General features: G+C 48.2%; 4 protein-coding genes and 1 pseudogene across 29 annotated transcripts; 3 read left to right on the top strand and 2 right to left on the bottom strand.

Annotated features, from left to right (window-relative positions):
* The first annotated feature begins 10,474 nt into the window (after nucleotides 1–10,474).
* BCORL1 (BCL6 corepressor like 1) lies at nucleotides 10,475–87,082 on the top strand. 20 transcript variants are annotated; one of them, XM_078362282.1, is made up of 16 exons: nucleotides 10,475–10,591; nucleotides 11,867–11,977; nucleotides 36,142–36,271; nucleotides 40,308–40,463; nucleotides 42,308–42,398; nucleotides 42,685–45,945; nucleotides 51,263–51,428; nucleotides 53,473–53,553; nucleotides 55,555–55,941; nucleotides 59,389–59,615; nucleotides 63,262–63,483; nucleotides 66,287–66,453; nucleotides 68,276–68,421; nucleotides 80,541–80,618; nucleotides 81,736–81,892; nucleotides 86,283–87,082. In XM_078362282.1, exons 6-16 carry the CDS (start codon nucleotides 42,802–42,804, stop codon nucleotides 86,563–86,565), a joined length of 5,058 nt encoding a protein of 1,685 aa, XP_078218408.1. In that variant the 5' UTR covers nucleotides 10,475–10,591; nucleotides 11,867–11,977; nucleotides 36,142–36,271; nucleotides 40,308–40,463; nucleotides 42,308–42,398; nucleotides 42,685–42,801; the 3' UTR covers nucleotides 86,566–87,082. The 20 variants fall into 20 exon arrangements, with proteins under 20 accessions (XP_078218408.1, XP_078218406.1, XP_078218415.1 ...); XM_078362280.1 differs by having other exon boundaries at nucleotides 11,867–11,946; XM_078362279.1 differs by lacking the exon at nucleotides 10,475–10,591 and adding an exon at nucleotides 11,175–11,320 and having other exon boundaries at nucleotides 11,867–11,946.
* Nucleotides 87,083–94,856: 7,774 nt separating this feature from the next.
* On the bottom strand, nucleotides 94,857–145,048 carry ELF4 (E74 like ETS transcription factor 4). 2 transcript variants are annotated; one of them, XM_078362291.1, is made up of 9 exons: nucleotides 144,767–145,048; nucleotides 109,763–109,936; nucleotides 104,244–104,415; nucleotides 103,715–103,807; nucleotides 101,889–102,080; nucleotides 101,032–101,115; nucleotides 100,736–100,928; nucleotides 99,493–99,870; nucleotides 94,857–97,440 (listed from the first exon to the last, which is right to left on the bottom strand). In XM_078362291.1, the coding sequence occupies exons 2-9, from the start codon at nucleotides 109,835–109,837 to the stop codon at nucleotides 96,636–96,638; spliced, it is 1,992 nt and encodes a 663-aa protein (XP_078218417.1). In that variant the 5' UTR covers nucleotides 109,838–109,936; nucleotides 144,767–145,048; the 3' UTR covers nucleotides 94,857–96,635. The 2 variants fall into 2 exon arrangements, with proteins under 2 accessions (XP_078218417.1, XP_078218416.1); XM_078362290.1 differs by lacking the exon at nucleotides 144,767–145,048 and adding an exon at nucleotides 144,467–144,710.
* Nucleotides 130,898–131,451, top strand: LOC100386643 (ubiquitin-fold modifier conjugating enzyme 1 pseudogene; annotated as a pseudogene).
* A 19,813-nt stretch (nucleotides 145,049–164,861) lies between the features above and the next one.
* AIFM1 (apoptosis inducing factor mitochondria associated 1) lies at nucleotides 164,862–201,998 on the bottom strand. 6 transcript variants are annotated; one of them, XM_078362292.1, is made up of 17 exons: nucleotides 201,709–201,998; nucleotides 192,059–192,189; nucleotides 186,867–186,966; nucleotides 185,161–185,282; nucleotides 184,902–185,032; nucleotides 182,726–182,816; nucleotides 177,531–177,615; nucleotides 176,803–176,879; nucleotides 175,586–175,694; nucleotides 174,375–174,482; nucleotides 173,942–174,030; nucleotides 173,353–173,493; nucleotides 170,597–170,739; nucleotides 167,875–167,999; nucleotides 166,170–166,366; nucleotides 165,730–165,845; nucleotides 164,862–165,354 (listed from the first exon to the last, which is right to left on the bottom strand). In XM_078362292.1, exons 1-16 carry the CDS (start codon nucleotides 201,812–201,814, stop codon nucleotides 165,774–165,776), a joined length of 1,827 nt encoding a protein of 608 aa, XP_078218418.1. In that variant the 5' UTR covers nucleotides 201,815–201,998; the 3' UTR covers nucleotides 164,862–165,354; nucleotides 165,730–165,773. The 6 variants fall into 6 exon arrangements, with proteins under 6 accessions (XP_078218418.1, XP_035143858.1, XP_078218419.1 ...); XM_035287967.3 differs by lacking the exon at nucleotides 192,059–192,189 and adding an exon at nucleotides 193,351–193,493; XM_078362293.1 differs by lacking the exon at nucleotides 192,059–192,189.
* Nucleotides 201,999–207,562: 5,564 nt separating this feature from the next.
* On the top strand, nucleotides 207,563–219,374 carry RAB33A (RAB33A, member RAS oncogene family). The gene is made up of 2 exons (XM_035288622.3): nucleotides 207,563–207,921; nucleotides 218,789–219,374. The coding sequence occupies exons 1-2, from the start codon at nucleotides 207,664–207,666 to the stop codon at nucleotides 219,242–219,244; spliced, it is 714 nt and encodes a 237-aa protein (XP_035144513.3). The 5' UTR covers nucleotides 207,563–207,663; the 3' UTR covers nucleotides 219,245–219,374.
* Nucleotides 219,375–232,344: the final 12,970 nt, after the last annotated feature.

Here is a 232,344-nt window from a genome sequence, read left to right on the forward strand (position 1 = left end):
TCTTTAGTGGTGATTTCTGAGATTTTGGTACACCCATCACCAGAGCAGTGTACACTGTACCCAATGTGTAGTCTTTTATTTCTCACCTCCATCCCACTTTTTTCCCTGAGACAGTGTATCCAATGTGTAGTATTTTATTTTGAGATGAAGTCTTGCTCTGTCACCCAGGCTGGAGTTCAGTGGTGTGATCGCAACTCACTGCAACCTCCACCTCTTGAGTTCAAGTGATTCTCCTGCCTTAGCCTCCCTAGTAGCTAGGACTACAAGCATGTACCATCATGCTTGGCTAATTTTTGTATTTTTAGTAGAGACAGCATGTCGCCATGTTGCCCAGGCTGGTCTCGAACTCTTCACCTCAAGTAATCTGCCCACCTCGGCCTCTTAAAGTACTGGGATTACAGGCACGAGCCACTGTACCTGGACAGTGTGTAGTCTTTTATCTCTCATCTCCCTCCCACCCTTTCCCCTGAGTCCCTCAAGTCCATTGTATCATTCTTATGCCTTTGCATCCTCATAGCTTAGTTCCCACTTATAAATGAGAACATATGATGTTTGGTTTTCGATTCCTGAGTTACTTCACTTAGAATAATAGTCTCCAGTTCCACCCAGGTTGCTGTGAATGCCATTATTTTGTTCCTTTTTATGGCTGAGTAGTATTCTATGGTAATATGTATGTGTGTATATATATATATATATATGTAATATGTATGTGTGTGTTTATATATATATATATATATATATATTTTTTTTTTTTTTGAGACAGAGTCGTGCTCTGTCACCCAGGCTGGAGTACAGTGGTGTGATCTAGGCTCACTGCAACCTCTGCCTCCCGGGACCAAGTGATTCTCGTGCCCTGGCCTCTTGAGTAGCTGGGATTACAGGCATGTGCCCCCACATCCAACTAATGTTTGTACTTTTAGTAGAGATGGGGTTTTGCCATATTGGCCAGGCTGGTCTCAAACTCCTGGCCTCAAGTGATCTATCTGCCTTGGCCTCCCAAAATGCTGGGATTATAGGCGTGAGCCACTGCACCCAGCTCGTATGACTTCTTTTCCTCTGGGTAGATAGTCAGTAGTGGGATTGCTGGATCAGATGGTAGTTCTGCTTTTAGTTCTTCAAAGAAACAGGTGGAGTCTTGCTATATTGCCTAGGCTGGTCTTGGACTCTTGGCCTGAAGTGATCCTCCTGTCTTGGGTTCCCAAAGTGCTGGCATTACAGGCTTGAGCCACTATGCCTGGCCTATGATTCAATTTAAATGAAATATTCAGAATAGGCAAATCTACAGAAACAGAAAGCAGATCGGTGATTGCGAGAGATTGAGAGGAGGGGAAACAAGGAGCAACTGCTTGACAGGTAGGGAGTTTCATTTTGGGGTGATGAAAACAATTTGGAACTAGAGAGGTAGTGGTTGTACAGCACTGGGAATGTACTAAATACTAGTGAATTGTACACCTTAAAGTGTTTTTTGTTTTTTGAGATGGAGTTTTGTTCTTGTTGCCCAGGCTGGAGTCCAATGGCACAATCTCAGCTCACTGGAAACTCTGCCTCCCGGTTTCCAGCGATTCTCCTGCCTCAGCCTCTGGAGTACCTGGGACTATAGGCATGCACCACCATGCCCGGCTAATTTTGCATTTTTAGTAGAGACAGGGCTTTCTCCATGTTGGTCAGGCAGGTCTTGAACTCCCCACCTCAGGTGATCCACCTGCCTTAGCCTCCCAAAGTGCTGGGATTACAAGCGTGAGCCACTGTGTCTGCCCACTCCCTCCCCCCATTTTTTTTTTTTTTTAAACAGTCTCACTCCATCGCCCAGGCTGGAGTGCAGTGGTACAATCTGAGCTCACTCCAACCTCCACCTCCTGAGTGGTACAATCTGAGCTCACTCCAACCTCCGCCTCCGAGTTCAAGCGATTCTCCTGCCTCAGGGTCCCGAGTAGCCTGAGGCACTCAGGACATGCCACCATGCCTGGCTAATTTTTGTATTTTTAGTAGAGATGGGGTTTCACCATATTGGGAACTCCTGACTTCATGATCTGCCCACCTCAGCCTCCCAAAGTGCTGTGATTACAGGTGTGAGCCACTGCGCCTGACGGTTAATTCTGTATAAATTTGACTTCAATTGATTAAAAATGTACTAACTGGACAAGCTTGGGCAAGTCACTGAATCTCTTTGTACCTGAATTTCTTCATCTATAAAAGGGGAAAGAAATAGTATCTATGTGATGGAGTTGTTATGAGTATTACATAAGTTAATACTTGTTAAATCCCTTGATCAGTGTCTGACATATACTAAGTGACATGGGGTCCATGAAGGGAAAGAAATAATAAAACCCTCGGTAGTGAAACATTTGAGGATCTATGGCAAAGATGGAAAGGGAAAAAAGCGCTCAATGTCCTTCAAGATGTAGTCCCGGAACCCACTGATTCTAGAATTTACTGTAGAGATTGTTTGAAATCCAAAGTACGAGGCACCAGCCAACCTATTCAATAAAACCCTAAGTGGGGCAGTGCCTTGGAATCTGAATTTTAAAGGAGCTGTCCTGGGTGATTCTGATGTATATTAAAGTTTGAGAAAATTTGGTAAGTATATATAGACCGAATGTGTACTAACGGCAGAATATTCACTTCCTAGATTGTTAAAAAAAAATTCAAATCCCAGGTTTTAATTTTAATTTTTTGTTTGTTTGTTGGTTGGTTTTGGTTTGGTTTTTTTTTTTTTTTTTTTTTTGAGTTGGAGTCTTAGAGTCTTGCTCTGTCGCCCAGGCTGGAGTGCAGTGGTGTGATCTCCACTCACTGCAACCTCGGTTTCCCGGCTTCAATCAATTCTCCTGCCTCAGCCTCCTTACTAGCTGGGACTACAAGGACACACCATCACGCCCGGCTAACTTTTTGTATTTTAGTAGAGACCGGGTTTCACCATGTTGGCCAGGATGGTCTTGATCTCCTGACCCGGTGATCCGCCCGCCTCAACCGCCCAAAGTGCTGGGATTACTGCTGTGAGCCACCACGCCCAGCCTTAATTTGTTTTTTTAAATTATCTTCTAACTTTCTTCACAAAACGAACAATTCCTGTGGAGCTCTTGCAGTTTAATGAGCAAGAACAGACACACAAAAATACAGATAAACACACACCCTGCATGCACGCATACCCCCCACACAGAGAGAGACACAGACACACACACACACACACACACACACGGAGAAAACTGAAATAAGAATGATATATTTACTGAGTTATCTATAGCTCGTGACACTATGTGCTTACTCTCTGCTATTAATGCTGGAAGCTCTATGCTGGGCCATGTGGAAGACATGGGAAAATGTGGCCCTTGCTATCTAGATATTTACAAATTCTAAGATACAAGACACTGGGGTGTCTGTGGGTGGTTGGTTTGAAAAGTGTGGTGTAGGGGGACAGAGGATTAATAGAAGGCATGCTGGGCAGGACTTGAGGGGACCCATGCCCCCACTGCTCCTGATGAATCTCTACTTGTCAGTCAATCCAAAAGTATTCATGGAGGGCAGTCTGTGCAAATGCTCCAGGCATTATGGGGAATGCTGAGTTCTATAACAAGGTGCCTGCTGTCAGATGGGGCAGTCTAACTGAGGCACAGGCACAGAAGAGCACTAGGTGCTAAATTGTGCAGTATTTACCTACGGGGACCAAGAGTTCAGGGACAAGAGGATGTGTCAGAGGCAAAGGCATTAGCCGAAAGCTTCACAGAGGTGGGGCTCGAAGGATTTGGCCAGGTGGAGGGTATATGAAATGGATCAAGCATGATATAAGCAGGTTCTGCAAGGCACCTCAGTCCCTGCTAACCTCCCTATGCCTGTACAGAATCACTACCACAGCAAGAGAAAAGCAGCACTCCAAATTCAGTGGAATTTGGTGAGCACCCACTAATACAGGCCACTGAAATGGTTGATATTCTCAATATCCTTTAGCCTCTTTGGGGCAAGAGGTAATAATTTTGCTGAAAGTTTTTGCTAAATTTTATTCTACTCTTCTTGCCAAAAATACATCTCTTTTTCTTTATGTTCAGGTTGTGGCTTTTATTCCTGGGCTTAAGTGAAACAAGTCCTCTGAAGTTCTGAACTCTAAAAATTCCTTATTTTTTTTAACTACTATGAGCATCTACTAGGTGCCAGGCACTGTTCTAAGTGTTTACCATACAAGAACTCATCTGATCCTTAAAACGTTTTCTTCTTCTTCCTCTTATTCTCCTTCTTCTTCTTCCTCTTCTTCTTCTTTTTAATATACAGACACCGGGTTTCACCATATTGCCCAGGCTGGTTTCAAACTCCTGACCTCAACTGACCCGTCCACCTTGGCCACCCAAATTGTTAGGATTACACTGCGCCTGGCCCTTATAAGGTTTTCAGGAGGTACTTTTTAGCCCCCATTTCACAAATGAGGGAACTGAGGCTCAGAGAAAAGAATGCAAGGCAATAGCGCTAGGAAGTGGTGGGGGCAGTATTCAAACGAAGTCTATCTAACTTCAGAGATTGTGTGCTTAACCACTTAATGGGAAGAGAAAGACTAAAAGAGACCAAGACTTTAAAATGAGTCTTTGGCAAGAAGGGAAGTCAAGTCTGGGCCTCAGTTTCTCCACTGTAAAACAAGTGCCTACTCTTTGCCCAGGTGGGAGGTCTTGTGTGGAGACGAAGGAGGCTGTGATACACAGATGAGAAATACTGAGTCCTTCCATCTGAGGAACTTACAATCTAGTCGGAGAGGTAGAGTGTAGAAGTGCTAACTAAAGGGACAAGCTAAAAACTGTAGGCATACCCTGGAGGAGCAGTCAACTTCCTTAGGGAGGGTGTGGGTGTCAGGGAAAGGGGCATGAGAGAGTGGTCTTTGTTTGTTTGTTGTTTGAGACAGAGTCTTGCTCTGTCATCCAGGCTGGAGTGCAGTGGTGTGATCTCAGGTCATTGCAACCTCTGCCTCCCAGGTTCAAGCGATTCTCCTGCCTCAGCCTCCCACGTAGCTGGAATTACAGGCATGCACCACCACACCTGGCTAATTTTTGTATCTTAAGTAGAGACGGGGTTTTGCCATGTTGCCTAGGCTGGTCTGGAACTCCTGACTTCAAGCGATCCACCCACCTTGGCCTCCCAAAGTGCTGGGATTACAGGTACGAGCCGCCATGCCTGGCCTCAAAAGCTGTGTAACGGTTGAGTTAGATTTCAATAAGCTGAGAAGGACATATAAAAAGCTATGGGAGGAGCCAGGTGCAATGGCTCACACCTGTAATCCCAGCACTTTGGGAGTCCAAGGCCGGTGGATCACCTGAAGTTAGGAGTTTGAGATCAGCCTGGCCAACATGGTGAAACCCTGTTTCTACTAAAAGTATAAAAATTAGCTGGGCGTGGTGGTGTGTGCCTTTAATCCCAGCTACTTGGGAGGCTGAGGCAGAAGAATTGCTTGCACCCAGGAGAAGGAGGTTGCAGTTAGCCAAGATTGTGCCATTGCACTCCAGCCTGGATGACAAGAACAACACTCCATCTTAAAAAAAAAAAAAGTCTGTGGGAGGCCAGTATGGTGGCTCACACCTGTAATCCCAGCACGTTGGGAGGCCAAGAGGGAAGGATTCCTTGAGGCTAGGAGTTCAAGACCAGCCTGGGCAACACAGCAAGAACTCAAGAACTCATCTCTACAATTTTTTAGTTTTCTTTTTCTTCTTTTTTTTTTTTTGAAGCTGAGAAGGCAGAGCTGACAAAGTGCATGTCTTATCCAAGGAATGCCGAGGGGGCTAGCTGGATCAGAAAAGAGGGTTTTATGAGTGACGTGGAAGGAAAGGAGGCTAGAACTAGAACAGGCAGGGCCCTGAAGGCTAGGTGAAGGTTCATAGACTTGATTTTGTTGGCAGTGGCCAACCATAGCCAGTTTTGCAGAAGGGTATATTTCTTAGAGTCCCTTCCACCTTTAGCACTGCATGTTTGATTAAGAACTTTGTTGGCTGAGCGCAGTGGCTCGCATGCCTATAATCCCAACACCTTGGGAGGCCAAGGCTGGAGTATCGCTTGAGCCCAGGAGTTCCAGACCAGCCTGGGCAACATAGCAAGACCACTCCCCAACCCTGCCTCTAATGTTAAAAAAAAATTAAAAGAACTTTGTTTAGAGCCTAGGAGTCTCAAGGAAGAGGGGAGTGGTCAGCAAGCTGAAGGGCTTAACCTGGTGAGGCCTCTGGGGCGATTTGAGCCCCTTCCCTCATTTTCACTCATTTGGCTATAAAATCCAAAAAGGTTGTTGGTTGTTTACAGAGTTCAGTTTAATGGACATGCTGTCGCCCTATCCACACCTGGGGCTCTAAGAGGGCAGAGACGGGGCCATTTGTTCTCCAGGAGCCAGTAAGTAGTCTCCAGTACTCTGTAGGCTGCTGGAATGTGTAGGGACCCTGCTTACAACAAAGGCTTGTAATTTACCAATAGCAAATAGGGGCATGAACTCCTCCCCAACCCTGCTTGCCCTTTAATATAAAGTGATACAGTGTAGACCTCAGGTGTAACACATGGTTACTCTTTTCTGTAGCTTGCAGAGCTCTTTCTTTCTCTCCCCCACCACCACCCCCCACCTACCCCATTCCCTTTCAAGGCAGGTAACTTAGAATGAGCCCTTTGACAATCCTGAGATCGTTCCAAAATTAAGTTCACCTTCAATTGATTGAGGTGCAGGGAACAAAGGGACAACTAGAAGCTTCAAATTTGCTTCATTCTGATAACTCTAAAGATCTAAACCACTGGGATTTTTGTTTTGTTTTGTCATAGGGCTGGGCTGTTTTACCAGTGAGACAAGGCCTCTGATTACAGAACAAAGCAGAGAATTAACTAATTACCTACAGATTAATTTCCTAGAGGTTGGTTTGGGGCCTAAATAACCCTAGGACCCCCCCACCCGCCCATTGCCATGTCCTGCATTGTCTAGTAAGTTTCAGGAGGGCAGGGCCCAGACCTGTGCCACCCTTAGGTCTCTGTGCTACACCTGGGGAGGCTGGTGATGCTGACACTGATAGCAACTCCTGCATGGTTGGGTGCAGTGGCTCACACCTGTAATCCCAGCACTTTGGGAGCCCGAGGCTGGAAGATCACTTCAGTCCAGCAGTTCAAGACCAGCCTGGGAAACATAGCAAGACCTCGTCTCTGCTAAAAGTAAAAAAATTAGCTGGGTGTGGTGGTGCGTGCTGTAGTCATAACTACTTGGGAGGCTGAAGCAGGAGGATCACTTGAGCCCAGGCGTTTAAAGTTGCAGTGAGCCATGATTGCACCACTGTACTCCAGCCTGGGCAACAGAGTCACACCCTGCCTCAAAAACAAAACAAAACAAAACAAAAAACCAAAAGCTCCAGCATGAATCCAGTAGTTTACGGTATACAAACCACTTTCCCGGCCAGGCGCGGTGGTTCACGCCTGTAATCCTAGCATTTGGGGAGGCTGAGGTGGGTGGATCACCTGAGGACAGGAGTTCAAGACCAGCCTGGCCATCATGGTGAAACCCTATCTTTAAAAAAAACAAAACAAAAAAAAAAAACACTTTCCCATCAATACCTCATTGCTCACGGGAGGTTTTTTATGAGGGAGGTAGGTCAGATACATTGATATCCATATTTAAGAGGTAAAGAGAAGACCCAAAATATAGTACCTGACATCAGGCTGGCACTACTCAGTCAAATGTCAGGGATTGCTTGAGGTTCCATTGCTAGCTATGGATAAGGCAGGACTAGGACCTGTTCTTAGATTTCTTTCCCAAACAACCCTCTTTCCATTACACCAAGCTGCCTCTCTGAGAGTCCAGGCCTGGGTCAGTAGACGTTACTGATGAGAGAAATCATCAAGAAAAACAGGCCAGACGTGGTGGTTCACGCCTGTAATCACAGCACTTTGGGAGGCCGAAGCAGGCAGATCACAGGGTCAAGAGATCGAGACTACCATGGCCAACATGGTGAAACTCCGTCTCTACTAAAAATACAAAAATTACCTGGGCGTGGTGCCGCCTGTAGTCCCAGCTACTCAGGAGGCTGAGGCAGGAGAATTGCTTGAACCCAGGAGTCGGAGGTTGCCTGAAAAAAACTATTTTGGCATGACATGGAGGCGCTATACCATACCGAAAAAAACCCTGGATGTAGAGTTAGGACTACTGGGGTTGAGTCCGAGCTCAGGAACTCACTAGCCATGTGACCTTGAGCAAGCCACTCATAGATGCTCATAGACTCAGTTTCCTCAATTACAATATGGAGACTTATAGTGAGAAACACATGAAATAACACAAGTGAAAGAACTTTGTAAACACTCTGATGCTATACAAAGGTAGGTATTATTATTATGGTTATGTTGTGGTTCTAACCTCAAATAAAATAATCATTAATATCTACATTCTTCCCAGGGTTTCCCACAGCTCTCCCCACCCTGCTCCTTGGTTTCCCATCATCTCCTGTAGGGCAGGAAGCCTGGCCCCCAACAGGAAAGGGCTCAGAGGAGGGAGAGTTTCAGCCAGGAAATAATCATCTTGCCCCAACCTTAGTTTCACCAGACAAATGAGGCAGCCAAATGGTGAGACACAGACTAGTGCGAATGGAGGTGTTCAGGATCTGTTTTGGCCTCAAACCAAGGAGGAAAGTAGCCCTAACACCCTAAGGGCTTTCAAGAAGTGGAGAGTTAGTAATTTCTGGATTAATTAAAATAAGCGATGACAGTAAACTCTTCCTAAATCAAAGCAGAATTGGTGGGGTCTGTATCATCAGGCCCCATGGAGACGATTTTGGGTTCTCATATTGATTGGCTTACACAGATCATTTCCAGATCTTCACTTTCCCCTTGATGCAACTTAGGCCAAATATTTTTTAAGGTAGGGGTGTGTGTGTGTGTGTGTCTGTGTGTGTATGCGGTGTGCAGGGAGTGGGGATGAGGTGAATGAGAGGTTAGGAGGGTCCAAGTAGAACATCTTGAGGAGAGGCTCCCGAAGCAAAATAAAATGGCCAGCATCATGTCCACGTTGCTGGCAATAGGTTTTGAGGGTGGTGAGGACAAGCAAGAGGGGTCCTAGAACACCAGGCCTCAGGCCACAGCAAAGCCACTTGGGCCTTAGATAACTTGCTCTAATGCTCACCCACATCCCTCACACCAGGTGATGGAGACATACCAGGCAAGTCTCATCTGCCATCTCCAAAGTACTTCTAAAGGAGAGAAGACACATCGCAGCTGAGAGATGGAACCTCTGGGCCTAGGAGAAGGGAGGTGGGGTGGGGAAGAGGAGGAGGAAGACATTAATCCAGCAGGGCTTCCTTCTAGTCCAGATGACCCCTCTGACTTCCTCAGCATGGACAAATATATAATAAATAATATCAATATATCTGCACATAAAGACTTTTTTCAAATTCCTGCTATTCATTTCAGATTCCGTTTACAAAGCACTGAATCCTCGAGGAACTGCTGGGCACCTCCCCTAATACCCTCTAGGCTGAGGCAATGCCTTTGAAGTCCCTATCAAGGGCTCAGGGCTAGAGCTGCTAAGAAACACCCTAAGACTGAAAGCAAATCAGCCGGCAGCTTCAGCTCCTTCGCAAGCTGCTAGCTGCTCTCTTCGGAGTCAATGTAAAGTCATCAGAGTTCGACTGTGGACCGCAAGCTTCTCAGCCCTTCAGTCCCAGGGATGGCCTGGGATGTAAACACACACGAAGGTTTATTCCTTTGGCCAGGAGGAATTAGGGTAGGGAGTCGTTAGGGTAAAGGGTAAAGGTCAAGGGGGCTCGGATGGGTGACTGAGGAGCCCACGGAAAGCTGGCAGAAGCCGAGTCTTCTAGAGCTGGGCTTTTGGCTCCGAATCCTGCAGGCTTCCCACTTTACACAGACCTTTCATCCCCTTCCTCCTTCTTCCTCCCTTGGGTCTCTCGCTCCCTCCATCCCCACTTGCTTCCACGCCCAGGTGGGGGCTGCCTACTGAGGGTGGCCCAGGGGGTTTGCAGCTGGGGAGGTTGTCACCAAGGGTGGGCCGCCCGGGAGACGTGAGGCGAGGCAGCGAGCCCCGGCATTTTCCTTTCCCCAGCACCTGTCCCACTTCGGCGCCGGGGCTGGGGCCGCTCCCGCGGGCGGCCTCGGAGCCTGAGCGCCAGAACCACGCACTGAGGTTGCCCAGGGTGGGGAAGTAGGGGGCCGGGAGAGGGGCGGGGCGTCCAGCCACCGCACGCAAGACCCTTCGCGTCCCCCCAACATACACTGAGGCTAAACAGGGGGAAGAGAGTCACACAGAACACGGGCGAAAACGCTCGCTATCCGACTCCAACGGCGCGTTGTTCGACCCCTCTTCCTGGAGCGGGGGGCTGGCCAAGGAAGGTGGCTTCGTTCTTCCCCCGTGGCCAGTGCGGGGTCTGCGGCTGACTGGCGAGGTTCCGGCTTCCCCGGGGCTGGCAGGGGGAGCCCCGAGAACTGCAGGCCCGCCCCCCCTTCCTCCTCCTTCTTCCCCTCCTCCCCCACGTGTCCTCCCGGAGCCCAGCGGCCTGATCCCAGCACCCCCCCGCCACCTCCCTCCTCCTGCTTCGCCCGCTTCCCCGGCGGCGTGGAGAAGAGCAAAGTTGCAGCAGTGGCAGGGGGCTCTGCTCAGGTAAAGGGGGCGCCGTGAGGCGGGGGTGGTGGGGGAATGGTGCGGCCCTGCGGCAGGGGTGGGGGGAGGATAAAGAAACTTGCTTCCCGCGGCCCCCTCCCTGTGTGGGTTCCGATCTTGCGTGGAACGAGCCCTCGTGGCGAGTCGCGGCAATATTGCCGCGACCGAGGCCGGCACCTGGACCTGGACCCGGACCGCGCGCTTGGGCCGGCTCGGCGGGCGCAGGCAGCGGGCCAGGCCGGCACCCAGACAAGGGCGGGGTAGGTAGCCGTACACCGGACCGAATCGGGGACTCCGGTGGCGTGGGCGCGGGCCGAACCGGGACCGGGCCGAGTTGGGTGGCAAAGTAGGACGTGGATTCGGGGGCGGGGCGCGGCGGGAGGGGGAAACCAGGCCTGGCCGGACTGGCCTGGGCGTGGGGGCGGGGGGCGAGTTCGGGGCACTTGCTGGGCTCTGGACCGAGCGGTAGGGCGGGGCGGCGCTAGGGGCTGGGCCGGACCCGCAGGGAGAGGGCGAGGGGAGGGAGAGCGGGGGGTGGAGTAGGGGCGTGGAGTTGTGAGCGGGGTCTGGCTCGACCAGGGGCGAAGGTAGATCGGCGGGGCCGCGAGCGGAGGGAGGGAGGCCCGCGGCAGCGCGGCGGCAGCGAAGGCCAGCTTCCGCGGAGTTTGTGCCCGGGCTTCCCGGGCTCCGGCCGCCTCACGCGCACAAATGGGGCTAGGGGACAGAGTGGTAAGCAACTCCGAGTGTTAGACGGTGATCGGGCGGGGATTCCGGGAAAAGCGAGGAAAGACACCGTCTACGGTTTGCCGCACCCCCCACCCACCTCTTAGCATCTGGATTCTGTTCTCATGGGGGGGCCGCGGACCCTCCCCGCCACAATCTTTTTACTCTCCAGCACTCCTATCGTCTTCCCCCTTCTTCAGCCCTCTGACTTTCCTAGGGGTATGTGTTTATGGGGGTGGACGGCGACGAGGGGTATACTTTCCTTCTCGCGTCGGCAACCTGGTTCGTATCTTATTCCTACAAGGTAGCGTCGCTTCAAGTCGCGTGGACATTGGGGCTTAATTTACCCCCCCATCCAAGCGATTTAGTGGCTTTTAAGCAAAAGGACGAATACCTGGATTTCCACAGCAGGGATGAGGTTTGAAGATTGGGATTCACCCTCAGCTCACTTCCACTATCAACCCCTCTTTCTTGTGAGCCACTTCCACGCGTATCCAAACCTGGGGGGGAGGGGATACTGGAGTATTAATGTGCTTCTCTATTTCTACACAGGGTCGGCTTGGCGAAGGACGGCTAGCCTCGGAGGGAAAGTAGACACCAGTTCAACTCAGGTCGCCCCCACCATTACTTCGGTGAGGGGGCAACGCTAAGAAGGGGATACTGGTGGGTAGGGGCCCAGTATAAGGGATGGGGCTGGGTAGTCGTCCCCAGAGGGACTCCGTGTCTTGGCGGGGAGAAAGAGAGGCGAGCCCCGGCTTCAGGGGAGGGGTTCCGGGGAGGGAGATGGGGGGTGGCGACGACGGTAGGGGGGGCGGGAAGAAGGGGGAGTCACGCCCTGCCTGCAAGGGGAGCCTCCCTCAGGCCCCTGGGAGAAGGGGATTGAATGCGTCTGTTCTGTGCTGCGGGGCAGAGGAGATCTGGGGTCTCCAGATTGGCACACTGGATCGGCACCGGTGGCCTGAGAAAGTCAGGTCGGGGCAAAAGGTGGAGAGCCTTGGAAGAAAGGGAGAGAACCCCTTGGCCCTGACTCATTGACCGTCTCCCTTCCTCAACCTCCCCTTTTGAGGAACGTCGAGGTGAGGGGGGGGCGTGGGGCTCCTGCAGCCCGCAGATTGAGCGCCTCCGCCTCTCCCGGGAGTCTAGCTTTTTGCCCGGCTTGCTGCAGCCACTGCTGCCTCCCTCTCCGGAATCCGCTCGGTCTTCTGAGCGATCCCCTCCTCCTCTCCTCCCCTCCCAGTGTCACCGGGGCTGCTTGGCTCTGCCCCCTTCGCCGCCGCTTGCTCCCTGCTTTCGTCCCTCCCTCTCTTGCTGGCTCCCTCCCTTCGCCTCCTCCTCCCCGTTCCCCCCAACCCGCGTATGCGGCATTCTGGGAGTTGTAGTCCGATGGCGCGGGGGTTGGCGCCGCCTGCGGACCCAGCCGGACTCCACTTCCCGTCGAGCCCTGCGACCGGCACCCACTCCACCAGGCTTCGCTCGCACACAGACACACACACACACACCGCTCTCCCCCTCACTCTTTCGCTCGCCGCGGCTGCTGCCAGTGTGTGGCTCTGTCTCTCCTCCGCTTTGCTGAGCCCTCCCTTCTTCCTCTCAGTTCCTAGAGTCCGACCGCTGCCGCCGCGGAGAGAGAGGAGAAGGAGGTCGGTGGTGATAAGGGGCGGAGGGGGGCATCAGATCTGGGCAGTATTAGGCGGGTGGCGGTTAAGAGGGAGTAAGAGGGAGCCCGGGTGGCGGCCTGAGCCTCCCCGCGGAGCCGACCCGGGAACAGGTGCGTCTTTTTTCTCTCTCCCCCAACCCCTCCACCCCTTTTGACTCCCCGGCTTTTTCGTATCCCCCCACCCGCTTCTTTCTATCTTAAGCCTTTCTCCAACCCTGTCCCTTCTTCTCCCTGTGGCCGCTCGGCTTGCCCCCCGGGGGCGCCGTCCTCTTCGTGTCCCCGGACGTAGCGCTCCCTGGAGCTTGCTCTGTCTTCGCCCCTCCCTTCGGGACAGCTCCCCTCCACTTCCCACCTTAGTACCCCATCCCCTGCCTTGCCCTGCCCCCTCCTCGACCCCCTTCTCTCTTAGCCAGGTGAGTCTTGTTCGCCACGATCCGAGAGAGTCTTCTTCCCGGCTGGGCGGGGGTCTCCATGGAAACGGGGGTCGGTTGATCCTGGGGGGGGAACCATAGGAATTACCCCACTTCTCGGAAAGGGAGGTGGAGGCTATGGTCTTGTTAACTACCTGACCCCAACCCCGGATCCAAGGATCGGACGATCTTCGTGAAGGGAGGCTGGCTAGCAGGGCAGGGCGAGAAAAGGCTTGTTTTTTTTGGGGGGGGGTGTCCGTGATCAAGTCTTGAAGAGACCAAGAGAAAATACCCTCCAACCTCAGAGGGGAGGTGAGACGGGTGCTCTTCAGGGCTGCTTTCTTCCCGGCGCTGGGGTGCGGGAACCGTAGGGTAAGGGGTACCCCTAGGTGGCGGCGGGGCCTGGGTTCGGGAGTGGGAGTGCTGTGATGGGGGCAGGGGCAATTATCCGAGTCCCTGGAAAAAAGGCGGGGGATGACTTCGGAGCGCCCTGGCTCCGCTGCCCTGGCTCTAGGGGCGGGGGCCGCCGGGCCGGGCGCGGCGGGGAGGGGGCTTAAATTGAAGGAAGATGAGATGGGGGCAATTCACACTAGCCCCAGCAAGCCAGGGGGGAGATCCGGCGTGCAAGCCCTCCACCCGCTTCGCGCCAGGCCTGGAGGCAAGGGGTCGGCGAGCGAAGCCGAGGGCTGGAAGGAGGGAGGCTCCGGTTACGGGGCCGGGTTTCGGGATCAGGGGCAATCCCCCGGCCCTTGGAGAAGGAGGGAGAGGGATGGCCGCGAACCCCAGGGCTCCCCCACCCCGGGTCCTAAGGGGCGTGAGGAACGGACAGCAGGCCCAGCGGAGCTGGATTCGAGCGGATCGCGGCCGGGGAGTGGGAGGGCTTAGTGGTGGGCTTCGGGGGGAGCAGTCCGGCGGCGGGGCGGGCGGGCGGGGCGTGGGGCTCCGGCGGGCGGCGGGGCGGGGCCGGGGCGGCGCTGCTGCCGCCGCCGCTGCCGCCGCCGCCGCTGCTGCTCCTGCTGGGGCCGCCGCAGCCGTTGCCGCCGCTGCCGCCGCCGCCGCTTCTGGGCGGGGAACGGAGGCCAAAGAGAGTCCCGTGCCGGGGCAGAGGGCGCAGGCGGCGCGCGGTGGGGAGGGGGCCGTCCTGGGGGCGGGGGCAGGCGGGGGGTGGAGCCCCCGACGGGGGGCGGTACGAGCCGGGACGACGACGACGAGGAGCCCCGGGGGCCGGGTGCATGGAGGACGAGGTGCTGGGAGAAGGAAGGGGGGTGTGGGTCCCGCGACGGGCCTCGTGGGCTTGGCTCCTCGAGGTTCGGCTTCGGGACATAGCCCTGCAGGGGAGCTAAGAGGCCGGGGAAGGGATAGGGAGGTGAACTGGACTGTGGAGGGGGCCCTCTTCGCCGGGGTCCCGCCGAGAGGAAGGCTGGGCCAGAGGGACGTCCGGGGCAAGGCTGGGAGGAGCCGGCCGCACCTCGGCTGGGGATTTCGCGTTATGGAGGTGCGGGAGCCCGTTGTAGGGAAAGACGTGGTCGAGGGGAAAGGTGGGAGGGAAACACTGCAAACCCGGGAGGCCAACAGCACAGGCCCGTGGGGGTGCCCTTCTATTCCGCTTGCATCTCCTCTCCCTGAGTGGAAGCACTAGCACTATGTTTTTGTTTTATTGTTTTGAAATTTTCAGTGTTGGCTGATGGAAACTGTCGTAGGGGTGATCCTCATTCTTGGTGTCTGCTGAGTAGACGGTAAGGACAAGCATCCTTTGGCAAGCAAGCACCTAGCCTAGGGTTTAGAGGCTCTTTACACGAGTGTGGGAAGGGGGCCCGGTAACTTTGTGTCATAGCTTGGCTACTCTTAAGGCAGTTTGGAGGTCGTCCCTGTGGTACAGAGGTGGAATACAATTGCAAAAATCTTCCGTGAGACTTCTAGAGATGAGTTGTAGGTTAGTGTTACAGTGTTTAGCCCTGTGCTTCTTTGAACTTAGAATGCTCTTTAATAAAAGCACGCCGTTGAGTTACATGGAAAATTAAATGTGGATACATTTGGGGTTGGGTGTGGATTAGGTTGATAGTAAAATTTCAAGGTTGGAAGGGACTTTAAAGGTCATCTACTTAACTGTTAATATGTCTTGTCCTTGACCATTGGAATTGAGGAAGCTTTATTATGGGGGAGATGGTAGTTGGCACAGCGGAGGATGTTTGTTGCAGAGTTTAGGGCACTTTAATTGGATGGTGATCTCACCAGTGATACTAAAGATGACAGTATGTAGGAAAGAAATTTGGGGGATTCCATTGGGGATTAAATGGGATAACCTAATTTTAAGAATCATCCCAGGGCTCCAAATAGAAGCAAAAGGCTGGGGAGGAGCCTGTACAATTTCAAGGGAGGTAAAAAGTTAGTAGTAAAGACTGAGGGAGCTGGGAGGAGCAAGGGGCTTGGTGAGTCAAGAGAATCTAAAGATTGATAGTGGAGTTTAGGGACGTGGCCATCTTGACTAAGTCATGAGGATGTTGTTAGGCGGACATCTTTTGACAGGGAAACTTAGGCAATTGCCCTTGGGGCAGATGTGAGGGATGAAAGGCACAGGCCTTGGGGCACAGACCCTGACTAAATTGACCTTAAGAGGGCTGATCCTGATACCAGCTTTGCAGCAAGGGCAGGTTTCGTTTCTTTTTCTTTTTTTTTTTTTTTTTTGAGATGGAGTCTCACTCTGTTGCCTGGGCTGGATGGAGTACAGTAGCACAATCTCAGCTCATTGAAACCTCCGCCTCCTGGGTTCAAGCAATTCTCCTGCTTTACCCTCCAGAGTAGCTGGGACTACAAGCCCCGCTACCACACCTGGCTAATTTTTTGTATTTTTGGTAGAGACGGAGTTTCCCAATTTTGGCCAGGTGGTCTTGAACTCCTGACCTCAGGTGATCCACCCGGCCCAGTTTCTTTTTGTCTTGGCTGTAAGTCATTGATGGAGGAAGGAGAGGGGGCACTGATATCTGAGTTCAGAGAACTAGTTTTTTGTTGTTGTTGTTGTTGTTTTTAGGATAGGCCAATAAGGAAGGGACAGCAAATCAAATTGTTGGCGTAGGGCAAAGAAAAGCTAAGGCCCTGGCAAGCTCTGCTGCTGGAGTCTGCATCTGGCAGAGTGCAGGGAGTTCCATAAGACATGATGGCTGCACCAGGAACACTTATGTGGGTCTGGCTATTTTGATTTGCCAGGAAAGGGTAGAGAAAGAGGGAGGATCTCTTTCTCAATGACGTAGACATTCTTGGGAAGAAAAGGGGGTTCCTCCAGAGGGCTCTGCTTTATTTATGATGCAGTTCATGAAATAGAAAAAAATGGGCCAGGTGCGGTGGCTTATGCCTGTAATTCCAGCAGTTTGGGAGGCTGAGGCAGGCGGATCACTTGAGGTCAGGAGTTCAAGACCAACCTGGCCAACATGTCGAAACCCCATTTCTATTAAAAACACAAACATTAGTCAGGTGTGGTGGGGGTCTGCCTGTAATCCCAGGTACTTGGAAGGTGGAGGCACAAGAATGGCTTGAACCCGGCAGGTGGAGATTGCAGTGAGCCAAGATCGTGCCACTGTACTCCAGCCTGGGCAATAGAGCGAGACTCCATCTAAAAAAAAAGAAAGACAATTTTAGTCTGGATTATGGGTTGTAGGAAAGGACTTCTTTGACAGAAACAGAATTATGAGAACAAAAGGACTTGGACACTAGAAGGCAGGAAGGCAAGAAAGAGAAGTCAGGAAGAAGGTTGGTTGAGCAATGAAAGGAAAAGAGGTGATCATTCCTGGTCCCAAGGGCCAACTAAGGAAAAAGTCAGATCTTGGAATCTCCAGGACAATGTTTTACACAGCAAAGTTTGAAGAACTCTTAAAGCTCTTTACAGTTTCATGCTGGAATCACTAATGTTGGGGTAGAGAGAAGGAAGATCTGGGGTAAAAGTAGGGTTGGGGAGAAACTGGCATTTAGAGAGAAATACAAGCATATTTATCCATAAGGAAATAGGAAACTTAGAGATTATATACAGGTTAAAAAGGCAGAATATGAGACAAAAAGAGAGGAATTAAGAGCCAAAGGAGGAAGACGTTTACTCAGATGTCTTTTAGAGCTGGTGTTAGGGAATGGAAAAACTTGCCTTTGATAGCCACTGCCCTGGGAGGGCCTGGGAAGCAGAGGTTAGCTGGGATCCAGGCCTTACACATCTAAACATTAGTTAGAAAATCTAGACTAAAGTAAGGATACTGAATGGGGGGAGGGATTCACTGTCCTAAATAGAGTGGCCTTGAACGAAGGAAAAAGTGGGAATACACCAGTGTTTCCAGTCTGCAGGTGGGAAGAATCCTAGGTATCAGACATGAGTAATGAAAATTTCAGGGTGAAACTGGATAAAGAACAGTGAGTGGCATGAGAGCCTGTGGGCCAGAATTGGAGGGTGGGGTTAGGGGCATGGAAGAGAGGCTCTAATCAGGGCTTGGACTGCAGGCCAAATGGAGTAATTCATTGATTCTGGGCTGATCTAAGCTTGGGATGAAATAGAACAGTCAAAGAGAGTAGAGAGCTGTTCTTCAGGGCCAATCAACATCAGAATCAGAGCGAAGAAACTCGAGGTCAAGTTTGGGAAAGTGAACACTGGAGTGGAACGGAGAGGGCGCTGGGGAAAGTGGCACACTGTTGGGGAGAACAGGAAAAGGGAGAAGCCACTGATGATTACATATCCCGGAGGGAAGACCCTCAGCCTTCGAGTTTTCAAAGAGAAGGGAAGTTTCTTCAAGCCGGAGTTTGGATTAGGTATGAGTCCATGCTTGCCAGAACGTTTAGTGTCAGGATGGCCAAAGAGGGAGGTAATACCTACTTTTCAGCCACTGGGAAACTAGTACAGTATTTGATATAATTTCACATATGACTAGGCTTTAATAATGCCCATTTTTGAATGGTTATCCTTAAAATAATATAGAAACGATTCCCTTTCTAAATTAAATCATTCCCTTTCCCACTGTTCATAACTTAAAAGCAATCTTTTATGATGAGAACTTTCTTTGGTGAACTGAAGTTTCATTCTGGTCAAGAGTACAATTTAACTCTGTGTTTCTATCCCCACAATTCAAATACGCTGTTCTAGTTTCCTTCTTTTTTATTCTAAGCAGAAGCCACCCTTTTGCCATAAAGCATAAAAAAGGATTTTTTTTTTTAAAAGTAACTTCAGGCTGCATGTCAAGGTCTTATTTTCCCTGGTCAATGGATTTTGATGAATTAGAATAGAACTGATGTATTATTTGTAAAATGTGGTAGTTTTCAGATTTACTCATCACAGTATGTGAGGCAGGATACCTCTTCATTTGGATTTTAAGAAAACCTCAAGCTAAAGGTCCGTGAGGAATCCAGAGTACCAAGGAGCGGGGAAAGCTTTGTGTTTTGGGCTTCTTTACTGTCGGTCTGCTAAGAAATAAAATTTGGTTACCTCATTATTAAGGTATGCCTAGAAATCATAGTGTTAGTGCCATTTAAGGGTACAGTTGAGTTTTGTTACAATGCTGATGTCCAGGGGCAAGGAGAACAAGCAGATTTTTGTTTTCTTCCAAGTTTTGTGGAGAAGTGCACTGTATGTGACTATGATCACAGAGGTGAGTTGATGCACTCGATACTTGAATCCTTGAGATAATTATCTTCTGATGATGAGGCTTTACTCAGTTGAACTTGGTGGTACCACACCCCAGTTAGTATAGTACAGTGCTTCTCAAACTTGAGCTCGTCAGAATTACCTGGGGGGCCTTTGGAGACAGACAACTTCAGGTTAGAGTGCTTGCTCTTCTACTTCCTAGCTGTGTGGTAGGAGGCAAGTCACTTAACTTCCCCCCCGCCCCGCGAGATGGAGTCTAACTCTGTCACCCAGGCTAGAGTGCAGTGGCGAAATCTCAGCTCACTGCAACCTCTGCCTCCTGGATTCAAGCTATTCTCCCATCTCAGGCTCCTGAGTAACTGGGATTACAGGTGCCCACCACCATGCCTGGCTAATTTTTGTATTTTTAGTACAGATGCGGCTTCACCATGTTGGCCAGGCCACTCTCGAACTTCTGACCTTAAGTGATTGTGATCTCCCCATCTCAACCTCCCAAAATGTTGTTGGGATTACAGGCATGAGCCACTGCACCAGGCCTTCAATTAACTTTCTTTTTCTTTCTTTCTTTCTTTCTTTCTTTCTTTCTTTCTTTCTTTCTTTCTTTTTTTTTTTGCATTGGAGTCTTGCTCTGTCACCCAGGCTGGAGTGCAGTGGTGCTATCTTGGCTCATTGCAACCTCTTCTTCCCAGGTTCAAACTATTCTCCCTCCTCAGCCTCCTGAGTAGCTGGGATTACAGGCACCCACCACCATACCCTGATAATTTTTGTATCTTTAGTAGGGATGGGCTTCACCATGTTGGCTAGGCTGGTCTCGAACTCCTAACCTGAAGTGATCCACCCACCTCAGCCTCCCAAAGTGTTGGGATTACAGGCGCAAGCCACCATGCCAGGCCTTCACTTAACTTTCTTTTTTTTTGAGACAGAATCTCACTCTGTTGGCCAGGCTGGAGTATAGTGGCACAATCTCAGCTCACTGCAACCTTCGCCTCCTGGAATCAAGCAGTTCTCACAGCTTGGCCTCCCAAGTAGCTGGGATTACAAGCACCTGTCCCCATGCCTGGCTAATTTTTGTATTTTTAATAGAGATGGGGTTTTGTCATGTTGGCCAGGCTGGTCTCCAACTCCTGACCTCAGGTGATCCTCCCGCCTCAGTCTCCCAAAGTGCAGGGATTACAGGCGTGGGCCACCACGCCCAACTCACTTAGCTTTCTTGAGCCTCAGTTTTCTCATCTATACAGTGGAGATGATAACACCAATTTCATAGGGCTGTGAGGATTACACAAAATGATGCCAGGCCCATAGTAGGTGCCAATAAATGGGACCTATTATTATATTATTATCTGATTTTTCTTTTTCAATTGTATTCTATTATGTTATAGTAAACATGGAGGCAGCATGAAAACTATCAACAACTCCTGACTGGTTCCCTTATTTCTTGATTCTCTGTCCTCTTTCTCCATATTCCTGTTGTATTAGTACACATTTAGCATTTACAATGTGCTAGGAAGAAAGAGCTTGACTCATCACTGCATCTACCTTTGAGGTGGAAGTGGCGACCTCTTTAACTGCTATGCTGTAACATCACTAAGTATTTCAGGACAGGAACTGAGGCGTGTACATCCAGTTGAAACTTTAGGGGACATTTTGTGCCATGGGTGACATTTTTAAAAACCATTGCTTTTTGAAAAGGACTGCTGTGTTTATTTTATTTTAATTTAATTAATTTATTTATTTATTTTGAAACCAAGTCTCACTCTGTTGCCCAGGCTAGAGTGCAGTGGCGTGATCTCGGCTCACTACAACCTCTGCCTCCTGGGTTCAAGCGATTCTTCTGCCTCAGCCTCCCGAGTAACTGGAACTACAGCTGTGAGCTACCACACCCAGCTATTTTTTGTATTTTATTTATTTATTTATTGAGACAATTTTGCTCTTGTTGCCCAGGCTGGAGTACAATGGTGCAATCTCAACTCACATCAACGTCCGCCTCCTGGGTTCAAGTGATTCTTCTGCCTCAGCCTTCCGAGTAGCTGGGATTACAGGCACCCGCCACCACACCTAGCTGATTTTTGTATTTTTTTTCTAGTAGAGATGGGGTTTTGCCATGTTGGTCAGGCTGATCTCGAACTCCTGACCTCAAGTGATCCATCCACCTTGGCCTCCCAAAGTGCTAGGATTACAAGTGTGAGCCACTGTGCCTGGCCTATTTATTTATTTTTGAGACAGGGTCTGACTCTGTTGCTTCAGCCTCCCGAGTAGCTGGGACAGGCCACCACGCCCGGACAATTTTTTTTTTTAATTTTTATTTTTAGTAGAGACGAGATTTCCCTATGTTGCCCAGGCTACTCTCAAATGCCTGAGCTCAAGCATTCCTCCTGTCTTGGCTTCCCAAAGTGCTAGGATTATAGGCATGAGCCACTGTGCCTGGCAGAAAATATTCTTTTTATTTTATTTTTGTTTTTGAGATGGAGTCTTGCTGTACTGCCCAGGCTGGAGTACAGTTGTGTGAACACGGCTCACTGCAACTTCGACCTCCCAGACTCAAGTGATCTTTCCACTTCAGCCTCCCGAGTAGCTAGGGCCACAGGCCGGTACCACCAGGCCCAGCCAATTTTTAAAAAATATTTTGAGCCAGGCACAGTGGCTCACACCTATAATCCCACCACTTTGAGGGGCCGAGGCTGGTAGATCGCCTGGGCCCAAGAGTTTGAGACTAGCCTGGACAACATGGCAAAACTCCACCTCTACAAAAAATACAAAAATTAGCTGGGTGTGATAGCCACATCTGTGGTCCTAGCTTCTCTGGAGACTGCAGTGGGAGGATCGATTGAGCCCGGGAGATCAAGGCTGTGGTGACCTATAATCACAACATTGCACTCCAGCCTGGGCAACAGAATAACACTTTATTTCAAAAAATTGGTTTTTTACTTTTTATAGAGACAGCATCTTCTCTATGTTGCCTGGGCTGGTCTGAAGCTCCTAGACTCAAGGGATCTTTCTGCCTCAGCCTTTCAAAGTACTGGGATTGCAGGTGTGAGCCACCATGATGGCCAAGAATATATATATATATATATCTTTTTTTTAAAGATGGGTTTTCACCATGTTGGTCAGGCTAGTCTTGAACTCCCGACCTCACATGATCCGTCCACCTTGGCCTCCAAAGTGCTTGGATTACAGGCTTGAGTCACCACGCCTGGCCAAGAATATTCTTTCTATTAGGTTGGTGCAAAAATTATTGCAGTTTTTGTCATTAGTTTCAATGGCAGAAACTGCAATTACTTTTGCACGAACCTAATATAATAGTCTTGGGGAACCTATGGACTGGTAGCAGGATGATTCAATAGTGCAAGTCTGAAACTCTGAGGCAGAGGCAGTGGCTCAGGCCTTTTTTTTTTCCCAGCAAACATTCACAAAGCTTATACCATCTGCTAGGAACAAAACATTTTACAGTGTCACAGTGACCCACAAAGAATAATAATTCTATATCAGAGTTGAATTAAGCGGCAGCATCATTTTTGTTGGGGCAGTGAGCTTCCAGTCCTTATTATAGATATTCCACTGCTGGCTTGAGCTGGGTCCTGAGTACTGCCGTTTCCTGGTCTTGCTGGCGAAGGCATCCTGTGCCAGCAGGCAGCTACATTGCCTTCCTCTCCTCTCCGGGCCCCTTCGTGGCCATCCTGCTTATCAGGTACCCGAAGTTCTGGTCAGGTAGCCTCAGGGAGCCCATCTGATTGGTTCTGTGGGTCCCACACCTCCAAGGACCCCCCATGCCCTTCATGTGATGCTTAACCCTTTGTTTATGCTCATTCTCACCTGGGCAGCAGGTAGCTATCAGACCCTCTCTCACCTTTCCTTCACCCTTTTTCCACCTCTATTTGAGCTCCTGTAGCAGCCTTGCCCATGAAGTCTTTCCTGTGGCTCCACTGATAATAAAGTACTTTGGGAGGCCGACGTGGGCGGATCGCTTGAATCCAGGAGTTCAAGACCAGCCTGGGCAATGTGGCAAGACCCTGTCTCTATAAAATAATACAAAAATTACCTGGGTTTTGTGGTGCCAGGCATGGTGGCATGTGCCTGTAGTCCCAGCTACTTGGGAAGCTGAGGTGGGAGGGCTGTTTGAGCCCAGGACTACAGCTACAGCAAGCTGTGATTATGCCACTGCCCTTAACCCCGGGCGACAGAGTTGAGACCCAGTCTCAAAATAACAACAACCACTCTTTGAGCTAATACTTTTTAATGAAAGCTATATAGATATACCTTTGAATGAGTAACATATATAAAGTTAGTTGAACCCAATAGCTAAGTCTAGTCTATTGTGAGAGAATAGAAAGAATAACCTGATAATGGTCTTTCCAAATATCTGTATATGTAGTCCAGGAGACCTTTATAAAAGCAAAAGTTGGATGAGGAAGAAATGTCTTTTTTAAAACAATTTTTATTTATATATTTATTTATTTGGGGACCAGGGGCTGGCTAATTTTTGTATTTTTTTAGAGATGGGGTTTCACCATGTTGCCAAGGCTGGTCTGGAACTCCTGGGCTCAAGCGATCTGCCTGCCCCGGCCTTTCAAAGTGTTGGGATTACAGGCATGAACCAGTATTCCTGGCCAGGAATCATCTTTAGATGAAAAATTGCATATCATGAATATGGCATATTGAAATGGAGACACCAGAGGGCCACTGTCACAGTCTATGGCAGGCAGGACCCAGAAGATCTCAAAAGGGATTCAGAATGTCTCATATTATAATGATTCAACTTTGGAGTGTGAAAAATGCACTAAATATTTTCATGGTTGTAGTGAAGAACAAGATTAAGGAAAGCCAATTCATGTTTTTGGTCTATCGGAAATTAGAAGTACTCAAAAAATAACCCTAGCTATTTAGGGTGACATTTTGAGGTTGCTTTGCATTTTGAAGGAACTGATTAATTTCACAATGATCACTTAAGTTTTCTAGATGTCTATGACATCTAGAAGTTGTATAAAATCTTGTAGCTAGAGCCTAGGTCTAGTATAAAGCTATGAGGAGGTATTTTTGTTAAATGGATAAAATGATTTTATTACAGCAGGAAATGGAAGTGAGTCCTGTTTGAATAATAGGAAAAAAGTATCATAACAATAGGTAGAAAGCAAAAAGAATCTGGTGGTATGAAAATGTAAGTGAGGCCAGGCACGCTAGCTCATGCCTGTAATCTTAGCACTTTGGGAGGCAAAGGCAGGAGGATCGTTTGAGACCAGGAATTTGAGACCAACCTAGGCAACACAGGGAGAACCTAACTGTACTGAAGAATTTTTCTATTAGCCAGGTGTGGTGGCATACACCTATACTCACAACTGCTTGAGAGGCTGAGGTGGGAGGATTGCTTGAGCCTGGAAGGTCAAGGCTGTAGTCAGCCATGATCATTCCATTGTACTCTAGGCTGGGTTACAGAGCAAGACCCATCTCAAAAAAAAGAAAGAAAAGAAAAGAAAAAGAAAAAGAAATGTAAGCGAAAGATTAAAACTTTTGCATTGGATGACTTCATTCTTGTAATAGATTACCTGTGGTCCTTTTTGTTTTGTTTTGAGACTGAGTCACACTTTTGTGGCTTAGGCTGGAGTGTAATGGCACAATCTCAGTTCTGACCCCCAGGTTCAAGAGATTCTGCTGCCTCAGCCTCCCAAGTAGCTGGGATTACAGGTACCAGTCACTATACTGCTTAGCTAAATTTTTGTATTTTTAGTGGAGACAGGGTTTCACCATGTTTGCCAGGCTGGTCTCGAACTCCTGACCTCCAGGGATCCTCCCGCCTCGACCTCCCAAAGTGCTGGGATTACAGGTGTGAGCCACCATGCTCTTTTATAAGTGTGTTCATATTATTCCATTTTCGGTAGGGACTAGTAGTTTATTCCCATTTGTAGGTGACATGGTAAATGGACATAGAGAGATAGTCTGAGATGGCTGAGAAGTGGGAACTGGGAGTGTTCTCCAAGTTTTCCCACCCCAGTGTAGGCTATGGGTGCTAGAGTATATCACTTTTCAAGGCATCACTTGATAAGATGGTTCTGTCTAGTATTGCTGCTATTGGAGTAGATGGTTCTGAATGGATTTTGGATATTCCTAAACATCAGATTGACCCTGAAAGGATGGGATCCAGCACTAGTGAGGAGAGTGAAAAGGGTGTAGCATGTATCTGGATGCTAATGCTCACAGAGGAGCTCCAGGGAGATTGCGAGCCCTGGCTGCTCAGCTGAGATGACTGTCCAGCGTCCTGAGGCGACTACTTTGGGGTAACTCCATTCATTTGAATGAGTAAACACTCATGTGTTTAACAGGCAGTTAACATTCCTTTGTATCCAGTCTCATAAATGTTTATAGGTGAGGTTTTAGACATGGAAGTACCCAAAGAGTCTATGAAGGTGTCCATGCTACACCCGTGTGGCGGCAACTACTTAGGCTTCCCACTAAGTACCAGAATTCATGTATCTGGGAAAAGGATACAATATGCCTTATAAGACTGATCCCTTGGGGTAGATACCAGTGGAAATATTTGGATAGGAAAAAAAATCCAGGGGAAGTAGAAAGTGCTAGAATAGACTTTTAGTCAGGCAGAACTTTGGGATGAACGGCACAAAGGGCCCTTCTTCCTCCTTTAAATTGCCTGGCAGATTATTTCTAGTTGATTTTTTGTGTGTGGTGGTAGAGGAACCCTCTTGGCATGAAGGGAAGCAAAGTAAAGTGTTTGGGGCATGTCTATGGGACTCTTTTTTTTTTGAGATGGAGTCTCGCTCTGTTACTCAGGCTAGAGTGCAGTGGCATGATCTTGGCTCACTGCAATCTCTGCCTCCCAGGTTCAAGCGATTCTCCTGCCTCAGCCTCCTGAGTAGCTGGGATTATAGATGCACACCACCATGCCTGGCTAATTTTGGTATTTTTTAGTAGAGATGGGGTTACACTGTGTTGATCAAGGCTGGTCTCAAACTCCTGGCCTGGTGATCTGCCCACCCCGGCCTCCCAAAGTGCCAGGATTACAGGCATTAGCCACTGCACCTGGTGTGTCTCTGGGACTCTTGAGTTTCAGGGAATGATACTTGGTTAATGGTAGGGAAAGATGAGGGGATATAGATATTGGGGGGAAAGCCTGAGGAGAATTTTAGAATACGCTTATATGTATTAAATCATTAAAGAACAGTTTATTTATTTATTTTGACACGGAGTCTAGCTCTGTCACCCGGGCTGGAGTGTAGTGGCCTGATCTTGGCTCACTGCAACCTCTGCCTCCCAGGTTCAAGCGATTCTCCTGCTTCAGCCTCCCAAGTAGCTGGGATCACAGGCGCGTACCACCATGCACAGCTAATTTTGTATTTTTAGTAGAGACAGAGTTTTGTTGTGTTGGTCAGGCTGGTCTTGAACTCCTGACCTCTAGTGATTCACCCACCTCTGCCTCTCAAAATGTGGGGATTACAGACATGAGCCACTGCACCCGGCCAGAACGGTTTAAATTGGGGGAACTTCCTCACTGGGGGCAGGGGTTGCGGTATGCAGTGAAGTAGGGAAAACAAGAATGTTAGTTTCCTAACACCATCTGTTGAATACACGTGGAAGAAGGCAGAGTAATCAGGAGGGCAAGCTCTGTAGTAGGAGTTCCACATCTAAAGCCAGGTAAAGTTGTCCTTGCTGGGTATGTGTACACTTTCCCATGGAAAACAATGAGCAGTTTTGCCTTCTCTCTAAAAGACTTCTGAGCAGAAGTCATGCCCTTTTCCCTTTAGCCCTGAAATCTCAGTGTCAGTGGTCGCTTGGTTCTCCTCAGGGGTGTCTTAGATGCTGTGTTCCTTAAGTGGAATGATGGGGTGGCCTCTCCTTTTGCTGCTGTAAAGTTTGCCTCTGTCTTATGGGAGCTTTACCAAGAGTTCTGGGTCTCTATTGGAGGAGTAGGTCCCAAAGTTGGTTTTTTTTACTCATTAGTCATCACTGACCCAGCCCTCCTCCTTAAACTGTCTACTGGCCACGCCTATCCTCTTGAGGACAGATTCGGGGCCAGGATTCAAGAAGAATATTTTCCAGCTCTTTCATTTTTTAAAGTCATAATTGCTTCCAGGTCACCAGGCAGTATGAACCAGAAGGAACCTGGGGGAGCACGACCACATTTTGTTTAAATGAGAGCTTCTTAAGCTTGGGTTTCTAGTTTGCTGTCTCTGTAGTAGAGTCCAAGCATAAATAAATGGGTAGGTTTCATGCTATATGTAAAAGACCTAGTTGTGTTCTATACATTGCCAGCTCTGAGTGTTCTGAGAGCTTAAGGGGTCTTTGGCCACAAAGGGAGCTACATAATCCTGAAGTACTTTTCAGCTGCATGAACACCCTGTCTGATCATTTCTTTTATTTATTTATTTTTGAGACAGGGTCTTACTTTGTCACCCAGGCTGCAGTGTGGTGGCGCAACCTCAGCTCACTGCAGCCTCGACATCCTGGGCTCAAGGGATGCCTCCCACCGTTGTCTCCTGAGTAGCTCGGACCACAGGTGTGCACCATCACACCAGGCTATTATTATTATTATTGTTATTGTTATTTTTTGTAGAGAGAGGTCTCACTATGTTGCCCAGGCTGGTCTCAAACTCCTGGACTCAAGCAGTCCTACTGCCTCGGGCTCCCAAAGTGCTGGGATTATAGACGTGAGCCCCCACACAGGGCCTGGTCCTTTTTAAGGTTAAAAACTTTCTAAACAGGGCCTACCTCAGTCAAAAACATTTGTCAGATAGATGCTCTCTCTGTTACCTCCTTGAATGTCCTTCTCTTCCTCATATGCATGGTGACAATGATGCTTTTGCTTGTAATTGTTGTGAAATCTGCCTGTTTTGGCATCTTCATTTCAAAACAAAACAAAACAAAAATCCTACCCCATCTGTAAAATCTCTTTCGAGATTTTAGTGCTGCCTGTCCCCTATTACTAAATCCCCCAGCCCTGACATGGGCTATAATTTAATATTATTCCTCCCCTTTTGAGAACACATTCTCTCTAAACTTTTCTAAAATGTCTGTCTTCAGTGCTTCCCCACAGTATTTCAGTTTGGCTCATGATGGTGAAATATGTCAGTTTCCCCTATTTCATTTTTTTCCTTTTTGGTTGTTACATGTCATAGGCTTTTCTTTTATGCCTATTACACCTGCCCTTGTCTTCCAGTGTGTTCTATTTGGATTTGTTTTAAGGATCTCTGCTTTATCATGGTTTCTCTTCCACTCCCCACTCGCCCTCAGCTTAGCTGCCATTTTTCACCATTTTAAAGTTATTGCAGTCAGGCCCAGTGGCTCATGCCTATAATCCCAGCACTTTGGGAGGCTGAGGTGGGCTGATCACGAAGTCAGGAGTTCGAGACCAGCCTGGTCAACATGGTGAAACCCCGTCTCTACTAAAAATACAAAAATTAACCTGGTGTGCTGGCACACACCTGTAATCCCAGCTACTGAGGAGGAAGAGGCAGGAGAATCGCTTGAACCCAGGAGGCGGAGGTTGCAGTGAGCCAAGATTGCACCATTGCACTCCAGCCTGGGTGACAAAGTGAGACTCTGTCTCAAAAAAAAAAAAAAAGTGATTCCCCTCCCAGAAAGAGCATTTTCTTTTTGGTTTCCCCTGTTCTGCAGTGTGGTGATTGTCTCTGGCTACCTGCTCTCAACTGCCCATTTGTTGGATTCATTTTTTGGGCAGGCCTTTTACTTCTCTGTGCATGTGGCTTCTAAATTGAAGGTTTACATATATATATTTCAGCTACACTTATGGCTTTGGGTTGGCAGAGGATGTGCTCTCCTTTTTTTTCCCCATGAGTTGGATATGTCCTTTGAGTTTTTCCCCTCAAACTAGGGATAGCTCACAGTGGTTCCTCTGCCTTCCAGGCAGTGACCAGCATTGGTTCTTGGGCCATGCAGCTGTTCATTTCTTTAAGAATTACATGGTTGTGACATCTGGGAAAATCCTTTGAGGTATTTCATATCCTTGTGCCTGCGCTTCCTGGGTCATTTGGGATTACCAGGTTTCTTCCAAGTTCCTTTTTGGAACTTTGCTTTTGATGTGATGATTCCCATCAGAGAGAAGGAGAGTGGGCGGAGTGACGGGGGGAGGTGGGAAGGGAGAACACATGAGTACCGGTGCTTCAAGCAAAAGCAAGCCTGCATACAAGTGTGTAAACCAGCGGCGCCTACCAAGTGTGGTATGCCTGAAAGGCTTTTCCTTTTTGCTCACCTCCCCTGGGATATTAATTTGATTAGATATAATATAATAAAACAAACCCCTAGGGAATCAGAATCTTCAGGACTGAGACCTAGGAATCTATCTTGAACAAGCTCCTGGGTGATTCTGGCTGGGGAAACGTTGTTTGACATTGATGGTCCTGGCTCCTCCCTTCTGTGAGCATTTACACAGTCAGGACCCTGTTCTCTAGTGCCGCTTTAGAGGTTCCCTTTGCTTTCCATCTGGCTCGGGAAGACCAAGCTTTGGCTTCTTGTATAGACAACATAACTCAGTGTCAGTCTTCTACTCATGTTTCTAAAACTCCCCTCATTTGCAAAGGCTACTGTTAATTAGCAGTACTCGGCTTCAGATAGGAAGTAGTGCTCTTAGGACAAAATCGGGATAGAAAATTGGGAGGCAAAGATTTAAGTGGATGCTCCATCTTGAGGATCTTGTGAAAATGGGGGCATCTAGAATCAGCGTTGCTCTTTATGTGGTCATAACATATATTATGTAGTAATCATTTTGATGTTTTAACTTGGTTTTATTATTTATTTATGTATTTTTGGCCTAAGAGCTCATTATCTAGGTGATGTTATATGATGTTCTGTTTCCAAATGCCAGAGTTCCCCTTCTGATTTCTGTCCCAGACCCTACGTACTACTAATCCTCTCTAAATAGAACAAACGAAACCTGAGAGTGAAAAATCCATTGTCACTAATGTCTGCTGCCTATAGATACTTAGGTAGCAATTAAAACTTGTACTTTGTTTTGAAACACATCTTTTTTTTTGAGATAGGGTCTCTCTCTGTTGCCCAGGCTGGAGTGCAGTGGCACAATCTCAGCTCACTACAACCTCTGCCACCTGGGCTCAAGTGGTCCTCCGACCTCAGTTTCCCAAGTAGCAGGAACCACAGATGTGCATACCTGGCTATTTTTTGTATTTTTAGTAGAGATGGGGCTTTGCATGTTGCCCAGGCTCATCTTGAACTCCTGAGTTCAAGTGACTCACCTGCCTCCGCCTTCCAAGGTGCTGGGATTACAGGTGGGATTACAGGCCACTGCACTGGGCTGAAATGCTTTTATGTCAAGAACAGCCCCTTCCATTGCTTGAGTCCTCTAATTTTTTTTTTAACAGAGTCTGTTGCATAGGGTGGAGTACAGTGGCACCATCTCAGCTCACTGCAACCTCCGCCTCCTGGGTTCAAGCCATTTTCCTGCCTCAGACTTCCAAGTAGCTGGGACTACAGGTGCCCACCACCATGCCCAGTTAATTTTTGTATTTTTAGTAGAGATGGGGTTTCATCATATCTGTCAGGCTGGTCTGGAACTCCTGACCTCAGGTCATCCACCCACCTTGGCCTCCCATGTGCTGGGATTATAGGTGTGAGCCACCACGCCTGGCTGAGTCCTCTAATGCTTGGTAGAGAGAAAAGATGAAAAGAGTACCTGGAGTATCAGCCAATTGGCTGAGCTGGTTTTGTTTTTGTTTTTGAGTTTTTAGACAGGGTTTCACAGTCACCCAGGCTGGAGTGCAGTGACACAATCTCAGCTCACTGCAGCCTTGACCTCCTGGGCTCAGGTTATCCTCCCACCTCAGCTTCCCAAGTAGCTGGGACTATGGCACCTGCCATCATGTCCTGTTATTTTTTTTTTTTTTTGTATTTTTTGTAGAGATGGGGTTTCGCCATGTTACCCAGGCTGGTCTTGAACACCTGGCCTCAAGTGATCCTCCCATCTCAACCTCCCAAAGTTCTGGGATTACAGGTGTGAGCCAGTGTTGTTTGTTAAAGTGGGGATATTCCAAGATATTCTGAGAAACAGTCAAAACTTGATTAACCAAGATGTTCAGGGAACGGGGTCCTTGTTAAAAATATTTCTAAAATTATGCTAACCCACATAACTGTCTTGCAATGTTAAAAGATAATTGTCAGAAAAAAAGGTAAAAAATCATGACTCGTACAGATATAAAAATGAACACGTGTTAAAGATTTTATTTTACTCATTAATCAACAAGAGAACCAGACAGATGTTATAGCTGGTTCAAACAAAAAGTCAAAAAGCACAAATTTATATGGAGTAAAGGAACTGAATTGCAAATGGAGGCAAAAGTAGTTTTTCCACAGTGGGAAGGAAAGTGAATCCAAACTCTGTGGGACAAGACAGACTTTGCATATCCATCAGTTACTTGCCATTTACAGAGATGCAAAATAGCTTGAAGACAATAACCTGAGCTAAAATCAGGTAGCCCAGAAGGTTATACAAAGGCAGTGTATAGTTTTTTCATTGGAGAACAAAGGTTTTTCTTTTTTCTTTCTTTTCTTTTCTTTCTTTCTTTCTTTTTGCTTTTTGAGGCAGAGTTTTACTCGTTGCCTAGGCTGGAGTGCAATAGCACAATCTCAGCTCACTGTAACCTCTGCCTCCTTGATTCAAGCGATTCTCCTGCCTCAGCCTCCCAAGTAGCTGGGATTACAGTCATGCACCACCATGCCTGGCTAATTTTTGTATTTTTAGTAGAGACGGGGTTTCTCCATGTTGGTCAGGCTAGTCTTGAATTCCCGACCTCAGGTGATTCTCCCACCTTGGCCTCCCAAAGTGCTGGTATTACAGGCGTGAGCCACCACGCCTGGCCTGGAATACAAAGATATTTCTATAGTAAGCAAACATAGTGGATGCTTTTGTGCGTGTGGCAGTTGGAGGGGGGTGACTTTGCTTTTTGTGATTTCTCAGGGCCATCACTTCAGTTCTTATCCAGAATTCAGTTCCACATAACATGCATTTACTGAGTGGTTACTATAGGTAAGGTGTTGTAGAGGAATCAAAGACAAAAAATGATTTTTTTTTTTTGAGATGGAGTCTCGCTGTGTTGCCTAAGCTGGGGTGCAGTGCTGCGATCTCAGCTCACTGCAACCTCCACCTCCTGAAGTCAATCGATTCTCCTTCCTCAGTTTTCTGAGTAGCTGGGATTACAGGCATGTGCCACCACACCCAGCTAATTTTTGTATTTTTAGTAGAGACAGGCTTCACCATGTTGGTCAGGCTGGTCTCGAACTCCTGACCTTGTGGTCTTCCTGCCTCCACCTCCGAAAGTGCTGGGAATACAGGCGTGAGCCACTATGCCCAGCTGAAGGATGCTATTTCTTACCTTAGGTAGCTGATTGTCTGGTGGGGGAGACGACCATGCCATGCCCTCAACTAACCAAGCTAGAGAGGAGAATAAGAACCAGTGCTGTGGAAGAGATAGGGTTAAATTTTGAGGAGAACCAGAGAGGGAGGGGTTAACTGAACTCCAGGGCTGGGGCTGGGGGGGATGACAAGATGACATTTAAGCTGAGTCTTGAGGGAAGACAGGGAGAGGAAGAGGGGGAACCAGGAGAGGCCGTTTCAGGGTGAGGAGGCAGAAGAGTCCTGAAACTGGATGGTATGTTTGGGAAGGGCTGGGAGCTGCGGATGGTGAGAGTGGTAGGGAAATGGCAGGATGTGGTGGAAGAGGAGGCTGGAGAGGAGGTTTGAGGCCAGGTTATGAGGGCCCTGGAGGCTGTGCTGAGAATGGCTGGCTTGATGCTAGAGGCTGGGGAAAGCTATTGAAAGTGTTTGAGGAGGGAGGGAGTGACATGATCGAACTGGTGCTTTAGAAGATGAATTGATTGTAGAATCAAGAAATTGAAGGCAGAGGGAGCAGTTAAGAGGTGAATGTAATATTCTGGGTGAGAGCTGATGAGGGCCTGCACCAGGGTAGTGGCAAGAAGGGTAGAAGACAACACTGGAGATGGCATTATTAAGGTGTGACTTCTGATTGAATATGGGTGGCAGGGGAGATAAGGAGTTCAAGATGACAAGGCGGAAATTTCCAAGCTAGGGGACAGTAGTGCTATTAAGTAAGCTAGGAAACATGCTGCGTACTGGGCATGGGGGGTGGGGAGCAGGTTTATGGAAACAGATAATGAGTATGGTTTGAGACACTTTGTGTTTGAGGGGCTTGGTGGTCATCCAATTAACAGTGAGTTGCTGGCAGCTGGAAATTCTGGTCTGGGCCTAAGGAGAGAGGTCAAGGCTAGCTATACAGATTTGGGAGTCATCAGCGCACCAAGGGGCAAGCTGAAACTGTGGAAGCTCATGAGCTGAGAGAGAAGGCGGGGCAGGGCTGACAAGGGGCACAGAGGGAGCGAGAGGGGTGCGGGAGCCAGAGAGAGCTGCAGAAGCCAGATTAGGAAGAAAAGAGACAGAGGGAGACTAGGAAGGGACCGGAAGAGGGAAACTGAAGGCCAGACTCTAGGGGAGCGGGGCAGGGACACGGGAGGAAGAAAGGGAAGGAGTGGAAGAGGGAGGAGAGACTGAATGGGAGACTGAGGGAAATGAGGAAGGTGAGGTAAGCAAGAAAAAGATGGAAGGTGAGAGGTGGGAAGGGGGAGAAAGTTGAAGGAGAGGGATTTTGTGTGTGTGTGTGTGTGAGAGAGAGAGGAGAAACAGCTAGGAGAATAATAGGAGGAGAGAAAGGTGAGGAGGAAGAGACACTAGGAGGAAGAAGAAAGACAGAGAGATGGGTAGAGGGGAGGAAGAGAAAGAGGGAAGGAGCCTTAGAAGACAGGAAAGGGAAGAAATGGAAGAGGGTAGCAGAGGTGAAGAGAGACAGAGATCGAGGGAAAGGCCAGACTCCAGTGAATGTCCAGGTCTCTGGGTGGGCAGTGGAACAGAAGGGCCTCAGAGAAGCCATCAAGCAGTGGGACAGGAAAGACAAGAAAAGGGAGAGAATAAAGAGAAGAGGCGAGGGCAATGTATCCCATTCTCCAGAGATGAGGAGGAGGATGAAGCCCAGGCAGGTACTGGGTGGATCCCTCTCTCCTCTCTTCTGCTGCCACCTCCACACTGGCCTCCTGGCTCTCCCTTGATCTTTGTGGGCAACCTCCTGCCTTCAGACTTTCCAGTGCACTCTTCCCTCAGCCTGGAATGCTTTTCCCTCAAAATCTGTGTGGCTGCTCCTTGAGCTACCATTAATACCAATAGTGTAGATGTCTCCTTTTCAGCAAGTCCCACCCTGCTTAACCTATTTCAGATGGTAGCCCCCCCGCAGCCCTAGACTGCGCCGTTGCCCTTTAGCCTATATTGTGCTATCTTCTAATGTGCCGTGACATAGACTTATTTATTTATTTATTTTCTGAGACAGCGTCTCGCTCTGTCGCTGAAGCTGGAGTGCAGTGGCATGATCTCAGCTCACTACAACCTCCACCTCCCGGGTTCAAGCGATTCTCCTGCCTCAGCCTCCCAAGTAGCTGGAATTACAGGTGCATGCCACCACATCCAGCTAATTTTTGTATTTTCACTAAAGACGGGATTTCACCATGTTGGTCAGGCTGGTTTCCAACTCCTGACCTTGTGATCCATCCACTTTGGCCTTTCAAAGTGCTGGGATTACATGAGCCACCGTGCCCGGTGACATAGAATTATTTAATGTGCTGTGACATAGAAGTATTCAACATGTTTATTGTCCATGTCATCCCTCTGGGGTGTAAGCTCCACATGGGCTTTTGGTCTGTTTTCATTAATCGTTGAATCCTCAATACCTAGGATGGTGCTGACTCATAGAAGTAATGCAATAAATTGTGATACTGTGTTGAATGTGGACAATCTCTGAAAATTGAAAAACAGATACATGAAACAAATCCCTTATACAACTATATCTTACTGTGATTTACTTCTTTGGAAAGTGGAGAACAGCATAAAATTCTGATCACTGTAGGGTTCCGTTCAGTTGAACTTCACTGAATAAGGATTTTAGCTAATAAGCTATCTCAAGAGCTTAAGAGTCTCAAGACAGGCTCATTGGATAAAGCTCTTTTTCTTGGTGCCTCATTTTTTCTAGTAGGTAAATTGATTGTGTCCTGCATGTCAAAGTGAGAGCTGGACACTGGCTGGTGAAGGGAGTGGTAGGGCATGGAGATAACAGACTCATATGAAGAGACAAGGATGGAAATGTGTGGTTCTTGTTTTTATTTTTATTTATTTATTTAGTTTTTGAGACGGAGTCTTGCTCTGTGGCCCAGGCTGGAGTGCACTGGTGCAATCTCGGCTCACTGCAACCTCTGCCTCTCAGGTTCAAGCGATTCTCGTGCCTCAGCCTCCCGAGTAGCTGGGATTACAGGTGCATGCCATCACACCCGGCTAATTTTTGGTAGAAACGGGGTTTCACCATGTTGTCCAGGTTGGTTTCAAACTCCTGACCTCAGGTGATCCACCTGCCTTGGCTTCCCGAAATGTTGGGATTACAGGCGTAAGCCACTGTGCCTGCCAAGACCTGTGGTTCTTGATGGAACGTTGTTTTCTGTTTGTTTGCTTGTTGGTGGTCAGCATGCACGGAATACCACACCTGATTTGGAGTGAGCTTGAAACCAGGTTAGATACATGTGTTATGTCCAACTCAAAATCAACAGAGTATTTTTGAAGGGCTTATAAAAAGGCATATGCTTCCTCTGAAGAGGGTAAATTGGCTACGTCATTCAAATACTTCCGTACCCATGGATTAGAGAGTAGATGAGAAAAGAATCACCAGTGGTGTTTCAGTGCACCATTCATATATGGGTATGACTCTTTAATTGTAGTGGTTAGGCTAAATGTGTGTAGAAAAATATACTGTCATCTCATTTGTCTGAAATAGATTGAATTTCCTCAAACACTCAAGCATATCTGTCTTTTAAGATGATAATTTAAAACTCACTCCAGGTGATTAACAATGTCCTCATGTCCATCCTGAAACCTATGGATTCCTAGAAAGCTCTGGTGCTCTCTCTTCCCGGTTTAGACCTTCATTTTCCATAGCAGGCTGCCTCATGAGAATGGCTGCTTTAACATTCTGATGCTAAAATTACCTTTATTGAAACATTGCTGTGTGAAAGGTGACTGAAGCAGCTGTCCCTGTGACGAGTTTTGATTTCCTGAAATTCTTTTCCCCAGGGGGAGTGGCCACAGCAGGTCCTATCTGGTGGTGAGTGGCTGTCATGATCTCTACAGCACCACTCTACAGCGGCGTGCATAACTGGACCAGTTCTGACCGGATTCGCATGTGTGGCATCAACGAGGAGAGGTGAGGAGGCTGGGAAGGTGGCCGCTGCTGGCCTCCAGTGAGCGTTACCTTGTCATCAGAGGAATAGCTGCACAAATCAGGACCTGGGGAGGGACCCTGGGGAGGAGACTTTTGGTTGTTTCTAATTTTCCTGTGGCAGGATGGGGATGGGGCTGTGTGAGTGGCCTGATCTGCCATGCTATCTCTTTTCAGATGAAGGTGAGGAGGCCAAAAAATGACCTTTTGCCAGCTAGCACTTGTCTACTCATTAAGAACTGTCAAACTGTGGAGTAACGGGAAGCTCAGGCGATGGCAATTTTTTTTCTCTTTTTTTGAGGCAGGGCCTGTCACCCAGGCTGGAGGGCAGTCACACAATCTCGGCTCACAGCAACCTCTGCCTCTTGGGCTCAAGTGATTCTCCCATGTCAGCCCCACAAGTAGCTGGGAGTACAGGCGAGTGCCACCATGCCTGGCTAATTTTTTTGTAGCTTTTGTAGAGATGGGGGTTTCTGCATGTGGCCCAGGCTGATCTCGAACCCCTGAGCTCAAGTAATCTTCCTGCCTCAGCCTCCCCAAGTGCTGGGATTAGAGACATGAGCCACTGCCCACGCCTGGCCAGTGATTGCAGTTTTGATTTGCTGCATCAAAGTTTGGTGCTCAAGGATATGTGTAAGATATTTTCAGTCCTTGATCTAGGCCTGGAAGAAAGGTGGTTTTCTTGGTCAGATTTCTACTGGGAACTGGCGGTGGGCATTCTGCTGGTCAGCACTTTCCCATCTTGTGAGGCTAATGCCGATTTGAAGTGACACCATTATGAAGTATCAAAGGAAGTTGAGACCACATAGCGTGGTCTTAATGCAACATCGAGAGTTGGTGATACCTGCCTGACGTGTGTGTGTTTTCAGTTATCTGCTCCCCAGAATATTTGCTTGACCAAGACATGCCATTTCCTCATTATGCCCCATAACCAAAGTACTCAAAATGGCCTTCGGAATTTGTATTTGACTTTCATAACCCTTGGTCAAAGAGCTGTGTGTGATGGCTGCAGTGCCTCTCCCGTTTTTAGAGAAGACACTGCTCTCTCATGCTTGTTGGTGTTTTTCTGTTGTTTCAATCCATTGACTGTTTAAATTCAAATATACATCAGATAAATCACCAAGACACAGAACAATATGGCTTTCCCTGGGATTTAAGATCTGATATTTCTTGGGTAAATTTTAGAAATGTGTACGTGCATATGAGGGAGTATTGGTGATTTTGAGGGAAAAGGAATTGAAGTCTGCATGTTTATCTATTTTTTTCTTCTGTTCCTAACTAGAGAAGTGTATACTTGTCTGAGGTCAAGGTTGGCAGAATAGACCTTTTCATTTTCTTAAGCCATTAGCTCCTGATAGATAGAGATGGACTTAAAAGGAATTTAATTTTAGGGTATACAAGTCAGGCCTACAGAAAACGAGACAGAATTCTTCTTGCGTGCTCAGGAAGAAAAGCGTTTTCCTTTTCGTATGAAGTATGTCCTCAGACAATCACTAAGAGATGATCTAGGGAAAGGCAGTGTGATGATAATGATTTGGGCGTATTCATTGGCAGGTTGTGTTGACCTTGTTATAAGTAATTGAGAGTTTGATACAGAAATATGGACCAGAGCCTTTAAAAGACCAATGGAGCTGGGTGTGGTGGCTCATGCCTATAATCCCAGCACTTTGGGAGGCCAAGGCGGGTGGATCACCTGAGGTCCGGAGTTTGAAACCAGCCTGGCCAACATGGAGAAACCCTGTTTCTACTAAAAATACAAAAAAATTAGCCATGGTATATGCCTGGTAATCCCAGCTACTGGTGGTGTATGCCTGGTAATCCCAGCTACTGGGGAGGCTGAGGCAAGAGAATCACTTGAACTGGGAAGGCAGAGATTGCAGTGAGCCGAGATTGTACCACTGCACTCCAACCTGGGTGACAGAGCAGTGCTCTATCTCAAAAACAATAAAATAAAATAAAAAATTTTAAAAAGACCAAACAGGGCAAGTTACCTTGGTTCACCGTCTACTGTAAATCCCTGCCAAGAAAGGAGCAGGAAGTAGGCTCAAAATCTGATTTTCCCTCCTTGTTTTTTGTTTTTGAGATGGAGTCTCGCTCTGTCACCCAGGCTGAAATGCAGTGGCACCATCTCGGCTTGCTGCAACCTCTGCTGCCTGGGTTCAAGTGATTACCCTGCCTCAGCCTCCTGAGAAGCTGGGATTACAGGTGCATACCGCCATGCCTGGCTAATTTTTGTATTTTTGGTAGAGACAGGGTTTCACCATGTTACACAGGCTGGTCTCAAACTTCTGATTTCAGGTGATCTGTCCACCTTGGACTCCCAAGAGGGCTGGAATTACAGGCATGGGCCATCGGGTCCAGCCAGATTTTCCCTCCTTCTAAACCCGTGCCTAGTGCTTAAGTGACCTTTTAAGTGTTGTCACTTTCAATCTCATCTACCTTTTATTTGTCACCTTCTTGCTACAGTCTAGACCATGCTATCACTGGTTTCTAAAATGTAATCTCATCTTATTTAAAAATCCTTTTCTTTGGCCCTTTGCAACTTGTAGAATTTAGGAATTGGGGTATAAAGCTGCACCTGGGGTTCAACTCTTAAAGTGATGTTTTAGAGGCCTGCCAGCTTTGGCAGCTACACTGAAGGACTGAAGAACAGGAGGCATGGGCTTGCAGCTGGCCCCGGGTGGCTGTCTCTAGGCAAACCTATAGTTAAATGGGTCTGCTTGCTTGCTTGCGTTCCTTCTAGGATTAATTCATGCCTTCATTCAACAAGCATTGATTCAATGTAATGAGAGCAAACCAATATAGTCCTAGTACATTGGTGGTGAGTGCCCTAGAGTAGCATGTCTGGGTCCAGTGGGAGTCCAGATGCAAGACTGACAAACTTCCTGGTGGGAGAATAAGGGAAGGCTTCCCAGAGGCAGTGGCAGTTGAGCCTGGGCTTGAGGAATGAGTAGGAGTTTGAGGTGAGAGCTGGTATTTCACTGGGACAATAAGAACACAGTGTATTTGGTGAGGTTTGAGTTGGAATGAAGACAATCTTGGGGTACCATGGGACTCAAGCCAAGGAAAGTCTCCCGGGACTGGAAGGTAAGGAGCCCGGTGTGTACTGGGTGGTATATTTCTCTTATGGGTAGTCTGGGCCCAACAGGAACTGAAGAAGGTCCAGTTTGACAGTGGTGCTAGTGCTTAATAATTAGGGAAACAGCCCTAATGGGTCATGGCTGTTTCTGGTTTAAGTTCCACAAAGTCTTGAACATAATAACAGTTCTGCCTCCTCTCTGGTGGGAAGAAACAGCAAGATTGATTTTCAGTCCAGACTGAAGCCTGCTATGACCTCTGTTCCCTCCCGCTGCCCGCCCCTGCCAGCTGCACCCTCATAACCTCGCCTGGTTGACCCAGCTTTTCCCGGGCCCCCTTCCCTGCAAGTTACTCCTGTCCCAGGCTCTTGTCTCAATGGAGCAAGTTAATGTTTGCGTAGCTCTGCCCACCCCTCTTCTCAGAGGATTTGAAACACGGCTGCATGACATTTTGCAGCGCCTTCGGGGCTGGCACTCAGGCATGGGTATGGCTGGAGTAGCCAGAACTGCTATTGCTTGGCCTGGCTTTGTGGTTCTCTGGCGGCCTCCTTGGACGGCAGGGCTTCTGCTTTCAAGGTGTGATGATTTCAGGCAGGGTGGGAGCTTGCAAGTGGGGAGTGAGGATGCAGCTCACCCCTTTCATATGGCCAGGAGAGGAAAGAATGTAAATAAATAGCACCCTCCCAGGTGGGGTTGCTTGGGGGAAGTGCTGCTTGTTCCCCGTTAAGTACTCCCCCAAAACCATCCCTGGCATCTAGTTGGAACATGCTTCCCCCCACCCAAGGCTGGGCATAGGTCTCGCTTTTCTGGTCTCTTAGGAGTTGATGTGAAAGTATGTTTTTCCTTTCCCTTGGGCCCTCCCTTCCTCCTCTTCCCCGAGACCACCCTGACTGCATCCAAAGCCCTTGCCTCTCCTTACAGTCATTTCTGTTTGTCACCAACAGTCACTTCCAGCAGTGGAGCCCTCCCACTTCTGCCAGCCCAACTGCCTTTTAAAGGGAACACGCCTTTCCCCCTCGGTTAGCCCCTTCTGGAGCCCTGAAAAGATGGGGAGAGGCCCGTGGTGATCCCCCTTGCCTTTTTTGCTTCTCTTGCCCCAGGTACAATTTTGGAGTCCCTGTTTCAGCGGGAGGGAGGGAATTAGCAGGGCCCTCCCCCTTCTTATTGGGGTTGGCTCCAGCACCCGATAACCCTTTGGCTAGGGTGACTGGGGAGGTGGGAGCTGGCTTCTTCAGGGCTGTCTTCAGGAGCTTGGGGTGAGCCTCTAAAGAAGGGAGGCAAAAATTAGCCATGCATTGTGGCACATATCTGTAATCCCGGCTATGCAGGAGGCTGAGGCAGGAGAATTGCCTGAACCCAGGAGGCGGAGGCAGTGAGCCAAGATTGAGATCGCACCACCGCACTCCAGCCTGGGTGACAGAGCGAGACTCAATCTCAAAAAAGGAAGAAAAAAAAAAAAAGAAGGGAGGCAACCTCAAGCACAGAGTATTTCCCCAGGGGCACCCAGCGCAGTCCTGTGCCCACCAGGAAACACACTGCAGCATCTGTGTTAGGCTTTTACTCTCTAACCTCAGCCTCCTCCTTGGCCATTCCCACCCACGGCTCCCTAGAGCAGGGGGCAATAGTTTTTTTTCTTTTTTGAGGTAGGGTCTCACTCTGTCACCCAGGCTAAATTGCAGTGGTTGGATCTCAGCTCACTGCAACCTCCACCTCCCAGCCTCAAGCTATTCTCCTGCCTCAGCCTCCCCAGTAGCTGGGATTATAGGCTTGCGCCACCACACCTGGCTAATTTTTGTATTTTTAGTAGAGACGGGGTTTCACCATGTTGGCCAGGCTGATCTCGAACTCCTGACCTCAGGCGATCCGCCCACCTTGGCCTCCCAGAGTGCTGGAATTACAGGCATGAGCCACCATACCTGGCCTAATATTTCTTGCTGTACTTAAAATACCAGGTTTTCAGTGGGTGACTTCACCCTTCCAGTCTGAACCCCCCCCCTTTTTTTGGTCAGGATTTAACATTTTCTATGATGCTTACCTGAAATTTGAAGAAGACTTTTTGAGCAGGGGGAGATGTAGTTGAGTTTTCCTCCTTTGACACCCAGCTCTCTGGCCTTGAGCCCTTTTCTCTGGGGCATATGGGGTCTGTGGCCTTTGGGACAGGAGAGAAGGGAGTGGTGCTGGGAGACTGAAGCGGGGGTCGGGGAGGCTGGCAGGGGACAGAATGTAGGCAAGTATAGAAGGAGCGTAGAAGGGAAGGTGTTGCCTAGAAAAAGGGGCGGTGTCTCCTGGAGGGAAAAGAGTAGTATTTTTTAAATGCCTCTCAGCACCCAGTGACCTGGTGGCCTCCAACTGTATCATTACTAGTGCTAATAAGCGTGTCTCTGCTCTAGGCAAGCCAGGAGGTGAATAGGTGAAGATTCAGACTTAGACCTGAAAATACAGCAGGGGTTTATTTGTTTTAGAAGAGGATTACCCATAAGATACTTTCAGCCAGTTGCCCTTACAGACTTCCAATAAGATTGTATTTAAAAGAAAAGTGGGTTTTGCATGCCTTTTGAGGCATTCGGTGGTTCTCATGTCTGTCCCCTTTGAGCAATGCCCTGTACGTTCTGGATGGTCACTTTGGTGGGTAAGCTCCAGCGAAAAGGTGAAAGTGCCAGGGTAGCTACACTCCTGGCAAGAGCCCTAGAAAATGGGATAAACAGTCCAAAGAGGGGAGTCTAGTCAGACTGGGCTCTGGCAGGAACTTGCAAAGCTAGAGCCTCCGCTTTGTAACCAAGAACCCCCAGTTCCTTGTAATCCCCCTCGAAAGTTACCATGGGAAGAGAGACAGGAAGGTTTTATGGGGACCCAGGTGGGCAGGAGGCATTCTGGGGAAGGCATTCTGGTGGTGGCTCAAAGCTTGGGCCTCATGTCCCTTCTCTGGTTTTACCTTCCATGCTAGAAGAGCACCTCTTTCTGATGAGGAGTCAACGACAGGTGACTGCCAGCACTTTGGATCTCAGGAGTTTTGTGTCAGCAGCAGTTTTTCCAAGGTAAGAAGCTTTATGGAGCCACACACTGTCCACCAAATTACAGAGCTGAGCTGCCCAGGAGGTGTGCCCAGTCTGCCATCCCAAGAAGCAGGCAGGAAGGGACAGGGTCTCTCCCAGGAGTTGGTGTTGGTGGGACACAAATTGGCTGGCGGCCCTCTTCTGCTTCTTCCGAGACCTAGTCAGTCGAGTTGCAGAGAAGACCAGCAGTCGCCTCTCAGAGGCCTCAGGACACTTGCACCATCCGCAGGAAGCTGGCTGACACGCGCATGCTGTCCTCTCATTGCAGGTGGAGCTCACGGCAGTTGGAAGTGGCAGCAATGCCCGGGGGGCAGACCCAGATGGCAGTGCTACAGAAAAACTTGGGCACAAGTCAGAAGATAAGCCTGATGATCCCCAGCCAAAAATGGACTATGCTGGGAATGTGGCAGAGGCCGAGGGCCTCTTGGTGCACCTGAGCAGCCCAGGAGACGGGCTCAAGCTTCCCGCACCTGACAGCACTGAGGCCAGCAACAGCAGGGCCGACTGCTCCTGGACTCCACTTAACACCCAAATGAGCAAACAGGTTGACTGCTCACCAGCCGGAGTAAAGGCTTTGGAGTCTCGGCAAGGTGCTGGGGAGAAGAATACTTTCATTTTGGCAACTCTGGGAACTGGAGTCCCTGTGGAGGGGACCCTGCCTCTGGTTACCACTAACTTCAGTCCTCTGCCAGCCCCTATCTGTCCCCCTGCTCCTGGTTCAGCCTCCGTGCCCCCATCTGTTCCAGATGCATTCCAGGTTCCCCTCTCCGTGCCTGCCCCAGTGCCCCATTCAGGGCTGGTTCCAGTCCAAGTTGCCACTTCAGTTCCAGCTCCTTCTCCTCCCTTAGCACCTGTCCCGGCTCTGGCTCCAGCGCCACCATCAGTGCCCACGCTCATCTCTGATTCAAATCCCCTTTCCGTTTCAGCCTCGGTCTTGGTGCCTGTGCCAGCTTCTGCTCCCCCATCAGGCCCGGTTCCCTTGTCGGCTCCGGCTCCTGCTCCGCTTTCAGTCCCAGTTTCCGCTCCTCCCTTGGCTCTCATCCAGGCTCCTGTGCCCCCTTCAGCTCCGACCTTAGTCCTTGCTCCTGTCCCTACTCCAGTTCTGGCTCCCATGCCAGCATCCACGCCTCCAGCGGCCCCTGCCCCTCCGTCTGTGCCCATGCCCACCCCAACCCCGTCCTCTGGCCCGCCTTCTACCCCCACCCTCATCCCTGCCTTTGCTCCTACGCCGGTGCCTGCACCCACCCCCGCCCCCATCTTTACTCCAGCCCCCACACCCATGCCTGCTGCCACGCCAGCTGCCATTCCCACCTCTGCACCCATCCCAGCCTCCTTCAGTTTGAGTCGAGTGTGCTTTCCTGCAGCTCAGGCACCAGCTATGCAAAAAGTCCCCCTGTCCTTTCAGCCAGGGACAGTGCTGACCCCAAGCCAGCCGCTGGTCTATATCCCGCCTCCAAGCTGTGGGCAGCCACTCAGTGTGGCCACACTGCCAACCACTCTAGGGGTTTCCTCCACTCTTACGCTCCCTGTCCTGCCATCCTACCTGCAGGACAGGTGTCTCCCAGGAGTGCTGGCCTCCCCAGAGCTCCGGTCTTACCCATATGCATTTTCTGTGGCCCGGCCTCTGACTTCAGATTCCAAGCTGGTGTCTCTGGAGGTGAACAGCCTCCCCTGCACTTCCCCATCCGGTAGCACCACCCAGCCTGCGCCCGATGGGGTTTCCGGGCCTTTGGCAGACACCTCTCTTGTCACTGCTTCTGCCAAGGTGCTTCCAACGCCACAGCCTCTGCTGCCAGCCCCCAGCGGGAGCTCAGCCCCACCGCACCCCACCAAGATGCCAGGTGGCACTGAGCAGCAAACAGAAGGGACCTCTGTTACCTTCTCTCCTCTCAAGTCTCCGCCACAGCTGGAACGAGAGATGGCCTCTCCACCTGAGTGCAGCGAGATGCCCCTCGATCTCTCCTCCAAGTCTAACCGCCAGAAGCTTCCATTGCCGAACCAGCGTAAGACACCCCCCATGCCCGTGTTGACCCCCGTGCACACCAGCAGCAAGGCCCTCCTCTCCACAGTCCTGTCTCGGTCTCAGCGCACCACCCAGGCTGCCGGCAGCAATGTCACCTCCTGCCTGGGCTCCACTTCCTCACCCTTTGTCATCTTTCCCGAGATCGTGAGGAACGGGGACCCGAGCACCTGGGTGAAGAACTCAACCGCGCTCATCAGCACCATTCCTGGCACCTACGTGGGAGTGGCCAACCCAGTGCCTGCATCTGTGCTGCTGAACAAAGACCCCAACCTGGGCCTCAACCGTGACCCCCGCCACCTCCCCAAGCAGGAACCCATCTCCATCATTGATCAAGGAGAGCCAAAGGGCACTGGTGCCACATGTGGCAAAAAGGGCAGCCAGGCTGGTGCTGAGGGACAGCCAAGCACAGTGAAACGATACACCCCAGCCCGCATCGCCCCTGGGCTGCCAGGGTGCCAGACCAAGGAGCTCTCTTTGTGGAAACCCACGGGGTCGGCAAATATTTATCCCCGGTGTTCAGTCAACGGGAAACCCACCAGCACCCAGGTCCTGCCTGTTGGCTGGTCCCCGTACCACCAGGCGTCTCTGCTTTCCATTGGCATTTCCAGTGCCGGGCAGCTGGCCCCCAGTCAGGGGGCACCCATCAGGCCCACCAGCGTTGTGTCGGAGTTTTCTGGTGTGCCATCTCTCAGCTCCAGTGAGGCCATGCATGGACTTCCCGAGGGGCAGCCACGGCCTGGGGGCTCCTTTGCTCCAGAGCAGGACACTGTTACAAAGAACAAAACTTGCCGGATTGCTGCCAAGCCTTATGAAGAACAAGTCAATCCTGTCCTCTTGACCCTTAGCCCTCAAACTGGGACCCTGGCGCTATCTGTCCAGCCTAGTGGTGGGGACATTCGAATGAATCAGGGGCCAGAGGAATCTGAGAGCCACCTCTGCTCTGACAGCACTCCTAAGATGGAAGGCCCCCAGGGGGCTTGTGGCCTGAAGCTGGCAGGAGACTCAAAGCCTAAGAACCAAGTGCTGGCCACCTACATGTCCCATGAGCTGGTCCTGGCCACCCCCCAGAACCTGCCTAAGATGCCTGAGCTGCCTTTGCTACCTCACGACAGCCACCCCAAGGAACTTATCTTGGATGTGGTTCCGAGCAGCAGGAGGGGCTCCAGCACAGAGCTTGCGCAGCTTGGAAGCCAGGTGGATCTGGGGCGAGTGAAAATGGAGAAGGTGGATGGTGATGTGGTCTTCAATTTAGCCACCTGCTTCCGAGCGGATGGTCTCCCAGCGGCTCCCCAGAGGGGCCAAGCAGAAGTTCGGGGTAAGGCCGGGCAGGCTCGAGTGAAACAGGAAACCATAGGGGTCTTTGCTTGCAAGAACAAATGGCAGCCAGATGATGTGATGGAATCTCTGCCGCCCAAGAAGATGAAGTGCAGCAAAGAGAAGGATGGCGAAGAGCAGCAGCTGCAGCCACAAGCCAAGGCCATGGTCCGGAGTTCCCACAGACCCAAGGTGGGTGCTAAGGTCCAGGCGGGGCCCAGACGCTGCTGGTCTATACCATGCTGCAGGTGGCAACCTCCTGTGACCCCTACCCTGTGGCACAGTGCTGTTGGGCAGCTATGTGAACTGAACTGATCGGAAGGCTTTTATAAAAGGAATAGTGACCTGCTGTCCCCTCCCTAGGTCACGTTTTCCATATATGGTGCCTCAGCATGGGGAGAGGCTAGCTTGTATTTTGTAGGCTGTGGGAAATGCTTCTGTCCCTGGGGTAGGGAAACCATTGTCCCAGATGAGGTCGGAAAGTGGAAAAAGGTATTGGTGAGGGAAATCAATGAACAACAGGCTCTTCCTTGAATAACTGTTCTTCCTTTTCCTTTACTGAGAGAACACTGGCCTTGAGAACTTAGGAGGGGGGAGAGCAGGGGCCTTTGATGGAGTTTTTCCTTGTACCGCTGGTGGGAGGGCCCTCCTTAGAATTTGCTGGGAGTCTTGTCGGGTCAGAGCCAATTTGGCTTCTGCGCTAATCCATCAGTTTCCTAACCACTCAAATGCTTGAGCAGCAGCTTTGGGTTTTGGCCCATTGGAGATTAGATGGGCAAGGCAGGTAGGGTGTCTGGGTCTTGGTCTTAACAGGCTATGGATGGTGGCAGAGTTGTTTTTTATTTTTTCTTTTTGGGACAAAGTCTTGCTCTGTTGCCTAGGCTAGAGTTCAGTGGTGTGATCTCGGCTCACTGCAATATCCACCTCCCGGGTTCAAGCAATATCTTCCGCCTCAGCCTCCTGAGCAGCTGAAACTACAGGTGCACACCACCATGCCCAGCTATTTTTTTTTGTATTTTTAGTAGAAACGGGGTTTCACCATATTGGCCACGCTTGTCTCAAACTCTTGACCTTGCGATCTGCCCGCCTTGGCCTCCCAAAGCTTTGTGATTACAGATGTGAGCCACCACGCCCAGCCAGATGGTGGCAGAGTTCTAGGCAAAAAAGGTAGGCCAGGAACACTCTATTAGGATCCCATGGTCCCCCAGAGGGGACCAGAGGCCACTGGTGATCCAAGGAGAATCTTGAAACATTTGAGGATAGGGTTTATTAAAAATCTAGAACAACTTGAAGTTCTGTTCGCAAGCTTTCAGGTCGGATGTTGATATACACTAAGGGACACATTTCTGGCTAGAGTGCTGTCAATTTGTCTGTGGCACAAGTTTATGGTCTTTTTTGGACTGTAGATAATTTTGAAAAGCCGTTGAGAGCTATGGACCCTGTCTCTAGAAACGTGACCTCAGAATTTTGCCAATAATTTCACGGGGTTCATGGACCTGACCCTCTTCCCTGTCCCCTAAAGCCCACCCAGGGACTTCAGGTTAAGAACCCCTGGGATAGGCATTTGAGTGGCTTTTAACTCACCAACCTCACAGCCACCCTGGTATGTCAGAGTCACGTGAGGTAGGAACATGGGTCATGACGTAGTAGAGCATGTAATATTTGGTCAGGTAACTGCCATCTGCACTTGGTGGTAGTTAATAATTCATGTCATTAGAGTTGTGCTTTCTACATGTGTTATCTAATTTAATCCCTACAGTAACCCTATTAGGCGAATGCTATACCAATCCACAGGTGAGAAAATAAATGAAACAGAGGCTCAGAGAGGATATATTACCCAGTTACACAGCTACTACTCAGACTCTGGTCTCTGGTTCCAAAGTCCATGTTCTTCAGCTGTACCATACTATCTTCCACTCTCTCTCTCTTTTTTTTTTTTTTTTTTGAGACAGGTTCTTGTTCTGTCGCCCAGGCTGGAGTGCAGTGGCTCAATCACAGTTCACTGCAGCCTTCATTTTCTGGGCTCAAGCAGTCTCCCACTTCAGCCTCCCGAGTAGCTGGGACCTTAGGTGTGTACCACTACACCTGGCTAATTATTTTTTGTAGAGACAAGGTCTTGCTATGTTGGCCAAGCTGGTCTTGAACTCCTGGGCTGAAGCAATCCTCCTGCCTCAGCCTCCCAAAGTACTGGGATTATAGGCGTGAGCCACCGCACCTGGCTAACTTCTACTCTCTGCCTATGATTCAGTGAATGTTTTGCAAGTATTTGTGGCACGGCTACTATATGCTAGTCCTTCCCAGGCAGTGGGAATACATCTTCAGGAGGGTGGTATGATAGATTGACGAGGAGTGTGCTCTCTGGAGCCAGACAACAGAGCCTTGGTTTGAATTTTGCCCCACCTCTTCCTAGCTGTGTGCCAATCTACTTAATCTCTGTGGCCTTCAGTTTCTTCATCTATACACAAGACAATAATAGTACCTACTCATAGAGTTGATGGGAAGATTACATGAGATGGTGTTATAGAATGTCCACAGTAGGCAAATCCGTAGAGACAGAAAGTAGACTAGTGATTGCCTAGGGCTAGGGAGGATGGAAGAATTGGGGAGGGACTGTTTAATGGTTTGGGTTTCCATTCAGCGTGATGAAAAAGTTCTGGAGCTAGATAAGTGGGAATGGTTACACAACTTTATACTAAAAACAATTGAATTTTACACTTAAGTGAATTGCATGGTATGTCTCAATAAATTATATCTCAGTAAAGCTGTCATTTAAAAAACTATTAAATAATGTGATATAGAAAAGTGTGTAGCGTAGTACCTGGAACATAGTAGGTGTTCAGTTAGCATTAGTGGTTGCCATTATTGTTAGTATTACAAACAAAACAGATGTGGTCCCGCCTCTCTTGAAGCTTCTGAAGATGACTCAATGACAGGTGCGCACTGCCCCATCCTATATTAGATGAACAGTTTGGTGGGCCCACTGTCAGATGCAGAGAGCAGAGAATAAAGTGATAGGATCCAGGGGCCTGGAAGCAGCTCTTCACAGCTGCCTGTGAAGATTTAGTAAATGTCTATTTCTTGGGAGTGCAAATCACTTTGTTCTTTCTTTTGTTATGTACCACCTTCCTGAGAAAGAAACTGTTGATCACCAAACTAAGATCAGGGGTTCATTTGAAACAGCCCGTTTTAGGGCATGGCCAAGAATGAAAATAGTCTCCTGTTGTCAGCACCACCTGTCCGAGGCCTCTCAGGGTCCTGAAGGGCCTTCCGCACCACCAGCAGAGAGAGCCTTCTGCTTCATTTGCTGCTGGATGTATTTTACTGTCTTCTCATTCCTTGGAAAGTTCTTTGGAAAATATTTCAAAACTCTGTTAACCAGAACATTCATCTCACATGGTCTCCACATCCTCCCAACTTCATGCATAAGTTGGAGTGTGTGAAATATTTTTATTCCTGACCTCAGGTGATCCACCCGCCTCGGCCTCCCAAAGTGCTGGGATTATAGGCTTGAGCCACCGTGCCCTGCTAGATGTTCTGTTTGACTTGTTGTTGTCTATCTTAGGAAGTAAAAGTTAATGATCTGTATCTGAAAGAGCCAGCTAAGAATGATATTCAGAAATAAATAGGACATGTTCAAATGTAAATGCATTGACTTGATTCCCCCTGACTTCAAATAGTGTTTCTCCAGCCATATATACCCGAAGGTCAGTTTCTTGTTGTTGTTGTTGTTTGAGACGGCGTCTCGCTCTGTCACCCAGGCTGGAGTGCAATGGCATGATCTCGACTCACTTCAACCTCCACCTCCCGGGTTCAAGGGATTCTCCTGCCTCAGCCTCCCAAGTAGCTGGGAATACAAGTACACGCCACCCCACCTGTCTAATTTCTGTATTTTTAGTAGAGACGGGGTTTCACCATGTTGGCCAGGCTGGTCTCGAATTCCTGACCTCGTGATCTGCCCGCCTTGGCCTCCCAAAGTGCTGGGATTACAGGTATGAGTCACCACGCCCAGCCCCTAAAGGTCAGTTTTTAAGCAACAGTTCCCCATCTTCCTCTTTCCTCCTGATGCTTTCCTCCACCTAACACTTTGGTTTGTAGGAACTGGCAGCAAGCTAAGGGGAAAACTGAACTTGAATTTTCAGCTCAGGTCTCTGCTGAAAATAAGAAGCAGAAGGAGTTCATGGGAGAGGAGGAGTCTTGGAATTTGAGGGGTAGTAGTGACTCCCTGTCCCTGGAGAATGAGGACGTTCCAGCCCCCGAAAATATTCCATCAGTAAGATATGTGCCATCCCCTTAGCTGGAGATACACCATGGTAACCTTCTAGCAGGCAAGGTATGGGTCAGCTTAGGGGAAAACAGATCAAGCAGTTTTAACCCTTCCTTTCCTCCTAGGACCTGCTTTTATTGTTCCAGTGTTTTGCTTATTCTGCACTCCCTGGATACTAGAATACTGGAAGTCCTGACATTGCTCTGTTTCTTGTTTAGTGGCACAGAGAGACCTCAAAGCTCATGAGAATATGTGACTTTTAGGTGCCAGGCAGTAGGTGTGGGAGAAGCTGAGCTGAAGCAGCCAAGGAAGTGATTCAGGGAGAAGAAGTAGCGAGAGCTGATGCCCAGAGGCCCGGGCTGGGGCCAGGAGCCACAGGTCTTAGTCCAAGTCCTGGGTCTTTCTCACTGTAAGCAGAAATGTGCTAACTTGCAGGTTGGCCTGGTAGGTGGCAGTCCCTGAGCCAGTGGACACATGGAGCTGTGTGTTACCCTGGACAAGTCATTTACCCTCTTGTCTTAGAGCCTTTGTTTTCTGATCTGTTCAATGGGGATCACATTAGCTTCTCCTCACAGGGTCGTGGGGAGCATAAAATCTAATAATAGAGATGAGAGCATTTGGAAGAGTTGAAAGTGCTGTAGAGTATAAAGTGGCATTATTAATAATGCCTGGACCTTTTCACTGGATTTTATAAATATTAGGATATTTGAATTGCTCCTGTGTTGTGTTTTTCTTCTTGCCTTAGTTGAATCTGTTTTCTGGTATTAATTTACACATGAGAAGAGACAAGTTTCCTTGAGTTGGCCTATACTGAGAACAGTTTTCAGTGTCAGTAGCATTCACAGTGAAGTTATTTGAACAATGCAGTCTCCTAACTTGCAGAAGAGGCATTTTGTTTAATGCTGGTCTCTCCATTGGTGTTTGGGTATAGAGAGTATGGGGCCTGACTTTGCACCTTTTAAAATGACTTTGGGTGTTTATTCACTGGCTTGTGAACGCAGACTCTGTAGACCTCTTTAAAGTGATGGGGTGTGGACACCTGTGGGGATTAGCTGGGTCCCTGAACTCAGTCCAAAAGAGCTTCTGTCGCCCACTGTGGAAGGCAGTGCATAGCCCTTTCCACCCAGTCTGCCACTCTGGGTAGCTCATGCCTTTGGGTCAGAAACAGGACACATGGTTCAACCCCAGGAGAGCTTTCTTAAGAAGCGAAACTGACCTCAGACCTGACCTTCTACCTTTCCACAGTGCCGGAAGCCGCCCAGTGACCCCCAGGAATCCACCAAGAAAAGCCCCAGGGGGGCTTCAGATTCAGGAAAAGAGCACAATGGAGTTAGGGGAAAGCACAAGCACCGGAAGCCGACAAAGCCGGAGTCCCAGTCTCCAGGAAAACGAGCCAACGGCCATGAGGAAGGTAGGCCCCTTGAGGCCCTGGCCCTCTGGGCTGAGCTGCAGAGGGACCCCCGGCACGGTGAGGGCAGAGGGGCTCAGGCACTGACTTCTTCACTCTGGATAAGTGAGACTTCTCCACTGTGGAAAGAAGATATGATTGAGCCCTCTCAAGTCTTAAGGTGAGCGAGCAGGGATCAGGGGCTCCTTCTGCTCCCGCTGGGCTCTAGAATAAGGCTGAAGGAAGTGGTTTTCAGACAGACAGATGCCAGGCCCACAGCACAGTAGCCAACCCATTTCCCCGCAATGGATCTAGGTGCAAAGAAGAAACAGGTTTAAGGAGAATTTAGACAAAAACCACAGAATGGTAGTTCATTACACTGTCTTCTCTACCTTTAGTTATACTGGAAAACTCCCATTATGAAAAGATAGAAATCAATATTAGCTAGGAGGGTTTAGAGAAATCCTAAACATTTATTATCATTTAGGGACACACAGGATGTTTGGGATTGGGGTGCTGGTATGTGTCCCTAACCTGTCCATTTTGCCACGAATAGTTTCTGGGCACCCTTATCAGGGAGAGAATCTCCAACATTCCTGAGCATAGGGATCCAGGTTCATGGTCTTGCCCATCTGACATGACCATCACCTGCCTCTTCTGGTCTGTTCTTTTTTTTTTTTAGACAGAGTTTCGTTTTGCTTCCCAGGCTGGAGGGAGTACAGTGCCACAATCTTGGCTCACTGCAGCCTCAACCTCCTGGGCTCAAGCGATCCTCCCACCTCAGCCTCCCGAATAGCTGGGACCACAGGCATATACCACTATACCTGGCTAATGTTTGTATTTTTTGAAGAGACGGGGTTTCACCATGTTGCCCAGGCTGGTCTTGAACTCCTAGGCTCAAGTGATCTGCCCGCCTCAGCCTCCCAAAGCATTGGGATTACAGGCGTGGGCCACCACGCCTAGCCTGATCTGTTCTTAAATAGCAGTTTTTCTCTGTTCACTGCTCCTTGTATGCAACTTCCTGCCTCACTCAGTCCTCCAACACTCACTGAGGTTGCCCTTTTCTGGGACCTGCTCTAGCTCAGTTAGAATTTTGTGCTTTTTGTTTTTTGTTTTTGTCTTTGAAATGGAGTCTCACTCTGTCACCCAGGCTGGATTGCAGTGGCACAATCTCAGCTCACTGCAAGCTCTGCATCCTGGATTCAAGTGATTGTCCTGCCTCAGCCTCCCGAGTAGCTGGGACTACAGGTGTGTGTGCTGCCATGCCCAGCTAATTTTTGTATTTTTAGTAGAGATGGGGTTTTACCACGTTGTCCAGACTGGTCTTGAACTCCTGACCTCAGGTGATCTGCCCACTTCAGCCTCCCAAAATGCTGGGAGGCATGAGCCACCACACCCAGCAGAATTTTGTTGAGATGCAGCAGCCTCAGAGTCCTATGGGCAGTGGGGCCTCCTACTTACCTACTTTCTGGCACACCGTCAGATTGATACTATGCACTGCCTTTTCTGGTATCAGCAAAAGTGACCAAACTCCCTGTTTTTAAAAACCGCCTGGAAAAGCTCATTCTTGATTTTTTTTTTTTTTTTTTTTGAGACGGAGTCTCGCTCTGTTGCCCAGGCTGGAGTGCAGTGGTGTGATCTCAGCTCACTGCAACCTCCGCCTCCTGGGTTTGAGCTATTCTCCTGCCTCAGCCTGCTGAGTAGCTGGGACTACAGGCGTGCTACCACACCTGGCTAATTTTTGTATTATTAGTAGAGATGAGGTTTCACCGTATTGGCTAGGCTGGTCTTGAACTCCTGACCTCGTGATCCACCCACCTTGGCCTCCCAAAGTGCTAGGATTACAGGCATGAGCCACCGCACTGGGCTGGAAACACTCATTCCCTACAAGAGACACATATGTGATGGCCACATAAGGGAAGCAAATAAATGAAACCCAGAGTAACTGCAGGATAAACACAAACTCTTTTCTTGATCTTTCCCCCGAGCCTCACAGGTGGGCTTTCTGGTCTTTAGGCTCTGATTGTAACATTTTTGCCTTCTGTCCCCAAACCACACATCACTCCAGGTTCCTTGGAAAAGAAAGCAAAGAGCAGTTTCCGTGACTTTATCCCTGTGGTTCTGAGCACCCGCACGCGAAGTCAGTCTGGTGAGTGAGACTAAGGTGATGGCCCCTCAGCATCTTCTATGAAAAGAGAGGCTGAAATCTGGTTGAGCAGTTTTGCCATGGGCCCAGGTGTCGAGTTGGGAATTTGATTTACTGTGCCACAATGCCCAGCTCCTTGCAGAGATAAGAGTGTCCTGGGTTGGGGCAGGGGACAGATAGTCCTCAAATATTGCCCACTAGTTGGGGACTCTTTGTTCAACTTTTCAGAGCAGGGATTTGGCATCTCTTGTTGGGAGCTGCTGGTGGAAAGAGGTAAGGCCTGTGCCACTCAGGAAAGCTGGTTCAGCTCCAAGCTTTGGCACCTCGTCGTTACTGGGGCCAATCTCAGGCACAGACATTTAACCTTCGACCTTGGTCTTATTGCCCTATGTGACAGGCAGCCTCAAAATTGGAAAAGTCACTGAATCATCAAGGCTGGCAGAATCACATTTGTCCCCCTGAATTTGTATTGATCAACCTCCAGGGACCAAAAAAAGCTAGCCCTTGCTAGCCACCACTGCCTTCTGCTAGCCTCCACGCTGGTATCTGGGGCTGGAGATGGTTGCCCAAGTTCGCCCAATTTCCATACAAATTGGATAGAATGGGGAAGCAAGGTACAGTGTAAACTCAGTTATCTGACGTTCTATTAACTGGCACCTTAGCACATGAAGAGGGAGGTGGTAATTGGGGCTCATAATGATGGCCTGGGGGCCTTGCAAAATCCTGAAGTGTCCTCTGAATCATCAAAAAGCGATTACATTACAACCAGTCCTGTTTTAGTGTTAAATACGTTGTACTGTATTTGATTCTTTGGAAACTGGTTATCACTTTGTGATCTCTATGATGATTCTGTATTAACCAGAATATTAGATTAACCAGAACGCTTCGTTCTGCCAGGTCTATATAACAGAAAGTGTGCTGGCTGTTTGCTGTCTTTTAGCAGACTGACTAACTTGGAGCTTTGGTCAAGGGCTGCTCTATTTGCCTCGAACCATTTCTTTCTTCTGCTGACCTCGATTGGATCTGGGGACTGTTGAGTTAATAGCTGGGCCTTGGGAGAAAGATGGGAGTGTCTCACAGCTGCTTCCGAGGAAGGTGTCAACCCTCCTGTGCTGTGAAACCAGACCAATTTAGGATGTACTTTTGTTGTTAGCAGAGTTGAAGGAAAGAGTGGGAAGGGAAAATGGCCTGTTGGCGAGGTGGCTGAGGAAGGCAGGAAAGGTACCATCCATCCTGGGGTGGTGGGGGAGGAGGAGAAAGTGCTTGCCCAGTGGTGAGGAACAGCTATGACCCGGTGGAGGGAGGTGCCTGGGAGGAAGCTCCACCCCTGAGCTCTTGGCAAGTCAAGAGGAGGTGGGGTCATTTTAAGGGAAGTGGGTGTGCCTGGGTGCATTTGGGTGTGACCCAACCAGGCTCTGTCACAGATCACAGGAAAGGGACTCCTTCTTGCTTCGCTTTTCTTGAGACTTCTCTTGTGATGATTCTGCTTGGCCGGGGTGGCTCTGTCCCCAGGATTGGTGGTGCCACAAAAGGAGTATGTCCTCCCTTGCCCTGTCTGAGACCCCAATTGCCCTCTCCTAGCCCCTGATTTCCCAGGGACTCGTGGCCCTCTCCTGCCCTTCACAAAATACTTGCCACCTTGTAAAAACTAACCAAAAGTTTTTGGTATGAATTCAGGTGACACTATAGCGTGGATGAGTAAGGGTGTGTGTTTTTAATACTTGATGTCATCTGGTGTATTGGAGTCTGTAAAGCACTTACGCATGAAAGATCTTATTTGAGCCTTAAAACAGTCCTGTGAGGTCAATAAGGGGAGAACAGTATCCCCATTTTATAGATGAGGAGACCGCACTGAAGGAACTTTCCTGAAGGGTACAGCTAATAACTGGCAGAGCCTGAACCTGAACCCAGACCTTCAAACTCCTAGTCCAGGGCATTCACTTCGACACCATGCTTTGTCCTTTGAAGAAGTACCTGACCATCCTCTGTGCATCCCGTCCACAGGAAGCATCTGTAGCTCCTTTGCTGGCATGGCAGACAGTGACATGGGAAGCCAGGAAGTTTTTCCCACAGAAGAAGAAGAAGAGGTAACCCACAGCCCGGCTAAGCGTCGAAAGGTGAGAAAGACTCAACGGGACACCCAGTATCGCAGCCACCATGCCCAGGACAAGTCTCTGCTGAGCCAGGGCCGAAGGCACCTGTGGCGAGCCCGAGAAATGCCCTGGAGGACAGAGGCTGCCCGGCAAATGTGGGACACCAATGAGGAGGAGGAGGAAGAGGAGGAAGGCCTACTGAAGAGGAAGAAACGAAGACGGCAGAAGAGCCGAAAATATCACACTGGGGAGTACCTGACGGAGCAAGAAGATGAGCAGCGGCGGAAAGGGAGAGCAGGTAAGCCTGGCCAGGGGCACTGCTGTTGCCACAGCCTGTTTGGCTTCTGGGAACCCTCGGGCATCTCTACGCCAGCCAAAGGCTTCGGGACCCAGAAAAACCCGGTGCTATGATCTCCAGCTGCCAGAGGGGGTCACTCAACTCCAGCCATGGGCCTTTGGCTTTGGGTTGACATTGAATGAGTTCGGACTGGCCTGCAGGTGAGCGGAGACATGAAGGCCCAAGCCCTCCAATTTCTTATAGAAGTCTGAACCTGTGGGCAAGGCCTCGGTGACATCCTTGGCATGGGACAACTGGATACCAGGGAGTTCTCTGGTTGGCTTAAGGGAGTCGAGTCTTTTGGGAGGATGGGTTCTCTCTCCTAGAATCTTGGGTTCAAGAAGACAGAGGGCATCGGGGATGCTTGCAGCTTCTAAGCTAAAAAGAAGTACACTCGGTTCTTCAAACCAACAGAAGAACTTCAAGTAGAAACGGGCACAGCATTGCTTTTCCATTAAAGCCGTAATGATTATTCAGAAGCGGAGTGAAGCTTTGAGGTGACCCAAAGTGGCATCATTTTTGTTGGACCTGAGTTGAGAAGGCAGGCAGCCCAAAGAGAAAACCAGGCTTTCTCTGACCACATCAAATGCTGTGATATACCATCCCGGAGGCACAGACTGTCACAAGACACTAATATCACTATGTTCTGCTGAGTACTGTTCAGGCTCATTCCTATAGTGGATTCTAAATGAGAAAAAGCACATCTCTGGGTTTTATAAGAACACCTCTGTCTCTCACTCTCATTCTCTGACCTCTATCCTGGAAGCAGGAATTGATGGCCTCCTATAATGTATTCATCCTGAGCTGCCGGTAAACATCCACTGTCTCCGTATTAGCTAAAACTGAATAACCCCATATTGAGTGCGCAGTAGATTCCAGGTTTGCTATAATGCAAAGATGGCTTAACCTTATTTTCAGCTCTGTTTAAGTGGAGATACATGTATGATACCCATCTCTACCTTCAAGAGAATAATTGAGCTAATTTTCATCAACTGTGTGACAGAGTGGGGACAATTTTCTCTGTCTTCTGCTAGAGCAATAATGGATTGGTCAGGAATGAGTTATCAAGCTGTTGGCCTCAGCCACTTGTGTTAGGGTGAAGAGGAGCTTTTTGTGTATCACCTAATCTTCTCTAATGGCAGCTGGTTTTCTAGCATGGAAGCTTCCTGTGGAACCTATTGGCGCCTGGAACCAGAAGGACCTTTAAGGTTACCTGGTCCAGTTTGCCACCCAATGCAGAGATAGAGATCTCCACAGCATTCTTGACAGGTAGCCATCTAGCCTTTTCATGAACACACCTCCCGTAATGCAGAGACCACTCCCAATCAAGGCATCTTACTTGATTTGGGGGCAGCTCTAGTTATTGGAAAGTAGGTCATTCTTCCTCCGTGGATGTGTCTAAGGGTTTTGCTTTGAGGCAGCTGGATTTGGCATGTGGTCTGGTCACTTTCCTCCAGTTCTGATAATGGCATCTTCGTGCAGGAATTTGGCAAAAGCCAATCTCAGCTCCCTGCAGCCTCCGCCTCCTGGGTTCAAGCATTTCTCTGCCTCAGCCTCCTGAGTAGTTGGGGTTACAGGGACCCACCACCACACCCAGCTAATGTTTTTTTGGATTTTTAGTAGAGACGGGGTTTCACCATCTTGGCAGGCTGGTCTTGAACTCCTGACCTTGTGATCCATGTGCCTCAGCCTCCCAAAGTACTGGGATTACAGGCATGAGCCACGGCACCTGGTGCCCTCTGACTTTTCTTTTCATCCTGGTCTTGGTTATCTCCCTTCTTGACCTGCAGAGCAGGTAGGAAGAACCACTTCCACTCACACACCTGCCACCTCCGTTCTTTAGTCCTTTGTGGGCTACTATAAAGTCTTCACTTCTCTGCAACTGAACAAACACCAGAGCCTGCCCTGCCCTGGGTAAACAAGGTGGGGGGCCATTTCTTTGCCTGTGGCACTGAACACTGTAGTAGGACTTCCTCATGTTTCCTGGGGTCCTCACAAGGCATGGTTCTGTTCCTTCCTCTTTTGCCTCAGCCCAAATGTGTTGCACCAAAAGCCCGAGTTTAGAACATTCTGGCTGGAAATGCTATTAGAGACCATGTAGTACAGCAATTCCCAGACAGGTTATGGGGCCCCACTAGTGGCCTGGAGCTAGCTGGGAGAAAAGGTGGCATGACAGCTGGCCTTCCAGCAACTGTGCATAAACTGGAGCCAACTCCTCATGCTGGAATCATGATTCCCACATCTGGATCTGCCTTTGGCAATGTCACATGTGAGAGCCCATGTCAGGGTTGGGGGAGGCAAATTGAGGACTCTTCGATTTCAGTCCCTTCATTTCACCAGTTTTTAGGCATGGTGCTCATTCCTTTGCGGATGATAACATGTGGGCATGGCTCTACCTCAAGAGCTTGTGCTTAAATAACACAGTAGTGATGCCTTACTTGTTATAACATTTTTTTAAAGGGGTTTTGCATGTGTTACCTTATTTAATTTTCATACCACTCCTGTGATGTAGATTATATTCTCCCCATTTTACAGATATGGAAACTGAGGCTCAGAGCAATTAGGACTTGTACCCAGCCAGTCACACTATTGATGGCCAAGCCAAGCAGTACTGATCTTGAGAGACAAGGCTAAACACACAATCAGTCGCCCCTACACATGGGGTTAGGACAGACCCTGTGGGATGAAGCTCTTGAAAATGGAGTTCCCGGCAGGCCTCTTTGAAATTAGAATGTGCTTTGTTCAGCAAGCTGTGGCTAAACTAGAGATGTTGCTAGTGTGTTCCACTGACACCAGTGACTTGATTTTCACCCAGAAAGGGCAGCAGGTTTCTGCCCTTGACTGCCAGCTAAGTAGGCTCATGGTGCTTTCTAGTTTTAGGGAGTTCCTGTAGCTTTGATCTTTGTGTCCTCGGAAAGTGAAAAATGGGGCAGTTAGGTGGGTAAGCTGAGGCCATGAAGGCAGCCTTCTACCCTCTCCTCCCTGTTCCCCGTTTACTTGATATTTAACGTAAGCAGTGCCGTCAGATTTGCTTTCATACAGGACTGGAGAAAGAGACAAAGGGAATGGGGGAAAAGGTGAAAAGGAATTCTGATTTGCTCTGGGCTATGGGAAAAATCCTGTTAAAATTACCCTCATTTTGGGGCTGGCCAGATGGGCCGCCCCCTGCTGGCAGGGCTGGGAGCTGTCTCCTGCTTGTAGAGGAGGGACTTTGATGTTGAAGTAGTGTTCATTCAAGAAGCATTTAGTGGTATAGTCAGCACTGCACTAGATATCGATGGCTGATAGTTATACAGCTTTGCACTGCAGTTCTAATCCCCAAAGTCCTCTGATTCATCTTAGAGGAAGGCATTGCTTTTCTGTGTTCCATTTCTCTGATATCCATTCTTTCCTGTTTCTTGCCTTCAGATTTAAAGGCCCGTAAGCAGAAGACTTCCTCCTCCCAAAGTTTGGAGCACCGCCTCAGGAACAGGAACCTCCTCTTGCCCAACAAAGCCCAGGGGATCTCGGATTCACCAAATGGTTTCCTCCCAAATAACCTGGAGGAGCCAGCCTGCCTTGAAAATTCAGAAAAGCCATCAGGAAAACGAAAGTGCAAGACCAAGCACATGGCAAACGTCTCAGAAGAGGCAAAGGTGCGTTGCTATCAAGGGGAATTGTACAAGGTGTGGGGCAGAGGAGGCAGGAGGGAGGGAAGGGATGGGAGGATCAAATTAACCCATATTTAGTAAGGCATTCTCAAACTAGTTCTCAGAGGGGTGGGGTGGATTTGAAGAATGGAAACTAAAGTTATGGTTAACTAAGGTCTGGCCCATGATGGCTTTTCCTCTACAATCTTTTTTATTTTTTGAGACGGTATCTCACTCTTGTCGCCCAAGCTGGAGTACAGTGGCGTGATCTCAGCTCACTGCAACCTGTCTCCCGGGTTCAAGTGATTCTCCTGCCTCAGCCTCCTGAGTGGTGGGATTACAGGTGCCCGCCACCATGCCTGGCTAAGTTTTGTACTTATATAGAGAGAGGGTTTTGCCATGTTGGCCAGGCTGGTGTCAAACTCCTGACTTCAGGTGATCCACCTGCCTTGGCCTCCCAAAGTGCTGGGATTACAGGTGTGAGCCATCTTGCCCGGCCTCCTCTACAATGTTTAGATCTTCTTTGAGTTAAGTAACAGTTAAAGCATATGGCAGGATGTTGGCCTGAGTAGCTTGCTAACATCCAATCAAGAAGCTTTTGTCTGGGTTTAACTTACTGGAAACAAATCATGGAACTTTCTGAGTCAATCAAGGTGGAAACAACTTGTAGGAGAAAGGTTTGTAAGGTCCCAGACAAAGGTTGATTAAGGGCAGGGCTGAAGGAATTCCACTGGGGCCCAGGTTCTAGCTACTCTTCCCCTCCCCTGCTCCTCGGTTCTTTAGCTTTTCGTGGAAGCATAGGAGCGAGTGAGCAGACATTCACCAATGCCAGGCAAGCATTCCTAAAACTCCCATCCCAAATCAACATCTCTTTTATGTCTGATATTCATGCTGTTGGTGTTAGGTTCCATGTTGTATCCTTGGAAAAATCAGTCCTTAACTTGGGTGAACTTTACATTTGAGAGAAGTGAGAGTCCAGGTTCAAATGTATACTCATAATATGTGTTTGTCATGGACAGCCAAAACCAAAAAGCCGTCTTCAACTTGTTTTGGTGGTCGTGATTCTTTTTTTTTTTTTTTTTGAGAGAGAGTCACACGCTGTTGCCCAGGCTGGAGTACAGTGGCACAATCTCAGCTCACTGCAACCTCCAACTCCTGGGTTCAAGCGATTCTCCTGCCTCAGCCTTGTGAGTAGCTGGGACTACAGGCACCCGCCACCATGAGTGGCTAATTTTTATATTTTTAGTAGAGACAGGATTTCACCATGTTGGCCAGGCTGTTTTCAAACTCCTGAGCTTGAGTGATCTCCCCGCCTTGGCCTCCCAAAGTGCTGGGATTACAGGTGTGAGTCACCGTGCCTGGCGCTTTGGTGGTTGTGATTCTTACTGGGATCCCTGAATGGCATTAGCAAGAGGTGGGAGCCCCAGGTGCTCATCTCCTCTCCCTTCCCCTTCCCCCTCCCAGAACCTCTTTCCAGCTCAGACAAGACTCGATCGAGCTTATTTCCTCATCTTAAAGAATGGAGCTGCTGCCTCATGCCCTTTCTGTCTCACAAGGGTGCTTGGGGGAACAAAGGAAGCAATGTCTGTGACAGGCTTTGATAACCATAAATTGTTCTCCGAGGGTTGCTGTGCATCATTGTGCTTCGGGCGGAAGCAAGAATGAGGGAACAGAGGCATGGTGTGGCAGGGTAGCAGCGTTCCTTCTCTTGACCCCCTAGTGTAGGAGGACAGGGGCCCAGGGAAAGAGCAGGGAACTCTGGTCTGTGCTAAGCAGTTCATTCATGTTATCACTCTTCATTCCCACAGTAGCACTTGGAGGTGGGCACCTTTATTATCCTCATTTTGTAGTAGGGAAACTGAGGCTCAAGGAGGTTAAGGGACTCGTGTGAGGTTGCTGGGTGGTCCTGAGGACAGAGTTGGGATGTGAAGCAGGCCTGTCTGCCTCTGGAGACCTGGCTCATTCCATATATCTCTCAGGCTCTGAATGTGTGGCTTCTGTTTGTTTGTATCCGGGAGACACTGGGCGGTGGGGGACAGTTGGACAGAAAATGCTGCCACCCCAAGCAGCGCTGGCAAAAGGTGGGCATCCCAGGCTCCTGCTCCCACTCCCCTTCCCCAGTGCCTCCCCAGACACTCAGATGGATGGCCCTCGCCCACACAAAGGTAACCAGTGCCGAGATTTAGCAGCACATGCACATGCTTCTGTCTGGTTATTCTGCCTGGCAATGCGTCTGCTGCAGTCTTTTCCTGGAGAGGTTTTTGTCCCTCCCCATGGCCTTCCTTTCTCTCCCAGTTACCACCACCTGCTCTGGTTGCCCCCATGGCACGGGGCTTTGTAGCAGGAAGCAAGGGTGGGGGAGGGCAGGGAACGCTCCTGCAACACTAAAAGCAGGGCATTGGCCAAGGGCTTCTTCCCACGGGGGCTCAGAGCCAGGGGAAAGGAGGAGGGGGAGGGATCCCCCCACTTATTCTTGCTCCTCCTCCTCCCAGGCAGTTTGCCTCGCTGCTGCTCTCTGGCAGCTTTGGCCCCCAGAAGGGAGAGTCACCCTTTTGTTCCTGGCTTGGCTTAGCGAAACCCTAGGTACTTTACCCAGCATCCTCCAGTCCTGCCATTGTACACTCTATCCTCCTGGTGATAAAGCAGCTTTGTACCCTCATAGCTAGTGCCTTCCTGCTAGGGCTTATACCTCTCTGCCCTTTCAGGATGGGGACTGATTGTGACTTCTCGCTGTCTTGGGATTGACCAGAGGAAACAAATGCCCCCAGCCCTCATCTCTTCTTCTCTACTGCTCCTTTCCTGACTTCATGTCTTTCTAGGCAACTTTTCTGGCCATCCAGGGCTCTCTGCACATGGCTGGCTTGAAGCAGGTCAACAAATATTTGTTGTAATAATGTGGCCAGGTGTGGTGGCTCACGCTCATAATTCCAACACTTTGGGAGGCCAAGGCCGGTGGATCACCTGAGGTCAGGAGTTCGAGACCAGCCTGGCCAACATGGTGAAACCCCGTCTCTGCCAAAAGTACAAACATTAGCTAGGCGTGGTGGAGTATGCCTGTAATCTTAGCTAGTTGGGAGACTGAGGCAGGAGAATCACTTGAACCTAGGAGGTGAAGGTTATGGTGAGGAGAGATCGCACCACTGCACTCCAGCCTGGGCGAGAAAGTGAGACTTGGTCTCAAAAAAAAAAAAAAATAGCTATCTCATTTCTCTTTACTCTCAGAGTTTGCTTCTGCCTATTTACAGATAGGACTTGTAAAAACCTCAATAAATGGGGATTGAGGCAGGTAAAGAAGGCATGCAGAGTCTTGAGAGAAGCTGGGATATCCCCTCAATCTCTGATTTACAATCCCTGTGGCATTCCTTGGTTTATGGGGTTGAGCATTTGATTCTCCTCATATCTCCCCACTGGCTGGAAAGTCAAGGGAACCTGTGTTGATACTGGAGGTTGATACTGGAGGGACTTGACATGGTTGGTGTCTGGCTCAGCCTGTGGCCTCAAACCTGACAGTAGTCTCGGCCATTTGGGGTAATGTAAGCAAAGTACGGCACGGACACAGATGAGGTAAGATGGCCTTGGCACTGGGCAGCGATGACCCTGGGGAATAGATAAGCTGCCTGACCTGACCTAGGACTGCATCTCTGCTTTCCAGGGCAAAGGTCGTTGGAGCCAGCAGAAGACACGATCTCCCAAATCTCCCACCCCAGTGAAACCCACAGAACCATGTACACCCTCTAAGTCCCGAAGTGCCAGCTCAGAGGAGGCCTCGGAGTCACCTACAGCCCGGCAGATTCCCCCAGAGGCGCGTCGGCTCATAGTGAACAAAAATGCTGGTGAGACCCTCCTGCAGAGGGCGGCACGCCTTGGCTATAAGGTAAGGGACTTCTCCGCTGACCACAGGGTGCCATTGGCCTGAGCATCCATGAAGAAGCTTTTCTTCATGGGCTCTTCTGGTGCTTGAACCAAGGCTGGCCTCCCTCCACTGCCCAGATTGCCCTGGGACTGCCTTGCCCCTCATCCCTCAGATCTCAGTGTGTGAGAATGCAAGCTTATTTGAATGTCAGTTTGGGATTAATGCAATTAAAACAGTATCATGCAGTATATTCCTAGACCAGGAAAAGACTTTTTGGATTTCCATGTTATCTTGAATTTCTCTGTATGGTGGTTTCCCAACTCAGAAAGGGACGAGGGGTGATTTATTGCTCCCTCTTCATCTCCTCCTCCAGTTTCTCCTCATTTCAGTCTCTGGCAGAGGGGTTAGGAGTATGTTTGAGGGGCAAGGTTGAGCTAACCCCACCTTATACTACTTCTCTATAAATTAGAAAGTAGGCAAGAAAGGAAGCTGGCATTTATTGAGCACTTCTTTTGTCATGTTAAGAGCCTTGATTACTTTATATCATTTAATCTCCACAGTAAGCCAATGGAGTAGATTTATTATACCCATTTTATAGGTGAGAAAATCAAGGCTTTGCAGTGTTCAATGATATGTCCAAGATCACTCAACTACTATGTACATCAGAGTCTGAATTCAAACCAAGGTCTTTTGATTCCCAAGTGCCAGGGTAGGTCAAGACTGACTCATTCACCATAATTAAGTTAGGCCCTGGACATCTCCATAGTTCTCCACTTTTTTTTTTTTTTTTTTTTTTTGAGGCAGATTTTTGCTCTTGTCGCCCAGGCTGGAGTACAATGGTGTGATCTTGGCTCACCGCAACCTCTGCCTCCCAGGTTCAAGCGATTCTCTTGCCTCAGCCTCCTGAATAGCTGGGATTACAAGCATGTACCACCATGCCTGGCTAATTTTACATTTTTAGTAGAGATGGGGCTTCACTGTGTTGGTCAGGCTGGTCTCAAACTCCTGACCTCAGGTAATCTGCCTGCCTTGGCCTCCCAAACTGCTATGATTACAGGCGTGAGCCACTGCGCCCAGCCAAGCAGCCCATCTTTCATGAGCACCTAGTGTGGGTGCCTGGATACCTGCCGAGGGAGACCTAAAACAAAAATTAAGACCAATCTCTGCCATCAAGATTAATTTAATTGTCTTGTACCCTGGGCAAAACCAGCAAACAGGAAACATCAGAGGGGTCAATGGGACAGGGCTGGAGCATTAGGGCAGCCTGTTGGGGAGGGTGGAAGGAGCCCTCTTGGGCCTTAGGGAAGAGGCAAACATCTGTACTGCTGAGGAGGGTGGCAAGTCTCGTGCTTTCTCCCTGGTAAAGGAGCTTGACAATTTCTATATACTGGTGGCAGCACCCCTGACAAAGGCTACACAGTCACTCTAGCCAGCCAGCCTGTGAGCGGCCAGGCAGAAGGGTAGAGTGGCCCATCTCCCCAGTGCCCCAGAGAGGACTGGCAATGGTCCAGTGGTGGGGTCCGTTGTTTGGAAAGCCAGGCAGCCATTAACACTGCCACCCTCTCTCCTCCCACCTCAGCTCATTCACCCAGCTTCATCCCACGCGAGCTAGGGTGCTTCAGGTCCCTGGGATCCCACCTGTAGTCATATCATCATCTCAACCCAAGGAAGGCAAGTTATTAAAGCGTGGATGAATGGCACTATTGGATTATCCTTTTTTTTTTTTTTTTGAGATCGAGTTTTGCTCTGTTTCTAGGCTGGAGTGCAGTGACACAATCTCGGCTCACTGCAACTTCTGCCACCTGAGTTCATGCGATTCTCCTGCCTCAGTCTCCTGAGTAGCTGGGATTATAGGCATGCACCACCACACCTGGCTAATTTTTGTAATTTTAGTAGAGAGGGAGTTTTGCCATGTTGGCTAGTGATCTCAAACTCCTGACCTCAGGTGATCTGCCTGCCTCAGCCTCCCAAAGTGCTGGGATTACAGGTGTGAGCCCCCGTGCCCAGCCTATTGGATTATTCTGATTTGAGCGGAGGGCTACAACTGACTGTCCTGGCTTGAACATTGGTCCTGCTAAGACTGGCATCCAGGAATAATCCTTAAAACAATTGTCTTCCTTATTCTTGAATTGCCACCAGAGGCTGTGCTCTCCACGTCTCATTTCCCTGGTCTGGGGCTGGCTGGCCAAGCTCAGGGATTCGAGGTCTGAGTTCTTGAGCTCTGGGCAGGCAGGTCAGCCTCTCTGAGGACCTCACCTCAACAGCCACTACCCAGATGAGTATAGTGGCCATAAAAATGTCCTTGGCCATAAAAAATGTCTTTGCAGGCTGGCGTGGTGCCTCATGCCTATAATCCCAGCACTTTGGGAGGCTGAGGTGGGAGGATCATCTGAGGTCAGGAGTTTGAGAGCAGCCAGGGCATCAAAGTGAAACCCCATCTACTAAAAATACAAAAATTAGCCAGGCATGGTGGCGTGTGCATGTAGCCCCAGCTACTAGGGAGGCTGAGGCAGGAGAATCACTTGAACCTGGGAGGCAGAGGCTGCAGTGAGCCGAGATTGCACCACTGCACTCCAGCCTGGCGACAGAGTGAGACTGCGTATATATATATAAATCTCTCCACTGCCAAGGAAACAGCCCAGAGCTGGGGTCCTGGCAATGGTGGCTCAAAACTGATGCTGTTAATGAAAGATTTTGAAGTGTGACCCTGCTATACAGGGCAGGCTCAGAGACTCCTCAGATATTTGGGGAGCTTTGAGTCTCAGGGGGATAAGTTCAAGAATTAGCCTTCTCTTTGCTCATGGAGTTGTCCTTGTCCCCACAGGATGTTGTTCTCTACTGCCTCCAGAAAGACAGCGAGGACGTGAATCACCGTGACAATGCTGGCTACACAGCCCTGCATGAGGCTTGTTCTCGGGGCTGGACCGACATCCTGAACATCCTGCTGGAGCATGGGGCCAATGTGAACTGCAGTGCGCAGGACGGCACGAGGCAAGAGGGCTGCATCTCCCCCAGTTCGCATCCTCACTCCCATCTCAGCCCCTCACGCAAAAGACCTTGCTCACTGGCTGGGTATGGTGGCCCACGCCTGTAATCCCAGCACTTTGGGAGGCTGAGGTGGGCAGCGGGTCATGAGGTCAGGAGTTTGAGACCAGCCTCACCAACATAGTGAAACCCTGTCTTTACTAAAAATACAAAAATTATCTGGGTGTGGTGGCATGCGCCTGTAATCCCAGCTACTCAGGAGGCTGAGATGGGAGAATCGCTTGAACCTGGGAGGCGAAGATTGCAGTGAGCAGAGTCCACATCACTGCACTCTAGCCTGGGTGACAGAGTGAGACTCCATCTCAAAAAAGACCTTGCTACAACCTGAACCTTCACAGCACACCAGACTGCGGGTTGCAGAGAGGCCTTGACAGGAGGAGTTTTGGAAAGACTTCTTTGTTTTTTTGAGATGGAGTTTCGCTCTTGTTGCTCGGATTGGAGTGCGATGGAGTGATCTCGGCTCACTGCAACCTCCACCTCCCAGGTTCTAGCAATTCTCCTGCTTAACCCTTCTAGTTGCTGTGATTATAGGCACCCACCACCACACCCAGCTAATTTTTTGGGGTTTCACTATGTTGGCCAGGCTGGTCTCGAACCCCTGACCTCAGGCGATCTACCCGCCTTAGCCTCCCAAAGTGCTGGGATTACAGGCGTGAGTCACTGCGCCTGGCTTGGAAAGACTTCTACAGGCTCAAGAGGGAACCAGTTTAGGGCAGGGGCCAATGAGCTAGTTCCCAGATGGCCAGGCCACATTGGTTACTAAGGGGAGGCTGTGGTTGTCTAGGGATCATTCCATCACGTGCAGCTGTCACCAGGAAGACCACTCGGGCTGCCCTCAACTCATCCTGGTGGGAGACCTATCTCAGACAGAATAGGAACTGGGAGGCTGACCTGAGGGTAATATTCCAGGTTTGATTTTTGAAATTTGATCTATAGACACTGTAAGACCTGCTATGTCTTAGAGAAATTGTATCCATTCTCCTCTGTTCTACCAGAGGGCCTACTTGCCTACTTCTTGGGCAAATTAGAGATAGGAGCTGCAGATCCAGGAGGCTGCTCCGCTTGGGTTCTGCCTGGCGTATGGAGCCCTTCCTCACATCTTTGCTCTCAGGGAGTCACCCAGGGCCTTCATTTCATATCACTCTGCAGCTACTCTTTTTTATTTTTATTTTTTAGATGGAGCCTTGCTCTGTCACACAGGCTGGTGTGCAGTGGCAGTGGCACAATCTTGGCTCACTGCAGCCTCTTGCCTCCTAGGTTCAAGCAGTTCTGCCTCAGCCTCCTGAGTAGCTGAGACTACAGGTGCCTGCCGTGACGCCCTGCAAATTGTTGTTTTTTTAGTAGAGACGGGGTTTCACCATGTTAGCCAGGCTGGTCTCAAACTCCTGACCTCGAGTGATCCACCCGCCTCGGCCTCCCAAAGTGCTAGGATTACAGGCATGAGCTACTGTGCCCAGCTTCCGTGCAGCTGCCTTACCTTTATCCTAGGTCAGGGACCCATTCTCTAGTGAACTCCACAACCACCAGTAGAGCTACATTGTGCCATGGGGACAGAGGAAGAAGGGGCATAGATAGAGGAGGAGTTGGAGAGATGGTAGTGGAGAGTTGCAAGGCTGCAGGTGGTTCCCCTGTCCTAAGTCTTAACCCATATTACCCCAATGTTACCTCAGGGTCAGCTCAGGTTTTTTCCCTAATGTGGGAGCCTGGAGTCTACACAGCCCAGTTCCCACTTGGGCCTTGTTATCCTCACCCTGTATCACCTCCGCAGGCCAGTTCATGACGCGGTGGTCAACGACAACCTGGAGACCATCTGGCTCCTGCTGTCCTATGGGGCTGATCCCACACTGGCTACCTACTCAGGTCAGACAGCCATGAAGCTGGCCAGCAGCGACAGCATGAAGCGCTTTCTCAGTGGTAAGCATGGTCCTATTGACGCTGTTGTCCTTGGGGCTAGCCTCTGATTTCTGAACTTGTGAGGGCGGCCTCTTCATCTCCTTCCACCCCAAACAGCTCCCAGGAGGGACATCTGCCCTCTTCACATGCTTTCCTTCAAAGATCTCAAGAATTGGCTGGTTGCGGTGGCTCACGCCTGTAATCCCAGCACTTTGGGAGGCCCAGGTGGGTGGATCACGAGGTCGAGAGCTCGAAACCATCCTGGCCAACAATGCGAAACCTATCTCTACTAAAAATACAAAAATTAGCCAGGCATGGTGGCACGCACCTGTAATCTCAGCTACTCGGGAGGCTGAGGCAGGGAGAATCACTTGAACCTGGAAGGCAGAGGTTGCAGTGAGCCGAGATTGTGCCATTGCACTGCAGCCTGGGTGATACAGCAAGACTCTGTCTCAAAACATAAATAAATAAATAAAATAAACAAAGATCTCAAGAATCTCAGTTTGCTTGAAAAAGCCCAAAGGCCTTTTCTTCTTATCCCCTTACTGCAAGTGTGTGCATCTCTTCAGGGCCTGGGGAGCCCATAGGGACCCATATAGTAGCTAAGGATCTAAGGTGGGCTTCTGTGTGGGGCAGCAACCCCACTAATAGACCTAGCTGGGGCAGAATGTGTTGACCTGTGCTTTGAGTGGGATGTCAGTTGCAACGAAGTGACACTTAGCATTTTGCTTTTGTGTTTGCAATTTCTTCTTGTTTGTGATCGAAGTGGAACCCCTGGGACGCTTCCCAAGGCTTCATTCTTTACAGCCCTCGCCTGTGGGAACTGCGATGTCCCTGCCGCATCCCAGGGTCCCCCTTCCTTCCATTCCTTTCTTTTCCTCCTTCACCTGCCCCTTCTGGAAAGTGTCTGGTGTTGAGGCCCATGGCAAGGGCCACAAGCCAACATGCATTTATTTTCTCATTAGTGGATAGCAGCTGTTTGTCTGCAGTTAGATAGCTCTACAGAGTTGGGCAGGGGGAGGAGGGAAGGAGGGGAGTCTAGCTTGGGCATGCTCAGTAGGAATCTCCTCAGACTTGACCTCTGAATAAAGGAACCCCGCCTCTTAGTGACATCACAGCTTGGCCCTTGCTCTAGCAGTGACTTCTTCAGACCGCCTGAGCCACGGAGCAGCTGGCAGTTGTAGCTCTGAACCTCCTTGGAGGCTGCTGTGTTTGTATTATGGTTAGAACCCCACTCTGGCCAGGAGCCAACAGGAGTAAGGCTTGGCCCAAGGCTGCTTCCTCCTCTCACCCAAGCTTTGACCCTGGTTAGTTTCGAACCTCTGCACTCCCAGAGATATAGTTCCAGGCTCCCAACCAGGGGCTCATTTGTTTATCCAACAAAGGTTAACTGAGTAGTTGATGATGGAGGAAGAAACAAAAGGCACCTAAGTAAAGGTCCCTGTGGAAGGGGAGGACTAGGTAAGGGGTGAGGAGGGTAATGGGAGGCTGTCACGGGAGATCTTGACTCCTGCCCAGATATCCTCCACCCAGGTCCAAACCTTGGAGCATGGGCCGCAGGCCTGCACAGCCTGACTAGCCTCTCCCAGGCTGGGGCAGGATGGCTGCCTTTTCTGTTTTCCCTCCCTCCAGCTCTGCATTTCCAAGCTGCTGTCCTTGAGGGGCAGAGCAGCTTTGGGATGTCCATTCAGGTATTTGTCCTGGGCCAGTGGTGACTGTTGTTTCCCTTAGCCGAACCATCCCTGGAGGGCTTGGTCCCCTCCCACGTGCTGTGCACACATGCACTCTCTCTTAAACACATCCACGTTTATCTGCATACCATTGGATTCCCAGGAAAATCTGAGACAAGCAAGCATCCAGAGCATCTCTATGTGACAAAGGCACCACTAGAGACTGAGAGTCTCGGGGCTCCTACATCTAAATAACACTCTGACCACCTTAGTAAGGGGATGAACTCTTTGCTTCCCCAATCCCTTCTCCAAAACCTCAAAGGAGTCAGAATATGGAAACCATTTTAAGTAGTTAAAAAATGAGAAATAGGCCAGGCGCAGTGGCTGACACCTGTCATCCCAGCACTTTGGGAGGCTGAGGTGGGCGAATTGCTTGAGGCCAGGAGTTTGAGACCACCCTGGGCAACATAGAGAGATCTTGTCTCTACAAAACAATTTAAAGAATAGCCAGGTGTAGTGACTGCACTCCAGCCTGAGCAACAGAGTGAGACAGTGTCTCAAAAAAAAAAAAAAGGAGAGAAATAAACATGTTTCTCTCATCTTTCTGTCTCCTCATCCCAACTACTAGCCAGCTTTTGGTTTTGTTTTGTTTTTGGAGACAGAGTCTCACTCTGTCACCCAGGCTGGAGTGCAGTGGTGTGATCTTGGCTCACTACAGCCTCCCAGGTTCAAGAGATTCTCCTGCCTCAGCCTCCCGAGTAGCTGGGATTACAGGCATTTGCTACCATGCCTGGCTAATGTTTGAATTTTTAGTAGAGACAGGGTTTTGCCATGTTGGCTAGGCTGGTCTCGAACTTCTGCTAGCCCCCTTTCTGACACCTCTTGAAACTAACTTGAATGCCAGTGTATGTTGCAGAATTCAGAGAAGACATTTCTTAACTCTAACACTTCAGGGTGTGTGTGTGTGTGTGTGTGTGTGTGTGTGTGTTTAAGACAGGGTCTTGCTGTATTGCCCAGGCTAGAGACTCCAGCACTTCCTAGCTTTCCTGACTGAGCACCTTTATTTAGATTTGTTAAAGATTTACTAGAGACAGGGTCTCACTCTGTCACCCCGGCTGGAGTGCAGTGGTACGATCTTGGCTCAGGGCAGTTTCAAACTCCTAGCTTAAGCAATCCTCCTGCCTCAGCCTCCCACGTGGCTAGGACCACAGGTATGTGCCACCGGTCCCAGCTAATTTTGTAGTTTATCTTTTTTTTAGAGATACAGGGTACTGCTATGCTGCCCAGGCTGTTCTGGAACTTCTGTTCTCAAGCTATCCTCCTGCCTTGGTCTCCCAAAGTGCTAGGATTACAGGTGTGAGCCACCATGCTTGGTCTTCATTTAGGCCTGTTGCTCAATGTATGGGCATGGAGCTGGCTTAATAGTGGGAGTCAGGAGCCAGTGGGGTGCTATGAAGTATGCCAGCTCTTTTCCATGCAAAGGCAGCCTGGGACCTTGGCCTACCACCCCAGGGAGGCAGGCACTAGCAGGAGTCAGCAGGCTACCACACAACAGGGGGCACTTAGGCTCAAAGGCTGTTTGTGGGCTATGTGAGAGGACAATCCTCAGAGAACTTTTAAATAATTGTGGTAAAATTTACCTAACATAATCATTTTAAAGGGAACAATTCAGGCCAGGCGAGGTGGTGCATGCCTGTAATCCCAGCACTTTGGGAGGCCAAGACGGGTGGATCACCTGAGGTCAGGAGTTCAAGACCAACCTGACCAACATGATGAAACCCTGTCTTTACTGAAAATACAAAAGTTAGCTGGACATGGTGGTGTGTGCCTGTCATCCAGCTACTCGGAGGCTGAGGCAAGAGAATTGCTTGAACCCAGGAGGCACAGTTTGCAGTGAGCCGAGATCACACCACTGCACTCCAGCCTGTGTGACAGAGTGATACTCTGTCTCAAAAAAATTAATTAAAATAAACAAAAAATAAAGTGAACAATTCAGTGCTATTTAGTACATTCCTTTTTTTTTTTTTTTTTTCCCTGAGACAAGTCTCACTCTGTCACCCAGGCCCCAGGCTGGAGTATAGTGGCGCAATCTCAGCTCACTACAACCTCTGTCTCCCAGGTTTAAGTGATTCTCCTGCTTCAGCCTCCTGAGTAGCTGGGACTATAAGTGTGCGCCCCCATGCTCGCTTCATTTTTGTATTTTTAGTAGAGATGGGGTTTCACTCTACTTGCCAGGCTGGTCTCCAACTCCTGACCTCAAGCAGTCTGCCCACCTCAGCCTCCCAAAGCGCTGGGATTACAGGCATGAGCCACTGCGACTGGCCCGTTTAGTATATTCCTAATGTTGTGCAGCCAAACTCAGGGGCTGTTTGGATGCCTTCAGCTGAGTGTTTGTCTCTCATTTTTCATGCCTCCCTGGCAAATCTCCAGAAACCACTGGGTAGGCTGGTAGGGTGGCTGCAGGGAGCACCTGAGCATGGAAATGGGAGGCTGGAGCAGTGTTTCCCTCCACTGCTCCACCTCCTCAGCCCCTATACCTGGATGTCTTGACATGGACTTCAGATTTTCATTTTTTTATCTTGCTGTCTGGCTGAGGTCTTTCAAATGCTTTTGGCTTTTTGTCCCCAGGCATTTGCCTGATTAGAACCTCTGTCGATTAATCATCTTCATCCTCCCCTAGTGGAGTCCCACTGGGCAGAATATGAAGGAGAATCCTGGTAGGGTGCACAGGGCTCCATTTTCAGCGGGAGGAAAAGGTGAGCATGAGCATCAGGGTTATGCCTCCTGTAGCCCTCCCCTGGCTTTGTACAAAGGCCCCTGTTCTGGAAAAGTTGTCGGGGAATCAAATCCTTTTCTCTTTTCTCGCTTTCGTTGTCCAGACTGGAGTACGATGGTGCAGTCTTGGCTCACTCCCAACTTCTGCCTCCTGGGTTCAAGCGATTCTCCCTCAGCCTCCCAAGTAGCTAGGATTATAGGCGCCCTCAACCACGCCCAGCTAATTTTGTATTTTTAGTAGAGATGGAGTTTTACCATGTTGGTCAGGCTGGTCTTGAACTCCTGACCTCAGGTGATCTGCCTGCCCCTGCCTTCCAAGGTGCTGGGACTACAGGCATGAGCCACCGCACCCAGCAGTAAATCCTTTTCTAAGTACAAAGAAATGTCACTATTTTCAGGTATCCTGCAGTGAGTCCTTTTATAAAGCAGAAGATGGATAATCCATCTGGGTTGTAAATGTAGATTTTTTTATATTGGGTTGGCTTAAGGTGAGGCCCATTTCTCCTGAGATTATGAAGGATGGACTGGCACTCCTTTATTCGTTTATTCATCCATCCATTTAGTGAGCACCTTTTAGATTTCACGTGCTGTCCTGGGTATAGGAGGCCAGACATTGAACCCTTTCTACCTCATGCTTGGGCTTGGAGTGCCAAGCCATCCAAACTCCCTGAGAGGCCTTTGGAAGGCCTCCCCCTGCAGCCAAATTACGGGCAGGTATGTGACTGATATACATTTGTCCCTTTGAAGAAGAGACCAATATCCAAGCTGGCTGAAGGAAAACAGACTTGTTTTTCCTCGTCTGTCGGAAAGAATGTCGTGCTTGCCCGGAGTTGATGCAGTTTGGTTTGGGACATTAGAGGAAGTATCAAGATGCTCTGCCTTCCACTGACGAAAGGGTTAGCAGTTTACCACTTGAGGTCATTTAATCACAGCTTTTTGTTTTTCCTGCTAGAGACCTCTGCCATATGACCCCACGTTGAAGACCACTTGTTTTTTTTCTTTATAATGCAGATATTTTATTAATCAGCCAGGAGTATACAACACTCATTTTTAAATCAATCATATTCTGAGCCATACAGAATGCATTAGCATATCTCAAAGAATTGAAAACACATAGTGGAATTAAGCTAGAAGTCAAACAGAAAAAAATTAGCTAGCAAATGTATAATTGTTTGTAATTCAGCAGTATGCTTTAAGTAACCCATGGAACCAAGAAAAATAACAATGAAAATTAAAAACAATAAACAATGATAACAAAATATGACATACAATTTGTTAAATGCTAAGGCAGACTTTAGACTAAAATATTATATATATACACACACCATATACATTTTAATGCAGATGTTGAAAAAGAAGAATAAAAATGAATAACCAAATCACTTGTTTTAGGAAGCCATAGAAAACAACAAATTGAAGTTTGTTTTTATACATATAAATGCAAATATCAATGAAGTAAAAAGCACTGTCCAAGAAAGAATGTTAAAAAATAAGGGACAGTGAAGAGCATTATGAAGAAGGCAAATTGGGATGAGTTACACTACTGTTATTAACATTTGCTGTAGTATTACCATAATTAGTCCCTGTGATATTGGCAAATAGACCAATGGAACTGAATAGAAAATTGAGAAGCAGACTCACGCATATACATTTATCTCTTTTACAATGAAAAAACCCTTACAACATAGTGGAAAAAGGATTGTCTTTTCAGTAAATGGTGCTGAATGTATATATTCATGTAGAAAAAGTCATCTTTGACTTCTACTTTACATTATATATATAAAATGAATCCTACTCAGATTGTACACCTAAATGTGAAAGGTAACACAAAGCTTCTATAAGTTTATAGAGGAAAATATCTTCATGGCATTAAGATAAGTAAGAATTTCTTAAGTTGGGCTTAATAAGCACTATTTATACAGGAAAGATTAATTGGCTACTTTACAATTTAAATTTCTGATAAAGATGGATTTTTTTAATTGCATTTTAGGTTTTGGGGTACATGTGCAGAACATGCAAGATAGTTGCATAGGTACACACGTGGCAGTGTGATTTGCTGTCTTCCTTCCCTTCACCCATGTCTGGCATTTCTCCCCATGCTATCACTCCCCAGCTCCCCCCACCCCGCTGGACCTGGAACCAACCCAAGTGCCCATCGATGATAGACTTGACTGGAAAAATGTGGCACATATACACCATGGATTATTATGCAGCCATCAAAAATGATGAGTTCATGTCCTTTGTAGGGACATGGATGAATCTGGAGAACATCATTCTCAGCAAACTGACGAAAGAACAGAAAATGAAATACCGCATATTCTCACTCATAGGCGGGTGACAAACAATGAGAACACATGGACACAGGGAGGGGAGCACTACATACTGGGGTCTATTGGGGAAGACCACTTGTTTTTAGTTTTTCTTGCCTTTTTGTGTCCCGTAGCTGGTGAGTTAGAGGAGATGGGGAGGTGTATGATTCAGACCCTGAGAAATAGACAAACTGCTGGGGCAGCCTCTCAAATTGAGGTGAGAGGCTATATTCTTACCACAAGGTCCAAGAGTGCTATTTATTTATTTATTTATTTATTTAGTGACAGGGTCTCACTTTGTTACCCAGGCTGGAGTGCAGTGGTTCTATCTGGGCTCACTGAAGCCTTGACCTCCCAGATTCAAGCAATCCTCCTGCCTCAGCCTCTCAAGTAGCTGGGATTACAAGCACACATTATCACACTAAATTAATCTTTATATTTTTTGTAGAGACAGGTTTTCACTATGTTGCCCAGGCTGGTCTTGAACTCCTGAGCTCAAGCGATATGCCTGCCTTGGCCCCCCAAAGTGCTAGGCTTATAAGTGTGAGTCACTGCACCCAGCCTCTGCGGGTGCTTTTTAAATAAATAATTTATCAAGATGAAATTCATGAAACATGAAATTAACCATTGAAAAACAAATAATTAGGTTGGTCACATTGGCTCATGCCTGTAATCCCAGCACGTTGGGAGGCCAAGGCAGGTGGATCACTTGAGCCCAGGAGTTCAAGACTATCTTGGGCAATAAAGTGATTCCTCATCTTTACAACAACAACAACCAAAATTAGCCAGGCATGTTGGCACACACCTGTGGTCCCCACTGCTTGGGAGGTTGAAGCAAAAGGATCTCTTGAGTCTAGGAGGTCGAGGTTCAGCGAGTTGTGTTCATGCCACTGCACTCCAGCCTAGGTGACAGAGGAAGACTTTCTCAAAACAAGAAAAACAAAGCAAATAATTCAGTGACATTTACTATATTCACTACTTTGTGCAGCTACCCCTATCGAGTTTCAAAACATTTTCTTTCTTTTTTTTCAATTAAATAATTTTATTGGGGGAAAAAACCACTTTGAGCACCAAAGCAAGAAAACTACTATTCAGTCAGTTTCCCGGATCACATGCAAAGAACACACATGCTCAGGGTGGGCCTGGCAGATGGTCCACAACCAGTGGCTGCGTTCAGCTGGAATGGACTGGGGTCCCACAGTGTTTGTGCCACAAGTCAATGGCCTTGCTCACTTCGTTGTCCAGGCTGGAGTGGTATAGTGGTATAATGGCACGATTTTGGCTCACTGATGCCTCTGCCTCCCAGGTTTAAGCGATTCTCGTGCCTCAGCCTCCCGAGTAGCTGGGATTACAGATGTGCACCACCACACCTAGTTAATTTTTGTATTTTTAGTAGAGATAGGGTTTCACCATGTTGGCCAGGCTGGTCTCAAACTTCTGACCTTAGGTGATCTGCCCACCTCAGCCTCCCAAAGTGCCGGGATTACAGGCATGAACCCCCGCGCCCAGCCTCCCAAACATTTTCATCACCCCGAAATAAAAGCCCATAACCATTAAGCAGCTGTTCCCCAATCCCTCTTCCTCCCTGTACTCCACAACTACTAATCTCTCTGTCTCTATGGATATCTGTATTCTAGACATTTCATATCAGTGGAATCATACAGTATGGAGACTTTTGTGTCTGACTTCTTTCATGTAGAATACTGTTTTGAAGGTCTAGCCGTGTGTTAGCAGGTTTCAATTCCTCATTCCTTTTTATGGCTAATATTCTCTTATGCGGATATAGACACCATTTTGTTTATCCATTCATTGATTGACATTTGGGCTGTGTTCCCCTTTTGGCTGTTTTGAATGGAGCTGCTGTGAGCACACATATACAAATACTTGTTTGAGTATATCCATTTTCAGTTCTTTTGGGCATATACCTAGGACTGGAATTGCTGGATTTAGGGTACTTTTTCAAGGAAGGGATAAGAGAAAAGGGCTGAAAGCGTGGCTGGGGTGGTGGGAATCAAGGGAAAGGAAGGTCCCTCTTCATCCGGACTGTATGTGAACGTCCATGAGGAAATGTGAATGGAAACGCACCGTCGACCAAATCTTGGAGCTCCTCCTGCATGCCACTCATGGCCTGTTTCAGCTTTAGCATCTTTGCTCGTGCCAATTAACTTTTGCCTATCTCAAAAAGGCAAATTTACCTGCAAATGACAACGATTGGTAGTCAGTGAAGAGAATTAGAGGAATGTGCCCCAGGCTTTGAAGGCAGTTCCCAGAGAGGAGCCCCAGGAATGTGGTGAGCTAGGGCTGCTCTGATGGAATCCTTGTGTGACCTCTCATGGGGGAGGGGGACAGCAGTCATTTGAATGCATATGTTTCAGCATGTTGGTTAAGCACGCACTCTCTAGTCTCACCTTGTGGGAATTCCTCCCTCCCTTCCTGTCCATATATTTATTAAGCTCTTACTATGTGCCAGGCACTGGGCTTAGGTATGGCAGAGGCAATGGTGAACAGGATGGGCATGGTCCCTGTCTTTTTAGAACTTACGCTCTCACTCCATAATCTCCCATGCACCTAACACAGGGCTAGGCGCACCCACCTAACTGACAAATGTTTCTGGAAGAAACTACTTCCAACCCTCAAGTAACATGGGGTACAGAGGAGCACCTGAGCTGGCAGCGGGACTGCAGTCATTTTTCAGGGAGTACACAGATCTAATGTACGTGACTAGAGGTTTCCCAGTCTGGTTACTCAGCCATGACTCTGAAAGCTTCTCTCTGGCTGCCTTTTCCTTCTGGGGAAACCCTTCATCCCCTAGAAGGTTGCTAAAGAAATGAGTTATTTCAGTAGCTCACAATGCTATAGGTGTTGTTATTGACAGGATGATCCCAAAGGGATATTGGGTCATGGTGGTGCTTCCCATTGGGGGAGACTAGCTCTGCTCCTTTCAGTTGACCAACTTCCTCCTGGGATTTGCTTTTCGGGGGGCACCCTCACCTCACCTGTGCCCTTTGGACTCTCCCCTGTCCGGTTGCCCAGGTGTCACCTGAAGGCTGGTGGCAGTCATACACAACTAAGTCAGCTCACCAGTTGTACTGGGTGGCATATTGGCTGAGCCACAGATGATACAGTGGGATTTGTTGTGAAAGCCACTGGACCTGCTTTGTGTCCAGGTAGGACTAAGAGGTGAAATGATTCTACTAGATAGTACCTAGCTAGGAAATAAGGAGGCTAAAGGGTGGCCTAATGTCTGTCTGTAGAGCAAGTAAACAAAAGATTGTTAAAACTGTTTTATTGTGGTCAGATACACAGAACCCAAAGTTTGCTATTTGAACCATTTTAAAGTATACAATTAAGTGACTGTAAGTGCATTCACAATGTTGTGCAACCACCACCACTATCTAGTTGCAGAACTTTGTCATCATTTTAAAGGAAAATTCCGTCCCCATTAAGCACTCACTCCTCCTTCCCCCTCCCCCCAGGCCATGACAACCACCAATCTGCTTTCTGTCTCTATGGGTTTGCCTCTTCTGGACATTTCATCTTGATTGAATCATACAATATGAGACCTTTAGTGTCTGGCTTGTATCATGTAGCATCCATACGGGTAGTGTGTGTCAGAATCTCTTTTAAAGGCTGAATAATATTCCACTGTATGGATATACCACATTTTGTCTGTTCATCCGTTCACCCGTTGATGGATGTTTGAGCTGTGTCCACCTTTTGGCTGCCATGAATAGAACTTCTGTGAACGTGCACACAGACAGGTACTTGTCTGACAACCTGTTTTTAGTTCCTTTGAGTATATACCCAGGAGTGAGATTGCTAGGTCATATGGTAATGCTGTGCTTTACCTTTTGAGGACTGACCAAACTTTTCCACAGCAGCTGAACAATTGTGTATTTCCATCACAAATTTTATCCATTGATGGGCATTTGGATTGTCTCCAACTTTTGGCTTTTGTGAGTAGAGTTGCTGTGAATATTCATGTATAAGTTTTTTTTTTCTTCCTGTTGATATGCATTTTATTTTCTTTTTTTTTTGAGACAGAGTCTCACTCTGTTGCCCAGGCTGGAGTACAGTGGCATGATCTTGGCTCACTGCACCGTCCACCTCCCAGGTTCAAGCGATTCTCCTGACCCAGCCTCCTGAGTACCTGGGACTACAGGTGTGCGCCACCATACCTGACTAATTTTTATATTTTTAGTAGAGACGGGGTTTTGCCATGTTGGCCATGGCTGGTCTCAAACTCCTGACCTCAAGTGATCCGGCACCTCGGCATCCCAAAGTGCTGGGATTACAGGTGTGAGCCAATGTCCCCAGCCTCATGTGTAAATTTTTATCTGAACACTTGTTTTCAGTTCTTCAGGGGTATATACCTAGGAGTGGAAGCAAAAGGATTTTATGAGGATAAACCTCGCCACTTTTCTCTTGTTTTCAAAGATGAAACAGAAGGACTTATGCTTATTCATATTACTACAAATTGGAGAGATTGTGATTCAGTAAATGAACATTGTGAGCAATAGGGAATTAAAATCCTGGGATCGGTCTAAGAGTCTGCTTGTAGAGTAAAGCTCTACTCCATGTAAAATGGAAGTCCCAAACCTAAATTAATGCCTTCAGGCTTAAAAGGGAGAAGCAGGCTGGGTGGGTGGGGAGTGGCGAATTGGAGCCCGCATGTGTCGCTGTTCCCTCTAGCCAGCTGTTGACGTGCAGGAATTTGGTTACAGTGTTGCCAGATCAGATTTTTTTTTTTCACAAAAATATTGGGAAGTCTGGATTTTTAAGTGAAATTGCCCAATTTAAAAATGTTGGGAGTCGGGCTGGGCGGGGTGGCTTATGTCTGTAATCCCAGCACTTTGGGAGGCCAAGGTGGGAGGATCGCTTGAGCTCAGGGGTTTGTGATCAGCCTGGGCAACATGGCGAAATCTCATCCTCTACAAAAATGGAAAAAAAAAAAAAAGGATTAGCCAGGTGTGGTGGTGTGCCTCTGTAATCTCAGTTACTCAGGAGGCTGAGGTGGGAAGATCACTTGAGCCCAGGAGTTCAAGGTGCTGTGAGCTATGATCATGCCACTGTACTCCAGTCTGTGTGGCAGACCAAGACCCTGACTCAAAAATAAAATAAAATGGAAGCAAATTGAGTTTTTTTTTTTCTTTTGAAGCACTGGGCCAAACACCAGGCAGTCAATGGGTTAGATTGGTCTCCTGTCCCTTTGTTTGCAGTCTCTGACTAAGAACAGGAAGTGTGTGTCTCTCTGGTCACTCCTGGCCTCTCTCGTAGTCCTTCCTTCCCTTCTCCCGTTCCCTTCGCCCTGTATGCAATGACTTCATTTGGAGATTCCTTCTTCAGCCTCTCCTCCTGGTCTCATCGCCTGCTCTTCTTTCATCAGATCACCTCTCGGATCTTCAGGGCCGAGCAGAGGGTGATCCCAGTGTATCCTGGGATTTTTACAGCAGTTCTGTGTTGGGTAAGTTTGAAGTGGGATCCTTCCCACCCTCACCTGTGGCACCAAGATGTGGGATTTGGCTCGGGTTTCACCAGGTCTTCTCAAGGACAGGAGTAACCCTGTGGCGTTATCCCTTCTTCCGCTTTTAATGGCTTACAGACCCTTTCAGACCCAACTCGACCCCGACCCTGACCCCATCCTTCCCTGCAGACTCAGAAGTCATTTGCCTAAACCAGGAAATATGCCACTGATTTGGACACAGCCATTCCTCATTAGCCCTCTACCGCACCCCACCCTGGACATTTAAACAATTCTCTTCCAAGGTCCCTTTCTTCTCCCTGGCTTTGTCTTAACCCTGCCAGAAGCCCTACGAGCATTGTCACATCTTCCAATATTGCTCACCCTCAAGAGGGACCCCACCCCTCACCTGACAGCTCCCATTCCCTCCCTACCCTGCCCCCAGGATGCACACACAGTTTTCCAAATAGCTACTGTCTTCGGAGTCCTTAGCCTTCTGGCCATGGCTTTCCTCTCTTGGAAGATCAGCACGTCTTTGTCCATGGTGGTCATCTAGCATTTGCCCTTTGGGCTAGGGGCCTGAAGATGAAAGGAAGCACCCACTCCTACCCTTGGGGGAAGCTGCAGGGGAGAAAGTCGGGATGGAGTGTAACTGGCCACACCCAGAATGTGGGCTGGGGAAGGGAACCTGCAGAGCCCCCTCTGGGCTTCCTGGGAGCCCCCCAGGCAGTGAGGCAGCTTGGGAAATCTGAAGCTAGAGAATGACGTCTTTTTACCTTGCCCTTGTCTGCTGATAGTATCTTCAGGCTTCCATCTCCAACAGCTGAGCAGGTCATCCTTGACGTCACCTTGCTTTTGCCAGTTGGAGCGGGGAGAAATATAATAAATCTCTGGCCACAGAATGGCCACAGAAGATTTCTTTCAGGACTAGAACTTTCATGTGCCTTCCCAAGGATGTGAGCCATGGGACTGGCAAAACTTGTTCCTGACTAGGGGCCTGTGGCCTTGTCATTTATCTCCCAACCACCCCCTCCATGCCCCTTTATCTGCTTGGTACATTTCTTTTCTTCAGTTTTGTGCATGTATCTGAGTCCTAATTCTCTATATGCTCCCCTTACAGAGGAAAGAGACGGGTTTGCCTGTGACCTGCTACATAATCCTCCTGGGAGCTCTGATCAAGAAGGAGACGATCCGATGGAAGAGGACGAATTCATGTTCGAACTCTCAGACAAGCCTCTTCTCCCTTGCTACAACCTCCAAGTGTCAGTGTCCCGCGGGTAAGTGTCCGAGAGACCCACAGTGACTGAGTGCCAGGATCCTAGCAACAGTGAACCACCTCACTGGGAAGGTGGCGTTCTCCTGAAGGAAGTGAAGACCTGGCGAACAAGTGCCATCACACATGACAAAGGCTAGCCTGCCCTTTTAACCTAGAGTAGTTCTGTTCAAACTCTAGAGGCTGCAGGCTCCGTGGACATTGACTAGCTGCATTTCCTGCACCCCAAATCTAGATTCCCTCTCTGAAGGCTTTTTTCTACTGTTACTGGGTATAAGAGATGATCTGAGAGACACTTGGGCAGATGAACTGCTAGAATCTCTGGAACATTTTTGTGGTTTCTGGGGGTAAACAGAGTATTTGCAATTGAGATTGCTGGAAAAGCCAGGACATATGGTTGCCATAGCCATGGGGCCACTAGGGTCCTTCAGTAATCCGCAGCCTAGTTTCTCAGTACCGTAGTTTATTGAGGATTTTTTTTTTTTTTTTGAAGCAGAGTCTTACTCTTTTGTCCAGGCTGGAGTGCAGTGGCGTGATCTCAGTTCATTGCAGCCTCTGCCTCCTGGGTTTAAGCAGTTCTCTGCCTCAGCCTCCTGAGTAGCTGGGATTACAGGCACCCACCACCACGCCTGGCTAATTTTTGTATTTATAGTAGAGATGAGGTTTCACCATCTTGGCCAGGCTGGTCTTGAACTCCTGACATTGTGATCCACTTGTCTCACCCTCTCAAAGTGGTAGGATTTACAGGCGCAAGCCACCACGCCCGGCCCTCAATGCCATAATGTTAGTAATGTGGTGGTGGTGGTGCCAACATTGTCAGCCTAGATGACAGCATATTATATCGGTGATCACCCGTTTAAGGAGACTAGGATGCAGAGTATACCTGACACTAACATTAGATTGAACTCAGTTTAATAGTTTATTCGATAGTCCTGGAGGGAGTTCGGCAGCCAGCAGGGCCGTGGTTTTTGCTGGATTTTTCCACATGTCAACGTGTGGAAGTACTGGCTGAGAGAAGAAGAAGTCAGGCTGAATCGCCCTTTTGTTCTTAGTCTCCATGATTTTTTCCCTCTGATTGGTGTTTTCATGTATTTCAAATACTTTTGCAAACAATTGTAAGGATAATTTTTCTTTTATATCTATCTTTTAAATGTCAACTCCGTGTTAAAAACCAGTAAGCCAGCGGCCAGGTGCGATGGCTCTTGCCTGTAATTTCAGCACTTTGGGAGGCTGAGGTGGGTGGATCGCTTGAGCCCAGGAGCTCGAGATCAGCCTGGCCAACATGGCAAAACAGTGTGGTGGTGGGCGCCTGTGATCCCAGCTACTTGCGAAGCTGAGGCAGGAGAATCAGCTGACCCTGCGAGGTGGAGGTTGCAGTGAGCTGATATTGCCTACTGCACTCTAGCCTGGGTGACGGAATGAGACTCCATCTCAAAAATAAAATAAAATAAAATAATCCAGTGAACCAGCATGATATTCACAGGATAGGGAGCTGAATGGACAATGGATTAGGAGGTCTTTAAGTAAGAGCCTCTGTTTAGGGCTCTAACCATTACACCACAGTTTCTTTGCATTCCCCCCACCCCACCAACCCCCTACACACACACACACACACACACACACACACACACACACACACACGGCCTGATCAGAATAAAAATAGCGTATATGATGGTACTAGTAGAGATCAAGTTTCAGGGGCTTTTGGTCCTTATTCTTCTGGGCATAAGCTGATCCCTGAGGGCAAGGAGGGGCCTCTGGGATATAGTGTTGCATGGTTAATTAATTCCTCCGATGTATTCAGCACCTCTCTCTCTGAAATAGGATCTTGGGCTTCAGGCAGTAAAAGGACCAGGGTAGTCTGCATTAGGTGCAGACAGAACACGGGCCACCGAGGGCTGCGTGCCCCTCAGTGAGCCAGTGGCAGGCACGTGGTTAGCCCAGAGCCCAGTACCAGCAAAGCTGGTTTTCCTGACATGACATCCTCCAGCGCTCCTTCTAGAGCTGCCCTTCCCCACAGCTGCAGCACACTGTGAAAATGTCTGTTCTTGAAGAAGTTGGGGGTGGGGGTGCTAGTGTAGAATGATGCCTCAGAGGCCCTATGGCATGCAGAAGGACCTTCTGAATCACCAAAGCAAGACTGAATTCTCATTACTAGTGTGCATGTTTTCAGGGCTTTTTCCCATTCTTTGGAAGTGATGGTCCAAGTGTGTGCTATCTGTCTAGTCCCCTTTTCTTAACCCAAAGCGCTCCATTTCCTATTCCTGTGAGATAAGAACTTGCTGTCATTTGGGAGTAATGTTGCATTTTAGGGATAAGGATCGTGGGTCTGGTTAGATGTTTAAGGCACTGGAATGGAACATTTGATTCTATAAACATGTCTTCAACAGCTGCGCCAGGTCAAACCCTGGGGACCAGAACTCAGCTCTGGCCTTCGAAGAATTCACTGTCTAGTGTAGTAGACGAACAAGTATATAATTAACCCTAATCAAAGACAAAATGTCCTAATCAGATTCATTGTAAAAAAACTCCAACACTTTCAGAAGGGTGTCAAATGCAAAAAGTTCCCGTCCACGCTGAGCCCCCATTGCTATGCCGCAGAGTGAACCACAGTTTAAGGTTCTTTTGCAATCCTGTCAGAAGTGGGCTTTGTTGATAGTATTACAATAGGGTTGTGAATCAAATGCCACGAGACCACGGGAGATGGAGGAACAATGAGTTACAAGTGGGGAAGGTTTCACAGGTGATATGGTATCTCCCTGAGCTGGGCGGGGAAGGAGGGAAAGATGGAGAGAGCAAGGCACTGAAACATACAAATTCAGAAAGTAGGGGGAGTCTTTTATCATGTGACCGGTGCTTGCTGGGATGGGAGGTAAAATGTGGGGTATGTGTGTGTGTGATTAAGTGGACATTGGGCTGAAGAAGTTGGAAGATCTTTTTTTTTTTTAGATGAGGTTTCTCCATGTTGGCCAGGCTGATGTCAAACCTCCTGACCTTTGGTGATCCGCCCACCTCGGCCTCCCAAAGTGCTGGGATTACAGGTGTGAGCAGAAGGTCTTATATAATAATATCATGGTAGTGGCCAGACATGGTGGCTCACTCCTGTAATACCAGCACTTTGGGAGGCCGAGGCGGGTGGATTACTTGAGGTCAGGAGTTTGAGACCAGCCTGGCCAACATGGTAAAACGCCATCTCTACTAAAAATACAAAATTAGCCAGGTGTGGTGGTGCATGCCTGTAATTCCAGCTACTCGGGAGGCTGAGGCAGGAGACTTGCTTGAACCCAGGAGGCAGAGATTACAGTGAGCTGAGATCTTGCCACTGCACTCCAGCCTGGGTGGCAGAGTGAGACTCCATGTCAAGAAAAAAAAAATCATGCAAAAGAATTTAGAATTTTTCTGGAGGCACTGGGGATCCACTGCAAGCTGTTTAGTGAGGGAATGGAAGGTCAGACTTTCTTTGTAGAAAACTGTAATGGTAACAGATGATCCAATGAGGGTGAGTAGGGGTGCAGAAGAGTGACCCCTGGCAAAGGGAAACCAGTTAGGAGGCTGATAAGCTGGAGCCCAGGCCAGAAGTGGCAAAGGCTGGAGCTGGGGTCGTGGAATAATGAGGAGGGCAAATTCTGTGAACTGGGACCACTAACGTGGGGAGGCAGCATTTCTTCCTGCATTAGTCAATGTAAGCATTTGGCCCGGGACTGGCCTCTCCAGCACCCCTCCCAGCTGTCCCCAGGCTGCCACCCAGTCGAGTGTGCTCAGCAAAGTCAGACTCAACTCACTGTAATGTGAGCTCTGGCCCTGCAGAAATGATGGTGCTGCTGCCGGAGAAAAGAATTGTCTAATGCATTCCAGAGCCAAAGAGAAATGCCTTTTGGATTACCCGCAGTTTAGGCCTTTCTCCACGGCTCCCCCTCTGCTGGGGAAGATCATGGAGAGCAAGGAGGCCAGGGAAGTGAGAGAGAACTGGAGAGAGAATCCAGCCGGGCTGGCAGGGGCGGGAATGCCGGGAGGGGGAAGACCAGTCCCAGCAAATGGTGAATCCCAGGTCACAGGGTGCAGGCTAAGTCCCCAGGAAGCCCACTAGAGTTTGAGGTTCTGGAAGGCCCCTTTCCCTCCTGCTTGTGTTATTTCGGAAAAGATCGGTCACGGATTGAGTGCTCACCGTTTAGCTGAAAGCCGGACCAGGTATTGCAGGGGACAGAAGACATTTGCCTCAGCCGTACCCAAGGAGCCTGTGGTTTACCAGGCGACAGGGGAGCCAGACTGGCAGTGAGTTATAATGGGAGATGAGGGTGGCCGCACAGCCTTCGTGGGCTTTGCAGGGTGTTCTGGGTCGGTGCCCCCACTGCTGCCCCAGCCTCCTTCCATAACTCCCATCCTTGTCTTTGCAGGCCCTGCAACTGGTTTCTCTTTTCTGATGTCTTGAAGAGGCTGAAGCTTTCCTCGAGGATCTTTCAAGCCCGGTTCCCGCACTTTGAAATCGCCACCTTGCCCAAGGCTGAGTTCTACCGGCAGGTGGCCTCCAGTCAGCTGCTGACCCCTGCCGAGAGGCCTGTAGGCTTGGACGACAGATCCCCCCCAGGCTCCTCTGAGACTGTGGAGCTGGTGCGGTACGAGCCAGACCTACTTCGGCTCCTAGGGTCCGAGGTGGAATTCCAGTCTTGCAAAAGTTGACCAGGAAAACAGCCCCTCCTTTTCTTCTTTCTCCTTCCGAGTTCACCCTTCCCCCACCTCCCTTGTCTTTCCCCCACCGAGCACCAGACTGCAGAATGAGGCAATAATACGGACCAACAAGAAGCCGCCTTATCAATGCCAGCATTAGCGACTGGACTGTTTTTGTTTTTTTGGTTACAATTAGTTCTCATCTCCCTGTCGTCATCATTGTTGTCGTGGTTGGTGATGGGGGTGGAAAGCTGAACTCCACGTCTGAGGACAAGAGGTCCCAGGGGTGGTGGGAGGTGTCGCCGGGGTCCCTTGGACTGGCCTCCTTGTATATGACCAAGACCAAACCTGGGCCCTGGGTGGCCTTGGCCTGTCCCAAGGAGAAATGAGAAAATCCCCGATCGCTGAGCGCCCCCCCAACTCCATTCCCCTGTGTTCTTCTGTCTTCTGTAGTATTTATTTGATTAGTATTTAATTTGTACTGTTTCATTGGTTTCTGAGAAGTCTGTATCACTGTGACGATTTGAGACAACTTGTTGTTCTGAGGGACTTTCTTTACCTCCTTCCTTTTTCTTTGTTGATGAGCTCTGACAAAGCTATTCCCAGGTGGTTCCCCCCCCCCCACTGGGGTGGGGTGGGGTGGGGGGGACATGAACTTGTGACTAACGAAGCTAGCTGCTGCTGGCCTAGGGCTGGGGGCTTGGGGGTAAATCCTGAGGCTTTGGTGCTCCCCCCCGCCCCCTTCCGCCCTTTGCAGCAGCCCCACTATCTTGAGATTAGTGTTGACAGGGAGAGGAGGATTGTGGGGCCAGCGCTTAATAAGTGACTCTAATAAAGGGGTGTGGAGAAGGGATCTGAGGGGTGAGGGTGCCCCTCTTCACACCTTCTTCACTGCCCCCCTCTGAGTGCACAATATGAGTTTGTTCCTGCATCCTTTCCCCAGTGCCCCCACTCCCCCAACCTCATTCTGGCCTCCCTGTCTCGAGATACTGAGCCTCTCACCTCCCAGCCCTCGGCCCCCCCATCCCTGCCCCTTCCTAGACTCGCAGCACCCCTTCCTTCCTCTCCTCCCCACTCCTCCTCCCTCAGACCCCCATTCTCCTTGGGAATCTGCAGAGGGCTCTGAGACTGACTGCCAGATGTGAAATCCAGGGGTCAGCTATTCTAGGCAAGGGCAGGAAAGGGATCTCTAGACCTTGCTCCTCTCCTGCCTGGGGACCTGAGGTTGAGTGGTGGCCCCACCTGGCCTCCCCCTGGCCTCCAGGCTCCAGCACTGGGTTTGTCCAGTGAGAGAGAGAGAGGAGCTTGGGTTGCATCCCTGTCCCTGACCCCTCTGTGGCATTGTCCCTTCCACTCTTCTTATTTTTCTACCAATTGCTATTTTTCCGAACAATCCTTGTAGAGTATGTACCATCCAAAGGCAGGAGGGCCTCGCCGTGGCCGGCTCTGGTTGGAGATGGTACAGTTTTATTGTACAGGTGCTAAAACAACAACAAAAAAGAAAATGGAAAAAAAAGATTAAAAAAAAAAAAGGAAAAAAAAAAAAGCCAGTTTGAGGATGGGACAATCTGTTCTCTGGAGGCTCCTGAGCCCTGCGGAGCATTGGTGGTTATTTTCTTTGTATTGTGTTTGTTCTTTGTTCCCGGGGAGCAGGGGAGTTCTCACCCCCCACTTCGGTAGGACTGCTCCCCCCACCACCATACTGCCCAGTTGGTTTTAAACAGTTGTTTTCCCTTTTTAAGAAAAAATACATATATATATATATATATATACACATATATATATAAAGTTGAGGGGTTTTGGATTTTGATTGTTGGTTTTGTTGGGGTTCCTGGTATCGTGTAGTTTATTTCATGTTCTGTTTGCCTTTCCTTTCTTCGCATTTGGGTGTATATTCTGGCTGCCCTCCTGTTTCATTTTAAGCAACTGGCTGTGGAGTCAAAAACACTTGCATACTGAAAACTGTGTGTCAGGGCTTCTGTCTCCTGTCTCTTTTTCTATCCTCTCCTTTGGGACTTGGTGGTGGTTTCAGAAGGTGGGCATTGTGATGGGGAACCCCGCCCCCCACCATCCTGCTTTGCAGCTGCGGGTCCGGAGGGGTACAATGAATGAAGGCAAGGTGGAGTGGCTAGTGAACGTTGGGTCACGATCTGGAAAGAAAAAGAAAGGCAGGGGCAAATCCTAGGGGCGGGGCCGGTGCGGCAAATGGAGCATCCGGCTCCTGTTGCTTTGGTTTGGGATCAAGGGCAATTTGGGGTGCCTGGGCAGTCCTCGTTTCCATAGGAGTAGCAGGATTGGAGGAAGCCGCCCTCTCTTTGGTGGCTGTGGGAATAAGCCTCCTTAAGGAAGTCCCCTGCCTGCCCTGGGCCACCCTGCCAAGGTGGCATCTGGCTGCATGGCCTCATCACTGCCCTCACTGTTGTGCCAGTGCTCCCCGCCCACAGTGCAGGCCTTCCACAGTTCTGTTTTCCTTCCACTGAGCGACCATGAAGGCAAGATGCCCATCCTGGATTTTGCAGTTTTTCCTCCCGCTTTTGAAAAAGGGTGGTAGAAGCTATGATTCTTGTGAATGCTAGTTCCAGAATGCACCAGCGACTGAGGGGAAGAGGATGTTTGAGAGCCCTGGGATGAGGCCCTTTGAAGCTTTATTCTCTTAGGGCCTCTTGCTGTGGCTTTCGAGTCTGGAGAGCCCTGTCAGAGAGTGTACAGGCGAAGGGATCTGTGCGTCTGGCCGGCTGGACTCCAGCCATCCCCAGGAGTGAACTCTAAGCTGCTGTCTTTGCTCAAGCCTTAGAAGCTTGGCTTGACCCAGGTCCAAGCATCGTTCTCTTTGAGCCATAGCATTAATCTTCCTCAGCCCTCCTCTCCCCACTTTCTGATCCCAAGGCCCTCTGCAATAGCCATCTTTGTCAGATTCCCAAAGAAGCCCACAGTGGTTCTGAATTCAGGTCAATCCTCTTCTCGAGTTGCAGTTAGGTCCAGAAACCTGACATGTCAATAGGTTGTGAAAGCCATGTAGCAAGGATAACGATTGCGCTAGGCCCAGGATGCTACGGGAGCTCAGAGGGATGCGCAACGGCGCTGGGAACACATCCTGGAAGAGGTGATGCCTGGTTGATACATTAAAAAGTACAAATGTAGGCATTAGAGGTATTTGAACTGAGGGGACAATCTGAGCAAAGCCTTGGAGACAAAGAAGGGGAGTTAAAAGCAAAACCAAACAGCAGATTTTTTTTTGTATTGCTTTTGGGTTATTTGCCCACAGCTTACCTGCAGTCCCACTGCCCTTTGCCAGGTTGGAAAGATCAAGGCAGGAAGTATGGACCGTAGCATTAAATCTGTATCACTGGTCAGGATTGGGGGTGAGAATGGCTTAGTAGCTTCTTATTAAATGATCTCCCAATCCTTTTAGTATGGTGTAGCCTAACTACCGAGGCTGACTTTGGGTGGGAACCTAATCTTTCCCAGCCTTCATTGCTCCATCAGCCAAATGGAGGCCATTGTACCCACCTACTGACAGAGCATCACACTGAGGGCCAAAAAGATCTGTTTAGCCAAAATTAGTTCCCTTTTCATACCGAGTTCAAGAGCCTGTGGTTAATGAGGGTCTTATCAGAATGTTCTTAGAGCTTGAAAGAGAGGCTCTGTTCAAGTCTTGGTGGGAGGAGGGACCCTCTCCGCATCCCTATTTGGCGTGTGGGGGCGGTGGTAAATGGGGTAGTAAACTACGACCCGTTTCATACTCTAACTCAAAAACCGGGAGGCCTGGTGGGTGTTTCACTGTGTCCCGCCCCTGCAAAGGCCAGCGTGTGTGTGTGTTTGGGGAAGGGTGGGGTCTGCCCCAGGGAGTGTCTGCTCAGGTGCTGGGCAGGGGGACACGAAGTACTCGGGCCTTCTGGACCCCGCAGCAGGGACGGGCCGGGCTCCACGTGTTCCCCCAGCGCTCCGGCTGCGACCGCGCAGGGGGCCTTCCGATCCGCCGGATCAGGCAGCTGGAAGCTACGCCTTTCTGCCCGCGCCGGTCCTTGGGAGCCGGGCTCGCGCGGCGGGCGGTCAGGGCCCTCCGCTGGTAAATGACAGTCTCGGGTGCCTGCAATGCTCTCCGGCTTCACGGTAGAAGGAGGCAGCCAGCGAGCGGAGCGAACAGCAGGCGGGGTGGCGGCGCGTGCTCACCTGCTGGTCCGCGAGACTGGGGGAGGGGGTGCTGGGGGCGGGGCCAGAGCGCTGCTGGCCAATGGGAGAGTGATTTCGGCGGCTGGCTAAACTCCCCCTGGAAAGTGGAGGAGGAGGGGTCCGAGGGGAATGTTCCAAGTTCCGGAGCAGCAGAGGGCTTTGGTGGGGGTCCGGAGCCTTCCAGAGACACTTGCGGGAGCAGGGGCATGATCGAGGACTGGAAGACGCCGGTCACGGCCACCTCCGTCACGGACGGTAGGCCCCGCCCTGGCCGTCCCTCTCTTCCCGGGCCCCGCCGGCCACTAGCCCGCCATCGCTGGCTCGACAGCGCCACCTGCTGGACGTCGATCTCCACGTCCGGAGCGCCGGGGCCGAGGTTCTCCGAGGCTCCGACCTCCGTGCAGGAGGAGAACTAGCTCACTCAGCCCAGATCCAGCAGCTTCGGAGCTGGAGGCAACTGCCTCTTTTGGAGTACGGGAAGGGATCAGAAAGGCCTGTGACCATCAGAATAACTTCTTTTCCCGCTCCACCCACCGGAGCTACATTTCCACCGCACAGTCCCACCCAGGGGTGAGGAAACAGTGGGGAGGCGGTCCCTGGAAGCGGGCAGCAGCAAAGGGCGGGGAGTTCAGGAGTTGCATGTGGCACCTGGTGACAGCGACACCTGGGCACCTCGTGGACCGGGGATATCTGTAACACTCCAGGGGCAAAGGAAGTAGCCGCCTGCAGTATTATAAAAGCGATCAGAAAGCCGCCTTAGTGCCCAAGTGTGGATTGTCCTCCTCCCTCTCCTCTTGCCTGACATAGCATAGGGCAGAAGTCCCAGAATTAAAATCAGGACTCGTTCATTCTTTCAATAAGCATTTATCAAGAACCTACTGTGTGCCAGGCACTGTGCTAGGCTGACACTCTGTGTCAGCCACTAACACACAGTCCCTGTCCTTGAGGAGCTCACAGTATATTGGCGGGGAACCCTACATAAGCACATAATTAAGGAACTGCTGTGTGTTGAGTGCTGCCATAGAGGTATTTACAAAGTGCTGTGAGGCCTGGCTCATGCCTGTAATCCCAGCACCTGGGGAGGCTGAGGTGGGTGGATCACTTGAGGTCAGTAGTTCAAGACCAGCCTAGCCAACATCGTGAAACCCTGTCTCTACTACAAAATACAAAAATTAGCTGGACCTGGTGGCATGTACCTGTAGTCCCAGCTACTCCAGAGACTGAGGCAGGAGAACTGCTTGCCCCAGGAGGTGAAGGCCTCAGTGACCCGATATCGTGAAACTGCACTCCAGCCTGGGTGATGGAGGGAGATTCTGTCTCAAAAAAATAAGGAAAACAAAGTGCTCCTCCCAGAGAGGGAGTAACATACCAGCTGCTGGGAGATGAAGGTCATCTCTTGACACCTGACTCCATTAAACCATGAAAAGGCAGAGACTTACTGCCACTTGACTCTGGTTACAATGAACCCGTCTCCCGAGGTTCTCCTCTAACCCTCTCCCATAACTGTATCAGCACAGGTTAATCAGTTTAGCTACTTGCACACTTGGAGTAAGAAAGAAACTGGACAGGGAAGTTGCTTTAGGGGCAAAGGATGTTCAGAACAGTAACAAATTTTGAGTGCTAAGGTGGGAGGTGGGGGTGGGGATACCATGAGGGCACTGAGCCAGGGAGGGCAGGCCCTGAGCAGTGGAGCACCTGGGGCGAGTGCCTGTGCAGAGGGGAGGTCAGAGGCCGCCTACCTAAAAGTTGGTCCCCATCTCCCACTGGCTCCATCAGTAATCATTCCTTGATGTTTTGTACTGTGCCATGTTATGTGGTTGATAGTCCCTCCCACTCCTCAAGGAGGTAATGTGCTAATTGGGGACACTAACTGGGTACAGGTCATTGAAGATTTAAGTAATAGTTGTGATTATAATAGAAGAGATGTCACAGGGTGTTCATGATCAGTTGCCGAAAGAGTGGCAATTGCAGTGAGTTTAAAATAGCTCACTTAAGATAGGCTGGTCTGGGGAGGCAGATTCCATGAATCGAGTCTTGAAGGAGGGGCACAATTTAATTGGTGCAGGATAGGAAGGACATTCTGATTGAGCAGAACCAATCAGATCCTGAGGGTGGATTGTGCTTTTTTATTTTTATTTGAGATGAAGTCTAGCTGTGATCGCCCAGGTGTGATCTCTGCTCACTGCAACCTCTGCCTCCTGAGTTCAAGCGATTCTCTGCCTCAGCCTCCCCAGTACCTGGGATTATAGGCACACACCACCACGCCTGGCCAATTTTTGTATTTGTAGTAGAGATGGGGTTTCACCATATTGGCCAGGCTGGTTTAGAACTCCCAACCTCAGGTGATCCACCTGCCTTGACCTCCCAAAGTGCTGGGATTACAGGTGTGAGCCACCATGGGTGGCCGGTATGGATTGCATTTCTAAAGGAAAAGATGTATAGAAGGGAAGAATATTAGTTAAGAAAACACAAGATTGTGTAAATATTGAGGTTGTCTGTATTGCCTAGAGCAGGTAAAAGTTAAATGGAGGATCTTGGTTTCCAGGTTTAAAATGATTAGAATATATGTAGAAGATAATAAGAGCAAAAGCACAGAGTTTGGAAATTGTAAACAGAGCCATGTTCACAGGCCAGCAAATCCATCAGTTTGACTGGAGCAGTGCCTTGGGGTGTGAGTGGTGGCGGAGGGAGCAGGGTGAGTTGACTGGGGAAGTCAGTTAGGACCCGATGGTCAAGGGTCTTGATGGCAGGCCAAGGACATCAGGCTTTGTCCTGAAGACAAGGCTGAGACTAAGCTTAAAATACTTCCAGAACTACTGCCTTGAAACCAAGTACTCCCCATCCCTACTCCAGGACCCCTGGACTAGATTCAGCAGCTAAAGAGTTAAGTTGAGAAAGGATTAGAGATTAAGTATTTTGAAGATCACTGAGGGCTTTTTAGCGAAGAGCACATGGGAGGGGTTGAGACAGATCACACTGGGAGCCCTTGTGTGTCTTGGGTAGTTTGAGCCAGGGTGGAGGTTTCTGGGAATGTGGAAGAAAGGCCAGATTTTCGTACATTGCAAACCACATGCTGGACTTCGGGAGATGGGAGAAGGGGACGCAGAGGAAGTGAAGGCAACCATCAGATGGCTCTGAAATTTCCACCTTAAGAGGTCAGGAAAACGGTGGCACCATGAACAGAAATAGGCAAGTCATGACGGCCTTTCTGTTTGATTGTTTTTATTACAGCTCTGGGATACATGTGCAGAACATGCCGGTTCGTTGACGTAGGACAGGTATGCATGTGCCATAGTAGTTTGCTGCACCCATCAGCCTGTCATCTTGGAAAGGATTTTTGTGAGTGTGCCAATAATTTTAAAATCCACTGTTGGCCAGGCACAGTGGCTCACACCTGTTATCCCAGCACTTTGGGAGGCCAAGGTAGGTGGATCATTTAAGGCCAGGAGCTCGAGACTAGCCTGGCCAACATGGTGAAACCGTCTCTACTAAAAATACAAAACTTAGCCGGGTGTGGTGCTATGCATCTGTACTCCCAGTTACTCAGGAGACTGAGGCAGGAGAATTGCTTGAGCCCATGAGGCAGAGGTTGCAGTAAACAAAGATTGTGCCACTGCACTCCAGCCAACAGAGCAAGACTGACTCAAAAAAAAATCCAGTGTTGGTAGGGGGGCTATCTTTAAGGGGCTGACAAGCATCCATGTGGAAATGTCCAGCAGATCACTGGAAATGTGAGCCAGGAGCTTAGGAGAAACTTGGGGCTGGAGCTCTAGATTTAGGACCCATATCCCAGGAGCCAAAATGAGCCCAAAATGGTTGAGAGTCTTGATGAACAGCCACATTGGAAGTGGTAGGTGAAGAACCAGCCCCAGAAAGGGTTGATGAAGCAGGAGAGCCCAGCTAGTGTGGGTTCACGGGGGCTGAGAACTGTGAAGAGGACATTTGATTTCACCATGAGGTCACTGATGACCTTCTAGCAGTCAGTTTCCATGGAGTTGGAGTAGAGGTGGCAGAAACCAGATTTCAGGTGGGGGTGGGGCTCCCCTTAACCCATGCAGCACCTTTGTGCAAATTTTTTTTTTTTTTTCATGGTGACCCTTTATCAAGATGCTTACTTTTAACCATCAGGAAACTGTCAAATTGATTTTATTAGAAAAAGGCACTTTAATGCCAACTGCTGGAAACACTTGTAGTAAATACATTTGCACAACCAAACACAGTGCCCTCCAGGGGGCAGGGAGAGGGAGAGGGAGAGGGTGAGAGTTGGCTTGGCGAAGAAGAGAAGAGTGAGAGAGAGGCCAGGGGAGGTAGTTAGGTCAAGTGGATGGTTTTGTACCAAGGACACAGGTCCTCAGGCACTGATTCACATTACCCGAAGTCACCAGATAATAGAGTTGTTTCCATGGCTGACATTTCTTAGCCTTGCCCCCAAACTTGGCAGGAGGGAGGCAAGCTGATTTAAAGAAGGGAGAGGGGAGGAGATCCAGGTCATCAGCCCAGAGGGTAGCTTTGAGAGAGAATAGGTTGGCCCTTCCTTGGAAAAAGGGAAGGGGGAAGCAGGGAGCCACAAAGAGAGAGAGGTGTCACAGGGACTCCTGGCTGCTGACTCCCATCTTCTTGGGGAAGGAGTCAAGGTTAGGTGTGAAAGTGGGAGGTAAGAGGCATTGGTCCACCCGAGGAGGTCTGCTGCAGCCATCACAGAAGCAGGCTGGTCTACCTTCGAGGTGAGTCGCAGGCAAGCTGAGCAGCAGAGACCATGTGGTAGGCACCCATGCTTGAGCAGGAATGGGGGTGGGCCCCATCCAGGTTGCAGCCGGACTAGCCTCAGTGACACCTGACAGCTGAAAAAATGTCAAAAAGTAATCAAGAGGGAGCCCAGGATGGGGGAAGTAGGCTGGAGTGTCAGCAAAGGCTATTGTCTGGCTGGAGGCTGGTATCACACAAACAGCCCAAGCTCAGGCACAAACATTCAATGAATTCAGCTCTGACTGGGGCTTTGTGGCTAGCTGTGAGGCTGGAGGGCACTTCACCCCTGTCTAATACTTCAGCAAAGCACTCTGGGCTGGCCCAAGGTTCCAGCCTGACCACATGATGACTGTGGTCGTGAACACAGCAAACTCCAGGAAGAGTACCTCGGTCCAGCCAGTGAGGGCTGCTCCCAGAGCTAACTCCTCTTCCCTTCCCTCGTGGTTTGACCCTACTCGGGCTTCTTGTCCCTGAGGAGGGCATATTCCCCAACGTGCGTGAGCATCAAAGCATTCCTACTCTGCACTCGTTCCAGTTCTGCACCATTGACAGATTGGGGGGTCAAGCTTGTACCCCATAGTCTCAGAGCAACTAAATCTTGGCAGGTACAAAGGGAATTAGAGAATGTTTTCCCTTAAAAACAAAAAACCTATCCCTGTGGCTGATCCATGGAGACATACATACACCCTTGGAGACAACACCTCACAGCTACAGCCCTGTCCTCCCCAAAGAAACTAAGATACAGACCCACAAGTACACACAAGTACATACAAGGATATTCACATATAGGGTAGTAAATTTCCTGTGTAGGGAATGCAGCAAGTGAGCTAGAGCCAGCTAGAAGGGCTCTTCTCACGGAGCTGCTGCACAAACCTCGGCCACAAACTTCAGCCTGGCTCCAGGATTTTTCCTCCATCATCAAGTCAGCCTGTTATGCTGCCAAAAGCATATCCCCGAGTGCTCTTGAAGGCCAGAGTCTGTTGACAGGGATGTTTAAGCTGGGCACTGTTTGATGACAGTGACACCAGGTAGGGCCGGGGAACTGGGGGTCAAGTGTATTGACATCCCACTGAAATGCAGGGGCAGGTGTGCTATTGAAGTCGGTCCCTATGAAAATCCTGCTCAGTTTTGCCTGGTGGGTCACACTTGCCCGACCCCTTGGCTTATATGTCATGGGGCTCCATCTTGATGAGGGAAGTAGGGTTGAATGGGGAGAAGGGGGCTGGGGTGGGGGATCTTGTCAGAAGGCTCCCAGCGGTGGTCACACTAGGCTCAGCCATCAACAGGGACCCTGAGCCTGAGGAGAGCTCAAGTTCAGCCACTGGGGTCAGCCCAACAGTGGGGCGGCTGGGAGGAGGCAGAGTCTGGTTGCCTAGAAGACTCGGATTGTGGGAACCCCTGGAAACAACCTGGGTTGGAAGTGGCTGAAGATGAGCCTGATCTCTCAGGAGCTCCCTCAGGGTCTCTTCAGGAACCAGCAGCCCCTCCATGGGGGCCCCCGTCACCATGCCCTGAACATAGGAGGAGGACCTCAGTGGTCCCTCCTTGACCCCAGGGGCTGCTGTGGTGCCAGAAGTCCTGATGAAGGCAGCAATGACAGTCCCAGGGGGCTGAGAGCTGGGCCCTGCTGGTCCAGCCCCTGTGACCGTGGGTGGCGCTGGGTTGGTCGGACGGTTGGCCCCAGCCAGAAGATGGGGGAGGCCACTGAGAATCAGTGGAGCTCCCGGGGCTGCCACTTGGCTGTCTTGGAAACTGGTGTTCAGGGGGAAAGAGGCCTGCAAAGTGAAGGTGTCCTTGAAGGTAGAGGCCGGTGGAACACTCTGGAGAACCAGCTGAGTGGGAGCAGTAGTACTGGCAGAAGGCCCATTGGTCAGCACCGTGGTCAGCGGGATCGTCTGCAGGGTCAGGGCAGAGCCCGACCCCACAGGAGCCACTCCTAAGTGGATGTTGCCGGGCCCTGAAGACACACTGAGAAGAAACAGAGAACAGAGTTGGTGAAGGCAGGTAGTGTCCCCCATTTGGCAAGGAAGGAGGGCATGAGAGGAATGGAGCTGAAGGTATTTGTAAATTTCTTTGCTGTGTTTCTTTTTCCTAGAGACAGGGTCTCACTCTGCTGCCTGGGCTGCAGTGCAGTGACACCATTACTGCTCACCGTAGCTTTGAAGCCCTAGGCTCAAGCAATCCTCCTGACTCAGCCTCCCAAGTAGCTGAGTCTACAGGTGTGTGCCACCACACCCAGCTAGTTTTTAATTTTTTCTTTTGAGATGGAGTTTCGCTCTGTCACTTAGGCTGGAGTGCAGTGGTGCGATCTTGGCTCACTGCAACTTCCACCTCCCGGGCTCAAGCGATTCTCCTGCCTCAGCCTCCCAAGTAGCTGGGAGTATAGGCATGCACCACCACACCCGGCTAATTTTGTATTTTTAGTAGAAATGGAGTTTCACCATGTTGGCCAGGCTGATCTTGAACTCCTGACCTCAGGTGATTCACCCACCTAGGCCTCCCAAAGTGCTGGGATTACAGGCGTGAGCCACTGTGCCTGGCCATAGCTCACATTTATTAAGTACTTAATATATAGGTCAGGGATCATTCTGAGCGATTGACATGTGGCATTTCACTGAATCCTGAAAACAGCCTGCAAGTGGAATAAGAACAACCTGACTTTACAGCTTGAGGAAAGTGAGGCACAGAGAGGTTATGTGTTAATAACTTGCTCTAAGACTAGCCATGCCTTTGGGTTTTTTCTTTCTTTTCTTTTTTTTTGGACGGACTCTCCCTCTGTCCCCAGGCTGGAGTGCAGTGGTACAATCTCGGCTCACAGCAACCTCCGCCTCCCGGGTTCCAGCGATTCTCGTACTTCAGCCTCCTGAGTAGCGGGGACTACAGGTACCCGCCACCAAGCCCCACTAAGTTTATTTTAGTAGAGACGGGGTTTCACCATCTTAACCAGGATGGTCTCAATCTCCTGACCTCGTGATCTGTCTGCCTCGGCCTCCTGAAGTGCTGGGATTACAGGCGTGAGCCACTGCTCCTGGCAACGTTTGTTATCCTTTGATGTCTTCTGAGTGGGGATGCTGGGGTCTCACAAGGCCTAGATATGAGTCCCTGGTCTCATGTGTACACAGCAAGTAAGCATTAGAGCAGGGGCTCACATCTAGACCTTGTGGGACCCCAGAGCTCATCTTCCTCACTATTCCACTCTACTGCCTGCCCTTCTCGAAAGGGTATCTCAGTGACCTGCGCCAGTGTAGTGGGAGGTCCATACACATAACCCAACCAAGTCCAACCTTCTCAGGGAAAATCGGAGGTCCCTTAGTGGAGATGAGATGTAGTGAGACCTTGCCAGGTAGGCCTGGAGGTCCCAAGGAAGGCACAGCAGGCGGCTCTAAAACATTCTTGTTGCTTCTTTTCTAGAATGGAGGAGGTGTAGGAGGATGGGACAGGACATGGACGCACTGGTGGCTCCCTGGGGAGCCCCACTCCCTTAAGCCCCCAGATGAAGTGCTGGCTTTGCTATGACTTTGATGTGTGACCTCAGGCAACCGACTTTCCCTCTCTTGACCAACAAGTGCCCTACTGGCTTCTCCATGGCTCTGGGAGGATCCCATGAGCCTGGAGACAGAGAAGAGCTTGGCAAGAAGTTGAAAACTGAGCCCTGCCAGGGCATGGTAGCTCACACCTGTAATTCCAGCACTTTGGGAGGCTGAGGTGGGCAGATCACTTGTCAGGAGTTTGAGACCAGCCTGGCCAACATGGTGAAACCCCGTCTCTACTAAAAATACCCACCAAAAATTAGGTGGGTGTGTTGGTGGGCGCCTGTAATCCCAGCTACTTGGGAGGCTGAGGCAGGAGAATCACCTGAATTCGGGAGGCTGAGGCTGCAGTGAGCAGAGATCATGCCACCGCACTCCAGCCTGGGCGACAGAGCAAGACTCCATCTTAAAAACAAACAAACAAACAAAAAAAAAACAACCCCAATGTGAGGTACTGTGCAAAGACTGGTGCTGACCTGGGTGCTCTTACCTCACAGCTTTGGTGAGCTTGGCCTGGCTCTCTGCTGGAGAGACAAGCATGGTGGAGGTAGTGGGGATCTCCTCGTCTAGCGACGGTCCCAATTCCAGACTTGCAGATGGCTGGAGACCGACATGCTGGACCTTTGGCTTCTCCCAGGAAGAGCTGCCCTTGCCCTGGGGGGCAGATCTGGATGAAACCCTGGAGCTGGTTCGCCGAGTGGTACTGGTGGAGGCTGCAGAGGCCGTGGAGGCCTGAGGCGGAGCTGCCGTGGCTTCGCTGCTCTCCTCCTCATCTTCAATCACCACCAGGTCCTTGGGCATCTCCTTAAACTGGTACACCAGCCTCTGCCCTTCCACTTTTGCCAGGATGCCTCTTTGGTAGTAGTATCTAGAGGAAGAGGGGTAGGGACTTGGGAGTTAGCTGGGAGCTGGGTGGGAGACCTTCCATCTCCATCTCCCCAGCACACTCCTCCCCCAGCGCTAGGCAAGCGTAAGGGTGAGTGAGGCTGGCTGGGGAGCCTGCTGAGGGCCCGAGGGCAAGGGAAAGGATATGCTCAGCCCTGTAATCCCAACACTTTGGAAGGACGAGGTGGGCAGATCACTAGAGGCCAGAAGTTCAAGACCAGCCTGACCAACATGGTGAAACCCCGTCTCTACTAAAAATACAAAAAATTAGCTGAGTGTGGTGGTGCATGCTTGTAATCCCAGCTACTCGGGAGGCTGAAGCACTAGAATCGCTTGAACCTGGGAGATGGAGGTTGCAGTGAGCCGAGATTGTGCCACTGTATTCAAGTGTGGGTGACAGAGCAAGACTCTGTCGAAGAAGGAGGAGGAGGAGGAGGAGGAGGAAAAAAGAAGGAGAAGGAGGGGAGGAGGAGGAGGAAGGAGGGGAGGAGGAGAAGAAGAAAGGAGGAGGAGGTGGTGGAGGAGGAAAAAAAGAAGGAGAAGGAGGGGAAGGGAGAAGGGAAGGGAAGGGGGAGAAGGAGAGGAGAAGAAAAATAAGGAGGAGGAGGGGGGAGTTGGGGGGGGAGGAGGAGGAGGAGAAAAAGGCCAGGTCAGAGATACAAGGGGAAGGGGGCTCTTCCTCCCAGAGGGGGCCTGGGGAATGGTCATAGGAGCAAGCTAAGAGGAAAGTTGTGAGACCCGTTTCCTTAGGATCAGTCAGGTCTCCATTAAAACTGGGAGGAGCCCTTGGAATTAAGGAAAGGCTGGTGATCCCCAGGGCAGGTGTTCTCTGTCCCAACAGCTCCTACCTTAGCGCCCGCCCCATTGTCTCATAGTTCATGTCAGGCTTGTTTTTCTGCTTCCCCCACAGCTTAGAAACAGCTTTGGAGTCCACCAGTTTGAAGATGCCCTTCTCCCGCTGGGTCCACTTGATGTACTTGGGACATGTGTTTCTGTCTTGCAGAAGTGCCAGGAGGAACTCCCACAGATAGATGGTGCTGCCTGCAAAGGGGCGGGCTGTGAGGGGCAGCCTGGACGGCTGGGGCACCCTGGCAGCAGGGAAGGGGCTCCCTCCCCACATCACCTGAGTCCCAGCTGACCATACCTTTGCCATCCTTTGATTTCTTCCTAATGGGGATGCTGGGGTCAGTGACAGGTGAGGTACTTCGGTTGCCCTTGCTCTTCCGGACTGTGAGGGAAAGGTGGGGACGATGAGCTGGCCAAGTTGGCTGTGACAAGGCCAACAAGGAGGAGGCAGGTCACCGGGGCTGGAGGCCGCAGATGGCTCTCTAGAGCCACAGCCCTCAGGCCTCTGCACCTCATTTTCAGGCCCCCAGGGTAGCAATGCAACATGGCAATGCTGCAGAGAAACCAAGTGCTTGCAAACAAGTCACCTTTGTGAGAGCAGAGTGCCTAGCCTGACTTCTGATACGGAAAGTCAGCCTCAAGGCGCCACTGTTGTGCAGGTAAGTGTGGAGCTGAGGTTTGGTTGCCATGCTGACAAGGCAGTACGGACCAGCCATCGCCTGAGTAAATCAATAACACGGGGCTTGGGAAAGCCCAAAGTCCTCTCTCATATATGGCCTCAGCTTTATAAACTCTGCAGAAGGGAGATAAGCACCCGGCATGACTAGCCTTTTATAGGCTGAGGCCCCAGAGGTCTGGGGACTGACCAGGGGGCCAAGCCTGGGGTCCAAACTCCCAGCCCAGGATTCAACCCGCCAAGATCATCAATGTTTCTGTAAGAGCTTATGCAGATCCTGGGCAGACAGGGGCAGCATGGGAAATGTCAGGCTGCAGGCAGGCTAACGGATGAGGCCAGCTTTCACAGAAGGGAGGCCTTTTGGTCCATCCGTGTCACACCAGAGAGCTGGCCTCTTAACACATCCATGAACCCTGACCACCCCCCACACCCCGCCCATCCCCTCAGAGACACACAGACACTCACTCTCCCCCACTTACTTCTCTTCTTTGATTTTCCAGTCTTCTTGGCACTTTCCTCTTTAAGGACTTTCTCCTCCAGAGAACGCCCCTCCTGGTCACTAGTGTCACCCGCCCTGTTTAGGGCATGGGGCTCAGAGGCAGGAAACAGGTAGTTGGGCAGAGTGACAGCTGGTGCAGGGTCTGAGTCTGGAAGCATTTCGGAGGTACTGACTGCAAGAAGAAAGGCTTGGGGTGGGCAGGGTGCAGGGCAGGGGCTGGAGTGGGGGTCACCCAGTGCTGGAGAGACTGGTAGGTTCCAAGGGAGCGGGGGGGCTCTTACCCCCGGCCCCAAACACAGGATGCACCTGAAAATGCCTCATGTGGCTTATACCACAAGGAGAGGAAGCATCTGCAGAGCTGTGGGCACGAGCTGGCCCCAATCACAGCTGCCACATTTATAGCCCACTGCTGGTGGTGGGAAAGTTCTAAGCAGCACCCCAGGTAAAGGGCCATCTTGATTTAGTCATAGGCTCATTTTATGACTCAAAGGGGCCTTAGAGATCATGTAGTCCCATTCCTGTGCTTTCCTGATGAGGAAACTGAGACCCAGAGAGGGGAAGTCAAGTGCCCAAGGTCACACAGCAAGACAGCAAGTTGGTAACCGGTACAAATAGGCACCCACTGTTGGATTCTGGATGAACATTGGTGAGAGCCAGGACTAGACACCTGTCACATTTCAGCTTTATGGCTTGCTTTCCCTCACTGTACCATAGCACGCCTTGGGAGAGGGCAATCTAGGGGGACCTTCCTGTGCCATTAAGGCATCTGCCTTAGAGGGCACTGGGAAGAGCCTGCCTTGGGGGCCCTCTGGGAAGCTAGCAGCCTGTAGGATGGGCAGGGATTCCTTCCTTCCTTCCTTCCTTCCTTCCTTCCTTCCTTCCTTCCTTCCTTCCTTCCTTCCATCCATCTTTCGAGACAGAATCTGGCTCTGTCACCCAGGCTGGAGTACAGTGGCACGATCTTGGCTCACTACAACCTCCGCCTCCTGAGTTCAAGTGATTCTCCTGCCTCAGCCTCCCCAGTAGCTGGGACTACAGGCGCTTGCCACCACGCCCGGCTAATTTTTATATTTTTAGTAGAGATGGGGTTTCGCCATGTTGGCCAGGCTGGTCTAGAACTCCTGACCTTGTGGGATCACTTATTTCTAAATGAGCCCCACGCTGCATCCCTGTCTTCCTGGGAATTAAGCAAAAGAGCAGAGCCTGAGAAAGGTAGCCTGGCCAATATTATTCAGCCTGGAAATGGAAATACATCCTTTCTTCCTTTTTTTTTCTTTTTCTTTTTTTGAGATGGAGTTTCGCTCTTGTTGCCCAGGCTGGAGTGCAATGGTGCGATCTTGGCTCACTGCAACCTAAACCTGCTGGGTTCAAGTGATTATCTTGCCTCAGCCTCCTGAGTAGCTGGGATTACAGATGTGTGCCACCACACCCAGGTAATTTTTATATTTGTAGTAAAGATGGGGTTTCACCATGTGACCCAGGATGGTCTCAAACTCCTGAGCTCAGGTGATCCACCCGCCTTAGCCTCCCAAAGTGCTGGGATTACAGCCATGAGCCATCACACCTGGCCTGAAAATGAAAAGAAATTCTGACACATGCTACAACATGAATGGACTTTGAGGACATTGTGCTAACTGAAATAAGCCAGCCACCAAAATACACAAAAGATAAAAGTTATATGAATATCAGTGGGTATGGCGCATATACCAGAGTGCACACATGCCTGAGAAACCAATACACAGATTTCATATTGTTAAATGGAATTATTTTGTTGCCTTGAGTTCAGGCACTGGGGTTCACACTTACAGATCTGCTTCTCATCCAGGATATCACTGGGAGACTCCATATTCAGCAAGACTTCCGCGGTTGACATGGTGTGCGAGGTGGCCTCATTGTCATCTGGTCCGGGTTCCATGGTGGGAGGAGAGAAGAAAAGTTCCCTCAGGGCACAAGGCAGGGGGTACAGCTACAATCAGGGCCAGCCCGAAGAGAGGATGATGGTAAGCATCCTTCGGGCTGGCCCTGAAGTGAGTGCTAAGTGAGTGAGAAGCAGGGGACCCTGTCCAGAGGTACTGAGGGACAGCCAGGAAGAGCCCGGCACCCTTCCCTCCCTAACTCTCCACCCCCTCAGCTGGTCTTCACTCCCAATTGTCCCGCCCCATCTCCACAGACCATGAATCTACTAAGATGGTTCCCTCCTCTGTGAAGCAGCACGTTTTTGCTGGTGGCCTTGCCTGTTCTGCACAGGGTTACTAGAAGCCATTGTGGGCTGCTGTTCCCTAAAGACACAGCCCTTCTTTCTACCACACATTCCCTGCCCAGGAAGGGAACAGACCTGTCAGCAAAAAACTGCCTTCCAGGATCTGATCCTGTGCCACGCACAAGGTCCCGTCTGTTATGATGCCATTGTGAACGTCGTCCAGCTCCAGTCCCGAGTACAGATGCAGTAAATCGGGGTATGGTACCTGCTCCACAATCACAGCTGGGAACACAGAGGGGTCTTCCAGCTATGGAGAAGATAGGGATGTGGTTCACGACACACCCAGGTCTTCCAGCAAACCCTCCCTAGCAGAATCTGAAAATGGAATCTGAAAATGGACCAAGTTCACAGCCAGAGTTAGGGAAGAGCAGGTTGTAGACCAAGATAAGGGCTACAATGTCTGGATGTGGTGAGCTTGAGGTGCCTTTGGGACATCTGAAATAGAGATGCCTATTGGGGAATCAAAAATAAGTGTCTAAGAGTTCAAAAGGGAGCTGGTGGTCGCTGAATCCCTTGGAGTAGATAAGAAAATTGAGATGAGAATTCAACCCCTAAGAGTATAACTGTTCTGAAACTAAGCAAATCTAAATTTAAAAGCAGTATGACTGCAAATGGTTTTTTTTTTTGTTGTTGTTGTTGTTTTTTAAACTCCACATAGAGGAGGCTGCATGTGGTGACTCATGCCTGTAATTTGGGAGGCCAAAGTGGGTACATCGCTTGAGCCTAGGAGTTCCAGCCTGGGCAACATAGTAAGACTCCATCTCTATTAAAAAATAAAAATAAAAAACCTTTATATAGAAAGAAATATACCAGCTTGTTAATCATAGTTTCCTTTTTTTCTTTTCTTTTTTCTTTTTTTTTTTTTTTTGAGACAGAGTCTGGCTCTGTCACCCAGGCTGGAATGCAGTAGTGCAATCTCTACTCACTGCAACCTCCACCTCCCAGGTTCAAGCAATTCTCCTATCTCAGCCTCCTGAATAGCTGGGATTACAGGCACCTGCTGCCACATCTGGCTTGGCTAATTTTTGTGCTTTTTAGTAGAGATGGGGTGTCACCATGTTTGCCAGGCTGGTCTTGAACTCCTGACTTCAGGTGATCCACCCACCTTGGCCTCGCAAAGTGCTGGAATTATAGACATAAGCCGACGCCACGCCCTGCTATAGTTTTATTTTCGTTCTGGAGTTTTGAATAATTTTCCCCCTTTCTGTCTTTCGTATTTTCCAGATTTTCTTTCATGGGAGTGTTGATCATTCTTTGTGTTGTTGGTTAGTCTCAAGATCTGTTTGTGGATGATAATTCTTTTTTCATGCAAAAAGGATGAGAGTGATCCTCTCTATGTAGTGTTCCTGAGGGATCCAGAAAAGCAAAAATGGATAAAAGACCTTTGGGTTTGGCCCTGGGCAGTCACCCTGGCTAGATCAGTTTCAGGGCTGTACTAGGGTACCAGGCCAAGTCGCAATGGATCTCAATGAGGACAGACTGAGGTAGGCGGTTGGGAATAGTGATTAAGGGCCCAGCATCTAGAGCTATACTGTCCATGATGACACCAGCCATGGGTGGCTGTTTAAATTTAGAGGTAAATAAAAACTTTGGAAAGCTTAAAAAATCATTTCTTCAATTGCACTAGCCACATTTCAAGTGCTCTATAGCCCCGTGTGACTTGTGTCCCCATACTGGACAGCAGAAACACAGGATATTTCCAGCATTCCAGGGAATTCTATTGGATTGTGCTGATCTGGAACCAGACTGCCTGGGCTTGAGACCAAACTGCTGCTCACTAGCAGTGTGGCCTTGGGCAAGCTACCTAACCTTTCTGTGTATGTTTCCCCATTTATAAAATGGGAGTGATCACATAATTGATCCCTTAGGATTGTTTAAACAGATCATACACATAAAGCACTCAGAGCAGGGCCTGGCGTAGACTAAGCTCTCGTTAAGTGTTAGGTATCAAGGGCTTCTAGGAGACTGGTAATGTTTTATTTCTTAACCTAAGTGGTGAGTACCTGGGTGTTCGTTTCATAGATGTCTGTATCTAAATATGATTTATGCACCCTTTTGTATTTATTATACATTTCAAAATAAAAGTAGTTTCCTAAAAGGAGTGAAATGGGCCAGGCGCAGTGGCTCACGCTTGTTTTCCTTTTCCTTTTCTTCTTTTTTTTTTTGAGATGGAATTTCACTCCAGGCTGGAGTGCAGTGGCACAATCTCAGCTCACCACAACCTCCACCTCCCGGGTTCAAGCGCTTCTCCTGCCTCAGCCTCCCGAGTAGGTGGGATTATAGGCATGCGCCACCACGCCTGGATAATTTTGTATTTTTACTAGAGATTGGGTTTCTCCATGTCGGTCAGGCTGGTCTCTAACTTCCAACCTCAAGTGCTCGCCTCAGCCTCCCAAATGCTGGGATTACAGGTGAGCCGGCTCACACCTGTTGTAATCCCAGCACTTTGGGAAGCCTGAAGCAGAAGGATTGCTTGAGCTCAGGAGTTAGAGATCAACCTGGGCTATATGCCGAGACCCCATCTCTACAAAAAATACAAAAATTAGGCCAGGCGCTGTGGCTCATGCCTGTAATCCCAGCAGTTTGGGAGGCCAAGGAGGATGGATCCCTTGAGGTTGGGAGTTTGGGAGTTTGAGACAAGCCTGACCAACATGGTGAAACCCCGTCTCTACTAAAAAATACAAAATTAGCCAGGCATGGTGGTGCATGCCTCTAATCCCAGCTACTCGGGAGGCTGAGGCAGGAGAATAGCTTGAACCTGGGAGATGGAGGTTGCAGCGAGCTGAGATCGCACCATTGCACTCCAGCCTGGGCAACAAGAGCAAAACTGTCTCAATACACACACACACACACACACACACACACACACACACACACACACATTAGCCAGGTGCAGTGATGTGCGCCTGTCATCCCAGCTACTTGGGAGGCTGAGGTGGGAGGATCACCTGAGCCTGGGGAGGTTGAGGCTACAGTGATACAGTGAGCCATGATTGTGCCACTGCACTCCATCCTGGGCGACACAGTGAGACCCTCTCTCAAAAAAGAAAAAAGAGTGAAAGGGAAGTAAGAAAGTGAAAACAGAGGGTGGAGACTACCCTGGGGGAAGAAAGGAACTAAAAAGGTAGCATCTTGAAAATGGGGGCAGAAGGGAGGGAAGGTTTTCTTTTAGGGTTGGGGAGACCTGAAGATGTTCAAAGTTGAGGAGAGATCTGAGACAGCTAAAAGATCTGAGAGGCCAGGCACGGTGGCTCACGCCTGTAATCCCAGTACTTTGGGAGGCCGAGGAGGGCGGATCACCTGAGGTCAGGAGTTTGAGACCAGCCTAGCCAACATAATGAAACCCCATCTCTACTGAAAATACAAAAATTAGCTGGGCGTGATGATGCATGCCTATAATCCCAGCTACTCCAGAGGCTGAGGCATGAGACTCACTTGAACCCAGGAGGCAGAGGTTGTAGTGAGTCAATATTGTGCCACCGCACTCCAACCTGGACGACAAGAGCGAAACTCCATCTCAATTAAAATAGGGCCAGGCATGGTGGCTCACACCTGTAATCCCAGCACTTTCAGAGGCTGAGGTGGGTGGATCAGGAGTTCAAGACCAGCCTGGCCAACATGGTGAAACCCCATCTCTACTAAAAATATAAAAACTATCTGGGCATGGTGGCAGGTGCCTGTAATCCCAGCTACTTGGGAGGCTGAGGCATAGAATTGCTTGAACCCAGGAGGCAGAAGTTGCAGTGAGCCGAGACTGCGCTACTGCACTCTAGCCTGGGAGACAGAGTGAGACTCTGTCTCAATAAACACATAAGTAAATAAACAAACAAACAAACAAAAAAGATATGAGAGAGAGGAAGCGGTGGATGGTTTGAGGTGTTGGAGGATGCCAGAGAGGACAGATTCAGGACATACAGAGGTCGGGAATTACCCTTGCAAGGAAAAGGAGCATTTCTTTCTCCTGGGCCAGTGGGAAGGAAACAAGAACAGGAAATGTTATAGACAAAAAGAGAGAAGGAAGGGAAATTAAGGGCTTGGAACTTCTCTGTGGATTGGAGGAGAGTCTGTTGAGCGTGGAGGGTAAGAACTGCTTCTGTGAAAAACAGCCTCTATGAAGAAAAGAAACAGTTTCTGAGTGGACTAGAAACAAATGAAAAACGACAAGTAGCATTGACAACTCATGTACGGTAGATTTTTCTTCCTTTCTCCTTGTCTGATGCCTTCCACCAGGCTAGGCACACCCTGTGTGTTCAATAAAATTGAGCAAGCTTTAGGTAGAGAGGTAGACAGAAAGTTCAATATGTTCAAAGGCCACTAGGGGGCAGCCCTTGGTAGGCCGCTAGAGATCTGACAGTTTTCCATCCTCACAGGATTTAGAATAGAGAGCATCCCAGTTAGATTGGAATGCCCTTTGGAGGTAATCCATTTGGATCTCCTCTTGGTGAAGATGGGGAAACAGAAGTCAGATAGGGTAGGGGGCCAGGTGCAGTGGCTCACGCCTGTAATCCTAGCACCTTGAGAGGCCAAGGTGAGTGGATCACTTGAGGCCAGGAGTTCGAGACCAGCCTGGCCAACATGGTGAAACCCCCGTCTCTACTAAAAATACACAAAAATTAGCCGGGCATGGTGGCAGGCGCCTGTAATCCCAGCTACTCGGGAGGCTGAGGCAGGAGAATCACTTGAACCTGGGAGGTGGAGGTTGCAGTGATCTGAGATCACACCACTGCACTCCAGCTTGGATGACAGAGTGGGACTCCATCTCAAAAATAATAATAATGGTAATAATAAAACAAAACAAAGACATAGAGTAAGGGACGGCACTTGCTGAGGTGACACTGTAGCCAAACTGGGATTAGAACCCAGGGCTCCTGACTCCCAATCTTCCATTCCTTCTACTGTACCTGGGTGCCTCTTCCCTCTCCATTTTGTGGAAGGAGGAGAATGAAGGGTAGTGATGAGTGTACCAGGACACCATTCAATGGGTACATTTAAGCGCACAGAAAATATGTCAGTGCAGGGAAGGACTGGAGCAGTGGGGACCTGAGTGGGCGCCCCAGAATCCTGTCCTATTTTCCAAATTCCTCCCACCAAAGACCTCATTTCTAGTTTGTCCTGAATCCTCAGGCTGGGGCCAAAGAGATGACTGAAAATATCAGGGCCTGGACTCCAGTCTACAGTTCAGCTGGCCGCACTCATTCTTGCTATGTGGCTCTCCCCTCAGCCTTCTCACTGTGACACTTTGGGAGAAGGGAAATGGCTGAAAAATGCATTTGATGGTCAGTGTACCCATTATGCTTTAGTCCATGTTGCTAACCAGCAGCTCAGTTGTTGTACTTAGCAACTGTCTGGCTGGCTCGTTGATTGCACATGAGCAACCAGCTCCTTAAATGACGGCCCAGTGACTCCGTACCAGCCTCATGAGTGACTGGCTGGTATGCAGGCTGGCTGGCAAGCAGGTCCAGTGCCCTGAGCATAGTAGGTGCTTGACGGATATTTGCTGATTGGCTAGCTGTGCAGCCAGCTGGCTCCCTGGCTGTCTGTGTTTATCTGATTGTCCACACGGGCTGACCATGCTCTATTCTCAGGGGCCATACCTGGTGGATATCATCGTCCATCCCGTTGCTTGCAAACTCAAAGATCAGGTCACTAGGCTGTAGGGTAATAGCCATGCTGTCTTCTCAGCAAGCTGACAGCGGGATTTACAGAGCCCTCCAGAGCTGTGGGACTTTCTTAATGAAGAGACGCCACTCAGGTACTTGGGAGCCAATCTAGAGAGAAGGGAGAGATGGGGACAGTAAGTCATCCTTGAGCTCCGTTGCCAGAACTGCCAATGAACCAGAGCAACACTGCCTTGCTAAGGCAGACTGCCAATAGAGGAGCAGCCGAAAGGGGAGGACGAGGAGAGAAGAAGGGGGTCAGGGAAAGAAAGAGGGAGAAAGAGGAAGTCAACTGAATGGCCTCCCGTGGGAAGTGGCTGAGTGCTGGTGCCAGTCTGGTTCACCAGCATCAGCATCTCACACTAGTCCCAAAGACATGCAGCCTCCCTCCCTGCCTTCTCCCCTTCCCCTGGAGAAACTGACAGATGGAGAAACTCTGGGCTCTCTCCACCCTGAAGACGAATCCCCAGGGCATGGGGGAGTCAGGGCGCCTGGCCTGGCCTCATGGACATGGCAGCAGCATGGAGAATCCCTGTAACTCCTTTGGCTTGGGGAAGAATCGTATGAGGGGCTGAGCGGGTCCTGTGGATATACAGAGTGCTCTTCTGACTCTGCCTGGCTCCAGTTGAAGTCAGCCTTATTTTACCTTGGGAATAGGGACCAGTTAGCTTTGAGGGACCACATCTACAGAGGAAGAAGTGGGGATGGTCACACCCCTGCCTGCCTAGCTGTGCAGAGGTTGTGTTGCGTGAGGGCCAGCAGTGGCCTGACCTTGCTCTCAGGAATGAGACTCTCAGATGGAGCAACGCCTCCACAGAGCCTGGACACAGAAGGACAGGTGGGTCACGCACACTGATTTCATCAGCACCCCCCAGCCTCAGAGAGCGTGGCCTCCGTGCTGTGTGTGGGTTTGTGTTCTTGGTTCAGCTTTGCTTTCAGTTTCAAAACTGAACTGTCACCCTGGGAACTGGCGAGGAGAGCCCCAGCTGGAGGAGGGGCAGGAGGAAACTTCCCCATCCTCTGGGGCTGGCTCGGGCCCCCTTTCCAGGAAATCTTCTGTGTTGGCCGCAGCCCAAACACATCTCCTCTCCCCTGCGTGCCCTCAGCACTCACAGTGTCACTCGGCGGCGGTGGGGCCTGCATGCGTTTCCCTTGTTGCCACTCCTCAGAGCTGTCAGTGCAAGGGCGCCTCATCTGCGTGCTGTGGGTGGTCACACCCATGCCTGTCTCCCACAGCCCCAGCCCTCCCACCTCCCTCCTTGCCAACCAGCTCTGCTCCTCCACCCCAATCGCTGGAGCTTCTCCACTTCCAGGCGCCACGTCTTTAGTCCCCTGGGCTCGGTTCTGAGTGTGTGGATGTGCGTGTGGGTGGGTCCACGAACAGCCTGGCCTCAGCATGAGCGCCTGAAGAATGAGAGCCATGTGCCACAGCAGAAGCCACACACTGCACCCCACCTCCTTGACACTCCCTTGCCAGTGCCGGGGTGGCCAAACCTTCTCCTGGCCCGGAATGAAATGAGGAACTTGAGAGGGGCAAAGGGGAGGAAAGGGAGGGGGACCACGGTGACCTCCCTGATGACCGCTCTCCCCCACAGGAGACACCCAGGCCTCTCGTACTTCCTTTCCGTTAGCCCACAGGGCTGGCCGTGCCCCTGTCCCACCCCCACCCTCACCCCCACACCTTTCCACCCACTCCAGCAAAAAGTCGGGAGAAGTCACTCAACTCAACCAGTCAGGCCTGAATTTCCCTTTGGACAACTGAGAGGCTGAGTACTGAGGAGGCGCCTGGGAAACTGCCGCCCTGGCCCTGGGTTCACTCCTCCCCCCGCCGCCCTACCCTCACCAGACCCTGCCTGCGACCCTTTCTCCACTGGTCTGTGAAGCCGCCCAAGGCCATTTATGCTTGGAAGGTCCCTCCCCCACTGCTAGCCTAAGCAGCCCCAAGGCTTGCATTCCATAGCAGCTCCTGCCCTCCCACAGGCCTTCTGTCTGCCTCCAGGAAACATTCTCATACTAATCAAATTAAAGGTGATCACTTTCACCTAATCCCACTTTGTCTAAACATGAAACTCCTGTGTGTGTCCCTTCCCCCAAGGTCACTCGCTATAGCTCTTCCCTTCGGACTTGCTCATCTCTTCTTCCCAGATCAGGATTTCATGTTTGCAAGTTCATTGCTGGAGTTATCTGGCTGGCCTACTTCTATGCACCTTCCTTACCTCCCCCATGAGACAGTGGCTTCCTTGAGGGCAGCTACAACTGTGTTAGACATTGATGAAACCTGAGCACCTTGCATCATGCGTAGCCTGTGGCAGACACTCAATTTGTGTTTGTGGAATGAATGCATGAATGAATGAAGGAATGAATGGGTGGACGGATGGATGGGTGGAGAGGTGGACAGATGGATGGATGGAAGGGTGGATGGATGGATGGATGGATGGGTGGATAGACAGGCGGGTGGATGGGTGGTATGGGTCAGTCAGCATCTCTGAGGTATGTTTTCTGGGCAACGTTTATCTGTACACAGTGGATGCCGGTAGGTGTCACGTATTCTGCCTTACTAGACAATGAGAAAAATGCACATACCTTCTGGGGTGACCTCTGTATGTTTTTGCATTGCCATTTACCCAGATGCGCTATCTGTGTTCGCTGTGGGTGTGCAAGCGCACTGCGGGTATACGCGCGTGCTGGGTGTGTGCATGTGTCCCCAGCATGGAGACGTGTGCATGAGAGCCTCTGTGTGTCAAAGGGCCGCCCTGGTCTGGCTGGCAAAGCCACAAGCTCAGTTGTCGGTTCCTCCTCCGGGCCAGCCTCGGCTGCCTTCGTGAGAATGACAAACCAGAGCTAATGCTGGCTGGAAGTGGGTGTGCTGAAGATGGGGGTGGGGTTCTCAGGAAGAGAATGCCATCCCCAGCTAGATATGTGGCCCATGGGTCTCAGGGGTGAGACCCCCCACCAAGGTCCATCTGCTAGGGAGCTGGCAGGGGAAGGAGGGAACCAGGGTCCTGCACTGCATTGAATGGAATCCTTGGCCATCAATGCAGAGAGGTTTGAAATAAAAGAGACACGATTCCCAGGGCATTCTTTTCTGTGTCCACGTGTTGAAGCAGCAAAATCCAGGACTTGGTGGGTGCAGGTTTTGCTGGCTCAGGATTATGAGGGATTGTGCGGCAGTTCCCAGCACCGGAGGCACATCCTGGTGATCATCTGCCCAGCTCCTGAAGCTAAGGTCTTGATGGGGTGGAGAGGGAGGAAGTGGCTGTCCTGCTCTTTTGGCCAAGGCTGAGAACCCATACTGCCCTAACCTCCCAGTCCAGAAAGTTTCCCCCTCCCCCTTGAGATGTTTGAGGATTTGAAAGTGAGAGGTGGAGAGAGGCTCATTTGCATGTTCACTCACTCTCCCCAGCAGAGGAGTGAACCCCCACTTCAGTCCTTCAAAATAACCTCCTTCTCCCAGGAACCTGAAACCAAAGATGCCACTACCATAGGAGGCGCGCCCTGCGGGCCAGGCGGGGCCCCACCAGAGGCTTCCCTCTCCAGTGGGTCCTTTGGCTGGGACGCAGCTTCATTAGTCTAGAGGCCTGGATCTGCCTCCCCAGCGAGTGGAGGATGCAGGGGGCACGCACGGACACTGGCTACAGGAACTGGTGTGCCTGGGAACCTCAGTAACTGGTGGTGAACCCCCCACCCTGCCGCATCCTTGCACAGCTCACAGCTTGCTCCGGTCACAGTCCACTGGCAGGGTGATAAGAGCTCCAGCTCCCTTCACTCCCTTTGAGGCCCTACAGGGTCTCTGGCTCCCGCTCCTGCTGCCTGTCCTACTTGGGCCAAAAACAAAGCCTTTGAGTGAGTAGTGCCCCCGGGTGTTCTCTGAGTGTGTGGACCACAGGAGGAGTCAGCAAGTGAAGGTGCCTGCTTCCAGGCCTGCAAATACACACCTCTGTGGCTCTGAGTGCATTTCAAAACCAAAGCAAAACTGAAGTGGTTTGGGCTGCTCCCGTATCACAACTGGGCCCCTTCAGACATACGGACCCTTCCTGGGGCTGTCACTGAAATATACCAAGCAGTGTCCAGCACCCACTCATCTGGGCCTCCCTGACAGGAAACCCCCCCAGTGTGAAAGCCACGTCCACAGTCTCCGTGGAGTGAGTTTGAATCTACACCCACTCAGCTGAGCCAATGGCTCTCACAGAATTGCTGGTAACACCCGTGGCATTTTCACAAATGCCAGGAAACATGGAGGCCAGATGGTCAGCTGAGCCACAAAGCACAGTTCTCCTTCTCCCGTTCCGTGTCCCCTCGGAGCCAGCTCCCACTCCTGAAATACCTCATCTTCCATGAAACCTTTCTGGAATTCTCTGGAAAGGAAGTGACCGTTTCCTTCATGCCATTTCCCATTCCCCCAACACCCCTCCCCTACAACCACAAGCAAAATGGAAACTACCCCAGAAACAGCTGTACCCTCGACTGAAAAACAGCCCGTCCACCGGCGAATAGTCATCAAGCAGGGAACTGCCTGCTGCAAACATGTGACCAGTGGCGTGGATTTAAGAGACAGAAGGCCAGAGTCAGGACGACATCCAATGAATAGTCCTGGACAGAGCAGAATTCACCCATCCTCAGGACTCGAACCCACAACCTCACCAGTGAGGGCTTGACTTCAATGAGTGAGCTAACCCTCCTCCTTAAGCAAGTGTCCAGTGAAGGAGCCTCAGCCATGCTATTTTGCCAGCTCTTTCTCTTCTATTCCTTTCTTTCTACCACCCACTCCATTTGAGACGAAACCAGGAAGACAGAGGGAAAAAAGGTTTTGCAAGCTCTGTTGGTTAGGGTTTCTCTGTGCTTATTTACAAGAAACCCAGTTTCCTTCCTTGTCCCTCTGTCCCCACCTGATTCCAGCATAGGGCTTGTCCCAACTCTGACAGTGAGGTGGCCCCAGGACTCTTCCCCAGTTCAGTCCCCCCCACACATACACATCCTTCTCAGCTCTCTTCTTCCCCTACCTTCTTCCCAGGCCTTGAACTGTCCCAGAGGAGGAGTGATTAGATGGCAGGTCCCAGGCAAAGAGAAGCCTTATTCTATTTTCTCCAGGGGACCCACAGCCCACCCACAGTGTAGACTGCCTCGGGTCAGGGAGGAGGAGGGAAACGTTCTCCTGGCAATACCCTAGCAAGATGTATGGCCATGGAAAAGGCGGCCATCTTTCCGGGCTGTGGTTTCTGTCATCCTTCGAGCAGGTGAGGGTTGTGTGTAATCCAGGCTTAGCAGGTGCTCACCAGGGAGTCTCGGGTCAATAAAGATGGCAGTGGGAAAAAGCACTTCGAAAATTAAAAAGCACTCATCCAGATGATGAGTTTTAGGTGACCTCCCAGAGAGCAATGGGGGCTGGGGGGCCCCATGAAGCTCCAGATGCTGGACCCCACTGGCTCCAGAATACACAGGGTGGGGCTGGAGTGGTTCAGTTGTTGGGTGGGAAGGGGCTGGCTCCTCGCCTGGGTTGGGGGCCTGGCACGGAGGGAGGAGCAGGCTGCTGTGGCTGGTGCAGCGCTCCGGGTCCCCTGTCCTCACCCTGCCCCAGGTCTTTGGGTTGTGGTTATGTGGCAAGAAAGAGCACTACACTACGGAAGCCCCACAGGGGAGGAAGAGGAGGGGAGGGTTAGCGACAAAGAGAAGCTATTTCCCCAGCTGCCCTGAGAAGACGAAAAGAGTACCCCCTGGAAGTGCCTGTGGCCACCACATCCCCATCACTAGTGCTTCAGGGAGGGGGCGCAGGACAGTGGCATTAAGCCAGTGATGGGAGAACTCACTGCAGGGAAAGGGAGAAAGCCAAGTGTGGGGCAGCCACGAAACCCTAGTATAATGGTCTTCCAGCTCCAGCCGAGCACAGCCCCCAGAAGCCCCTGCGGACCCTAAGATCATGGGCTTTCCAGCTAGAAGCCCCAGCTCTGCCTTGGGGTTGAGGCAGGTCACTTTCCTCTTTTGTAAAACAGGGGTCTCCTACTTAGGTCAAGGGATTGTTACAAAAGGCCAATGAGCTAATGTAGGCAAAAGCTCTCTGTTAGGCCCCAAATGTGTTTTTCTTTTTTTATTTGAGTTGGAGTCTTACTTAGTCTGTCACCTGGGCTGGAGTGTAGTGGCACGATCTCGGCTCACTGCAACCTCCACCTCCTGGGTGTGCCTCAGCCTCCTGAGTAGCTGGGACTACAAGTGCGCATCACCACACCAGGCTAATGTTTTTTTTTTTTTTTTGAGATAGAGTTTTGCTCTTTTTGCCCAGACTGGAGTGCAATAGCATGATCTCAGCTCACCACAACCTCCGCCTCCCAGGTTCAAGCAATTCTCCTGCCTCAGCCTCCCGAGTAGCTGGGGTTACAGGTATGTGCCACTATGTCTGGCTAATTTTGTATTTTTTAGTAGTGATAGGGTTTCACCATGTTGGCCAGGCTGGTCTTGAACTCCTGACCTCAAGTGATCCACCCGCCTCAGCCTCCCAACATGCTGGGATTAAAGGCGTGAGCCACCGTGCCCAGCCAATGTGTTTTCCAATTCCCTGGTCTGATTTGTTATTTTGGGGCTCTGGTGGCTCATTAAGTATTCAGCATGTCTTTACGTAGATAGAGAGGAAGAAAGAGAAATGGAGGTGGCGAGATGCAATGAAGGTTGAGGGGCCAAAAACAACAACTATAACATGTACGGTTGAGAGAGGAAAGCAGTTTGACTAGAGGGAGAGAGGAAGACTGCTTGGGAAGCTGGATAAGTGGCTCCACGGAACTGTGGAATGTGAACTTAATATGGAAAGTGACTGTGAGTTACTGTAGATTCTTGAGCAAGGGAGGGGCATAAAACTTGGCCTTTCAGGAAGGGCAGTTCAGTCTGCGTATAAGAGTGGGTCTGAAGCAGGAGAATCGCTTGAACTCAGGAGGCAGAGATTGCAGTGAGCTGAGATCACACCACTGTACTCTAGCCTGGTTGACAAGAGTGAATACTCTGTCTCAAATAAATAAATAAGAGTGAGTCTGTGAGTGGAGGAGATGGAGGGAGACCAGGTAGGGTAGCTGAAAGCCAAGAGGTGAATCCCAGAGCCACCCCAAAGGAAAAAATTGACAAGACTCTGGGGAGATATGGTAGCTGTAGAGACCCCAAGATGTGCAGCGTGTTCTCACTGTAAGAATGTTAAAAGATATTGCCGGTCGTGGTGGCTCATTTCTATAATTGCAGCACTTTGGGAGGCCAAGGCGGGTGGATCACCTGAGGTCAGGAGTTGGAGACCAGCCTGGGTAACACGGTGAAACCCTATTTCTACTAAAAATACAAAAAATTAGCCAGATATGGTGGCTACCTATAATCCCAGCTATGCGGGAGACTGGGGCAAGAGAATCGCTTGAACCTGGGAGGGGGAGGTTGTGGTAAACTAAGATTGTGCCACTGCACTCCAGCTTGGGCGACAGAGTGAGACTCCATCTCAAAAAAAAAAAAAAAAAAAACACCGACTGGAAACTAATTAAATCCATTAGTGGGCCTTTAGAAGCTGGAATAATCTATGAGTTAGTACCAACAGGATATTAAGTCAGATAACTTTTATTGAAGGGACACTGTTCTTTGTCAAGGCCCCTGCCAGCCCAGTATGTGTCCTAGAAACTAATGCGAAGCCTCCTTGCTCAGATCTGGAACTTTCCTGGGCAGCAGGGGCCATGGTGGGGTTGCTGCCTGCTTGGGGTTGCTGCCCCTCCCAAATGCCCGCTGCTGCCAGTGGCCAGTCCCCAGGTTAGCAAAAGCAGTACTCCAGCATCCCTTACACAGAAGGGAGGGTGCCAGAAAGGATGAGGTAGGAAGACAGCCTACCAGGGCCTGCCCAGACAGGGAGGGCAGCCACAGCTCTGGAAGTCATTGAGAGCTCCTGGGGTTCCTCCTTCTCTCTCACCCTCACTATTGAAACCTCTCCTCTAGTTAGAAGGCCGGGGGCAGTGGCGCACAACTGTAATCCCAGCACTTTGAGGGGCCAAGACGGGTGAATCACTTGAGGTCAGTAGTTCGAGACCAGCCTGGCCAACATGGTGAAACTCCATCTCTACTAAAAATACAAAAAATTGACCGGGTTCGATGACTCACACCTGTAATTCCAGCACTTTAGGAGGCCGAGGCAGGCAGATCACCTGAGGTCAAGACTTCAAGACCACCCTGGCCAACATGGTGAAACCCTGTCTCTACTGAAAATACAAAAATTAGGGCTGGATGTGGTGGCTCACGCCTGTAATCCCAGCACTTTGGTAAACCGATGTGAGTGGATTACCAGATCAGTTCGAGACCAGCCTGGCCAATATGGTGAAACCCAGCCTCTACCAAAAATTACAAAAATTAGCCGGGCATGGTGGCAGGCACCTGTAGTCCCAGACACTCAGGAGGCTGAGGCAGAAGAATCACTTGATCCTGGGAGGCGGAGGTTGCAGTGAGCCGAGATCGCACTACTGCACTCCAGCCTGGGCAACAGAGAAAGACTCTGTCTCAAAAAACAAACAAAAAAACAGAATCCACACACACAGGGCATACTTCCCACCTCCGTGCCTGTGTTCGCACTGTCCCCCAGGCCTGACAGGCCCTTCCTCAATTACTGCAAGTTCAATGCCCACAAGTTCCGAAGCAAATGTCACCTTCTTTTCAAAGCCTTCCCTGCTTCCTCCCCACCTGGCATATTCTCTCCTCCTCCTCCTGACACCTTAGCTTGACTTCATAGACGATGCAGGGGTTCACAGACTATGGCTCATGTGCCAAATCCAGCTCTGCAGTCTGTTTTTAGACAGCCCATGAGATAAGAATGGCTTTAACATTCTTAAATGATTGGGGGGAAAAAAATCAAAAGAAGAATATTTCATGACATACAGTTTGGTTTCTTTTAATATATATATTTTGAGATTGGGTTTTGCTCGGTCATCCAGGCTGGAGAGCAGTGGCACAATCAGGACTCACTGCAACCTCTGCCTCCCAGGCTCATGCAATCCTCCCACCTCAGCCTCCTGAGTAGCTGGGACTACATGTGCACGCCACCTCGCCCAGCTAAGTTTTTGTATTTTTTTGTTGAGACAGGGTTTTGTCATGTTGCCCAGGCTGGTCTTGAACTCCTGGGCTCAAGCAATCCTTTGTAGGAAAGGTTTGCTGGCTGCTGGACTAAAGGCTTCAGTGTGAATAAATTCACCAAGTTCTCATGCCTGTCATCCCAGCACTTTGGGAAGCTGAGGCCGGCGGATTGGCTGAGGTCAGGAGTTCGAGAGCAGCCTGGCCAACATGGTCAAGCCCCATCTCTACCAAAAATATAAAAATTATCCAGGTGTGGTGGTGGGCACCTGTAATCCCAGCTACTTGGGAGACTGAGGCAGGAGAATTGCTTGAACCAAGGAGGTGGAAGTTACAGTAAGTGGAAATCGCACCATTGCACTGCAACCTGGGTGACAAGCACAATCTTTGTCTCAAAAACAAAAAATTCATCAAGTTCATTTCTTTTTTAAAATTTATTTTAGGCCAGGCACAGTGGCTCAGTCCTGTAATCCCTGCACTTTTTGGGAGGCTGAGGCGGGGTGATCACCTGAGGACAGGAGTTTGAGACCAGCCTGGCCAACATCATGAAACCCTGTCTCTACTAAAAAAACAAAAAATTAGCTGGATGTGGTGGCGGGTGCCTTGTAATCCCAGCTACTGGGGAGGCTGAGATAGGAGAATCGCTTGAACCTGAGAGGCAGAGGTTGCAGTGAGCCGAGATTGCGCCACTGCACTCCAGCTTGGGCAACAAGAGTGAAACTCTGTCTCAAAAAAAAAAATTATTTTCAAATTTGTATTTATTTTTCAGAGATGGGGTTTCGCTATATTGCCTAGGCTGGTCTTGAACTCTTGACCTCAAGTGATCCACCCACCTTGGCATCCCAAAGTGCTGGGATTACAGGCATGAGCCACCGCACCTGGCCCATCACGTTCATTTTGAGAATGTCACAGAGCACTCAGGGATGGAGGTGCCTGCAGGGAGGTGTGGGCTGCCAAATACAACTCAGCAGATTCTCATCAGAAAGGTCCTGGGCTGGGGTTAGGAGACGTGAGTTCTGCCCATGATGTGACCTCAAGCAGGTCACTTCTGCTTTGTGGGCCTCGGTTACCTCATCTGCACAATGAGAGGGTTGGGCTGGGTGGTCTAACGCCCTGTCTAGCCCTATGACTTCGACAGGCAGTGATCGACTGCATTTCTAGCTCCCACAGTTCTTAGCAGACACAGTCCTGATCATTTACTCTCAGAACAAAAGCTTACAGAAGGGTCCTCTGCCCAGCTGTGGTTTTCCGCTGCCCCTGTGAGCCTCCCTCGCTCCACCCTCACCTGCCCCACCCACCCTTCCCGTCTGCTGACCTTTCTGCCCTCCTCTCAAAATTCCTCTCCTTGCAAAATGAAGATGGCCTCCTCTGAAAGAGCCCTCTCCTCCCTCCAGTCAGGTGGGCTAAAAGCCTCCATTTCTTTGAGAGGGAGGCAGAGAAAGGACTCTCACCTCTCCCCAACCTCCCAGGACCCACAGCAGATAGGCAGTGGAACAGGAGATAGGGCCAGCTCTCACCGCACCTCTGCTTTGCCAGCGGAAACAGGCCTTCTCTGCCACTTCCTGTCCCAGGGGTTTCAGCAGTTTCCCCTTCGGGGGCCTGTTAGCCCTCCCAGCCCCGCCCCTGCCTCACACAGGTCAGAGAGTGCAAAGAGGGGAGGGCTCTGAGTGGTGAGTGGGGAGGATCCCTCACAGGAAGGCCGAGGAGACAGCTGTCTACACAAGGGGATGCCCCAGCTGAGCTCTACCAGCCTGCTTTGGGCTAGGAGCAGATACAGACAGATGCAGTACCTGACGGGGAGACTGGGCTCTCCTACCACAGACCCTCTCCACAAACCCTCTCCTGTTACCAGATGACTAGAAATGACTTTATCAGTTTACCTAGCTATCACCTTGAGGGGTGGAGTGAGCCTGGCCTTAGAGGATTGGTTAAAAAACTGAAATATAAATGCTGAGGTCAATGTCCAGGAAGGACTAGCCCAGGGTGGCTTCGAATGGAGGGACAGGTTGAATGAAGCAAGAGGATGAGAGGGTAGTTCGTTGGGGCAGATAACACTGAAATCAATGTCACTTCATAATTTTGCAGGGGCCTTGTCCCTAGCACCAATGAACACAGGCGACAATGGAGGGCAAAGTACAGTTGTCCTTTGGTATACTTGGGGATTGGTTCCAGGACCACCTGTGAATACCGAAATCCAAGCACACTCAAGGCCCGCAGTTGGCCTGTGGAGCCCACAAATCCAAAATGGTGGCCCTTGCGATACTCAGGTTTCGAACCTTGGGAATACTGTAAACAAATACCCACATATGCCAGGTGACGTGGATCAAGCCTGTAATCCCAGCACTTTGGGAGGCCGGGGTGGATGGATCACCTGAGGTCACGAGTTGAAGACCAGCCTGACCAACATGGTGAAACCTCCGTCTCTACTAAAATTGCAAAAATTACCCAGGCATAGTGGGCACACCTGTAATCCCAGCTACTGGGGAGGCTGAGGCAGGAGAATCGCCTGAATGCAGGAGGCGGAGGTTGCAGGGAGCTGAGATCACACCATTGCACTCCAGGTTGGGCAATAAGAGTGAAACTCCATCTTAGGTGGGGGAGGGGGGAAGAGTTCTTTTAGCTGAGTGTGATGGCTCACAGCTATAATCCCAGCACTTTGGGAGGCTGAGGCGGGTGGATCACCTGAGGTCGGGAGTTCAAAACCAGCCTGACCAACATGGAGAAACCCCGTCTCTACTAAAAAGAAAAAAAAAAAGAAAGAAAAATAGGCAGGCACGGTGGCACATACTTGTAATCCCAGCTATTCGGGAGGCTGAGGCAGGAAAATCACTTAAACCCAGAGGAGGAGGTTGTGGTGAGCCAAGATTTCGCCATTGCACTCCAGCCTGGGCAACAAGAGTGAAACTCCATCTCCAAAAAAAAAAAAAAAAAAAAAATCCTATAGGTGAAGGTGAGGAAGGCAGCAAATCACACTGCCACGTGTATACCTATGCAACTATCTTGCATGTTCTTCACATGTACCCCAAAACCTAAAATGCAATTAAAAAAAAGAAAAAAGAAATAAAGGAAAAGGAGATGTTTTCCAGTAAGTTTAAAAAAATAAAATAAAATAAAATAAAAAATCCACATATAGGCCTGGTTTGGTGGCTCAGAGTTGTAATCCCAGCACTTCGGGAGGCTGAGGCGGGTGGATCACCTGAGGTCAGGAGTTCAAGACCAGTCTGGCCAACATAGTGAAACCCCAACTCTACTACAAATATAAAAATTAGCCAGACACGGTGGCACGTGGCTATAATCCTATCTACTTGGGAGGTTGAGGCAGGAGAATTACTTAAACCTGGGAGATGGAGGGTGCAGCGAACCAAGATCATGCCATTTCACTCCAGCCTGGGTGACAGAGCAAAACTATCCAGGCCGGGCGCAGTGGCTCAGGCCTATAATCCCAGCACTTTGGGAGGCCGAGGCAGGTGGATCATGAAGTCAAGAGATCGAGACCATCCTGGTCAACATGGTGAAACCCCGTCTCTACTAAAAATACAAAAATTAGCTGGGCATGATGGCGTGCGCGCCTGTAGTCCCAGCTACTCAGGAGGCTGAGGCAGGAGAATTGCTTGACCCCAGGAGGTGAAGGTTGCCGTGAGCCAAGATCACGCCGTTGCACTCCAGCTTGGGTAACAAGAACGAAACTCTGTCTCAAAAAAAAAAAAAAATCCACATATAAAGTGGATCTATGGCTGGGTGTGGTGGCTCATGCTTGTAATCCCAGCACTTTGGGAGGCTAAGGCAGGCAGATCACAAGGTCAGGAGTTTGAGACCAGCCTGGCCAACATGATGAAACCCTGTCTCTACTAAAGATACAAAAAATCAGCTGGGTGTGGTGGTGCTGGGGAGGCTGAGGCAGGAGAATTGCTTGAACCCAGGAGGCAGAGGTTGCAGTGAGCTGAGATTGCACCACTGCACTCCAGCCTGGGTGACAGGGCAAGACTCCATCTGAAAAAAAAGAGTGGATCTGTGCACTGTAAACCCATGTTGCTCAAATGTTAACTGTGTTATATCACATGTGGGTCAAGGGCAGTGGCATTTTTCTGGGTGATGGAGCAGGAAACTCACATTCCATGGTGACTGATGACTCTTAAGTACCTCTGAGGTGCTGTTGCAAGGTGGGGCTCCTAGCCATAGGGCTGTGTGCTTGTGAGGTTATTGTATAGGCAGGACGCCCACTCAGTGAGACCCTCTCAAGGCCGTGGGTCGGAACAGCTGTAAGCAGCCCAAGGTTTTGGACCTCTCTGCTCAGTTGCCAGTCCTCCTGGGGACAGGCCAGAACGACATGATGCTGGTTCTAGAAGCCTTGCTGCCTGGTCCAGGGGCCTCATGGTGGATGGACATGATCACCTGTGCCTCCCCATGGTGATACTGTTCCCTGAGGTTCAAGAAGCTAAGGGAATTCCTACAAATGATGTTCTGGTTGGGCCTGCCAAAAAATGGCTGAGAAGGTGATCTTGATACTTCTCTCAGCTCTGAAGCCATATTCTTGTATCTTTGGCCAAGAACCCTGCCGTCAGGCCTCCTATCGGGGTCGGGTGTGGTGGTTCACACCTGTAATCCCAACATTTTGGGAAGACGAGGTGGGTGAATCACTTGAGGTCAGGAGTCCAAGACCAGCCTGGCCAACATGGAGACATTCTGTCTCTACTAAAAATACAAAAATTAGCTGGGTGTGGTGGTGGGCATGTGTAATCCCAGCTACTCAGCGGCTGAGGCAGGAGGATCCCTTGAATCCGGGAGGCAGAGGTTGCTGTGAGACAAGATGACGCCTCTGCACTCCAGCACAGGCGACAGAGCAAGGCTCTATCTCAAAAAAAAAACAGAGATCAGGGTCCCACTTTTCCCTGTTCCCTTTCCCTCTATGTCTCCCCATGACAAAGAGGAACCAGTTCCCCCAAGATAGGGCCCTCCACCCGAGGGGAATGCCTGCTTGCCCACTCCTGCAAGCTGGAGTGAATACGGCTTCACAGCTGGTAGGGAGAACGCCAAGGAAGCCTTAGAGAAACATCTGGATGTGCACCTGGGCTTCTGCCAGCCCCTCCCTACATCTGCAGCACAAACCCAGGGCCAGCCTTTCGTTACAAGCCTGGCTCAGTTAGTGGCACGTGTTTGGGTGGAGGGGGTGGAAGCGCTTGAGGTTGATGCCAGCTTAGGGTGAGCACTTGTGGGGTTGGCAGTGATCTGAGCCCCTGGTGGGCCTAGCATGGCGGGTGTGGCCACTGTGGCCTCGGCCATGGCCTGTTGGGGGAGGGGCAGAGGGGTGTGGGTGCCTGTGTAAGTGTGGGCAAGATTTTCTTTTGTGCCCTCTGATATCACTTTAAGTTGCTTCCCCTGCATCAGGAAAGGGAGGGCCAAACAATAACAATGACAAGGTGCCAGGACAGAGTGCAGGGAAGGCGGCAGGGATGTGTAGTTCTGGGGTTCGGGCTGTGGGATTGCTGGAGCATCAGGCACTGGATGTGAGTTACCTCCTTTCAGTCTTACACTACACCGTCCCTGCAAAGGAGCCAGTGAGTGGCAGAGCCGGGGTTTGAATCCAGCTTTATTTCCAACTACTACGCACAATGGACTTTGTTTTCAGTGAAATCTGTTTTGGTAATAACTCTTGTTTTAACAGTTCCATTTGAAAAACAGTCAAAGTGAGGCTCACAGAAGATTAGGTAACATGATCAAGGCCACCACTGCCAAATGGAGGCAGAACTCAAACCAGGGCTGGTGTGACCTTGATCTTGAAGTCCCTGCTTTTCCCTCTGTCCATGCTAGCAACCATCTGCTAGGATCTCAAGGCTGGCTCACAGCTCTCAGCTTCGAAGCCTCAGAGCCCCTGTGAGGCCCCTCCAACAAAGGCTTCCCAGGCTTGTAACCCATGCCCAACCCAAGCTCCATCAAGTAAGTCAATTTTAACTTCCTGGGTCCAGCTGCAGAGAAGGGGTACTGTGGAGGGGATGCCTTCCGGCTCTGATGATATGGAAGCTGACTCTTCCTATAGCTCAGAGCTCTGCTGTTTCCAGAGAGTTCCTGGCCCCAGACCTGAAGTAGCCACGGCATGGTCCCTGCCCCATAAATGTACACTTGCTCTTGACTTATGCATCATGTAGGTCTGGGCTCTTATCTTAGGGTGTTGGTTCACATGTTTATTCAAATATTTATGGAAAGTCAGCCTTGAACACCTCATAGGTGCCAGGCCCAGGGTCAGGGGCCCGCCCTATTCTCTGTGGTAGAGTCTCTTTGTAGCAAAGCTCCCAGGAAGCTCAGTAGCCCATCTGCCTAAACAGCATTGCTGGGTTCCCCATCCCTTCAAAACATGCCTGCAGCAAGTATCTCTTCAAAATTGAGGCCCAAGGCCTGGGAGAAACTGGAGAGTGAATGCTAATGGGTATGGAATTTCTTCGGGGATGAAAATGTTTTGCTGTTTTCTTTCTTTCTTTCTCTTTTTACTTTTTTTGAGACAGAGTCTCACTCTGTCACCCAGGCTGGAGTGCAGCGGAGTGATCTTAGCTCACAGTAACCTCTGCCACAACCCCCCAGGTTCAGGTGATTCTTGTGTCTCAGCCTCCCAAGTATCTGGGACTACAGGTGCATGCCACCACACCAGGCTCATTTTTGTGTGTTTAGTAGAGACGGGGTTTCACCATGTTGGCCAGGCTGGTCTCAAACTCCTAGCCTCAAGTGATCTGCCTGCCTTGGCCTCCCAAAGTGCTGGGATTACAGGCATGAGCCACCCACCGCGCCCTGCCTGGGAGTGATGAAAATGTTCTAAAATGGATTCTGGTGATGGATGTACAACTCTGTGAATAGACTAAAAACTACTGAAGTGTACGCTTCAAGGGGGTTATGTTTATGGTATTTGAACTATGTCTAATAAATCAGTAGTCTTGTTTTTTAACTGAGGTCCAGAGAGGGGCAGCGGCCCACTGAAGGCCATGCACAAGGTAAGGTCTTCTGGTGGATGGCTTCAAGGCTGTTTCCTCCTCACCCCACTTCCCTATAATCCTAAGCAAGGGTAAATATAGGGTCACTGAGTATACATGGCAGGTCCAACCTTATGAAGCTGCTTTCCCAAGGACTTTAATTCCAGGTCTGCCATTAATGTGGCTAAGTCCCTGCCCCTCTCTGTATCCCAGTTTCCCCATCTGTAAAGTGAAGCAGGCAAGTTTGGTAATCTTTTGCTAAAGGCTCAGCCAGCTCTGAACCTCGGAGGTTCTAATTAGAAAGCACTGCAAGGGACCAGCTATGGTGGCTCATGCCTATAATTCTGGCACTTTGGGAGGCCAAGACAGGAGAATGGCTTGAGGCCAGAGGTTCGAGACCAGCCTGGACAACAAAGTGAGACCCAGTCTCTACTAAAAAAGAAAAAAAAAAAAAAGCAGCTGGGTGCGGTGGCTCACACCTGTAATCCAAGAGCTTTGGGAGACCAAGGTGGGCGGATCACCTGAGGTCAGGAGTTAGAGATCAGCCTGACGAACATAGAGAAACCCCATCTCTACTAAAAATACAAAATTAGCCAGGCATGGTGGCATATATCTGTAATCCCCGCGACTTGGGAGGCTGAGGCAAGAGAATCGCTTGAACCCAGGAGGTGGAGGTTGCAGTGAGCTGAGATTGCACCATTGCACTCTAGCCTGGGCAACAAGAATGAAACTCCATGTAAAAAAGAAAGACAGAAAGACAGAAAGAAAGAAAAAGAAAGCACTGCAAGGCAGAGTAGAATGGAGTGTCAGACATGTGGACCCCTTTTGGTGCTGCAGGAGGCCTTTGACACAATTAAGTGTTTGAATCAATGCTCCTCACTGATAGTGATGATGAAGATTTTCCCATGAGAGTCAAATTCTCTCAGACAATCCTTCTGCTGACTCTCTCCATGAGGGGCAGCTGGATTCTGATTTCACCTCAGCATTGCTGGGTGATAGAGAAACCCATAATAGAGACTCATTGATCATGTCCTTTGGAGATGTCAGGAACTAGGTTCTTGGCCTGGCGCCCAGGCCAGCAGCCCCACCTTGCGCTGAGCTTGCCTTCATGGTGGAGGGAGTGATCCTTGATGGCCACAAGCCTAGCCCCCACTGGACAGGATGTTTCCACATCAAGACCCACTTCCTGCAGCTAGGCCCGGGCTCCGGTTTCCCCCCTCTCCTGCCATCTGGTCGCCTGCCCTCTGCCCCCTCCCCTTGCCGGGTGTTTACAGGCTGCCTTATCAGCCTGGGGAATCTGGGCCTCACCCAGCCGGCTGCCCCCGCCCTGCCTGGCCCAGACAGCCTGCCCAAGGCCCTACCTGCTCTTTCGTCACTACAGGCTCCCGCAGCCCGGAGCCCCCCTGAGCCACAGGCAGGCAGGCAGGGGGGTGTGGACGAAGGCTTGCTGCCTGGCACAGGCGCGCAGTGCCTGGGGCCCTGCCTGCCAGAGCGAAACCTGAATATTCATACTGCTTTCTGCAGCTTGCTCAAGCTGGAGGAGGCATGCGTTCTTTGAAAATTGTACCTTGCCTATCTGCAGGCTATGGAGTCAGGAATGAGACACCGGTGCTGCTAAGGAAGCTCACTCTGGCCTAGAGTGACTCCATGGCTCTTTTGTCCTTAGCCACTCCAAGAAGAGGGAGGGTGGCGGGTAGCTCTAGGCTGGAAGGCACTGCGAGTCCAGGCAGATATATTTATTTATTTATTTTACTGGAGAGCACTGTAAACACTCTAAGCTAAAGGTGGGGCTGAATGAGGGGCTAAAGTCTGGCTGTGATGGAGGAGATGAGGCTGGGGGGGGTCTTGGGACACAATCTTGGCCAATCCACAGCCAGGCTTCTGGGCCTCATGGGTCCCAAGCTGTCTGTGTCCCTCCTACCCTGGGATCTGTGCACCCACCCAAAGGCTAGGATGAGGCCAGAGCTAACCACTGAGAAACCAAAAGATCATCCCCTAGGACAGAAGGGCCTAGATTTTTTCCATCTAATGTGTTTGAGTCACGAAGGGAGGCAGGGATGGAGGCGGCTCGCAAATGAAGATGCTGAGGGTAACAGATTTCCCTTCCAGCACTTGAGGCTAAAATTCTGAAAATTCAACCTCTGACCCAGCTGTAGGCAGGTCCTACAGAGACAGGGCCTGCATGCCAAAGCTGACCAAGCACCAGACTAGGCGTCAAAGCATAGTCCAGACCCAGCTCATCTTCCAGGGGCCTCCATTTTGTTTACTGATAAATCACTTAAAATGTACTCAAGGCAAGTAGATTGCAACATCCACAGTTAAGATCATAAGCCACACTTCCAAGAAATGTTAAAAGACTATGTCCTTCTAGGTCTCTAGAATACAATTTTCAGTAGTCTGGGAGCACTTGGGTGGGAAAGTTTGGAAAAACTCTGCTAAGTCAATTTTGCCATTAATGGGCTATGTAACCACAGGCATGCCACGTCACAGGGCTCTCGAAGCCTCGGGCCTCCCTCCCTAGAGATTTCATGCTATCCAGAGCTCCAAGCAGGCTTACTGATTGTAGTAGTCATCAGGGCTCCACACTTCTTCCCTCTATCAAAACTTTCAGGCCAGCCAGGCACGGTGGCTCACACCTGTAATCCCAACACTTTGGGAGGCCAAGGCAGGCAGATCACCTGAGGTCAGGAGTTCGAGACCAGCCTGGCTAACATGGCGAAACTCTGTCTCTACTAAAAATATAAAAATTAGCTGAGTGTGGTGGTGGGTGCCTGTAATCCCAGCTACTCCAGAGGCTGAGGCAGGAAAATCGCTTGAACCATGGAGGCAGAGGTTGCAGTGAGCCAAGATCATACCACTGCATTCCAGCCTGGGCAACAGAGCAAGACTTCGTCTCAAAAAACAAACAGCCGGGTGCGGTGGCTCACACCTGTAATCCCAGCACTTTGGGAGGCTGAGGCGGGTGGATCACTTGAGGTCAGGGGTTCAAGATCAGCCTGGCCAACATGGTGAAACCCTGTCTCTTTATCTTTAAAAAAATTTTTTTTAAAAAAACTTTTAAGCCACGCTCTCATCTCCCCGGGAACAAATTTACCTACCAGAAAAAAAAATCATAAACCTTTTAGTGCTAATAGTTGATATTGGGTTAAGTGTCCTCTCTCTCCTTTTTTTTTTTTTTTTTTGAGACGGAGTTTCGCTCTTGTTACCCAGGCTGGAGTACAATGGTGCAATCTCACTGCAACCTCCGCCTCCTGGGTTCAGGCAATTCTCCTGCCTCAGCCTCCTGAGTAGCTGGGATTACAGGCACGTGCCACCATGCCCAGCTAATTTTTTGTATCTTTAGTAGAGACGGGGTTTCACCTTGTTGACCAGGATAGTCTCGATATCTTGACCTCGTGATCCACCCTCCTTGGCCTCCCAAAGTGCTGGGATTACAGGCTTGAGCCACCGCACCCGGCCCTCTCTCTCCTTAATACATTTTTTCTTTTCTTTTTTCTTTTTTTTTTTTTTTTTTTGGATACAGACTTTCACTCTGTTGCCCAGGCTGGAGTGCAGTGGTGCAGTCTTGGCTCTCTGCAACCTCCACCTCCTGGGTTCAAATGAGTCTCATGTCTCAGCCTCCTAAGTATCTGGGATTACGGGTGTGCACCACCATGCCTGGCTCATTTTGTGATTTTACTAGAGACAGGGCTTTGCCATGTTGGCCAGTCTGGTCTGTAACTCCTGACCTCAAGTGATCTACCCGCCTTGGCCTCCCAAAGTGCTAGGATTACAGGCATGAGCCACTGTCTGGCCCTTAATACATTTTCATTTAACGAGACCATCTGGAACGAACATATTTTAGCCTGAGAAGGGACTCCAGGGCAAGTGGTCGCCTGGAGGGGCCAACCTGCAGGTGAGCTAGAGGTTGTTTTTCGGTGGTTCTCCCTCCCACCACCCCAGTAGCTGTGGAATGAGCTGGTCTTAATCATCTATGCCCCATGCCTGTGGGTTCTGTTAGAAAGCTATATGGAGTGAATGAAAATCCTTTGGAAAGCGAAAAACTAGGCCTGGTGCAGCACAAAGCCCACTTGACTGGGAGTGAGGAAGATCAAGTTCCAGTCTTGGCCCAGCCTCTGCCCATCTCCTCCCTCAGCTTCTGAGCTGGCGCCAACTCCTACTCCGGGGCACACAGTGACATCTATGGCTGTGGCCACAGCAGCCGGACTCGGCAGAGCCCTACGGTTCAAACTCATCTGCTCAGTTTCCAAAGGTCCTTCACAGTCTGACCCCACCCTACCTACTCAGGCTTGTTTCCCATGATTTCCCAACTTAAGCCTGGGCTTCAAGCCCAGTGGTCTCCTCATGGTCCCCTGAGGGAACATTCCAGGCTCATTCACAGAGTTTCTCAGGCCTGCCATGCCTTGCTGCTCCTTTTTGGCTAATCAAATAGTGCCTATCAAGCAAGGTCCCAGCTAAGTCCCCTAACCCCATGGAGCTGGTTGTACCCTCATAATTATGGCCTGCACCCATGGAGCCCTGTTTTCTAAACCCCCATGACTCTTAAATTCTACTACAAGATTTATTAATCCCACAGGGTCTTGAATTGCCCTTTAATTATTTCATGTGTATCTCGTTTCCCCAACAGGCAGTAAAATCCATGGGATCAAAGCCCATTTCATCTTCTTCTGACTAACACAGGTTTGGGCATTCACGAATGAAGTCCATGTAAATTCTCAACAAGAGTGAGATCTCTAGAAATGAGACCACAGCCCAGACATGATGGCTCATGCCTATAATCTCAGCACTTTGGGAGGCCGAGGCAGGCAGATCAAGAGGTCAGGAGATCGAGACCATCCTGGCTAACACAGTTAAACCCCATCTCTACTAAAAATAGAAAAATTAGCCGGGTGTGGTGGCACGTGCCTGAAGTCCCAGCTACTCAGGAGGCTGAGGCAGGAGAACTGCTTGAACCTGGGAGGCAGAGATTGCAGTGAGCCGAGATCGTGCCATTGCACTCCAGCCTGGGTGACAGAGAAAGACTCTGTCTCAAAAAAAAAAAAAAAAAAAAGTGTGTTTCCCTTGCGCCCTGGTTCAAGATGGCGGATGAGGCCACGCGACGTGTTATGTCTGAGATCCCGGTGCCGAAGACAAATGCCAGACCCCGAGATTGGGAGTTATGGGTGCAGCAACTGAAGGACGAATATCAGTCCCTTATCCAGTATGTGGAGAACAACAAGAATGCTGACAATGATTGGTTCTCACTGGAGTCCAACAAGGAAGGGACTCGGTGGTTTGGAAAATGCTGGTATATCCATGACCTCCTGAAATACGAATTTGACATCGAGTTTGACATTCCTATCACATATCCTACTACTGCCCCAGAAATTGCAGTTCCTGAGCTTGATGGAAAGACAGCAAAGATGTACAGGAGTGGAAAAATATGCCTGACGGATCGCTTCAAACCTTTGTGGGCCAGGAACGTGCCCAAATTTGGACTCGCTCATCTCATGGCTCCGGGGCTGGGTCCATGGCCGGCAGTGGAAATCCCTGATCTGATTCAGAAGGTCGTCATCCAACACAAAGAGAAATGCAACTAATGAAGGATCAAGCCACTGAGGCAGGGCAGAGGGAGCTTTGATAGGCTGTGACCCTGTTTTCCTGTGCATCACACTTAACTCACCTAACTGCTTCCCCCGCCCCCCCAACCCGAACACCCTCCACCTCTTGTTGTTACTAAGTAGCTGCAGCAGGCCTAAGTAGCTGCAGCAGGCATTGCCGCTGGAGAAGTAAACACCAAACAGTGTTGCTACTTAGTTTCTAAGGCTGCACAGGGAAGGGAAAGACTGGGCTTTGGAAAATCTAGCGGCAATTTATATCCACCCCAGGTGGAGCAACATGCACCTGGAGGCATAGGGAGTAACTGAAAGTGAGTACATAGTCTTTCTGGTTTCTGGAGATAACTCAACAATAAAAGCTGCTTCCTCTGGTAGCCTGTGGTTCTCATTCAGAGCTGTTAAGAGAGGGCAAGTGTGCTAAAACCTGAGACACATGAACACCTACGCTGGGTTGGGTTGAGAGGGAGTGGAAAGTAGAGGATGCTCTGGTCAGCAGTGGGGAATGAAATGGTGACTCTTCTCCCTGCTGCTCAGATCTACCTTTGTCCTTTAGTGATCACAGGGTGATCCATGCTTCACCCTGTGTTAGCCTGCAAGAAATGGTTTTGCAGGGCCAGCACTTCTCGCCTTCCAGGGATCTTCCCATCCCTCTGTGAAGTGGTAATGCTTCTCCACTGACTGGTCTGCAGCTGGACCCAGGCCTGCAGCTTGCCACACTTGCACCCCTGCCGTTTGGGAAGGATCTGTGCTGTAAGCCTCGTGGCCATACTACGACTGTCAGATCTCCATCCCTATGGCCTATAGGATGGGGCGATGGCATCCTATACCTCAGGGACTTGCTTTGGAGTCATGGATTAAAGCCCACTCTGGGCAGGAAAAAAAAAGGAAGAAAGAAAAAGAAATGAGGGCCGGGCGCAGTGGCTCACGCCTATAATCCCAGCACTTTGGGAGGCCTAGGCGGGTGGATCACAAGGTCAAGAGATGCAGACCATCCTGGTCAACATGGTGAAACCCCGTCTTTACTAAAGATACAAAAAATTAGCTGGGCATGGTGGCGTGTGCCTGTAATCCCAGCTACTCAGAAGGCTGAGGCAGGAGAATTGCTTGAACCCTGGAGGTGGAGGTTGCGGCGAGCCGAGATCCTGCCATTGCACTCCAGTCTGGGTAACAACAGCAAAAGTTCATCTCAAAAAAAAAAAAAAAAAAAAAGAAAAAGAAAAAGAAATGAGACCACAGGTCCTGATAGATCTTACGGCTAAGACTAGGGATAAGATAGGTGTAGAGTTTGGCCAATGTCTCTAAGGCTCCAATGTTACTTTTTCTCTCTTGCTCCATGCCTCTGTTAGGGGCAACATGTACTACTAGCTAGAGTCATTTATTCCAAGCGGCATTGAGAAGGCCGTTGATGATCAGGTCATCATTTAAGCATTCTCTCTTTGTACAAAACCACAATGTTTCCACCCTGGTGATATTGGTTAATCACTGAACCCTCAGGAAAGACTTCATGCTGGATTAGGTCTAAGAACTAAAATGATTCAAGAGAAGAGGGGTATGAGGATAACTATATGAGAAAAAAACCTGTTACTTAAAGAAACCTTTTGTTTTCTGGACAGGTAAGGCTAAAGATGAATACAATTGGCATCTATAAAATGATATATGAGCCAGATAGTCATGGATTTATTCATTTTTAGCCTAAGAACATCAACTTAAAGATAAGCATCATCTAAAATAATGGCAACATAAGGGACAAACATGATTATAAAACGAGATTTAAAAAACAAGGCCAGACTGAGCATGGTGGCTCACGCCTGTAATCCCAGCACTTTGGGAGGCTAAGGTGGGTGGATCATTTGAGGTCAGGAGTTCAAGACCAGCCTGGCCAACATGGTGAAACCCCATCTCTACTAAAAATATGAAAAAAAAAAAAAAAAAAGAATTAGCTGGGTGTGGTGGTACATGTCTGTAATTCCAGCTACTTGGGAGGCTGAGGCAGGAGAATTGCTTGAACCCAGGAGGTGGAGGTTGCAGTGTGCTAAGAAAATGCCACTGGCACTCCAGCCTGGGTGACAGGTCTCAAAAACAAAGTAAAATTAAATAAAATAGAAATACAAAACAAGGCCAAACATATTTGTTACAACAAAAATTAATGCAAGTGGTATAAATGCAAATATTAAAGAAATTGTTATGGAAAAGTCAATCATAAAAATTATATGAAATTGCAAAGGACTTTAGCCAAAAACAACTTCGAAAAAGAGCAAAGTTGAAAGGCTAATACCTGATTTCAAGAATGATTATAAAGCTACAATAATCAAAACAGTTGGTATTAATGTAAAGAGAAATAAGTAGACCAATCAATGGAATTGACACAGAGTCCAGAAATGTGCCCATATATAGACAATGGTAATAGAATCATGATAGCTTTTTCAACAAATAGTGCCAGAATAATTAGATATTCATATGCAAAAAGAAAATAAAGTCTGGGTGCAGTGACTCACACCTGTAATCTCAGCACTGTAGGAGGCTGAGTTGGGAGGATAGCTTGAGGCCAGGAGTTCAAAATCAGTCTGAGCAACATAGTGAGAAGCTATTTCTACAAAAAAAAAATTAAATTACCCAGGCATGGTGGCACACTCCTGTGGTCCTAGCTACTTGGAAGGCTAAGGTGGTAGGATCACTTGAGGCCAGGAGGTCAAGGCTGCAGTGAATCATCATCATGCCACTGCATTCCAGCCTGGGCAACAGAGCAAGACCCCATCAAAAAAGAAGAAAGAAAGAAAGAGAGAGAGAGAGAATAAAGGAAGAAAGGAAGGAAGGAAAGAAAGAAGTGAGGAGAGGAAGGAGAGGAAGGAAGGAAGGAAAAAAGGAGGAAGGAAAGGAGGGAAGGAGGGAGGGAGGAAGGAAGAAGGGAAAGAAGGAAGGAAGGAGAGGAAAGAGAAGAAGGAAGGAAAAAAGAAGGAATAGAGGGAGGGAAGGAGGGAGGAAAGAAAGAAGGAAGGAAAAGAATTTGGATCCATACCACTCAACATACAGAAAAATTAACTCAAAGCAGACCACAGACTAAAATGTAACACCTAATATTATAAAAACCTATAAAAGGAAATATGAACCAAAATATTTGTAACCTAAGGCTAGGGGAAGAGTTCTTAAATACAGCATCAAAACTATATTTTTTGAGTTCTTAAATACCACACCAAAACTGTACCCATAAAAAGAAAAATTGAAAAGTTGCACTTTCATAAAAATTAAAAATGTTTACTGAAGTTAGAAGACACTGTGAAAAGGATGAAAAGAAGCCACAGACTATGAGAACGTATTTACAAATCATGTATCTGATGAAGGTCTTGTAGCCAAAAAATATAAAGAACTCTCAAACTACAAGAAAACAAACAACTCAGTTTAAAAAACAGGCAAAAGATTTGGACAGACACCTCAACAAAGAAGACTTATGGACAGCAACTATATGAAAAGATGTTCAGCATCACCACTCATCAGGGAAATACAAATTAAAATCACAATGAGATACCACTACACACCTATTAGAATGGCTAAAAGAAAAAGACTGCCCATATCAAGTGTCGACGAGGATGTAGAACAACTGATAGAATTCCTGCTGGTAGGAATGTAAAATGGTTTAGCTACTTTGAAAAACAGCTGGACAGTTTCTTAAAAGTTGAACCTACACTACTGTATGATGTTGTTACTCTACCCCTAAGTATTTAACCAAGAGAAAAGTAAATATATAGCCACAAAAAGGATTTGTGTACAGAGGTTCATAGCTGTGTTTGTAATAGCTAAAAGCTAGAAAAAACACCAAACATCCATCAACTGATGAATGGATAAGCAATGTATGATCTATCCATACAATGGAATGCTACTTAACAATAAAAAGGAATGAAATACTGATGTATACAACAACATGGATACATCTGAAAATAAATATGCTGAGTGAGAGAAGCCAGGCCAGAAAAAGAGTACATGCTATATGCTTCCAATTATATAAAACTTTGAAAAATGCAAACTAATCTACAGTGACAGAAAGTAGAGCAGTGGTTGTCTCAGGATGGGAGGGAGGGATCGCAAAGGGGCAGGAGGAAACCTTCCAGGAGTGAAGGTTCACTGTCTTGATTGTGCTTATGGTTTCACAGGTGTATATATGTCAAATGTTATCAAATTGTATGCTTGGAAATACGTGCCGTTTATTGTGGCACATCAATATTACCTTGATAAAGCTGTTAAATCAAAAGAAAAAAGGTCCCCACATTAGATGAAATACAGCAAACACTATATAATTTCTCCATGTAACATTACTATGGAAAATTATTACTACTTTTTACTATGTAGCATTATTATTATTACTATGTAAATTTTCTTATGTGACATTACTATGTCATATCCACTATGTAACCTTACTATGTAATATTACTATGTAACTTTTTACTACATAAAATTACTACATAACTATACCATGTAACATTACCATCTAACTTTACTGTGTAAAATTAATATCTAACTTCACTATGTAATATTACTATATAACTTTTTACTACATAAGATTACCATGTAACATTACTATGTAACATCACCATGTAACTTTACCACATAAAATTAGTATCCAAATTTACTAGGTAAGGTTACTATAACTTTTTAACTACATAACATTACTATGTAACTTTACTATTAACATTGCTAACTTTTTACTATATAACATTACTATGTAGCTTTACTCTGTAAAATTACTATCCAAATTTACTATGTAATATTACTATATAACTTTTTACTGCATAAGATTATTATGTAACTATACTATGTAACATTACTATGTTAGTTTACTATATAACATTACTCTGAATTAGCCCTGGAGACAAAAGAACGAAGAACACCCATGCTGTCCTAGAAAACACATTCCTTGGAGCCACTCTGCACCCAAGCTGAAGCGCAGCAGCCCAAATATGGCTCACTACAACCTCAAGTTCCTGGGCTCAAGCGATCTTCCTGCCTCAGTCCCCAAGTAGCTGGGACTACAGGTGCACACCAGCACACCCGGCTAATTTTTGTATTTTTTCTAGAGACAAAGTTTTGCCATGTTTCCCAGGCAGGTCTTAAACTCCTGGGCTCAAGTGATCCTTCCACCTTGGCCTCCCAAAGTACTGGGATTGCAGGTGTGAGCCACCTCGCCCTGCCAAGTGTGCTGATTTTAATGGGCTTATGTTCGTTTCTATCTTGCTCACTCCCATGCCAATGCTATTGTCCCACTGAGCCTGGAATATCCCTAGAACACAGCCAATGACCTATTTCCTTTTTTAAAACACCATCTCCATTCTCGCCTGCAGGAAGCCTTGCCCAATAAAGCTGAGGAAGGCGAAGAATGAGCTTTCTCTAGACAGCCATTGGAGCCATAATCACCCGGTTTACAGATATTAAGTGCCATAGGCTGGTTGGCACGTCAGCTCCTACCTGCTATGGGGCTAAATGCATGTGTATTACTACAGCTCTAGAATTGGGTTTAGATCCTTCTGAGGAGGGGGCTGGCCCTGTTGTGTTTTTTCATAAGATCAATGTGGCGCCAAGAAAGTGGTCACCTAATGACACAGGTATTTTCTGTGCATAGATTCTCACAGAATTAGTGGAGCTGAACTAGCTTCTGTTATCCTCGAGGCTGGGGGGGCGTATATAGGAAAAAGACAGATTAGCTCCTCATTCTATGTCTAAGTACCTCCTTGTTATCAGGTCATCAGGAATTTCGGGAGGTTAAGAATAATCGCCCACCCTCCCATCCCCCAAAGCCTAACAGTTCTAACTGAGGGGTGGGGACCAAGGGAGGGAGTGGAGTGCTTTACTCAGGGGTGGTCCAGTTTATCCTAGGCTGTCTGTCCCAGCGGGTGGTCACAGGCTCCTCAAGCAAACACAATCCAGTCAATAGCAAATGGAACCTCCAAGTTACTCCCTGGGAGGCCTTTGGAAGGGGAATGGCCACTAGTCCCCTGGGAGCTCTTCTGGGCAAAGGCAGTGCCCCAGCCCTAACTCAAGGCCTCTGGACATTGGCCCAGAATAGACCCATCATCTATTCTAGTGAAGGGGGAGAGTGGTAGTTGGCCAGTTGGCTCCCAGAATTTCACACTCAGTAGGGTAATAACAACAATCTGATGATTGCTAAATAGTTCCCAGGAGTATGTTAGGCCTTCTCTCAAAGAAACTAACTTACTCTTATTTCTGCAGTGAATGATACTCAAAATGAAAATGGTGAAGGGCTAGAGAAGGCAATGTTAATATAAATATTAATGATTTCAGTTTTGCTCTTCATACAGCACTGCCTGCCATTCAGTATAACACACACACACACACACACACACACACACACACCCTACTACATCCTCTCCACATCCTGTGCAATGGCGGAGTCAACAAAAAGCAGAAAAACCTGGAAAATCTCCCTCTTACTTTCAGAAATGGGTGTGGCATGCCCTATCGACATTGCCAAAGAAGTAGTGGTCCCCAGAGCCTGGCAAAGTCAAGTGTGTGTGAAGAGGAAATGGTGACAACAATCAACAACTGTCACAGGAATAACAATAACAGCAGTGAACACTTACTGGGTGGGTACTATATGCCAAGCACTCTGCTGAGTGCTTTATATGCATCATCTAAGCTTCACCCCAACCCTGTGAGGTGGGTACTGACACCCAGAGTGGTAAAGTAACTAGCCCATAGTCACACAGCCAGTAAGTCTGGCATTTAAATGTAGACAGCCCGTGCTCTTCCTCCTCTAGACAATAGCATGTATTAGGAAGGATATCGGGTCACACGGGAAGAGGAAAGGAAGCTTCAGGAGAGTCAGGTGTTCTGAGAAGCAGAAGTGCCCACACTGGGACAAGAAAATGGCCGATCAAGAAGGTGGCAACTTGGCTGGTCGTCGTGGCTCACGCCTCTAATCCCAGTACTTTGGCGTGCTAAGACAGATGGATTACCTGAGGTCAGGGATTTGAGACCAGCCTGGCCAACATGGTGAAAAATGTTTTTACCAAAAAATACAGAAAAAGTTCACAGCAGCCCCACGCGGAAGGGCCCGTACAACCCCGAGGCAGACAGGGAAGGCGAGGCTCAGAAAGGAGATGGACACCGTCCTGAGTTGCACAGCCGTCTCTACCAAAACATGCAGCAAAAGGCTGAATGCGGTGGCTCACTCCTGTAATCCCAGCACTTTGGGAGGCCAAGGAGGGCAGATCATGAGGTCAGGAGATTGAGACCATCCTGGCTAACATGGTGAAACCCCATCTCTACTAAAAATACAAAACATTAGCCAGGCGTGGTGGCATGAGCCTGTAGTTCCAGCTACTTGGGAGGCTGAGGCAGGAGAATTGCTTGAACCTGGGAGGCAGAGGTTGCAGTAAGCCGAGATCGCGCCATTGCACTGCAGCCTAGGGGACAGAGTGAGACTCTGTCTTAAAAAAAATGTAAAAAAATTTAGCTGGGCTTGGTGGAAGGTGCCTGTAATCCCAGCTACTTGGGAGGCTGAGGCAGAATTGCTTGAACCCAGGAGGTGGAGGTTGCAGTGGGCCAAGATCTCGCCACTGCATTCCAGCCTGGCAACAGAGCAAGGCTCCATCTCAAAAAAAAAAAAAAAAAAAAAGAAGGTGGCAACTTAAGGGAAAGCTTGCTCAGCCTGGGCCAGCTGCTTAGCTTACTTCTTGTTAGCCCCTCTGAGAAATGTTCTGGCACTTTCCCTTGCAGACCTTGCTTCGTGAAACACCCTTCCCTGCTCCCTGACCCTCCACCACACCCTGGAAGCAGGCTGGGGTCTCTTTGCTGAGAAATTCACCTTAGGATGTGATTTCCCAACCAAGAAGTCAGGGCACTCTGGTATGTCCCTTTGGTGTTGAAATGTGCTGGGGAGGGGGCAGGACAGTGACCGAGGGAAAATCATGAGTGTGTGTATGTGGCAGGGGGATATCCAGGTGTTTTTAATCCAATTAAACCCAACAAGGGCCAAGTTTCCTCCATGTCCAGCCTTGGGAGACACAGAATCAGTCGAACCAATATATGGCTAGTCCTTAGTGGTATGAGCAGAAACACATGAAACTCTAATTCTTCACTTCCTAGATGGTGGAGTGGGGAACAATTATGAAAATCTCTCTCACTGGGCGCTGTGGCTCATGCCCGTAATCCCAGCACTTTGGGAGGCTAAGGCGGGCACATCATCTGAGGTCAGGAGTTCAAAACTAGCCTGGCCAACATGGCGAAACCCTGTCTCTACTAAAAGTACAAAAAATTAGCTGGGCATGGTGGTGGGCACCTATAATCTCAGCTACTCAGAAGGCTGAAGCAGGAGAATTGCTTGAACCTGGGAGGTGGAGGTTGCAGTGAGCCGAGATTGCACCTCTGCACTCCAGCCTGGGCAACAAGAGCAAAACTCGGTCTCAAAAAAAAAAAAAAAAAAAAGAAGGAAAGAAAATCTCTCTCCTCCACCTGAATGAAGCTCTGGGCTTCCAGAGAAATTCCAGAACCCTGGGGAAAGATGGGATCCAGCCAGCCTGCAACTGTCGTGAGCACATGTGGCGTGTCAGTTTTCCTGTCATTTTAGTGCCCACGTCTCCCCGTCATCTCTCCCACTCCCCGTGTGTGTGTGTGTATGTGTGTGTGTGCGCGCACGCGCGTGCGTGTGGTGAGGGAAGGGTTTCAAAATGAAATCCCCTCAGCTTGGGTGGCAGGCTGGCCAGACACTTTGTATCTCCTGGAGTGGAGACGGGGGTTTGCACCCAGCTACCCACACTAGCTGACCTGGTCTTTTATGTGACATGCATTTGCCAAGCAATCATCCAAGCTTCGAAGGTCAGTCCGTGGCCAGGGAATAGAAAGGTGTATTTTCTTCCTTTTCTGCTGTGCCAAATCTCCCCCTCGCTTCCCCTCCACCCTCCTTCAAGGTCTAGCCCAGGCCCGCATCCCTCACAAAGCCTTCCCTCCCTCCTCCAGCGGCTGCAGACCTCCAGTCCGGGCCGCTGGCCTCTCCTCCAACAAGCACAATTAGCACCTGACCAGCCTCTGGCCCCGCTGCTAGTCCTCGCCTCTGATTGTTTCAGTGTCTTAGTCATCACTTCCCTAGCGCCTCCTTCTCTCCCCCGCACAGCACCTAGCATTGGTTGGGCACACAGTAGGTGTTAATAAATGTCTGTTGAATTGAAACTCAGCGGCCCCTATGAGGTCATAACCCTCATAAGCACCCCGACCAGCAGTTTCTTGGCAACCGGCACTGGGGCCCAAGCTACAGGGCATTAGCAGCGAGACTGCTATTACAGGACTCACGAGGCTCAGCGGCCAGAGAGAGGTTTGCAGGCAGGTTGGTGTTGATGAGAAAAAAGCCCCTGATCCCTAGGAAAGCGCCTATGGGATTCTGGGTACCTTGCAGGAGTTTCCTTTCTCCCCTGCAGAAGTAGTTTTCAGTGTGAGAACCACAAAGAGAATAAATTGGAAGACAAGCCAGAAACCTCTTTGCAGCTTAGAAATCCAGGAGAGATGTCAAGCCCAGGTTGGGGTCAGGCCCTATACCCCTGAGGGAAGAAGGCTGCCCAGGGCCTTTCCCAGCTTCGTGGGGGATCCCAGGAGATGCAGTGGGCATGGCCGGCATGAACCTTTCCACTGCAGGGGGCTATAGGGATGTTTGGGGGTGTCCCTAAGAAATGCCATCTTCCTCCAGAACCCAACAAATGACATTCTGCAAGATTGCCATCTGCAGCTCATGCAGAAACCAGTGCCCCGGCCAGACATGGTGGCTCACGCCTGTAATCCCAGCACTTTGGGAGGACGTGGTGGGCAGATCACTTGAGGTCAGGAGTTCAAGATCAGCCTGGCCAACATGGTGAAACCCCCTGTCTATAAAATATATAAAAATTAGCCAGGGGAGGCCAGGCGTCGTGGCTTATGCCTGTAATCCCAGCACTTTGGGAAGCTGAAGTGGGTGGATCATGAGGTCAGGAGTTCAAGACCAGCCTGGCCAACATGGTGAAATCCTGTCTCTACTAAAAATACAAAATTAGCTGGACGTGGTGGCGCATCCAGCTATTTGGGAGGCTGAGGCAGGAGAATCACTGGAACCTGGGAGGCAGAGTGAGCCCAGATCACTCCAGCCTGGATGACAGAGTGAGACTCCATCTCAGAAAGAAAAAAAACCCAACTATTTAGCCAGGGGTGGTTATGGGTACCTGTAATCCCAGCTACTCAGAAGGCTAAGGCAGGGAGAATTGCTTGGGCCTGGGAGGTAGAGGTTGCAGTGAGCCAGGATCGCACCACTGCACTCCAGACTGGGCAACAGAGTGAGACTCCATCTCAAAAAAGAAAAAAGAAACCAGGGTCCCTTTCCCTCTCATTCACCCAAATCCTAGGGCAAAACTCTGTGTGGGAGGAAGGGAGGTGCATCTATACCCGAATCTGGCCAGGGTCTCAAGGCAAAGAGAAGCCTCCAAGTCTAGGGTGCTTGATCCCCCACACTGGCTCAGGGATTTGATAGTGGCTTCACATTATGATTATTTATAAAGATGGCTTATCCCCTTTCCCTGGCCCCCTCCATTCTCCTGCTCTGACTCCAGCCCAGACGAAAAGGTACACACAATCCTGGAAGGCAGGTGGTGTCTTCCTCACATCCACGTTTTCCTCACTGCCACTCTTTTGGGGCCCAATACTAGGACTGGCCCTAAGCGAGTGTTTGCTGAGTTGCATCTGAGTTTTAGGTGCTGCATTAGGCAATATCGTAAGGCCGACTCGCACTTACTCACTTACTGTGTGTCACGTGCCGTTCTAATAAGCAGCTTATATGTATTCATTCATGGATTTGATCCTCACTGCAGTGTTATGAGGTAGGTCTCATGGACAGATGAGGAAACTGGGGCATACGATTGACTGGGATCACATAGCTAGTAAATAACAACGCTGAGATTTTATCCTAGACAGCCAGGCTTTAAGAACTGGAGGTAAGGGGTTCAGAATTACAGTGAGCTGTGACTGTGCTATTGCATTCCAACCTGGGTGACAAAGTGAGACCTTTAATTTAAAAAAAAAAAAACATGAAAACAAAAACTGGAGGTTAGATGAGAAAATTGCCGGGGTGGGGGATGTGGAGAGGATGAAGGCCCAGCTTAAGAGCAGAAGAGCAGAGGTTTCCCCAGGAAAGCAAACTCATCAGCCTGTGTCTGCCTGGGTCTCTGCCACATAGGGCCTGATTTTTGCAGGATGAGGGGCATTTTGGACATGCTATCAATCAGGCCCCTACAGACAGACCACAGCAGCCTCCTTATTAGATCCCAATATATACCAGAGAAGACAGAAGCCACTGTCACCACTTAGCACGAGGTGAGGGAGGGTGGATTTGGGGCCCCTAGGTTGTCCAGGGGTGGGCACCAGTTCCTGAGCAACCACCGAGCAAACAGTGCAGCAGAGGGAGGAGGAATGCCAGACATAGTTGCAAACAAGCCACTCCTTCGGCTCACAGCAAGAGGCTGGGTGAGGGTTGGAGCCTGGAGCCTGGGTGAGGGTGGGAGCCTGCTTCATGGTCCCCCGCCCCCAACAAGAAATCCCAGGCTCTGAACCCAGCCCCAGAAACAACCACATGCAAGAGAGCCTCCTCCCCACACCGGCTGGCTGGGATAGGAAGTTCTCCCTGATAATCTCCGCTGAACTCCAGAGAGCTCCTCCTACACGGCTCCTGTGCTGGATGCACTGAATGTGAATTAATGGTTGAGAAAGCACTTTATAACCAGGAAAACCCAGTGTCACTAACTACAAGGAGGGATTGGCATTCTTGCTGGGCATACGTGTTCCCCAGGCATTTTCAGTGCCAAAGTCTCCCCAAAGGGAAGAACTAGAAGTGTTCCCTTCACCTCCCTCCAACCTGGCACTCAGGCCAGGGGTCAGCTCGCAGGGGGTGAGTCCCCAATGGGCGTGCCCACCAGCTGTTGGGGCTGAGCAGTGGTGGTTCAGGCCCTGGGGTGGTGACCTCACTTCCGCTCCTGCCTCCCCACCTCCCCAGCACTCCTCCCATCTGAGGCCCCACCAGGCCAAAATCGAGAAGTCCAAGGTTAACTGTTCCTTCTCACTTTAAGAGCTAATTAAAATAATTAGCCACAATGAACTGTCAAACATTAACCAGAAGAGGCTGCAGGACCAGACAGGCCTCCATCACCGGCCGAGGGATGAGGGGCAGGATCAAATGGCTATCAAATCCCTCAACTGGGGTACACTGGGGGGCGGGACGACCCAGGAGGACCTCGCTGAGCCGAGGTGCCAAGGGGTCAGGAGGCGACTCTGGTCAGGAAGGCGATGTCCAGGCACACGGTGGTGAGAAAAGGGTGTCAGGGTTAGGGTGTGGTGGAGGAGCCAGGAATTCATAAGGTGGCCACAGCCTCAGCAGTCCCTCAAGCCTCCAAAACAAGGCGCTGGCCTCAGGGGATCCCGAGCGGTGCCGCGGCTGAGTCCCCTAGGCGGCCCAGGAGGGAATGGGGAGGCGGGAAAGCCGGGGAGAGCGGGAAGGCTGGCGGCTGGCTCACAGGGAAACTCGGGCCCCTGCCAAGAGGTCTCTATTTTGGCGATCCAGTTCTCCAAGTCATAGGTCTGCGTGCGCGTGTGTGTGCGTGTGACCCTAAAGCCCTAGCCCCAGAAGCCCCGGGGGCAGTCGGATCAATGTAGCAGCTCCACCACGGATTGCCCCACCTCCTCTGCCCTCGGGTGTAAAGCTCCTGGGGCCCGCTGTCACGATCCGTGGGTCACGGAACCCGGGCTGCCGGGGGCAAGGGGAAACGGGGGCCCCCACCCCGACTCCCCGACTAGGGGAATCCATTCCACTTCCATCCCGGGATAGGGAGCACGGGTTCTCCATCACACGCGCGGCGGGGCGACGCCAGGGCGGCTCGCGACACGCCGCGACTCTCCCTCCCTTCCCTGGGCCCCCAGCCCCACGCCGGGGCCCCGGCGCTCTCGATCCCGCCCTCAGGCAAACTTTTCCAGGTCCCCGAAGGCTCGAAGAACCGGCGCCATCGACGTACCTGAGGCCGAGTGGCTCACGGGCCAGGCTCAGTCGCCGGGCCGGGGTCGGTCTCCGTAGTCTCCTCCCCGCTCCGGGGGCCGAGACGCGGGTCCCCAGCCCCGCCAGCCCGTCCTCTCCCCTCGGAAGCCCGGCCCGGCGAGTGGCGCCGGGAACTCGGCGCCGGCGAAAGGAGAAGTGGAAGTTGAGCACGGCGCCCGGTCCGTCCCCGCGGCCGCTAGGGCCGCGGTCCCCCGCCCTCCTCCCCGCCCGCCCTTCCTCCCCGCCCGCTTGTCCCCGCCACCCCGCGCCCGTGACTCACCTCGGCGCCGGGGCAGGCTGGTCCGGGCGGGCAAGGCGCAGGGCTCTCCCACACGTCGCGCCGCCTATGGCAAGTTGGAGGGAGAGATGCAACTACCAGGTGAGACGGCGGCGCCCCCGATAAAACGGGGCGGGGGGCGGGGTGGAGCTCGCAGGGAGCAGGGCTGACGCCGGGGAGGGCCAGGCCAAGACGGGGGGTGGTAGGGGCGCCCGGGGAGGGGGCGCGAGCCGGCGCAGACCGGCACCGAAACGAGCGAGCGAAAGGGGAAATTGCACTAGAGACACACACGTCCCCGCAGGCGGCGGCTAGGGCGGGCGCGAAGGAGGCAGGGCGGGAGGGGAGGGAAGAGCCGGAGGGAGGGACCGACGGGAGGGACCGCGGGCGGGCGGGGTGGGGGAGGGAGAGAGGGAGGGACGAGGCATCTCGGTGGAAACAGCGCCCCTCCGCCCCAGCCCGCCCGCCGCGGTCGCCAGCACGGCAGGGGAAGCCGTGCCAGGGGCCCGCTCAGCCTCTCCTTCCCCTCGCGGCTCGCTCGCGCCTGGGGGACCACGAGGCAGGGCGCCCGCAGAGCCCGCAGAGCCCGCGTCGCACGCCGCGGCCCGGCCCGGCACCCCCCACACTGCTTCCAGCGGGCGGGCCCTGGAGCTCTCTGCTCGGTCGGGGCCCTTCCCAGCGCGAAGCCCTCACACAACGCCCAGCGGAGAAATCCCTTCCCCGGGGACTCGGGAAGGTTTCGTCCAGCCCCCTCGGCCCGTGCAAGTGGAGACCTGCTTGACGCCTTTAGGCCAACCCCTGCGCTCCACATTATTGAGCTCCTCGGGTGTGCTGGCCCCAGCGGGAGGGCGGGCCGTGCGGTGGGGTGAGGCCACCAGATGCCCAGAGGATACGATTTTGGAACTATATGCCCGACTCCGCCGAATCCCGGGCCGAACACCTGGGGTGACTGGAGAGTTTAAGCGACTTCTTAGGGAAGTCGAGTCTAGGACTCCCGCTGGGAGTTGGGGTGGGGGGCGCTGGGAGGATTTGAGTCAGGGGACGGGTTGGGGGACAGGAGCTGGAGCAGCAGGTGTAAAGACAGCCACAGTTCGGGTGCTGGGAGCAAGCCCATGCCTACCGTTCTTCCACTGTCCAAACCCAGGCTACTCTGCTCCACGTGCCCACTGGAACAACACGCACGCTCCCCTTCGAGCTCCCCCTTTGCCCTCTCAGACCTGCCTCAATATCAACACCGAGCCCTACCTGATCCTGCGGCTTGGAGGCTCTGGCGAGTCCGCTGGGAATTGTCACTCCTTATAGCTCCACGTGGCCTTGTTGGGGGTGGGGGACAGCCAGGCCTCAGCCTTGACAGAAAGCAGCAAGGCTGAAGGGGCCTCAAGGGCTATGGGCTTGAGGGCTTGAGGTTGAAGGACCTGCTCAGCCTACAGCATCGGCCTGCCTCTCCTGCCTTGGGAATGGATGATCCTAGGCGCAGGACTGGGGGATAGGAGTGGTGGGAGATGATGGCCACAAAGGCAGCAGCAGATTACAAATTCCCAGGGAAAGATCCTGTGGCTGGACTGGGGCGCCGGCCCCTGAGACCTCCTGGAGACTCAGAATCAAGTCCCCAAAACAAGCATTTTGTCCTTTACAAGCGGGCATGCTTTTCCCAGGGGAGTCCAGGTCCTAGAGACACAGTTCTCTGCTGGCCTCTCATCCACAAGGGTCCCCTCTCAAATGTGGGGTAGGTCCCAGATGTCCCTAAGCCCTCTTTGACCTTGAAACTCACGAATGGACACACTCGTCCGCACATGCCCATGCGTGCGCGCGCGCGCGCGCGCGCGCACACACACACACACACACACACACACACACTTTCCCATTTTGCTGAGTTCAGTGGTCTCTAACCTCGGACAGACCTGGGTTCCTATTCCCGCTCACTATTTACCAGCGGCGTGACTTTAGGCAAGTCACTTAAACTCTCTGAGCCTCACTTCTCTTCTTAAAAAAAAAAACAACAAACTAGGCCGGGCGTGGTGGCTCAGGCCTGTAATCTCAGCCCTTTGGGGGGCGGAGGTAGATGAATCACTTGAGGTCAGGCGTTCAAGACCAGCCTGGCCAACCTGGCAAAACCCTGTCTCTTCTGAAAATATAAAAATTAGCCTGGTGTGGTGGTGCATGGCTGTAGTCCCAGCTACTCAGGAGGCTGAGGCTGGAGAATCACTTGAACCCGGGAGGTGGAGGTTGCAGTGAGCCGAGATCACGTCACTGCACTCCAGCCTCGGTGACAGAGAGAAACTCCATCTCAAAAAAATAAATACATAAAATAAAAATAAACTAAATTAAAGTTTTTATTTTTGTTTTTAATTTGTATGGGTACATTGTAGGTGTGTGTATTTATGGGTTACCTCAGATGTTTTGATACCGGCATGCAATGCATCATAATCACATCAGGGTAAATTCGGTATCTGTCACCTCAAGCATTTCTCCTTTCTTTGTGTTATATACAATCCAGTTATACTCTTTTTGTTATCATTTATTTATTTTGGAGATGGAGTTTCATTCTTGTTGCTCAGGCTGGGGTGCAATGGCATGATCTCAGCTCACTGCAACCTCCAGCTCCCAGGTTCAAGCGATTCTCCTGCCTCAGCCTCCCAAGTAGCTGGGATTACTGGCATGTGCCACCACACCCAGCTAATGTTTTGTATTTTTAGTAGAGAAGAGGTTTCTCCGTGATGGTCAGGCTGGTTTTAAACTCCCGACCTCAGGTAATCCACCGGCCTCGGCCTCCCAAAGTGCTGGGATTACAGGTGTGAGCCACTTTGCCAGGCCTTTTTTGGTTATTTTTAATTATACAATAAATTATTGTTGACTGCAGGCACCCTGTAATGCTATCAAGTACTAGATCTTACTAACTAGATTTTTGTACCTATTAACCATCCCCAGTCCCCTGCTCCCAGTCTTGCTTTTCTTATTTTTTAATTGGAGACAATACGAACCTACTTCACAAGGCTGTGGCAACGACTGAATGAGATAACGAAAGTCTATGGCAGTGTTTGGTGCCAAGTAAGTCTTCAACAAATGCTAGCTGTCTTCAGCGTCATGTTCATCTTGTTCATCTTCGGTTTCCTTTCTCAACCCAGCTCTCAGGAGAAGTATGGCCGGGCCAAGGCTGAAATTGCTCAGGACTAGTGGTGGATTCCTCCCGTGAGTGAATGTCCTTGGAACTAAGGCTGATGCCTCAAGGCAGCACGCAAGGAGACGTTTTCCTTTTGGGAAGGGCAGGAAGAGAGGTCGGCACTGCCAACCAGCTCATGGTGACTGGCCCTAATGCCTGCCAGCGCCCTGCAGCCCACGGCTCCTGGGAATCCCATAAGTTCCCACCTTCCCCAGCTGCTCAGAACTAACCACAGCCCTGTGATCTGCTAGTTGCAGCCAAAGCAAGCCCCAACCCTGGTGATGAAAAAGGCTGACCTCGCCTTGAGGAGCCATGGGCCACATGAATGACCTTCCCGGCTGCCTTCTCCTTCCCCACCCGGCTCTCGGCTCTTCTACCTACCCGCTGGGTGAGCCCCAGCCAGGTGGGGCCAGCCAGGCTGAGATCACCACTCTCCCGATGACAGCCAAGCTGTTTCTGCCAATGGCTCATTCCGTGACTTGGCAGGAATTCCCCTTCTCGAGTTGCCCATGGATGCCCAGCCTGCACCATAAGCAGAGCACTCTGAGCCTCTCTGCTTCCAGCCCTGTTTCCCCCAGTCTCCAACCCTGACTGGGTGGTCGCAGGTCTCAAAACTTGGGTCCTGCAAAGAACGGAGGAGCCTCTGTGTTGCCCACAGCCCATGTGGTTCCACCTCCCTACCCGCACACTCAACTCGCCCTTCCACTTTAACAGCTTTCAGAGCCCCTTTGTCTCCTTTTTCTTTTTTTTTTCTAGAGGCAAGGTCTTGCCATATTGCCCAGGCTGGAGTGCAGTGGCACGATCATAGCTCACCACAGCCTCCAACTCCTGGGCTCAAGCAATCCTCCCTCTCCTTGGCCTCCAGAGTAGCTGGGACTACAGACACACACCACCATTCCTGGCTAATTTTTGTATTTTTTGTAGAGACAGGGTTTTGCCATGTTGCCCAAGCTGGTCTTGAACTCCTGAGCTCAAGCGATTTTCTTACCTCGGCCTCCAAAAGTGTTGGGATTACAAACATGAGTCCCACGCCTGGCCTTTATTTTTTAAAGCAGTGCCTGGTAGCTTATGTTTTCCTGCAAATCACTGGAGATTCTTTAGAGACAACTGGCTGGTTTCTCCCTCCTTACACTCACTTAACTCCCTGTCCTCAACAAATTATTATTATTATTATTATTATTTGAGACTCCTGACCTTGTGATCTGCCTGCCTCAGCCTCCCACAGTGCTGGGATTACAGGCGTCAGCCACCACACCCGGCCTCCTCAACAAATTCTATTCAAACTTGTGGCCAGAGCAAAATACCACAATGCCACAGCTTCTGTGGCCAGAGTCCGAACATGCCTCCATAGACACATACTAGAAAAGTTGCTTACTGGTCAGGAAAGGTGGCTCATGCCTGTAATCCCAGTACTTTAGGAGGTTAAGGCGGGTGGATCACCTGAGGTCAGGAGTTTGAGACCAGACTGACCAACATGGTGAAACACTGTCTCTACTAAAAATACAAAAATTAGCTAGGCGTGGTGGCAGGAGCCTGTAATCTCAGCTACTCTGGAGGCTGAGGCTAAGGTAGGAGAATTGCTTGAACCCAGGAGGTGAAGGTTGCAGTGAGCTGAGATCACGCCACTGCACTCCAGCCTGGGTGACAGGAGAAACGAAAGAAAAGAAAAGAAAAGAAAAAAGAAAAGAAAAGAAAAGAAAAGAAAAGAAAAGAAAAGAAAAGAAAAGAAAAGGAAAAGAAAAGAAAGAAGAAAGAAAGAAAGAAAGAAAGAAAGGAAGGAAGGAGGGAGGGAGGGAAGGAAGGAAGGAAAGAAAAGAAAGAAAAGAGGGAGGGAGGGAACGAAGGAAGGAAGGAAGGAAAGAAAGAAGGAAGGGAAGAAAGGAAAGAAAAAGGAAGGAAGAAAGAAGGAAAGAAGAAAGAGAGAGAAAGAAGGAGAGAGAGAAAGAAGGAAGGGAGGAAGGAGAAAAGTTGCCTATCAATCAGAGTTTTGGAACGAGGAGTGTATTCAAAAGCTGGGAGAGAGGTTATGGTGTAAAGGAAGCCTTCCACCTATAAATCTGAGAAACCCCGTATAATCCTTTCTATAAAGCCAGTACTCATTGTTCTTCTGTTGCATTCAATAACCCCAGGTCTGCATCTGTTGGGTTTACATGACAAGGCCATGGGTATCCAAGTGGCACACAGACATCTCCAAGTCAAGGTTGTGTCTGGTCAGCAAAGCAGTGTTTGTTCTAAAAAGCTTCTTGAATAACTGCAAAACAGAATTCCTTTAATCAAGCAGTGCCTGATAGCTCCTGTTTTCCTGCAAGTCACCCCAGGCTTTTTTTATTTTTATTTTTTTTTGAGGCAGAGTTTTGCTCTTGTTGCCCAGGCTGGAGTGCAATGGCGCGATCTCGGCTCACTGCAACCTCCGCCTCCCAGGTTCAAGAGTTTCTCTTACCTCAGCCTCCTGAGTAGCTGGGATGACAGACACCAGCCACCATGCCCAGCTAATTATTTGTATTGTTATTATTATTATTATTTGAGATGGAGTCTCGCTCTGTTGCCCAGACTGGAGTGCAGTGGTGTGATCTCGACTCACTGCAACCTCTGACTCCCAGGTTCAAGTGATTCTCCTACCTCAGCCTCCGGAGTAGCTGGGACTACAGGCCTGCGCCACCACACCCGGCTAACTTTTGTATTTTTAGTAGAGACAGGGTTTCACCTTGTTGGCCAGGCTAGTCTCGAACTCCTGACCTCAGGTGATCCACCTGCCTCGGCCTCCCAAACTGCTGAGATTACAGGCATGAGCCACCATGCCCGGCCACCGCAGGTTCTTTGGCGACAAGGTGGCTGGTTTCTCCCTCCCTCCCCTCACTCAACTTCTTGGCATGTGGATCTGTGTGCAACATGGGCTGGTTATACCAAAGCTCTTCTTCACAGATGACGGTTTGTTGCCTTTACCTGGACTGCGGTGGAGGTGTGGACTCAGGCTAAGGTGCAGGCACTCAGATGAGAGGATGGAGTTGGTAGCCACTTCCCAGATCACAACTTTCATCTGAGCCACCCTCCTAGGCTGGGATGCGTGTCTGGCTGGGGATCTTGGAAAGCCACTTGGTCCCTACAGCCCACCCTGCTCAGTTTACAATCATTAAAACAGATACACATTTCTCCTCCCAGAACCATGAAAGCCCATACAAAACTTCAGATCACAGGCCTTGTCTTGTCTTCCAGCTGGACAGTAGCTCAGGAGGGCTGCCTGGAGGAGGTGATGCTGGCACAGGATGCTGGCTGTGAGCAGGTGCTCGCCCTGTCAACCCTGAGCATGGTGGCTGCTGGGAAGCACTACCTTCTGACCCCCGATAGTTGGGGAGTGGGCCTGTTGTTTGGGAAACAGATTCAGTGTTCTTCAGGAGGACCCTCTGGGATGGTGGGAAATTTGGAGTGTCAGGGAGACAGACCCAAACCTGTGGTTCATTTTTTTAAAAAAAGAGTAAGGACAAAGTAGCTTTGGGCAGAGTCAGCAAATGAGATGAAGGCAAGGCCCCTGGAGTCTCTAACTCCACTGATGCCCAGCTCCTACCCTGGAGTGAAAGCTCAGCTTGAAAAAGTCTCTGGGACCAGGGCAGAGAGGCAGGCACCCGCCCAGGCTCCTATCAGAAGCAGTGCAGCATCCAGGGGTTTGGGGCCACTGTCCAGTGATGGTAGAGTTAAACCCTCAGCCATGAACATCTGCTGGTTCCATACCTGTCCTGTGTCATCTCTTTGACCCCTGATGGTTCCTCAGAGTGAAGTTGCCTTAGCTGATCTCCCCACAGTCTGGTGCAGGTTAACCAAGATTGTCAACACAGGGAAGTTTTGCCAGAGGGAGCACCAAACAAATTTCTGCAGGCCCTTGAGTGCTGGGGGACAGGGACACAAGTAGCCATCAAGCTGGCAGCTCTTTTTCTTTTTCTTTTTCTTTTTTTTTTTTTTTTGAGACAGAGTCTTGCTCTGTTGCCCAGGCTGGAGTGCAATGGCGTGATCTCAACTCACTGCAGCCTGCACCTCTTGGGTTCAAGTGATTCTCCTGCCTCAGCCTCCTGAGTAGCTGAGATTATAGGCGCCCACCACCCCGCCTGACTAATTTTTGTATTTTTAGTGGAGACGGGGTTTCACCATGTTGGCCAGTCTGGTCTGGAACTCCTGACCTCAGGTGATCTGCCCACCTCAGCCTCCCACAGTGCTGGGATTACAGGTATGAGCCACCGCGCTTAGCCAAATCTCTTTTTCAAGTGGAGAAGAGACCCAGGGGAAGGGGGGGGGCTTCCAGTCACACTGCATAGGGCTCTATGTAGCATAAAAAGTGAATGTCACCCCCCGGAAGTGTGCAAGGAGGTGGCAGTAAGGTCAGATCCAGGAGAGTTGGGGAGGGCACTTGGAGAGGAGGAGAGATCAGGAGGGGCTCAGACTGGGACACACAGTGGGACTAGGGGGCCTGATCCTAGGTACCCAGGACTAGGAATGAGGTAGGATAGAGGAGTGGCTATGAGGGGAACTCATTAGCCTCCAATTTAATCCACTCTGCATCCTCCCAAGGGACAGGCCCGAGCTGAGGTTTGTACCAGGAGGTTAGATGATTCCACTCTTTGGGATTGCCCCAATCCACTGGGAAGTGAGGACAGGCCTCAGACATTTGCTAGACAGAGGCATAGCAGAGGCCCAATGGAAACACAGCCACAGCCGGGCGAGGTGGCTCACACCTGTAAATCCCAGCACTTTGGTAGGCCAAGGCGGGTGGATCACAAGGTCGGGAATTTGAGACTAGCCTGGCCAATATGGTGAAACCCCGTCTCTACTAAGAATACAAAAATTACTGGGCACGGTGGCTCACGCCTGCAATCCCAGCACTTTGGAAGGCTGAGGCGGGCAGATCACCTGAGGTCAGGAATTCGAGACCAGCCTGGCCAACATGGAGAAATCCCATTTCTACTAAAAATACAAAATGAGCCGGGCGTTGTGGCACATGCCTGTAATCACAGCTACTCAGGAGGCTGAGGCAGGAGAATCACTTGAACCTAGGAGGCAGAGGTTGTGATGAGCCGAGATCTTGCCATTGCACTCCAGCCTGGGCAACAAGAGCAAAACTCATCTCAAAACAAACAAACAAATGAATACAGAAATTAGCTGGGCGTGGTGGTGGGCGCCTGTAGTCCTAGCTATCAGGAGACTGAGGCAATCGCTTGAACTCGGGAGGCGGAGGTTGCAGTGAGCCGAGATCACGCCACTGCACTCCAGCCTGGGCGACAGAGCGAGACTCTGTCTCATAAAAGAAAAAAAGAAATGCAGCCACCCCTCAGTTTCCCCACCCTGCCCCCACATCGGGGTCGAGGGTGGTTGTTGAATGCAGAGAAATATAACACTTAATGTGTATAAAGGTGCAGTATGAGTCACTTCACGGAATGTCTAGGCCCCTTCGCTGGCAGCAAACAAACTTTCCAGCCCTCTTTTGAGGAAGCCATCCAACTCGGCGGCTGCTGCTGGTTTGTTTGTGTGAGGGCGTGAGTGTGCATGCGGCTCTGTGTGAGGGCGTGTGAGTGTGCATTCGGGTCTGTGTGAGGGCGTGTGAGTGTGCATTCAGGTCTGTGTGAGGGCGTGTGAGTGTGCATTCGGGTCTGTGTGAGGGCGTGTGAGTGTGCATTCGGGTCTGTGTGAGGGCGTGAGTGTGCATGCGGCTCTGTGTGAGGGCGTGTGAGTGTGCATTTGGGTCTGTGTGAGGGCGTGTGAGTGTGCATTCGGGTCTGTGTGAGGGCGTGTGAGTGTGCATGCGGGTCTGTGTGTAACATGGGTCTCTGGGTCTGGCCTGCCTATGTGAGTGTTTGGGTCTCACAGATGTGAGTAAGGGCATAACTGTGTTGGGGGTGTGCATGTGGGGGTGTGTGGGGGGGGCTCAAGTCTTGGATGTCGCGTCCTTCGTGTGTGCGTGTGTGTTCATGGAGGGCATGTGCATATGTGTGTCTGCAAAGCAGTATGGTATGTGAGCCTGTGCGTCTCAGGGTGTCTACGTGTACATTTTTTCCTTGTCGCTGCCAAATTATCTTCCCATCTCTTCCCTCACGAAGAGAAGGGCTGACTGAGGGAAGCTAGCAGTCCAAAAAGGGGGTGGCCAGGGACGGGAGAGGGGTTGGAGGGAAACCAAAGCAATTCCACTCTTCAGAGGAACGTGTCAGCCAAGGATGAAACTGAAACCAAGACAGCAGTTCAAAGGCACCAGACCCTGGGATCGTCCCGGGGCTTCAGTTCCTCCCACTCCCCCACCCGCTCCAGCCGGCTGTGGAGATTAGTCAGCCCAAAATTCCCATCCCTGCAGCCTGAGCTTGGGGTTGAGGTTGTGATGCTGAGTTAGAACTTGGACCTATGGTTAGCACATGACCCCATTAGCTCCCATTATCACATTAACACAAATTAGTATATCAGATCCTCTCCTGGTCACCTAGTGGGGCACAGGGCCAGGCTGGGGGGTAGAGCTCATGGCTTAGGTCCTGCTCTGGGAGAAGAATCTGGCGCCGTGGCATCAGGAGAGGGCACAGGCTGAGACTGCAGGTCAGGCTGGGGGCAGAAAGGGGGCAAGGGGGCGTCAAGCTTTGCTGATCTGATCTTTTCCCTCAGTCCATGCTCTGGGAGAAGACATCTTGGGGAGGGGGCTGGTAGAAAGGAGGGGGCTTCCAGGAATAGCTGGGCACCGTTCTGTAGGAAAAAAGCCTGGGCTCTGAGGTCTGGGCGGGAGACAGACGGTATTTCTCCTGGCACATGGTGAGACCTGGAAACGTTTATGATCCTTTGGATTTCCGACCCCCCTTCCCTTTCTTCATGGAAAGTCTTTAGATAACTTTCTCAGATGGTTTTGGACACCTGAAAGCAGGAGAACTGGATGGACTGAGAGGGGAAAAGAGGCACCCAGAATGCTAGCACACGGTGCAGCTTTTATTTCGTGGCACAGAACAGAGGGACACACTCTGCCCATAGATTTTATATGTCAAGCTGTGTCACAGAAGTGGCCACTTGGGCTTCTGGAGAGGGCAAAGTTGGAGCCCCCAACCACTTTTTCCCCACAGGTTCTAGCCACAAGGTTATTTTTGCGCCTTGATATTCTCAATATGCTAACCAAACAGCCACCACATGACCACCAAGCACCATGAGACGTCCAAGGCAGCAGCATGACATTTTTTGTTTTTTTGAGATGGAGTCTCACTCTGTCGCCCAGGCTGGAATGCCAGTGGCATGATCTCCGCTCACTGCAACCTCCGCCTCCCGGGTGCAAGCGAGTCTCCTGCCTCAGCCTCCCAGGTAGCTGGGACTACAGGTTCGTGCCACCACACCTGGCTAATTTTTTGTATTTTCAGTAGAGACAGGGTTTCATCATGTTAGCCAGGATGGTCTCGATCTCCTGACCTTGTGATCCGCCTGCCTCAGCCTCCCAAAGTGCTGGGATTGCAGGCGTGAGCCACTGCACCCGGCCAAGCAGCATCATGACTTCTAGAGCTCAGGGCCTGCAAGTTAGGACACCAAGTTCTGTCTATGAAGACAGAGATTGCAAGTTTGAGCCCCAGATGAGCCTCTTACTGTTTGTTGTTTTTTTCTTTTTTCCTTATATAGCTGCCGAGGACCACATTGACAAGCATGGAACCCATAACTGTCCCTCTAGATCCAGACTTGGGCCAAGCCTCTACCCCTCATCTAGGCCGAGTCCGAGTCTCAGGCTTCGCCCCAGCCTTGACCACAGTCTGCATCCCTGTGCTGGAGATGCATTCTGGGTCTCATGGGAGCCAGGCTAGAGGGTGGTTATTCAGGGGAACCCACCCCCAACACCCCAGCACGACTCAAAGTTTCCATTCTATTGCCTGCGGGTCAAGAGCGCCATCCCCAGAGAGCAGAGACCGCCCGAAACCACAATCCCTTTGCTGAGGTTAGGAGCCGCCGGGATCTCTGCGGGGCCTGGGAGGTGGCTCGAGGGACTTTGCAGAAGCGCGTAGACAACAGCCCCCGATCTGGGGCGGCCCCAGCGTTACTGATCCCCGTACTCTCCCGCCACTTGGGTGGGGGCGCGCGGCCTTCTCTCGAATCCGGGGACCGCCCGAGAAGCAGCCGGGACTGGCGGCCTTTTCCTCGCCACCTCCTTAATGGGCTCGCGCGCCTTCCAAGCCCCTATCCCCTACCCCGTATCTCGGTGGGGCTGAGCGCCCCCATCCGCCCAGCAGTGCGCCCGGGCGTCTCTGCAGCGCCACCTGCACGCGGAATGCGGCGGCTGCGGCGGGAACTGGCGTCTGAGGGGCCGCAGGAGATGTCGGCTCCTCTGTCCCCAGCTTTCCTTGCTGGCGCGCGGCCTCCTTTCGCCGCCTCAATCCCAAGCAGCTTGACCAGCCAAGGCCCGAGCCCTGTCCCGCGCCCTGCCCGGCGCAGGCAGCCAGCACTTTGAGCTTCCACTCCTGCTGCTACGCTCTGAGCCGCCTCCTGCCCCGGGCGCCTCTTTTGGGGAAGCAGTGAAGTCACACTGGGCCCGATCCACTGACTCATGATAATGAGAACCCTCCCCGATCCCCGGCATACCCCTTGAAACTTACCCTCAATACTTTCTCTTTTCTTTTTTTTTTTTGATTTGGGCGGAGTCTTGCTCTTTCGCCTAGGCTTAAGGGTCTCCATCTCGGCTCACTGCAACCTCCGTTCCCCGGGTTCAAGTGATTCTCCTGCCTCAGACTCCCGAGTAGCTGGAATTAGAGGCACCCGCCACCACGCCTGGCTAATTTTTGCATTTTTAGTAGAGACCGGGTTTCACCATGTTGGCCAGGCTGATCTCGAACTCCTGACCTGAGGTGATCTGCCTGCCTCGGCCTCCCAAAATGCTGAAATCCTTTCTTTTCTGCTCCCACCTCCCCTCTTCCTCTCATCCTGACAGGCGAACTGGGGCAGCGCTGGGCTCCCCGGGAAGGATTCAATGGGGCAGCTGGGAGGGCAGTGGCAGGCGAGAGTCCTCGTGGAGACCTTCATGCCGGTATTCCAACCTGGACACCTGTGCTGTTCTGGGGGTGCACAGGGAATGCGCAGGAGGGAACTGAATGTTTGCAAGATTGAGCAAAGCTCTGACTAAGGCGACCTTTTGTAATTAGCCACTGCTAAAGAAAGGGGAGCTTTAGGTGTTTCAGAAGCCAGCAGGGCTCCTCCAGCTTGAAGCCTTCCCTGGCCTGGGGCTGAGGCCCTTAGGCAGGGAGTGCCTGCCCAAGGGAAGGGGGGTCTGCAGGTCCCTTTCCCTCTTCAGAACCTTGGGTCTGCCTGCAAGTTCACCTGGAAGCTGATGGCTCTTCTTTAGAGCCACTTGTTCCAATGAACAGATGAGAATATGAGCTTGCTCCAGGTAGGATTTGGAACAGCTTCTGCCACCAAAGGGACAAGTTCAGAGTGTTCTGAGCCTTGGGCTGTTCTGGACCCCAGCAGCAAGTCAAGTTGATCATCTGAGAGGTCACTGTGGTCCTTTTTCCTGGAACCTGATAGTGGACCAGTTCAGGTTACAGTGGGGGTCACTCGGAGGCCCAGGAGTCCTGGTTTTCATCCCACCCCCTCTGCCACTAGTTTGACGACAGTGGAAGGGATGAGAGGACTGGATTGTCTCATCACCTCTCCACTGGGGTGGGAGACCAGAGTCACACACTGGTTGCTTGGAATATTAGTTTCAACAAGGTGCCTAAGGGTCTCAGCCCCAGGCCAGGGAAGGCTTCAAGCTGGAGGAGCCCTGCTGGCTTCTGAAACACATAAAGCTCCCCTTTCCTTCCAGAGGGGCATAGTCCTTAAGCATCCTTTCCCACCAAGCAAATCATGGTACTGGATTGGCAGTTTCCCTGTATGTAATTTCCCTTTATCTGCATGGTGGGAGCCAAAGCTAGGTGCTGAGGTCTGCAAGCTGAGCTTCCTGGCTTGCTTGTCACTGCACTTCAGGGCACAGCTCTGCCAAGGCCATGGTCAGTATGGAAATGGCCATGGACTAGGAGCAAGGGAGTGGGAGGTAGAAGGGCTGGCCTCAAGGCTTGGGCTTATATGGCATGAGGGAGCTTTTCTGAGCTCCTACCTTGGTATTAGGTTGAAAGCCTGGGTTATGATGGCTGTCCACACAGCAGCTCTCTAGGGCATGTTTGTTGGGGACTGGGAGCTATTCAATGGCCCCGCAAGAATTTATGTTAGGATCATGGCTGACAATAATAGTCCCCCTGTCAAGCCTTACTTGGGGAAACTCTGGGTTTGAAGCCAAACTTTAGCTTAGGGGTTGAAGGATGATCTGTTTCATGGAGCCTAGTTTTGAGGCTGTCACTTTCTCCATAGAAAGGAAATAAGACAGTGTACAATCTGTAAGGGTCCCAGGTCCAGTTGTAACTGGGCAGGTCAAAGAAAAATAAACTATAAACAAAAGCCATGAACTAAAAACAAGAACCAACAAAACCTGTACATCTAGTAAACCCAAAGGGACAGCAGAGGCTTGGGGAGACAGCTGCCAAGGGCTTTGGGTTCCATTGGCAGCCACTCTAGACCTTAGAGGTAAATGGAAACTGGGAGATGGAGAGATGAAGAAAGTCCTGTGCAAACACCTAAAGACTGTTGCATACACAGGAGGTCAGGGCCGAAGGTGAGAGATCATCTAGTCTCTTCCCTCATTTTACAGACGAGGAAGCAGAACTGGAAAATTAGTCGCCCAAGGCTATCCAGGCAGTGAGCGGCAGTACTGAGGCTGAAATCTGAAGAGCGTTCTTTTCACTGGGCTCCTTGGCTTCAGGAGAAAACACAGGGGCAGGGAGCAGCCCCTGGAACCCAAGGAGGAAACACAGGGAAAAGGAAAACAAGAGTGGCCAGGCATGGTGGTTCACACCTGTAATCCCAGAACTTTGTGGGGCTGAGGCAGGTGATCACCTGAGGTCAGAAGTTCAAGACCTGCCAGGCCAACATGGTGAAACCCCATCTCTACTAAAAATACAAAAAAATTTAGCTGGGCATGGTGTCAGGCATGGTGGCCTATAATTCTAGCTACTCGGGAGGCTGAGGCAGAAGAATTGCTTGAACCCAGGAGGTTGGGGTTGCAGTGAGTCGAGATCCTGCCACTGCACTCCAGCCTGGGTGAAAGAGCAAGACTCTGTCTCAACAACCACCACCAAAAAATGAGGCAAAGACTGCAGAGATTCCGAGAGAAGGAGGGAGAACGATGAAAGACCTGAGGAAGAGTGAAGAGGGACATGTGTAATCTCTTTGGGTGAAAAGAATGTCAGCTCCATCCTGTGTGAAGCAGAGCATTCTCCATATTTTTTCCAAAGTGATGACAGAGAAGACACAACCATAAAACGGGGGAACTATGATTTGGTCAGTGAAGGAAAAGCCTAGAATAGGCTGGGCACAGGGGCTCCTGCCAGTAATCTCAGCACTTTAGGAGGCTGAGGTGGGAGGATAGCTTGTGCCCAGGAGTTTGGGAACAGCCTGAGCAACAAAGTGAGACTCCATCTCTATTTTTTAAAATGCCTAGAATAGATAGAAGCAGAACAGTAAAGCAACTAGAGAAGCAATGACGTTCCGATCGGAACTCACACATCTCACTCCCAGCACTTAGGGTTATCAGCACGACTGATAATCCCTGTTGACTCGTCTGTGGCCACCACTCAGTTATAAAGCCACTGAAGACAGGGACAATCTATTACTCATCTTCCTACCTCCAGAGCCTAGTACAGTACCATGGCATGCATTACTTGCACAGAAAATATTAAAGAAATGAATATGTTTACCTGTATGTTATTTACAAATTCAGTATCTATGCTAGGTGCTCCCTGGGAAGCATCTTTGTGTTGTACTGCAAATGCCAAGACATCCTAGGATCTAGGAACCTGCCTGGGAAGCCAGGTACCTCTGTCCCACAACACAAGACACAACTCCTGGGCTTTCCCCAATGAGACACAGATCTAGGAGGCTCCACGGGGACTAGGTAAGGTCTTCAGAAAGGTACAATACTAGGTGAAATTCACTGCGGTCCCTGCCTGGTAGTGGTCCTCCAGAGGATATTTTGGCTACTTGTGTCCAAATTGTCAAACCCCTCTGGTCAAAGACCATCAGGAACACTCTTGTGGTCAAACAGGTTGCATTTATTGCCTATTGCAGCAAGAAAGAAGGCACCCCATGGTGAAACCCTGCCGTGCCCCAGGACGAGGGTGCTAGAAAAGACTTAGAGGATTCAGGTTGGGTCAGGGGATTTGGAGGAAGGTTTAAGGAAGTCAGGCTTTGCTCTGGACTGGATGCTGTTGATTCTGTGATTGGATCAAGTATCTTATCAACTCAATCTTATCCAAGAGGAGGGCAGACAAGAGCAAGGCTGCAGCTGCAATTGGTAAGGAAGCAGCAGCTGCTCAGAAAAACCAGGATGGGGGTGTTGTTTGGTCGTTTTCATGGTTCAGGCAATGTTCATGTTTTGATCTGTGTTCACATGATTATGGAGTGGTCTTGTTTTTGCCTCAACCCACTAGTCACAGAGTGGCCTTGTATAAAGCTCATGCCCTGTGAGTGTATGTTCACAGAACACCCAGACCTAGCTGTGAGTGCCAGGCCAGTTGATAGCAACACCAAGTCCTGGTCAACAGTACCAGGCGAGCTCCCAGAGATGCCAGGGGCTGCTTTTCTTTCTGCAAATGTTCATTTTGAAAGGATCTCTGGTTTCCATTGAGGGCTTGGCAATCCAGTATCTAAATATTCAGACCCTCCCTGTCCTCTCTGACCAAGTCACACCCATATGTAGAACCAGCCAGGCAGGGGAACGTCATCACTGGCTTGGGCTGAGTGTATGTGTGTGGTTTTGTGTACACGTGTCTGTGCCCGCCAGGAATTCCCTGATAAGCTGAGAAAGAGACCAGAGGCCGTCTTACTTTACCTCTGGGCCCAGCAGGACTTCCCCTCTGCCCAGAAAGCAAGGCACTGGGAGTGAGTCCCAACAATCTCTAGGGCAGCAAGGGTGCCTGGCTTTAGGTGGAGTCAGGGAAGGACATACAGAAGGGATATGGCAGCAGCCAAACTGGAGAGGAGCGGGAAAGGGAAGGGGCAGTGGGGGAAGGGAGGGGAGAGTTCCTTTGTATAAATGAGTCTCTTGAGAAGCTGCTGATTTTCCTTCAAGGAAGCAGCCTGCAGTAGGTCACTGTGGAGTCCCACCCCCAGCCCTTTCTGTTTAAAGCCTCTGGTCTCCAAAACAGGCCCTGTTGATTAGAACAACAACAAAAAAATCAAAAATGTTGACCTCATCCTTCACTAAGAGGCTTAATCTAACCCCTTTCCAATCAAACTTCCTTCCTTCCTCAGTTCCACCTCTCCAGCTTTAAAAACATTAGGATACCTCCTGCTGTGGCTTACAGGTAGCCAGGCAAAGGTTAGGACTGTCACTAAGTGGTGCCAAGGACCATCTGATACCGTCTGTGAAATGACCAAGGAAAGCGAGGTTGAAGTCAAATTGGTGGGCTCCAGATGCCTGCTCTTTGGACAAAGCCTGCCTCTTCTTCCCAGGGTGGAACTAGCCCTGCACCACGCTGTGGAATGCCCCAGCTGATCACAGACCAGCTACTGAGGGCCAAGCCTCGACTGGCACCGCTTGTCTGTGGAGTCAGAAATCAGATCCCAAAGGCCGGTGGCTCACGCCTGTAATCCCAGCACTTTGGGAGGCCGAGGCAGATGGATCACCTGAGGTCAGGAGTTTGAGACCAGCCGGGCCAACATGGTGAAACCCTGTCTCTACTAAAAATACAAAAATTAGCCGGGCATGGTGGCAGGCACCCGTAATCCCAGCTACTCGAGAGGCTGAGGCGGGAGAATTGCTTGAACCCGGGATGTGGAAGTTGCAATGAGCCAAGATCATGTCACTGTACTCCAGCCTGGGCAACAGTGTGAGAGTCCGTCTCAAAACCAAAAGAAAGAAAAGAAAAAGAAAATTGGATCCTAGGATCCTCTGGGGCTTGGCAGATTAAATGCATCCTGGGGTAAATGGCAAGTTGTGACAGTGAGTGAAGTGATGAGGCTATGAACACCCTCCCATAAACAACCTGAATTACAGAGACCAGAGGCTATAAGACAGAGGTGCTTTTTTTTTCTTTGAAACAGAGTTTTGCTCTTTTGCCCAGGCTGGAGTGCAGTGGCGTGATCTCGGCTCACTGCAATCTCTGCCTTCCAGTTTCAAGCGATTCTCTTGCCTCAGCCTCCCGGGTAGCTGGGATTACAGGCAACCACCACCACACCAAATTAATTTTTGTATTTTTAGTAGAGACAGGGTTTCACCATATTGGCCAGGCTGGTCTCGAACTTATGGCCTCATGATCCACCCGCCTCGGACTCCCAAAGTGCTGGGATTACAGGTGTGAGCCACAGCACCTGGCCCAGGCAGAGGTGCATTTTTACAGTCAGCCCTGTATCTAGCATCATCTAGCCAATCGACCAAGGACTTGTTCAGCACTTCGCCAGGGTACAGCATACAGTCCCCATCCTAAGAAAACAGGGTCTCTGCTCTGGAACAGCTGACAATTCCTTTAGAATGTCTTAAAGAACAATTACACTCAAAGATGCTAAGTGCAACTGGAGTTCAGAGATAAGAGAAATCATGCATGCACACTAGTCCAACTGATACCATGCCACCAAGGCAGGATTTGATTTGGGCCTTGAAAGATGAGCAGGATTTGGATAAGGGAAGAGGGATGGCGTTCCAGATGTGAAGAACATGAACATGGCAATAAACCAGGTGTGTGTGCGTGCATGTCCACATTAAACGTCATGGGGAAGGTCAGCCAGGCAGAGTGGGCTTAGTACTACAGGAGACTTTGAACCTGATGTGGTTGGTGACAGGGAGTCACTGTACATTTTTTGTTTGTTTTGAGATGGAGTCTTGCTCTGTCACTCAGGCTGGAGTGCCACGGCGTAATCTTGGCTCACTGCAACCTCCGCCTCCTGAGTTCAAGCTATTCTCCTGCCTCAGTCTCCCGAGTAGCTGGGACTACAGGCACGCATCACCACACACCACCACACCTGGCTAATTTTAATTTTTTTAGTAGAGACGAGGTTTCACCATGTTGGCCAGGCTGGTCTAAAACTCCTGACCTTGTGATCTGCCCGCCTCAGACTCCCAAAGTGCTGGGATTCGAGGCTTGAGCCACCATGCCTGGCCGTCACTATACATTTTTAAACAGGGAGGGGACATGGACCAAATGGTGCTTTAGGAAGTGGCCTAACAGCAGTGGTTGACTCAGGGTGGCTGCTGTGGTTGATCTCTCCATTTTTGGCATGGCCACAGTACTTATGGACGCAGCTCATTGTACTGGAGTTCTGCATCCACGTGTCTGCAGTCCTCACTGACACCAGGAGGTCCTTAAAAGCAGTGGCCATGTTTTATCCTTCTTCCTATTCTGACATCTGCCTGGCTCACAGCAGGCACCCAGTGAACACTGATTAGATGATTTAATTTCAGTCCACTGAATTACAATGACATACCATACAAGGATAACTACTGTCAAAAAATTTGACAAAACAGTACATAACACTAAAGCAAGACAAATCACAATTGGATCTTTTCTTAATGATTTGTGGAACAGTAGGATCTTAGAGTCTTACCCCTACCTCTGTAAGCAGCAATTATTGCTGTATAATAATTTCTATGTCACAGGATACTAGATGAGTTTTCTTTATTTTTTTTTGAGACGGAGTCTTGCTCTGTCACCCAGAATGGAGTGCTGTGGCACCATCTCGGCTCACGGCAACCTCTGTCACCCGGGTTCAAGCTATTCTCCTGCCTCAGCCTCCTGAGTAAACTGGAATTACAGGTGCACGCCACCACGCCCAGCTAATGTTTGTATTTTTAGTAGAGATGGGGTTTCACCATGTTGGTCAGGCTGGTCTCGAACTCCTGACCTTGTGATCTGCCTCGGCCTCCCAAAGTGCTGAGATTACAGGCATGAGCCACCACGCCTGGCCTGAGTTTTCTCTTTTTTTCTTTCTTTCTCTCTTTTTGAGATGGAGTTTCACTGTGTCACCCAGGTTGGAGTGCAATGGTGCGACCTCAGCTCACCACAACCTCCACCTCCCAGGTTCAGGCAATTCTCCTGTCTCCGCCTCCTGAGTAGCTGCGACTACAGGCACATGCCACTACACCTGGCTAATTTTTGTATTTTTAGTAGAGAGGACAGGGTTTCACCACGTTGGCCAGGCTAGTCTCGAACTCCTGACCTCAGGTGATCCACCCACTTTGGCCTCCCAAAGTGCTGGGATTATAGGCATGAGCCACCATCCTCAGCCTTCGATGAGTTTTCTACATAGGGATTTGGATATGTCATTTGGACATGATCATATCTGACTAAATCTGTATCCATATATTACTGTTTGGTATACCTGAACTGCTAATTTTTACAGTGGAGATTTGGCCTGTTCTCCCAGTATTCAGAAAGGATTTGGTTGAAGCTGAAACTGCCCTTGATCAAACCCAATATTAAAAAAAATCCAGACTGGTAATAATTTTCTCTTTACATACACGGAGTTTCACAACAGGACTCTTGAAAGTAGTAACAAATTCCTATTAAATAAGATTTGATTTTTTTAGGCCAGGCACAGTGGCTCATGCCTATAATCCCAGCACTTTGGGAGGCCAAGGTGGGCAGATCACCTGAGGTCAGGAGTTTGAGATCAGCCTGACCAACGTGGAGAAACCCTGTCTCTACTAAAAATACAAAATTTACCAGGCGTGGTGATGTATGCCTGTAATCCCAGCTACTCAGGAGGCTGAGGCAGGAGAATTGCTTGAACCTGGGAGGCGGAGGTTGTGGTGAGCTGAGATCGCACCCCTGCACTCCAGCCTGGGCAACAAGAGCGAGACTCCATCTCAATAAAATAAAATAAAGTAAAATTTGATTTTTAAAAGTTAAGCAATCTAAAATGCCAAACAACAAGTTGACTTGTGAAACTCTGAATTGTATTCCCAGGAAAATAATCTAAAGTGAGGTATGCCCACAAGTGTATTTTAGAGAAAAGGTGCGTTAGAGAGGGCAGATGTCTAGTATGAAGACAACAGGCAGAAGAGTCAAGAAATGATGGTCCTTCCAGGAGTCCATCTCCAGGTTTCACTGTGAAGAACCAGGTCTCTGGACTCAGATTTGCAGTCAGTGTCCTTCCTGTCCCCTGCAGGATCCAATGCAGTTCTGGGACAGGAGTTGTTCCAGGTAAAACTGAGTCTCTTCCATACATTTATTTGCTTACTCATTCGACAATGATTTATGAAGCACTTACTATGAGCCAGAGCCTGTGCTAAGCTCTGGAGATAAAACCATGAGCAAGACCTCAATGTCAGGGCTTCTGCTTCCAGGAAGTCATGGGCGAGCAGGGAGACACATATACAAGGATGAGGCCTGGAGGGCTGCGAACATCTTCAGAGATAGTGAACCTCCTGAGAAGAGAGGAGGGGAGTCAAGTGTTGTGGGCCGAGGCCACAGTAGGTGCGTGCAAAGAGGTCTGGAGGGGTGAGGGAAGTTCAGGAAAGGAAAGGAGTTTCACCTGTGGAACAGGGAATGAATACACGGCTGAGAAAAACCCTGTGCTTGGTCAGTGCTGCGATTTGCTTGCTTTCTAATATGCATGGTTTTCCTCTTTTACCCACCTGCCTCCTTGACCACAGAACAGAAATTAATTTAGAAGAATCAGAATTTATTTCACTATGTGAACATTAAGAATTTGCCTACATAGTTGAAAATATTCACAAAGGACTTGAACATTCACACTCATATACAGAGAAAGTCTGCTGAATTAAAAAATGCTCCTTTACCCATCCGACCTCAGCAGCGGGTTTGCCAATTCCACTGTGGCACTTCAGTCTTCATGAATGTTGAATAGTTTGGCGACTTCATTGAGATCTTCATGCTGCTCACCATCCTTAATTATCTGAGGGAGAGAGTAACAATAGGTCCCTAACTCATTCCATGTGTGTTCAGGCCATGCCCACACAATGGGGCCACCATATCACACTGGGAGGGAGTTGTGGGAACACCTTTCTACTAACCCAAAACAAGCAGCCTGACAACTCCCAGATCACCCAGCCAAGTCCCAGGTGAAAAAGAATGTTCCTGAGCCAAGGCTATACCTTTGTTCTGCTTAGGCACAATTTGACCTGGGGGTACAATGTATCTCAGGGCACCTGATGAAGTTACAGGAGTCTTTCTGACCTGCACTTCCCACCTTCCTCTAAGAGCTATGACGGGCACCTACCTTCCTTGCTATTGGCATTCGGTTAAAGATGTTCCATAGCACAATCCCCACGACCACTTTGTCCCTGAGGTAAAAGACGACACCTTTGCCGTAGTCCTCCCCCTGGACGGGGGCCTGTGGAACTCCCGGAGTGCTGGGAGGAATAGTAATTTCTGAGGCCTCGGACTCTGTCTCACTCTCTGATCGGATACCAGTTCCTGTGGCCAGCCCCCAAAACAAACAAACACAGAAGCACAATCAAAACTTTAGTTATTACAAGCTTGGGAAATTCGAAAAGACAACAGTCTTTTGAGGCCTGCTTCAAGCTACTTCTAGAGGATTTATTTCTCTATGCCCCTCAGTAAACTCTGGCCTTCTCCAGCCCCTCTCCACTGACAAAGCCAAGGAATAAAGTCTTCCTTGCCAGCTTCTGGGCACTGGGTCAGTCTGACCCAAAACTTCCTTCCCTTATTACCTCCTTTTAAATTTATGCTATGGATATTTCCTGGTATCTGGATTTCTTCAAACTGCAAAAGGCTGGTTCTTGTCCTCTGAGGAACATTCTAGAACTGCATGGTCCAAATACAGTAGCCACTAGCCACAGATAGCCATGTAAATGAACATCATTTCAAACTGAGTAAGATATAAAATTCAGTTCTTCATCGGTACTCACCATGTTTCATGGGTTCAAAAGCGACATGTGGCTAGTGGCTAATGTACTGGACAGAGCAGAGATGAAACATTTCCATCGCAGCAGAAAGTTCTATTGAACAGTGTTATTAGACACTTTAGCCAAAGCAGAAGGCACTTCCATATGGAAAAACCATAGTGGAGGCATTTCTTCCTAGAGAAAGATAAGAGGGGAAGGAAAGGGTGGCAAGGGAGGGGGGAACCTCGTCTTCTGAGAACCACCAGGCTCCAAATAATACTGTCCAGTGGACAGACTGGTGACCTGAATCCACTTACTAGGTTACTAGGAGAGATCAGAATTAAGGAGTATGCAATACATAAGAATTACACAGGAAAAGGACCTACATATCCATAATATGTCTTGCTTCCTCCTTCTTAAAGAGCACCTTGCCCTTGAAATACCTCTGGCAAAAGGACACAGAGGTTAAATAACTTGAGCTAAGGTCAAGGAATAAGGTCTTGGAGTTAATGAAAGAGACATGTGTGGGAGAGAAGTCCATTCCAAGAGCGGTGCCTCCCATCTAAAGAAAACCTGGCACTATGATCTGCCGAATGGAATGAAAGGCAGCTGAAGAACTACTCAGCCCAGTTCCTCCCTGCCTGGGACCCATGGAGGATAGCCAGTCTGAAGCTAAGGCTCTCAGGCTGCGTTCTTGAGATTTACCTGAAGCAAAATAATAAAAATGACAACTGAAAGAAAGAAAAGTAAAAACACAACCTAAAAAGTTCAGGTTTTCTTGTTTTCTTCCTTAAGATAGGTCTTCCCAGAGACAAAACAACAGCGTCGTTGAGCTAGCCACTGTCCACTGTCTAGGGCGGATACCCACAGTATTTGAATCTATGCTTTGACCAGGACACCTGATTGTGCCAAATCTCATACCACTAAAGAGTGAGGACTTGGGGTTTGGTTTCTTTTAAAGCACAACATGAAGAGAGGCTTTCACTGACAAGCCCCTCCGGCCAATACAGAAGCTCCTTGTTCAGGAGAGTCTGGATCACTGCTTCTCAATTCTCTCCAAGAGGAGTGCTTCCTTACCTGACTGCTCTGTGGCAGATTTGGGGTTGTCCTGTGCAGTTGCTTTTGCAAAAACACCAACTGTGGGCAAACTACTGTCCACAAGACCAATAGCTTCATAGCCAACATCGGGGCCCAAATCACTCCTAAGAAGAGAGAAGAGCATGTTCTGTCAAGGGACTGTAAGGAGGAATGACATGGTAGCACATACTGTCCAGGACACTGCAATCTTTTTTTTTTTTTTTTTTTGAGATGGAGTTTTGCTCTTGTTGCCCAGGCTGGAGTGCAATGGTATGATCTCAGCTCACTGCAACCTCTGCCTCCTGGGTTTAAGCAATTCTCCAGCCTCAGCCTCCCAAGTAGCTGGGATTACAGGTGCCCACTACCACACCTGGGTAATTTTTGTATTTTTTAGTAGAGAAAGGGTTTTACCATGTTGGCCAGGCTGGTCTTAAGCTCCTGACCTCAAGTAATTTTCCCACCTTGGCCTCCTAAAGTGCCGGGATTACAGGCATGAGCCACTGTGCCCAGCCAACATTGCACTCTTAGGCCAACCAAAGAACTTCTTACGGGTATCACAAGAGATGCCAAACTCATTTGCTAATGCTAGAGCACCTAAGGATGACCATAAGAAAGTAAGATTAACTGTAACAGCTTTGATTTTTCCTTAAAAAGACATTATACATTATCATATATCCATGCAGTGATTGAAACGTTCTTCAGCTTATTCATGCTTTTATCCCATACCACATTTGGAAAGTGATGAGCTCCCTACTTCTGCTATTAGCTACTTTTGTCTTAAAAATTACCTTTCTGAAGCTTTAAAGAGTGCTCCACATTTATGGAATTCAGAATTTGAGATGTTTTATGGTTTCATTAACCTACAGTATTTCCCCTTGGCCTTCATTTTTCTTTAATTAAAAAAAATTTATTTAAAAAATTCAGACAAGGTCTCACTGTGTTGCCCAGGTTAGTCTCGAACTTCTGGGCTCATGCAATTCCCTGGCCTCAACCTCTGAAAGTGCTGGAATTAGAGGCATGAGCGACCACACCAGACCAGCCTTCATGTTTCAGGACTGGAATGCTTTCTATAAAGAGGCATCTTCATCTACTTGGGTCATTTTATTTTAACTGCTGTTCCTGGAAACTTCCTATCACCAATCACGTCTTTCCACTTCTTTTTTTCTGAGACAGGGTCTTGCTCTGTCACCCAAGCTGGAGTACAGTGGTGCGATCACAACTCACTGAAGCCTCATGATGGCCTCAAGCATTCCTCCCACCTCAGCCTCCCAAGTAGCTGGGACTACAGGCATGCACCACCATTCCTGGCTAATTTTGGTATTTTTTGTAGAGACAGGGTTTAGTCATGTTGCCCAGGCTGGTCTCCAACTCCTGAGCTCAAGAGATATGCCTGCCCCAGCCTCCCAGAGTGCTGTGATTATAGGTGTGAGCCACCGTGCCTGGCCTATACCCTTCTTAATACATCAGGGACTTCACAGAATATTTGAGGCACAGACACATCACTACCATGCTTTTTGGTAAGAATCTAGGATACTTGAGCTGTTTTTTGTTTTGGTGCTCTACATTTTATCTTCTTGGATGCTGTGGTTCATTGGACTGGTGTCTTCAGGGAACAGTCTACCATGACTCCTTGGAATCTATTCCTAGGCCCTGATAATTATATATTTATGGATAATTTTTATTTATTTATTATTTTTGAGATGGAGTTTCTCTCTGGCCGCCCAATGGCACGATCTTGGCTCACCGCAACCTTCGCCTCCTAGGTCCAAGCAATTCTCCTGCCTGAGCCTCCTGAGTAGCTGGGATTATAGGCATGTGACAACATGCCTGGCTAATTTTGTACTTTTAGTAGAGACAGGGCTTCTCCATGTTGGTCAGGCTGGTTTCGAATCCCAACCTCAGGTGATCTGCCCGCCTCGGCCTCCCAAAGTGCTGGGATTACAGGTGTGAGCCACCATGCCCGACCATTTATAGATTATTTTTTCCTAGCTGCATTATCTATGTTGGCACTGAAATTCACCTGCTATTTTTTTTGCAGCCCACTCATAAGACTGTGGGTGACTGTCCTAAATGGTACTTCATCAGCTAAGAATATCCCCAACAGAAACCACTTAGAGGCTTCCGAAACCTTGACGTTTTTTATGTACATCATCTTTCAAATCAACAAGATGAATGTGTGTCAAATAGGGCCAGTCTTGGTACTCAGGAATGTCCACTGCTAACCGTTCTTTATCCAAAGAACTGCCTATATATCCTGACTTTGAGTAACTTATCATTAAGGGTTACATGAGTGGGCTGCCCTTTTGTCAGTGCGTTGGGTTAATTAAGGTTTCCAGCGAACAACAAATTAAAATCTATTGCTGTCTACACCTAAGAGTATACTTCTGTACCACCTATTACAGCTTGAACTCTGAGCTATTCTACCAGAAGTGCTGGTGCCATCTTCATTCATTCACCTTGTCTAACATACGCCAGACAAGAAACTTAAAATCATTTTTTTTCTCTTTCAATGTTTTACAAAAGCATCAATTTGGTGAAAAACCAAACAGGACAGTTTTGCCAGAGGGCTACCTGAGGGTAGAATGTGTAGACATAAGATGGACTTTTTTTCCCTTCTGTATGAAGCTAACTGGCTTGTAATGAAACCAAACCCTAACTCTGTGTATGGTCCCAGAGATACTGGATTCTAATCAGTTGAGTCCCCAAGGCACACCACTATTACCAGAACATTGACTGATGCCAGTACGGCTTAGCAGCTCCAGTCATATTTTCTCCAGCCAATCTTCCACTCACAACAGCGTGATCATGGTGCTCTACCCGCCTCCTTCCCAACTTTATATCATAGAAGCATGCAGCATCTCCTGCCTGTGGAAACAAATACATAACATGAACACATGATTTTAAAAAAGCAAGTTAAAGACAAAATAGAAACTTTTAGAGCTCAAAGAACATTTGTAATGGTAACTAATTCATATTTTCCATCTACAGGCCAGAGTTGTACCCAAACTAACAAAAACAGCTGAGAACCCATTTAAAATAATTTTTTTAAAATTTTCTTTTTCAGACAGAGTCTCACTCTTTTGCCTGGGCTGGAGTGCAGTGGTGCGATCATGGCTCACCACAACCTGGACCTCCAGGCTCAGATGATCCTTCAGCCTCAGTCTCCCAAGTAGCAGAGACTACAGGATTGTACCATCACGCCCAGCTATTTTTTTTTTTTTTGTACAGATGGGTTGTTGCCATGTTGTTCAGGCTGGTTTTGAACTCCTGGGTTCAAGCAATGTGCCTGTCTCAGCCTTCCAAAGTGCTGGGATTACAGCCATGACACACCATGCCTGGCCTGAGATCTCATTTTTAAATATCTATTCTACTTCCATAAAGCTAACCTAAATCTTCTATAGTTCAGTTTACTTATGTCTACTTCTTGTTCTTTCCTTAACAGACAGGATATTTAATAACTATGATTTGCAGAATATTCTTTTCTATATGTAGAAACCAGTTTTGGGATGTGACTGCCTCTTACCTAGAAATCTTTTCTAAGATTAGACTTCTTTTGTCATTCAGTATTCATTCACATTGGACAAATATTTATGAATTACTTATTATATACAAAAGTATTATGTTAGGCTGGGTACGGTGGCTCATGCCTGTAATCCCAGGGGTGGCTCATACCTGTGATCCAAGGCGGGTGGATCACCTGAGGTCAGGAATTCAAGACCAGCCTGACCAACGTGGAGAAACCCTGTCTCTACTAAAAATACAAAATTAGCCAGGTGTGGTGACACACTGGCACATGCCTGTAATCCCAGCTACTCGGGAGGCTGAGGCAGAAGAATAGCTTGAACCCAGAAAGTGGAGGTTGCGGAGCCAAGATTGTACCATTGCATTTGGGCCTGGGCAACAAGAGTGAAACTCCGTCTCAAAAAAAAAAAAAAAGTTTTATGCTGCCTGGGTTGCTGAGACAAAACTGACATGGATCTTGACTATGAAGAACATACAACCTAGTGCAGAAAGATACAGCCTTGCTCATAACTACAGAGCAATGTAAACAGTAATGTGCCGTATGAGAGGCACAGATTAAAGGAGTCAAGTATTTCAAGCAGAGGGCGAGAACCTCCATCTGGGGGTGAACTGGGCCAGTTTCACGAAGGATGTGGTATTTGAGCTCTCTAATCCTTTGTTCATCTTTGTGGCTATTTAGAGTCCCCCAAAGCAACCTAAAAATCCAACGAGCGAGCAATGGTATGAAATTCGAAACTATGAAATTCACTTAATAGAATATATAGTCATTAAACTGTTTACAGAGTCTGAAACAACATAGAAAATGCTTACATTTATGGTGTTAAGTGGAAAAAGAGTGGAATATTATATGCAGTATGCTTGCCACAAGTAAAACAAACCAACAAGAAAACCTACGTGCCAGGAAACAAAGGGAAGGAAATACACCAAAATATTAATGGTTGCTGCAGGTGACTTTTCTTTCCTCTCTCCTTCTTGTCTGTCTTCTACATTGATCAGATATTACTTTTTTCTTTTTTTGAGACTGAGTCTTGCTCTGTTGCCCAGGCTGGAGGGCAGTGGTGTGATCTCCGCTCACTACAGCCTCTGCCTCCTGAGTTCAAGCGATTCTCCTGCCTAACTCAGCAACCCAAGTAGCGGGGATTACAGGTGTGTGCCACCACACCTGGCTCATTTTTGTATTTTTAGTGCAGATGGGGTTTTACCACATTGGCCAGACTGGTCTTGAACTCCTGATCTCAAGTGATCCACCTGCCTCAGCTTCCCAAAGTGTTGGGATTACCGGCCTGAGCCACTGCTCCTGGCCCACCTATTACTTTCATAACAGGTTAAAAAAATTCGGTACATTTCATCTTTTTCTTGTTTTGAAAAGGAAAGTTTGGAAGGGGGAAAAAGATTCCTCCAAGGTGCCTATGTCCTTAGCTGCAGAGTCTACAAAGAAACACAATACACTTGTAGCTAGCAATGGGGAAATTACTTCATGGTTCCTACATACTATAGTCTTGTTTGTGTCATAAAAGATTGTAAGAAACGGCTAAAAATAGTACTCAAGGAAAACAAAAATAGAGTAATTTTTCTTTCTAGGAAACATGTTATAAAATTGCTTCATCTTCCATCCCCCGGATTCACGTGTGAGCAAAGAGAACAGCAGATCTGTGTGAAGGCTATGTGCATACCCGCCAGGGGTTATGCCAGTGGCTGCCGCCAGTAAGTAGAATCCAAAGAGCTCTACTCCTGCAGGCACGCACACTGTTCATTTCATCTGCCACTAGCTTGCAGATGAGGCCATACCTGGTCTTCTGAATCAAGCAGTTCACACATTTCTATTGTGTACCCTCAGTCTCGAAACACTCTGACCCTATTTGGTAAGGCTGTTGATGAGCTACGTATACTACCGGGCAGACTTGTTCACAGGCTAGGGAGAATGAACTGTGCTTGGTCATGCTGTAGCATACTTACCACCCAGATGTTAGAGCGTGCTTGTAGCTCTGCATTTACCCGGAAGCCACCAAAATCTGAATCTATTTCCAGGCCACCAGTCTTGGCCAACTCAACATTGGGCTCCAGGCCCACAGCTGCCACTATGTGGTCAGTTTCTACCTGAGGCAAAAAAGAAATCCTTCAATTACCACAGTTCCCATTTATGTCTACAGGCATAACAACGGCCCATCATGCCATTAAGAATTGGGACTTTAAAAAATCATGGGTTAACTTACCTCTGGTAAATGGATTTTAAGTTCTATTTCATAAGCCTCCACCACCCCATCCCATGCACACCCCCCCCATATCATTTAAACAGAAATCTGCCACCCTAGCAAGGACTCAAAACTTTCTGAGACAGGTAGAGAGGCTAAGGGAAAGTGGTTCACAGGTTCCTACTCTGGCTCTCATCATTCTGTTTTAATGGAGGAATAGTTAATTTGGAAAATTATATCAGGTTAATGGCAACTACCAGGAAAACTAACCTACGGGTGTCAAATGAAGGTGTAAGAATAAAGCGAGGGGAGAACTGGAGGCTCTCCTGGCAGCCTGTCTTTTCTTTCCTTACCTTCCTGCCGTCTTTCAGCTTGATAAGTAACTTGCCACGGCTGACTCCAACCGACTGCACAATAGCATTGGGCATCACCTTAACCCCCTCTGTAAAGGTAAACAAGACCTGAGATTGAGGCTATCACTTTCATGGGAAGTAGGGAAACTGACCCGTAGTCTCCTCCACAGTAAAACTAATAATCATCAGTACACAGGCAACTTTGGAGAGCTGCAAGAACCTGAGCCCATGGTTCATTTTCAGCACTTTCAGGAATTTGGGACATCTGATTCAGAACATCTAGATGAACTTGGCTGACTGGAGAATGGTGGAAACATTTTACAGGCCAGGTGATAGGGCTTATGTTAAGGGGGTTCCCATAGAAGTGAAGTTTGTCTTAGGTCACACTCAAAGGAAATAGCAGAGTAGCAGCATATAGAAACAGTCTCTCTACCTCGTCTGACTTTTTCCATAGTCCAGTTGCTGAGGTATTCAGGAAGGATCTTTCCCATATTTCCTTTCTCGGGGAAGAGTTGAATCACTTCTGTGCCCAAGGCTTGAGCTGGGAAAAAGAAACAGAGTAATTACAGCAAGAAGCAAAAGTCAATCCTAGGAAGACAGTAAGAGAAGTAAAGGAGCAGCAGGCAGCCTTCACTACAGACAGGGCAGAGCTGCAATCCAGGCCAGAGCGCCCACTTATAGGACACTGGGCACAAGGGCCTTGGTGCTCGAGTTCATTTGTAAGGCAAATACAACAGGTGCCAGAACTGCTGTCCCCAGATTAAGCCTCAGATGGTGAACTCTGTGCATTTCCACCCATGCAGTCACCTAAGGCTCACAAAAGTGCTTTGCAACCTCTGAATAGGAAGCATCCTCCTGAGAAGCTGCCCTGATTTCATACAGCTGAAAAATAACACTAAGAAAACTAGTTGCCATGAAACACTCAAATTGTAGCTCACAGATCTGTCAAGTTGGGAACCATCATGTGCCCGAAGGAAGTTTTTTGTCTTTTTCTTTTTTTTTGAGACTGAGTTTTGCTTGTTGCCCAGGTTGGAGTACAATGACACAATCTTGGCTTACCGTAACCTCTGCCTCCTGAGTTCAAGCGATTCTCCTGCCTCAGCCTCCCGAGTAGCTGGGATCACAGACATGTGCCACCATGCCCAGCTAATTTTGTATTTTTAGTAGAGACAGGGTTTTTCCGTGTTAGTCAGGTTGGTCTCAAACTCTTGACCTCAGGTGATCTGACTGCCTCAGCCTCCCAAAGTGCTAGGATTACAGGTGTGAGCCACCACGCCCGGCCACAAGTTTTTGACTTTTTACAGGAAGCAGCAGTTCAAAGACAGGTATAATTCTATAGTCTGCATTGCCCTTATCATCTTCATAACTCACTTTCCTTAACATTTTATTTCTAAGGAGTCCTGGCATACAGGTGAAAGGGAAAGGGAAAGGGAAAGGAAAGCATCACTGTTAAGTTGCTCAGGTGACAGCTTTTCGATCGCCAGGGATCCCTCACTAGAACTATTCCCAGTGCTTAGCTTTTCACTGTATAAACCTTAAACTCCTTCTACTGATCCTGCCAAACACATCTCTGGAATTTGTAAGACCACACAGAAACTATAAAAGACTAGAGAAAGAAAATTAAAGACAGTCCTCAATACTCACCCTTTCTGCCAAGAGCACAGGCCAGTTCGCTACCGAGGAAGCCCCCACCGATAATCGTAATTGACTTTACTTCCCGTGAAATCTTCTCTAAGCTTCTAAAGTCTCCAATCTGCAGGATCACATGAGTTTAGTCCATTAATTTCCAAAAGAGGCATAGGATAATAATATAGGAAGTAGTTTCTTCTAAATCTTTGGCAACAGTAAATCTTCTTGTATAAGGTGCCTCAATGATAACGTCTATGTTATTAATATAAATTTCTTTCTTCATGGTAACATTCCTTCTATAAACAGTGGTTCTCAATTGGTGGCAGTTTTGCTCCTATCTTCCCCAGGAGGACATCTGGCAATATCTGAAGACATTTTTTGTTGTCAGGGCAAGTAGGTGCTCCCGGTGTTTAGTGCATAGAGGCCAGAATGCTGCTAACATACTACAATGCATAAGGCAGCTCCCACTACCATTATCCAGCCCAAAATGCCAATACTGTAGAGGCTGACAAACCTTGCTCTACGAAGAATTTAAAAGACAGTACACAGTCTGGCCAACAGGGTGAAACCCCTTTTCTACTAAAAATACAAAAAAAAAAAAAAAAAAAAAAAAATTGGCCAGGTGTGGTGGCACATGCCTGTAACCCCAGCTACTTGGGAGGCTGAGGCAGGAGAATCGCTTGAACCTGGGAGGCGGAGGTTGCAGTGAGCCAAGATTGTGCCACTGCGCTCTAGGCTGAGCGATAGAGCGAGACTCAGTCTCCAAAAAAAAAAAAAAAAGAAGACAGTACAAATCTTATCCCTGAAAAATGACAGCAGTTTTTATAAGTACAGTATTAAGAAGCAGAACACCCCGTTGCTTTTTTTTCAGGTACTCTTAACTTTTTTCTCTGAAGTCTCTACACAGCACTTGCAATAAAAAATACCAAGAGGCTATAAGGGGTTCCAGTGAATCAAATGCATCAGGAAAAAACAACTATGGAGGAGCAATCAGAAGGATCTACTCCAAGCAATACAAACACTCCAGTTTTTCCCTAGGAGCTTAAAACCCTTGAGTGAGGTATCTGAGGTGCAGAGAGAGGAAGTGACTTGCTCAAGGCCAGATAACAAGTCTGGAGAAGAGCCATAAATAGATCTTGGATCTCCCAAGTCCCGGGTGGGCACTTGGGGACTGCAAGATTATACTACTTCTTCAAAAACAACACAAGGAAATCACTAAAGCAGACAATTACCTTTCTGAAAAGCGTTGTTCTACTCTTCACCTCTGCTCCAGCCCTATCAATGGCAGACAGACTTCTTGGAGTACCTCCTGGAAATAAGAGAAGGAAACCCTTTAGCCCAACAAGCAGGAGCTAGCCCAAACAATACCCCCTCCACCACACAAAGGTGGAGCCCTCTTCACTTAGTACCAACAGGATACAATAAAAAGGCTTTGTTTGCCTTCGACTCACCTCACAGCAGGCTTTTTGTCAGTTTCCTTTGAGAAGCAGATTTAAGTCTGTCTTTAAGGGGTATACCCTCCCCCTAGGTGGCCAAAAGGCCTTACTTTTGGCTTCCATGTTCTATTCTAGTTTCTCATGAGGATTCGCCAGCTAGCATAGCTACATGGGTTTGAAGAATTGCTTCTGTTTCTTCTCTTGGTTTCTGATTGCAACTGGCAATGAAGCCACAAAATGACATCGCTTTCAGGGCAAAGGGTGAGGGCTAAGCATGGAGAGAAAAGAAGGGCAACTTCTTTATTCCTCTACCAAGAAAACAGCAAGGATCATCTAGAAGGGCTGGTGATCCAGGATGCCTGGACACATCCAGCTTTTGAACCAAGAGAAGACACCCAATTCAGAGAGTCTGAGTTTCCGTTTTCCTAAGTAATAATGCCTTCTATATTTAGAGTCCAGAAGACTGGACTCTAAAATTTGAATGAGCTGTATCAAGGAAGAAAGCCATCTCCAGAAGTGCTCACCTGTTGCAATCAAGCACTTTTCATAGGTTATTTGAGAGCCATCGTTAAGTTTCACCATGTTGCCTCTCACATCCAGCTGTACTACCTGGTACAGTCATCACACACATACACAAAAGAGGTAGAGATGAATTAGCTTTGAAAAAAATTTATTGAGACGTAACTCACATAAAATTCACCATTTTAAAGTGTGCAATTCTGTGGATTTTAGTATATTCACAAGGTTGTGCATCCATCACCACTATCTGATTTCAGAACATTTCCATCATCACCCCAAAACTCCAGACCAATAAGAAGTTGCCAAGTTGCCAGCTCAGGCCGGGCATGGTGGCTCATGTTTGTAATCCCAGCATTTTGGGAGGCTGAGGTGGGTGGATCACCTGACGCCATGAGTTCAAGACAAACCTGGCCAACATGGCAAAACCCCGTCTCTACTAAAAACACAAAAATTAACCACGCATGGTGGCACATGCCTGTGATCCCAGCTACTGGGGAGGCTGAGGCAGGAGAATCGCTTGAACCTGGGAGGTGGAGGTTGCAGTGAGCCAAGATCGCACCACTACACTCCAGCCTGGGCAACAGAGCAAGATTCCATCTCAAAAAAAAAAAAGAAGACGTTGCCAGCCTAATAAGAATTAGTTCTTGATCTAAAGCGATCCTTGAGAAACCATTTCCAAGTCATCATGAGAACCACAGTTTCTGGTACCCAGTTTCTTCAAGCAGACATATGTTGGAAACAGGCAATTAGAAAGCAGGCAACATAAGAGCAAGTCATGACAGGCCCAAAGTCCCTGCCCCATGTGTGGAAAAGGAGAATTGCGACAGCCTTTCTTATTTGGCTGTTCAGAATTACTTAGAGCTAACATGTAGAGACTGTTCATTCCCCCACACTCTATGTCACAAGGCCAGGAGGAGGTCTGGCATTCTGCAAGCTTCCTGAGGTTACTGGTCTGCTGCTTCCAGATCCTTGTACTTTCATTCTCCTCTGAGGGATATCAGAGGAGTCCTATATTCCTACAAATCACTGTTTTGAGCCACCTCCTGGCTAATCCTCCTGATTCACTGAAGACCTTGGAACCTGGCTCATACTTTACATCATCTTGTCTCCTAAACCTCTACTTCGACCTCAATTATCCTACTCGGTCACAATTTTCCATCCTTTCAGCTTTTCCTACATCTGTCTCCTATACTTGCTTTCAATTTTCTGTTTGACTGGCTGCTCCATTCTAACTAATTTGGGTGGATGTTAGAATATCCAAACTGTTCTTTTGCCAGCACCTTTAATTCTTTCTTATGGTTAAGAGCTTGAGCTTTGGAGTCAGAGAGTAGCATTCCAGTCTTTGCTCCACTCCTTACAAGCTATGAGAACATTCAATCAAGCATCTACTATGTATCAAGTGTGGCGCTAAGTGCTGGGACATGACGGTGAGACAGTGATCCTCGTGATCCTCGCTGCTTTCAGAGTTCAGTGGCCAAGACAACTTAACAACCACTAACAAGAATCACAAGTCATAAATGTGATATGAATAGTAAGAACAGTGCAGGTAGTGCTGGGAACATATGACATGTGCAATCTAGTCAGATTGGGTTGGGTAAAGCTTTCTAGAGGCAATGAGATAAACGAATCTGATGGATAAGCAGCTTCTTTAGCCTCCTTTTGATTTGTCCTTGGTAAGCTCCCTCTTCAATTCAATCCCGCTACTCAACCCCCACACCGCTGGCCCTCAAATAACCATCTTATGTTCTATTCTATTGCAAAAATAAGTGAAGCCATTACACATGATCTTCCACAGCTTCCTATGAGGCATTAGGGTTCCCAACCACCCCCCACCCCACCCAGCCTATTAACAGGTTTGTCCCATCCAATGGGTCCCACCTTTGACGCTACGTCCCCTTCAAGCTTTTGTCCCATTTCCATCTCTTTTTTCTCGTTTAAATCTTTTGAAAGAGGACTTTACCCTCTTTTCTAACTTCCCAATGGTATCTGTTTTATTTTATTATTTTTTTGAGACAGAGTCTTGCTCTGTCACCCAGGCTGGAGTGCAGTGATGTGATCCTGGCTCACTGCAACTTCCACCTCCTAGGTTCAAACGATTCTCCTGCTTCAGCCTCCTGAGTAGCTGGAATTATAGGGGTGTACCACTACGCCTGGCTAATTTTTGTATTTTTAGTAGAGATGGGGTTTCACCATGTTGGCCAGGCTGGTCTCAAACTCCTGACTTCAAGTGAGCTGCCTGCCTCAGCCTCCCAAAGTGCTGGGATTATAGGCGTGAGCCACCGCACCTGGCCCCTAATGGCATCTGAACCACCAAATCTCATAGTGCATTTACAGTTCTTTTCTTCCCAGATTCCTCTGCCACAGTAACACTATGGATCACGTCCTCCTTCTTGAAACTCCCTACAACCTTGGTTCCTGTTCTCAGATTTCCTCATACTGCTCTTCAAGTTCTTTCCTAGTCTCCTTTGTGGGTTCTTCTTAAGCCTACGTCCTAAAAAATAAGGTTTCCTGGGGCGCTAGCCTTGCCTTTCTCCTCTTCTCACTAGATCAGTTCTCCCCAGGAGGCTTCACCTACTCTCAAGGTTTCAAGTACTACATATATGCAAATGATTCTCAAATCTCTATCTGAGCCCAGGTACCCTGAGTGTAGCAGTCATATGTTCAACTGCCCAGAAGACACCTTGACACAGATATTCCACTTCATACTTAACGGTCCAAAAAGTAGGGGAATTTTATCTCCCCTACTAAACTAGCTCTACCTCTCGTAATGATTTTCTCAGCTGGGGATACACTGCCATCCACTCAGCCATGCAGGCTAGGAATTAGAAAGTCATCTTTGCCTCCTCCATCTCCTTCATCTTCTACCTTTAACCAACCACTGAGCCTCATTAAGCATGTCTCCTAAGCATGCTTCAAGTGTGTTCCCTACTCCTCATCACCTTTCTATCAAGAAGTAATACTGTCCAGACACGATGGCTCACACCTGTAATCTCAGCACTTTGGGAGGCCGAGGCAGGTGGATCATCTGAGATCAGGAGTTCAAGACCAACCTGATGAAACCCCATCTCTACTAAAAAGACAAAAAAAAAATTAGCATGGTAGCGCATGCCTATAATTCCAGCTACTTGGGAGGCTGAGGCCGGAGAATCGCTTGAATCCAGGAGGCGGAGGTTACAGTGAGCTGAGATCACGCAACTGTACTTGAGCCTGGGCAACAAAGTGAGAATCCGTCTCAAAAAAAAAAAAAAAAAAAAGAAAGAATGAAAGAAAAGGAAAAAGGCTGGGCGCGGTGGCTCACACCTGTAATTCCAGTACTTTGGGAGGCCAAGGCAGGCGGATCTCAAGGTCAGAAGTTCAAGACTAGCCTGGCCAACATGGTGAAACCTCATCTCTACTACACATACAAAAGTTTGCCGGGTGTGGTGGCACACATCAGTAATCCCAGCTACTCAAGAGGCTGAGGCAGGAGAATTGCTTGAACCTGGGAGGCAGAGATTGCAGTGAGCTGAGATTGCGCCACTGCACTCCAGCCTGAGTGACAGAGCAAGACTCCATCTCAAAAAAAAAAAAGAATACACTGCAAATTATTTAAAATTTACTTATTTTTTTAAAATTTCAACTTATTTATCTGTAAGAGAGAAATAATATCCACCTCATAGGGAGGATAAAATGAAATGGTACACATAAAGCATTTAAGAACTGGCCTTAAAAGATTAGAATAGGTACTATACAAAGTTTAGCTCTTACTTTTTTCATCATCATCATCACACCACTACTATTCTTATTTGCTCTCACCACCTCTTGCCTAGATTATTGCAAGTCTCTCTAGTCTTGTCTCCCTAAAATCCATCCTCCTCACGCCAATAGCAATTATTTAAAATTCAATTCCCTAAAATGCAACAGCTCCCCAATGCAGAAAAAGCTCATGCTTTTTTTGTTTTTGAGATGAAGTTTCGCTCTTATTGCCCAGACTGGAGTGCAATGAGTGTGATCTCAGCTTACTGCAACCTCTGCCTCCCGGGTTCAAGCAATTCTCCTGCCTCAGCCTCCCTAGTAGCCGGGGTTACAGGCATGTGCCACCATGCCCAGTTAACTTTTGTATTTTTAGTAGAGACGGGGTTTCTGCATGTTGGTCAGGTTCATCTCTTGCCACTTCCTAACTTGTACCTAACTGCTCTATCAGTATCAAGCTGCTTCTATTTCCTGACACCAAACATGCTTTTTGTACCCTTATGCTTTTGCTTACACTGTTCTTTTTTACTTGAATGCTCTTCGCTCTTCTCCAGACTGGTGAATGTCTCTTCATTCCATAAGAGTGCCCATTTTGTAAGACCTTCTCCTCCAGAAAGCCTTTCCTGAAATCGTCACTCTACTGGGCACGCTTCCCAGTGTTTCCCACAACATACTGTGCAGATCTCTCTTGCTACACGCGTATGCATTATGATTACCTATTTATGTTTCTCCCTAATACAGCTAGCCCCTAGAGGGTAGGGCCTGAGGGTTATTTACACATAGGGGATACTTAATGTCTCAGTACCAGCTTATCAACAAACCTATATCCATCTTCTCTAATGTCCCCTTTACAGGAGAAGAGTGGGTATGTTCCTAACAAAGGACAATCCCTCCCCTTGTGCTGTGTATCTCATCTACTCTAGGCTTTGCTCCTTCAGAGAACACCTCCCTATTGGAACACTGCCATTAGTTTACATACACATTCTAGTACCTCCCATTAACAACCATAAAATATAACAAACCATCCTGGGATTCCACAAATACCCTCCAATAACGGACCTTATTACTCAGACACTCACCTTTTAAAGTCTAACAATATATTCCATGCTGAGTTATGCCCAAATTATTTTACTATCATGAATAATACACATTTGTCAATCTTTTCTCATCGATAATCCCAGAGAGAAGTTATTGTGGGAAAATGGGAAGAATGAGGACGAGCAGAAAAGCAAATAGGAGAGGTAACAGCTTTTAAAGTCAAGTTGAGTTAGCATGCTACCCTAGGCTTTGATACTAGCGCTTTCCTCAGAAAGACACACTCAGCATTATTCAACCTAAAGCAGCTTGATCCTTCTTTGATGAACTACAATGGCAGGACAGACATAAATGGTAATGGAAACACATATCACGATACTGGCTGGTGGGCACGTGGGTAGAGCCTAACAAAGGAAGCAATCTACTAGCTCACCTTCTTCCCAGTGAGGACGGCCACACCACCATTTTCAATGTGAGGCAGGTCCTGAGCAGAGACATAGAAAGAAGGTGGCTGGAAATATATGCTGTATGGAGAAGAGAGGGAGAATATTATAAACATGTGAAACTGTTATCAGCTTCTCCCATAGCTTTAATAAAATTGTTGGTATCCAGATCAGTGGTTCTCAGCTCAGGGCAATTTTGCCCCCAGGGGATGTTTGCCAGTGCCCAGAGACAATTTGGGTTGTAACAACTTGGGTAGGGATGGTACTCATATCCAGTGGGTAATGGCCAGGGATGCTGCTAAACATCCTATGAGGCACTGGACAACCCTACCACTACTAGCAAAGTGTTATCCTGTTCCAAATGTCAATAATGCTTAGGGTGAGAATCCTGCTCTAGATTTAGGTTCATTTCAAAGTAACAGCAAGTGGAGCACCTAAGGAGCTGGTATTCACACATTCCCCCCAAATGGGCTGTCCAGAATAGTGCTCTTCAATGGAACAACTAGTTCTAGCTCCTGAGATGACTCTGCCTCAAATATGATATATTAATATTAATATATTAATATTGGCTGGGTATAGTGGCTCAGGTCTGTAAACCCCAGTGCTTTGGGAGCCCAAGGCGGGAGGATCCCTTGAGGCCAGGAGTTTGAGACCAGATTGGGCAACATAGCAAGATCTTGCCTTTAGAAAAAAAAATTTTTAATTAATGAAAGGCATGTGGTAGTACACACCTACACCTATAGTCCTAGCTACTCTGGAGGCTGAGGTTGAAGGATCACTTGAGTCCAGGAGTTTAAGAGTGTGTGTGTGTGTGTGTGTGTGTGTGTGTGTGTGTGTGTGTGTATGCATGCATATATACACATATAGTGGCTGGGTGCAGTGGCCCATGTCTATACTCCCAACACTTTGGGAGGCCAAGGCGGGTGGATCATGAGGTCTGGAGTTCAAGACTAATCTGACCAACATGGTGAAACCCCATCTCTATTAAAAATACAAAAATTAGCCGGGTGTGGCAATACACACTTGTAATCCCAGCTACTCAGGAGGCTGAGGCAGGAGAATCACTTGAACCTGGGAGGCAAAGGTTGCAGTGAGCCAAGATCGCACTGTATTGCACTCCAGCCTGGGTGATAGAGCGAGCATCTCAAAAAAAAAAAATATATATATATGTATATATATAAAGTTAGCCACTAACTTAATCGAAAGTATACATCCTGTTTGAAAATGGAACATGATACATGATAGTGGGGGTGAGGGAGAGGAGTAAGTTTGTAAAATTTGGTCCAGTATCAAAAAGATCACTAATGAGAAAAAAATTGGAATCCAAAGAACATGGCACTAGAATTAAGAGATCTAGCCGGGCGCGGTGGCTTACACCTATAATCCCAGCACTTTGGGAGGCCGAGGCAGGTGGATCACAAGGTCAAGAGATCGAGACCATCCTGATCAACAAGGTGAAACCCCGTCTCTACTAAAAATACAAAAATTAGCAGGGCATGGTGGTGCATGCCTGTAGTCCCAGCTACTTGGGAGACTGAGGCAGGAGAACTGCTTGAACCCAGGAGGTGGAGGTTGCGGTGAGCCGAGTTCATGCCATTGCACTCCAGTCTGGGTAACAACAGCGAAACTCCATCTCAAAAAAAAAAAAAAAAAAAAGAGATCTAAGTTGTCCTTTAAAAGGAAAAAGTTTTTGGACCTGTATCTCCAAGTCTGTCATGTAAACATTCTAACAGAGGCTCTTCCTTACAGTCTTCCCACTATACTTCTGAAATTCTGAATGCCTGCTAGGCTGTCAAAGAGTGCCATTAAACAGTTTCTCTTCTGCACTTGTAGGACATGTCTAGGCAAGTATAAAGAAGTGACAATACAGGCCAAGTCGATCTTCACCAAAAGAAGTTTAACATAAAGGATCCAGAAATAGAAGCATTAGTATTTCAGAAGCCGACATGACACCATCAACTGCTGGTAGATCTGGTAACAGTATCCAGGACTCTTGCCCTTTGTAGCCTGGTACCTCTAAGCTGTACCAAGTGTGGACCATAGGAGACTCTAGCGGACAGCCAAGCCATCCCTCCTATTCACTGTACACAGTCAGCAGCAAAATCCTGACCTACTCTGTGCTTAGCTGAAGTTGTTAGTCAGGCTCATTTACATAAGCAAACACACCTTCTCTCTTTTCCATTCCACTGTTTGAATCGCAGTGTCTTTGTGACATTTGGGTCATCTGAAAACCACAGTTCTTTAGAAAGAGGAGGTCGCATGTATGGCAGCTCAGGATCTTCAGATACAATCAGCACCTTCAGACATAAAAATCATGATACTTATCACAGCCAAGTCATTTAAGGGGCTAATGTCAAAGCGTTCACATTAGCTAAATGCTTGCAGACTATACTCTCAGTGCCAAGCAAAAAAACATGCACCTTACCCTGGCCCCAGGATCCCGAGCCCGGATGGATCTGGCTGCAGCAAAAGCAGCAGTGCCTCCACCAATTAGCAGGAAAGGAACATGATTTGGTGCCCTGACTTGAGAAACTGGCTCTCCTGTAGCTGTAAGCAACAGACCAGACAGGATGAATCTTCTTGAAGTTTCCGATGATGCTTTGCCACTATTAAAAAAAAATCACCTTGCACTTGTCTCAATCCTTCACATAAAGCTAGCAGAATACAGGACCTATACTAATCTTAACAATCTTCACAGAATCCTGATGGGAGAGGAAAAGCAAGTATCCCTTTCATTTCATAAGTGAAAAATAGAGAGGAGAATGATTTCACCAATGTAATTCATTCATTAGGTCTGAACCGGTACTAGGACATAGCTTAAATATTTCTAAAATATTTAGAAAGTATATATCAGTAGACTTCTTCCCTTCCCATCAATTTCCTAGTGACTACCAGGAAAATATCAAGCTCAGTTTCACCTTTTGTTAGCAACAATGGGAGAAAATCCAGGAGGTCAACTGGGGATTATTATACTATGTTCAAAGGAGGTGCTATTGAAGAAAGCAGAACAAACTGCCCACCCACAGTTGTGGGACTTATGAAAGGATTAAAACGTTCCTCTCTGAAAATTGAAGTGTATCATGTGAAATGGAAGTCATGGCGAGGATATGTGCTTTAGGAAAGTAAATATACCTTTAGCAACTCAAAACTCTAAAGATTCAAAAGGGGAACTAAACAGATCAGAAGAATTTCCTCATTTAAAAAATGGCTTTTGGCCAGGAGTGGTGGCTCACACCTGTAATCCCAGCACTTTGGGAGGCCGAGACTGGGCTGATGGATCACCTGAGGTCAGGAGTTTGAGACCAGACTGGCCAACATGGTGAAACCCCATCTCTACCAACCATACAAAATTAGCTGGGCATGACAGCAAGCGCCTGTAATCCTAGCTACTCTAGAGGCTGAGGCAAGAGAATTGCTTGAACCCAGGAGGCAGAGGTTGTAGTGAGACTAGATTGAGCCATTGTGCTCCAGCCTGGGCAAAAAGAGCGAAACTCAATCGCAAAAAAAAAAAAAAAAGGCTTTCATCTCTTTTCCAATAGTTTTCCTTGCTAAGCTTGTCTTTTAAGAGTAATTTTATTTTACTTTACTTTATTCTTTAATTTTTTGAGACAGAGACTTGCTCTGTCATCTAAGCTGGATTGGAGCAGTGCAATCTTGGCTCACTGCAACCTCCACCTCTGTTCAAGTGATTCTAATGCCTCAGCCTCCAGAGTAGCTGGGATTACAGGCATGTGCCACCACACCCAGCTAATTTTTATATTTTTAGTAGAGATGGGGTTTCACCATGTTGGGCAGGCTGGTCTTGAACTCCTGACCTCAGGTGACCCACACATCTCGGCCTCCCAAAGTGCTGGGATAATGGGCATGAGCCACTACGCCTGCCCAAGAGACTAATATTAATATACAGAAAATCAACCAGTCATAATCACCACTTGTTTTATTCTCAAACCCAAATTTCAGCCAAATTCTTTAAATCACTCCCAGTTCTAGAGTAATACTATACTTTCTAGATGCTTGCAGTCTCATGCCACAATTGCTTCTACAAGACATCCACAAATCACATCACCCAAACTGTTTATAACTTTTCCTTTATGAGTCTCAAATTGTAGCAAGATCTAAGGGAATACTCACCAGATAATTCGGCCCTTGTCTGTCTCTCTTCTGGTGTCAGCCCCATCCCTGAAATTCTTTCTTCGTATCTTTTTTGGTCCTCTTTTATAGTCTTATAGGCCTGCAGATCCAAACATGGAGAAAGTTTATTTCACCATGCAACTAGCTCATACCGTAAGTAATATTATCTTTCAATTAAATGAGAAGCTTTTGTCTATCTGATGTTAGTTCCTCTATGTCAAAATCATTTAAGACAAAGTTGTTTTCTTAAGAAATAAAAAATATTGGGCGTGCACATGCTTAGTGTGGAAAAAATATGCATAAGCAGATGAAAATGTTCCAGTTTCAGATTTTTAGGCTCTCTGTAAGGAATTCTCCCCCTATTTAATTCTGAATGTACAGTTTAAGAAAAAACAAATTTTATACTAGAAGAATAAAGTGCTAGAAAGGGCTAATCTTTATATGAAGCACAGAAAGGGGGTTTGGACTATGCTGGACACTAGCTGTGAAATCAACATATAGGGTCCCAGGTAAGAAGCTGGGATGTTAAGTTTTCCTGGTCAACATTCCGGCTTTTGCTGAGTATTCACACAGTGGTCAGAAACATGGCCACCTATATTCTACTTTTAGAGAGTTACCCATGGTTCCCTCAATGGTCTATCCTTTTCTTAAACTTATGAGGTAAAAAAAAATCTCATTCAGAAAAACTACATACAGATATTTACTAGGGGGTTAAACACCTTGTTTAAACACCTGCTATATTTCAAACAGTCTATCTTCTCTATCCTTTCAAATTGGAGAAGGGTAATTTTAGCATCATGACTAGTCTTGTGTTGTTCTTTTTTAACACACAGCACCAGAGTTTATTGGAGACTTTTTAAAGAAAAGGTAGGCAAGAATGACTTTACATTACAATGCTTTTGGCCAGGCACAGTGGCTCACGCCTGTAATCCAAGCACTTTGGGAGGCTAAGGTGGGCAGATCACCTGAGGTAAGGAGTTTGAGATCAGCCTGGCCAACACGGTAAAACCATCTCTACTAAAAATACAAAAATTAGCTGGGAGAGGTGGTGCATACCTGTAGTCCCAGCTACTTGGGAGGTTGAGGCATGAGAACTGCTTGAACCCGCGAGGTGGAGGTTGCAGTGAGCCGAGATAGTGTCACTGCACTCCAGCCTGGGTGAAACAGTGAGACTCTGTCTCAAAAAAAAGCAAAAAACCCGGCTGGGCACAGTGACTCACACATGTAATCTCAGCGCTTTGGGAAGGTGAGGTGGGCAGAGCATGAGGTCAGGAGTTCGAGACCAGCCTGACCAACATGGTGAAACCCTGTCTCTACTAAAAATACAAAACTTAGCTGAGCATGGTGGCACACACCTGTAATCCCAACTACTTGGGAAGCTGGGACAGGAGAATTGCTTGAACCTGGAGGCGGAGGTTGCAGTGATCACGGGACTGCACTCCAGCCTGGGCAACAGAGTCTCTCCCAAAAAAACAAAAAACAAAACAAAACAAAAAACCTATAATGCTTTTGCTCTTTTGTACCCCACAGAGTCAACAAAACAGGAATTTAAGTGAACATATGTCAAATGAAATCTCAGATTATTCAGAAGAACAATAAAACATATTCTAAGAATATTTCTATGACTTCCTTCCAGAGCAGCCCATCAGGCAATGTGCTGCAATTGAGGAACCTGGGCCCTGAGAGCTGAGTTTAGCCTGGGAGCATTTAACATTGTGACAAATGAAATAGAAAGTTAAGTACTGTATGTGAAAAGACAATAGGTACTCCTTGAATTTACTACTAAATTTATCAAATAAATGAATTTAATTAACATGCATTTCAAGAAGAGTTATCTTGGCATCAGATACTATACAGAAGTCCAGTATTTACTCATACCTTAAAAAACATTTCTTTTAAGAATGGGACTTTGGCCAGATGCTGGTGGCTCACAACTATAATCCCAGCACTTTGGGAGGCCAAGTTGAGTGGATCACTTGAGGCCAGGAGTTCAAGACCAGTCTGGCCACCACGGTGAACCCGTCTCTACTAAAAATATAAAAATTAGCTGGGTGTGGTGGTGTGCACCTGTAATCCCAGCTACTAGGGAGGCTGAGACAAGAGAATCACCTGAACCCAGGAGGTGGAGGCTGCAGTGAGCCAAGATCACACCACTGTACTCCAGCCTGGGTGACAGAGACAGACTCTGTCTCAAAAACAAAAACACAACAAAAAAATCTAGAGGGGAAAACTTCTCCTCTTTAAAAAAAAAGGGGAGACTTTTACCTAAAAAGATGGCTTAATCTGGTCAACATGAATGAAAAGAGAAATAAACAGGGGCCATGTTCATTGACAGGAATATCGCAAAATAGCCTGAGCCCAGCTCACACTTGCTAATGGCTCACACAAAGAAGGGAAGAGCAGACCAAGAAATACCTAGAGGTTTAGTGCAGAAAGGGTGGAATTAGGTCAGTCTGTCCGATATATATGTAAATGTATTGATTTCTTTACCTTTCCCCCAAGGGTTTCTGTATTCCTAGTTTGCACATATTTCCAATTAATGACATAAATACATGTCAGGTTAATAAAAACTACACATTTATGAAAAATATTAGTGAAGACAATTTTTCTAAACAGATGAATATGGTGGTACTTATTCAACTTAATGGGATTTGAAAGGAAACACGTCATTTTCTGAGTGAGGCAATGCAGTCCTATAGGTTAACAATGGCAAAGGGCCCAAATACAAAATCTCAGTAAATATTATTATTATTTTTTGAGACTGAGTCTCACTTTGTCGCCAGGCGGGGGTGCAATGGCATGATTCCGGCTCACTGCAACCTCTCCCTCCTGGGTTCGAGAGATTCTCCTACCTCAGCCTGCCGAGTAGCTGGGACTACAGGCATGTGCCACCATGCCCAGCTAATTGTTTTTTGTATTTTTAGTAGAGACAGGGTTTCACCATGTTAGCCAGGATGGTCTTGATCTCCCGACCTAGTGATCCAGCTGTCTCGGCTTCCCAAAGTGCTGGGATTATAGGCGTGAGCCACTGCACCCAGCCTAAATCTCATTAAAATATTCTAAAGCCCACTTTGGCTCTGCCCACTGACAAAAAAAAGATGACTGAGATTTGGGGATCTGCCTCAGGTCCTAGTGAAAGTTACCAGCAAAAAGAGGAAAAACTCACATCAATGCCAATCAGAAGTTCATATTTACAATCCAAGCAGCAGAAGCACTATTGAAATCAGTGTTTTCTGAACTGTGCTTGGATCTCATTAGTGGATTGTGAAGTCAATTTAGTAGGTTGCAACCAGCATTAGAAACAAACACAAATAGAAGAGGAGAGAAACTAGAGTAAATATATGACACCCAGTAAGAGTAGCTTTTGAAGCTTTGTTTCAATGGGGTATAAGAGAAATGTATTTCTCACTGCGGTTCATGGTAAAAATTTTTTAAAAGCCAACGGTTTACTCCCTTCTTTTTGGAGGGAGGTAAAGAGCTCCCAATATAGGAATTGCCAAGGTAATATTTATACTCAAGTTAGGAACATTTCTTCAAATGAGAGAAAAAAGTTATGAAGAAACACTGTTCACTGTTACAGACCAAATGCTTCCTATTCCTATATTGAAGCCTTAACCCACTATGTAATGGTATTTGGCAATGGGGTTTTAGGGAGGTGACAAAGGTTGAATGAAGTCTTAAGGGTGGGGCCCTAATCTGAAAGGGCTGGTGCTCATCTATAAAGGGGAAGCCACCAGAGTTCCCTTGCTCACTCTTTTTCCCTCTCCACCTCCCACCCCCCAAAACCATGTGAGGACACAGTAAGAGGGTGGCTGTCTGAAAGCTAATAGAGTCCTCACCAGAAACTGAACCCTGTCTGACCTTTATCTTAGCCTTTTCAGCCTTCCGAACAATGAGAAAATAAACTGCTGTTTAAGTCACTTGGTCCGTGGTGTTTTGTTGTGGCAGCCCAAGAAACTAATGCAAACACACTCAACAACTGATAGCTATATCTCATCAAAGCTGAACACTGACTTTAAGTTCACAGTTCTCTTGAGACTAACAACAATTTCGGACAAAAAACTAAGCCATTTCAGGTCAAGTTTTCAAGGATTTTAAAACCAAAACAAAACTATTCATGACAATTCAATAACAATTGTAAGTAGACAAAAGCTTATCATTTAACCTGGAACCACTTACTAATACAGTAGCTTTATTATTACCAGTGTTGGATAAACACAGAGTACAATGAGGCATTTAACTGAATGACTTGAGAGGAACTTGTGCTTCTTAGCTATTTCTAAGGCAGGAGAAAGCAAGAGTCACCAGCCCTGTCTTGTAGCTTGGCATCAAGAGAATTTGCATGGTCAACTCTGTGGAGGCCATCCAACTCTGGTACAGCAACACAGACCAGGAGTTTATCAAGTTTAAATTGTTACAAACATACTGAACACAAAGGCTTTAAATCTATTTTTGAATGAATGGGGTGGAACCGATGGCAAAAGTTGAGAGATATGAAATGGAAAAAGTAAGGCTCAGAGGGTAGCGTCTGAATTATGAATGAGAGGCATTTAAGAAAGCAACCTACATGAATGCATTAGCTTGTACCGCTTCAGCCACTAGTTTGACCAAATTAGAGATTACAAAGGGACACTGCCAAATGAATTTACTTTGAAATAGATGCTGTGGGTGGGTAGGTGAATGGGGGAAAATGCTGCAATTTCTATGGCTTTTTGGATCTCCTCAGAAGCATTCAATAAAATGCCTTTTCACAGTCAAAATCTGGTTGTTACCCACAAAACACAAAAATTACATTTTACCTAAAATGATTAAGAATGGATGGCATTCACATTACCTTTATTTGCTTATTTAACATTTACTCTGAGACTGTCTTGTTAGGTATGCAGCACTAAAGCACAATATAATTTGATATCATATAAAATCATTATAAAATTGGCAAAAGTTCAAAGAAAGAGCTGATGATGAGGATTTGTGATCATTAGATTTGTGGCTTTAATTATATCTGGTAGGACTTCAACAGTTTGAAGAATGAGATTGGGGGACTCTCTACTGACTGACAATGTCCCTTTAATAAACACCTAGAAAAAGCACGTGCTGTGAATATTTGATTGTATTCTAATGTATCAAGTGTTCATTAGTGCCATGGTCTCACCCACCCTACCCCAAAATATATTTTAGTGTAAGCATCTTACATAATAAACTCCTGCCCCAGTGACTGTTGCTCCTACAATTAAGAAGTATACTAGGCTGCTGCCATCTTTCCCAGAAGCACCTGTGGACGCTAGTGATCTAGAAGGGGATCCTAGGTGATGAGACTGCACAACTGTAGGTAAAGATAAGGCCAAGAGAGAAACAAAAGGAAATAGAAAGAGCACTAAGTATTAATGAACAAACATTCAACACAAAGGCAGTTTTGGTTATCCTGTGCTAAAAAAGAAAAAAATGCTGCTCCAGGATTGCAGAATGTGTATTTCATCAAAGCACATTATCAGACAGTTCTCGCCTATTTCTTACTCTGATTTGCCTCACAATAGGCAAGAGCGATCTACTTTTCTTGTCCATTTGGGAGTCACATCAGGTATGAGGATAAAGGTAGCTTCAAATAATTTTCCCTTTCTTTAACCTAGCGATCAAGGAACAAAGATAAATTCACTGTCTTACCATTGTAAGAAAAAACCCTGAACTTGTAATGGCTTAATAAGTAAAACAAACAGCTTCCTTCAATCAAGGGTGTTACTAGGTGTTATCTAAGTTGGTTCACTCAACCTTACAGGATCCAACTTTGGAGTGATCTGCTTAGTCACAGTAAACCCTGCCAAGTTAGGAAAAAAAACCACCCACAGAGTAATTCCTCTGTGACCTGCTAAGCTGATCAGAGTTCATTTAAGGAGATATAATTGTGCTAATACTACACAGCAGTTAAACACCATACTTCTCACCTCACACAACTCCATTCTAAAATCAGTGATACTAGGCCTGCTTCTGTAATTTAGTCTTTGGGTGAGATTCAGGGATAGTTTTCTTTTTAGGAACACTTAATATTTTTGATTGAAGGCCGTTGTTTTTAAATGTGAACCTCAAGCTGAGGAAAAATAAAATGTTTGACAACTAGGTCAAAATCAAATATTGTGCTAAGGAGCTGCAATAGATTTTGACTTTATTCACAGGTTAGTGTGTGACATCCAAGAAAACAGGTACAATTTTGCGGGTTACTTGAATCTAGGAAAACACAGTGGCTTCCAAGTGAAGAAGAAAAAGACAAGTGAAAAGAGCAGAAATCAATCAACATGAGATTAAATTTCAGTCATTCCCAAATTGGCTCCCATAAGATATTAGGCAGCAGGCACTTAAGAGAAAGCTTTTTGAAAATTTTTCCAAAAGGAGAAAGGGGAATTAGTTGCAAAAGTTTAAAAGCAGAGTAGTATTGAGTCTATTAATGGGAGCTGTTTGGCAGCTTCTTTACACACGCTGCTTTTCTACTTACATAGGCACCAGCTCCTACTGTTGATAAGCCCACAATAAGGACTAACACAGAATTATCGATTTTGCCCCCTGATGCACCAGAGCTAGCCATTTGTCTTGTCATCTGGAGTTCTAGAGGAACATGCCATCGCTGGAACAAGTTGCCTAAGAAACATAATTTATTAAGACACACACATACAAAAATAAAATAGTTAATACATATTTATGATTAAACGTCAATGCACTGTTCAAGACTTATTGCCCAGATATTCGCTGTTAAATGATCAAGAAAAACATCACCAAAACTGCATACATAAATACTACAGGCAGCTGAATGACCACTCTTAAGTTGCTGAAGTTTTTAAGAGTAAAATTTAATGCTGCTCAGTGAGGAAATTTTGAGCTTCCAGAAAAGATCACGAAAAACATGAACAATTCATCAAATACCTCTCCCTTCATGTCGTTGCCATAAATGAAGTAAACACAGAGAGATGATTGAATAGGCAGATATACAAAGTTAACCATGGGCTACCTGGGACATTATAACAACCATTTAAGGAGCAATCTAAATGGCTCAAATCTTGCATAAAATAAAACGCAATGCACTCTAACCAGGACACAGTTCAGTCTTGCGTGAAAGGTAATGTGCCCTGAAATACAGAAATGTTAAAGCTCAGAAGAAAATCAGAAAAAAAAATTAAATGAGTGTTTCTCCCCCAAAGAACTGAAAAACTTTTGACTATGAAATATTTTTTAGAACGACAACATTTAAAGTTTCCAGCAACTCCTTGGCTCTTACTCCTCCAAAATAAAACAAACGTTATTTTAATGGCAAACTATGCAGAGCTGTGTAATGATCATAACAGCACCCACACATAGGCATATAAGAGTTTTGTAGATTTCTTTTTCTAGGAAGACGCTGACATTTTCAGATAAAGGAAGGTATCAGTGTACCTTCTCTGTGATTATTCCTCCTGTTTGTTGACTATCAACCAACAGCAGCAAATTTTTTCTACAAAGAACCAGATGGTAAATATTTTCAGCTTTTCGCGCCATTTGGTGTCTGCTGCAACTACTCAGTTCCGCCGATGCTGCATAAAAGCAGCCAGAGACAATACATAAATGAGTAGAGTAGACGTGGCCATGTTCCAATAGAACTTTATGGACACTGAAGTTTAAATTTTATATAATTTTAATGTGTCACAAATTTGTCTATTTTTCTCAGCCATTACAAAAATGTAAAAACCATTCATGGCTCCTGGGGCATAAAAAAGCAGGTGACTGGCTTTGGCCTGTGGCTGTAGTTTACAGACCCCACTCCTAGAGCAGTAGTTCTCAAGCTTCAGAGTGTCTCAGAATGCCCTGAAGGGTTTGTGAAACAAAGCTGGCCAGGCCCCAGGCCCAGAGGTTCTGATTCAATAGATCTGGGATGGGGCTGAAGAATGTGCATTTCTAACAAGTTCCCAGGGAATGCTGTTGCTGCTGCTGTTAGGGTGGGGACCACACCTTGAGAACCAACTGTTAGAGCAGGGGCCTCCAATCTTTTGGCTTCCCTGGGCCACACTGGAAGAATTGTCTTGGACCACACATAAAATACACTAACAACAGCTGATAAGCTAAAATAAATAAATAAATAAATCACAAAAAAATCTCATAATGTTTTAAGAAAGTTTATGAATTTGTGTTGGGCGGCAGGCTGGACGAGCTTAGTCTAGAAGCTGCTACATATGTCCGTGTCCTGTCTAGGCTTTAAAAGATAAACAGGCTGGGCACAGTAGCTCACGCTGTAATCCCAGCACTTTGGGAAGCCGAGGCAGGTGAAGAACCTGAGGTCAGGAGTTCGAGACCAGCCTGACCAACATGGAGAAATCCTGTCTCTACTAAAAATACAAAATTAGCCAGGTGTGGTGGCGTATGCCTATAATCCCAGCTATTTAGGAGGCTGAGGCAGGAGGATTGCTTGAACCCAGGAAGCGGAGATTGTGGTTAGCTGAGATAGTGCCTTTGCACTCCAGCCTGGGCAACAAGAACGAAAATACATCTCAAAAAAGAAGACAAACAGAATGGACACTGGTAGTGACATCCCATGTAGACTTGCAGAGATTGGATAAGGAACTTTCCCCCTTGCTTTCACAACTTTAGGCACAGACGGCAAAATCAAGTCCAGTGTGGATCTGCAGTCTCTCATCTGAAATCCTGGGGACCCAAGGAACTTTGAATTCTTTGGTCTTTAGTATATGAGGCATATACCACATAGTGACACCTAGCAAGGTAAAGGGCAGCAACCAATAGTCAAACATATTAATATTTCTATGACTAATCACACTAAGTGAGATTTTTGAAAATATCATAGAGTAGCCTCTCTTCAGTTCAGGTCAGGTTTTACTGACAAATGAATTATGAAAACTTGATAGTCTTAAATTTTGGTCATTCTAAAATTTCAATTTCAATTTCTGAATTACAGATAAGAGACTTTAGATTTATACTCTTAGAAAAGGAAATGTATTTTTCCTTACTGTTCTTATTTCTTACCTGGTTTTAGAACTCTTCATTACCACTTGAAATAAAATGTTTTAGATTTGGAAATGACAAATCATGAAAATAAAAACGTGAGCAGGGAAGAAGCTTATCTCAATCTGGGCAAGCTTTTGATTTTCAGAAGCTTATAAAAACAATAAACAGTCGGAAGTAGAAAGTGGTAACTCTCAGAGCTTAGAAAATGAAACTGATTAGGAAAAGTTCCACGTGATTTAGTTCAACGAATTTAGCTTGTCCTCAACCTCTACCCCAGGTTAATTTACTAAATATATGTATCTTTTAAAAATTCTATTTATTCCTCCAGAAGACCCTAAATAAAGACATCATAACAAATTTGTTTAAATGTCATACTGGTATTTATACTGTTTCTGCTTGCTTTTCACAAACTGATAATACTAAGAATGTAGATTTGGGTAAGTTCAGCTTCTGTCTCAATTTGTCAAAAAAAAAGAAAAGAAAAAAAGCATTTAAAAGTAAATGACTTTTTCTTTTTTTTGAGACAGGTTCTCAGTCTGCCACCCAAGCTGGAGTGCAGTGGTGCAGTGGCACGATCTCGGGTCACTGCAACTTCCACTTCCTGGGATCAAGTGATTCTCCAGCCTCAACCTCCCATGTAGCTGGGACTACAGGCGTGAGCCACCAACACCTGGCTAATTTTTCTATTTTTTGTAGATCTGAGGTTTCACCATATTGCTCAGGCTAGAAAAGTAAATTGACTTTTAAAAAAGTAAACTGGTTAATATTTAAACTAATGCTTGAAATGTAATATACTACTATCATTAATAAACTAACTTCTAAAACTTTGTATATACCTACAAAGTGACTTTAATTTTGTAAAAGGTACTAAGTATTGTCTGTTTACATTCCCCCGCCCCCATTTTTTTTCCCCATGAAATTCCTCCCAAACCTTTCTTCCCACAGCTTCCAAATTTTAGGAAATTTTACATCGAGACTGAAACATGGCTTTTCACTTGTCTTACTAACATGGAAAAGCCAATTTACTCCTTGACTTCTCATTATGGCAACAGTTTGTTTATTTTAGGTTTTCTGCAGTGAGACCACACATACAGTGCAATTTCTTCCTCACACTTAGGATTTCATTCTTGAGAAGCCAGTTTGATCTGTGCAACAGCGCCTGACACATAGTAGGTGTTTGCTCAATAAATATTTGTTGAATTAATGAATGAAGGAAGGAAATAGAAAGTCTTCCTTATCCTACTGATATTGACCGAACATTTTTATTACTATTAAAAAATTTTTTGGGCCGGGCATCGTGGCTCACGGCTGTAATCCCAGCACTTTGGGAGGCTGAGGTGGGCGGATCATGAGATCAAGAGATCAAGACCATTCTGGGCAACATGGTGAAACCCCTGTCTCCACTAAAAATACAAAAATTAGCTGGGCGTGGTGGTGCATAGCTATAGTTCCAGCTACTTGGGAGGCTGAGGCAGGAGAATTGCTTGAACCCGGCAGGCAGAGGTTGCAGTGAGCCGAGATTGCGCCACTGCACTCCTTCCTGGCAACAGAGCAAGACTCCATCTCAAAAAAAATTTTTTTTTAAGTGAAAGGTTATTGTTATGTTGCCTAGGCTGGACTCAAACTCCTGGGCTCAAGTGATCCTTCCACCTTAGCCTCCAGAGTAGCTAGTACTACAAGCATGCACCACCATGCCCAGCTGACTGAACATTTTAAAGAATTCTTTGCAAAGCAATGTTAGCCAGGCCAGGTGCAGTGGCTCGCAACTGTAATCCAAGCACCTTGGGGGGTCAAGGTGGGTGGACCACTTGAGGCCAGGAGTTTGAGACCAGCCTGGCCAACACAGTGAAAACCCATCTCTACTTAAAAATAAATAAAATAAAATAATAAACTTAGAGCTAAAAAAAAAAAAAGCTTTAGCCAGATTTGATTTATTTCAGGTTGCTTAATCATAAATGAGTAACCTCAAACACCACAGACTAGCATTAGAACAGCATCTAAAGCAGCAAGTTCATTTCTGTAGGTTTTGTGATCTCCTGTTTTCCCATACACTCAAGAGGCCTTGTCCAAAAACACATCTTCACAATTGAAGCACCCAGGGACCCTAAATGGCTAAGAGATCTATATGTTCTTGAGACTTGTTTCCTGAGTGTCAGACTGATTTTTCCAACAGGATAAAACACAGGACAAGGCTAGATAGTCTATCCACTGTAGCTAAATGATTCTTTACAAGGAATCCAACAACTATTTAAGCTTATCAGCCTTTTTAATTTTTTTAGTATCAACCCTTGCTGAAATTTTAGAAGAAACATAGTAATAACTATAGTACAGCGTGAACCATTCTGATGAAAGACAAACAAGGAAAAGAATTTTTTTTTGAGACACAGTCTCCCTCTGTCCCCCAGGCTGGAGTGCAGTGGCACAATCTTGGTTCACTGCAACCTCCGTCTCCTGGGTTCAAGCAATTCCTAGCTGGGATTACAGGCACCTGCTACGACGCCCGGCTAATTTTTGTATTTTTAGCAGAGATGGGGTTTCACCATGTTGGCCAGGTTGGTCTTGAACTCCTGACCTTGTGATCCACCTGCCTCAGCCTCCCAAAGTGCTGGGATTACAGGCGTGAGCCACTGTGCCCAGCCAGGAAAAATTATTTAGATAACAGAAAATAAAATCTCTCTTCTGCAAAGTTAAGCCCTTCACAGTGCTGTACTAGGGTTTAGCCATGAGAAACTGCCATGTGCCAGAGATGGTTCAAGATGCTAAGGACACAAAAACAAACAGATCATAATCCATGTACTCAGGTAGTGTTCAGTTTAGGAGAATGGCTGCTACCATCTGAATATGAGAAAATGGGCTGGATACAAATCACAAGAGAGTCTAGATTGCTCAGTTTGGGTTTTTAATCCTGAGGTCTGTGAAACAGGAGGGGAAGAGTCACTACTCATCCAAAATAATATTTACCAAACTTGCCTGATCATATGAATGTCAAGGAGCTTGTTAAAATACAGATTCCCAGGACTCTCTCCTGGAAGAGGTTAGGCATCGGTCCTCTACTCGATTCACATGACCAGGCAACTTTTGGAAACATGATCTAGAAGAAAGCTAAGTCATGCAGTAACTCCCTCAAAAAGTTAAGAAAATTTCTAGAAAATCTAACTTATTAACTGGTTACAGAAAGGGCTGACTTCCCAAAGAATTTCTTCTGCAAAGCCTTGTCTCAGCAGAAAGAACTGGGGAAGACTTATCTTTTAGGCTTCAAAAAGAAGTCTCATTTGGCAGTGTCCAGGAAGCCAGGATCCTTGCCCACAAGGAGTTCAGTTTCCTTTTTAAAGAGGTGAGAAGGATTCCAAATAGAGAAAAATGTTCAGACATTTGAACCTAAAGTCAGGGAGTCGGTAATCAGTTTGATAACATGGGCAGCACTATGTTTGGTGACCAAACAAAATATTACAGAACAGAAAACATCGATTATCTAACCTATCTGCTCCTCTTTGTCTGAATGCAGACATAGAGTGATGTCTATGAGTTATCTTCAATCACTTCTGGAAGGAGGCAGAGCATCCAAATAAATAAGGTAAATAAACAAATAGTAGCTATCATGGTTTTAAGACAGAATGCAACATATAATGGAAATGAACCTGACAATGGTGACAAATGTCGATGAGATAGTTGGAAGGCAGGTTTAAAGTTTAAAGGTTTGGGAGGCCAAGGCGGGCAGATCATGAGGTCAGGAGTTCGAGACCAGCCTGGCCAGCATGGTGAAACCCCATCTTTACTAAAAATACAAAACATTAGCAAGGCATGGTGGCACACACCTGTAGCCCCAGCTACTCAGGGGGCTGAGGCAGAACCGCTTGAATCCGGCAGGCAGGGGTTGCAGTGAGCCAAGATCGCACCACTGTACTTCAGCCTGGGCAACAGAGCGAGACTCCAACTCAAAAAAAAAAAAAGTTTAAAGGTAAGGAGGGAGAAATGGTGTATAAATGAACATGGCTCTTTTCCACCTGTGCAAAACACATGGTAGATGGTATTATGTGAAAAAGAAATCAGATTAAAAGCAATTAGTAATCAAGCCACAAAACAGAGTTAATTCCTAAAATGAGAGTATCATAAATTCTTTTTGAAATTGTAACACTGCCCTCACCCATTTTTAAAGCCAGATGATGTCATACTTTGGTGCACAGCCAAAGGACCAAGAGTAAGTGTATGCAAAGAGATGGATGGCTATGTCAGGAAGTCAGAATATATTCTACAGTAGACTGCCTTCAAACAAAGACACGCAGTGGAAAAAACCTTTTGAGTCTGTATCTTTCAGTAGTTCTAACACCACCAACGATATTCCAATGTCTAATAAATCAACTTAACTTTGCAAATGCAAATTTAATTAATGAGAACTTTGGATCAGACTTTAGAATGCTGGTAAACGTTGTGAGACAAGCAAAACAAGTACTCAAAGTTTGAAAGGCCAGTGTGGATGAAAAAATTTGGGTTAACCGAATTTCTGTGTAAATTTCTGTGCAACAAGCACAAAGCACCATCATTTCAATGCACAAAACCCAGGAAGATGACATCCATTGATAAGGCATTCCTTTAAAAGCTAAGCAGAGGTTTCAAGTTCCAAGGGCAATATGTCCCAGGACATAACTCAAATACACATATCAGGAAACATTTTCATTGTGCACAGCAACTGGAAAAACGTTCAAATGCACATTTCCAAAGACCCTAACAACCCATGGAAAAGATTTCCACTTTTTATTTTGAAAGCACCCAGGTGTTTCTGTATTGTAAAAGCCTCGAGGATAACTTATGACATTGTAAATGCAAATACCTTGGGGGTGGACATTTAAAGATTACTGATTTTTTTTAAAGCATCTCCTACAGGTGGATCATTCATTGCCCCCATGAAGTAATGCAGATCGAAAATAAGCAGGTTCAAGCCATGCTCAGATAAATTCACGGATATCTGATGGACAATGGGCTAATTACTGGGAAGAGACCGGAATTCATCCTTAACTTTTTGAGGTCAACTTTAGGAAGCAGAATGGACTTGCAGCAAAGGGATTAAGGACGTAGAGGATAGCAAACTACTATCCTTAGGTCTGCTTATTAATTAACTATAGGACCTTTGGCAAGTAATTTCACCTCTGTGCCTCAGTTTATTATCTATAAAATGAGCGGGTTGAACTTTACCACAAAACCCTTCCAGGCCTAAAATTTGATGAAACAACTTAATGGAGGACAAATACAATGCATTCTGCAAACTGTTTCTCTGAAACCTTAAAGACCACCAAGAATTACTCGGCTCAGGCATCTCCAATTAATTCTGGGCCAATTCTCTAGGTGTCTGATGCACAACCGACCGACTCCTTACTTGCCCTGCACCATTTCTGCTTCACTGGGCATTCAAATCCATGGATCTCATCTGTGGTTTGGAAGGCTGAGCAGATAATATCCTCATTTATACAAGAAACTTAGGCGTAGGGCTTAAACGTCCTGTTTAAAGTCTCAATCGGGAAATGACAATCTACTTGACCTCATTGCTCTAAAAAGGGGGGTGGGGGCGGGGATGGCGGGGAGGCGGCAAAGGCCAGTCGTTCTCGGATCCCTGAACGGCAAACGTTCCCGGGCAAAGGCCTCAGGCCGACTACCGGGTTCAGATCTCTTGAAGGTCAGGTCGGCATGGCTGAGCCAATTCCTCCGCTTGCAAGACTCAGGGTTCGGGTCCTGCCAATTTGGAATTCACGCGACTGTGCGTTAAGTTTCTCGGGGTGGGGGGGGGGCGGGGGCAGAGGGCTGCAAGGAACAGGGAGCCTAAGGCGCCAGGCCCTTGGACTTGGAGGTTGCCCAGAATGGGTCAGTCAGTCACCTGGGAGCCGGTTCCTGTGCCTTGGACTTCGGACGCACACGGTCCGCACCAAGGGCACCAGCTTCTGCTTCAAAGCACCTGCCGCCAGGCTTCCACACCGGAACATTTCGACGACCGCTATTCGGGACCTCCTCTTTCCCTTTCCTCTCACGCACGACCGACGGGTCAAACACCGCAAGAACCGGCCCGCTACCCGAGTCTTTTCACACGCGAACTACGCAGGCTCCTCCTCCCAGCTCGGGTGGGCATTGGACAGAGAAGCCTGCCTGCTAGAGCCCAGGAAAGGAAACGGCGACCGGAGGCCTACTGCGCAGGCGTAGCACTCGCTGCCGCATTGCGATTGGTCCACAAGGCGAGAGGATATGCGCATACACTAGCTGCCCGCACGCTAGCAAAGACCCTTGTTCTAGGTAGTCCGTTTCGGCGAGTTGGTGGCACAGTGTTGGACCGAATGAGTCAAGGAAGCTATCCAAGGAGGGACTTATGGGACTGGTTTGCCTGGCGATTGTGCCTGGTGCTGCCGCTGTGTTGGTGACGGGAACTGATAACAGCATCTCACAGCAGCGTAACCCTGGCACCGCACTTGGTCTTTTGGTTTTAGGCCACTAGTTACTAAATACCTAAGCCTTCCTGATTCTCTTGCAGTGATCCAGATCCAGTTTTTCCATGAGTCCGAGACGCGGAACCTGGCTTCTCAGATCCGGCGTGTACTTTCTTCCATCTTTTAGAAGTTGCCGGCTCCATCCCACCCAACCCCTGTTTCCGGGACAAGTAATTCTGCGCCCTCTTTCCTGCCTGTCACCTTTATTTTTTAGTGCATTTGGGTGTCCTAGATGCTGTACCAGGTGCTGCAGATACACACAGTCTCCTGCTGTGGCTTCCGTGCTTGGGAGTAGGATGTCAGCGTTCGTGCTTCTCAGACTTTCTGGAAAGAGAAATTCTAAGCAGAACTTTCAGAGTCGTGGGAGTAGGGTGAGGGACTGAGTGTAAATAGGTGTTTGGATTCTGCCAGATGTAAGCTAAATTGGAAATAATGTTTTGGCTGCATGCAGAACATAAAATGTGCCTTTTTCAAAGATTCGGCTTACATACTCATTTAACAAGTATTTATGGAGCACTTGCCTCTTGGATTGTACTGTAAAAGGGGCTCTGGTGGGTATGAAAAGTACGAATGGTCCCCGGCTTACCCCTCACATTGGTTTGACTTACAGTTTTTCGACTTTATGATGGATTTAATAGGACCTAACCCCATGTAAATCGAGGAGCATCTGGACTTAACCACGGTTCAGCTTACAGTTTTTTGACTTTATAATGGGTTTGTCAGGATATTAAATGCAGTATCGACTTAAGATATTTTCAGTTTACAATGGGTTTATTTGGATGTAGCCTCTGTATAGGAAGTGGCCACTGTCTAGTTGAGCTGACATGTACCGGTCAGTGAAATAAATAATATCTGGTGTAGTGCCGGACAGAGCAAAAGAGAAGAGTATGGGATGGAACTCCTAAGGAAGAACTTCATGCAAGAAGTTATTTGAGCTGTGTCTTGAAGGATGAGTAGCAAAATTCAAATAGTGGAGGAAAAGGAATGATATTCAGTTGATGAATACTTTGGTACCAAAGGTAACATTTTTCACTGTTAAGCATGTTGACATTTGATCCAGACCAACCCAGATTGAATCCTGGCCCTGCCACCTGGGCAGGTCACTTAATTGTGCCTCATTTTCCTCATCCAACAGTCTCACCAGGTTGTTCAGAAGACTAAATGAGCTAATATTTGTAAAGTGTCTTAGAGGAAGCACCATGCTGTTTGTTAAATGAAAAGGCTTGGGATTATTTTAAAAAACCAAAACTCAGCACATTTTCAGGGGACAATGATAAAGAGTGCAAACTAAGAAGTATTGATGTGGTCAGGCATGCCTGTAACCCGAGCACTTTGGGAGGCCAAGGCAGGTGGATCCCTTTAGGCCAGGAGTTTGAGACCAGCCTGGCCAACATGGTGAAACCCTGCCTCTACAAAAAATATAAAAATAAGCTGGGTGCCATGGCATGCGCCTGTAATCCCAGCTACTAGGGAGACTGAGGCAGGAGAATCACTTGAACCTGCGAGGCAGAGGCTGCAGTGAGCCGAGATTGTGCTACTGGACTCCAGCCTCGATGACAGAGCAAGAGTGTCTAAAAAAAAAAAAAAAAGAAAGAAAAAGAAGTAGTGATAAGGACAAGTAAGTATGGTGGAGCAAAAGAATTTGGCCCTAACTTTGTAGGTGATGAAGTTACTTTTTTCGTGTGGTGGAATGGGAATAGAGAATGAAATTACAGGGCCAGGTGCAGTGGCTCATGCCTGTAATCCCAGTACTTTGGGAGGACAATTTGGGAAGATTGTTTGAGGCCAGGAGTTCCAGACCAGCCTGAGCAATGTAGTGAGACCTCATCTCTACAATTTTTTTGTAAATTAGCCAGGCGTGGTGGTGTGTGCCTATGGTTCCATCTACTCAGGAAGCTCAGATGAGTGGATTGTTTGAGCCCGGGAGATCAAGGCTGCAGTGAGCAGTGATTGCTCCCCTGCACTCTAGCCTGAGTGACAAAGCTAGACCCTATTTCAAAAAAGAAAAAGAAAGAAATTACAAAGACATTCTTTTTTTTTGAGACATAGCCTCCCTCTGTTGCCCAGGCTGGAGTGCAGTGGCAGGATCCAGGATCTCAACTCACTATACCCTCTGCCTCCCAGGTTCAAGCAATTCTCCTACCTCAGCCTCCCAAATAGCTGTGATTACAGGTACATGCCACTGAGCCCAGCTAATTTTTATATTTTTAGTAGAGACGGGGTGTCACCATGTTGGCCAGGCTGGTCTTGAACTCCTGACCTCAGGTGATGGACCTGCCTCAACCTCCCAAAGTGCTGGGATTATAGGCATGAGCCACCATGCTTTGTTTTGTTTTGTTTTTTAGATTCAGAGTCTCCCTATGTTGCCCAGGCTGGCCTTGAACTCCTGGGCTCAAGCAGTCCTGCTGCCTCAGCCTCTCAAAGTGTTGGGATTACACATGTGAGCCACTGTGCCAGACCTAGGAAGTAGTCTTTATTGGGTGAAAATGATCTAGGGTTCCCTTACCCATTAAGCAGAGTAGATCAGTGTTCAGAAGTGCCGGCAGTGGGTGATATTTTATGTGGTGCTTTTTTGGGGAATAAAAAATAAAAATTATTTATATTAATATTTTAACAGCCTTGTGGACATTGATGTTTATTGATATTTCTAAAAACCAGTAATAAACATGGATTGATTAAATACAAAATTATATCTGGTGGTGAAAGAGACTAGAAAACACTGTCAAAAACATGATAATCAGATAGCTATGAAAACAACTGCATGTATTTGAAAGTCAGTAATTTAATAATGCACAATTAACACAAAGGGCATTGTATAGTACATTTAATTTTTTCACAACAGGTACGATAAGGTAGTTTTCCTGTCCTTTTAATTAAAAATTATATTTTTATCTTTTTTTTTGCAAAAGCAATATATACTCATTGAATTTATGAACACAAAAGATAGAAATGGAAGTCCACCAAAGTCTCACCCCACAGAAGTAACAGACACCTTTTATTAGGGCAAGAAGCCCATTTTGAGATATCATATTTTCAGAAATAAAAGTTTCTTCCCTACAAAAGTAGACTCAGTGATAAGTTTTTGCTAGCAGCAAACATCTAAATAATCTTATTATGTGCATTTTTTTTAGAGCTCTCAGGAAGTTAGCGTTAATTCTACTGTGAGTTGGCAAAGGGCAAAGCCCCTTTCTACTTTGTGTACCGGATGTGCCTAATAAATAGTAACCTTGCCCCCCCCCCCCCCGTAAAGCTATTCTGTAGATAAAGATCACCAGCTTCCAATACAGAGGGAAATGATCCGGCAAACTAGGTATCAGACTAATCAAAACCAAAAATACTGTACAATGATGATCGATACATAATGAAAATTGGTATTCATAAGGATGATCTTTGATTCACCAACTAAGATTAAATCCTCATCTGGGTACTTTTAATGTTGAATAGTATAATCTAGGGTTTTAGAAATGGGCCACCCACATATATGAAAAGGGTTAGCTGTAAGTGTATCTGCTAACTTAGCTAATAAACTTATTGACTGGAAGGCACCATTCTGAGTAACTTGGACGTCCTTGAGAAGTCACATTCCAATTTGCTTTCAGATGTATCACTAATGCACAGAATTGTTTTTCTCTCAGCAGAAATAGGTTTGGTCATGTTTGAGTCTTCCTGCAGCTCAGCCTCCCAAATAAAATGGCAGCTCAACTGTGCTGCTTGAATCCCTGACCTTGATGGCATTAGCAATAACTCACGAGTCAATGCTATTAACGTGTGCCAGTGTTACCTTAGCTTATGAAATATGTGGGAGGAGAGGTAAAGTCTTAAAAACAAACAAGTCGGTGCATATATCATATGTAAGTTGCACCCCAGTAGAGTTGATTTCAAACAAATTCTGAACCCGCGAATCACTTTAGGGCGAGGGAATACCGGTCATGACCAAGTTGTGTGAGATGATTAGTAAGCTTTGGGAAGCAGCCCCCTAATACTGCAAAGAAGTTGTGTTCATTTATCATCTTCCAAGCATAATCTAGGCTTCTGGCAAATTAGACCCAACCACTTTGTTCTACATTCAGCTGCAGGGGAGTGAACCCTCCTACGGATTCCCAACTCCCTCTGAAACTCCACCCTTCTGGAGGGCTTGGGAATGGAAAGCACTGTGGAGCTAATGCCATGTCCAAAGACCCTCCACCTGAGCCAGTAACTGTTAGCCCCAGAAACAAAGTCCCCTTTTGCTGGAACTGCCACCACTAGCTTCCCCCCTTCTCTTAGCCTCTGTGTGGCCCTCTCCGGCCGAGGGCCTTCCCCATTGGCCAGCCAAACACAACCGACTGCGGCAGCCAATAGGAGCCGCTCTCCTGAACATTCAGAGGATGGGTGCTCGTGGTGTGATAAGGGGAGGTTGGCGCCTGGTACGCGCCCCCCTACATCTGGCAAGTCCGTGGCAGAAACAGTAACATCCCCTACACACGCACACGCGCGCCCGCTGGCTCCCTCCTCTCAGCTGTGCAGGCCCCCGACAATCCGCTGCGTGTCTTGGCAGCACCCTCCCAGGCTGCCTGGGGCCTGCGAGTGCACCTGCTCACTCAATAAGACAGAGCATCCCTTTATCCCTAGGCGCGGGTGGGGTAGGGGTGGGGGTAGAGGGGACGGGGTAACGGGGACTGGGAAGGCTCCACTCAGCTGTCCGCTGCTCCCGAGGTGAAAGAGGTGCCCCCGCCCCCACCCCGCCCTCGCGTTGCTCCAGCAAGGTCGAAGTGATCCAGTGATGCCTTAGGGTGCAGCTCTTTGTCCTTCCCAACTGCGCTCCCTGCCCGCTGACCCCATGCGCTCTGAGCCAGTGGGGGCAGGGAGCCCGAAACTTATAAATGGGGGCAGGAAGAAAGAAGTCTATCCCGGGGTGGCGTGTGCCACCGTCCCCACCCCCTCCCTTTCCTCCTGAGGCTTCTTCCCTCCGGTCCATCCCTAGGGTGCAAGCAGGGGACAGTGTGGACCGACGCGCGGCGGCGGCTGGAGCAGCGCCGTAGGGTCCTTCGCCCAAAGCATCCGGTCCGAGGGTACACACAGGCAGAAGGCTCGCAGCTCGTCCACTCTCCTCCCTCTTTCCTCCTCTCCCTAGCTTTTGTGTTGGTGCCTCCGAGCTGCAAGAAGGGTGTGCTGGAAGAGGAGGAGGGGGGCCGGGGTGAGAGGCACCCCCTTCACGCGCGCGCGCACACGGTGCAGGCGCACGCTCACACGGGCGGACACACACGCGCGCACACACACGCACAGAGCTCGCTCGCCTCGAGCGCACGAACGTGGACGTTCTCTTTGTGTGGAGCCCTCGAGGGGGTTTGGGGCCCCGGTCCGGTCCGGGGGAGATGGCGCAGCCCATCCTGGGCCATGGGAGCCTGCAGCCCACCTCAGCCGCCGGCCTGGCATCCCTGGAGCTCGACTCGTCGCTGGACCAGTACGTGCAGATTCGCATCTTCAAAATCATCGTGATTGGGGACTCCAACGTGGGCAAGACCTGCCTGACCTTCCGCTTCTGCGGGGGTACCTTCCCAGACAAGACTGAAGCCACCATCGGCGTGGACTTCAGGGAGAAGACAGTGGAAATCGAGGGCGAGAAGATCAAGGTGATCCAGAGGGTCAGGTCCGGGAAGGGAGGGACCTAGGAGGGGACCTCGCCCGAGGCATAGCTCTAGCCCGGCGTCCGGCTTGTGGCGGTTTCGCCTCTTGCTGAGCCAAAGACCCTCAGCCCCTTCTCAACCCTTTCACCTCTCTCAGTGGGGCCCCATCCCCACCTCACTCAATTTTTTAGGGAGGGCGAGAATGGTGACATTCTTACCCTTTGCCCCTGCCTGACAGGTCCTGCCAGGAAAATGCATGTTGGATCCATCCTCGACCCCTAGCCAGAGCAGCGGCACCTGTGGGCAGAGGGAGGCAGGAGGCATCTCTGGGTCCTAGTCTGTGGGATGGATCCCAAAGCACTTTACACATCCTGAGGTCTCTTCTACCTCTTGGGTGCCGATAGGCTGCAAAACGCCACTTTGGCTAAGCCTCAAGGCATTAGAGGGCAGGGAAGGATGGAAATTCATGGAGAATGAAAAAGCTGTTTCATTTTAAATTGCAGGTGAAAGTTAAGATTAGGACTGAATTGAGATGGGGTGGAGTGGAGTGGCTCTGGCAGATAGCATTGAGCCCTTTTGAAGAAATTGAGGCAGGGTTATCAGCCAGCCCTTTGTAATTGACAAAACTTGTTTGTTTGGAACAGGGCCCCTGGAGCGGTATCTTCTTTACTTGTCTGGGGTATCTAATAGAAGAACTGCTCCTTATTCATTCTGTTGGTATTGTCTTCGGAAGGTCTTTGTAAAAATGCAGAGTGACTTAACCGGGGGCTCAGGGAAATGCTCAATCCTCCCCCTCCATAAGTCTATGTAATAGGCGAAGTGCAAATATTCTTGTCTGACCATTTGTGCTCACCTTTCATTCAGAAAAGGTAGAAACCTGAGATGACAGGAATATGTCAGTGTGCAGGAGATGGCGGGAGGGAAGACATAACAAGGGCAACTTGGTGTGTCAGGGAGCAGAGGGGGCCTTTATAAAGGCACTGGGATCACTGAAGACAACTCTAGGCTCACAGCTGGTCTTTCCTTGAGCCTGTGGTTGAACCCTATGCAGAGTCAGGGTGACAGTAAGCCACCTTCTTGCTGGTCAAATGGCCACAGTGACCATAAGACCCCTCTTCTGAGTGACATGGAGAGAAGAGCTGAGTGACTGATGAAACACTTGAAACTGTGTAAGAGTCCTGACTCCTTGATTATTAAAATAAATGTGTTCTAAAATTGGCTTCAGAAACTGGGCCAGCGCACTAGATGTCAGGAAGATGGACAGCTCAGTGCTGATAAGGGAGAGCCTCAGGGTCAGGAAGATAGAACATTATTTTGAAATTGTGATCTTTTTGGCCCCTTGCATTTTGGAGGGGAATTGCTACATTTCCTTTTAAAGTCAAAGGTGATATCTGCCTCTGTCCTTTCCTGGGGCTGTTATGTTGACATTTGCTTGGTTAGGACTTCCCCTAGTGTGTCTAGCTTCTTTAATGTAAGGCTATATGATTCTAGAATTTCTAAAACATGCCTTTGTAATCCAAAGTAGAAATATCTTTACGGATGGGCTCTTAAACCCTCAAAAACCTTAACGTTTAATGCTCTTCTTTGCTTAAAATCAAGTGTTACAATGAGCTAAAGAGTTCCCTGGATTTAAAAGGTGGGAAATAAGTCCATCTAAAATTTAGATGGAGAAAAAGGAGGTATTTGGGGATCTAAAGGAGGGAAGAGGAAGCTAGAAAGTGAGGAATGGGAGATGAATACGAGTGGAAGAGTCACCATCCAGTGGCCTTGGGGGAATTTTTAAACCATTTATTCTCTTCCAACACCCCAGTACTTAACCAAACTGGATTTTATAGTCTCTGCCAAAGATTCCGGACTTTTTCCCAGAGGGCAGAGCCTGTGACAGTGTGACTCACAAGAAACAGAACTCAGCACAACACCACGTGCAGATAAGTGCTTAATAAAGGCTTTTTTTGGGAAGACGATATTTTCAAGAGGACAAAGCCTTGTGACACTGGTCATGGAGGAGTCCTGTGAGGGCAGATTCCGAAGGAACTCAGAGTGGCACGTGGGAGTGGGGAGACGGAGACCCTGCCTCTTGTAAATCTGCTGCAATCGCAGGGCCAGAGCTGGCAGGCGAGAGACCAGCATGTCTGTGGGAAGGCGGCAGAGCCTGGCAGCTAGCACGTGATCTAGATAGGAAAAGATTTGGCCTCACACTCTGGCTAGCCTGAAGTTGTTCAAGGAATACGTGCCAAAGCCATGCTTGGAGATAACTGCCAAAGGCTCCCTTTGGGAGAGAGAGAAAAATCCAATGCGACAGTCTGAGGTCACCCTAGACCACGGTCAGTAATAGAAGGCTGTTGGGCCGTAACATACCAGCCCTTGCAGGACAGTGGTAGAGAGGTCTCAGCCAGCTCTTCTCAGTCCAACAGCAAGGGTGTGGTCTCTTCTGGGCAGCCTCCCTGTGTCCCACAGTAACACATACATGAACCCCTGCTAGGGACAACTGATTTGGTGTAGTTGGAGCCACACTCTAATTAATTATCAAGGCTATCCCTAGGGGAAGCCCCGTGTGCTGTCTCCAATCATTATGTTTCCCACCCCCACCCCATCACAGCATTTGCAATTGAGTCCTGATGAACTCAATTGTGTGAACACCAAGAAAAGCCTCCAATGAGTAGGCAATAATAATAATAATAATAATAATAATAATAATAACTTCTACCTATTGATAAGCAAAGAGCCCAGGCTAGGCACTTTCCGTGCATTATCTTATTTGCTCCTCACAGTAGCTTTATGAAATCAGCACTATTATTATCATTCCCATTTTATAGATAAGGAGATTGAGACTGAGAGAGATGAAATAACACAATGGCACATGGATCTGAGCTTCGGTCTTTGACTCTTGAGCCCAAGCACTTCGCCACCTCACTATCCTGCCTTTCCTGTGACAGGGCCACAATTTCAACCCACATTCAGAGATCATACCCTTTACCACGACATTCCACTCTAGAGGACAATATTCGGCCCCCTAAATTGGGGGAGTTTGACGGGGGAGGTAGAATGCCAGGCAGCCAGTCTTGCTCTCTATTCTAGACCAAGGACTCAGGGTTATAGCCCAGGGACCCAGGAGCCTTTCAGATGTCCCCTTCAATTTGCATCCAGGACACACAGAACCCACCTGGTTTTACTTTTTTTTTTTTTTTTTTGAGATGGGGTTTCACTCTTGTCACCCAAGCTGGAGTGCAATGGTGGGATCTCAGCTCACTGCAGCTTCAGCCTCGTGGGTTCAAGCAATTCTCCTGCCTCAGCCTCCCAAGTAGGTGGGATTACAGACACCCACCAACACACCTAATTTTTATATTTTTAGTAGACATGGGGTTGCTCCATGTTGTCCAGGCTGGTCTCGAACTCCTGACCTCAGGTGATCCACCTGCCCTGGCCTCCCAAAGTGCTGGGATTACAGGCGTGAGCCACTGCGCTCAGCCCTGGGTTTACTTTTTGAAACTTGACTGTCTCAACTCAGGTATGAGAGTCAGAGAATGTTCAGAGATAAAAGAGACTTTACAGATTCTGTAATCCAATGTCTTCCTCCTTCAGATAAGAAACTGAGACTCGGAGAGGGAAAGTGACTAGCCCAAGATTACACAGGACCAGGCCTAGAACTCAGGTCTCCTAATTCCCCTTCTGGTGCTCTTTCCACACATCATGCTGCCTGGCTTAGAAGAGCACAAAATCCTCTCTCCAGTCTAGCTTCATGATCCATCCAACCCACAGGTTATCTATGACAAGGACCCAGAAGGACATCATAAGGGATGGCTGACCGTCTTTCCTGACATCAGCCTAGGAAGGGTGGAGGCATCCCCAACCCCAAAGGAAGGGTGGAGCTTCCCTTAATGACTATGATATGTCACCTACAGATGTAGCTAAATTTAGTCTGTCTCCTAAATGCATTGGAAAATGCCGAAAAGGGGTGTGTGTGTGTATATGGGGGGAGGGTATATAGTAGAGAGGAGGCTAAGAAACTTATTATTATTTTTTTGGAGACAGAGTCTCTCTCTGTCATTGGGCTGGAATGCAGTGGCGCAATCTTGGCTTACTGCAACCTCCGCCTCCTGGGTTCAAGCAATTCTCCTGCCTCAGCCTCCCAAGTGGGTGGGACTACAGGCATGTGCCACCATGCCCAGCTAATTTTTGTAATCTTTAGTAGAGACGGGGTTTCACCATGTTGGCCAGGAAGGTCTCGATCTTCTGACCTCGTGATCCGCCTGCCTCAGCCTCCCAAAGTGCTGGGATTATAGACGTAAGCCACAGTGCCCAGCAATTAAGAAACTAATTTTTGAACCATTCTTTGCAAATTTGCGTGGAAGCTGCACTTTTGTCTATAATAGTTTGGTTCCTTTCACAGGCTGGGCACTCCCTGTGCCCCAGCCCTGGGGACCATTCAAACTGCAGGTCAGCTGTGACTATGGGCAGGTACAGCTCAGGACTGTGAATTTCTGTTCCTCTGCTGATCACTGGGGGAAAAAAAAACACCTTCCTGTGTTACATTATCAAGTGGATGGAGGCTGAGCTAAGTGTTCCTCGGAAGCTGCCTGCAGTCAGAATGACATCATGTCTTCTTTAGGGCTTCTGAGCTTCTATCTTCTGCCAGTTAGCTTAATGGTTAATTATCCATAAGTGTGAGTTTCTCTGTCTCCCTTGCTGCTTTTCTGTGCATGAGTTTCTCTTTGTCTCTGTCCTTTGCCATTCTCTGTGTCAGCTTTGTGGGTGGATCTTAAATGCAGATGGGATAGTCCAGCTAGTTGAAAACAGGTTTCTTTTAAACTTTTTCCATCATCCACTGGGGCACCTCCAAAGGTTACAGATGTATTTGTCTCCTTTTTTTTTTTTTTTTTTTTTGCACTTCTACCCTCCCCCATCAGCCTCCAACAAAAGGACATTCATGCTTCATCTCTAGAAAGATGTCAGTCATGTTTCCTAGGGAAAAGAAATCCCCCCGTCAGCTAAGAGCACGTGCAGGGGCTGGAGGGCTTGCTGAAGCTCACTCAGGGAGGGCTAGCACCCAGAAAATAGTTCAAAAGGCTAATTTCTCTTTGGCAGTTCCCCACACTGTGCCCCTCTATCCTCCAGCACCCCATCAGTTTGGGCCTCCCCCACCACCACTACCCATGGCCTGTTGTCGGCATTCCTCTCTCCTCCCCCTCCCCATTGGAGAATTTGCAACTGCAACTGGAGGCCGAGGTTGCAGTGAGCTGAGATGATGCCATTGCACTCCAGCTTGGGTGACAAGAGCGAAACTCTGTCAAAAAATAAATAAATAAAACCGGGTGGGTTCCGTGTGTCCTGCATGCAAATTAAAGGGGACATCTGAAAGGCTCCTGGGTCCTTGGGCTATAACCCTGAGTCCCTGGCTTAGAAGAGAGAACAAGACTGGCTGCCTGGCATTCTAACTCCCCTGTTAAACGCCCCCAATCTATGGGGCTGAATATTGCCCTCTAGAGTGGAATGCAGTGATAAAGGGTACGGTCTCTGAATCTGGGTTGAAATTGTGGACTGTGCCTTAGATCTCTCTCACCTTCGAGAAGCAAAGCTTTCTGTGTTTTCCAGGATGAGAAACCAATGGACCCAGGGCACACGGGAACCATACCAACAGAAGAGGGCTTGATGGCCTTTCTGAGACCAGAGAAACAACTAATATTTGCAGAATACTTGACATCTTCCAAAAGCCCTTTCTCATGTGTTATTTCACTGGATCATCCCAGCGACCATAGGAGGATCAAGGTCCCATTGTAGAGATGAGAAAAATGAGGCTCAGTTCAGGGAGGTTAAAAGATGTGTCTGGTGTTTACTCAGCTTCTATGCGGAAGAGCTGGGATGCTTGCTGCCTTTCCAACAGTGCCTGTTCAAGTTGCTGCCCATCTAGACTTAATGGTGGAGGTTTCAGGCCAAAGAAGGGAGAGTGTGTATTAGTCACTGGGTCACGTACTGACAAGGAATACTAATCCTCACAGCATCCCTACCTGATTACTATTGTTACCATCACTTACCAGATGAGGACATTGAAGACAGAGAAAGTAACTTACCTAAGGACACCTAACTAGTACATGACTTGGGCCAAGATCTGCACCCAAGTTGATTTGACTCCACTATACCCCACTGGCCATCTGAGAGAAACAAGGACCTGGGGTGCATGTATGTGACTAAGAGGCAGTCTTCACCCCATCCACTGTATGCATGTGGTGCCCACAGGAAGGGAGGAAAGGGTGAGGGGAGAGGCAGCTGCAAAAGAGGAAGGAGATGCTTTCACTGCCTGGCGGGGCCACAGGAGTTTATGAAGATGCTGAGAACAGGAACACCTAACTCTCAAACAAAATGAGATCACTGCTAGGCAAGGTAGCTCACGCTTGTAATCCCAGCACTTTGGGAGGCTGAGGCAGGATGATTGCTTGAATTCAGGAGTTCCAGACCAGCCTGGGCAACATAGGGAGGATCCTATCTCTACGAAATAAAAAGAAATGAAAATTAGTTGGATGTGGTAGTGTGTGCCTGTAGTCCCAGCTACTCGGAAGGCTGAGGAGGGAGGATAGCTTGTGCCTAGGAGGTCAAGGTTGCGGTGAGCCATGACTGCGCCACTGCACTCCAGCCTGGGTGACACAATGCGATCTTCTGTGGAGAGAGAGAGAGAGAGAGAGAGAGAGAGAGAGAGAGAGAGAGAGAGAGAGAGAGAGACCAGGGGGGCAGATCACTTGAGCCCAGGAGTTCAAGACCAGCCTGGGTAACATGGGGAAATCCCTTCTCTACCAAAAATACAAAAATTAGCCTGGTGTGGGTGGGGGTGTGTGCCTGTAGTCCCAGCTACTCAGGAGGCTGAGGTGGGAGGATCACCTGAGCCTGGGGAAGTTGAGGCCACAATAAGCCGAGATCGTGCCACTGCACTCCAATCTGGGCGACAGAGTGAGACCCTGTCTGAATTTATTTTGTTAAATGAGATCATTTCATGTGTTTAGGGAGCCTGCCTGCTGTGATCTTCCTTTCTAATGGTTCTGAGGCCACACCACTGCTTCTTCTATTTTCTGCTGTGAGCAGCCTGCTTCCTGGCCCCCCTCTCACCGCAGACACGTCTGCAAAGAACGCAGGGTGGGGTTTATAAAGATCTGGAAGGGAGCAGTGCCTGCAGTTTAAATTCAGAGCCTCCAAATAAAAGTATCAAGGCTCCCAATAGTGTTGGAAAGGCAGAAGCGGTCTCCAGCAGTGAGGGCCCTCCTGGCAGTTCCGGCAACTTGGGTGGCATATGCAATTATGAAGCCAAAGAAAAGCCAAATGGCCAACCTCACTCAGTCTCAAACACCTCACACACTCCCACCCATGTTCCTGCTAGTGGCAGGTATTTTTAGAGTCCTGAGCTCATGGTGTTAAAGCATCTGCCACATGCCTGAGGGCTGGTAGGGATTCAGCCTTCTTCAGAGGCAAGAGGCAAGAGTTAAGACTTCTGGGGGGTGGGGTGGGAAGTGGGGATCAGGAGCCAAGTTGTAATGATATTCCTGGACTATGCCTGCTGTCTTCTTACTGAATATTCCTCCGGTGGTCTGCTCTCTCTTTCTTCCTGTTCGGAATGCCACGGAGAGGGGGAAGAAATGAAAACCTTTTCTGTCTCTGCCTGCAGAATCAAATCAGTCTTTGAAGACTTGTGTTTTTTCTGTGTGCTCGCGGTCAGATGTTCCCTCTGAAATCATCTTGGCAGCTGCCTAGGATCCCAGGCTGTTTGTAGTTTTAGTGGTTCAGGCCATCACTGCCTTTTGATAACATGGCTGCTGCTGATAATGATGATGATGACAACCTCAGTGACGAGTGTGGTCTGATGCAGAAAAAGACTGCTTAGTCTTGCTGGAGAGCTGCCAAGAGCACTGACGAGACAATTAGAAAACATAAATCTATTTGAAATGGTATGATGCAGACTCAAAGTGCAACAGAGATTCCTAAGAAAAGAGAACTGAAGGGAAGTTGGCAAAGGTTTGAGGAACAAGCCAGAGGCATGAGCTGCACCTTGAAGAATGGGTGAGATCTGGATAGGGCAATGATGGGTCAGGCGATTCTATAGGGAAAGAGTAGACTAGCACGACCCATGGTACAGAGGAGGGAATCAACTAGGTGTAGCTGAGTAGTTTGAAACCAGGTTAGGAATGGTCAAATTATGGCACAGAATTCCATTTGTGGAGTCCATGTGATGGCACATGCAGTAGAGGGCTACAGTTGTTTCCTGAAGAGGTGGATGGCATGCTGATACCAGCAGGGATTGAGGAAAGCTAGTCAGAAAGCAGTATTCAGAGACCAGGTGCAGAGACTCACGCCTGTAATCCCAGCACTTTTCGGAGGCTGAAGCAGGTGGATCATCTGAGCTCAGGAGTTCGAGACCAGCCTGGCCAACATGATGAAACCCTGTCTCTACTAAAAATACAAAAGTTAGCCAGGCGCAGTGGCACATGCCTGTAATCCCAGCTACTTGGGAGGCTGAAGCAGGAGAATTGCTTGAACCTTGATGGTGGAGGCTGCAGTGAGCTGAGATCATTCCACTGCACTCCAGCCTGGGTGACAAGAGCTACAGTCAGTCTCAAAAAAAAAAAAAAAAAAAAGTAAAAAAGAAAGCAGTACTCAGGAGATACTGCATTGATACTTTGCTTTCGTCCAAAAGTGAGGAGAGGAAAGGCTGGCTGAGGGTCAAGGGACACAGAAATCAGAATAGAAGAAGGGGTCAATCTGAAGGTCTTGCCAGAGGAACTTGGAAGCCATGTCAATAGAGGGAGATGACGGGGAGCCTGGACAATGAAAACTGATATACGGAATGATGACTCTAGGGCCCTGTAAAATCTTCAGTCAGCCGACAGATTCAATTATATTTACTGGATTATACTTACTGACTGCTAACTCCAAATAAAGGCTATACTTCGTTTTAAGAGCCATAGCAGTCAATTAGTGGCCATAATAAAATTTTCTTTGATAACTGAGAATTGTATAGGGCCTTGGGACCATCATTCTGAGCATAAATCTCCCTCGTCCAAGACGTAGAATATATAAAGGGAAATAGATTGGGCTGAATGTATATCTCCTGGGAGGTGTGTCCTCTCATATGTTACAGATGGCAGCTTTTTCCTTCATAGTTTGGCCTTTATCCCAAAAGCTGAGATACAGAAGAAAAATCCAGTGAATTAAGTTACCTTTTACATAACAAAAAAAGTGAACTTAAAAATAAATTGGAGGCTGGGCCTGGTGGCTGACTCCTGTAATCCCAGCACTTTGGGAGGCCCGATCATTTGAGGTCAGGAGTTTAAGATCAGCCTGGCCAACATGGTGAATTCCCATCTCTACTAAAAATACAAAAATTAGCTGGGTGTGGTGGCAGGCGCCTGTAATCCCAGCTACTCGGGAGGCTGTGGCAGGGGAATAGCTTGAACTTGGGAGGTGGAGGTTGCAGTGAGCCGAGATTGTGCCATTGCACTCCAGCCTGGGTGACAGATTGAGATTCTGTCTTAAAAAAAAAAAGTAATGAAAAAATATATATACCACCTATAGTCTCATTGCTCATAAATAACCATTAATGTTCTGATGTGTACACTTGCAGTCTGTGCTTTGCATATGTTTATTTTTAACATTAAAAAAATTGAGACTATAGCATATGAAAAATTTTGTATCCTGCATTTTCACTTGTATTTTGTGAGCACTTCTCTCACAAATTTAGTCTTTAGAAACACTATTTTAATGGCTACATAATATACCACTGTACAGATATATTTTCAGTTTTATTTTTATTTATCTATTTATTTGAGACTGAGTCTGTGTCACCCAGGCTGGAGTGCAGTGGCATGATCTCAGCTCACTGCTACCTCCACCTCCTGGTTCAAGTGATTCTCAGGTCTCTGCCTCCCGAGTAGCTGGGACTACAGGTGTGCACCACCAGGACCGGCGAATTTTTTGTATTTTTGTATTTTTAGTAGAGATGGGGTTTGGCCATGTTGGCCAGGCTGGTCTTGAACTCCTGACCTCAGGTGATCCACCCACCTTGGCTTCCCAAAGTGCTGGGATTACAGACATGACCCACTACGCCCAGCTCCACTATGTAGATATAAACTTTAGCTATTCCTCTTTTGGTGAACCTTTAGGTTTTCCCTGTTTTTTTTAAAAAAGTTCTAAATAACACTGGAAGACATTTGTACAAAATTTTGACCACATTCCTATTTCTTTTGTATAGATTTCTGGAAATGAGATTACAGGGCCTAAGAGGTATGAACATTTTTGAGGTTCTCGATAATATTGCCAAATTGCTCTCCAGAAATGTTGGCCAATTTACAAACCAGTTTTTCAACTAAAAATCTTAAGATTTTTTTAATTCGATATTTTCAGTTAACAACCTTAAGAAAAACTTGACAAATCCTAAAACTTCTCTTTATGCTTTGATAAGTCCATTCTGCTCATCTGTCAAAGAACCACTTCCTGTGTCATGGCTTGCCACTCCATTTTTTTTTTTGAGATGGAGCCTCTCACTGTCGCCCAGGCTGCCGTGGTGTGATCTTGGCTCACTGCAACCTCTGCCTCCTGAGTTCAAGTGATTCTCCTTCCACAGCCTCCCGAGTAGCTGGGATTACAGGCGCATGCCACCACGCCCAGCTAATTTTTTTGCATTTTTAGTAGAGACGGGGTTTCACCATGTCAGACAGATGGTCTCGATCTCCTGACCTCATGATCAGCCCACCTCGGCCTCCCAAAGTGCTGGAATTACAGGCGTGAGCCACTGCGCCCAGCCCACCTCATTTTTATAATGCTACAGAGCCATATTTTCTCCTCTCTGTTCACGTTTCCTTTTCTGACTCTACGTTTGGGTTTTTGTATCTTCCAGGTTCAGGTGTGGGACACAGCAGGTCAGGAACGTTTCCGCAAAAGCATGGTCGAGCATTACTACCGCAATGTACATGCCGTGGTCTTTGTCTATGACGTCACCAAGATGACCTCATTCACCAATCTCAAAATGTGGATCCAAGAATGCAATGGGCATGCCGTGCCCCCACTAGTCCCCAAAGTGCTTGTGGGCAACAAGTGTGACTTGAGGGAACAGATCCAGGTGCCCTCCAACTTAGCCCTGAAATTCGCCGATGCCCATAACATGCTCTTGTTTGAGACTTCGGCCAAGGACCCCAAAGAGAGCCAGAATGTGGAGTCAATTTTCATGTGCCTGGCTTGCCGATTGAAGGCCCAGAAATCCCTGCTGTATCGTGATGCTGAGAGGCAGCAGGGGAAGGTGCAGAAACTGGAGTTCCCACAGGAAGCTAACAGTAAAGCTTCCTGTCCTTGTTGAAACCAAATGGTGTAAATACAAGATAAATTATCACTGGAGTTTTTTCTTCCCTTTTTTCTGTGCCTGCATAATGCTGACACCTGCTTGTTTCCATATAAATTGATATCAAAATAAAATTTGTATAGATTATCACATGGCTTTTTGTCTTGCTTTCCTCTAAGACATTCCTGGTTGTGATGAGAACAGGCAGTTTGCCCTACTAGAGTGACATTCCCATGCCAGGGCACACCCCCTACCAGGTTTCTAGGCTCTCTGAAATTCTCATCATTTGAGTCACTTCTTCAGGACTAATTCATTCTCTCACTCAGTGTAATCAGTAGGCAGAAACAGCTGGTGGGGATAGGACGCAGGCCAGAAATGTTTTTCTAGAGAGCAAGTGCAGGTGAAGTGCTAGAGAAGTCTTGAAAGGAAATGTGGGCTCATCAGTATTTCCTAGGTTCCCTAGATACATGCCTTGAATGTCCAGATAGGCTACTCTCTCCTTGTTTTCCAGTTTAAAAATAAAAAGTATAGCCGGACACAGTGGCTCATGCCTGTAATACCAAGACTTTGGGAAGCTGAGGTGGGCAGAACACTTCAGGTCAGGAGTTTGAGACCAGCCTGGTCTACATGATGAAAACCGGTCTCCACCAATAATACAAAAATTAGCCAGGCATGGTGGTGCATGCCTGTAATCCCAGCTACTCAGGAGGCTGAGGCAGGAGAATCACTTGAACCCAGGTGGCAGATTGTGGCCACCCAGGTGGCCAAGATTGTGCCACTGCACTCCAGCGAGGTGACAGAGTGAAACTGTGTCTAAAAAAAAGGTAGTTTGCCCAATGAGCCTGATTACTTCCAGAATGGTTAGATTCTGCTTCCTATTTTTCACCAGTCTTGAATCCTAAGGCTGTTCCCACTGTGACCTCCACCCCCACCCTTTCTTGGATGGGGAGGGCTCAAGCAACAAATACCTATCAGGTCATGTCCCCAGACTTTTGCTAGGTTCTATGGAAGAAATGTTACAAGAGGACACGTTCCCTGTGTTCAGAGACCCTATGATCTAGTTGCAGGAACGATGTACACACTGAAACTATATGCAAACAAAAAGTAGATGACATCACCAAGTGTGAGGTTGTGCCATGGGAAGTGAGAGCATTACGTATTCACTATCAGGGAGGGTTCACAGGAAAATGACTAGACTTGTTTTGCCTGTTAAATAATGTGTAAGGCTTGGACTGGTAAAGGGGAGGGGAATGGGCAAAAGCAGCAGGGCAGGAATGACCTTGGAAGTTGGACAAGAGGACAAATGGGGGGTCTGGGCCAAGGACAGCTGAGCAGTGCTAGTGGGAGCTGAGGTTGGGGAGGGCTTGTGCATCAGGCAGAACAATTTGGACTTGCTTTTTTTGTTTGTTTTGTTTTGAGATGGCGTCTTGCTCTGTCATCCAGGCTGGAGTACAGTGGCGCGATCTCAGTTCACTGCCACCTTCACCTCCGGGGTTCAAGCAATTCCCCCTGCCTCAACCTCCTGAGTAGCTGGGATTACAGGCACCCGCCACCACACCCAGTTAATTTTTGTATTTTTTAGTAGAGACAGAGTTTCGCCATGTTGGCCAGGCTGGTCTTGAACTCTTAACCTCAGGTGATTGGCCCGCCTTGGCCTTCCAAAATGCTGGGATTAAAGGCATTAGCCACCGCACCCAGCCTGGACTTGCTTTCTGAGCCAATGAGATCTCTTGATAGTTCTCCAGCAGGAGAGTCCTATAGTTATTTCTCATACATCTGGTCCTATTATTGATATGAAAGCTCCTTGTCCAATTGTGAAAGTAAAAGTGGCCAGTGAAGGCTTGTCTATGATAGTTCCAGGTGGATTTCTTTGCTTGAGAGATGGTGTGTTCCTTAGAGGGCTCTCTTGTTGGAATCCCGCTGTGAGGGGGTCTCGGGAAGACAGCGCCTGAACACTTTCTCTGTTAGGCATATGGAGCTCTGATCCTAGAAAGTGAAGGGTAACACACACCAGATGTGCTTCCCACCCAAGGAAAGAGCTTGCCTGGTCATGCCTGGCTCATCCTTGCAGCTCTCTCTAGTCCATCCATCCCCACCTGACCTCAGACTCAGTCCAGCCCCCAGTCTGGTTCTCATCACTTGACTTTTGCCTGGATCTCAGTCTTTGGAACCTGCCTAGCACTCCAGTTAGAGCTGGTTTTCTTTTCTTTTCTGTTTTTTTTTTTTTTTTTGAGATAGTTTTGCTCTTGTTGCCCAGGCTGGAGTGCAATGGTGCAATCTCCGCTCACCGCAACCTCTGCCTCCTGGGTTCAAGCTATTCTCCTGCCTCAGCCCCTCGAGTAGCTGGGATTACAGGCATGTGTCACCAAGCCCGGCTAATTTTGTATTTTTAGTAGAGATGGGGTTTCTCCATGTTGGTCAGGCTGGTCTTGAACTCTCGACCTCAGGTGATCTGCCTGCCTTGGCCTCCCAAAGTGCTGAGATTACCAGAGTGAGCCACCATTCCTGTCCTAGAGCTGGTTTTCTTACTAGTTGTTCCCATCCAACTCCCAGCCCCAGAATCTCCCTAAAGGGCTGGGCTCCTGTTGTCTGTGGATGAGCTGCCTGCTGGAAGCCTGATCGCTATGACTCTCCCGGATGAAACATTCCATGACCTTGTCTCACACTCCAGATGCTGACTCCTTGCTCAGGACACAACCTATTGTTGTGGTTGCTGTCGCCTTTTGGTTGCTGTCACCTGGCTTGCAGGGCTAGGCCACTGCTCAGTTACTGCAGGTGGACTTATCTGTCCTAATGGATGCATTTCAGTTTGGATCCAGGCCCCTCTTGGTCAGCCCTCCTAGTTACAGGGCCAAGGATGACAACGCTTCTAGTGTTATGAGTCCTCTTGCCTCTGACAACTTCTAGGCCTTCCTTCCTTCCTTCCTTCCTTCCTTCCTTCCTTCCTTCCTTCCTTCCTTCCTTCCTTCCTTCCTTCCTTCCTTCCTTCCTTCCTTCCTTCCTTCCTTCCTTCCTTCCTTCCTTCCTTCCTTCCTTCCTTCCTTCCTTCCTTCCTTCCTTCCTTCCTTCCTTCCTTCCTTCCTTCCTTCCTTCCTTCCTTCCTTCCTTCCTTCCTTCCTTCCTTCCTTCCTTCCTTCCTTCCTTCCTTCCTTCCTTCCTTCCTTCCTTCCTTCCTTCCTTCCTTCCTTCCTTCCTTCCTTCCTTCCTTCCTTCCTTCCTTCCTTCCTTCCTTCCTTCCTTCCTTCCTTCCTTCCTTCCTTCCTTCCTTCCTTCCTTCCTTCCTTCCTTCCTTCCTTCCTTCCTTCCTTCCTTCCTTCCTTCCTTCCTTCCTTCCTTCCTTCCTTCCTTCCTTCCTTCCTTCCTTCCTTCCTTCCTTCCTTCCTTCCTTCCTTCCTTCCTTCCTTCCTTCCTTCCTTCCTTCCTTCCTTCCTTCCTTCCTTCCTTCCTTCCTTCCTTCCTTCCTTCCTTCCTTCCTTCCTTCCTTCCTTCCTTCCTTCCTTCCTTCCTTCCTTCCTTCCTTCCTTCCTTCCTTCCTTCCTTCCTTCCTTCCTTCCTTCCTTCCTTCCTTCCTTCCTTCCTTCCTTCCTTCCTTCCTTCCTTCCTTCCTTCCTTCCTTCCTTCCTTCCTTCCTTCCTTCCTTCCTTCCTTCCTTCCTTCCTTCCTTCCTTCCTTCCTTCCTTCCTTCCTTCCTTCCTTCCTTCCTTCCTTCCTTCCTTCCTTCCTTCCTTCCTTCCTTCCTTCCTTCCTTCCTTCCTTCCTTCCTTCCTTCCTTCCTTCCTTCCTTCCTTCCTTCCTTCCTTCCTTCCTTCCTTCCTTCCTTCCTTCCTTCCTTCCTTCCTCCTCCCTCCCTCCCTCCCTCCCTCCTCTCTCTCTCTCTCTCTCTTTTGAGATTCTCCTGCCTCAGCCTCCTGAGTAGCTGGGATTACAGGCCCCCACCACCACACCCAGCTAATTTTTTTTCTTGAGACAGAGTCTCACTCTGTCGGCAGTCTCACAAACTCAGCTCACTGCAACCTCTGACTCCCGGGTTCAAGTGATTCTCCTGCCTCAGCCTACCAAGTAGCTGGGATTACAGGCACCCGCCACCACACCCAGCTAATTTTTATAATTTTAGTAGAGATGTGGTTTCACTTTGTTGGCCAGGCTGGTCTCGAACTCCTGGCCTCAGGTGATCTGCCCACCTTGGCCTCCCAAAGTACTGGGATTACAGGCATGAGCCACCGTGTCCAGCCACCTTCTAGGCTTTCAACAAACACTCACTGAGAACCCACTATATGCCACTGTTCTGAATCCTGGGGTTACATACATGAACAAAGTCCTGCTCTCCTAAAGGAGACAGACACTAAACAAGAAATGAGGCCCGTAAATGAGCTCATTTGAGAGTGATAAGGACTCTGGGAGCCACAAAACAGGGGAAATGAATTGAAGGTGACAGAAGTCGGGGAGGGCAACATGTTGCTGGAGTGGCACAAAAGACATCTTTGAAGAGATGCCACAAGCTGAGAACTGAACGAAGAAAAGCAACCAGGGACAGATGCAGTGGCTCATGCCTCTAATCTGAGAGCTTTGGGGAGCCATGGTGGGAGGTCAAGGTCACTCAGTGTAATCAGTAGTGGGAGGATGCTTGAGCCCAGGAGTTCAAGGCCAGCCTGGGCAATACAGTGAGACCCGATCTCTAGAAAAAAATTTAAATTAGCCCAGCACAATGCGTACCTGTAGTTCCAGCTACTTGGAAGGGTTAGGTAGGAGGATTGCTTGAGCTGGGGCTGTAAAGGCTCCAGTAAGCCACGATCACACCACTGCACTCCAGCCTTGGTGAAAGAGTGAGATTCTGTCAAGAAGGAAAGGAAAGAGGGCGGGTGCCATGGCTCACGCCTGTAATCCCAGTGCTTTGAGGGGCCAAGGCAGGCAAATCACAAGGTCAAGAGATGGAGACCAACCTGGCCAACATGGTGAATCCTCGTCTCTACTAAAAAATAGAAAAATTAACTGGGTGTTGTGGCATGCACCTGTAGTCCCAGCTACTCGGGAGGCTGAGGCAGGAGAATTGCTTGAACCCAGGAAGCCGAGGTTGCGGTGAGCCGAGATCGGGCCACTGCACTCCAGCCTGGTACCTGCCGACAGAGCAAGACTCCGTCTCAAAAAAGAAAAAAAAAAAAAAAAAAAAGAAGGAAAAGAAAGAAGAAATAAAGGGAGGGGAGGGGAGGGGTTCTCTTCTATTTGCTATTTTGCTATTTGCAGAAATAGCAAATGTCAAGATCCAGAGGCAGGTGGATTAATTATAAGAGGTGTGTCTGAGAGACAGAAAGGGGGCCAGTATGGAGATGGCTGGAATAGAGCGAGCAAAGGAGAGAGTGGTAAGAAATGAGGTACAGAAATAGGTAAGGCCAGGTCTATGGGGACCCTATGGGCCACGACTGGGAGTTTTCTTTTCTTTTCCTATTTTACATTATTATTGAGATGGAGTCTCACTCTGTTGCCCAGGCTGAAGTACAGTGGCACAGTCTCAGCTCACTGCAACCTCCGCCTCCCAGGTTCAAGCAATTCTCACACCTCAGCCTCCTGAGTAGCTGGGATTATAGGTGAGCCACCACACCCAGCCAATTTTGGTATTTTCAGTAGAGACAAGGTTTCACCATGTTGGCCAGGCTGGATTCAAACTCCTGACCTCAAGTGATCTACTGGTTTCAGCCTCCCAAAGTGCTGGGGTTACAGGCATTAGCCACCACGGCCAGCCTCCTATTTTATTTATTTAGTTTTGAGACAGAGTCTCACTCTGTCGCCTAGACTGGAGTGCAGTGGCACGATCCTGGCTCACTGCAACCTCGACCTCTCAGCCCAGGCAACTACCCACTTCCACCTCCTGGGTAGCTGGGCCTACAGCCGGGCATGGTGGCTCATTTCTGTAATTCCAGCACTTTGGGAGGCTGAGGTGGGCGGATCACCTGAGGTCAGGAGTTCGAGACCAGCCTGGCCAACATGGTAAAACCTCATTTCTACTAAAAATACAAAAATTAGCCAGGCATGGTGGCAGGTGCCTGTAATCCCAGCTACTCAGGAGGCTTAGGCAGGAGAATCGCTAGAATCCAGGAGGCGGAGGTTAAAATGAGCCCAGATTGCACTACTGCACTCCAGCTTGGGTGACAGAGCAAGACTCTGTCTCAAAAAAAAAAAAAAAGAAAAAGTTTTTTGTATAGAGATGCGGTCTTGCTATGTTGCCCAGACTGGTCTTGTACTCCTGGGCTCAAGTGATCCTCCTGCCTTCGCCTCCCAAAGTGTTGGGATTACAAGAGTAAGCCACCATGCCTGGTCAATTTCCACTGTATGATGAACAAGAACATGGATACACTGAGACTCTGACTTGTCCAACGGGATCTGTCTCAAGTCAAGTCTAGGCTCTTTCTGTGATATTACACTGTCTTTCTAGTCAGTTCCAAGCTCTGAGACTCTTGTAGCGATGCCAGGTTTACCCCAGCCAGTTTCCCTGATCCATGGAAACCTGGCCAGCAGGACATTCATTACCCAGGGTGATCTGGGTGACCAGGGAATCCAGCCTGGTAAAGTGGATCTTCTCAGGCCCTAAACTTAGGATAAGTGAAACAGTTCCAGTTATATCCTATGTCCCTGGGCTGTTCCCTTGAAACTAGCAAGCAAGAGCCTCTTAATTATAAGAAGCAACTGAAAACTAATCCTGAGTATAAACTGAGATTGAAAATACAATAGATTGCATGTCTGTCGCGCGCCTCCTGCTGGTAAGATTAGTGAAGGCAGGAGGCAGGAAAGTGTTTACCAGTAATTTTTTTTCTGACCAGTACTGACCATTTCCTGGAATGGACACTCAAACAGAAGGAGCTAATCCTGGTCCCAATCTGTGCATTTAGATACCTGGAACTAGAAGGGTTACTTTTGTAAGAGGTAATGGGCGGGGAGTGCCTTTGCCAAATCACTAGGGCTTAACTCTCCAGAGGGAAGTCTGTGAAACCTACTAGCCTGGCAGCAGGGAGGGAGGGAGGGAGAGGAGACAGTGAGAAATACCTCACCCGCCCAAAGAGACAGATTTTGAAGCTGGGTAGGCAAGTAGTCTTGGTAGTCTTTAAGAGAGACCACCGGCTGGGTGCGGTGGTTCACACTTGTAATCCCAACACTTTAGGAGGCCAAGGTGGGCAGATCATGAGGTCAGGAGTTCAAGACCAGCCTGGCCAACATGGTGAAACCCTGTCTCTACTAAAAATACAAAAATTAGCTGGGTGTGGTGGCACACACCTGTAATCCTAACTACTCAGGAGGCTGAGGCAGGAGAATTGCTTGAACCCGGGAGGCAGAAATTGCAGTGAGCTGAGATCATACCACTGCCACTACAGCCTGGGCAAAAGAGCGAGACTCCATCTCAGGAAAAAAAAAGAGAGAGAAAGAGAGAGAGAGAGAGAGAGAGAGAGAGAGAGAGAGAGAGAGAGAGAGAGAGAGAGAGAGACACACCACTAGAGGGCATAAAGAGACACCCCTAAGCCATGATGCAGTTGAACTAGAATGAGAAATGGACTTCATAACCTGATTTGACTCTACAGGTGGTAATTAATCCCTTCCCCAGCAATAAAGTAGGTACTGTGACCCTCTGAATTCAATCTTAAAGCATCACAGAAAGCTTCAGGTAGAAGCATAAATAAAAAACCTGGGCCAGGCATGGTGGTTTACGCCTGTAATCCAGCACTTTGGGAGGTTGAGGCAGGTAGATCACCTGAAGTCAGGAGTTCGAGACCAGACTGGACAACACGGTGAAACACTGTCTCTTCTAATTTTTGTAAAAATACAAAAATTATTTGGCATCATGGTGCATACCTATAATCCCCACTACTTGGGAGGCTGAGGCAGGAGAATTGCTTGAACACGGGAGGCGGAGATTGCAGTGAGCCAAAATTGCACCATTGCACTCCAGCCTAGGTGACAGAGTGAGACTCCGCTTCAAAAACAAAACAAAACAAAATACCAAAAAAAAAAAAAACAAAAAAACCCACAAGAACACCTGGCTGACCTGACACCTACTCACCAATTCCAGGTAGAAACTCTGATGCTTCAGATAAAGGAGAGATACCCCAGGTATTGTTCTGCCTATTTAGGGAGATCACCAAATGAGAAGGATATTGGAGCACACCTGGTTTTCAGTCTCCATGCTTCCAACTGAAATGACAATTATTAATAGCAGCTAATACTTATCGAGTGCTATACAATACTAAGTACAATGTTATGTGCTTACCGTCATGCTTAATCTACACATCACAATGACCTCTGAGGTACAGAAGGATCAAAGCTTCTTGCCCAAGGCCACATGGCTGCCAAATGTTGGAGCAGACTGGAACTGCATGGTCTGAATCACAATGTTAATTTCCCTTATCTTTCTCTAGTTCTCTCAAGCCTAAGAGCAGGGTATGCTCCTGGGCCTGAGGTTAATGGTCTCATCTCTGCTTCATTTAGGGTAACCTAGTAAATTAGATGGGTGTTGATGCTAGATGCCAGATGTTATTTTATCAAAATTCAAGAAAATCCTGTAAAAATGTTTTTTTTTCCATTTTGCAGATGAGGAAACTGAGGTAACTTGTCATTTGGAAAATAAATGGTTATCAGGAAGTATTGACTTGTTCACATTAGATAGTACCATTTTCCCTGCCCTGGTTTTACTCAAATCAGAGCATTTTCTTTAATGGAAGGTCCGTACTATTCAAAGTTGACTTCTATCTGTCAACAAGTAAACAATCCTTATCTGGAGATCGAGAACTTCATTCCCTTCATTCTTAGGTCAGGCTTAGGCACAGAACCTGGGGATAGGGGCTGAGCAGGTTCCTAAGGATCAAATCATCTCCAAGGAGGGGAGGGCAATGCAGGGGAGTGGAAAGTCTAGGATCGGGTGGGCCAGCTCAAACAACTGGAACTTTTCTTTTTCTCTTTTTTGTTTTTCTGTGCGAGAAGGAATTTGTTTCAATTCAACTGGAACTTTATAAAGAGATATTTTAGAGGACCTTCTTGCACCATTTGAAGGATGGGAAGACATGACCTCTAAGATTCTTTTCAGTTCTCCATTCCTCTGAACATCAAAAATAGTGTGATTGTGCACTGGTTTCTATGGCCATACGCATGTTAAGCCAGCTATGAAGAGAATGAAGTTTTAGATCTCCAGATAAGGACTGTATACTTGTCAACAGATCAGAAGTCAGCTTTGAATAGTACGGACTTTTCATTAAAGAAAGAAGGGAAGAGAGATTCAAACCAGAGCAGGGAAAATGGTGCCCTATAGTGTGAAGTCAGTACTTCCTCATAACTATTTTCAGAATGTTACCTCAGTTTCCCCATTGCATAATGGAATCGGAAATCACCTTTATGGGACTTCCTTGAATTTAGATAAAATATCATATGAAATATAATTTATGGATGAACATTTGTGTATTATTCCTTATCCAATATCCCTGATACAAAGGACACTTGGAAAGATTGAAAATGGAAGATCCTTCAGGTAGTTCCCAATCATTCAGTTTTAAAAATAAAGCTGTGTTAAATATATCCTTCTTTTAATTTATTCAGAACTGAGGTAACTTGACCACAAAGCCACTTAGAAGTTACTAGAGAATTAAATCAACTTTTTGAAATTACTTCAAATTGTGGCCTTTTAGGCATTTGACTCAATCAATAAGACAACTGGTTAAGTAGCCAAGTTTTCCAAGCTTGAGATATCTACTACTTTATCAAGGATTCTTATGTTCTGAGGCTCTGAAGATTTGCTAGATAGAAATATCCCATTCTGTTCACATTTTATCAAGAAAAAAGAAACGTGTACAACCTAACACTTTCCTTCGATTCTGCGTTATGATAATCTATTTAGGTGGACGTACTGGAGAAGACAGACAAGGGGAAAAATGGAGATAAGGGGAAAATAGAAAAGGACAATTTCAAGATTGAGTGACAGTATCCATACTCTCTGAGAAAGCAAGGTATTTCTCAATCATTTTAAAAGTCCTACAAAAGTAAAGAACACTTTACTACTGCTATTTAAAATTACATGTTTTTGGTCGGGAACGGTGGCTCATGCCTGTAATCCCAGCACTTTGGGAGGCTGAGGCGGGTGGATCACCTGAGGTCAGGAGTTCGAGACCAGCCTGACCAACATGGTGAAACCCTATCTCAACTAAAAATGCAAAAATTACCTGGGTATGGTGGTGGGGTGCCTGTAATCCCAGCTACTTGGGAGACTGAGGCAGGAGAATCACTTGAACCCCAGAGGTGGAGGTTGCAGTAAGCCAAGATCGTGCCACTGCACTCCAGCCTGGGCAACGGAGTGAGACTCTGTCTCAAAAAAAAAAAAAAAAAAAATTTACCTGTTTTCATATAATTGTATTGAATAAGTAGCCAAGAGTTCATTGATTCAAGATTTATTTCTTTCTGTAAATGAATTCCTGGTAATAATGAATAAAAAAGTTCCTTTTATAGAAGTTTCTTCAGCACAAAAGGAATGCTTCCCTCCAGAGCAGGCAGGATTCTGGACTAGTTTTCAAGGCAGTGCCATTTTGTAGTCGTTAGACAGAAAAAGACAGAGCAACACTCATTTCCGACATTAGAGAATTATGCCACATGTAATTGAAGCACTGTGATAAGATGTCACCCACCTGGCAGTTTGTACTTCAAGACTCGGGAATTATAAGCCAAAGTTATGAATAACCACAGTGTGGATGGATTGTCACTAAAACTGTCAGAGAAGATTCCACCAATGTGTCATTTCCAGGGTCTCAGCAGTAGCAGCAGTAGTGATAGTAACAGCAGCAACGGAAATAATAGCAGTGCCAGCTGAAGCAGGAGTAGCAGTAACATCAGCACTGTTTACTCATTGTCTACTCTGTCATGCCATAGCCAAAGGTTATACATATACATAATATACAGATGGTCCTCGAGTTACAATGGTTTGACTTTTTTTTTTTTTTTTTGAGATGTAGTCTTGCTCCCTCACCCAGGCTGGAGTGCAGGGGCACCATGTTGGCTCACTGCAATCTCCGCCTCCTGAGATCAGGTGCTCCTCCCACCTCAGCCTCCAGAGTAGCTGGGACTACAGGCGTGCGCCACCACGCCCAGCTAATTTTTGTATATTTAGTAGAGATGGGGTTTTTCCATGTTGGCCAGGATGGTCTCGAAGTCCTGGGCTCAGGTAATCTGCCTGCCTCCGCCTCCGTAAGTGCTGGGATTACAGGTATGAACTACTGTGTCATGCCAACTTATGATTTTTTTACTCTACAATGGTGTGAAAGAGATACACGCACATTCACTAGAAACCGTATTTCAAATTTTTTTTTTTTTCTGGGTTAGCAGTATGCGGTAGGAGATTCTCTCGTGATGCTGGCAGTGGCGGCGAGCCACAGCTCCCAGGCAGCCATGAAATCACAAGGGTAAACAACCAAAAACAGAGTGTACTGTGTTGCCAGATGAGTTTGCCCAACTATAAGCTAATATAAGTGTTCTGAACACGTTTGACATAGGCCAGGCTAAGCTAGAATGTTAGGTAAATTAGGTGCATTAAATGCATTTTCAATTTATGGTATTTTCAATTTAGGATGGGTATATCAGAATGTAACCCCATTGTAAGCTGAGGAACGTTTGTGTGTGTGTATATATATATATTCCTTACAACAACTTTGCAAGAAAATCACCATTACATGCCTTTCACTGATGGGGAAGCTGAGACTGAACAAGTTCAGGTAATTTACTGAAGGCTACACAGACGATTAGATACAAAACCAGGACTGAAACTTAGGACTGTCTTATTTCAAGGGTGCACTCTCCTCAGCAGCATCCCTAGCCACGATATATCATAGTGGTGTGGCTAAACAGGTATTTTTCAGTGTGGAGGATTAGAAAAAGTAGGAGATATGCACAGCACCCTCCAAGTTTGTTGATGATACTAAGCTTTTTCAGGTGATCAAATACCAAGCTGACAAGAATCAGACTGCAGAAGGGTTTCTAAATCAGAGCAGTGTATGAGTATGAGGTGAACCATGGTGTGGTTGAGTACAAGGCAGTATAATTTAGGGTAAATATCATAATACTATTAAATACTATTAGCAATACCATTACATTCAATGGCAAAAACCGTGATTACTTTTGCACTAACCTAATGTTTATGACAATTATGACTAAAATAAACCCAGGAGCATTGATAGACATTCCCTAAAAATATTAGTCTGGTGAGCTTGAGAAACCAAAAAATATAAAGGTATGCCTATTTTAGTACTGCATTTCAACAGTGATCCTCAAGAAAACTACTGGGTTAGGAAAAGAGAGTTAAATTGATTGTGAAGGTGGTATGAGAAGGTTGGAATGAAAAATTGGGTGAGGATTTGAGGTCTTTCTATCTGAATAAAATTAAGAAAAATAAGATCAGGAAAAGTAGTCATAGACTAGCAATAACAGCAACAATGTTGGACTATTGACATATTCTGTCTGCCAATCACTGTTCTAAGAGGGATATATATATATATATATATATATATATATATCTCCTGTATTAACTCAATTAATTCCCTCAACTCTGAGTAGGTGCTGTTACATGCAATTCACAAATGAGGAAAGTGACACACAGAGACTAAAGTCACAATCATCTAATCACTGGTAGAGCAGGAACTCCAACCCAGGCAGTCTGCTGCAGAGCCTGGGATCTAACCACTCCACTGCAGTCAGGTATTGAATCTCGAACCTTGTAATCCTAGTATTAAGAAAATCTCTTGAAGCTGTTTAAGCAGGAACTAAGACTTTACAGAGCAAGAAATTTGTTAATGGATAATAGGCTGAAGATAGTAATAGTTCCAAGAAAAGTAGGTAGATTAATAAGCTAAGCATGTTATAGAGAGAAGCTAGGCACGATTGTCTGAAACTTCTTGAGTTTGAAATCATTTGAAGTAACTGTCTCATTTATGTATACCTATTATACAAACACAATATTATTTTTCTTGATATAATTTCTAAAAATGTGAAAAGTGAGAGTCTTGCTCTGTCACTCTGGAGTGCAGTGTGCGGGTTTACTTCTGAACTCTCATTCTATTCCACTTCTGTTTCTATCCTATGGCAAGAACACACTGTTTTGATTACTT

Source organism: Callithrix jacchus, chromosome X, assembly GCF_049354715.1.
Source record: "Callithrix jacchus isolate 240 chromosome X, calJac240_pri, whole genome shotgun sequence".
Classification (NCBI taxonomy): Eukaryota; Metazoa; Chordata; class Mammalia; order Primates; family Cebidae; genus Callithrix; species Callithrix jacchus.

What these genes read in the sequence shown, in the direction of transcription:
- RAB33A (XM_035288622.3), top strand. Translation starts at nt 207,664, where the DNA reads ATGGCGCAGCCCATCCTGGGCCATGGGAGCCTGCAGCCCACCTCAGCC. An exon ending in TCGAGGGCGAGAAGATCAAG is followed by an intron (nt 207,922 to 218,788) that starts GTGATCCAGAGG and finishes TGTATCTTCCAG; the next exon opens with GTTCAGGTGTGGGACACAGC.
- ELF4 (XM_078362291.1), bottom strand. Translation starts at nt 109,837, where the DNA reads ATGGCTATTACCCTACAGCCTAGTGACCTGATCTTTGAGTTTGCAAGC. An exon ending in CCTGGATGAGAAGCAGATCT is followed by an intron (nt 102,081 to 103,714) that starts GTAAGTGTGAAC and finishes TTCTTCTTGCAG; the next exon opens with TCAGTACCTCCGAAATGCTT. An exon ending in GAAATCAAAGGATGGCAAAG is followed by an intron (nt 100,929 to 101,031) that starts GTATGGTCAGCT and finishes GCCCCTTTGCAG; the next exon opens with GCAGCACCATCTATCTGTGG.
- BCORL1 (XM_054251442.2), top strand. Translation starts at nt 36,186, where the DNA reads ATGATCTCTACAGCACCACTCTACAGCGGCGTGCATAACTGGACCAGT. An exon ending in ACGTCTCAGAAGAGGCAAAG is followed by an intron (nt 59,616 to 63,261) that starts GTGCGTTGCTAT and finishes TCTGCTTTCCAG; the next exon opens with GGCAAAGGTCGTTGGAGCCA. An exon ending in CATGAAGCGCTTTCTCAGTG is followed by an intron (nt 68,422 to 80,540) that starts GTAAGCATGGTC and finishes TTCTTTCATCAG; the next exon opens with ATCACCTCTCGGATCTTCAG.
- AIFM1 (XM_035287967.3), bottom strand. Translation starts at nt 201,814, where the DNA reads ATGTTCCGGTGTGGAAGCCTGGCGGCAGGTGCTTTGAAGCAGAAGCTG. An exon ending in TGGAATGGAAAAGAGAGAAG is followed by an intron (nt 182,817 to 184,901) that starts GTGTGTTTGCTT and finishes TTCTCCATACAG; the next exon opens with CATATATTTCCAGCCACCTT. An exon ending in CTGTGCTCTTGGCAGAAAGG is followed by an intron (nt 174,483 to 175,585) that starts GTGAGTATTGAG and finishes TCTTTTTCCCAG; the next exon opens with CTCAAGCCTTGGGCACAGAA.